General features: G+C 42.2%; 1 protein-coding gene across 2 annotated transcripts; it reads right to left on the bottom strand.

Annotated features, from left to right (window-relative positions):
- Positions 1 to 114,612: 114,612 nt before the first annotated feature.
- On the bottom strand, positions 114,613 to 273,529 carry CLIC5 (chloride intracellular channel 5). Of its 2 annotated transcripts, none has more exons than XM_081044727.1 (6): positions 272,584 to 273,529; positions 160,883 to 160,992; positions 156,810 to 156,935; positions 150,538 to 150,644; positions 125,637 to 125,821; positions 114,613 to 119,429 (listed from the first exon to the last, which is right to left on the bottom strand). In XM_081044727.1, exons 1-6 carry the CDS (start codon positions 273,112 to 273,114, stop codon positions 119,262 to 119,264), a joined length of 1,227 nt encoding a protein of 408 aa, XP_080900853.1. In that variant the 5' UTR covers positions 273,115 to 273,529; the 3' UTR covers positions 114,613 to 119,261. The 2 variants fall into 2 exon arrangements, with proteins under 2 accessions (XP_080900853.1, XP_080900854.1); XM_081044728.1 differs by lacking the exon at positions 272,584 to 273,529 and adding an exon at positions 218,311 to 218,728.
- Between the last annotated feature and the right edge of the window lie 14,829 nt (positions 273,530 to 288,358).

Below are 288,358 nucleotides of genomic sequence, written 5' to 3'. Positions count from 1 at the left end.
TTGAGGGAAAACTCCTATAAGCTCACTGTAAACACAATTATGCCATGTGGCGCTTTCATTAATCTAGTACAAACCACAGCCTGACATACACCGGGCAGGATTTACTTTATTTTTTTGCTTCGCTCGTTTTCAGCACCAGCTTATCCTCACACTTCCTACCCAGAGGTGGTTATTTGTATAGTGTGAGTTTGGCGGAAGAGAAAAGTTACCAGAGCCAACCTCTGCCATTGCAAAAGCATTTTCCAGGACACAGCGATGGTCATGGATTCTTCAGGTAGAGTCTGAGGGGACTCAAAGTTTATCAAGACATGCTGAAAACTCATTTTATAAATGAGGAGACTGAGTCCCAGAGGTTACTCAGCTAATGAGTGGTTTTCATTCATTTAGCAAATATTTATTAGATGCCTACTTTATGCCAGGCAGGAGGGTGCAGAGGTGAATAAGACAAATATGGTGTCCACCTCCAGACCCCTCGTTCTATTACATAGTGCTGTAGGCTCAGGTACTAGTTAGGGAGAGCCATAGCTTTGGGCTGGCGGAAAACTATGTTTAGTAAATTCTTTTCACCAAAACCCACCATAACAAAGACACTTAACATTTCATTTCAGTGCATGAAGAATATTTACGTATATAACTAAACAAATATTACCGAGTATAAAAAAAGAAAATTTCCAGGAACAATATTTGTGTTTATTAAGTATGATGAGCTCTGGCATTTTCTGTTTTGTTTTTTCAGAAATGCTAACTATGATCCTCTGCTTTAGAAGGTGAAGGGTTGGTTTGTAGCCCAGCATTCCCTGAAGCTTAGGGGTGTGGTGATATGGGTGGAATTGTGATTTAATGAAGGCTTTGGAAGATTTGAAGGATTATGGTATGGAGAATGAGGAACCAGCTGCTTTTCCTCGCTGGAGGCGCTGGGGACCTGAGCTGGAGGAAGTGGGCTTAAATGTTAATGGCTGCGATTTAGAATAGACAGAGAGGTTAGCGGCCAAGGCTGCCAGTGGGACATTCAGAAAGCTCCTTTCTGGAAAAATGCCTTCTGCTAGAAATGGAAGTGGTGGGAGAATGACAGTTCCCATGGAACCTACAGCATGGGAGTTTGGGGCTTGTGGCGAGAAGGGATCAGGCTCATTGGAAGGTGGCCACATGGCCTTGGCTGCAACAGGACAGCACACTTACCTCAGGGCAGCATAGCACATACATAGCAAACATCCAGGGACTCATGGATCTAGCCTCTAGAAGACCCTCCCTCAAATCTATAATCCAGCCCCTCACTCAACCCATCTTTCTCAGTGAGTTCAAAGAGAAATGAGGGTATCCAGTGTTACTCACAACAGTGGACGGGTCCTCTGAGCCCTAGAAGGGACTGAAGATGTTTATTTGGAGAGCAAAAGGCTAAGTCCCAAACAATGTCCCCAAATATTCAAAAAGTGGTGACATGGAAGAATGAGAAGATGTGTTATGTTGTTTTGGATGACAGAACTAGAACTCACAGAGAAGCAGGGTGACAGACTTTAACTCGAAGTAAGAAAGAACTTTCTAAAGAGTAAATGCTGCCTAACTCTACAAGTGAGATCAAAATGACCAAGGTTAAGAAATGGTTGGATTCATTTGCTGACTCACTAACTTTTCCTGAGTTTCTCCTCCATGCAGTATACTGTGAGTCCATTGCTCTTGAGGGTCTTGTAGAAAAATATTTCTGCATTGAGTGAGAAATAGAATTTGGTAACTTAGATTTTTATCCAACGCTAGGATCAGTTTTCATGGTTGCAAGGGTGCTTATAACTTAGGAAGAAGATCTGTTAAAACCAAGCGTGATGAGGGCCTTTCTGAATAGTGTTTCCATGGAGCAAGGACTACCACAAACAGAAATGACTAGACTCAGGGCATTTTGGATGAGCAAGAGCCTATCTTACGCTGTTTATCTTTAAAGGTTCCCTACTACTCACAGGATAAGGGCCAAGCTGCTTAGCCTGTCCAACTGATCTACCCAGTGATTGCAACATCCTGCCTTACTGCTGCCAACTAGCGACTCTCCATGCCAGCCTGTCTGGACTGCTCAGTCTCCTCTGATGTCGGTGTCTGTGCTCAGTCTTCCAACTTTTTGGAAGTCTCTCCTTTCCGCTCCACTGTGCCCCTCGTGCCTACTATTCAAAGCCCTTCTTTGTGAAAACTTCCCTGACCTGCTTGGTCCACACCCTGTCTACTTGCTTATTGTACATCCTGTCTGTATTAGTCATGTGGTATCTCTTATTTTTGATGACATCTCTTGGGTTTAACTTGGGCACATGGCTAATTAACCCTACCAATTGGATTGGGTCTTCTTGTGGGCAGAGACACACATTCTCCCTCTCTCTCCTCTCTCTCTCTCTCTCTCTCTCTCTCTCTCTCTCTCTCCCTCTCCCTCTCCCTCTCTCTCTCTCTCTCTCTCTCTCTCTCTCTCTCTCTCTCTCTCATATATATATATATATATATATATATATATATATATATATATATATATATATATATATATGCCACAGGACAAAGCATGCCTTCAACTTATATGAAGTTACTGCAAGTAAACAAGACTTTTCTCCATCCATTCTTATTGCAACACAGTCACAGCTCAGGCCTATTGTTTATGTGAATAGAGAAAGTCTTGTAGATAACAATGCTGAAAACCTTTCAAGATGTCTGTGGCAGAATCATATTTCACACGAGTTTTGAACAACAAGGATTTTTATTTTATTTATTTACAAAAACTCATAGCATTTGTTATGGGCCAAGCACTAGCCATTTGTGCCCCTGAGCCTTTAAGAAGCACGCCCTTTCTTGTTCTCATTTCCTTTGTCTTGGCTAGTTGGGGTGGCACCGTATGGCCTGTTACTCACTGATTTCAATTCTATGAGGTGGGTAAAAAATATGGAATTCTGGAAGGGTTGGAGAATCTTCTGGGGCAGGCTTCTGTCTTCTTGTAGGTGTGCAGTTGTCTAGAATGAGCCATACCTCTCTGACTCCTCTAGCAAGACTGCTAGCATTTCTCCATTGCCCAGTTATTTCTATTGCTCCGTTAGCCCCATTCATTTCTCATAGGTATCTACTTTTCTATTTCTTCAACCATTTTAGGATGGTGGCTTAAGGTCTCTATGCTCCAGGAGTTTTTCATTCAATAATGGAGTAGAGGATAGGCCATCGGAAGATTTTCAGAAGGGATTTTTCTTCTTGGAGGGCTGTCTCATTGATCAATATAATTATGAAAATGTGGTATAAAGTGTGGTCACATCTCTGAGAAAATCAGTCTTCTTTTAGAATCAGGAGAGTTTAAAGGGAGTTTATTATTAAGCTTTGCCTTATACAACCCTCTTCATTTTCCCTACCCCCCCCCAAACACACAGGCATGCACGTGCACACACACACGCACACACACGCACACACATGTGTGCACATGTGCACATACAGGATCTTTTTCTGGGCTCCCAAATATCTTATGGAGCTGTAATTAAATTAGAGATTTATCTTTTCAAATATAGAAATGAAAACCTCATTTTCTGGAAACATAGTTTTTTTCTTAACCAATAGACTTAAGAGGATAGAATTCTGGGATTTGGGTGTCATGACCTTAGTCGGTAACTTCTGCACTTGACAGATGAAGAAACTGAGGTTCAGAGAGGCTAAATTATTCACTTGAGGCCATGTGATGCTTCCCTGATAGAAATGGACTTAGACTTTCTGTCTCCTGCGTCCTGATTGGTTGCTCCTCAAAGAGGATGATGACAAATCCCGATAGCTTGTGAATACTCCTTTTCCTTTGCAGGCTCAGCACCAACAGTCATGCTCTGAAGAAAATTGTTGGTTGATTGCTGTTTTATTTGGATGTACTAACAGTGAGATTTGTTTTGAAATTGGCTCTGTTTCCTAGCATCGCAACAGGCTAAGGCTGAATTTATTCTGTTGTTATTCAAATTGCATACTTTACTAAAAGACTTATTAGGTGGAAAGTTTGGGAAACCAAATAGGAGTGTAAGAAAATGCAGAAAGAATGTTTTCCAGGTGACAAGAAATGTAGTGATTATTAGGGGGTGATCTTATGTGTCTAAGGGAACACGAAAGTACAAGAGAGCTTGTAGAGAGACCAGCTCTTGTAAAGAATCAATGTGATTTTGTTTCATCAAGCATTAATGACTGCTGAATATGTACAAGGCAGTGTGCTAGACAGGAGCTTTAGATAGATATAAAGGAGTATAAGACCAGGTCCTTTTCTCTCATCACTAGAAACCTGATGGGGAAATGTGAAAGCATTCAAACAATGTTCTCCAGAATCATGCTTATGGTTGAAGAAGACAGCTTTCCCTATAAGAAACTGACTGTTCTTTGGTCATAGATATATGGAGAACTGCATTCTCCTTAAATCAAGTTCTCACATTTGTTTATAATTTTTTTCTAACATTTCTTGAATTATTTATAACATCTGTTGGATTCTCCTGATGGAATAATAAGTTCCAAGCATTTCCTGTGGATAAATGTGAACACGATACCTGCGAGATATCCTTTAAATATATGTTGCTTTATTGGATAGAGTATGCTTTTTGTTAGTCCCCACACTACTTTCTCTAAGCTCCTTAGAGAGGGGAGGAAGGAAGGGAGCCATGAGAGAAAGACCATGGCTACCTTGTTTTCTCATTTGTAATTTTGTGGATATTTTGTAGATATTGGTAACATCCCTTCCAAGTGTTCTGTTGAAGAATCTTCTATCAATTCCCCCCTTTGAAATACTTTAGTCTGTCCTTCATTTCTCTCTTCCTCATTCTCTTTCACTTATTTCCTATTTTCTCTTTGTTTTATGAGTTGCCTTGAGCAGCTCATTATGTCTTTCTGAGGTAGGAGAATGAGAACAATGCAAATTACCCTAGTTTTGTTGCACCATGTTTTAAATCAGGAGTTGGATAAAGTATATATTTTTAAAAGAGCAATTATGCTGACGATGTGCCTGGAGTTTTATTGGTCTTTTTGGCCCTGGCTACACATTGGGAAGACGTCTCTAGGGAATAGTCTATAGAGTCTTATGCATTCCTTTCTTGTAACCAGTTGCATGTGGGGTCACCAGTTGGGTTATGAATGTATTGGATGCCAAGTGTTTCTTTTTTGTTGTTGTTAGGTTTCCAGCATTCATGCAGAAATGCATATATATATATATATATATATATATATATATATATATATATATATATAGAGAGAGAGAGAGAGGCTTATTTTCCATCTACTTCCCACACCTGTTGGTTGTCTGATTAGGTGTGCAAATAAATTGTTTCAATTTCCCCTTACATGAATGGATTCTCTCCAAATCCTTCTAATAAGACTCCTCAATCCAAGACTTACATTCTTGTTGGAATCTCATTCTGTTAGAGCAGAAGTCACCCCAGCATGTAATCTAGTAGTATCAATTATTTTTCTTTATAATTTAGGAAACCTTTTTACAAACCAAAATTTAAGTCTTAAATGGAAGCTCATTACAGTAGCATTTGTTCATGCATTCATTAAAGTGAATGTATTTGTGTGTGTGTGTGTGTGTGAGAGAGAGAGAGAGAGAGAGAGAGAGAGAGAGAGAAAGGCTGACTTGGCTCACTGGAAGCATACCCCAGAGTACATGTGAGATGGGAGAGGTGAATCTGCTTTTCTTCACAGGTTTTGGTTCCTTTGAACTTTTAACAGTATATGCTCGGGCGATTTAAGGGATCGTTAAAGAGTAATTTTGGCTCCATGAAATTCTCCTTGATGAGCCAGTCTTAGGACCTTAGAAGTGTAGCTACTTGGATTTAATTAGAAATGAAGACTCATCTCCTAGCTCACCCCAATCTCTTTCCTTTTCTCCCTAATATAGGTTCCAAGAAGCATGATTTGTAAGTTAGTGAACTAGTATAATTCCACTCTGTGTGTCAGGCAACCTAGACTTGCAGATGATTTGTTCAAGGTCACAGTGGGTTGGTAAATGCTAGAAATTGAATTTCTACCCCCTGGGACTCGGGCTATTGCTCTGGAAAGAGCATATGGGCTTCCTCTTCTTTCTTTTCATTTAAAAATCTCCTCTACCACCTTATAAATATTTATTGTCCATGATCTGGTGCCACTTTAGTTCAAGCTGAGGTCACATTTCCTATTGATCTGTTGCCAAAGATCTCCGCTTAAACTTCACCCACTTGTAGTGTTCAGAACATCACCCACCTACCCACAGCTTTTCATTGTCTCATGCATTGATGCTTAGATTGTTCTTTGCCAACCAGTTACTTGGACCCTGCTCATGATATGAGCAATGATTCTAGAGTATCGTAAAGTCCATGTAGTATCATGGCATTCACTAACTGTCACCTTACCGCGACTAGACTTGGGGAGACGTGAACAATAGACTTGTCCCTGTGTTAGGCACATTACAAAATTATACTAGTCAACACTTTCAACAACTTCTGGGGTAGGTACTGTTTTCCATTTTCTAGTTGAGAAAATGAGGCTTAGAGAGACCGCACAGCAAGCACCAGTGCTGGAATCTGAGCCTAGGTTTGTCTGACTTGAGAGTCTAATTGTTAGACCTCCAGGCTCTCCTGACTCTCAGTCATTTGGAACCAGGATTTCCTTATACCATCAGTGCCCACATTTATTGTCTAAGTAACGAGAATGATTAAGGAAAATGTGTGGGGTGGGCGGCTGCTCTATGAAGTAGCCTAAAATGATTTAAGCTCCAGTTTATAAAGCAAAGACTGTGGATGAACTTATACATCAAATTCTGAAATACTAAGGCAAGCAGGTAGTTTGGAAGCTTGAGGTAAGTTTAGGGCAAACAAGGAAATAATACTTCTCCTAGCACGTAATAAAGTTATGGAACTCATTACCCTGAGCGGCGGTACAGACAGGAAATGTAAATGGATTAAAAAAGAGTTTGGACAAATTTATGAATGACAGAGTCATAAAAGGCTTCTAACAGAAGCTGGAATATACGAGGTGTGACTATAAAGCAATGAAAATCTTTTTCTTTTTTTTTTAACAAACACCAGAACGTGTATATCCAAATAAATATATTTTCCTTCAAAAGTCATTGCCTTTGGTGAATACTTGCATATTCTAATACTACTTGCTTGCTCAGACGTATTTGGAACTCAGAAATTTAGAGGTTCACAGCCCCCCCCCCCCCGTCTTTTACAGAAGAGAAAACTGAAACCTAAAGTAATTAAATAACTTGCCTATGGTCACACAGAAGCATTTCTGGGGTCAGAGTCCCAGTTGCTTGACTTCTGGTTTATTATTATCCCTTTCACTGCCGCATGCTGTCTCCTGCTATAGATTTCTTCAGTGTCTCTGACTAATTCTTTAGGATATCCTAGTGGTGGTAAATATTTATCCTTTGTGAATGGGTTTTGGGAACAGTCAAAGCTAATTTAGATTTAAGGTTGATGATTAAGATATACGTTCAAGCTGTATATTAACATTATTTGTTCGAAACCTGAGAAGCTTTTTTTCTTTTTCCTAAGGAAAGGGGCAATAAAACCGTGTTTCTTTTGCTACCTGTAAACTGGCTTCCTGCTGGCCACCTTCAGCTGGCCCTGAGAAATGTGGGATACACCTTCACTTTTAGATTACTTTTCATAAGCCCTATCTTTGAGCTGGGCTGCCATGCACCTCCTTTTCCACAACAGGTAACGAAAGCACAGCCAGGGGAAATTGCTCTCGTAAGGGCAAAAGGAAGTGAACAGGGAAGCAGACTCTTTGGGGCAAGAGGAGTATGGCTTTGGAGATTCAGAATTCCTGGAAGGAATGCTATAGGAACCCCAGAATCCTCTCTCAAACAGATCAAAACTATTCTGAACAAGGAAGAAGGAGAGAAGAGACTTAACAAAGCAGGGTTATAACCTGAGCATAAACTACTCTTGTCATTGGAAAGATAAAAAGAGAGCTGCAGAGCTCAGATGAAAAAGAGGAGACATGGCCGTGATCTCCCTCGAGGCAACAAATGTGGATCCTTGCAATGGATCTCATCAAGAGCCAACCAAAGACAGAGGTCACTGGGAGCTCACTGGTTTGTGTTCATTCATGCCCTGCCAGTTAAATTCACTTTGATCACCAAATATCCGTTTCACTTGGATTTCTAAGAAAAATAACAGGGGAAGGAGAGTGATGGAAAGAGGAGGCAGGCAAGGAGAAATCCCAAAGTCCATGAAGCATGTTAGACTTTTGCTTACGCTTGGAAATGTTGCTTCTCCAAATGGATTCACGGCCTTGAACCAAAGCTAACAAAGAAAAGACAAACATGTCACTGAAAGTAACATGTTGACATATGTTGATATCTCAGCCAAAATTTATAACATAACCCAGAAGGAGCACTTGAGATGCCTGGCCATGCTTCCTGGTTGATGGAGTGTGTCTGGGGAATTCTGGTAGGAGATATCCCAGAGAGGTCAAGGCCAGCAAGGAAAGCTGGAGGTAGCAGCTCTAGGTCCTATGACTGAAATTGTTTAAAAAAGAAAAAAAAAGATAACCTTTGTTTTATGCTGTTTGAAGCAGACATAACAGAAAGCCTGGTTTGGATAGAAAAATGGAAAAGAATGGTTATTGATTTGGTGAAATCTTTGGAAGAGAATCAGTAAGAATAGAAACGATATATATCTGTATAAGTTTACGCATACACACACGTGCATGCACACTGAAAACGGTGAAGGTAAGGATGTGACCACGTTCTTGTTTGTTGGTGTGCATATACATACATGGCCTACTACATACCACACTACACACACACGCATACACACACACATAAACACACACATGCATACACACACGCACACAATTTATCAAAATAATTCTCCAGGTAGTCCACCAAAAGAGGGTTTATTTGGGAAAAGAAAAAGCAACAAAACCCACCACAGCAGTGTGAACACACGCACTTCTGGCCAGACCTACAGCCAGCCGCCCATGTGCAAAAAGAAAAAGCTCTCTTGCCAAAATGGCCCCCTATAGAAATCCTTCTCCCAGAAGTTGGAACCGTAAAGGTTTAACAGGAAGTCAGGACTAGAGGGTAACAAGGAGCCCAGCTCTGCCCATAGACCTCCCAGCGCTATGGTGAATCATCTTAAGATGCCAGTTCACTTTTATCATCGTACACAACACAATTATACATTCTTCTTGGTTCAGAAAGGGAGGAGGAAAAGGTGAACTTTAGCTATAGGTACAAAGTTGCTAAGAGTAGGAAATTGTTTACTAGGAAAACTTCTACAATTCCACTTAATCCCATCTTGGCTCTAACCCAATCACAGATTTAGTTGAGATACAGAGGTTAAAAGAGGACCCCGAAATACTATTTAGGACCCTTTGGAGGGCTCCCATTGGGACCCTGGAATGAGGCAACAACACTCCCTCAGCCTTGTAGAGAGGCTGCTTCGGAGGCCTGCTACCCAGAGCAGCACTGTCCTTTCGGGGCACACTTTTGGGGGGACTTGACTTACTCTGCAGTGTGCTGAAGGTGTTGATCTGGTTGCTGCATACTTATTGTCTTTATTTAGTAATGGGACCATTTTCTGGCTTAAAACTGTTTTTTGTGTGTATGCCCCCCCCCATCTCTATCTTGCTGCACCAGGCTGGAGCAGAACTTTATCCTCTTCCTGATTCTGTGGCAGACGTGTCTCTGTGGCCAAGGCCCACAAGGCTGTATCACACTCAAGCCACAGGGGACACAAAGATGCTCTGAGTCTGGAGAGGGGAGTTTCCGCCAGTCCATTTCCACCCATCTCCATCCAAGCCTCTGGCTAGGGTCTTAGCCTGGGATGAAACTGACTTCTTTAAAAGGTGACAAATATTTCTTTAAAGAAAACCCATTCATTTTTAAATTAGGGTACATGTTTCGAATTGGAAAAAAAAAAATCTTGACAGACACTAAGAAACGAGGGACTGCCAAGGGTCAGACTTGAAAAGGCAGAGAAAACACTAGAATCATTTGGTCCAGGAGTAACCTCAGGGCTAGAAAAGGAGATACCTACCTATTCTGTTCAGTCTCCTGAGAGTTTATCAAACGGCCACATATGGCAGTGACTAACTGTGGAAGCTTGTCCTATGACAAAATTTCCTTATCACTCCCTGCCCCATTTCTGAAAAGTTGAACAGAGAGTCAATTTCTGCTTCAGCGGCCTTCCTCTTGAGTTTAGATGGAAGGATCTGTTGCTTCGTGTGTTCAGGTTTCAAATGAAATCGTCATCCATCAGGAGCAATGAAAATAAACAGGGCTCCAGCAGGAATCTCAAAGTCCCAGAAACCCGAGCGAAAACCTTGCAGCCTGACAATATCCTCAAGGTCCAGTTCAGCTTTTCTCAATCTCTCCACTGGATCTTCTCACTGCCCCCATCTCAAGAGTTTCTCCCACCCTCTGAACAACTGCCCAGGCCCACGTTATTTAAATGATTTTAAAGGAAACAGAAAACAGAAACTGGTACTAGGGGTCCATTGACCTGACCGTTGTGTTATGCTAAAAGAGGCAACATCTGGGGCACTTTACATCCATGTGGGTTTGAGAAAAATGGTACCTATCAGAAAAGAAATCTTTTCCTTACAGCATCTTTTCTGACTTCGTTTTTAATGTTTCTTTCATAAGAACCATTTTCCCCCCAGACCTTCTTTCGACTACTTCCACATGATAAGCTACTGGGACATTAACAGGGAAATTAAGGCATGAGGTGTTAGAGGACATGTTCAAGCGGATTCATGATCCTGAACACGCAAAGAAGGTCTGAGTCCTGGCCTAAGCGAGGGGTAGAGAGAAGGGTGAGTGGATGAGCTCTGGACTATGCTGTACAACCTCAAGTCCTGCAGGAAATGTGAGGCAGTGTGAGGGACTCAAATGCCAGGCACTCAGACACACCAACACACATGGCTTTGGAGCCCTGGCTGCACCATTGTCTCGCTCTGTAAATCGGGCCACTTATTTCATCTCTCTGCACTCTCATCTGTAAAATGGGGATAATAATGGATGATATAACAATCTGACTTGGCATTTTGGTAGTCATGGTAGAGATTTTGGCATTCACACTAAATTTGATGACACTAAAAAGAAAACCATCAAAATGTCAGCCTTGCAACATTATAACACGACTTATGAGGAAGACACCTTTCTGCCTCCCACATATCCTTGAACCTCATCTTAGGGATGAGAGGCTTTAGGATGGACTATGCGCAGGGATGGGGCAGAGATGGGTTGAGAGTTACAGATAAATGGAACATTTAATTATATGACTTCTGAGCTTTATCAAGAGGGCTCTCTTGAAGATGCCCTTCTTTGGTTAATGAATTCCATAGGTTTTGGGAAGGTTTAAATGACATAATGTCTATAAGAGCACAGCCCATGGCAGGTTCGCACTCCTCCTCCCATCTGTTCCTTCCCAACATTCACCTTTCCCTCCTCCTTCTGTCCCTCCTTCTGGCTAGTTTCAGGGCCGATGCTCTCAAGTCCAAGCTACAGGAGTCCCCCCCTTATCTGTTCTTTTGCTTTGGGAGGTTTTAGCTACCCATGGTCAACTGTGATCTGAAAATATTAAATGGAAAATTCCAGAAACAAACAATCCATAAGTTTTAAATTGTGCTCCATTGTGAATAGCATGATGAAATCTTGAGCCATTCCACTCTGTCTCTCCTGGGATGTGAATCACCCCTTTGTCCAGGGTCTCTGCACTGTATATGCTCCGTGCTCCTTAGTCATTTAGTAGTTTTCTTGGTTATCGCTGTCAAAGTATCAAAGTGCTTGCATTCAAGTAACCTTTATTTCGCTTAATACCACATAACTTTTATTACAGTGTATTGTTATAATTGTTCTGTTTTATTATTAGTTAATCTCTTGCTATGCCTAATTTATAAATTAAACCTTATCATAGGTATGTATGCATAGGAAAAAACATAGTACCATCTATACAGGGTTTGGTACTCTCTGTGATTTCAGGTGTCCACTGGGAGTCTTGGAACATATCCCCCATGGATAAGTGGGGATTACTGTATACTGCCTCTTAATCTTAATATCTCAAAAACTGAGCCCTGTCATGGCACAGAGGGACTGGTAGTAATTTCCTCGGTATCCATAGAGTACGTGTCCATAGTCCTCAGTCAATTAAAAGATTGTGTTATTGAGTCCCTCCATCACATCAAGCACCTTCCTTTCGAGAATCCTTTCAGTCAATTGATTCTCCTGCTTTCTGGGCCATTAGCTAACCATTCACTGTCCCCAGTTAGATGGAAGGAGAGTGTAAGAAGCTGGCCAGGGTTCTAGGAGCCCAAATGAGAGACAAGCTGGCCTCACAAAGACAAGCTGGCAAATAGTAAGTGCTTCGGGGCCCCATGGTAGGGAGAGGCCAGTAAAACTGAGAACTGACTGAGAATCCCACATCGACCTTGCTCATCTGAACTGTTCCCTCAGGCTGAGAACCACACTGCTGTGGGTCTCACCTGACACTCAGCAATAGGGTGTTGGGAGAAGGTCTCACCCTGTGATTATTTTAAATTTTCCGTGGGTAGGAGGGATTTTTCTTCCTCCCCATAGTTTCCTTACCTTCGAATGATCATCCTGTCTGGGAAGAGATCTTTCAGAAAGACATCCAAAAGAGACATTTGTGTGTATGTGGCGGGGGCGGGGAGTCTCAAAGTTATACTGCATGAGGAGGTCCACGTGGGCAAGAAAGAGCTTTGCTGGGTTTATAGATGCCTTTTTCTGAGGACCTACAGCCTCCTACGCCTTGGAGGGGTCTCCGAGTTCTCCCCACACAGGGGAATGGGCTGGGGCAGGCGGAGGGCTGGGATGGCCCCAGAGGCTGGATGCTGGGTTGTGGGGAAGTGAGGTGGCTGTATTCCACACTGACTCACACCACCGTGTAACAACTGTGTTTCTTATCAAGTAATGGCGATCACCATCATACACTCAGAAATATACCTATGCAACATTGTTCTGAAGGCCTGCAGTGGGTTCCCCGAGATGAAGGCGCCTTGTTTGTTGTCATCATTTTTGACTTCCTAGCTTGTCTTTCTAGGTTGCTTGCGCTGGAATCCTCAGACCCCCTCTGCATGGTTTAGGAGCAGGGGGGAAACATCTCCCCAGAGGAAAGCAGAGGCTGACGGGGCTGCTGTCAGGTGCCGCTCTGGTGGTCCTGGCCTGAGCCCTTCACTGCTCACAGGGGGCTGTACCCCAGGCCACGATGTCTGCAGCCATAGTACACACGCTGCGCTTCAGCCAAGACACACAATTATACTATCCCTTAATTAGAACCCTCTCTTTATACCAGGGAAAGCCTCAGCTGCTTGTCAACGAAAATATATTTGTACCATGGCCTTAAACACACACACACACACACACACACACACACACACACACACACACACACTCACACAAATTGCCAATTATTCCCCATTCATAGACTCTGGCAAGACTCAGGCGAGAGCTGTTTGCTTTCCCTTAGGCCAAATTAAGACCTGCCTTTCATGGCAACTTATTTGCAGGAGTAATTTTCCACCTCATTTAATTAGACTAATTGATTCAACAGCTCTGTCAAGAGGCAACACAGGCTGGGTGCTTGGGGCAAATTACTCCCGAGCTCTTTAGAGTTACTTTGAGCAAGAACCTGATTAACTTTACTGCTTTGAAATCCAGGTCGGCCCAGACCCCTGTGTGTCTGCCTTTGTGGCACACGGGTAAGTACGTGTGGAGAGTCGCTAATTTATTAAGCACTTTGAAGAGAGCTGGGTGCTGAGTCCAGGCGGGTGAATGTGTGCAAGAAACAATTCGGCCACTGAAGCATGATAGCCAGTTGTAATGACCCATTCCGGGAAGGCAGTGAATTGAGCAGATTTCAATGCAGCTAAGTATGGTCATTCTCGTCAGCTGTTCATTTGCATGTTGCAGGGGCGATACTATGTATGTGGCCGTGTTCTAGTATCTCAGGGTGATGGGTTGTTATGAATGATTTTTAGGAAAAACAACTAAGGAGTAGGTACTTAGATTTTGCTAAACTGCAAATGGGTTCCTAGCCTCTTTTTCATGTTCTCCTTCTTTCCCCTTTTCTAGTAGATGTATGTTTCATGGCATGTTAGGTGTAAAAGGAATGGTCGCATAATGAAAAGAAACCACTTAGAAGCCAGTGTTCATTGAGGCCAGGCTGTGGCCTGGCAGAGGACTTGACTCTTTACATGTGTTCATTCATTTTATCCTCCTTACAACCAGGTGCGCTAGGCACCTACTTAGGAAGAAGCATGAGAGGGGAAGGAACTGGCAGTAAGGTCCACAGTGGCCAAGAATGAGGGCGGAACCCCAACTCTCTGCTCTTTACCACCACTCTAGGAAGTACTTATGGGTGCAGGAAAGCAATGACATGATTACAAGCGGGAGGGTCATGTGTTCTACTTTTGTATTGCTATATAAACGTCCTCCTGTTCAATTAGTGAGCAAGATGAGACCATGTCAATGTTTGTCTAAAATAGGAGTTGGCAAATATTTTCTGTAAAGGGCCAGATAGTAAATATTTTAGGCTTTGTGGTCCACATCTTGTCTCTATTGCAACTATTCAACTCTGCCTTGTAGCACAAAAGCACCCGTAAACAATACGTAAACAAGTGAGTGTGGCTGGGTTCCAATAAAACTTTATTTACACAATCAGATGGCTGGCCAAATTTACCCCCATCCCAGGCCATCATTTGTCAAACGGTGGTCTAAAAAATGGTATTGTTTGTGCTTAAACCATCACAAAACATTCTAAAATCTTAAAAACAAATCAAAACCTGTGACCCTTCTCTTTTCCTTAAATATAAAGGCATTCATGTTTTCGTGCCGAGACTAACTGATTTCTTGAGACTTATTCTCTGTTTTCTTCTTACATGTGACAAATCAGTGAGTTGCATAAACTGGTCCTGAATTTGCCATTTTCCCAACCTAAATGCAAGGGTGGTCAGGCCACCCAGGGCAATGGTGAATGGTGGGTGAGAGGCAGAGCACCTCTCCAATAACCAACCTGGACTGTTTGTTGATTTTTTTGGAGGCAACTAGACCTCAGGAAAATTCTGGGAGCCTCAGGTTGGCAGCGACACGTAGTGGGGTATATATACCCTGTTGTTACCGACCAATGGCAAATGTGCCTTCATTCTCTATGCCATCGAGGATACCTCTCTAATAATTTTTCTGTCCTCATTAAGTTTGAGTTTGAAAGGGGAATTTCTACAGCCCCGTTAAATACTCTGAGGCTTTGTGTCTGTGATTCAGGCAGCTGCCACCCAGAGAGGAACATGACTGGCATTAGTTTTTCTCCCACAGAACAAGATGGTGGGGGGTGTTTTCCTTCCAAAGAAATTGACATAATGTAGCCAATATTTTCATTAAAATAATACAGTCTTAAGAGGCAAGAAAGACAAAGCAACTTGATTCATAAGTACAGAAATCAACAACAACATAAAACAATATCTATGACAACTTAAAGAAATAAAAAAATGTAGTTTCAAAATGTTAAAAGAGGGATGGGGAAGAGGTGATATAGTTTTTCTTTATATATCTTTTTAAATTTCTTTTGTTATGTAAATCATATCCTACTTTTCTAGAAAAGAGTCACATAGAAACCCATTTAAAACAAAATAATAAATAGCAAATAATAAAATAATTGTCTAAAATAAAGAAGGAAAATTTCTTTTGTCAGTCTTTAGTTATTATTTTTGTTACTGTCTTTGGAGTCAGAGGTGCCTTCAGAACAGAGCTGGAGGCCCATGGTTATATTAATTAACAGAGCTATAAGAAGAAGGACACACTGATTATTGAATGGAGGAGGGGCAAGTTGGTCAACTTAGTTTCGTGTGGATGCTTTTGTTGGTTCCAAAGACATTGTTCTTGGAGGTGGCTTCAGGCAGGTGTGTGGAAATGGCTGCAGATGACTGAGAAAGGCCTAGATTGGGAGGAGATCTGGGAGTCCCTGAGAAGGAGGATAGTTGGAGTTGGTGAGCTTTCACAGGCACGATGGGGTCCCACATACCTGGCACCCTCAGAGATGATGTTCAGAGGTTGTTTTCAGTTTTTTCATGGCTATAGCCTTGCTCCTGTTTTGGGATATCTTTGTGTCTTTTATTTTCTTACTTTCTTCTGTACCCTTACTCCCCACCACTTCAAACCGTAGTCCATTTTCCTGCTTTGTTTTACCCTGCCGTCCAGGGTGTCCGATCATGAGGGTGGGAGACTGTAATTTCTGCTCAAGTTCCTGACAAATACTTGCCAACCTAACCCTATGGATAAGGGCTGAAGTTCTGAATAGAAACCTGAGAATCACCGATGTTGCCAAGGAAAGACTCTCATTAGAAATAAAACACGCTGCTTTGGTGCAGGTATGTTTTAGGCCAAATTACAAGAAGGGCATTGTCCCAAGCTTCAAAGTTCTCAATGCATAATGTTGGCAACTTGATCAACGAGACTACAAAACTGTCTCTCAGACAGAAGGATTTGAGCATTTTCACTCTTTTTGGATAAAAGTTTTCCAGGTTCACATGTAAAAATTAAATACATTTTCAACAAGATATTGGAGCTTGTTAAATTTTCATTCATTTAGCAGTTATCTATTAAGTACCTCATAATAGATATCATGTTAGACTCAAAAATATAAAGGTGTATATGACATATTTCCTTCCATCGAGGAGATTCGTGACTAATTTTTGTTCTACTTCATCATAACGTACCCGCCCGGTACACTGTCTAGTCACTACTCTTCTTTTTTTTGGGAATTCTTCCAGGTAGGACAAGTATCCATCCTGGTTCATTAAGAACAGTCCCAATTTATGCCGATTATTGGTAATTCTACCTTTTACTCTCCAGAATTCCTCAATTTGGTTGATATGAGGATACAATAGTCTTAAGGATAGGCCCTGACCTATGAGTGAGCCTCGAAAGATGTGTTTTACCTCGTGACCCACTCTTCTGTCCACATCTGTTTGAGCATGTAGTAAACATCTTTCCCCAGCAGAGCCAATCAGATTCCTTTTTTTTTTTTTGAAAATTTGCATTGAGATCCAGAGGTTGAGCCACATGGAATTGACTGTGCTGTGGAAGTGAGGGCAGGTGGAGTGGCTGCCAGACCTGCTACCATAACAACCCAGAGCCACATTTGCAAGCTTTCATTATGGGGGGAAAGGAACTAAAAACCTTGGAAAGAAGCCATGTAACAGGAGTGGGTGAGAGCCTATTTTCTTGTCATCGATAAGTCAGACACCTCCACCGAGCTTGCAAAGAAGCATGGCTTCTACTGCTCGCCAACCCTTCTCCCAGTAAATACCAGAAGGCAACAGGCAGAGGAATGAGACAGCCTACTTGAGTAAGTGCCATGAGACCCTAAAATCATTCTCCTTTCCTTTCCCGGAGATTATTTGCTCTTTGAAGTCAAAGGATGGAGACCTCAAGAGAATAACTCATGAGTTTTCATGTAGACCCTTGAAAGTAAGTCCAGCAAGTAGAAGAAGTTGAACATTTTATTCCTTAGTGGTGACATCACATCAGCAGTCTTGAGAACCCAGAGCACTGCAGAGAGGCAGAAAGAGCCCCCAGGAGAGATGGTAAAGTGTGTCACCAGGCAGAGACAAGGACTGATCCTCTGGAGTTCCTGAGAGTATGGAAAATAGATTCTGCATGTGTCGTGGACCCCAGATTTGGGGTTAGGAATGGTAATTGGGATTTGTGGCCATAGTCTTGCCAGAGACCAAAGCCGTTTTGGAACATCAGAGTCAGTGGGTGAATTCATTGGCTGGAGGACAAGTAAAAGAGGTGGTCTATGCCTAGAGGAGTGTCTCCTCTTTGAACTCCTTTATCTGCAAGGCTGTGGGAACCATCACCTGACCGTTTTGAGTTCCTAGATAATGAATGAACCAAGTCAGCCGTTATGACCAACTGAAGTGAATTCTGGAAAGTCTGAAAGTTTGCTGTGAGCAGCCACATAAGATATGGACCCTCTATCCCTCTTCTCTCCACCCCAACATGAAAGTGGAGCAGAGAAAGAAGGGGTGTGAAAGCAGAATGTGTCTCACTCTCTATTCTTGGCGAAGCCACGTGAGCTCCCAGTGTAGCCCACGCTGAGGTTGGGAAGGAAGAAAGAGAAGAGCTTCTCCTTGAGGATGGAATTAGAGATTTGAAACTGACAGCCCTGACTCTTACAGAATTAAAGTGACTGCTTTGACAATAAAGGTGACAGGAAATGTATGCTGTCATCTCAGCTGTGGTTATGAGTGCCGCGCTCAGGGAAAAGGGCAGTTCAGCAGAGCCCAGTTGGTGGCAGATACCTGATAAAGGAAACCATTTCACGTTTATTTCCTAATGAGTTGAGACTCCCCATTAAACCAGTTTGTAGAGAGAAACTGTTAGAGGCTCTCTCAACCTCAGCAGCTATCTTCCTTGGCAAACCTTGGTACTCCAGCATGATCAGCTGCCCTCATGCAGATTCAGCTTCCCTGCTATGTGACATCATGGTTATGGCGGCCCACGTCCAATGGAAAGTCATCAAAAACGCTTTTCATGTGAGTAAATCAGATACCCAACTTTATTAACACATTGCAATTACCACCCTTGTCATGGCTCATGTACCAAACTCTGTTGGACTTTAATCCCAAGACATAACACCAGGTTTTATACAAAGTCTTAAATTAAGCTGGTCCACTGAAATATGACAACTGAATCCAGCCACCAAATATTACAAAAAATGGGGCCATATTAATCACCCTTCTATTACTTCCCTTCCTGGTCATGACAGTAAAAGAACATTGGAAGGTTAGGTAGATGAAGGATTTAGGCATTTGGATCCGTGTAGGAGACACACAACATTGTGCAGAAGCAGGTGGGAGCCTTCATCTAAAATCCACTCACGGGAGACTGGAGAGGAACAGAATGCCCGATTATGACTTACCAGCCCTTTCAAGACTCCATGAAATTGACTTTCCTGACATTTCTTTGATTGTCATAAACCTCTTTTTACTTGATTCTAGACTGAAGAATATCAACAGTTGCACCCAGATAAAAGAAAATAATTGCCATTGCAAGTTTGAGAATATTGTGAAGGATTTGGACACTCGTTTATCTAGGACGTGCATTATTAACAGGGGTGATACCACTCCCAAGGGGACAAAAATTGGTTTGGGGGATTAGATATTTCAATGGTTTATGGCCCTCCAAAGCTCAACCTTACCCATCAACATAAACAGTGTACAATATATCTGTGGCATCCAAATTTCATAAGGGCAGGGGGACAATTTGGAAACAAATGACTAAAAAGTTTCCTTAGGGAGAGATATAATGAAAAAAGTTTGAGAAATAATGATCTAGGAAAGAAAAATAGGCAGAAAATGGAGCCCTTTCAATTTTAAAGGCTAGACAATGTTTTTCCATTTTCATGAGCCATATATAAATTCCTCTCTAGATGACTTATTTGAGAGACTTAGATTTATAGATGGCCTCTGCTTCTAAAAGGAGATTTGCCTCTGTTTTCTGCCTTCCCTTGGGGTCTTAGGCAAAAAGACAAATTCTCCAGACACCAAATCGTGCCTGTTTGTTTTTTTCCAGGCAGCTTAATTGTTACACAGACTTTGGGCTAGAAAACATAATTTCCAAGTTTCATCTCTCTTGGATGCATTGTCCTAGCCTACGAGGAATGTTTGAGGTCTAAGAGTATTTTTATGACTTAGTAGTAGATTAGAGTGACAAAGTCTGGAATTTATTGAGGACAATTTATTCCACACAAATAAAAATGTAGAATGAATTCGTAGAATGTAGCAAAGCAAAGAACGCTGATGTACCTTTCTGTGCATAAGTACCACATTCCAGCAGTAGCTGGATGCATTCTCCCATTATACTTTGCATGTTTAGGAGCAAAGTTAGTAAGAAATAATCAGCGACATTGTTAGCACCATGGTCTGGTGATCTTTGCCTGCATCTCTGCAACCACCCTTGGAAACTGCAATGTCTCCAGCAAGTGAGGAAGTGTGATGGAGCCTGGGTGAGGCTCAAAGATACCACAACCAATATGCATTAATAATTCTTGTCATTTGTACCTCCCAGGGATGCAAAGCTGTTTTAATATTCATACATTAATTAATATAATTTACCATATTAATAGGCTAAAAAATCACATGATCATATATATATATATATACATATATATATATCCATATCCACTTATAATCATTTTAACTAAGTGAAATAGTAGATGTAAACTTAGCAAAACATGTTCAGGGCTTGTATGCTGAAAACTGCAAAATACTAATTAAAGAAAATGATCTAAATAAATGGAAAAACATACAGTGTCAATGTATTAGAAGACTACATAGTAAACATGTCGATTTTCTCCAAATTGACATGCAGGTTTTAACTCAATCCCTATCAAAATCATAGGCAGATATTTTTTGTAGATATAGACAATATTATTCTAAAATTTAGATAGAGTTGCTTCTCAGCCTATTGGCTAAGATTAAGTGTAAATTTTTCATTGAAAGGAGAAGGAGCTAGAATAGCTAAAACAATTTTGAAAAATAAAAAGGTGTCAGAATATCTGATTTAAAGGCTCGTCTTGTAGCTGTAGTCATTCAGACTCTGTAGTATGGTGGAGTGATAGACACATATATCTATGGAAGATAATAGAGAAACCAGAAACAAGCCTACACAAATATGCCCATCTGATTTTTGTCAAAGGTGCAAAAGCAATTCAAGGCAGAAAGGGTAGCCTTTTTAACAAATGGTGCTGGAATAACTGACCATCCATAGACTTTCCAAAAGAAGAACCTCACACCTTGCACAAAAAATATCTCAAATGGATAATGCACTTAAACATAAAACATAAAATTATAAAACTTTTAGGAAAAAACATAGAAGTAAACCTTCAGGATCTAGGGCTGAGCAAAGAGCTCTTAGGCTTGATACCAAAAGCATGATTCATAAAAGGAAAAATGGGTAAGTTGGAGTTCGTTAAAATTCAAAACTTTTACTCAGAAAAAGACCCTGTTGTTAAGATTATAAAAAAGAAACTACATACAGGGAGAAATATTTGCAAACTACATATCTGACAAAGGCTTAGTATCTGTGATATTTAAAGAACTCTCAAAACTCAACAGTAAAAAAAATAAATAAAAAAAAATCAAATTAAAACAAAAGACATGAAGAGACATTTCACCAATGAGGATATACAAATGATAAGTAAGGGCATGAGAAGTTGTTCAACAATCATTAGCCTTTAGGAAAATGTAAATGTAAACCACAATGAGATATTACTGACCATATGTCAGACTGGCTAAAGAAAAAATATTGACAACACTAAATGCTGGAGAGGATGTGGAGAAACTAGATCACTCTTACACTGCTGGTGAGAACGTAAAAAAGTACAGCCACAAGTTTGGCAAATTCTTTAAAAATTGAACATGTAACTACAATACCACCCATCAATTACATTCTAGGGCATTATCCCAGAGAAAGAAAAACTTATGTTCATACAAAAACCTGTACATGAATGTTGATAGAAGCTTTATTCAAAATAGCCCCAAACTGAAAACAACCTCTGTATCCTTCAATGAGTGAGTAAATTGTGGTACATACCTACATCAGAAATGTACTCAGCACTAAAAAGCAACAAATTATGGATACATGCAATAACCTGGAGAATTACGCTGAGTGTAAAACATCAATTCAGAAAGGTTATATGCTGCATGATTCCATTTGTGTAATATTCTTGAAATGTCAGGTAGTGAGGGCTAGGGGTTAAGGAGGGGTTGGAAGTGAGAAGGAAGTGGAAGTGGCTGCAAAAGGACAATACGAGGGATCGAAAATGTTCTGTGTATTGACTGTATTGATATTAATATCCTAGTTGTGATATTATACTATGGTTTTGTAATTGTTACCTCTGAGGAAACTGGGTAAAGGGAACAAGGAACCTCTGTATTATTTGTTGCAACTGTCTGTGAACCTGCAGTTATCTCAAAATACATTGTTTAATTAAAACAAGGAGGTATATGGTGAAAAGTAAATGTTTCATCTATCATTGTCTCTTAGTCACGGCACTTCCATTCTCCAGAGGCAATTTTCCTATTTGTCCAGAATGTTTTATGAATATATAAATTCAAGTAAGAACATATATATGGTATGTCACTATAGTTTTGATTTGTATTAATCTTATTATGAATTGAATGTGTTTTCATGTAAGAGTGATTGTATTCCTTTTCCTGTGAACTGTTCTTACCCTTAGCCCTTTCTTCTATTTCAATCAAGGCTTTTTTTAAAAAAAATTCTGTAGCAATTTCTAAAGATTTCATTGTATATTGAAGAAATCAGCTTTTCTGTGGTTTATTTTTCCATGCAGAAAATTTCACATTTTAATTTGTCAAATGTATTAATCTTTCTTTTTATGGCTTTTGTATTTCGTGTCACACTTAGAATGGCCCTTTCTCCTCTAAAATTATTTTTAAAAATTTTCCACATTTCTTTGAATACTTTTATGATTTTATTTTCTATCAGGGATAAAATTTGAATTTCCAGGTACTTTTTCTTGTTCTTGAATGCTTCTTTTTTTGCAGCAGCTGCCTGTTCATGATCTCTGAATTTATTATCTTCTTAAAACTCTCTGCGAATACTAATTATACTTTTTTTAAAATGTCATTTTGGTTCTCTGAATTATAATTGATTTCTTTATTCATCTGATTCTTCTCTTTTACGGAACCAGCTTTTCTTCAGTGTTGGGTGATCCTTGGTTGCAGGGTTCCCTGGTTTTCTCACCGGGCTGTTTGCCTAATAGGCTTCTCCCATAAAGAGGAAGACAGACTGACTGCCTACTCTGTTTATGTGGGCAGGGCACTGGCTTTCACGTAGGATGCCTGAGCTCCAGCAGGCTGGAGCACCCACAGAGGGGCAACATAAAGAGAGCTTCCATTTGGAGATACTGCCATTCAGTATATTTCACTCCTGGGTGGAGCTGCCCTTTTGTTTCCCTCTGAATCTCAGAGGAGTACTGGCTAAAGCTACCAAACAATTTATTTTAATACTATTTCAGTAACTCCATTTCTGGATCCTTCCCAGGGAGAGAACCTATTGTGTTCAGAGACCAACTCTCCGGTTTTATTCTAGGGGCGAAAGTTGCCGCCAGATGTAAGGGGCGGTAGGAGGGGGAGAGGTCTCACCGCCTGAGCTGTTTAGAATGCAGTTTAAAAATAATAAATAGTCTGATGATTGCTAAAAGACCCTCAACAGGATCTGAGAGCGCAGTAAAATGACTGATGCTCATAATTAGAACCATCACGACTCATTGTTTACAGTTTATATTATGTTGAGAATTTTCTGTTTAAGAAGTTAGAGTAGTGTGTATTTTCTTTTAGAAAGTTTTGTGATCCCAATTAAAATATATAACTTTAAATGGGTGAGCTTTATTTATTTGGGCAATGTACTAACAATAATGTCAGATAAATGAGGTATTAATCTGACTACAGATGTGTGTGTGTGTGTGTGTGTGTGTGTGTGTGTGTAAGAAATACATATGAAGTCTTAACTTGGCTTAACTTAACTTAGTCAACAGTCAGGCCTATTCTCCAACTTCTTATTATGTGCTTAGCTCTGAGCTAACTGCTATGAGCAATTCCCAAGAAATAGTAGAGGTGAGCAGAGCCCCCGGCCATACGATTTTTATAATCAGGTTGATCATTCAGTGTCCAGAGGTCTGTTTATATTTCTATTATGAACTTCTTAGTTTGAGTAAGAATCGTTGTCTTAATAAAATATTTAAGATATTCACACACTTTATAGTGTATAATTTGTTTTAAACTATGGAATCATTACTATCTCAAATATATGATTTTATCAGTAGAAATGTATGCGTCTAATTAATTAAATGCCCAATTACTTGTTGCTTAACGCTATCAGCTTTAAAAAACTTGTTATATCATATAAAGAGATATAATACATAAAATCGCTATATTTCTTCACTGGGGTGGGACTTGTATTTGTGTGTGTGTGTGTGTGTGTGTCACATTTTCTTTATCCATTCATCCATTGATGGACATTTCAGTTTTTTTCCAAGTCTTAGCTTTTGTAAATAATGCTGCACTGAACATGGGCTGCGCATATCTCTTTAACAGAGTGATTTTGTTTCTTTTGGTTATATTCCCCAGAATTGGAATTGCTGATCACATGGTAGTTCTATTTTCAATTTTTTTCAGGACTCCTCATACTGTTTTCCATAGTGGCTGCACCAATTTGCAATCCCACTAACAGTGCACGAGGGTTCCCTTTTCTCTACCTCCTCACCAATACTTGTCATTTCTTGTCTTGTTGATGATAGCCTTTCTGACAGGTGTGAGGTGATATCTCATTGTGGTTTTCCTTTGCGTCTCCCTGATGATTAGTGATGATGTACCTGTTCTCCACTTGTATGTCTTCTTTGGGAAAATGTCAATTCAGATCCTCTGTCCATTTTTTTTTTTTAAATTGGATTGTTTGTTTCTCTGCTATTGAGTCATATGAGTTCTTCATATGTTTTGGATATCAATACCTTAACAGATATATAATTTGCTAGTATGTTCTCCCATTCTGCAGGTTGCCTTTTCATTTTATTGATCATTTGTTTTGCTGTAAAGCAGCTTTTTAGTTTGATGTAGTCCCAGTTGTTTATTTTTTTATTTTGTTGTTTGTGCTTTAGGTGCCATATCCAAAAAAATTGTCATCAAGACCCATGTCAAGGAGCTTCTTTTCTATGTTTTCTTCTGGGATGTTTATGGTTTTTCAGTGTTACATTTAAGTCTTGAATCCTTTTATAACCACTGGCTTCTAAAGCAACAAAAGCACATTGACTTTTTTTTCTTTGTCACCGGTTTTCAAGGATGAAAGTCTGGAAATCTTTTTTGAATCTGTCATTGTCTGGGTCTCCATTGGGAATGATGGTGCATTCTAATTAGGACCATTCTATGAGAGTTGATTGCAGTGCCTAATTATAGAGGTGCAGGGGGCATGTAGAGGCGCCATAAGGGGGAGTGAAGGAAATGAGACCAGAAGCAGCAGAGCGATTTCTACCCCTGCGCCTGGAGAAGGAGAGGAAGGGATGATGGAGGAGTGGTTATCAGAGCCAGAAAGGAGGAGCGTTCTGAGAGGAAGGGTGAGAGCAACCCCACAGGGAGGGAACTGAGGGGATAGGTTTCTAGGATACCTAGAGTAAATAGAACAAATATCCAGAATCTACTTTCCTTCTCTCTTATCCCCTGTCAGGGCTCTCCACTGAGCCAATGAGAAGTAGAATCTGTTGGTTGAGTCTATCCACACATCAGTCTCTGAGGACAGAGAGCAGGGTGGAGATAGACATGGAGGGACAGCCCACATCACCAACACATTCACGCTCCATGTGTGTGTGCACAAGGGACTGTGTATATATGGGGAGGGGCAGGTATACTGTTGTAAGTATCAGAGGTGATCTTCCAAAGACGGAAGCTTAGTTTGACATACAATTCAAAGGAGATAAATAATGCCGGCTCTATTTGACCAATAAAGATTGTAAATCTCTTAGGGGTAAGAAATACAATGTAGGAATCTTTGAAAGTTAGAGGTGGCCAGAATCTTACAAATCTTATCATTCTTCCATTTTCCAGGTGGTTATATAGGTTTTCCAGCCTGGTGAAGTGGCTTCTGTGGGTTTGTGCCGAGTAGAGCCACTCTAGAGTGGGACCCAGGCTTCCCGGCTTCCCAGCTTTCCTTCTTTCCATGCGTGCATCTCTCATTCTTCTCTAAGTTCTGTTGACTTCCCAAGTCATGGGATTACGTGGAATTTAGATAGTTTGCCTTTTTAATACGCAGAGTCCATATGCTCCTGCTAACCTGGGGAAGCCTTTGGTTTCATTCTCTGCCATCCTTGAACCAGGTATGGCACGCTGTTATACACACCTGCCACGCTCATCCACTCTACAGAGCATCACTGAGCATCACTGGGGATGTAATTGTACTAGAAATTAGAGTGGCGACTAATAAAATCCTCATTAAACCTCTTTGATCTACTCTGAAGTTACTCTTAGACTATAGCCACCCTCATCTCTTAACCCTCTCCAGACCCACTTCTATGTCCTTTCTCTCAACTCTTTTCTGTGTATATGTCTCTCTCTCTCTCTAACTCTCTCTCTCTAACACACACCCCACCCCCCCCACACACACCTGCCCAAATCTAGTTTTTCAGTGTTTTTCAAGCTGTGGATTCCAAATCAATAGTGGGTTATTAGGGCTGGCCCGGTGGCTCAGGTGGTTAGAGCTCCATGCTCCAAACTCCGAAGGCTGCTGGTTCGATTCCCACATGGGCCAGTGGGCTCTCAACCACAAGGCTGCCAGTTCAACTCCTCGACTCCCACAAGGGATGGTGGGCTCTGCCCCCTGCAACTAAGATTGAACACGGCACCTTGAGCTGAGCTGCCACTGAGCTCCAGATGGCTCAGTTGGTTGGAATGTGTCATCTCAACCACAAGGTTGCCGGTTTGACTCCCACAAGGGATGGTGGGCTGCGCCCCCTGCAACTAGAAAAATGGCAACTGGACCTGGAGCTGAGCTGCGCCCTCCACAACTAAGACTGAAAGGACAACTTGAAGCTGAACAGCACCCTCCACAACTAAGATTGAAAGGACAACAACTTGACTTGGAAAAAAAGGCCTGGAAGTACACACTGTTCCCCAATAAAGTCCTGTTCCCCTTCCCCAATAAAATCTTTAAAAAAAAAATAGTGGGTTATTAAATCAATTTTTGGGAGGAGACTAATAATTTTTTAAAATGTCAATACAAAACAGGATCTGATTTAAATTCATGTACAAATAAAAATTTACCAAAATACCAACATAAACTAATTCAAATTCTTTGCCCCCACCTCAATGGGCATTATGGAAAAGAATCACATTCTCTTAATGACATAAAATGTATTTGTTTTTATGAGTCACCGTGAAAAACATTTAGAAAGCAGCCATCATCATATTACCATCAATATATGCAAGACCGCTATCTCGAAGATGATACCTTGGGGCTCAGTTTACTAAAGACTAGTCTCAAGAATTCACTCTGTGTAGGAGACATAGTGGGGGGGAGGGTGCAGTGGTGTCAGGAATGACAAATAACAAATAATATTTTCCTGTCACACATGTAGTGAGTCCATCAGTTAATGAGAAGAAACATATTTTTTTAGAACATTGTTGAAGGGGGCATGGGGAGATTCTCTATCCCCTAAGAGTAAGAGATGAGACTGAAGACCCAAACTGCCTTCCATGAAGAGTGAACGGGAAGTAGGGGGTCAGGGGCTGGCCAGAGGGGGAGGGATCCCCTGAGGAGCGTCCCAGGAGGAGGCCTCGAGTGAGGTAGCTGAATTCTTCTTGAACACGGAATAGAAGCTCAGATGGTTGTTCAATTCAGGGAAGGATCACCCCATTAAGCAGGAGAATCTGTGGCTGTCCGGGAGTGTAACTTAGATCACACAAGCTTTGCCTTCTTTACATTTTTTAAAAAATGCCAATTAACTGTCAGTTCTGACCCTTTTACTTCAGGAAGAGATTCTATGTGAGGGCAGAAGACGGCAGAGAGGCAGTTTTAAATAAAAGTAGAGGAGTACTTCTAAAGCATGAGACACAGGCATGGTAACTAAACAGTTGTCTGGGACCCCCCAGGAAGGCACTAGAGAACTGAGAACATATGTGTTCTCAGACTTTCTAAGGTACTGAGTTCTACTTTCTTGATGTCCAAATTGTTAGAACATGAGCCCATGCCTACATACTTGCTGTACAGAAGTCACCTCCAAAATGTCTCTCAGATGTTTCTGAGAGTTTTGCAGGAGGCTGTGCTCTGAACAAACCCTCAAGTTCCATCTTCTCATCTTGCTCTGGCTCAGTGAGGAATACTCTGAGAATGCCTCTCTGCTATCTCATTTGAGTGTGTGCTGTTGATGACCTAACCAGAGCCTCAGGATGGGGCACTGCTCGCCTCAAGTTCACAGGGACACGGAAGCTTGTTTCTGATGTTTACTGGTAGAACTAGAACCCCAGACACCCCTACTTGAGCCTGTAGAACATCACAACTTCTGCCCTGCTTCTTGGCTGCCCAGAGATGGGACAACTTTCCACATTGCTGTTGCTACTGGCTCCTTCCACTTCCCCAAGGATAGCTGATCCCTACTACTGGAATGGATTAATGGAATCTATGTCTGGGTCCAGCGACTACTTGGTCTCTGAGAGAAATAGGAAAATCCTCCATCCCAGTCCAAAGATTGTGCCTCCTTCCTTCCATTATCCTAACATTTTCCAGTGAGAATATCGGATCATCTGGGGAAGAATTCCACGTATACACACCAAAGTGTGGTCTTCTCCCATTGCTCCAGGAAGATAACAACAAAATAGTCTTATACTGCTGTATTTCACAAAAGCTGGGTTATCCTATCTTATCCATTGTCACCTTGGTAAAACTTTCTAGAAGTGGTTATTCATTGCTCAATGGGAAACAAGTCAATGGGTGAAGTGGTCGGCAAAATGAATTTACTAGGTAACTTCTTTCTGTATTTCTCCTCATTCCGTTCCCCTTCAATTTCTTCTTTTGCTTTGCAAACTATGAATATGACTCCTCTTCTCCATTCCACTAGGTCTGTAGACCCACAGAGTTTGGTTGATGTTGATTAATTCAATGCATATATTTTTTGGACATTTATTGTGTCCTAGTTAATGCCAGACTACACAGTTTGCTCCTTCACCAGAGCAAATTCATAAACTTATCTGGCTAGTGTATTATGCATCCAGCGGCCCATGTTTAAAGCTGCCCAAAGAGAAACAAACATGGATCAGAGTCTTTATGCCTGTGAGGGCTGCTAAAGATGTGTCTTCATTCCAAATGGCAGGAATAAAATCCATCTGGACAGGGTGTCTTAGGAAGCTACGATAAACCAGAAGTAGTCTATTCATGTAGATTTTATGGGAGTCCAGAGCAAAACCGTGAATGAGTGTTTATTTTTAATCCCCCTTACAAGGGTCATTATAATTAAAGTCTTAAGTTAAAGGGAGTTGGTGAGTTTATCAGCCTAACATCTGACCTAACAGATCTTCTGTTTCTTTGCAGGACCATGAAATTCTTCATGCTCTGGGAGTTTTGTTTTCCTGAACCCTTTGACACAGAGCTTTCATTGAGAAGGGGAAATGAAGAAAGAAGTGGTGGTTCCAAGTACCATGGATAGCCCCACCCTACGGGGAGCAGTTTGTGAGCATGAAAAGCACCCCAGGTGAGTAAAGGAGCCTGGGGCGAGTAAAGGAGCTGCCATTTAGCTGACAAGAGGCTTACTGTAAACCATTGAGGTAAAGGGAATTTGAAGGGAGGAGAAATGAATTGACAGGAAAATGTCCATTCTGAATACATCCAATTTCCTAGTTCAACTTGTTTCCAGTGTGATCCTGGACCAGCAACCCTGCCTAACCCAAGCATTTTCACTCTGTCCATCAGTGAAACAAGAGTTGAAAAATCACCTGGGGGAGAAAGGTTATTAGGAATAATAAGAAAGCATCTGGCCAAATTTGGTCCAAACTTCACAATTTCTTAGTTTTAAGTCAAATTCAAACCTTTTGGGGCTTAACTTCTTTTTCTCTTGGCAAACCACAACATCCTTTTTCTAAAAAAGGAGCTTTAAGAAAGACTTCTTGGCCATCAAATAGCTGTTAGAAAACAATATTTTGATGAGTTAAGTGTAAATGAATCAAAAACATGTGGATTAGATTTACCTCAAAGTCCATGTGGGTTTGAAGGGAAAGGAGGAAAAGGCTTAGGCAGAATCACACTTGGGGTTTTGGTGATCCTTCTATGAGAGAAAAATAGGTTTGAGGGGTCATCAACTGCCAACACTAAGCGGATGTGGTTGGTCCCGTGGGTATTGTTGTCATTGGTGGTGTTATTATTATTGATTGTGTACATGGGCATTTAGATATTTTGCAGTGTTTCTTTTTCTTTCTTATTCTTGTTGCTCAGGCCATCCCCGTGAAGTGGACTGCCCAGCATGATATGATGAAGGGTCAGTGGCAAGACTAGGCTTAGGACATGGAACTTACACTTGCTTTACCACGGAATGATGCTTTCTCTCTCCAAACATATGCAAAGAGAACGTGAACAAGTCTTTACATTGCTTCAAAAGTGATTTGTTTTAGATATCATGGGAGGCTTTCCAATGTAAAAACTACCTACCTTCCAGGACTCAAGAAGCCCAGTGACTTCCCAAAGTAGCATGGCAGTAAAAGGAAATTTCAAGGGAGAAGAAGTCTGTTGATGGAAAGGTTAAGTAATGTAGTAGTGGTTATTCTATATGGTCTTTAATATTCCTCTCACTCTCCCTCCTCCAATCACCATCAAATTTCAAACCCTCCTGTATCTACGCTTTTATTCCTTTCTACGGTATCTTTCAATAGAGAAAGTGTTCTTTACTACATCAAAGGTCAAACCCTTTACTTGTGCTCTAGACCTGGGCTATCCAATATGGTAGCACCAGCCACAGGGGGCTAGTGAGTGCTTCAAATGCATCTAGTTTGAATTGAAATGTGCCGTAAGTATAATACTTAGTATAAAAAGGAATGTAAAATAGCTCATCAATAATTGCTCATATGGATTGCCATGTTGAAATGATATTTTGAATATGTTTTGTAAAATGAAATGTAGTATTAAAATTAATTATACTTTTTTTTTTGACTCCTCTAATGTGGTTACTAGGGAATTTAAAATTACGTATGTGACTTGCATTCTGCTCCAGACCCGACATTCCATGCGGGTCTCCTTTAATAATCTCATTTCTTTCATATATCTTCAACTTTTCCTCTTGTCTGGATCATTCTGTTACCTTCCCTCTTGTGCAAATGGCTCCCCCAACAAAAGAAAACTAAAATCCTTCTTTGATACTATCACCGTGATTAGCTTTCACCCTGTTCCAATTATCCTCATGGCCAAGCTTCTTGAAAGCGTTGCCTACACAGTCTGCTTGTACTTCCCCATCTGCCACCCCGTGTCTGTACCCTCCCACCACTAGGCCGAATCTGCTCTTGCTAAAGCCACAACTAGCCTCCTTGGTGCACACTCCAAAGGGCACATCTTTCCTCGCCATCTCTGCAGTGTTTGACACAATGAATCACTCCCTGTTTCTCAAAACGCTCTTCTTTGGGTCTTTTCCTAGGATGCCTGGATTTACTTCTCTCTCTAACCACTCCTGTTCAGTCTCTTTTGTTGGACTTAGGTTTTTCATACTACCTTTAAGTGCTGGAGTGCCTCAGGCTTTTATCCTGCTCCTTTTCTCACTGTATATTCTTTCCCTACATCACTTTCTCCATTCTCATGATTTTAAATACCATTTGTGCTGACAACTCCCAGTCTCAAGGCACCTACTGCCGACCTGGGTATACCCAGACTTCTCTTCTGCACTCCGACCCCATAACTAGTAAGTGCCTTCTTAACTCTGCATTTAGATATCATAGGAGGCTTTCCAATGTAAAAACTCATGCATCCCAAACTTACCATGTCCAAAAAGGAATTTTTAGGCTTCTCCTCCAAATTTTGTTCTTTTCCAATCTTTTTCATCTACGTAAAGGACATTACTATCCATTCAAATTTCCATGTCAAAAAATATGGAAATTATCCTCAATTCCTCCCCCTCTTCCACCTACAAATGTCCATCAAATATTCTCAATTGTAGCTCAAAATTGTTTCTCAAATCCATCAGCTTTTCTCTATACTGTTGATCCAAGGGGCCATCCTTCCTCCTGGGTTACCACCACTGTCTCCTAACTGGTTTCAGTGGGTATTATCTGAGCCAGAACTCAAACCTAACAGCGTTTTAGTGTTCCACAGCACATTCCTGCCTCATACTCTTGCTCTTTATGGTTTAATTTTACTGCTAGGAAGTGGGGGAGCTACAGTTTGGACTTAGTCTCTCTGGCTTCTGTGCAGAGGTGACGTTTAAGAAAGAGCCAGGAATCAAAGATCAGAAGAAAGAGAATTTGAGGCAGAGAGAATAGCAAGTGCAAAGGCTCTGGGTGGGAATGAGCTTGGCATATTTGAGGAATAGAAAGCGGCAAGTAAGCTTGAATAGGTGGAGAGAAAGAGTGTGAGCCTACCTTGGGAGTCACCAGCTATTACGTGGCAAGTGGATGGAGAGGGAGCCCTGGTGGAAGACTCAACAAGTGTTCGAAACCTCTTTTGCTAAGTTGGTGGCTTGAGCTAGATTATGCCAATGGAGATGAAGAGGAGAATTGGATTTATTTGATATACACTTTGCAGGGAGAATCAAGAGGACTGGCCAATGGATTAGCAGTATGAGAGGGGTAGGACTCATTTTCTGAATTGGAGAGTACACAAGAATTTAGATTTGGGCCAGCTCAGTTGTGAATACACTAGTCTGAAGTTCAGAAAAGAAGTCAGAAGCTAGAGATGTATATTTTAGAGTCATGAGTGTATAGATAGCATTTAAAGCCACATGCACAGATGAAAATTTCTAGAAAAGGAGGAAGAGAAAACTGAGAAGAGGACCCAGGAAAGTACACTGACATTGGTAGGTAAGTAGGAGAAGTGGAACCAGTGAAGGGATAGGGAAGGAATGGCCAGAGAGGTAGAAGAAAATCCATGGGAGCGTGGGTTTCCCAGGAGCAAGGAGGAAGCAGTGTTTTAAGAAGGGGGGAGCAGTCCCCTGTATCAAATGTCACTACAATGGTGATGAAGATGAACCCCAAAAAAAGGTGTCAATTGAATCTGATTCCATAGAAGGTTGTTGGTGACTGATATGAGAAGTTTGATAGAGTGGGAAGGGAATATAGGTAATACTTTTAAGAAACAGCAAAGAAATGGGAGCCAAGAGAGTTACTTTTATAGACAGAAGATAGTAGGGTGTGTTTGTTTGCTGATGGGAATGGTCTAGAAGAGATAGAGATAAACAAAGCAGGAGAGTAAGACCCATACCTGACCCTCCTCTAAAACCAGTGCTTTTAATATCTATTTGCAGAGTGACAGTCCCTGGAGTCATTGCCTACTCCTCTTTCATCTTGAAATCGGCTTAGAGGGTGTGCATTGATTCCTTCCAGTCAAATCAGAGTGTTTCTCTCTGTCTGGACATCCATGTGACCTCCGCCAACAAGTGTCTGCCCGACTTACCCAGACCTGAGCCGGAATGCTTAGGGCTGATAAAGCATATCTCCAAAACAGGCTCAGAACCTGCACCTTTTCCCTTTGAACACAATATAAATGCTACTGTGGACCTCAGAGGTTAATCCATTACAACGAAGCAATTAAATTTAGGGACTGTTTGGAAGATAAAAAGCAGCGAGTAATAACCAGTTCACAAAACTCAGCGGTGATGGATTTGTATAATTTCCTCTGACTTCATGGAGCCGTGTCTGGTGACCCGAGGCAGGATGGTGTGACTGCCCGGTGGTGTCAGAAATGAGAAGGGGAGATTATTTTTATTAAACAAGTTACTTCTGAAGCCTTGGCCTCTCTTGTTTCCCCTTTCTCTCTAAAGAAGGTCATTTGCCAGCTGGTAATGCATTTAACCCTTCAACATACAGTCAACCTCATTTTAGCCAGAAGGATCATTTTACAAAGGGAAGTGATCTAAACTGCTTTTTCTCCTAGCTAGGATTCTCAGTTATGAATTTGGACTGCTTCCCCTCTGTTGTTAACCTCCTTTGTTTTAATTGTTTTGCTTGCCTACCCACCTCTGGCAGATTTTGTCGAGATGATTGAGAAATAAGATGCTTAGCTTGTCCTCTTCTTCATTAGAGTGCATTACCCATGAGAAAGAAGCATAAAATACTCTGATGACAAGTCTGGAACTGAGAAGAAAACTCTCATCCCAGATGAAGACCCAAATTCATTATCCTTTGGTTCTGTTCTCCGCACCTCTTTCCATCTCACAAAGCATGTAGCCATCCTGAACTGTTCATCCCACAGACATTCTTGGGTACCCACTCTGCCTGTGACACTCTGCGAGGCACCGCTGAGCATGTAAGTGTTTCACCATGTGACCCCCGCCCTCTGGGAACTGGTCCCTGCTCGTTTCAGTGGGAAGTGCATATGATGAGGTTGCTGACACAGTCCTTTTAGGAGATTGTTTTCTCTGCGCCAAATTGCCCTGTCTCATTAACGACAGGCTCAATTTCCATCAGTTTCCTTGATGGATCTTGCAAGATGTCCAAGAGGGAGCTTCCTTCCAGCCCAGAATTGAAACTCCCTACAGATACATGTCTGCACCCGCAGACTCAGGAACATAATGAAGTTATATTTGAGAAAAAGCAAACACAAATGTAATCATGAGAGCAGCCTCAACTGTGTGAGCCATTTCTCCAATGGACAAATTAGCTCGTTAAGTGATTTGCACTGCCCTTTCCCACAAAGGATTTAAGGAGATGACTGTCCAATTCAGAGGGTTATGGTTTCCGATTGGCAATCAGGAGACTGAGTTTGAATCCCAGCTCTGATTACTTGAGCTCAGCCCCTTCTCAGTTCATAGGACCCAGGTGTCACTAAACCATCGGTCCTACCTATTTCACAGGGCTGGAAGGAGAATGAAATGAGACAATATTCTATGTGAAAGGATTTTGTTAATGAATAAAGCACTATGCACATGTTAGTTGTTGTTTCAGAAACCAAAGTTAACAAGAGTCAAAATCTTAATCTGGGAGGAATTTTTCTCCGGAGCTAGTTGTCAGGTCATTTCTTTTTCTCATTTATTCTTTGTTTGCATCTCAGAGAATTAGCAACCAGATAGGAAGGAAATGCCATTATTAGAACACAGGCTGTCTAGGTGTGGTTTCCAGGACTCTGATTTGCGTAACTGTCTGGCCCACTGATGACAAAAATACACCTAAGTGATACTATGCTTCGGTTTGTTAGGGTGCCTTCGATTTTAACCTTGAGGTTCATTCTTTTAGGGAGAGGCACTGACTCCAAACAGATGATTCAGAACAGTGCTCAGTGCAAAGGTCTCTAGAGAGTGGACATCAGAGGAGCAAGGTTAACCTTTGCCACCACCAGCTACATTGTCCTCCCTGAGAGGGAGGACCTTGCATCTGATAGAAACTGGCAAGTGGCTCATTAGGCTGCGTGTGTGTGTGTGTGTGTGTGTGTGTGTGTGTGTGTGTGTGTGAAATCCGTCATACAAATTTCTTAGTTGAAAATTAAAATATGGGTATGTGCATACACACACATAGTTTTCTTTTTTTAATCTCTAGTTTTTTTCCTTTTGTTTGTTTGTTCGTTCACCAATTGTTGGTTTTGACCAATTATTTGCTCACCAATTGGTTGTTCACCAAACGTTTCTCAAACGGTGGACCATTCAAGGTCCACCTTTAAGAGGATGACTTGGAGTATTGATTATTAATGCAGACCCTCACCTTTGAGACCTATCAAATAAGACTCTGTGAAGGTGGAGCCCTGGAACCTGCATCTTTCACACATTTCCCAGGAGGACATCAAGCACACTCAAAAGTTTGAGAGCTCTTCTTTACAGACTGTCCACAGGGGGTTGGTAGTTTCTATTGCAATTTCTCTCAGGTTGAAAGTTTCTGGGCTAGCACTCTTGATTTCATTTAGAGCAGCTGGGTCAGCTCTTATTAGCTCTACATCCATCTTGAACTTTGATAGACCCTTAACCAATTTTGATTTTATTCTTCTTGGCCTGAAGATCATTCTTCTTTCCAGACAGAACAAAAGAAAAATCAGGAGTTAAAGAGCTCTGATTTCATTAAATCATCCTTCAAAATATACAGCATTGGAACCAGCCCCCAGACCTCTCTCTGACCGTAGAGTTAGTCTAATGTGTACCATAAAAAACCTCTTTTGACTCTTGCATTGTCATGAGCCTTACTCATTGTGGATCAGGGTGACCAACCGTCCTGGTTTATTGAGGGCAGTTTCAGCCCTGAAAGTGCCATGGCCTGGGAATGCCCCCAGTCCCAGGCAAACTGGAATGTCTGATCACCCTATCAGGGTATTGACCTTCTTGACATTCTTCTTCCAATGAAGCCAAACTTGTGTATTCATGTTTGATGTAATGTTCATTTTTGTCCCTATCTTTTAAATACTCTTTGGAGAGCTTCCTATGCAAGAACACTTGTTTATTTCAACAGTATTACCTTTTTGTTTGTTTTAACCAGGTGGAGATGTCGCTTGACTTCTGTTGAACTGAGGGGTACTTGGGACTTCCCACATAAGCACCGTGGGTGTGGAATCGGAACTACTCCAGGCTCTGTTTGATCCTCCTGCCTTTCTGCATTGAGTGACATACCAGCTGACATGTCAGAGACATAAAGCAAGACATATCTTGCTTTCCTTATCTATCAAGTAGGTTCCTCCTTTTAGTTTCTTAGAACACTTGGTGTCATTCTCTACGTCAAAGAGAGGATCTGTATTTTTTAGGATTCATCTGCAAATAAGAAGAGAGACTAAGTGTCAAGTCAACTAGTCCTTCAAGTGGAGCTCAACAAGCTATCAGGTGCAAACAGAGATTCCCAAATATCTCCATGTAGATCCCAGGCCTTCTGCTAATATCTTCCTCTCGGTACCTCTTGCTTCAACTCTATGATGTGGTGATTCTGCTGTTTTCTTGGGGTAAGGAGCTGAGACCACAAGAAGACTGTGTTATAGAGCTAAGAGTGGGGATTACTTGGGATCTGTATTAATCATTGTCATAATACACACATTTGCAACAGACTTGGGACGTTATACTGTCTATCTCCTCTGTGATCTTTTGGCTTCAAATGGAAAATGAAGTTCTCAAAAATTACTTCAGATCAGACCAACTTTTAAATTTGTTTCAAAGTTATACCAGTTCCCCTACTATTAAAAAAGATTACAGGAATCAGTACCACTACAAATAAATAAAAAACTCAAATAAACCTATCAGCCTATCTGAGGCACTTCCGTCTTTTCTTTCACTTGGAGATTGACAGATAATTTTCCATCTCAGGAATGACTGCCTCCCCACTTCTTTTGAAGATCTTCTCAACCCCTGTGAGATACGTTTCCTGCCTGAGCCATGAGGGCATGGAACAATGTCTTCAAATTCTAGCCTTTGCCAGATGCTCTGTTCCTGGCATCACCCATCATCGGTAGCTGGGTGGCATTACCCATACCCTCCAGAAGACAGCAACCTTTCCATAGCAGTTTTATGAATTTAACATAGCTGCCTAGCTCCCTGACTTTTGTTACTCAGCCTCCCTTTCCAGCAAATGTTTCATGTTGAATTTCAGTTTTAAGGCCTACCAGCTATGATGCTGGACTATCTCGGAGAATATAATTGTAGTATTGTCTTAACTTTTCTTCATTTATATATGCATCAAACAAAAAACTATCTTAGTTTGTAAGTGAGGTCTTTTCTTTCTCCTCCAGGTAGGGCACCTTTAAAATTCACCTGGAAATATTTAAGAAAATGGAAAACAATAAAAGCCCTCCACAGTGATAGGAATATGTCCTAGCATTAGCCTATCATGGTGGAAACAAACAAAAACAAAGGTTCTGCATTTCAAAGTTACGGTCATGCCCCCTCCTAGAAGGAAAGCAGACTTTCTAGTATGTAGGGAGCTATTCTTTGTAAAGAAAACGCTTTAATGAACCTTTAATTATATATCATGTTTTATTTATGTGGATACATTTGAGTCCAAGAGAGGCATAAAACGGCTTTGCCTAATTTTTATGGAAATGTCAGTGTCCTTTGGGTAAGCCTAAGGGCTCACCATTGGGGAACAAATGTGATGAGAGAGGAACTCCAATTTGCGAAGAGTCTAGAGCCACATAGCAGCCAACCAAGCCCTCATGAAGAGCTTAGACAACCAACTTTATCATTATCATTAGTATCATTAGTATCTGATACTAATCTGATTTTAACTTTTTCCTGTCCTCTGTTGTAATCCCGCGGTGTTATCCCAAACCTTCAAAATCTGTCCCATACTAGGCAAGTGTTAGGTCTGCCTTGGGGAATGAAAGGAGGCTTATCTGCACTTGGGGGAAGTTGTGTGGATGAGGAAAGCACATATGGAAGTCAGAGATGATTGGGGGGCAAACTGGGAACAAAATTTTAGGGCTAATAGCCAAGCTCCCATAGCCAAGCTCCAAAAGATTGTAAATACCTTATAGAAATCCTGAGAAATACTGGAGAATCAGTGGATTCCTCACAGTTGCAGAGGATTAAGGCTTGACTTATTTTATATGAATAGTACACGGAAGATAGCACCCAAAGCTGTCGACCTTGTGTCACTCGGGATGTATTATTTATGAGAACTCCTCTTTCTCAATAACAGACAATCTGAAATCTTCAAGGAAGTTATCAAGTCTCTCAACAGACTTTCATAAACACTATTGCTTGAACCCCAGTCCTCTGAGAATTTCATTTGCATAATAATTTTCTCATGTTTTTCTTTTTTCCTCTGAAACAATCACAAATATGTAGTGTTCAGAGACAATTCCACTTTTGGACATACATCAGTCACTTCTCTCATCATGGCTGTAAGGCAATCTGAAACTTCCAAGATAGGGCAGCAGGAGAGGAGAGGATGTCAGCACGTGTGAAGCTGACTGTGGGACTGTCACTCTAGGAGGATCCCGAGTCTGTCTCTCAATGTCAGTGCCTGAACTTGGGTTGAATGTGTGTTGCTGAAAACATCCTTGAGTGCCAATATGGTGGGTAGAGTGAACAGCAGAGTATTCGGACAGGGATACTCAGGGATAAATATTCTCTGTCTGGAGCGTGGGCACTTTGAGCATCCAGGAACTTTTGTCTATTAGAAGCAGAACTGCAGTCAATGAGGAAGAGGATGGTGAATAGGCTTCTGAACCTGGGGAGAGAGACCTGGCTAGAGCTATGTGTGTGTTTCTTGAAATAATTTGTCTAATATTATTTAACTCTAATACTTGACCAGCTGCTTATTACTGCCACAGGCTCCTGAAGGACAGGGGCAAAGAGAACATGCTTTATTTCAAACTCAGACTTTGTCCCCATATTCTTATCTGCTGTCATCCCTGAAGGACTGGGCTGGGCAATGTATGAACTATAAGGATCCTGTTTTTCTCCTGTAATCCAAGACTTAAAGTCAGGTCTCTTTGGCCTCTTTCCCATGGGCCTATATGTGGTTTTACTCTTGCCGCTCTGATTGTAAGGATGCTCATAAGAGAAGAACCCGAGAGAAAGAGGACATTGGCGCATTTTGTGCCCGTCTCACCTCCCCCATCTGAGATACCATGATTTCATCACTCTTGTTGGAAGTGGCAGAAGGCTGAGGCGATTAGAGAAGCCACTTGGAAAAAGAGGGAAGCCTTGAGCTATTTCTACAGGTGAGAAGGCTAGAGACCTGCCTCATGGGCTGTGGTTCAGAGAAGGGCATCTGCACTGTGGAAGTAATGGGATATGGAGGAATAATGCCTGAGAGGGTGAGGCGAAGGCTGAGACTTGGTGGATACAGAATGCTCACCTCGTCGTTTCTATGAGCCATCAGTTTATATGACGAATTCCAAATGCATTCCAAGCATGTCCATTGATTGGTATGGGGCTTCTAATTTACTGCTTGGTTGGGTTAGGGCTGACTTGGGGCCAGAATGGATCTGGGGTGCTAATGTGGGAGAGATAAGGTAGTTACCAGTAAAATGCTGAAATTAGTCTTTCCCCACCAGGGAGACACATGTCAGTCCTCTTGAATTTTCCTGTTCAGGCACGATTGGGAAAAGAAACATTCATCGGTTGTGATTCTGCAGTGACATCTCTGATACACAGGGGAGAGGGTCATATTCTCATACAGTAGCAGAACATTCTCAGATGAACTGCTCACTGCAGACCCCACCACGCTATTGGCCGGTCGTCATCCGGTTATTCTGACCTATTGTTTGAATTCATTGGTTTCTTGGCTAGAGTTATTGCTTTTAATACATTTACAATATGTAACAAGCAGTTTGACACTGGCTCAAACAATTAGAAGGGATGCCAAGACCATTTGGATGGATGTCGCTCCCAATCAGAATGGAAGTTGACCATAAGCAATGACAGGGCCACAACATTACAGACCAGCTGAGGAGCAGCCCGATTCCGATGAGTGCTTGGGAATAATTGATTCCAATAGGGTCCTTCTCTTGGTGGGAATTTTGGAAAATACGATAGGCTTTCTGAGTTTGTGGTTGTTTTAAATCCTTGCAAGAGCTGCCTCGAGGCATGGTACATGCAGTAAAACATCTTCATGAGGGTAAGATGGCAGCCAGAGTTTGGCCACTGGCCACCGCTCTTCTGCTGAGAACGTTCAGGCAAATGTGTGTGGAAGGTGGAGGCAGAAAGGTCCATGCCAAGATTTAGCTCGAATTCCCTGGAGACGGCTTGGAGGCTGATATGCACACTCATGCACATGTGTGCGCTCACAGGGCACTCCGTGCCGGCTGGAGCTGTCGGGGTTCAGGGTAGCTGGGCCCAGCAGAGCCAGCGGCTGGCAAAGGCATTGTTCATTGTGTTGTGAATGATATGAAATCCACCGCTTGACAGCCAGCCCACATAGCTGTGGGGATGTGAGAGCCTCACTTTGGATCACGCATTCCACTGCTGTGCATGGATTAATATAGCTTTGAAAGGGCTTTTCTTTCTTTCTTTCAAATTTAATATGAGAGTCTATGAGAAAGAACATGGTAGCAATTAGCTGCTGCCATGAATTTTATGAGCAGTTTGCTAGAAACCACATTAATGACTCCATGGGTAGTGCTGAGATCAGTTTGGCTATGTTGTTTTTTTCTCTTTTCCCTCCTTTCCCTCTTAAAAGGCCAGTCCGAAGCCCCAGGATGGTATCAGGTGGGTTGCCCTAAGTGGCCCAGGTTCGCTTTTCCAAGAAAGATAGCTGAGCTCCTTCCTATCTTGGATCCTCTGTAGAGCCTGCCAGGTGGGTCCAGCCTTGTTCTGCAGCCTGGAGTGGCTGTAAGCATGGAACATTGTCTGGCTTTGGTTCTAACAAGTGGAGAGAAATCCTTGCAGGATGTGTCCACAGTGAAGTTGGTACCAGAGAGAACTGAAAAATCCTGTATTTTTCTTGATCTTAGCAAGGGGAACCAGAATACAATGGGGCATTAGCTAGGAAAAAAGGGAAGTGGATAGTCTGTATAAATTCTTAGAAAGCATGGAGATGGTTTAAAAATATTGTACCCGAAGCCAAGGGAAAGGGTTGGTGTTGGATAAAGGGACTAGATGCAGGACACAAACTCTGCACAGCTTCTTGGGAACGTGTGATGAGGCCAGTTGAAGTCTGCATTCAAAAATGGTTTCAATTTTTGAATCTGGAGTCTTAAAAGAAAAAAAATAAATTTGGTACCAAGGCCAAACCTTGATGACGTCATGAGCAGAGGACCTGTAAACACAACAAGTTATAAGGCCAGCGAGGTAAATTTAAAAAAGAAAGCAAGAAATACCTCAGTCTGCTTGAGGAAAAATAGATACAAGGATGGTGAGAGCATAGCTTTTACTTCTGTTTTTTTTCTACGACATGAAAAGTTAGCAGTGGATAACTCGGGAAGAAGCAGAGACAAGATAGTAAACTAAGGTCATCTGTGGATGAGAGAGCCCTTGTACAGCCTTTCATGGCAGCAGAGCTGAAAGTTCTGGCTTCATGTCCAGGAAGCTATTGGGCTTTTGACTCAAGCAAAGAATCAGGTTGACTGTAAATGAAGAGCCAAAAATCAATGATTAAATAATACCTCATTAATATATTTTTTCCCTGAAATGTATAAAATGGTAGTGGTTTGTTAATGCTACTTAACCACAAATATTTTCATCAAGCAGCATTTTTTGACTGATAAGAAGTAGAAAAATCATGAGAATAAACCTGCGGGGGCTTGAATCTTTAACTCACTTAAATGCAAGGCACATCTGATTTTTGGCAGTTTGCTTGCATGATGGAAAGGATACCATCGAGTATCATCTGATAGAAACCTGATTAAATGGCCTGTTTCCTGACATTTCCTGATGAAACATTGTTTGCTCAGACATGAATATTTCAATAATAGAGAGCTAGACTGTTAGTAAACTTGGCTCTTTGAAAACATTCCCCTTTGAAAGATTTTTTGATTTGGGCTCAGCTCTTTTAGAATGAACCATCTTATGAAACTTTTGATGCTGCAGCTAAATATTGTCAGATTTGAAAGAGGCTATAACAAAACATGTGTGTAAGAGTTAACACAGCGTCATTGGTTTAAAATGTAGTTAGTGTGATTTAAATGTAAATGTAATTTAAAATGTAATCTACAGGGAAATGACCCTCCACCTCCTTGCAAATAAAGCAAAATCAAACACAAGGTCAGTGTGAACAGAAAAAATAACGTGTGGGGGCGGGGGCAGGGTGTGTGATTTCTCATTTTATTTTGTTTTCTAAACTCTACATGTATGTTCGAGAAACTCTTTTTGATGTCTTTCACAATATAAAAGTTTAAAGTGTTAACTTGTTGGAACTGTGAGCTAAATGTCCCTCCTTTGTGCATGTGTGCACACACACACACAAACACACACACATTTAGTTAGTTAGTATTTGTCAAATCCTCATAAAATTTCTGGTTTGGGCCTTGACAATTGAAGTGACACAGAGAGTCATGAAAATAATAAGAGTTAGAAATCAGCAAGTATGAAGGAAAGTTGAAGGCATTGGCCATCATTTAACCTGGAGAAGACAAGAACCTGGTTGATTTAATAATGGTCTCCCAGTTTACGGAGGGTTATTATGCAGAAGGTGGTGTCCAGCTGTTTTTCATTTCTAGTGAAGACAGAAAAAAACCGAGAGGCTGGAATTGCATCAGGGGAGATGAGGGTTAGAGATGAAGAAGCAGGTCCTGGGCGAAGGGCTGTGAGACATTGGAATGAACACCAAGCAAGGTTATGAAATCCCCATCTTTGGAATTCTTAAATTAATGTGATCTGCGTGAATCCACGTGGTGGAATGGTTTAGTTATCTGCCTGCTAGCAAACGGAGGGACAACTGAGGGAGGGTTTCTGCAGGCCGAGTGCCCCCAGGGCGTCCCGACTCTCTGCCTTGCGTGGATTGCCTGTGGCGGGAACCCTGGACACAGAGCCAGGAACCTACTGCCTTGTGGCAAAGCTGCTCGTCTGTGTGCCGGAGTAAGCTGACACTTCACGTTCCTTTCCACTCCAGTGGCTCCAGAGTCTTTCAGGAGCTTTCTGACTGCCAATTGCCACCTTGAAATAGGAAAAGTATTTTAAACAAATCCTTCAGGACATGCAGGCCGAGGGTGTATTTTGCAGTGCTCAGAGTACACGGTCACCAGACACCTCAGAGAGGCAACTGAAAACTATTAGCACAGCGGGAAACGCCATGGAACAGAGACGCAGGAAACCGGAAGATTTGGATATTAAACTTATCTCCTCTCTTTCTCGTTTTAAAACATTTTTTGGACACAGAAGCAAAATTTTCTTGATGACCAGATTTCTCTCTCTCTCCCTCCCTCTCTCATTTTTCTTTCTCTCTTGAATTCTTTCGAGCTTTTTTGTTTTTGTTTTTGTTTTTTCACTTAAAAACAAAATATTTGAAGTATGACAATTAGATCTTTTGGATGCTGAGAGGCAAACCCAGAGAACTTGAAGGAGGCAATTAAATTTTTTTTTGTTGTTAAAAAAAATAAAAGCCTGGAGCTTTGCTTTCCTTATAGAAAAAGATACTCTTACTTGTGTCTGTTTTAAATATATTTCTTAAGGTGATGAAACATCCCAGGGAACAGAGCTGTATGTGAAGAGATTTGTGTGGAAAGGAGGATTTAAAAAACTGTTTTTCATCTTTCCAAAGCAGCCCAACCTCGTACTTCAAAGGAGCTGAACAGAACTTCTACCTAAGGGAGACCTTGCCTCCCCCAGTGCACTTGGTTTCCATACCATGGCTTTTCTGGAAATGTCCTCTTTGCATACGCTACCTCGGAGTCACGGCTCATTGAGAGTGATGATTACGATCTCCTCTGGACGTTCGGATGCTGCTGAGAATCGGGAGGATATTTTGAGCCCTGGAATTAGGGCTCTGCCACATGTTTGGATTAAAAACCAGTTAAACCTTGCTAAGGCAATATTTTTCTATGCAGTTAGTTTTTATACCAAACAAGGTTTGTAGTAATTGGATGCCCTACTTGAGCAAAACTGTTTACCAGAAAATAAATCACTCCTGGCATTAAGAAAACACAAGCCCAGGGATTCGCCAGCATCATCCCGTTCATTTCTCATAAACCTAGCCCCAAACATGTGCATTCTCATCCATGATGACTTATGCTTTGAATTGTGGTCTCTTTATTTCCATGCCCATTATAATGCTTACCTAAACATTTCCCTCTGTTTAGCTTCGGTGCTTCTGGTAATGACTTCTATTTGGCTGCTGGGAAGCATTTGCCAGCCTTTAGCAAACCCTATAGGGGTGGTGGGGGAAGAGAGAGAGAGAGAGAGAGAGAGAGAGAGAGAGAGAGAGAGAGAGAGAGAGAGAGAGAGAGAGAGAGAGAGAGAGAGAAGGAAGGGGAAAAGGGAGGCATACTTTTATGGTAACTGGCCGTAGAATTGCAGAGAACAAAAACTGGAACTAACTTCGGGGTTAACTAAATTATCCTCTGCGATTTGTAGAAAAGAAGTGTGACTGTCTCCTGGTACCATAGGAGGCAGAAAAGTAGGATGTAAACTCAGGTCTTCTGACTCCTGTTGACCTTTGCAAGGTACTAAATTTCCTTCCATCCTTTGGTAGTCTTCTTTGTCTTGGAGATCTTGGATGACTAAAGAAGAGGTTAGAAAAGCAAGATACGTCAGGCCAGTTTCTCTTGGGAAGAGCTAATAGACCTAGCTGGAGTTATAGATTTTTCCATCATGATAACCAAGAGAGTCAGTGAGCTGTAGGGAGCAGCACCACACAATACTGATATGTGATTGTGCCTTCTACGTATGGTCCTGCCTCATTTCTGGCAGTCATTTAATGCCAGTCAAGCCATGTTGGAAGAAGCTATTAGTAATGCAAATGTCAGGGCAAAGCAGGAAAATGATCGAAACGCATGAGGTTTTCAACTTTGAGAATTTTGTTGAAATTTTTATAGAAAATGGAAGAACAGCTTCCCATTAAGTAATGATTTATTTATTCTACTGACCTCATGTCAGAGCTAGTAGCTCTAATCATTTGGAATGAATCTAACTGGCTTTCCACCAATGGGAAGGCCTGATCCAAGTCAGTTCTGCTCATAAACCAAAATGCTAAAAAAAAAAAAAAAAGGGGGGGGGAGCATTAATAAAATAATCCAAAAGATTTAGAACTATCCCCCCTCATTGCTTTAATCTGAGAGTGGCATATTGGATTTTTTTCCCTAGTATTCGCTGCCAGTTTTTTTTTTTTGTTTTTTTTTTGACAATAGTGGCAAACACATGGTTTTTGAGAATCCAAAAATAAGTTGCTGAGCATGAGAAGATTTAGTAATTAATGGAGTAAAACTACTTTGATCATCCAGGGAGACATTTTTCTTCGCTTTCACTGGGTACTGTCAGTTGTCAGAGACACTGCAGGCATGAACCTAGTTTCAAGGGAGTTCCCCTCGCTCACTTAGTTCAGTGATGATGAAACCATTCGCATGGTACCATATCGCACTTGGATTCTAGTTTTGAAACCACTTCTTTAGGCCTGATTTGCATAGGCTAGAAATATTTTGAGAGGTAGGACAAAATCATTGAACCAACCACATTATCTAGCATTATTTTTTCACACACTAGGTAATAAATACACTTTGGATGAAGGAATCCATGAATGAATAAAGGTCAAATGAATCATTTCATCCTAGAATGTGGTTTTGATGTTCCTACTCATACAACTTTCAGCAGCAATGACTGGGTCCTTGCTGTATGTAAAGCAGTATGAAAGGCACAGAGTGAAACACACAGATGGTTATAGTAGTAGATGGTTTTTGCTCTCAAGGAGCTTACACATTGCATAGGGAGGAGCCATGATTCCCAGCCTTTCCTCTTGGTGACGTCACGGATCAAGTCTGATGTAGGGCCACCATCATCCGAGTAGCCCACCACTCATTTAGAGGCTAGAGTTCCTATCTTTTCTCCTCGCAAGCCTTAACTTCATCCCTTTCTCTCTGCCTTTGCATGTACTTCCTATATCAAGGCACCTGGTAGGAGGGTCAGTGCTGATGGGTGTGATTCTTCATCTATAATATTTGACAGATACTGAATAGTATAAGGGGGAAACCATATAGAGCTGCAGTTTTTGTATGTTAGAAACAGTCAGCTAGGAACAATTTCATATGATTCATTCAAATTTTAGCATATTTGTAGGAAGTGGATAATCCATAATCTTTTGAACATGTTTTAGATTTTTCCAAGAAATTCATTCTCTGTGACTCTCCCTTAGCCAAAGAGGCCCAGTATCAGAGGTTTATGGTTTTTGGTGACTGTACTCCTGGAAGGTGAGTTGACAAGCTTTGGTTATCTTCAGCTGAAGTACCTGAAACTGGAAGGTTACTTTTGATGTAAAAAATATTTTAAAGACTCTTGTTTATTTGCCAAAACAATCTGATTTGAATAAATACATCAGAAAAATTTCGAAGTACACACAACTCTATGAAAAGATCTAATAGCTCAAAATTATATGAGTTAGTGAGGCCCGGGTTTCACTGTAATCTCTCCTGTTTAAATCCATGTTGCCGAGTGATGGCTTGAAAACCTACTGACTGATTTCATCTGGATCAAAAAACGTCCAGTTGTTTTCCTTAATAACTCAGGTACTACATGATCATATTGATATTAAAGCAAAAAGAAGAAGAAGAAGAAGGAGAAGAAGAAGAAGAAGAAGAAGGAGGAGGAGGAGGAGGAGGAGGAGGAGGAGGAGGAGGAGAAGAAGAAGAAGAAGAAGAAGAAGAAGAAGAAGAAGAAGAAGAAGAAGAAGAAGAAGAAGAAGAAGAAGAAGAAGAAGAAGAAGGGGGAAGTGGAGGAAGAGAGAGAGAAGGAAAAGAAGATGAAGAAAAACATTTAAACCTCTATGAGTACGACATAGAGCTTCTTTTAATATTTTGGTGAAGATGCTTCTAGGCTTATTTCACAAATACATAGGTAATACTTTGAAAATGCAGATATTTGGGGGAGGGGGAGGAGAAACTATTCATCACTCATCATTTACTGGGGATTCATTTATATCACATGCTTTCAGAACTGGAAGTGACATACATATTTTAGACAAGTCCTCAACAGGAGTGATTTTATCCCACAGAGGACACTTAGCAATGTTGAGAGACACGTTTGGTTGTCATAGCTTATGGATGCGCCTAACGTCTAGAGGGTAGAGGTCAGAGGTGCTGGCTAACCATCTTGCAATGCACAGGACAGCCACCCAAACAAAGAATAATCAGCCCCAAGTGTCAGTAGTGTCGGTAAGATGAGAAAGCCTGTTTTAGATCAATCTCCTTATTTTTTGGAGTCAGGGGTCCAAAGATGGAAGATGATTTGCATAACGTCACTCAGCCGAGTGGTGGCAGGAGATGGATGAGAACCCTTGCCTCCTACCTCCCAGTCCAGGGCTCTTTTCACTGAACTGGAATGAAAGGCTTTTCTCCCAATATCTTGTTGAGACCAGCAGTGTGAATTGAGAAAATATAAAGTTTTGTCAAGCCAAAGGGAAACTAAGGGAAATGGGAGGGTTTAATGCTAAAACAGAAGTCTAGGATGAACAACAGGAGGGAAAAGCCTGCAAACCAGAGGAGAAGTAAAACAGCCAGAGAGCATCGTGGAACGTCGGTAACCGGTTCTAGAAGAGGCAGAAAAGAACAATGAGGATATTTCCCTCCAAAATACTGCTTGTTGAGTAGTTTTATGTGGAAATTTTTAGGGCAACCACCTCATCCAGGGTTGCCCGGGACTGTCCTGGTTTTAGAACTGAAAGTCCCAAGGACCGGGAACCCCCTCAGTTCTGGGCAAATCACTCTATTTCCCGTTCTCTCACATAAACGTACTTGTTAAAAGTTATTCTGCCAAACTACAATCTAGTTTGATGAATTGGAGAAATTTGGCGAAAGGTACAGGGGACCCTTTTGTACATTTTTGTCACGTCCTGTGAATATATAATTCTTTCAAAATGAAAAGTTTAAAAATAGTTTTGTGAATGTGATCTGAATGAATAACTAATCTTCTCTTAACCGAGACTTCGGGATGCTTTCATGGAGCCTGATGGGACAGGCAGAATAGAAAGTTCTTTGTGAGGGTATCACAGGGTGCCATACCGCCTGAGTGGGCAGCAACTTCATGGGATACATGATAAGGGTAGGGAGGGTGCCATCTGATCACAGTACAAAGGGGGTGGTTGGCACTTAGCCCTGGCCATAGTTCATTTTGAAGTAGCCCAAGTCTTCTTGTGGTGGAAATGGTGCAGTTTTGAGAATAAGGAAGGGAGAGTGGCTTTACACAAGAGAAAAAGTACGGAAGACGCCATAGAGGCATTGAGGAAAAAATGCCCCATTTTAACTTTAACAGTGTAAAATATATTTATTTTATAAGAAGGAGAAAGGAACATTAGCTGAATACCTTCTATGTTCAAGTGATTGTAGATGTAAATTAGACAGCCCAGTATCTGCATCTTCAGACAGATAAAACAACTGGACTTTACAGAGACACTTGGGGTTTTCAGTTTTAAACATGTCTATACATCTTAAAAAGGATATTTTAATGTGATGGAAGTTCTGTTTTTTAAAGCGTAACATCCACAAATTAGAACACGTCAAGTAAAACGTGTCCCTCATGGGCCTGGCAGCCTGAGCAGTGGGTGGAAGTTTTTGACCAGAAGATTTCTCATTGCTTCCAAATTTCTTAGCTTGTTAGGGTAAATTCTGGAGAAATTTTGTCTGATTTTTGCACTGGGGGTCAAGGCCATATGCCTATTCCACAGAGAAAATGAAAGTACTACAGGGTTTGATTTCAGATGTGTTCCTGACTCTTGTAAGTACACTAGCCTATTTGCTGAGGCCTGTAATTGCTTTTTCAGGGGACACGGAGTCTTTCGTTTTACTGTTATAGGTCATCCTTCCCGAGAGCAGGAACTCTTGAGATGAATTCTGTTTAATGTGCAAATAAATTTTACTATATGTTTTATCAAGGAAGATAGAGCGGGCATTAGGCCATAGCAAATGGGTTGGAGAAGAAAGGGAGTCAGGAAACAGATAGTAATAGGGAAAAGGAGTAAAGAAAGCATAAATATGCTAAAATAGGAACTGGAAGTAGTGGAGACAAACCTTGTCCTCTCTTCCTTTTCATTGAGAATTGCCCATGGTCAGGAAGTCAGGGCTGCCATCTTGTTTTTAGGTGAGTCCCCCTCTAGGGTTCTGTTGTCAGTCTTTAGCAAAGAAAACAGAGCTAAAAGAATCGCTGAGGAGAGCTTTTAAAAAGTACCTATCCCCAAGTCCCATTTCTAGTGATTCTGAGACAGTTGGCCCTGGATAGGACTCAAGTGTCAGTATATCCTTGAAGCTCCCTAGCAGTAGTTGAGAACCACTATTTCACATAACTCCTTAATTTTTACAGATGGAGAAATCAATCCCAGAGACATTAGGCAACGGACAGAGGTTCACACAGCCAGACCCAGAGGTGGATCTTGCACCTAGGTCTCCTGCTCCCCAAGTAATATAATAATTTTTTTAATAATGCACTTCGAACTTCCCACATATGAAGAATAAGACTGGGCATGCTGCAGATACTAGAGCGATACCACTTCTTTCCCTAATGGACTTCTTTTTTGAAAAGAAAAAATTGCCTAATGTGGTGACGGGCACATAGCAGCACTTAATAAGTATTTGCTGAATGGAGGAGCATGGCATGTGTTTAATTTTTACCCCCCACCCCCACCAGAAACATTAAAATAACATGTTCCAAGGTGCTAAAGTGAAATGGAATGATTTTCACATTCAGTCCCTTTCTTAGAGTTTGTTACCTTTTTGTGACTCAACCTATGAGCTTATGATTGAGTAGATCATAGAATTCAAGGGGATTTCCATTAAAGTAATGAAGTAGCAGTTGGCTTTCAGCTACAAATTCTTTCCCTTGTTAAAGAAAGTGAAATATTATCTTGAATAGGGTTGGCTATATAAACCCTGCTGAATGGTTTTTCGATAGAAGTGATTGAAAAAAAAACATTTTTAATTTTTTTGGAGGAATTCGTTCCATTCTGTCTTGTGTTTCATTATAAACCATTTTTTTGCTGTTGTTAAATTTTAACAAAAATGATTCTTTGTGCCATAAATGTGTGTTGAATACTTCCCAACCATATTTCCACGCAGACCACGGGTCGTTGCCAGTTTTTTGTATGTAGAGCCCCCACTGATGATGGCTCAGAAGTGAAACCTGACCTAATGCTACTAAACTCCTGGATTGAGAAGGGTCTTAAAGTCATCATTGGCGGTTTAGATAGAAATTATCCCAGTGCCTCTGGTTTCTCTCCTTTACTAGGATTGCTGATGATGCAAGACAAAGCCTTCATGTTGAACTATAAGCTTCTGAGGGAAGTGATTGGGTCTTTTTTCCTCAGTTTTATATCCTTCACGCATAAGTTCTCTAAACCATGCATTCTCTCTCTCTGCAAATTATTATTTTATTTCATTTTTTCAAGATTTTTGTTAAAATGTAGCTAACATACAATATTAGTTTGAGGTGTACACCACGGTGATTCAACATTTATATACATAAAGAAGTGATCACCATGATAAGTCCAGCAACCATCTGACACCGTACCACGCTATCACAGTATTATTGACTATATTCCCCATGCTGTACATTACATCCCCATGACTTATTTGATTTCTACCTGGAAATTTGAACCTGTTATTCCCTTCTCCTTCCCCCCTTCTTAATTTTTTCAATTACAGTTGACATTTAATATTATTTTATATTAATTTCAGGTGTATAGCATAGTGATTAGACATTTATGTAATTTAAGAAGTAATCCCCCTGACTAGTCTAGTACTCACCTGGCATTATCCATAGTTATTACCATATCATTGACTATATTTCCTATGCTTTACATCCCCATGACTGTTTTGTAACTACCAATTTGTACTTCTTATTGCCTTCACCTTTTTCACCCTGTCTCCCAACCCCCTCCTCCCATCTATCACCCCAATAAATCTAGTACCCATCTGACACCATACATAGTTATTACAATATTATTGACTGTATTATATCGTATATACCCTACACTCTCATGACTGCTTTTAACAATTTGTTCTTCTTAATCCCTTCCATTTTATAGCCCACCTCTTAATCCCCCCTCCCATCTAGCAACTATCAAAATGTTCTCTGTATCTATGAATTTATTTTTGTTTTGTTTGTTTGTTTTGTTCTTTAGATTCTACATATAAAATCACATTGCATGTGTCTTTCACTGTGTGACATGCCTCACTCAGCACAATACCCTCCAGGTCCATCCAGGCTGCTGCAGATGGTGAGAACCCATTCCTTTCCCTGGCCAAGCAATATTCCACTGTATATATGTACCACCTCCTCTTTATCCATTCATCCATTGATGGACACCCAGGCTGCCTCCACATCTCAGCCATGGTAAATAATGTTGCAATCAACACTTGGATACACACATCCCCTTGAAGTAGCATCTTGGGTTTCTTCGGATAAGTAGCTAGAAGTGGGATTAAGTGGGTCCTGTTTTGTCACTTGTTATAGGCTGTGTTTTATAGTCTATTTTGTCTGGTGTAAGTATTGGTACCCCAGCTTTTTGTTTGTTCGTTTCCATTGTCATGAAATATTTCGTGAAATAACTTTACTTTCAGTCTGTGTGTGTCTTTTGATCTGAAGTGAGTCTTGTGTAGGCAGCATATGTATGGGTCTCGTTTCTTATCTATTCAGTCACCCTATCTTTTGGTTGGAGAATTTAATCCATTTACATTCAAAGTAATTGTTGATAGATATATAGCTATTGCCATTTTATTATTTATATTTTTATCCTTTTTTTTTCTTTCCATCCTCAAGAAGTCCTTCTAAGATTCCTTGTGATATGGTTTGGTGGTGATGAACTCCATTAGCTTTTTCTTGGCTGGGAAGCTCTTTATCGGTCCTTGGATTCTAAATGATACCTTGGCTGGGTAGAGTAATCTTGGTTGTAGTTCCTTGATTTCATCACTTTGAATATTTCTTGTCAATCCCTCCTGGCCTACAGAGTTTTAGTTGAGAAATCAGCTTACAGTCTTATGGGAGCTCCCTTGTAGGTAATTAAGTGCTTTTCTTTTGCTACTTTTAAGATTCTTTCTTTGTCTTTAATCTTTGACATTTTAATTATGATGCATCTTAGTGTGGGCTTCTTTGGGTTCATCTTATTTTGGACTGTCTGCACTTCCTGGCCTTGTATATTTATTTCCTTCACTGGTATCTGTTGTTGGAACACACACACACACACACACACACACACACACACACACACACGAGTCTTCTGAGGACAAAGATTAATTTTCAGACACTCCAGTTTCAACCCACAAAAAGGGGTAGAAACACTTTCTTAACCATCCCGTCATTTGGTAGACTGCTTCTGTCATAGTGGAATTAGTGATTCAAGTATTCACACAGAGTAGTGTTGGTTATTTGAGGTATTTTTTTCCCATTCATTTTTGACTGTTAAACATACTCTAAAACCTACTTAGAATAAGAAATTTGAAGCATTGGAATTATCATTTGCAATAGTTCAATTAAATACCTAGACAAATGCCATTCCCTGCCCACTACTTATAGGGAGTGCAAATACATTCAGTCTTTCATGTAAATCTGATTTCCACTTCTTTCCCAAATTCTTCCTCCTGTCATGCTTATTCCTGCCTCAATGATTTTGCTTATCTTGTTCTACTGACTAGAAATTCCTTTTGCATGTATATTTTTTTCATCTTACAAGACCCAACTCAAGTCTCTCTCTGTGAAACTTTCCCTGGCTTCTCTGACTTTTTATTATGTTACCCAAAATTGAATAAATAATTGTTCTATATATTTTCTCTCTGTTGTCAGTGTACACATTGTAAGTGCATTATAATATTTATTGGCTGAATGAATATCAATAAAGAGTTAGAAGCAAGAAAACATTCCTGGATAATTAATGAGAGGTGGTATTTCCTAAAACTCTTTTGGAACAAGAAAACTATCATATAGTTCTTTTTTTCTCACTAGTTGTACAACTTTGAGTGACTTATCTAACTTCTTTAAGTCTCAGTTTACATGTGTATAAAACATAGATAATTATAACCACTTTATCTATTTTTAAAAGAATTAGATATAAGATCGGAAAAGTGGCTAGGCAAGTGCCTGGCATATAGGAGGTGCTCAATAAATAATACCTGCCATTACTATTATTGCTGTTGTTGTTACTGTTATTCTCCACACTACTTGGTACAGTGCTGGGAATGTTACTGACTGTTTAATACTGAACAATGAGGTCGTTCAGTGTTCTGTACTGTCCTTCATTTGTCTGATTGTTTCTGGATACTTAGTTCAGGGTACAAGAAATCTGTAAGGAGAGAAACAAGAAGATCCAGTAGAATTGCTGTCTCCAACCACCGTGGCCTGAGCCAACTAAAGAAGAAAACTTTCCCACTGAATTTCCTGGATTGGCATGAGGTGTTGCACCCATACCTCAGCTCAGACTACGTGAGGAGTGTGATAAACCGGGATTCTGAATAGTGGCTTTCATGCAGCAGCTCAAGATAAAAATCTTACCGTTCAATTTTTTATTTACAACTTAGAAATTCTAGATTGGTTGACATTGGCTTAATACTTTAAACCAACTGATGGGAAGAAAAATCTGTCATTGATTTATTGGACTTCTTTGGTTTTTTTTTCCTCTTTTCTTTGAGCACGGACTAAAAATTTTCCAAAACAAGTATTAGGGGCTTCACAGTCCTCAGGGAATTGATGAGGGTGGGGTACAGGATAGGAGGCATTACCTTCTCATTGCTGGCTTCTAGGGTTGTGTCCCTTCTTCAAACAATCACTTTCTGGCAAACTACCATTCTTTCTCATCCCCAGAGAAGCCCTTGCCCAGCAGAGGGTCCTATAAACAGGATTCAGCAAACTTGGATTTTGTTCCAGCTGGGATCCCGCCACAGCCTCTCCCACAAACTATACACCTCTTATTAGACGTCTTCCCTGGACAGTCTCCCACTTTTGTGATCCTGTCCCCAGAGGGGAGGGTCTAGAGGTAGAACATTCCAATCAAGTAGGTAAAGTCACAGAGAGAAAGGCTTTACTCCAGCCATGTAGGGAACCTCGCACTGTGTTAGGGCCAAGCGTATATTAGGCACAACCAAGGAATGATAATAAATAAATGAGTCTTAACGGAGTGCCAGATACCATGCTAGGTATGCCATGTGTATTATCTTACTTACTTTTCATAGTGGAAAGTGGAACTTATTATCCTGAATAAATTAGGCTGAAAGAGTCAAAGCAACTTGCCAATATCATGGGGTTGGTAAGTGGTAGAGCTGAACAATGCGTTTCCCCTGTGTTTTCCCATCTCTGTTCAGAAGATGCTTCTCAGCTTCCTGGCCTGACTGGGGACTTCCAGATCACAATAGAGAATTGTGCTCAGAGAATCTGATGAGGGAACACTAGCCCCAGAGGTGGAGCCCTGAGCCCTGCTCTCCTCTCTTGCACAGCCACTCCTTTAAAGGGCTGGGCTTGGACCTGGCCCAATGTCACCCCCATTGTATATTGTTTGATAAGTCCTTGCAGGACCAACAAGATTCAAGAGGAGGGGCAATGGACTCCACTTCTCCATGGGAAATGTGACAACAAATGTGTGGTCATATTTAATCCACCCCATCAGGTCTCCAGAACAACTTGTTCTCTGAGGGGTCTGGAGGGCTGAGTTTTTACTGTATTTCATTCTCAGGTTGTGCTTTGTGCTTTTCAAAACACCTCAGGAAATATTATTTCATTTGATTCTCTTTTCTAAACACAGTAGCTGGAGATTCTTTTAAAACTGCAATCAGATTATGCCACTCCTCTGCTGGAACCCTCTAGAGGCTCCCATCTCACTCAGACTCAAAGTTGAAGGCATCACAAGGTCTTCCCCTATCTGGTCCTGCTTCCCTGGGGTCTTCTCCCAGCCACTGTGCTCCAGCCCCTCTGGCCTCGCTGGTCTGTGAACATGCAGGCTCACCCTTGCTCAGAGCCTTTCCACTTGCCATTCCAACCAGCTGGAATGCTCTTCCCACCAAATGTTCTCTGGGCTCCAGTCCTTAGGGTCTAAGTCCCAACAGTACCCTCTTAGAGATGCCCTCCCTGGCTACTCCCCCAGAACTGCCCACTCCCTTTTGCTGCTTTACTTTTTACCAAAGCACTTATCACCATTAGAAATGCTGTATGTTTATCTTATTCATATATTTATCTGCCTCCCCCAAAGAAGATCCAGGGGGAGAGAGACTTTGACCTGTTTTTATTTGTTTGCTTTTTCACGACTGCTCCCCGACCCCACCCTCAACCCCACCCCCAGGGAATACAATAGTGCCTGACCCTTAGCAATGATGCATAAATATCTAGAGTAAAATTATTGAAAGAAAAACATGAATTCTCATAGCAATGCCATTTATTAGTCAAGGTAAGTAAGTATTGTGTTCTCAGCTTTACAGATGAAGAAACAGAGGCCCAGGAGGTTTTGTGACTGGTCTGAAGCCATGCAGCTAGTGGCAGGGCCGGCATTAGAACCCAGCTGCCATGATCTGCAGCCTTAGGTCTCTTGGGAGACAACGTGCCGGGTTCCTACGTGGCTATTTCTGTGCAGGGATATGAATGGCTCTGATATGAGCTCAGGACAGGCCTGATCCACAGCCATGCAGGCTTTTTACCGCAGTGAGAAGGGGGTCCCCCACCACTGTCATTTCCTGGACAGAGAACTATGCATCTCTGCCCGCTGGGTTCAGAGCAGTAGTAATTACGAGAGTCTGGAGGGAAGTGAGAAAAAGCATCAGGGACATTTAACAACCTTCACTGACCTGCAAATTATTATTTATAGTAGCACAGAGCATTTCCTCTGCTGAGACAAAAGACATAGAACATACTATCCTTTTTAATTTTTTTTCTTTAAATCAGCCTGAGTCCTCATAGCACTCTCCGGAAGCAGACAGAGAATAGAGAGTGATGGGGCAGGTCAGACAGATTTACCTTTAGGAGATGAAAGGAATGACTCCTCACTGCTCTTTATTAAATTCCTCCCAGAGACTCTCTGAAGACGGTAATAGAAAACCCGGGAATCATACTGTAAACGCTGGAGAAGCTGGGTCGGTCTTAGTCGCCAGGCACCTCCTGTTGGTTCAACACCCTGCTTGGCATTGGCAGAGCTGGAGAAGTGTGTTTGAATTGACTGCTGAGGCTGAGGGGGGCTTTGATTCTCGTCTCTTCCAACCTTATCCCCAGGGCACAGGCCATCCAGGCCTGCGACTACCCAAGCTGCAACATTTGCACTGACAGGAAGTTCATTACCTAGCAGAGCAGCCCGTTTTTCTTATACTGTTTAAGCTGAGCACGTGGAGTCTGCTAGTCCTAGATCCGTGGTCTGGAGTGACAGAGAGTAAATCTACTATGTGAATACCAGATAAGCATTTTTGTACACAATGAACAAGTTCTCATTGTTTCCCTGGTCTAAAAGGCAGAACTTGGCAACTAGAAGTCGGTGTGTGTGTGTGTGTGTGTGTGTGTGTGTGTGTGTGTGTGTGTGTGTGATTATAGGGTGGGGACTGTGTTTCTAGTGTGGTGGTGCACAGCATGGCAGTGAAGTCAAGTAATCTGGGCTCCTGGCTCTGTCTGTCACCCAGCTGTGTAACTTGGTGTGGGGACAGGGACCCAGAGAGCAGTTTCCAGGCTCTCGGCCTCACGTGGAAAGGTGCTGGCTCAGGTAGTAGATGGCCATCAGCTGTGACTAGTTGGCCATCAGCTGTTACCAGTTAGCCATTAGCTACTGATATAACGGCCGTGGCTAAACTAGCAAGCGAGGATTGCAGTCAGCAGTGGGGTCGGTTGGCAGAGAAGCAGGGCAGCATATGGCAGATCGTGTGGCTCCTGTTTCCTGTGTCTCCAACCCAGCCGCCAGTGAGAATATAGTGGTATGACTCCCCTATCTGTGGCTCCGTGGGTGTTCCTTTTTGGCCTCGCCATATCCTGTGTTCTTATGTGGGGAGCGGGACCTGAGACCCTGCATGACACTCCGCATGACACTTGGGTATGACATTTAGCCTCTCTGTTTCTTCATCTGTAAAAGGGAAATAATAATAGGGATAGCCTCACGGAGTTGTTGTGAGAATTCAATGAGCTGATGTTTGTGAAACATTAGCACAGTGCCTACCTAGTACATAGTTGGTACTTAATCCTGTGAGCTCTTATATGCGATTTATCCAGCATCCTTCTGGAGGAAGTGTTGTTTCTCCCTGGTTATAATAGACAGAAGAAACCTGTGGTGATGGTGGTAGGGTGTGAGGAATTGTCCTCAGTGCCTCTCCCTTCAGTGCTTCTTGCCTTCCCTCCCTCTTCTTTCTCCATCTGTTCCCAGGCCTCTCCCCAGTGGTCTGGTCCCCAGAGATTGAAGTCAGCTGGACCGCTACCCCCTCCAGGTGGAGATAACCAGGGAAAACTTGCACTTTCCTAGGGGGCCAGAAAAATCCAAAACTGTTCCAGGTCCAAAGAGTGACTCTGAGAGGGATATCTCAGTGTGGTTAGTGTGAAAGGGATATTTGGGGGGATAAGGGTAAAACTGTTCCCAGTAATTGCTCTCCACTACATGCCCACAAATGCACCTACTTGGAGAACTCGTTGAATTTGTGCATGGAAATCACATCTTCCTGCCAAATGTATTAATCTTGACATTCTCTACTTCCCTAGGTTGTGACAAACCCTTTGGTAGAGCCAAGTCCGCACATTAGAATGAATTGCCAAGATTCATTTAGTGAGAATTAGTGATAAATCACATAAAATGATAAGAAGTAAACATGATTGACAAATAGTATTAATATTCCAAATGTTGGATGGGTTAAAAAAAGAAATATAAAGTAAGGAAGCTGACATTTTTATGCCTGGCTGTGCCAGGCGATTGGCATGGGCCCTCAGCACAGCCCACAGCGTGGTGGTCATAGTTTCCCTATTTTTCCAAATGACCAGTCAGTTGCCCATAGTTCGCTGCAATGCATCAGGGATTGCAACCCTAGTCAATCTGCATCTGAAAGGAGGAGGCTTAGGGAGGAATTTGGAGACAGTGGTTAGGACACTGGGTTTCTTTCTTTCTTTTTTTTTAATTAAAGTTTATTGGGGTGACAACTGTTGGTAAAGTTACATAGATTTCAGGTGTACAATTCAGTAATACATCATCTATATATCCCATTGTGTGTTCACCACCCAGAGTCAGTTCTCCTTCCATCACAGTATATTTGATCCCTTTTACCTTCATCTATCACCCTCCTCCCCACTTACCCTCTGGTAACCACTAAACTATTGTCTGTGTCTGAGTTTTCCCTTCTTCATTTGTTTGTCTTGTTCCTTTGTTGTGCTCAGTTTTATATGCCACATATCAGCAAATCATATGGCTCTCAACTTTTTCTGTCTGACTTATTTCGCTTAGTATAATAATTTCAAGATCCATCCATGTTGTCGCAAATGGCACTATTTCATATTTTCTTATGGCAGAACAGTATTCTATCGTGTATATACCACATCTTTGTTTAATCATCAAAGGGCATCAAATTTATCAAAGGGCACTTTGGTTGTTTCCATGTCTTGGCCACTATAAATAAAGCTGCAGTCAATGTTTGATATCTAATCCCGAGTATGTGACCAAGGGCTGACTTTTGTGTCTTCAGGTACAAAATGGGGATGAGAATATGTACTTTACACCTTGCCCAGGGTTTGTGAAGTCGTTTATAATTTTTTAAATTTATTTATTTATTTATTTATTTATTTATTTATTTATTTATTTAATGCACATGAGCAAAAATATTCCCCCCGCCCCCAGGAAGGGCTATTGGTGAGTAAGTTTCTCCCTGAAGCCCTCAGCCCTGGGCCCAAGCCCAGGATGTAACTCCTTAGCCAAGTCAGTTTGTAGTTATGGCGATTCCTACCACAAACATTTCTTGAATTTGTCCAATTTAAACTTTATCCATTCTTCCCCTGCTATGACAGGGAATTGATACCTTTACACTATCTCTTCTCTCTTATGGATTTCTGTATTTAATAATCTTGTGGCTACTTTTATAGTTTTAAATAAAGTATTTAAACCCTCATTTTGTGATTCCTTCACTTTTAGGTGCTATCTATTTATCTGACACTAGATTAGAAGCACCATAGAGGGGAGAATGTATGTCCATTTGACTCCTGATGCCTCTAGGGCCCAGAACAGCCCCTGACACAGGCTAGATACTTACTTCTGACTTGTTGCTAGATGAGGAGGAGACTGGATGAAATACAGATGAGAGTACATCCTATCTTCTCCCTCTCCACCTTCCCCACCTCCCTTCTCTGAGCTGGATAGTATTCACTTTGCTTTTTCAAGGCTTATAAGATTTATATTCTAGGACTCCCAAGTTTTGCCTGTAAGTTGATTTAAAAAAAAAAAAACGAAAAGCAATACGCAGAATGTAAAGTATTGTGATCATGAAAATCATATATACTACAGAACCAAGTAGTATGACCAAGTCTGCGTCACTTAACAAGGAGCGGGGAGGATGGTGTTGTTGCGGTGTGGGGGGTGTTTCAGAAGCCAAGGCCAAAAGGATTCTGATGTTTTCACACAGGCAAATGCCATTGTAGTTGGTTGCTGTCTATGGAGATAGTTAGGGCTATAAACTTCAGAAAGGCTTTTAATTAATGACCCCACAGCACACCCTTGTTCTTTGTAGCTGAGGCTCTGATTTGGGACTCTCTCTAGGGCTTTGCTAAAAAGGGCATCTCCACCTCAGACCAGTTCTCTTCTTGTATGTGTTTTTTGGGTCTATTTTTTCCACTCAGCTTTTCCCATCAATATGATTTCATCTTCTTTGTGTTCTAGGTGTTTGTGAAATATTCTGAGTTGCTGCTGGGATACTTTCATGTTTGTTACAGATTTATTCTTTTACATTTATGTACTGTTATTTCCATGGGATTTGGGAGGGACGAGAAGTGGAGTAGGCCCAATAGACCCTTTTGAACTTGAAGATTTATTTTGAAAAATTTGAAATAAACAAATATTCCTTCAATGAATGAATATGAGACCTTATGCTTCAGACAAGGAGTGTCGTTATTGGGGCAGCGGGGGTGGGGTGAGGTGGGGTGGTGATGAGATCAGAGAACCTGCTCTTACATCCTAACAACACAAGGACGTTAAAAACCTAGTTTTGTTTCTTATACTTCTGCAAAGTGGGTATAATCATATCTGCCTCGTAGGTGGCAGTGAGGATTGAGGCAAAGCAATGCATGGAGCACCCAGCATAGCGTGGGTACTTGGGGACCCCTTAGAGGCCAGGAGATGGACCAGCAGGGAAAAAAAGATCAAAGATCTTTATACCAGCTCTACTTAATTTACTCCAGTCAGTTTCACATCTTTATTTTGTCTTTGTGTCTGTTATTGTCTATTTATCTCCCTGTCTCTTCTCTTCTCCTACCCTAATCCCCAAAGGTAGTAAAATCTTGAAGCACACTTTGAAAGAAAATTGTATGGTACCAACCACAGGAATGTGCTACTGCTTCACGGTGGCCACATCCGCAGCTCTCTCCCAGGACCCCAGATGGAGAATCCTGGCTGGGCAAAAAAGCCTCGTGGGGGTGTTTCCTGGTGCTCTTTCTGCCCCCTCAGCCATTTCTCTTTAGACAAAATGATCCCATAGCTATGGGACAAATTAGGCCCCTCGTCTAAGATGGACACCATCAGAGGGCCGGGGGCTGTGGCAGCATGCCACCGCGCTCCTCGTCACTGGACTTCTGTAAGTGGAGGCTGGAAAATTACTGTGTCAGGTCCTTGTGGAACAATCAGAACTTGGCAGAGGAAGATTTTAAAAATGCTTTGTTTTTCCTACAGCACCACCTTCAGACACACTTGGTCAAATTGTTCTTAACTGCCTTGGGGCCAGCAACAGCTCACAGGTCCACATCACCTCCTGGAAAACCGGCATGTCCCGGGCCAACCACAGTTTCAGAGTAGTTAGTTCCAAGCCCACCACCCTCTTGTCTTCAGACACTTTTCCAGGGGTAAGACAGATGCTGCCACGGCTCCCCAAATTCCCTGAGTTCAAGCCTTCTCTCCCACGGAAGGATTGGAAGTTCTACCCTCAGTGGCGGTGTGACTTAGAGCAGGTACCCTACCCTCTCTGTGCTTCATTTCCCCTAGCTCCAAAGTGGACTTACCAATACAACACACCTCAAAGAGTCGGAATGAGAAGTCAACGTGTTCGTTTATACACGAAGAGCCCTTAGGGCAGTGGTTCTCAACACTGGTGCACTCAGAATAACCCGGAGGGCTTGTTTCAGTATCCAGAAGCCCCGCTAGCCCCCGCTCTGCGACAGAATTTCTACGTGAAAAATGAGACAGGAGCTTAGTAGCCAGATAGAGCCTATCTTGTCTCATTCCCCAAGTCATTCAGGATCAGCATGGCACCAGTGGTGTGGGAGTAATGACCCTCGTGATCGGGACCTTGCCTTAGGTGATCTCAGTTAAAGAGCTTAGTCCAATACACACCCAACAGTAAGAAGGCATCCTAGGCACTTAGGATCAGACATGGAGCCAGTACAGATGCCGTGGAAGGTGACCTGTGGGGCTCAGTGCGGGAGAGTGAGTGTCACGCTGCCCAGCGTCTGGAGCTTGCTCCCCGCTGACCAGCGTACGGCCTTGGACAAGATGCTGTAGATGGGTAAGCGTCAGCTGACTGTTCTGGAATGGACAGGACAGCGGCCTCCCAGGGTCCCTATGACCATGGGAAGCCCTGTACAGGGCAGAGGGTACTGGCCTATGAGGAGAGACCAATGGAACATGTGAACGTTCTCCAGACCTGGAGGGAGGGAAGGGATGAGGGGACAAGGAAGGAGGGTATTTTGGATGTGGGTGAGGGTGTAAAGCAAGCTTGTGGAGAAGAAGGAGCATGGTCTGTGGAAGTGAGGAAACAGGGAGCTGAGGAGTAAGACTGCGGGTAGTGGGTGCATGGGGCAGGGGAGCTCCAGGGTCTGTGCTTGCAACAAAAAGCATTACTCTGCCCACCATTCCCCTCTCATGTCCTTCTAACACTGGTGGCTGCATAAAAAACAAGAGGCAAAGAGCCCAGGTCATAGCTTCTTCCTGTTTCCCATCAAAGAGACAAATCATTTTGCTAAAGAGAATCAACCTGGACACCAAGGAACATTTCTCAATGTTCTCAGATCATTTCTTGGTGTTTTAGATCATTTCATGCATTTCACTAACAATTGTCACCCCAATAAATTAAAAAAAATTGGATTATAAAGTCAAAAAATATATATAACTTGGGTCCCGGTGCTCTTATCTAACTTAGCTATCTACGCTGACATCTAAGATATTAGAAAGATGGCCTCAACATCAACCGTTCTTTAATCCTACTTAGTTCAAATGCGCCTTTACGCTCTAAGCATAGATGTTTTAAGAGTGGCCTTGATCTGGATGCCGATCTGGTGTCTTCTGTGTCCTTAGGAGGAAGAATCAGAGGAACCAGAAGCTCCTTGCAGTTCACTAACTGTGAAAAGCTGTTAGTATGCCCAAGCTATGGAAAAACAAAGGAGATTAGAAAACCTGCAGAGAGAGAAGGTATATCCTTACGTGCCATGTGAGCAGCCCACAGTACCTGAGTGTAGTTAACGTCGACATTTTCTGGTTACTCCCTGCACCCTATCCACCACCTACACAATCTACTTTCCACCCTGCCGTAAAATGCATACCTGATTGTTCTATCAGCTTTTTACTTCTGGCTTCTAAACCTCCAGTGGGCCCCTCAAACTGCAAGATTGAGTAGAGTTTGGCATAGGACGCGTTTCACAATTTGGCTCCAACTTAACTTTCCAACTTTGTTCCCTTTCACCTCTTTCCTCTTCACATACAGGAATGTGGTGGTTCCAAAAAGGGTGCCCTGCCTAGCAAACTACTCATCCTCCAGCAAGACAGGGCTTCCTCTCTACCTAGGCCTAAGAAGAGGAGGGCACGTCTGTTGTCGACGCAGTTTCCCAGCCTCCATCCTGGAGGGAACACAGTTCAGCAAAGCTTAGTTCTCTAGCTCTGACCCCACCCGTGACTATGGGAACCGCAGCTTTCTTCACACGCCCCCACCCCCAGTTTTCCTGCGAGTCTCCAGAAGGTGTCATCTGTGTGCTTCTGTGTGGAGCTCTGTATCTCTATCCCCCCACCCCCATGGCATTTGTCAGTTCCCTTGTTGACTGTGGAGGAACAGGCTGCCGGGTTCCCACAGTGGCTGTCAGCGTGCTCTGGCGTTACTGAAGCCACGTCACTGGCTCCTACTGCGGCTTGTGGAAGGCTGTGCTCTCTTTCCTGCAGGCATGTGTACGCTGGTCTGGTTCACAGCTCTGTGCTGCGTGCAGTCCAACTCCCAAGTGCGGACAAAGGGAGAACAATGATATGAATAGGCTTGAATAGCTCACTCTCACCACACCAGGCGTGGTGCTAACCACTCCCACGGATTCCACAGTTTAATCTTCATGCTTGCCCTGCAGGCAAGTATTAGTAGTCCCATTTTACAGCTGGGGACACCAACACCCGGGGCTCAGGGAGATGAAGTAGTTTGTGTAAGTTCTCACAGCTGTGAAGGGTGGCTATCGTTTTAATCTGATAGTCTCGCAGTCTGACTGCAGCGCCCACAACCTTGGCCTTTAGGTGGTACTGCCTCCCTGTCTTGGTACACACGCCAGCTTCCATGAGATGGAGAGATTCCTTACTCAGTATCGCCAGTCCCCTTGGCAGTCAAGCAGCTGGAACTCTGTTTTACCCCACAGCAGTGCCTGGCACATAGTACAAGCTCAATAAATATTTAACACATGAAGGACTAAATGAATAAGTAGAACCTCGTTCTAATCTGACCCTCTCACCCCTAAGTGGGTCTGGGGAGGGTCTCCATATCCTTCTTCAACTTTCAAAATCAGATTAATTATATTGCTTACATGAGGTTTTCATAAACCAGGCTGAGAGCCTAAGGTCCATGAAATGGAACTGGGAACTCTCCAGTCTTAATGACAACACCACAATCTTCCCTGGGTTTTGCTCCCACCAGCTCACACAGCAGAGCCCCATCCGGTCATTTTGGGAGTCCAGAGAGAATGTGTCATGTGTGTCAGTGGTAGGCACCATGTGGCATTCTCCTCCTCCTGCCTCTCCCATGCGAGACCCTCCCAGGGATGTCCTCTCCCCTGCTCCTGCTGCCTGCACCCCAATGGGAAGGAAGGCCCTTGTCCGCATTCAGGTCCACCTCCTCTGAGAGTGGCCAGCCCTCAAGGTGGCAAGCCATGCTGTGTCCTGTGTGCAGGTATGAAAGGGCTGCTGCTGTTCTCTGTGTCATAGACTTCAGTCACTTGCGCTTGGCATGAGAGCCCCGTAACATGCCAAGTCCTTTAGAAATGCCTTCCTCCAGCTTCATTCACATGGCGATGCCTGCTTCCACAGTGCCCAGACACCTGTTCGGAACTGGCTGGTGTCTGCCTGTGTGTGCGCACGTGCATGCATGAGAGAGAGAGAGAGTCCCTGTGCTGTCCTCCTGCTCCTTGCTTCCCACACTGCATACCAGTCTGCTCCTTCGTCTCTTTCCCCACAGTGCTAATCAACCATGAATGCAGATGTTTCCCGGTCTTGAATCTTCACACTCCTTCCCACTCATCAGACAAATCCAGCCACATATGTATTCATTTTAAGGATTATTTGGGACATCTCCCCCAACCCCCCATTCCCTGGCCACAGACCTCAGAACATCAGCTCCCCGGCCCAGACACCAGGTGAGCCAGACTACTGGGGGGAGTGGATGTATTGAGCATTATCAACAGGTCTAGCATTTCCAGATTTAAGGCCTGGATTTACTGTAAAGATGATGAGGCTTAAGTTGCAGGACCTCCCTCCCCCACTTTTACCCCACTTACATGGGAAAGGCCTTACTCCTCATATGTCTTTGTAAAATTTGCAAAAGTAAGCTGTTTTAGTGCAGTCAATTACAACACGTGTCTTTCGTCCCTCACCTTCCCTCCAACACCTCCCATCCTATCAGGTGACATTGGCATGGCCATGGGCATTTTGGGGATCTGGGTAAGGGGTAATTGCATTGGGATAAGCAAGTTCAGCTTTCTTGCGGTGTGTTAATGTGGTTCGCCACCATTTCCGTGTATGGTTAGGTTACCGCAAACACTCTTAGTGTAGGAATGGCAGGGACATTCCAACTACCCACTGGGTGGACTCATCCCATGTCATGATAAAGGTACAGTGTCATCGTCATCTCCCATTTTGACTGTGTCCTAAGGCACCTGACACTGATAGTATGAGAGGAATGGAGGAGAAGAAAGACATACACATGTAGAGCCAGAAGCTACACTGTGGAAAATTTTCCCCATCATCAGGTATCTAAAATTGCAAGCAGAAGATATAGGCATTTCATCAATGCCTGATCAGAACTATTAACCAAACTACCAAAGAATGAAAAAAAATTTTGATCAACCATGCCACAAGAAAAACTGCATTGCCTTTTCCCCCTTTGTATAGAAAATAATACTTAAAAATGGTTATCTAAAGAAGTGATGCATTAAAAGAACATGCAGACAAAAAATGTAGAAAAACCCCATATAATATAGAGGTGTGTCAGAAAGTTAATTGCTAAAAATACTAGAAGTATTTGTGTTTGGATTTTGTGATGTTTGTGGTATTTGATGGCATTATATATATATATATATATATATATATATATATATATATATATATATATATATTATATATATATATATATGTATGTATATATATACATATATATATAAATCTTTTGTAATATTTGTGATTGTTTTCTCATTCTAAATAAAAATTCACATTTGTCACATAATTTGCAACAAAGTTCATTGTTTGTAACATAACTTTGTATTTTTTTTTTCTTAAAAGCTAATTGTTTTAGCTGCAGGCCCCAAGAAAGCCAAGAGAGAAGAGAGTTGCTTAAGGCTGTTAGATCCATTAGTAGCAGGGCCAACATGTAGACCATATCTTCTAACTACAAGTGGAATGATCTTGTCATCTAGTGGGAGTGAAGTTGGCAAGCGACCGAGAAAGCTGTCACATTGAGGGGGAGAAGGCCATAAGGATATTCCCATGCCTTATATCACCAGTTCAGTGGTATTGGAGATGCCTTCCTTTCACCCCTGTAAACGTGCTCTTTATGGACTCTGCCCTGGCCGTGGAGTTAGAGTATTCGGACCTTGGCCCCCTTCTTCTCTGCAATGTTTAAAGTGCTAGGGTGAGGCAGGAAGGTAAGCCACTGAGTCTCCTTCCCCTCCTCTCCATCCTGTCATATTTAGCCATGGCAACCATTAGAAGGTTTCTACTTCCTGCACCCCATCATCTCTGGGTGTCTTTCTAGGTTTGTCTCTCCTCACAGCTTCTCACTCTTCACTAGTTCTCTTCGATGTGATGCCTCAGATCTTGCAGCCCAGCCCAGCTTCAACTGATACTCTGAAACCAGTTTCCACTTGCCTCATGCTGTGCAGTCTCCCCTCCTGGACCCAGCCTGACTCTTCCAGACTCCATCCAAGGGGCAACGTTGGATTTTTCCCTCCTTTGGTGTCCATTCTCTGTACAGAGGGTCTCTAGATGTACTCAGGATAGACAAGGCTCCACTATTAAACAAGTACCTGTTCGATGTCCACATTTAACTCAATCCTAGAAAGAGATGCCCAGAAACGTCACCCATTGCCTAACTTTACAAAGAGAGGATTTACAGGAGCAAGGGAAGGGTATCTCCAATACCTTTGAATTGGTGATATTTGTATTTGAGGTCTCCACATAGACAGAGAGAGACATGTCCTTCTCCCCATCAATGTGACAGCTTTCTTGGTCATTTGCCAAGTTCACTCCAGCTAGGTGACAAGATCATTCCAACATGGTTTACATGTTGGCCCTGCTACTAATGGGTTGAACAGCCTTAAGCAAGTCACTTCTGTCTGAGCCTGCATGTCCCCATTTATAAGACGAAGTGGGTGGATTATATGATGGCCACAGTCCCCCCAGCTATAAATTATCATGCTCTATAAATCACTGTGCTTGCAAAATTCCAATTAAACAGAGCTATAGAACTCATAATCCTTGCAGAACAAGAATTTATCTTGCCTGAGCTCAGCTTTAAGGAGAAATCATAAGCGTACAGGTTCCCATTAGTGAAAGGGGACAGGGGGAAAAAAACCCACAAGTTTTGTTACAATCTTTTATACCCACTATAGCTATATCTATAATTTTCTATAGTCATCACACATTTGATAATCTAAAAAAGGCCCAATTTATATTTATGAGACTTCAGTAGCTAAGGTAGAAAATCAATTAAAGCTATTCAATAAAGATTAGCACCTAGGTAGATTGTGATTGTTGTTATTTTGGTTGTTGTTTGAACTGAAAAAAAAAAAAAAGAAAGCTGGATGCTTTCTCAGGATGCTCTGTCCTCTCCAGCCTTGCAGGGTGTCGGTATCTTGTTAGCTCCCAGTGTGCACAGACCCTACTCCCTTTTTCCTCTCCCTCCCTTCTCTGCCATGGTGAGCAATAGCCCTACTCCTTGTTTTCACAAAATGAATGACTGAAGGAAGGGAGGGAATCCAGAATATCAGAAGATACTAAGGACATCTGGAAGTGACTGAGTACATGGGATTTTGAAACAAACACATATGGCTTCAGATACTGGCTCCACCATCTCACAGCCACCAGGAGCTTCAGGAAAAAAAAAAAGAAAACCCAAGCAAAGCAGGCAGCTTGGAACTGTAGAAAGACAGAAATGTGCAAGAATCATTCAGTCCTGTTCAGGGAAGAGGGACACTTTGGCTGGGTTGAAAGTTTCGTCAAGACCATCTTCCTGCCTCTGTTGAGGCAATGCTCTCTGGCTAGTCAACTTCGGGTTCTTGAGATGTTTTCCAAGGTGTCTGGGGAAGATATTGCAGACACAAATGACAGCTTCAGAAGTGTGTCAGCACCATTTTTGCCTAATTAACTAGCCTCCGGTTTATACATCTGCCCCCTGTGTGTTAGGCTATCAAACACCAGTCCGTAGCAAATCGAGCTTTTTATCTCTGGGTATATGCAGGCTACATCTAACTGCGGGACCTGCTGGGTTGAGAACTACAGCAGGGACTGTGGAAACTTCATCAAGCTACTGCTTCTCAGGTGGCTGCCCTGTCTGCCCTGATGACGCCCTCCCTTCCCACCAAGCTTCCTCTTGACTGAAACAGATCTTAGAACATTTTACAAATAAGTAAGTGCTATCACTGCACTTTGAAATATACTCCTTAGCCAGTACAAACAGGTTCATTTATTATTTCTTTTTTATTTATTTATTTTTTTACCAAATTTGGTAGTCTGGTTTATCGCTCCCTCCTGCCTCTGACAGTTGCAACATATGCTAGTGGTTTGTTGTGGAGCATTGGTTCTTTGGGGTTGATGATTTGTCACTTGAGTCTATGTGGCAAAAGAGGTGGATTCCAAGAAACACATGTTTAAGAAATTCAGGAAGGAGCAAGGAAGTGGATATGATCATCGGCTAATTGGTTTGTTAGGCCAAAAATGCCTTCTGGTGCTTACCACAGCGTCATCGCCAATTCTTAAGTAGCAGTGACCTCCCTTGAGGTCGTGTGTGAATGACTAGGACAAATGGCTGGTTTTGGAAAGTTAGAGATTTTTCTCTCTTTGCTTGTTCTGTTTTTTTTTTTTTTTTTTTTTTTTTTTTTTCCTTTTTTCCCCTTTGGTTGTTTGTGACCTTATTGAAAATCACAAACCAGAAAAAAAAAACAGTTGCCAAGATCAGTGCTGAACATTTCAAGAATCCGGTTACTGTGGCCTGTGGGCTGTCAGCTCAACTTGAAGAAACTTCAGATTGCTTTGGTGATTTCTCTCAGTACAGTTTCCTTAAAATACCCATTTACCATTGGTTTACCAGGGAGGAGGAGGTGAGAAGGGTCAGGCTAAATAATGTGGCAGGATATATACCCCTTACCTCTCCTCCCCCACCCAATAAATGTGTTTATATAGGGCTAACACTGAGTCAGATGCCTTGGAACAAAAGCAAATTCTAGAGGCTAAGTACATGGTTTTGAGTGAACTTAAACAATTTTGTAGGCGGGTTCCCAATGTACCTTCAACAAGTGATTCTGTGACTGTTTGACATTCAGGCCCTGTGTCAGCATAAGAGCACTGATGGAAGCACAAGATGGACCAGGTATGGGATCAGCTCTTTTCATAACATAAAGGCCAGGGCCGTGAAATAGCCTGAACCATGCATCAAAAGCCGTACTTTCTAAGTCTTTGCTCTGCTTCTTGCTAACCTGAGGAATCTCAGGCAAATCAGTCTGCCTCTCTGAGCCTTACTTGCCTCATAATCGGATGATTGGATCCGTTTTTTGATGACAGGCTTTCCTTCTGTGTTTACTCAAACTCGCCTCAAGTATTTTTGCCACCACAAATGCTTTCATCAGTACTCTGGGGTGAGTCATACAAAGCAAATTTCACACCAAACACATCACATTTTCCAATGTGGTATCTTAGATGGCAGCAATATTACTAATTTTTATTTAGCTGTGACACCAGTACACTCAAAAGGGAACAAGCTAGAATTGTAGAACGTTTAAAAAATAATTTCCACAGTGTCACAAATAATGGCTAAAAGTATATTGCACAAAGAGTGGCTACTGTGTCAGCTGTGGGGATCAACTTCGGATCATTTGTATTTAGCAACTGTTTAATGCAAAAGACCTTTTTCAATGCACTTAAAACATGTGTTTTTAAGAATATTAAACAGTCCTTAAATGTCAGTTATGCTACTGATTTGCTTAGATTTGCCTAAGTAAACTCAAGGTGAATACATTCTAAATCAGTGAGGTCTGAATTAATGAGACATATTTACTCTTGGAATGTGTTAAGCTATTTGATACCTCTTGAATGACCCCAAACTAGAGAAATAAATCTGATGTGATCTATGAGGCGACATTTGCCGCAGGGATTCCTTATCTAATAAATACTAGGATACAGAGAGTTAAATTGAAACCACAATGAGATTTCCTGAGGTCTTGAATGCTAATATATACTGCATTAGGCTTGACATGGGTAGAGACCTTCATAACAAAATAGAACACTTGCCAAATCTAGTATCTTAAAACAGTAATGTAGACTCCAGCTTTCTGATTAAATTCTTTAGATATTAAAATTTGGTTTGACCTAGATTCAAAGTGACTATATATATTTTCTTTTTTCTTTTTTTCCCCCCTGTAAATTTCAGGGAACTCCATACCAAGGCAGGGGGACTGCATCTAAATTTCTCTTTTAAAGACACTCATAAAACTATACTCAGCGCTAAAAGTTTCCACTAGAGGAAATTATCCAAATAAGTTGGATTTCAATGACAACAACAGCACACACACACACACACACACACACACACACACACACACTCACACACTCAAAGAAAAGAAAATCCTGTAATTACACCTCAATATGGAAATATGTTCTAAATAATTTAAGTAATTGTGGTCAGATGAAAGCCGGAAATGGCCAAGCTGTTCCAGTTTTATAAGAGCTACTTTCGGGTTTCTTTCTCTGTGCTCATCAACATCATAAAATGTTAGTGGTGGAAGGGTCATTAGTGACCGTCTATTCCAGCCCCCCTTTATAGAGGACGAGGCCCACAGAGGCAATAGAGTTGACCAGTGTCAGGAAGCTAGTTAGTGGTGGAACTGGGACTAGAACTCAGCTCTTTCTGAGCTACCACACCACCTAGCAGTGTGTCTAATATGTACTTACTAGATGTGGGTTTGAATGAACTCACCCTTCAAGTTTACACAAGGAACTCAATCAATCAAAAGTCATTTGTTCTTTCTCATATGTGTCTTTTCCCCAGACACATTGTACCAGTCTGATTTCCTGGATTCAAGAAAAGATTTATGGAGAAGGGAGTTGAGTTGGGGCCATAGAGAGAAGAAGCTTTTCTCCAGAAGAAGTTTGAGCTGGGCGAACTGGAGGGAAGATACAGAGAAAAATATCTCAAAGGAAGTGGTTATTAGACACTGATTTTCTGAAACAAATGTTGAAAACATATGTTTTAATAGGATTGGTAGCTAAGTTGACATTCTCGTGTTTTTAAGGGATTTAAAAGTCGTCCCTATGTAGAACAGAGTATTGTTGAATGAATGAGCAAATTTGTGAAGGGAAGAGTGCTGTGTTTCATAGACAGTGTCTTGTTGAAATCTCCCCACTCTCTGGAAGTAGCTGTCATTCCTTTTCTCTGAAGGAGACTAAGGCTCACAGAAAAATGGCGAGGCCAAGGTGTTAAACAACTTCTTTGCGTACTTCATACTTTCCCCCTCCTAATGAAAGTTTCCTAATGAAAGAGTGCCGGTCTTCCCATCAACTTCTTGATTCTTTCATAATTGTTTTGTTGTTCTTGTTGTTGTTGTTGATTTTTATGTGGGGGGAAAAAGGAAAAAGATAGGCCTCTTATGCATAGCTGAAACCACAACTGAATAGGAAAAATCAAAATGCCTTCGGGTTGGCAGATGCCAAATATTATAGAACAAAGCAAGTTGCATATGCATTTCAAAGTAGAGGAGGGTGAAAATGAATGGCGGCTCAAATGCTTTGTGATTTGCAACTGCCTTACTTAATCCGGTTTTCCAATTTAATAGCAAGCTCTAGGTCTAGCTCAACAGAGTCCTACATTCGAGGAGTCTTGGTGTTGTCTACATAATGAAGACTGGTATTGAATTCCTGGGTTCCCTTTTCTGAAGAACCCAGCGTAACTTCATTGGTGTGGTCTCTTGCCATGGCAGGAGAATAGCAACTTTGTTTATCCTTGCATATCTAGCTTCTGTCTCAGGGAATGACATCACCTCTCATTGAGTACTTCAGCTAATGAAGAAGTCAGGAAGAATGACCACCATCCCTCTTTTCTGAACTCCACCCCAGCTCCAAAATGAGCTTTTTATGAGTTAAATGATTCACATATTAGCTAAAATAAACAGAGAAATAATGTCAAGTTAAAATGTAACAAGTTTAGATTCAGAGTGACACTGAGCAAACAGCCAGGCAAGACCTATCAGGCCCTTGTAGGATGTGGGTGTGCCTCGATGAGAATGATTCCAATTAACTTCCAGGAGGAAGAGCTTGCAATGTGGCAAGTTTGCTCCGCTGAAGCCTAAACCTAGAGAGCAGAAAGGCTGAGACGGGGAGATGGGCAAGGTATCTGATTGCAGTATGACTCCTTTATTTTGAAACTCTGAAAAGCATAGACTCTGATGAACAGCTGAGACTCTCGAGGTGAATTCTGTCTTTCTCACCACAGGGAAACTGAGGCTCAGTGAGATTTAAAGGCTTGGCAAAGGTCTCAGAATAATTAGCATCCGAGTCAAATCTTACACTCACGTTTCCTTGTAAACACGTGTGGGGTCAAGTTTTTTTCCTTCAGGCATTCTAAGCAAAAATCATCCATGATTGCCGGAAACATGTCTGTCTTGTTCACCAAAATGCTGGGCACATAGCAGATTCTCAAGAAATATTTGAAGAATGAAAGAAAGAAATCTACATCTGAATAGTGATTAGGTCCAAAGATAAAACCAAACCAGAACTCCAGATTATACCCAGCTTGAGTCCTGAGAGGGTTCCCAGGATACAGGTTGGAAGTTCTAGTCTGGTTCTGGACTGTGCATACACCAAAGAGAATCCAAATGTGTTGCTCAAGAGTAAAGGTCAGCCACTTTTCTCTAGCTTATGGTATTATAAGGATTAAACGAGTCCGCAGCAAGTACCTAGTAGAAAGTTAGTGCTCAATAGTTGTTAGTTATGATGATGATGGTGATGGTGATGAAGAACTTTGAGCCATACCAGACCCAGGTTCAGCTTAAGCTCCTTCCTGTTTTCAGGAACTTGTCTGACTCAAACCATAGCCATTTTTTTATTCATAAGTAGAACTAGACAGTTATACTGTTCTTAAAAAAATAATAAAACAAGAAAAAAAAGGGGGGGGTTTGGATTCCACCTCAGGCTTCCTTATAATGTGTGATGAGTGTAGGAACCAGAAGTGAGAAGATTCACAGGATATTTTCCAACAGTGATGAAATTAGAGCGTGTAGCATGAGCAGTTCTTCCACTGCACACAGAATGACCAGGTTAACTTTCTTAATTATTGTGTTCATCCTGTCACTCCCCTGCTCAAATACCTTCAAGGGCTCCCATCACCTCGCCAAAAGAATACAGACTACAGACTCATTAGCCTGGTGCTCCGAGAGGTGTTCAGTCTTACCTGGATTGATGCCCATGCTTTGCATGGAATATGTGCTCTAGCCTAGATCCCCTTGCTATTGTCTGAAATCCTCACAACTTCCGTCTTCACACCTTTTTCTGTACTCCTAAAATCTTCCACATTCTCAGTTTCCAACTTGTCTCTCTTTCCTCTGAACTTTGAGAGTGTTTTTTTGTTTGTTTGTTTTTGTAGGCTTGATAAGACACTTACGTACTGCTGCCTGTTTCTATGATGGCAGCAGTTTGGTCATCTTTCAGACCAAATTATAAGCTCTTGAGTTTAGGGACTATTTTTTATCCATCTTTTTATTCTCTTTATATTTTTCAGTGGCAGGTGGTTAATATTTTTCTCACTGAAGAAATGGTGGATTGGACAAGAAGCTCCAGCTTCTCACAGATCTAGGAGACTCCCAGCAACACTGTGTGAACCACAAGGGTTCCAGGTGCAGTTCCCCCACTTGATTCTGACAGAAGAAGACTGTCACTCTGCTAGGAGCTATGCAGGTTGATGTTTTCTCCTGTATCTGCTGCACTAAGGATGATGGATGGATCTGTGTCCCCAGGTGAGAAGAGGAATACGATGCAAGGTATTTGAAGCCCTGCGTCTGCTCAGCCTGCTGTTCCCAGCCAGTCTGCCCCAGTCCCTGGGGCCTGTTGAGTAATTTCCTCAACTGGAATCTTCAGCTTACTAACTTTAAAGATTGCAAAGTTCACCAAGCAAGGTGTTCTTTCTATTCACTTTCAAATGACTGACCAGCCATTGCAACAGCTCCGTGTGTGCCTATATGTGTGTCTATATGTGAGGAAGGTTTGTGGGAGCTATGAAATTTTAACTGGAATCTGATTATGGGATAAGGACTGGAGAATGGCATAAACATGGGGGCAAGCTGGTACAGACGTGTTTAGGCTCAGGGAATAACCCGGTTTGACTGGAGCTTCAAATGCAAGCAATGGAAATTTGAAGTGAAAGCGTGGGGTTACATTAGAGATGGCTTAGAAGCCATTGGACTTAGGTCTGAGGCTTTGAATTCTAGGGAAGAGAAGGCAGCGCATGATGGCAAGTGGGTCTGAGTAGGGATGGCAAACAGGTTTCATCTCTTGTTCCAGAACGTAACCTCTCTGTGATGGTTAATTTATAAAGTGGGGATATGATACTTTCCTTATAAAATTGTCATGAAGATTAGTGTATATAAAATTACTTTGTGAAATGAATGTTAAATGAATTTGGCAAATTATTGGTCCTACTTTCGAAAAGGGTAAGAAGATAGGTTCTACTAACTGTAGAACAATCAGTGTGATGGGGTTCTTGGGTGAGAGTCTAGATGAAGCTATTGAGAACTTGGTTTGTGAGCGTGAAACAAAGTTGTAATGTCCAGGAGCCAGCATGGTCTTCCCTGAGAACTCTTCACATGAGCACAAGATGATTCTCTGTGTTGTGAGAGTCACCTGACCCTTCCAGAAAATGCAACAGCAGTAGCATGTGAAGCAACTTGCAAAATTCTTCGTAACAGACCGATGAACAAGATAGAAGAGAGCACACAGGACAGGCACCTGGCTGGTTTTAGGATGGGACCCCAAGGTGGTGGAATCAAAGCGATGTCAATCCGCAGATGGTTTCTAAGGGGCACCACTACCAACCTAGTTCAACATTTTAAGGAAAAAACTTAGAGGATTATATAGAAGGTCTGCCTATCAAGTATTGAAATGGCAAAGAGCCCGTAAGGAAAATAAATGTTAAGGAATAAGAACCAGGATTTTAAAAACTCTATTATTTAGAGATTGCTAGAGCATTTAGGTTTTGACAGTAAACACTGTTTATTTCATGATGAGTTTTCAGAATGCTGTTATCCATGCATCCAAATCACTCCTCTCTCTTGGCTCCCCAAACTTCTGCGAATATTCTGTTCCCCTGGCACGGAACCAGCACCATAGGAATGGAACAAGGACAGAGCTCTCCTTCTAAAAGACTGAGCTGTAAAATTAGCAAAGGAATAAAAAACAGCTGGCGAAATATGATAGCTGTTATTCCGAGCCCCTGAACCTGAAAAGATAGTTTATTTCAGAAGACAAACAAAATCTGCCTTCTGTTTGATCTGGGACAACATCCACCCTCAGAAGCCATCCGTTCACATTTAGTTACTCTGGAGGTTTGGGACAAGCAGTACAGGCGCTGTAAACAAAGAACAGAAAGGATCGGTTTCCATCTTAATTTGACAGTAAACAGTACTAATTTGACTCTGCAGCTGTTTATCGATACCCAGGGAAAAAAAAGTTGCAATTCAATAGAGAGAACAGTAGCCAGTGTGTTGGGGCAGAATTGTTCATAAGATGGCAGGAGCCAGGCTGTCTTGAATCTCTTGATGTTAAAAGAACACAATGTAAATTGCCACACAATGTGGTTTTCATCTGGCAGCAGGGCCAGCAATGGGAGCCTATAGTTTTTAGCTTTCAGAGAGGGGTCTCTGTAGTGGCTTCATCTTGACTCGTCTTAGTAACTACCAATGGATTCCCTGCCAGTCACTTAATATTTTACAGAAAACAGGTCTGGCCCAAGGCGAAATTCTGTATTTATTCACTCACTCACTCACTCACTCATTTTACAAATGTGTATTAAGTGCTTATTTTATGGCACACGCTGAGCTGCATATAGGAGAAGGAAAGGTCTTGTTCATGCCCACTTGACGTTCACTTTCTAGCTATAGATAAATTTGCTAATAGATAAATAACGATAATACATTAAGGTAAGCACAATCATAGATGTGTACTCTGGGTAATCAAAGATTCTGGATAATTGAGTTCCTGCTATAATATGGCATTGGAAAGCTCTTACCTACACAGCTATTCATTCATTCGCATATTTTATTTTGGGTGATTCTGACAGGACTAATGTGCCAGACACCTGGGTGAGTGCTTTGCAAGCATTATCTCCATCAGTCCTCGCAACCATATTATAAGGTAGGCATAAGTGTTGTCCGTATGACCAGTGAAGAAGCTATAGTGTAAAGGTTGCATTGCTTGCCTGTGGCTGTGAAACTACTAAGTGGAGAAGCCAGGGACAGAATCCCAGTTCAGTGGACTTCCAATTCCATGCTCTTCATAATAATGCTTCCATTTTAGGTACTTAGAGGTTGTAAATCGCAGTGCAGTGGCTCATCGGGGACATCGATTATCATTGTCATATATTTTTGAAAAAGCATAGTTTTTCCAATGAATACACATTTACTCTAGTAATGTATTACAATTTACATCTCACGCCTGTTCACATAATATTAAACAGCCACCTTTAGATAACACGCGTAGTTTTCTGCTTAGAGTCAACAGAATATTGTGCTTCAGTTCTTTGAAACATTTTTGTTGAGCACTTTCTATGTGCCAGGAATGAATGTGGGCTTTGTCATTACTCAGAGTCATAAGTCCGATCAAGACAGTGTCTCTGTGACATAATCTTGATTCTTTACCAGTAACAGTTTGCCTGCCTTCCCCATACAAAATTTAAAACAAACACAAGCCCACGATATTTTAAATTTGCCATCAAACGACATTTACCATTTGCCATCAAACCAGAAAGAATAATAAGACTGAACAGCTATGAGAAGAAGAAAAAACTCCTGTCATATGTTCAGTTTAGTAAGAATATGCAGTTTTACTACTTATATTTTAATTTATCTTCCTTTCAGATGCAATTGAATCTCTATCATGAGCTCATATCTGGCCCGGCCCAATAAAGCATTCTACTTAGAAAATGGAGTGCTTGGTACAACAAGCCTCTCTCCATTTCACTTACCAAAAACTAGAAGCAATAGACTTGTGACTTCAGATTGTTTCATGCAGTTGGTTTGCTTACGTTCCTGATACACTGACATAAGCTTTGGAAATCTGAATGGCAAAGAAGGATACACATGGATTTAGTAAAGTGGCAGCATTTGCTCCTTTTTTTATACGTTATTTCTTTAGGACACTCATCATTTGTTGAATATAAATAAAAAAAAAAAAAACAGGGGAGGCATAGTTCTGAACATCATTAAAGGGAAGTAAATGGTGAAGCTCAGTGAGGCTCACTTTGGTACCAAGATCAAGATTCTATCCTGCATCACTGAGCTGTGCCTGTCACCTAAGTCCTACAAGCCACTGGGGCATTTCTGAGCAATTCGTTATTAGGCTCCTACTTATGCAGAGAGTTGGGAACGTTCGATACAAATAATAGTTCCGTGGACCGGGGGTGCCAAAAACAATGTGTACAAGTGGACACTTTAGTCAACGTTGCTCAAGCAGTAGTTCATTATCATCAGAAGTGTCTGGACGCTGATGGTAACCACTTTGAGCACCTCTTGTAATTGCAGAAATCAAATGTGACTTGTATTCATTGTTTATTATCGGTCTATAGTGAGCACTATAATTTTAATACAGTTTTCCTTTCTTAAAATGCGCCCACAATTTTTGCCACCCTCTGTATACATAAAACAGTCTTCTACAGTGAAATGTCACCTGGATACTCTCAGCAGCAAGTGGCACAGAACGCTGACTCCACTACCTGACGCACAAAATACACTTATTATCTCACGCACCATTTTCAGAGACGGGGCATCTTAAGATAGGTTAACTAAGTTGCTGAGTGTGATTGTCAAAGACCCAGATGCTTTCCATCCCTCAGCTCTCCCATCCTCAGTGAGTTGGCTTTCTGTAATGGTAGCAAGACATCTCAGCAGTAAGACCAGTATCATCCAGATATGACCTTGTCCAGGAGAAGACGATTACTGTCTCTTCCTTAGACCTATCGGAACACACCTCATAAAGCGCATGGCTGTGTGAAGAGGTAGACACCTGAACAAAATTGGGGTGTGTTATCAAGAAGTTGGTGTGAGTAGCTGTTAGGTAGACAGCCAACACTGTTTGCTACATGTGGTCATGCCTGGCCTGTCTAACCTTCAGCCTTGGGTAGACGGCAAGTCAGGCATTACAACCCCCAACAAGCAGAAGAGAACACTGAACACTGTAATGCTTGCTCAGGGCCACCTGGAATGAAATGGCAAAGTGAAGATTGCAAACGAAGTCTTCAGGCCCAAGTCCATTGTTCTTTGCATTTCTCGTCAACTTGGTCGTGGCACGGTCAGGGACTTTTCATCCCTCTAGTGTTTACTATTATCTTTTCTGGTGCCTGCACTCAGCTAAGCTTTATCTTCTCACAATGATGGAGCGCTCAGAGAGCCCTTCCAATGCCGGGCACTGGGCTAAAAATTTTGCACAATTACCCTTACAGAATCCCAAATCACACAACTAGTGTGAGGAGCTGGGGTTCAACCCTGAGAAATCACTTCTAGAACATGTTCTTAGCCATGACTCTACTAGAGAGTCATGTCAGGGTTGTCAGGGTTGCGGTGGGCTGGTGTGAAGATAATTTAACTAGATGGAAATCGATTTAGAAGGGTAGATTATGTGCCCTTGGAGACCACTGTCACCTGGGGCGATGGAAGAGCCCTACCGTCTAATCCAGTTACTCCCAGTTACAGGCTATTAGACTTTGGTGGCGGGGGAGAGTACCTGCTGAGCCTGTTTTCTTATCTGCAAAATGGGGATAAAAGTAATTTCTACTTCACAGCTTTTGTGTTGCCAAGATTAAGAAAGAATCTATGCAAAAATACTCTGTAAATTGCAGAACATTCTAATGATTATTAGTTAGTTGTTTTATTATTATTATTATTATTATTGGCATCACCTGAGTTCAGAGATCAGGGCGTTTCTGTTATTCTCTGTAGGAGTTTCACTTTCTATACTGCCCCCCTACCAGGATGTCTTCCTCACCTTTCCTGCTGTCTCCACACACCTCACCTCTTGCCCTCAAAGCTGTTGAGTGCCCTTCTCCATCTTGTGTTTTTTTCTCTACGTGGCAAAGAAGGGCAAGGTCGTACACAACACTAACAAAACCAGAGAATACACATAAATCACAATGTACATAAAATTTGGTATAGGGTGCAGGCCCTGTGTGAGCTGAGTGTTTGCTGACTGCGGCTGATTTTACATTTGCTGCAGCCAACACAGGCCAGAACAGAGAGAGCTCGCCTCCCTGGAACAGGACCTGTACGATATTACAGTTGGAAGAGACCTGGGTCATCACCTAAGCCCTCAAGTTCCAGATGTTAATGGACGTGACTAGGAAAGAGGATCTATGCCCAAACTTGTTTCCCAAGCGCAAGGTTCAACAGTTAAACAGGCTTCTTTATTCATGATTGGACTGTTGGAATCCTTAATAGTATTTCAAAGAAAGGCCTTCCCAGAATCATTTTTCACGGAGCATCTGATGAAACCAGATTTTCATAGGACACTGATTACATACCATTCTATTATTTTACGTTTGGGGAAACTGAGGTTCACAGAAGTTAACTGAGTTGCTCAAGGTTTCGAGTTAGCCAGAGGAGGAGGGTAGTTCCCAGGTCGTCATGCTCTGTGTGGATGGTTCTCAACCTTGAGCGGCTTCAACATCCCCCGGAAAGCTTGTCGACAAAGAGGTTTCTGGGTCCCACCCCCTGAGTTTCTGATTCAGTACTTCTAGGGAGAATTCATATCCAAGAACTTGCGTTTCTAATGAGCTCCCAGGTGATGCCCAGGCTGCTGACATGGGGTTCATACTTTGAGAGCTGCTGCCTTGTGTCACCTGACTCTCCCATTCAGTGCTATGTATCAGGTTTCTGAAGCAAGGTGTGATTTCCTGGATGCTGAAGTAGCTCTAGCCTTAGATAGAGTAAGTAGCTGCCCTCGTGATACGACTTAAAGAGCTCTGGGAGACAGGCTTGGCCTTCCATGAAGGCTTCCACCCTTCCTGAAATTCTTCTCTCCCCTTTCCCACCCTATCTGAAACCCTACCAGTGAGAGATTCATCTTGTTTCTTTGTTGGTTTGTTTTTGCTGTAAGTTGCTCTTTTTACCATGTAAATGTTGAAACCCCTGGAAGGGTTGAGAAAGATCACCAGTCACTCACAGGAGAGTAAGATTTGGTTACATCGGATTCCCCTTTTTACTGAGCTGAGAATCCCATCACGAGAGAATAGGATTTTTGATTGAGTTGGAAAAATATTGCAGGAAGAAGACATATTTTGGGAGGTTGGAGGAGAACTTTGAAATGGGTTGCTGGGTGCCCAGTGAATGAGTGTCCAGGAGGTGGCATGCCACTTTGGGATGAATTGCTCCTTTTTGTTCTGAAGAACATTATGCTAAATATCACTAGCTACTAAATGAGGGTGGGGTGAAGGAAGCGGGGAATGCTGATTTTCCTTTGGGATCACAAAGGTTTGTCCTCATTCCAACACTGGAATGTAAGGTAGTGGGGCAGACACAAATAAATGACTTCCAGGGCCCCTGCTGATGGAGGAAGCTCCTTCGGGTGACAAAACGCCAGGATCTGGCAAAGCAGTCTGAGATCTGGGTGGTCTGTGTCCTGTGTTTGTGGGAATATCTGCTGGCTTTGCTGAATTCCATTTACTAGAGAGCCTTAGATGTATTTCCTGGGACTGTAAGAAAGACCACTTAGCCTCTGTCTCCAGCTTGCTTGCTCCATCTCCCTCTGGATCTCATTCCCTCTTGTCAGCCTCTCCATTTCTCTCTCTTTCTAGTCTCATTCTCTCTCTCCATGAGACGTGAAGAAACTTCTCTGGACCAGAAATTTAAATTGCCAACAACTGGACTACACTCTTGCCTGTTTCCAGGAGGCTCCATTTGCATAGAATGCTACCAAAATCGCACCCTGTCAGAGTCATGACACTTTGGTGGCTGTGGTCAGTGCCTTCCATAGGCCCTGCTTCTAACTAAAAGAATGAGGATGGGGTGAGAGGAAAAGTGGAACAAGGAAACGTAGAGACCCCCTTCAACAGGTCCCATACAAGGGCACAATGCAATTCCCTCTCACCTCGTCCTCTGCTGCTCTAGGGCAACAGGCAGCTGCCTGCCATAAGAAGCAGACAGATGGGATGTCAGACTCCTGGGACTCAGGTTGGGGAAATACTCTCGGTCAGAGATTTGGGGCTGCCCATAGCTCTCAGAGTACCCATACCACACTATCTAGGACAGCGAGCACTGAAGGACAATTAATATCTGCTACCCCAGTCACTGAGGCTGCTGAACCCTTTCAAGGAGAGTCTTAAAGCCACCTTCTCCCTGCATTCCTGTGTTTTGTTCCTGAGGCACAGGGCCATGCACAGCAAGGACCAACAGCCGTGGAGAAGTGTGGAAATCATTTACTACAAGTCTCCCAGAGGAATGTAGAATTTCGGATCAAAGTTAGCATGGACCCGTCAGGCAGTATTTACCCTCCCCTTTCTGAGTTCTGATGACTGACATTGTTCTGTTTTTATTACTGGCCCTTGGAAGCAATTGTTTTAGAAAAATATTGTCTAGACCTGAAATTGAATGAATATGACATTAATTACAGAGGCTTTCCTCTGAGTGTCTTTGCCAGCTGTGTTCTCTGCGCGGGAGCCACTGGGGGCTCCCAGAGAGACATGGATGGTGAAGTGAAGGAAACGCCAGCGCGGAAGGCCCCCTGGAGGCCAGGTTCTGAACTTGGCCTTGAACACACCTTTCTTCATTTCACTCTCTGGACAGCCCTGTGAAGCTGGCACCATTTCCCCTGCTGGACGGATAAAAAAAACTGAGGCTCAGGAAAGTTAAATATTATGTTTGAGAACATGCAGGGCCAAAAAGGTAAGGTCAGGATTCAGATCCAGGTCTCTCGAGTTCTGAAATGTATGCTCTTTGCATCCCATCCAGACAATTGTAGCAAGGTAGCTTGGAATGAGACATGCTCCATTTAATAATAGATTCACTTAAAATAGTAATTTGAGTGTACAGATTTTTAAGGAAGTGTTTTCCAACTGTGGATCCTATGTCATTCCCAGGCCACAACATAAATATCGTGGGTTATGAGGATCAGAATTTTAAAAATTTGTGTTTTAATAATTTAGAAGTGTGTGCAAGTATGTAAGTAGGCCAGTTTTTGTGAGCCTAAAGCTTACATGATTTGGAGAACTTTATTTATGAAAAAAAAAAGTAATTTTTTTAGAATGAAAATAAAATTGTAAGAAATTACACATTTTAAAATGTTGACTGCAAGCATCACAAAATCCAGAAAACAACATGATATTTTTATTAATTAACAGCTGAACACACTCTATAATACTAGTTTTCCCACATTTGTTGGCTGCATACTCTTTGATTATCTCTTTATATAATTACAAATGTTAAAATGTAATATTTTCTGCAGAAATAGAAAGATAATTTGGTGTTTTCTTTAGGAACGTCAGCATCACAACAGGTATTTGATAGTGCCATGTAATGTTTTAAGGCTGTTGTCAGATTTGGGAAAATTATTAAGTTTCTTTTCTATGTGAACTGTACAGCTGGGCAGAATTTCCCTTAGGTTAGCTTCTGGCTTCACACACTTCAAAACTTTTGCTCCCTCACAACCACTTTCAATAATAGGTGCGATAGGACACATTCACATAGTGCTAGGACAGCTATGCCTTCATCTTTGTGTCACAGCACCAATGAGTCATTCCAATCTTTAGAGGACTGCCAATCACTTCACAATAAGCAAAGTGGGTATCAGATAGCTTCTCTCTGTCTATCTCTATGGATACCCCACTGAGCCCAAACTAGGTGTATCCCCAACTCCCCAATTCAACTTCTGTTTAATTGGATCCACAAAATTCCCACATCCCTCTCGCATCACCCAACGTATGGAGAAGAGTGGTAGAGAGAAAGCTGGAGTGGAAAGAGACAGTGGTCTCTATGTCTTATTTTTTCAAAGGCCACACAAAAAAATACATGCAATCGAACACATCACCAGGGCCCCTCCCAAGGCCTTGTACAAGTGAGTGATCCTTCAGCTTACATTTCACGAGCTTCCTAGGAGATCCTTTTCTCACCTATGTGTGTATGGGGAGCATCTCTGCTGTAGTAAAGATAGTATTACTGATGGGAATATGTTTGTTTCCCCTCAGGTGTGCTGGTGTTACAGAAGGGTTGGGAACCAGAGCTTTGGCGTTTTTAATCTTGGTGCACCATAGCTGGCACCTTTCTCATTCAAGGATTGGCAAACCTTTTCTGTAAAGAACCAGATAATAATTATTTTACGCTTTGTGTGCCAGATATTCAATTCTGCCTTTGCAGGGCAAAAGCAACCCTGGACAATACATAAACAAATAACATGGCTATGTCTCAATATAACTTTATTTAGAAAAACAGGGGTAGTTGGCTGACCCCTGTTTTAGTAGAGTTCCTTTGAGCTGGAAGTTTCCTGTATTGAGGAAGTGTGGCTTCCGCGGCTGCTATGTGAGGCAGCGTCATTACTGGATGCCACCATCTTTGGGTGACTTTGAGGCAGGAGGAATTTGAAGGAAGAAAGAAAGATGGCCGCTTTGATGGTCAAGATCAAGGATTTTTTTGGTACACAGATTTCATTTTCTACTTCCTCCTCCCATTTTTAGGTCAAACATACTCTGACATATAGAAGCAGACACACATCTCTTTCAGTCTAACTTGGGTCACCTCACTGGCTAGAACAAAAATACTTGGTCAGTCGAATTTGTTTGGTCCATAAGATTTGAGAACTTCAGTAGAACATCTGGCTCTGACCCTTGTCATTCAGATCGATCACTGTTGGGCCACGTCTATTTCTACAGCAGATGTGTTAAGATTATCAACGTCTTAGTTTTCCTGGGTTGAAATATTAGAATGACTAAGGCAACGTTTCTGTATTTATCTTCTTGAAAGAGGTCTTACAGGAAAAACACAGAACTCTTCTTTTTTTGCTTTGGAAACTGCAAACTATTCCACCAAATCACTATGATTATTGTCTATTTCAGAGTTAAAATTAGAAATAAATTTTAGTATTACTTTCCCTCTCTCTTCTCTTCCCTCTCATTTTAACTGAGTTATAAAAAAGAACTTGATTAAATAAAGTGGAAAGCATCATGTTGTAATTTAAAGCATTTTGGAGTTTAGTTTTCCTCATATATACATTCTTTTTATTATATTATATTTCCACTCCCCCAATTAGATGTTTAACATCAGTAACAGATGTATATGTTATGTCTAATGTACATTGATGGGATAATGTCCAATATTAGTCCAGGGAGCTAGCTAATGTTCAACATAAATAGTACAAAAACATTTTGTTTAACCCTTCAGGCATAAGCAAGTCCACTTACCAGCTCTACCAGAGAAATAAATGACATTGCATTTGTATTTTGGTTACAGCAAAAAGAACAAGTCTTGGCTAATAGTGAGTTAGTTCATTATAGAAAGTTGGTGATTACAACTTTTACAATTGCAAAATATTTTTTTTTGTAAATTCCCCCCTGTAAATTATTTGAGAAGATTTTATATTTCTCCTATGGATTGTACAGGCTCTATCAGAAGGGATAGGTCCAATGTTGCACTTCTGATAAGCAGTGGAGTTGAGACAGTCTGTTCCTTGCTATCCTACCTGAAGTATTTCCCCCACTGCCCTTGAGCTAAGCTCCAGTGTTGGTTCTCTGATAGCATGGTGTAGTGAAGGGTAAAGAGCAGAGCTTCTGAGTCAGATTGAACTAGTTTGCATCTTGACCTTGCTACTCTGAATATGTAAATATGGGCAGTAATTGAATCTCTAGAACCTCTGTTTTTCATATGTGATTGGAAACAGTAATACTCAAATTTTTTTAGCGTTAAATGACATTATTATGTCAGAGGATTTGATAGGCTGTAACTTACCTAGTTAGGTTAGATAGCTTTTCTCTACCTCATTTCTGTAAACAATGGTTATTGACCTTGGATACACATTTGAATTACCTAGATAACTCTTGGTGTCCTGACAGATGCCAGATCAATAAAATCTAAGAAATAATTGAAAATCTGACTGCTTTTCTCTGAAATCATTTTACTGTCACCAAGGGTGAGCACAGTGAGCCAGAAATCTTAGCTATCTAGCAACCCAACAGTGTTTCATTTGTATGTAGAAACGTGCTGGGAGGACAGGAGGGGTCTTGTAACAATAGATTATATTTTCACAGCTCTTTTATGTTATATTTTACAGAGCTCTTTATATATGTTACTGATTTTATTCTCTTGGCCACTTTGAACGTTTTTTCAGCTTCAAACAGATTACCTCACTTGCAAAAGTTCACACTGTTTTTAACTGGCAGAACTAAGACTCACTCTCAGGTCTTCAAACTCCAATTCATTCCTAGTCTTCAAACTTCACATTAAACCACTGCAGAAGATTACTGTTACCCATTTTGTCAAGCGGTGCTTCCTTCCAGACCGGTGATGGGAGACCGGTGATGGGAGGAGGAGAAAGGCTCTTCCATGTTTGACAGAAGGTTACCTGCTCCCACATTACCAGCCCAGGAGTCTAGAACGGGTTTTCCAGGTAGGTGGTAGACTCTGTTATTCAGGGACATCTCATCTGCAGAGCCCAGGGTAAGTGATTCTGGGGTGTGTGGCTTTTTAGAGTAGAACAATTTTCCCCAAAACTGGAGGACTGATGTGGGATTGCTAAAATTTTATTCTACTTAATGGGTATATAAAAATCATAAACAAAAACAACAAAAAACTCATCCCTGCATTTTTAGAGCAGGGAGTGGAATGGAGAGGGGTGCTACTCCTCAGTGCAGTCCAATCCACGAGCAGGACTTTGAGAGCCAGAACCGAATCGAAGCTCTCCATTCTCCCTGGGAACACATGCCTCTTCATCTTTGTAGAGTCCCCTGGGTAGATGTGAATTAAACCGTTGTGTGTTTCTTGGAGTCTCTGAAATCTGTATGTTTCCAAGAAATGTGAAGGATTAAAAATACTAGTGTACCGTAATGTAAGAAAGAATGCAGCAGAGCAGAGTCAGGCCACCAAAGTGTTGAAATGTGCCCACTGAAAACAAAAGGGACCCACCTCTCTTCTCCCCAAAGGAGGTGCAAACAGCTCAACGGCCATTGAAAACACAAAGTTTGAGAACTGCCCATGCACTTGACAGCCCTGGAGGGCCACTTGGGGAAGAGTCTGGGTGGGTCCCATCAGGAGAGGGTGGAGCTGTGAGCAGTGCTCCAAGTTGGACGTTTCCCTCTGCAATGGGGAGATTGGGTTTCCCTTGGATTGTATTTAATGCTCGTGCAATCGCAGTTCAGCATGAATCACTTCATTTCCTTTATGTTGCTCCACCCTCCTTACCCACAACCCTCTATGTACACTTAAACATTCCCCCCCAAAATTTCCAGAAACTCCCCACCAAGCTCACTTCTTTGTAGTCACTATCTCTTGGGGATCAAGGAGGGGACACAGTTTCTTTCAGTCTTTTGTGAAAACTGTTCACATTCTGCAGATTCACTAAAGTGCTGTCTGTGGACCAGTATAGTTGGCTTTACCTTCTTGGAGGCTTGTGAGAAGAGTCCCACTCCAGAACTACTGAAATCAGAATCTGCATTTTAATAAGATCTCCAGATGATTTGTGTGTGCACAGAGTCTGAGAAGTGCTGTTCTGTATAGCACTCTGGGTGTTAAAATGCCTCTGACACTGACCTCTGCCCATAGCTGACATGTGGCTGCTAGTTTTCAAAAAAATTAAAATCATGATTCCCATATAACTATAGAGTGAACACAAGTCGAAGAGGTATTGAACTCATTAATCAAGAAACTTGAAAGAGGCTAAAACTTGTTTAAAAGAGAATAAAAGAGACTTCAGTATACTAGGGATGCCAAAAAAATGTATACAAATGGACACTTTGGTTAACGTTGCTCAAGCAGTAGTTCACCGTAATCAGAAGTGTCTGGACGCTGATGGGAACCACTTTGAGCACCTCTTGTCATTGCAGAAGTCAAATGTGACCTGTATTCATCTTTTGTTATCGGTGTATATTGAGTATTACAATTTTAATACAGTTTTCTTCTCTTAAAATGTGTGTACATTTTTTGGCACCCTCTTTATATAGTCAATGAGAGAAAGATTGCTGAAATAAGATAGAAACTTTAACTACAAAATTAGTTAATGGGAAAAAAACTGTAACTCTTAAGTTATCTTTTCTATTAGACAGACGTTGTTTGCATCTCTACCAGATAAAAATTGTATGCAATCTGTCAATCTCCTATAAATTAAGATCTAGGTTTACAAAGTCTGGACCCTTAATCAATATTAAACAATAAGTCAAAAAGGCTATATCCCAAGACAGAATCAGATGTCCCTCGGCGAGGCTTATGAGATGATGCTCTAGAACCACTCTGAGAGGGAACTCAATAATCTTTTGTGTTATTTCCAAATTTTGGATAATCTTTCTTAACATAGAGAATGACCAGAGGGGTGCGACCAGCTTTCCCCTGCCTCAAAGCATCTTCTCCAACCTTCCCAAGACACACGTCCCATTCCCCTCATCCCATTCGTGGAAGATACTTTGTGATTAGAAAATAAAATTTAGGTGCTACCTCCAGAAAACAACCTTGAGGAAGCATTGGACTTACCTGGGACAAAAACAAGAACAATGAGAGTCTTGTCTATTTCTTTTCCGTCAGTATGTTGACATGGATTTCTTTAACTGGTTGACTGCCATCTTAGATGTTAGAGCCCAGCCCTCAGGAGATCAGATACAAGATGAGCAAATAACAGTGAGAAGGTGGACTCAAGAAAAGAACAAGTTCTCGGATACCAGGATAGGAGTAGAAACCACCGTGAGCAGGTCTGATGAGAGTCTTCCCCACAGGAACTGGGATCAGCAGGTAACTTGTGTCTGTGGCCAAAGGACGGCAGACTGATGGAAGCCTGTGGGGACCAACAAGTGAGGGAGACACAGAATTCATCCTTATTCATTCAGCTTTTATTGATCAGCTACTATGTTCTGGACATCAAACTACCGAGATGAATAAATGCCAAACTCTGTCTCAGAAGTGGTTTAGTCAGGCATTTTTAACCCAAGCTTATAGAAGGGGCTTCGGGGCCACCTGAAATTGCAAGCATGATTTTGTGTTTATGTTGATTTGGAGTAAGACAGTCCATAACAATTATCACAATCCCAAAGTGTCTGTGTCCTTAAACAGAATCCGAGGACGAAGTAAAAACAACATGTTAAGAAGAGGGCTCAAACTCACAACATTTGCATCATTAGCACCAGAGGCCAACGAAGTGGGCAAATTAGTCAATACAGAATATAAATATTCCCTATTTAGAAAGTTTTCTTATGGAAAGTCCAACAAACGCACCCAGTGTGGAACTAACCCACAGGACAATATTGAGTTGCCTTGAGCCTACTTTGCAGTGTACTGCTCCTTCTATCTGAGAAGCGAATCCCCTCACTTCTCTCTGCTTTCCTGGGACTCCATCTATGGAGGCTTCCTAGAGTTCTCCAGCCCTCACAGGGCCCTTATTCCTCTGAACTCCTGTGGTTCTTGAACCGGTTCATGTCTTTCTTTTCTGTACATTTAAAGAATTGTTGGAGCAGGGAGTGGAAGGGAGAGGGGTGCTACTCATTTGTGTCCCCAAAGCATTGGCTCAGTGCCATGCAATATTGCCATTGAATGGTATTTTGATTTGATTTCTTTTTTTATTTTTTGGCTCTCAGGACCTCTTGTGTAGGATGGCGGTGTGGGGTGGGGAGGGAGGAGGCTCTTCCTGGGATCATACTGACAGGAACAGAAAATAGAGACACAGATACAAACCAAAGGGAATGAAGTGGGAATGACTCGCGAGCCTACGGTTGTGATCACAGCCTCCATTTTACTTCATTTCTAACTTGAAACTTTTCCCTTGCCAATTGTTCGGCAATTTGGGAATATTTCAATGCTGCTTGAGGGAGGTGGAAAAGAAGGTGAGTTAATAAAAAATGGAGTTTGAAGAGGCAGAAACTATAAAAAAAAAAAAAAGAATACAAACTATGGATTCCAGAGAAAGGCCAGAGGCTGTGCAAATAAACAAAGACAAGGAGAAAGTTCTCCAGACAACATGGGCTCATCACTGTGCATGCAATGCCCACAACTATGTTTGCACAAATATATCAGGGGTATCAAGAATGTTATAATGATACTCCATCACCCATGGTTCTCATTTTAACCACTGTAATAAGCAAAACATACAGAACCCATTGCTGGCTTTACAGACTATAATTTTCTCTGAGGAGAAATATTGCAAAAAGGGAAAAAAGAGAGAGAGAAAGAGAGAGAAGAAAACATGATATTTTGTTCTGTTCCTAAAAAAAGCATTTTTCCCCTTTCCTTGCTGCTCTTTCCTTTCATTAAACTGTCCTTAAGTGCTTTTAGAGAAAACTAAGTAGGCCACAATTCTGGGCTGCTGACTGAATAATTATAAGTCTGGGAGGCTTTGAGATGGCCAGAGAGAGGCCCGGGTCTCTTTCCTGAAATCCAGAGACCCATGGGGATTGTGCCAGTTGTGGCTGGACTCCTCACGTTGAAATGATTTCTCATTTTAAAGGAAAATCAGGGACATTCTTATCCTTATTAGTCCTCTGAGAACTTGGGCCACCGCCAGATTTTATTGGAAAATTGCAACAAAAGAAATTAGAGATAGTGAGTTCTGCAAGGGTCTTATATTCAAAGAGTTACACTAGAGGCATATCGAAACCAGATTATTTCCAGATCAGCTCTGCTCTATGAACTAAAACATATCCTTTGCTTTTTAAATATTCACATTTCCTTAGATTGAGATTCTTATTGTTAACTATTAAAAGTCACAAAAGAGAGATGAGTGGGTACTCTGCCACCAAGGGATTTAATTCATCTGGACAAGCATCTTCTTGTGTACTGAGACCCAGGAGATAGCAAGGCACATTGGGGCAAGGTGGGTAGCAACAGAGAAGAGACACAATAGGGGTCAGGGCATACTACCCGCTGGAGGATAGGACAGAGATTTACATACTCAAGTAGAAAGTGGTCATTGCAAGAGGCCCGAGAAGAAATGTATTTGATGCTTGAATCTCTCTGTAGTGTCAATCTCTGAGATTCTCAGGGATGGCCCAGCATGGAGAGAGAATACGGGCTGGGAAGCCAGGCACACCTGGCATTGTATCCTAGTTTTGCTCCTTGTTGGTTGTGACCTGGGCACATTACCTCCCCTTTCTTGGTGTCTAAGATGAATGGATTGTAGGAGAGGATCTCCAAGTCACTGCTTATTCCAAAATTCTGAGCTTACTCATTTTCTAGCAACTTTCTGCAAATCTGATAGACCTGCTCCAAATCATAAGTATAGCTTCACGGTAGGAGGGGAGACTTGAAGCAGGTGTGTACCCTTTCTCTACCCTAGCCCTCTCCTCTGCCTCTCAGAACTAATGTATCATAGCATGCCACCCTGACAATTCTTCATGTGGAGTTCTCCTGTTACAGGAGAAAACTACTGGAAGTGTTAGAAATGTGAAAGGAAGCAAATCATATAATTTAAACTCAACATAATAAATTGTGACATGTGTTATGTATGTGTTTTCTGACAATGCAAAGATCACAAATGTGAAAATCAGGAGAGAAACTAAGACCTACAGGAAAATCATGAGCACCATGGGAAAGACCCACAACCAAGTTAGAGTGTGTCACACCCCTCCTCAGCCTCCACACATTCTTGTTACTCAAAATCTCCGTGAGACAGTAGTGCCCATCCCAAGAGAGACACCTGGCTCTGCCACTAACAGAGAAACACCTTCTCACATCTTTTGGCTCTGGATTTTGCATGGAGATTAGAGTTTCAAGTTGAAGTTTCAAATTCTTCCCTCCTGAGATCTTGAGGCTAGATGTCCATTCTAGATGCAATTCTCATGAATCGCTGAATGCCAGAGGTACAGCTATCTATCTTTTGAAATGTTTAATTTCCACCATGCTGGCTCCACAGCATGAGCTGAATTTTGAGAGTCTTTGAACACCAAGCAGAATGGCCCCAAGCTTGGGAGGCTGGTGTAGGTCAAAGAGACTGGTTTGGGCACTCTTCATTTGCATAAGAAATTTCCATGAAGTGCCATGAATTTGAGGAACCAGTGTAGGCAAAGTTGAAACATGACTGGATTTGGATATCTTGTAGTGTTAAAGAAATGTAGGTGCTTAAAATAGACCAAGAATTGGGTAACTCAGGGCAAACATTCTCTTCTCTCTTCCTCCAACTGTGATTTCCGGAAATCATAAAGCAATTAAACTCTGACCAGAAGCCTCAGCTGGAGACCTGTCTTTCCTACCTCCCCAGCCCAGACAAAACTGCCCCTCCTGTCCCTGGCCTGGCCCTGGGAGGCAAGCACCATACCTCCTGTCAAATAGATGGTGTGTTCATCTCTATGTCCCAGCTGCTCCCACACCAATTAGAGCTCAGGGACCATGCTAAAATCCCAAAGGAGCAGTCCCTTCAGCGTTATTATCAAATGCTGCTTCCAAACCTCTCGGCCCCTCTCTTCCCACTGTCTTTCCAAGAAGCGCTTTCCACTAGAGGCTCCCACTTTATAAATGTCAGGCTGGCTTCTCTCATTGTTTTCTCACAAAGAGTCCCATTAAAGGAGGATTGGGGCCATATTTTATCCCGCTTGGCAGGGTTCCCATGTGAGCTGTAGAATGATTCTCTCCATGTATTACAAGAGGGGCGTGGAGTTATCTTGCTTGTGTTCCTACCACAAATTGCACAGGAGCAAAGCGAGAGCCTGCACACTTTGCACAGAGGAAGCATTCAATAAATACTTGCTGGATGCATAAAATTAATTAATTACCCTCCTTTTATACTTCCTTTTGCATTAATAATGTTTGGAGGTGGGGAATGGTGGTTAAGGAGTCCTTATTTTACCAAGCACCTTTTTTTGGATAACTTTTTGTTGGCTGAAACTTGAGTCCACCCATGGAAGGATTGTTGGTGAAGACTGTCCCTTTGGTACTGCTTGCCTACACCCTTCCAGCACTTTCTACCTTAGCCCCCTCCCCAGTCATGAAGAGACCCTTCTATATGCCTCCAAAAGCTGGACAGTGCCTGCCACCATGTTTGAGTTTGTGTTTCTACTTACACCATCCTGTGACTGCCAAGGCAATCTTTCTAAAATATAGTGTATCCTTGGGTTCTTCCTCCTGGGATAATATATTTGCAATTAATAGGAGCTTTTAGGAGATCCTGTGTTCTTGCTCCCAGAAGTGGCTTCGGGGTGAGGATTTTGGCAATAGAAATTTAACAGCAGATATTATAATAATTTATGTCCCTTTTTAGACTAAAATTGTTTTATACATCTAGTGCAGTATAGTATAGTATAGTATACCTCTAATCATTCATCAATAATATTTGATGGATAAATATGAGGTGATCAGCTAATGGCATAAAGTAATTTGAGAAATAGTATATGTGGATTAACATAATCCTGCCCGTGTAATATATTTGCATCTTCCACAGTTCTCTTCAATGGTTTCCAACACTTTGATTGAGAGAGACATTCTTCAATGTGGAGATTCCCAATGACCCCTGAGTCCTGGCACTCACAGCCTTGTGCAATCCCCTTCCCTCGAGTAACTTGCTTCTAGCCAATAGAATACTGCAATGATGATTAGGTTATACATTAGAGTTACACTTCTACAACTGGGTTACAAAAGATTGTCGCTTCCTTCTGACTTTGATGAAGTGAGTTGCCACATTGTAGAGGTCCATCTGGCCAGGAATTGAGAGCAGCTTTCAGCTAATAACCAACAAGGAACCAAGGTCCTCAATCCAACAACTTGTAAAGAGCTGAATGCTACCAACAACCATGTTAGCTTAGAAGCAGAGTCTTCCCAGGTCGAAACTTGAGATTAGATCTCAGCCCCAGATAAAACCATGATTGGAGCTTTATGAGCGATCTTGGAACAGAGGATTCATAGGACCCAGACTCTTGCCCCACAGGAGCTGTAACATAACAAATGTGTGTTACTTAAGCTGCTAAATTGTGGTAATTTGTTATGTGGCGATAAAAAACCAATAAAGGGATCTTTTATCCCATTGGTTCTCCCAGCTGTCAGCCTTCCCCAATGACATTTTAAATGGAATTAGCCCCTGCAAAAATGCCCGAGATTGAGAGCTGAGTGATAGGCCAGGTCTTGAGGAGTTGCTCCTTCCCATCTTGTCTTCTTCCTTAACATGACTCCTTCCAGAAAATTCATGGCATTTGCCAAACTTCTCAGTTTCTAAAATCCTATGGGTCTGACTGATTAACTGAACTAGAGTCAACGGGTCCTTAACCTGTCTAAGTTTGCATGTCTTCATGGAGGTCCCCCTTGGTTCTTAAAGACACCCTTCTCTCGATCCCAGGCCTTGTCCGTGGGAGCCTTCTGTCTGAAGGAAATGCCAAGCCTCTGGCGGTGGGTATCCATCTGTGGTTCATAAATCATATGGGAAGTGTATGCAAAGAACAGATTTGAGTCTTCGCCATAGAGAGCCTGATTCGGGGAATATGAGGTAGGGTCCAGGAGTCATAATTTTTAACACATTCCCAGGGGTGCTGAGGGTGGCGGTGAAGTCCCAGGCTTTGAGAAATCCTGATCCAGAGGCTCAGAAACATTTCACAGTTTCCCAAAGAGTACCCTTGACATCAAAATGTTCATATTTCAATGACCTGCCAACAGTATGTAATTGCTTTTGTGACATTGGAAAAGTCAGTTTTAAATTCTCTGGACCTCAGTTTTCATAACTGCCATATGAATTGACTGATCTAGATAGTCTGTTATCAGTCTTGTAATCTAGGATTTAACTAATGAAAGGGATAGTTTAATAATAAAACAAGAGTAAACAAATGGCATTCACTAGGTGGCAGATTCTGCTCCAAAGTTGTTCTACATTAACTCCTTTAGCCTTTACAATAATTCCATGAGGTAGGTGCCATTATTAATTTCATTTTACAGATGGGGAAACTGAGGCCCAGAAACACCATGACTTGCCTAAGTTCATACACCTCGTAGATATTATAGGTGGAATCAAACACATTAAAGGTGGCTTAAGAGTCCATGCTTTTAACCACCATGCTAAATCATCTCTCTTTCCAATGGTAAGTATTTCTGAATTTATAAAAAGGCAATATCGCTGTAGACTGTAGTTATTGGGGATGCAAGTGAGTTGTGATATTGTTTTTTCTGGTGGAATAAAATTGTCATTGGCAAAATGTATGAGAGAAAGCTATTGTGAACAGAGAGAAGACCAAGAGAAGACACACCAAGGCTTGAGCATAGCGTATGGGTCAAATAATGAGGAGACTAGTTGGCCAGAGCAGAGTCCAACAGGAGAGTCATGACATGTAGGGCTGTAGAAGGGGAGTGGGCTATAAGATGAGGACAAGAGCGGGGGGCTTGAACACCATGCAGAGGAATTGTTGACTAGCCGATAGCCTTTTCCTCTTCCTTCTTGCTAAGCAGAACTCCAGTTTTCTTCTTGCAGTTCTAGGAGATAAATATGATTGTTCTACTTCAATTATAGCTACTCTCTTTCCCATTGCCAATGACTCAATTCAGCCAATAAGGAAAACTGTGCTAGGGACCTCTGGCCAAGATTTTTCTCCATAATAATAATTTAAAAAGATATATGAAAAAAAAAAAGCCTTTCTGACCCCTCTCTGCCTTCCTCACTGGGTTGCTGTAGTGTGAAGACATGATATTTGGGTCTTTGGCAGCCATCTTGGAGCAATGAGGGGAAGACCAGAGAGCCCTGGAAGTGCCAATCCAACTCCTTGGTGTTCTGACTTCACACGCTACTGAATCTAAAACGACCTCCCTCCATTCTTGTGTTCATGTAAGATAGTGGAGTGCCTTGATTGCCTGGACCACTGACAGCTGGTCATCGTGCTGCCTGCAGCCACATGCATCTGGATAGTGACTGTATAAGAGGAAGCCAGGGTCTTTAGTGAAACAAGACCAATGTGAGTTATCGACAGTGTTGTGCTTCTGCACACATTATTTCATTCAGTGAAAAATGGGAGAGCACCAGCGTTGGGGTCAGACAGCCTGCGTGTCAGTCGCAGCCCTGACGAGAGCACCTGGGAGAAACCATCCTCCTGAGCATCAGTTTCCGCCCATGTAACGTGTGAGGATTAAGTGAAATCATGCTTCATGGCATCCAGCCCAGGATCCAGCACTAGCTACACCTAGAAGGTAGAGAGATTGACGTTGATAGTAAAGCAAATAATTATTGGGCTCTTACCGCCTGCCCTCCTCTGTGTCAAGAAGTTTAGGCATTTTATTTTATTTAGTCACCTTGGGGGTAATACTGTTAAAAGTTCCATTTCTACTTATTCTTCTGAGTCACCAGAGTCCTTGGAGGAGTAGGCAGGACAGATGTAGTCACGATTCTTTTCATTCTGAGTTGAGGAGGTGATGTGGTGAATGGAAGAGTCTTGCTGAGGGTTGCATGATGGCAGAACTGAGTGTAGCTCAGCTTTCCTCCATCTAAATCCCAAGTTTTAGCCATGATGTGTCCGGGATCTGTCCCAATATCTCAGTGTCTTGTGCCCAAGGGTGATGACTTACATTTTGCTGGCCTTGGTGACTAACAAAATGTGGCAACGTCTCTGATGGTTGTTCACAATATCCACCACCACACACTTTGAAGGAGGAGAAACGGTACTATCTTGCATGTCTTGGGAGAGGCCTGTGGCTTCCACCTGACATGTTTCGAGCAACCATCCAAAGGCCTGACCGGACCGGATTTAATGAGGTTGTTAGCCAGCTCCCCGTGATGGTAACAAGGAGCCTTGTTAGGAGAAGTTTCCCATCCCTGAGGAGTTCTCTGCAGGGTGATGGACCAAATTGTCGGCAGTGGGAGGTCTGGAGAAAGATCTGGGGCTCTTCTTATGTGGAAAAAATCCTCAGAGCAGGTACACAATCTTTTCCACTTCCCTGCGGGGACCACCCACATGCTGTGTGCACTGGAAAGGGGAGGGGAAGCGGCCATGTGTTTTTACTTAGGTGTGGGTCGCTCAATTGTGTAAGTGTCACTGCCTACATTGTTTCAGCCTTATGTGGCCCCTGGATTATGAACAGTGGCTCTGACTCCTTCGCTCTGTTTCTGATCATGCACGTTGAAAAGGAATCCCAGAAGTTAGAGGAGGACTGAGTCATTAGTGCACCTTCCTCACTGGCCAGAGGGTCGAGTGAATCTGAGTTTTCCAGGTTCACACAGTTGGTTCATAGCACAGCCAGGCCCAGCACCTGGAGCAGCTGCAAGTCAGAGCAGAAGGACCTAGGAATGACAAAGAGCATTCTTCGTCATTCTGCTTTCTTTAGAAAACAAGAGTATCTACTGGATTCAGGAGGATACTCAGCATTGTTATTTGTGTTATTTTGCTCGGTCCTCACATCAGCCTACAAGACACATGCTACTGTTATATCCATTGCACAAGTGAGCGTGGACCAAGGTCACAGGTCCAGTAAAGGAGAATTTTTTACACACTGCTCAAGCCTCGCCTGATATTTGGTGTCCCGGACAACGTGGGGGCTCGCTTCTCCCCTTCCAGTAGTGGGCCTGGCGGTGGTGGGAACACTGCTCTCCTAGCTTTATTTTTCAAAGACCTGAGGGATCCTGGAACTACATTGCAGGTGTCCCCATCATCTCTTATTTTTGCCCACGTCCTTCTTCCCACACCCCATTCCACTCCTCGGAGGCGTTCCATAAAGACGTGAAGAATGGGCTACACGTGGTGGTGTGATTTGAGAACTGCTGGAAATTCTCAGGCCTCAATCCCCTCGTTGGCATCTGTTGCTGATAGGTAAAATGTGAAGCCACCTCTTGATTCTGGCCTCCTTTAAATGTAGGCCTCCCTTGTGGAGACCATACTCCATAATATTTGATGGTTTAACTTCTCCAGTTGGTGTCTGGAGTTTTCCAAGTTCCCAGCCTGGAAGACCAACAGTATGAGAACTTTTGACTCTCCGGGGTGAGGGAGAAACCGGACTATGGAGAGAAAGAGGGATAAACAGAGAAGCTGAAAGGCTGAACTTGGACTTCCTAACCACAGCCCCACTGGGCCACATCCACTCCATCTGAATTTGAACTCAGAGCTTCTCCGCATTCTGACTGGCCGAGGCCACGGCAGGACTCTCAGCCATCAACACTCAGGGAGAAGAGACACAGCAGAGCAAAGGGACCTGCTGTGCAGGGTGCCCGTGGGTGGCACCAGAGCCCAGTTCTGGTATTTCCATCCCTGCCTGATGAGGCCGAGCAAGCCGGTCTTCCCAGGGCAGTCCCAGCACAGCTCATTTGTGCATGTTTTACAATGGTGTTGATAAAATCCCCATGGAGCCCTGGAGCATGTGTGAGGAGTTCCCACCAGAAATCTAAACAACGCCCTGGTGTTGCTGACAGCTTAATAATGTGACAAAGTTCAGCTCGTTCAATGACAGGGACAGGAATGCAGCTGGGCTGGTCTGACCTAGAGCTTTAAAAATACCCCCCCAACTCCAACCCAACATTTGACAAATAACCTTTTCTTAGCCTCCTTGAAGGCACCAGACAGAACCAAGTGCCACGCAGGGGCCACATGCCACCGTTAAAATGTTAAATGGAGTGGCAAGGGCCACCAGAGTCATTTGGGGCTGACATTTATCTTTATTATTATTATTAATAATAATGCATATATTGCTTTTTGGTGCATTCCAGGGTTTTTTGCACTCCTAAATCACGCGGCTGTACATCAGCAGGCCCGATAAATCACCCAATGAACCCAAATTCAATGCAGCTGTCAGGCCAAATCCGAGAGAGGCAGAGTTAGCTTAATTGAGCTGCAGCAGGGAAACGACGGGCGTTGCCCAGAAAATCAGAATAATAGCAGTGTTGCTGGTGACATTTCAAGAGGTAGACGTGAACTGCTAGCTTCAGCTTTAATTTTATACGAGGGAATGGGGTGGGGGGGAACGGGTGCAAGGAGAAATTCAGACTTCAACAAATACTTAAACTCTTAGTTTATTTTTATTTTTATTTTATTTTCTGCCTCAAAGCCTGTACAGACAATGAGTTCCACATTTAGAAATTTCAATAGAAGGAATTCCATGTTTTCCTTCCTTCTCTAACTTCTTCTCATGTCTTCTGTCTGCTATCTCCTCCACTGCATGCCCCTTCCCAACAAAAAGAATGCTGAAAGTAAAGGAACAACAGGATTTGAGTTGGAGCCAATTTAATGGGCCAAGAGGTTACATATGGAGCCAACAAATCATGGGACCATGAAGGATATTACTGATTTAAAGTTATGTATGTTAAAGCCTAAATCTTAACAGCATTCATAAAGGGAAAGGTGACTAATGGAGAGGCTTAACCGACAGAAAATGGGCTTCTCTCCGACTGCCCTGCCTCCTTCTTCAAAATTGCAGTGCGTCTCAGAGGGAGAAGGGCTCCCCGCCACCAATTCTCCCGTTCGCTGATGAGATGGAAGGCTTCAGCCTTACTCACCAAAGAAGGACAGGCTCAGCTGGATCCTGCATTTATAGGAGGCCTCAGACCCCATCGGTTGGTTTATTTTTGTGTGCACGAGTGTGTGTGTGCATGCGTGTGTGTGCACATGTGTGTGTTTCTTCTTCAGATGTTTTGGGGTTACCAGAAAAAACCATTCCCTTTCCCCCCCTTATTTTTTAAAACTGTGTGTAATTTCAGGGAAATTTGGTCCATGTGTTTTAGATTCATTTGCACTTAATCATGAAAATCTCTCTGGAAAGAGCTATTTTCTCTCCCAGAAGACTTTGGTGCCCTTTTTAATAAGCCCTGTAAGTGCCCTTCCACCCCAAGCCACCCTCTCCAAGTGCAGAAGGTTGTGTTTGGCCAAAGGAAAACCAACCTGACCACTGAGGGCATGGGTCTGGTTTGAAATGTCAAACTCATGAATTTGGACCATGTTCAGGCAATGGGGAAATGACTTCCCCTGGCCCCAGTGTTTACATGGCCAGAGAAGGAAGGCTTCCTAAAAAAAAAAAAAAAAAAAAAAAAAAAAAAAAAAAAGATGTACAGATCAACCCTGGAGCATTACCCCGAGGCCATTGGCGTGCTAGCATTAGCCTCGGGTTCACAGGCTCAGAAGGCACAATTGCTGCTTTTCTTTAAGAAAATTATTGAGAAAATGCTTTTCCCCTGAGACTCCTAACTACCAAAACACCCCGGAACCTTCTTGGATGGCTTCCAAGGGCTATGGCATGACTGTGTCCAGGACACACATCTCCCCACCCTCCATCCGCAACAACCCAACCACTGCCCTGAAGCCACAATGGCATTTCTTCAATCCAAAACAAACATGTCATTACCAATCTCAGATTAATTGATGCCATTTGTGTGCCCTGCCTGTCGGGTTTCAGCTGGAGCCTGCCCGACAGCAATGGCCACCGCCCTCGAAAACCTCAAGGCACTCACAACTTGGGCCCTTGGCAGAGTGATTTCAGCTATTCTTCCGTACCCCTGTGACTCCAAGCCTTGCTTCCTTCCCACTCCCTTTCCACTCGGAGGCGTTGGACAATTTTAAAATGAGTTTTCAGGGGAATGAGGTTATCGGCAGAATGGAGTTTTGCTTTGAGTAAATATCTTTGCTGTATTTCAGTAATTTTAAGATACGCATTTGTTTTTTGTTTGTTAATACCCCTAAAATTAGAATATTCGGGGATGAGAAAGTATTGTGGTGAGGTCACAAAAGCATTTCCCTTTTTAGTGGTACATAAAATAACGGGGCGTCTAGCCTAGTCCCCAAAGAGAATGCTGCTGATCACTTGTCAAAATACTGTGATAAACTTTGACCTCTCTTGCTCATCCCTTCGCCATTCATTCTTCAGTAAGAGTAAATGGACCACATGCCTGTCTCTATGCATAGCGAGATTAGGAGAGTGTTGAAATGCCCCCCCCTTTCAGAAACTTATAATTTAGTTCTAGACATAAGTGCATACATGACCAACCATACAAAGTGCTAAATTAGTGGTGTGACCAGAAAGTGGCAGAGAAGAGCAAGATGGAGCCACTGAATGCCATGGAAAGACTCTGAGCCGGGGGGCAGGCCGCCTCACTGCTGGCTTGGCTCTGTGGTCCCAGGAAGTAAATTCTCATGTGTAGAATGGGGGCTGGGGTGGGGTATAGTCCCATGGTGCGTTCCACAGAACTGAGTCCAAGTGGAATGTTTTGAGAGAAAAGGGACCTACGGTGGGGGTGGGGGTGGGGCATTGAAAAATGTCACCATGTTCCTTTCTCAGAGATTCCCAACATGTACTGCCATATTATGGGCTCTGAGGGGGTTCTACAGTCAAGGACTTGTCTACCTTTTGTTTAACTCATTGTTAACAAAACAAGAATATATTTGTTCCTGAAATTCTTTATTTCACTTAGTAGCTATTGCTATAGTAAACTTTACCAAAACACTGAGGTCTCTTCCAGCTCTAATATCCTAGGGATTTATGAGATGACACGGAGCTAGAATATGTGGGGAAAAGAAAGTCTAAGAGAAGTGGTGTGAGCTGCGATCACAGCGTGATGGGCTGCTGGCATGTGGTCAGCATGTCATTGCTGAAAGGAAAGTCTTTACCAGCTGATCAATCAAGAAATGTTAATTAAGTACCTATAGTGTATTTAATCGAAAGAGTTTAATGCATGTATATAGTATAATTTAATAATCATAGCATTTAGTATAATAAATGCAGTGTACTGTGCTGGGTGCAAAAACTCAGAAATAAGTAAAACACTGCCCCTGACCTCAAGGGGCTCCTAATCATGAAGAAGAATGGATATTAACAAATAGTCACAGTAATATGTGTCCTCGGAGGAGTAATATTCTCCTCGGAGGAGAATAAGCACTCCTGGAGGACAGCAATGAAGGTTTTTCATAGGAGGAACCATGAGAACCAGATCTAGAAGGATGGGTATGAATACCTATGTGCCTATAAAAGAAGCAGAAGGAAAGCACCCTGCACAAGAAAAGGAACATCAATAAAGACAAAGAGGTATAAGAATGTTTCAGTAGCTTGTAGTGGCTGGAGCATAAGACGCATTGTAAGGAAGGGAGAAAACTGAGGCTGACTAGTGAGGTTGGGACCAGACCAGGAAGGGTCTATCTCAGCAAGCAACAATAACAACAAGGAAAAAAAGAGACACAAGTATCTCTGATAATAAGAAGCTTGGAGGTCCATGATGAGAGAGCCTAGGACTAATTCAATAGCTCAGCCATTTGGCCCCTTCCATCCCTCTACTTGGCTGTTCCTCAGCATGTTGGCTTTTCATCATCATGCTTATTGCCTCATGTCAACAGATGGCTGCCACAGAACCAGGCATATTTCTCACGAATGATATGACTTATCCTTAAATGTAAGCATTTGGAGGTATCCTATAGGCAAAAGAAGTCAAGCTTTCTTACAGAGAGAACTGATATGATCAGACCAGCGTTTTTACAAGATGACTGGCTGCAGTGTAAAAGCAGAAGTGGGAGAAGAGAGATCGGAGGCAGGAGACAGCCTAGAACGAAAATTATCTCGGCAGAAAGGTATTGCATGCTGATACCAGATCCCCAGCAGGATTTGGAAGAAGGAGGCAGTAGAAAAGTGCTTTCCTTTTATCATGGAGCATAATTCTTGGCAGCTCCAAAGACTCACCTTCTCTCTCATTGCCTAGAACTTGGTCACATGGCCACCTCTAGCAGAAGGAAGGCTGAGAAACTGAGTCTCTGGCAAAGGAGAATGCAATAGCCACGAGGCCACTCAGGATTCTGTCACAGCAGCTGGGCTGTGATTTGAATGAGAAATTAATTGTTTATTTTGTGAGGCCCTGAGACGTGGTGGTTACTCTTTACAGCAGTGAGACGACCTTCTCATACATGTGGATCTCAATGCTCAATAACTAAGGAAGACAGCCTCATGTACGAGGAATGGGACTTAAGGTGGAACTATGACAATCACAGTTGACCATAAGGGCTTTTTTTGGGTCAGTTCAAAAGGGGCTCATTTAGGTCCTGAGATGGGTTGGTCATAGATGGTACCATGTGGCATTTGGAGGAAGAATCCTCAACACCTGTTCAGGTGCAGCCCTCAGTCCTGACACTGCTCAGGCTTGTGCCTCAGCATCTGGGTCAGTAACGAAAGATGAACCACAGAGAAGACACTTGCCTAACTCTCTACCAGTTGGGTGTACTCTGAGTAGCCCCACCCTGAACAAATGTGTCCTGTCCTCGTCCGCTTAAGTCACACCTGCACAGACCCCTTTCATCAACCCAGCTTCAAGTGGCAATTTAAACCTTTTAAGGCCACCCGTCGAGCACCCACTTGGTATATTTCCTTTTATCACCGGCTCGAGGGGAGTAACTGGATAACATAATTATGGGGCAGGAGGACGGGGTGTTTTGATTTGTGTTCTTTGAGGATTAGCCAAGTGCCCCACTGCCAAATCCGTGATCACCTGAAAGGAAATCTGAAGGAAAAACCTGCCAAATAAGTCCTCCAGGTGCTCTTCAGGCAAACAGCTTTGAAAACGGGCCTTTTCTGTCCCTTTCTCAGTCACTGCAGAGCTCAAAGGCATTTCGAATGGACAACACTGATGAGTACCTCCTTGCATGACGAGGTGGAGGAAAGCAAAGGAAGACATGTTTTTCAAATGCCTGGAGCCAGGGCAAGACTGATGGGAAAACCCTTTGGATGTGGGATGATGTGCAAAGTAATGACATCGAGCCAAACCTCTGATCTTCAGAACATTCCTGCGACATTACCTAGGCCCAGTTCAGTGCAGTAGCCCTGGAATGCTTACAGGGGAGGCCAGGGAGGTGGCATGAGCAGGCCACTTGGTCTCAGACGCCATGGCATGGGATGCTGAAATCCCAGTTTCCATGTAACAGACAGCTTCTTTGAAGATGCTTGAGTGACCTTCCATCTTGGCTGGGGATATGTGGAAACAGAACAAGGAAGAGGCATGTGCAGGACGTATTTAGAAATAAAACAAATACATAGTACATTGGTTTCTTAGGGCTTCCATGAGAAGTACCACAATCTGGGTGGCTTAAAACAACAGAAATGTATTCTCTCAGTTCTGGAGGCCAGAAGTCCCAAATCAAAGTGTTAGCAAAGGTATATTTTTCCAAAGCCTCTAGGCAAATCCTTCCTTGTCTCTTCCAGCTTCTGGTGGCTCCAGGTGTTCTTTGGCTTGTGGTAGCATGATCCCAACCTCTGCCTCTGTCTTCACATGGTCATGTTTTCTCTGTGTTTGTCTGTGTTCAAATTTTCATCTTCTTATAAGGCTGGCAGTCCCATTGGATTAAGGCCCACCCTAATCCACTGTGACCTCATCTTAATCTGATTATATCTGCAATGACCCTATTTCCAAGTGAGGTCACACTCTCAGGTACCTGGGGTTAGGACGCCAGCATATCTTTGGGGGGATTATAATTCAAACTATTACACATAGATAGGTGAAAAGGCAAAGTTACTATTCATAGGATTTATCCTATGAATACCTGGAACACTGTGGAATCTTAGATCTATTGTCACTTCAACTTTGAGTTCACCTTCTGAAAGTGTGAATGGCTTTTTAATTTTTTGCTCTAATTCTAAAAAGATACAACCTGGTATAATGCAATACAGTGTAATAGACTCACATGTAATAGAATTGTAATACAAATATAGTAGGAGGCTGTAAGCCTGAAGGAACGGCAGGGAAGCCACTGGGGACCTAATTGTCATAGGAAGGGCTCTTAGAACAAAGAGAGGAGCAGGGAAAATGACCAATAGAGCTTAATAGATTGAATTCCTCCATTACCTCCCTTTGGCTATAACCTGACTTGTTGAAGAAAAAGCATGGTTAAAGAAAAACTAACAAGGCAGCACCAGCATACACTGTTTGGTCCTAAAGTTCCTGGAAGATCCAAGTGGTGGGAGACTATTGGGTGTTCACAGAAGTAGCAGCTCAGAGAAGATGGCTAATGTGAGAGCAGCTTCAGAGGTTTCACCCTTGAGGGACCGTTGGGGTTTGAGGCACAATGCAGTGTGTAGTTCGATTTCACATATGGGTTCTTGAATGAATTTTCAAACCAAGATTGTCCAGGGATTCTCCACAGCTTCATGTCTCTTCACTTGATTTTGGATCTATGTATTTTTTAATATATATATATATATATATAGATCACATTCCTTAATTTGATTCTGTAGGAAGGGTCTGTTAACTGATATTTCCAATGTTCCTAAGGTTCCTGGAAAAGGGGATAATGCTAGCAATATTAAATTAACCACCTAGGGAAGAAAATTCATGAAAATTGATGGTGATGGTTATGCTACAAGCCAGGTAGAGAACCACCGGGTGAATTTGGAAGAGAAACACTATGGCCATTGGTAACTTTGCTTCAAGAGCCTGAGAGCCCCGAATGGCCTATTTTTTAAAAATAATCTTTATGAGTTCATCTGAACCTGTCGTGGACAAATTTAGACACATTACATAATTTTCAAAATAGTTATGTAGCCCTGTAGCATATATCCACATGATTCAAATAATGAAACATAAAAAGATGTACAGAGAAAAATCTTGCTCCTACCTTGTTCCCTTCCATTCAATTCTCATCCTTCCCAGCAAGAAACATTATTATTAGCTTTTTGTTTATCCTTCCAAGGAATTATTAAAAATTTGCCAGCCAACACAGATATATAATTCTTTTTTCCCTTAACTTTACACAAATGGTAACATGCTATATGCATTTTCCTATATCTATTCATGAGTATAAAATGAGGTACATGTAGGTACACATTTATTCATTATAGTGTTATTTGCAGTAGTAAATATTTAGAAACAACTTTAGTATCTATCGAAAGGGAACTAATTAAGCTATGAGATATTTACACTATGGAGTAATATGCAGCTAGAAAAATGGGGATGAGTCCCATGTACTTATTTCCTTCTATTCTAAATGCTAGCTTTGCTGTGTAGAGTAATCTTGGTTGTAAATGCTTACTTTTCATCACTTTGAATATTTCCTGCCAATCCCTTCTGGAGAACAAAGTTTCGGTTGAGAAACCAGCTGACAGTCTTATGGGAGCTCCCTTGTAGGTAATTAACTGCATTTCTCTTGTTGATTTTAAGATTCTCTCTTTGTCTTTAAGCTTTGGCATTTTAATTATGATGTGTCTTGGTGTGGGCTTCTTTGGATTCATCTTGTTTCGGATACTCCATGTTCCTGGCCTTGTATGTCTATTTCCTTCATCAGGTTAGGGCAATTTTCTGTCCTTATTTCTTCAAATAGGTTTTCAATTCCTTGATCTCTCTCTCTTCTCCTTCTAATACCCCAGTGATGTGAATGTTGGTATGCTTGATGTTGTCCCAGAGGCTTCTTAAACTATCCTCATTTTTTTTTTGGGGGGGGAAGGGATTCTTTTTTCTTTTTGCTGTTTTGATTGGGTGTTTTCTACTACCTTATCTTCCAAATTGCTTGTTCAGTCCTCTGCTTCATCTTATCTACTGTTGATTCCCCCTAATGTATTCTGTATTTAGTTATTGTATATTTCATTTCTGACTGGTTCTTTTTAAAGTTTTCTACCTCCATTTTTAGGTTTCTATCTTTTTGTTGAAGTTCTCACTGAGATCACTGAGCATCCTTATAATCAGTGTTTGGAACTCTGCGTCTGGTAGATTGCATGTCTCTATTTTGTTTAGTTCTTTTTCTGGAGCTTTGTTCTGTTCTTTCATTTGGGACATGTTTCTTTGTCTCCCCATTTTGACTGTCTCCCTGTTTTTGTTTCTCTGTATTAGGTAGAGCTGCAATTTCTCCTGGTCTTAGTAGAGTGGCCTTATGAAGTAGGTATCTAGTGGGGCCCAGTGGTGCAATCTCTCTGGTCACCAGAACCACGTGCTCCAGGTATGTCCCTTGTGTGGATTGTGTTTGCCCTCCTGTTATAGTTGTGCCTTGGTTGCTATTGGCATGTCAATGAGAGGGCTAGAATCTCATACTGATTTTTTGTTAGGACTGGTCACAACTAAAATGTAGGAGCTGTTGTGAAGGGGCTGAATCTATAACCCCTATAGAGCAGGATTCACTTTGCAGGTCTCTGGTGCCTTCCCAGTCTGCCTTTTGGGTGTGTCAACTGTGGAGGTGCCCTGGTGTTGCTCAGGCATGATCTGAAGCTGGCCACCAGATGTGATGGCCTCAGAGCCAACTGGAGGGGTACTTCCATAGGCCAAGTCCAGCTGTCACATGTGCCCTGCCCAGGCCCAAGGGGCATGAGTGATCCTTAGATGTCTTCCACCCACACTGGACTTGGAGGTGCCTGAGAAAGATTAAGCTGTGAACTGAGGATGGCTGCTCCTTGTGCCAATCTTGGGGCTGCTTAGCAACATGTATGGGGAACACCAAGACCAGATGCTGCTGGTTTGTGGATTCTGAACCTTTGAGAGGTTTTAGGAAAGTATGCTGCATAAGCCAAGAGAGGTCATTTGTGTGGAAAAGCCACTGGAAGCAGCTTGGGTGGGTCTCCTAGTTGGGTGGGGCAGGGTCTCAGGGAATCACCAGGGCAGGGTAAATGGTTTCAGTCAGGTTGATGGCGACCTAGATATCGTGGCTGCCTGCATCTGCATGCTGGGAGGGAGAAAAGCTCAACAAAGGAATAATGGCTTTTGCCAGCACTTCTGTCTGGGAGAAAGCTGCCCCTCCAGTCCTCACCCTGCAGCCAGACAATTCAGTTCCTCCATATATGTCCCTGGCACCTTTTGAGCTGCTGCCCCAGAGCTAGAGCTCAGAGTGAGTGAGTCTGTCAATGAGTGTGTCTGTGCATGGACCCTTTAAGAGGAACGTCTGGGACTCCAGTCACCTCCGTCTCACTCAGACATAATCTCCGCTGGTTTTCACAGCCAGAAGTTGTTGGGACTTCTCTTCCTATGACTGGAAACTTGGGCTGGGGAGCCTGGTGTGAGGCTGGGACCTTTCGCTCCTCAAAGGAAACCTCTGCAGCTGAGATATTCCTTCCAAATTTTAACTGCCACACATAGGTGTGAGACCAGCCCATTCAATATCTCCACCCCTCCCACCAGTCTCATGTGGCTTCCTAAGTATGTCCTTAGTGGTAGAACATCGGTGTAGCTAGACTTCAGGTGATTCTCAAAGGTGGTTGTTCTATAGTTCAGTTGTAATTTGAATGTGGTCAAGAGAGGATGCAAGCACAGTGTTCACCTACTCTGCCATCTTGACCAGAAAAAAAATCTGGCATTGCTTGCTATTTTAATTTTTGAACCATGCAAATAAATTTTCTATTTAAAATTAAAATTAATTAATGAAATACACATCCCGGGATTTGATAAGTATACCACCAGGAACTCATCCTACAAATATTTTTCTCACACACATTCAAAAATACCTGCAAAGATGTTCACTACAGAATTATTTCAATAGCAAAAGACTGGAAATGACCTAAATGTTGATTAAACGTAGACTGGTTGAGTGAATAAAGTTACATTTATACAGTGGAACACTCTGCTGATGTTATGAAGAATGTGAAACATGTATTCATATGGAAAGTTCTCCAAGATATAGTCAGTAACAAATGCAAGATAAAAACATTGTTCTCCCATTTTTGATAAAATACATAGAATGCCTGCATATACACCCACATATCCTATATTTTTATTATAAAGAACATATATGGGCAATGTGATGTGTGTGTGTGTGTGTGTGTGTGTGTGTGCCTGTACACGTGGAAATTTTCTGTAAGTAAAAACAAAAAGTTAACAGTGGTGGCCTTTGGGACACAGGTGAGTGTGTTTGCAGTATGAAGGTCACCTACTTTTCATTGTAATGCCTCTTGAACTGCATGAGTTTTCTTTTTTGTATGTGCATGTTTTTTTTTTCCAATTAAAAATATTTACAAATAAATCAGTAAATAATGTTACATTCATATAATGAAAACAGTGCGAACACAAAACAACCACCTTAGAAACCCCTGTATGCACTTACACAGAACAGTCTACAAGATACATTGTTAAGAAATGTGTATTTTTGATTTTAATTGTTTCAGCATTTTCCATACTATGTGTTCTTACCTCGTTCACATTTCTACCCGGTGATCAACTCACAACACTTTACATTACTTTGAGTTTGATCATATTACACCTCTGCCTTTAAAATAGAAGAAGACTACTTTTTGTTCCAGTCTGTCTTCTTTATGACTTGATGTAAGTCTTTTGTTTGAAATCTTAGCTCCTACTGGCTTGTGAACATGAGCAATTTGCTTAACTGCTGTGGGCCTCTGATTCCCATTCTATAAATGAAAACTGGTATATATTATGGGAGTGTTTTAAAAAATTGAGATAATGCCAGTTTAACCTTCTTAATCCCTTTACCTTTAATACAATATTGAATGTCCACTATAGTTGATTTTTTTTTTTATTAAAAAATAGAATCTCAGATGATGAAAATACATACCATTTAGCACATGAGGACCCAAGGCTAGGCATTCAGCATGGTGACTGTCACCATGATTGATATTTTTTGGCATATGGCAATCAGACAGGAAAGACCACACCTTGGTTTTGCACCAGAAAAAGCAAAGCTTTATATGTCATGCCAAGACCCTTCCAGAGGAAGCCCAGCATTTGGCTGGTCTTTTTGGCCATGGTAACCTTGGACCAGTATCTCAGAGCAACAATATTCTGTGGATGAAACTGGGGCTGTGTTCTTACCTGTATGGAGCATTCCCAGGGAAGCTTATCCCCATCTTTCGTCATGAATTTTAATCCAGTGGCTTCCCTCTCAGGATGCCTCTTGCTGGCATCTGTTGCCCTCAGTCCATTAGACATATTTGTGTTTGAAACCATATTTATGAAGATGTTTATCAAAAGTGGAAGTGAAGATGTCCTTGTTGTCTTTCTTCATTTTTACAGAGTAGAAAAGGGAAAGAACCGCCTCTCTCAGTGTAGTTCTGGGTCAAGTGGTCGCACTGATTATCTACTTGGCTTTCTGCCTTGATGCATTTATAGGGTCTTTTATTATTGACTTTGGAGCTCCTTGCAAGGTACTCCAAAAAAGCATTTTAAAATAGTCTCTTGTGGGCAATTTACATTTTAACTGCTCCTTTCATTACCCCCCTGGATACCCTCATATAGTTCCCTTTTCTAGAATTAAATAACCACATGATAGCTTTTGGGCTCCATGTCTCTTTTGGATGTTGAACTTGGCCCTGTAGTGGTTCAGTTAGAGTCTCATGCTCTTTCATATTCATCACATTTCTCCTAGCTTTTGTTTTCAGGTTATACGGCATCTTCACAAAATAAGGTCCAGATAGTTAGTGCCATCTTGGTATGATTTTTGAGAATCTCTCTGAGAATGACTGACATGGTGATAAGAAATCGTATTCAAGGAGACATGTGATGCATGATAATGTGGAGGGAGCAAAACGGAAGACTGAAGATCACCATTTCCCAGAAGGCCTTTGGTTCCAAGATAATGTAGTTTCCTTTCCTCATTAATTAAAGTAGGATATAAGACTGAAGATTTGCCTATCTCTTGGGTCTTATTTTAGAGGCCACAGTACTTAGGAGATCACAGTACCCTAGAAATACAGATTTAGCATTTTAGGTTCTCTTGCTTTACTTTCCTAAACACTTCCACAAATTCCAGTGCAGAACCCACCAGCTTGCCATATTTTTTTTTCCCTCCTCACTCCATGCACACTCATCTTCCTGACGTTACTCTGAAGGCCAAATGTTCAGTGAATTGTGAGAGTGTCTGGTAGAAATCTGGTAAAAAATAGCTCTTCAGAAGTCTGGTACTAATGTTTCCAAAACTGTAAGTCAGAAAGTACTTCTAACCTCTCACCCCCCCACACACACATACACACACACATACACACCTTTCCATAATATATATCTACTACCTTTGAGACTCTGCTGGCAGGATATATACTGGGTTTGATCTAGGATGGAAATTCTTATGTGGTCTAAAGTAAAGATTTTTGTCTTTTCAAATTTTCTCATGTTTTAGTTAAAGAAGAAATTCTACATTTGTTCTTCTATTTTAAAATATACCAAAAAGTCCAAAGGGGAACTACAGGGCCATAAGAACCAGTTTATACTCAACTCATTCCATGATGTGGCAGCCTCATAAATATGTTGTAGCTAAATTGCAGAGGAAGAAGCTATTGTACTTCCAGGAGAGAGAAAAGCTCAAGAAAATAAAAAGAGTGGAATTGTGCACTTAAAAGAGATATTCAAGTATATAAATAAATAGCCATCAGGTGTATTTCACTTATCAAATTAAAAAGAATTGAAAAGTGATAAAACCGAATACTGGCAAAGATACAAGAAAATAAGCACTCATGTTTTTTTGGTAAAAAAAAAAGTCAATTGGAACAATTTGAAGGAAAATTTAGCAATATACATCAGGAGCCTGAAAATATACATGCCTTCTGATTTAGCAATTTCACCTCCAGAAATTTATTCTGGAGGGAAAATAGAGATAGTGAAGATCTCACTTATTGGAACTTCATTACAACATTGATTGTAAGAGTAAAAAATTAGAAATACCCTAAAGACCAAGTAATAGGGAATTGGTTAAATGAATTATAATACATAAAAATAATGTCATTGATGAAAAGGGGTAGGGAAAGATGTTTAGGATATCTGAGTGAAAATTATGAGAGCTCATAATTAATAACAAAACCAAAAACAAACAGCAACAAAAAAAAAAACACTAGTAAAGCTTATTGATCAAGAAAAGTTAAGTTTATTAGACTTATTTCAATAAAGAACACCTTCTTGACAGAGTCTTGGTAGTATTTCAGAGGGGGGAAGTTGGGGGTGGTGGTGGTATATTTACAGAGTTTTAGTGCCAGAGCTGAGTGTGTATAAGGTGGGTCTTACCAGGTTGGGAACTGGTTGGGATTGGGCAGTTTATGACATAGTAGCTTTGGAGTGGTCCTTACAGTCAGGTAAGGTCTTGAAGCAAATATTGTTGAGCAAACTGTTGGTCTTGATAAATAAGCAAATATTTTCTGGAGCAAGTAGCAAGTTAGTTTTGTCTCGTCCCAGTATTGTTTGGCACAGAAATAGGAAACTCTGCTTTGCCCATAAATGTGTATCACAAAGACAGACGAGTACATTGGTTTTGGTTCTCAATAATAGCTCTTTTTGTTGTTGTTGTTAAAAAGTTATTCATATTTATATTCCTATCTCACAAGAAAAAAGCCTAGAAAGATAATTATTTACAAATTAATAGTAGTTATCTCTGGGGGTAAGGACTACAGATGTTCTTTAATTTCTTCTCTGTATTTTCTAAACTTTCTCTAGAAGTTTAGAAAATGAAGATATCTTCAGACAAAAAAGATGAATGTGTTTAACTGTTATTTAACCAGAGAATTCTAGGACTACAGAGTCCCTGCATCTCAAAGCTTCTAAATGTAACACCCAATCGAGGCAAAATTTTGTGGCCAACTTGGGGAACTGACTAAATCATTACCTAATCACAACCATGTGCTCCAATAAGCACGAGGCAGTTTTTCATCGACAGACAGAGAAATGCTGTATGGACTGTTTTAGAAGGATCCATTCTTCAGAAGTATATTGGAAACACATTTAACTAACACAAATCCCGTTTCTCTCCTCAGCTCTCTGTTATCACTCCATGTTCAGAATTACAGTATCGTGGGTGTCAGGGACTTCAGGGAAATCAAGAGTGAGCTCCAAGGTGAACCCAAAAGTTTCGAACACTGTCTCATGAACTCTTCAGCCAACCATTAATAAATATTTTCTAGCATCTCCTATTTGCTGGATGTTAGACAAGGTGAGACGTGGCACAAAAATTGGATAACCTACACTCCGTCCCTCCAAAGGAGCTTAGTGTTGTAGTTGGGGAGAGGGCGGTGAGGAGTTACTAACACACAGCAACAATTCCATGTAGATACGAAACGGCATGCAACCAAGCACTGCTCCACAGGTAGAATAGTACTTGATGCTACCTATGCTGGTCTGTATTACCAGATGTGTATTATGCATCTCGTGTGGTTTAGACTCCAAATCCTATGTGCATTTAAAGATACGAAAGTTTGGGGCATTGAGATAATCTAGTTAAAGAAGGGTTAAACTCAAATTAAAATATTTTTTGTACTCTTTATTGACAACCTTTCCAAACTTTCAGTCTGCTTTACTTTACACATAAATAACTACAGCTTAATAAGCCTAACTGCAGGACCCCAGGGTTATTTTTATTGCATGTAGATGTAGATTTCATTAGCTATAGACTAGAAAGATAAGATACTGACAGGAGTGTGAATTGACCGCTAAACAGCCCAAAATTTACATTAAAAGAAAAAAATAGCCAAATTTTTAATATCCATGTATTTTTTTGGTGATCACCTTGTTTCTATTAAAGAAGATCAGAGTGAAACCTTCCAAAAGAGTGAAATTCCAATTGCTTGAAATGTCATTCCTCTCAAAATAACCCTTTATTACCAGTAAGTACTCTTCATCAGGGATCTCATCATCTCAGAGGCAAGGACCTAATAACCCCCTTGGGGAAATCGAGGCCTTGCTCAAAGTCACATAGTAACTTAGTGGTGGGCCTATGATTAGAATTCTAATGTCTTTATATTCAATCCTTAGCTTCCTACCTTTCCAGTCTGGTTCCCTATGCCTTTCCAAGGGGATTCTGGGGATTTTAGCTGCTAGACATAAAATAAAGGAAACACAGCTCAGGACACATTTGCCATAGTCTCATTTCCAAGTTCGCTTTTTGGAAGCTTCTCTGGAACAGGACTCAGTTCTCAATGCAAGGCACAGTCATTGCCATGCACATGCCCCTAGGTGTCACCACAGCACAGATGCAGAGAGATGAAGTCTCCCATGCTCCCAGCCCTGGGTCAGCCTGTAGAGCCCACCATCTTCATTCAGACCACAGAAACATCGAACACATCCCGGGAGAGCTATGTGATGATCTAATGGAATATTAACAACAGTAACAAAAATGTGCCACAAAGGATGCCTTTGGCCATTCATAATAATCAGCAAACAAACAGACAAGCCTACCCTCAAATGATGTGGGGTATGTTACAGAACTGGAATACAGAGTTTAAACCAGTTTCAGAGTTTGCCAATTCAGCAGTTCAGTGGTCCCATCAATGACCCAAATCTCTCCATTCTGGCTGCATTTTGCAGCAAGAGCCTTGCCCATCGTGGTCTCTAAAGGGTGGCAGCAGACCCATGCCTCACACCTGCATCCAGAGGCAGCACCAAAGGTGTTGACGTAAGGAGTCACTTTTGTAAGAACAAGGAGATCTTTCTCAGAAGTTCCCGAACAAACATCCCCTCCCAATACTGGGTGGAACCTGGTCAAGAGCCCACTCTGAAACCAACCACAACAAGGAAGATGGGCTCAGAGCCGTCATGATTCACCCCTGGAACTGGGGTTGGAATCACTCTCACCTGAGTCTCCTGAGAGTAGGAAGAGAGTGGTTGGTGGGAAGGGAAGAGGAGTGGAAGAGAGGTTCCTGTCCTAATCAGAGGAAGACAGTGAGGGGTCAGGATGGAGAGATGACCATCAACAGCATCTGCCACACCTGCTCGGAGGCTGCCTCTTTTACCAGGACTTGTTGCCTAGGTCAGGTGTTTCCTCCCTTCGGAGGTAAAGAGAAGCTAGGTTCTGATGGAGCACAGAGGATACAGGGGACTGCCGGGACCTTTGCACATTTTAGCAATGTGAATGCTCACAGAGGTCCTTATCAGGTGTTGACTTCAGGTAAACTTACTGAGGACTCTGACGACCTTAATCCAGAGTCAGTGATGTGGTGCTAAGGGTGGAAATTTCAGGCCAGGAATGGTGAGAGGGCTTGGCCACTGAGGGCCAAGCTTTGGGAGCAGGTAGACAAGTGTTTTAAGGCATTCCTTCAGTCACACCTGGGCTGCCACTGTTGGCCTGCCCACAGGTACTACAGTACAGATAGGAAATTGAAATAAGAAACATCAAGGAATATATATATTATATATATTAACCTAGCCCATGGCCTACAGTAGAATTTTAACCTGGTTAAAGTAAAAATCAATTTTTGGAAGGCTGGGTCACAAGCCTTTTGCTTCTTGTCTTCTTTCACCTTTTCTTTTTATTGGCTTTTAATTTTAAGAAGAATTAACACATTTTCTTTTTAAAAACTTATTTTATAACTGGAAGTTTGTAGTTTCTTTTATAATGGGAAATACGACAACCTTTCTTTGGAAAAAAGAGGTATTTCATATCGTCCTTTAAAACAGCGTAGGAAATCCCCACCTCAAATAAGAAGTCTGTTGATTGCTTTTATAATATTTGAAAATAAACCAACTTTATTTGAATCAGTCAATACCAATCAAGACTGGGAAACAAATTTATAACTGGTTGAGATTCATGAAGAAAACACTCAGCAATATCTTCATTAAAAGGCATTTTACATTTATTAAGGCTTGAAAGCCAGTCCTGTTATTTTATCACCACAGTTAAAGGTCTTGAGAAAATCAAGTAACCATCATTTGGAGTGTCTTTGTAAAATGAAATGTTCGTTCTTTTATAAAAGCTAGGTGTCTTTTGCTAAATTTGTTAACTCCCCATCTTATTAAATGGGACAACCAGGTGGTCAGGAAAGTAAGACAAGCTCAAACATCAGCTGGATATTTTGTATTTTAAATATATGTATAATCAATATAGTGAAATCTCTACTTATACATAAAATACCTTAGATAATTGGAGCTTTAAAACTATGTTTTGCCATAAAACAGATTGCTTTTAGAGCAACACAGATTAGCACAAACCCTATAATGAGGCAATCTTTTATTTTATGTTTGGGTGGGGAGGGGAGCACTGAATCGAATTTCCTTAAGTAATCTTAAATAAAATTATGCACACTTTGGATCATACCCAAATATGAAGTGAAAGTATCCTGAAACTAAGCTGGGAGAAGACTATTGACCAAGGGAGAGGAATGTGCATTTGTGAGGAGGGCACATGTTATCTGGTTTGAAGGCTAAAGAGCGATGAAGGGGAGACAGTAGGCCTCGTGTGCAAAGAGGCCCCAAGCCAGCGATCTGACCAGGTCAATTCTCCTGACATCAGAAGCAGATGCTTTACACATGTAATTCTTCCTCTAATACTACAGAGTTTTTGAACAACATATATAAAAATAAAATATGATCCCTTGGGAATCATTGACTTAATTTTAACCCTAAGCTTCATCTTTCCCAGGAGAGAGGCACCACCATCTTGATCACTCTGCTATAGAAATGGCTCCAGGCCAGTGGGCATAAGGCTGAGACCCACAAGTACCTACTGGATATCCATCTATTGCCTCTGGACCAATTTAGTTTTAGACACAGACTCTCACTGGTTTCTCGTGATGAAAAAATTTACTAGATAGGCCTATATCTTCCTGACTCTGCCTCCCCTTGAATTCTATTTGTCTGGACTGTGCTGATTCTTACATCTTTAGGGTCTATTCTAGGCGTGATCGATTTTGTGGCAATTCTACAAAATTGGTGCTGCCTGTCTGCACAGTGGCCAATGGGCACAGGGCCTGTGAACAGCTTCTGTTGCTTCATTTGACAAATGCTAGGAAACGTGGCCTTTTTCTAATGAAAAGTTCAACATCCTCACTGGCCCCACCAGCAGAAGTGAACGCTAAGTACAGTGCCACTTCCTGGGAAACTGAAACTTGTCTGAGATCCTGTAGCCAAAGAAACTGAGTATGTTTTTCACTTTTCAACTCATGAGTTTGGTGCCAGGTCGCTGTATCCCTTGTTTAAAACAAGATCTTCATACTCACGCCCGTGATGCTGAATTGTCAAGCATTTGATTTCCTTTGTCAGGTTGATGAAAGCCCACCGCAGAAGGGATGACACCCTGGATCAACCGAGATTTTACTTTCCCAGCTCATCTTTTCTAGTTATTAAAATCTTATCCAATATCTTCGGGGCCAACCTGAGAGGTAGGCAGTACTGAGTAGATGGGTAAATTCAGCTCAGTCGTTGAGTTTGACCCTTGTTTCTATTTCTGCCTCCCATTATGCTACCTCACCGAAAAAAAACCAAAATCGCCATGTGAAAGTCAAGGAGAGAAATGAATCCAAAATAAAACAGGATCTCAATCCAAGTTAGTCTCCTTTCTGAGCTACTGAAATGCTTTCTGAGGGATCAATATTCATTCAAGACCCATCACAAGAGTTACAACCTGTCCTCAAACTCTAGTGTGGGGTCAAACTGCGAACCTCAGATACTCCCTGAGATTGGTTCTGGGGACCTAAGGACCTTACCACACTGTGGCTGGGAGATGATATCCTGTGTGCATGACAAGCATAGGGCCAAAACCCCAGGAGGCTGAAGGATCTGGACAAAACAGCTCTTTGGAAAAAAAATAATCTGAAGGGAATATGATTTTAAAATACTCCGATTAAGCTGGTCATAAGACATTAAAGCTCTATGTCAATAGTTGTATTATATGATAATCTGCTATTGAAATAAAAAGATATCCCTGAATTAGTATTCAGAAGTGCCTTCTAGTTCTAACTCCGCCCCCTCTTTTAAATGGTTACAAGTGATCATATAACTTCCCCCTCCCCCCAACTCAGTGCCCGGTAATATTGTTATTTATGTAAAACTAAGTCAGCCACAGAAGGAACATCTAGAAACAACAATATTGATTTGGTTGGGCTTGTTTGTTTTTAAAGACTGCTTTTAAAGACTTGCCTACTGTTGAATTCTGAGTATCAAATCAGGGTCCTTAGCATTTGCCAGCTCCCTTTGGGGGAGCTAGTTCACCTGGGCGTCCTGTTTCTCTGTTGTGCTGGCTGTGTTACATGGATGTGCTTCAAGAACAGAGCCGCCGTGGGTCTCAGGAAAGTAAATTGCCTCTTAGGTCATCGTGCCTGGGCTGTGAAGGTCAGAGAAGGATTTCGCGGGGCAACAGGATTTCACCGTAATTAAAAGGCCTTTGGGATCAGTCAAGCTTTCATACCCCAGGAGGCCAGTTTGGGGCTTTTCCCTGCAGTAAAAAGGACTATTTCCTCACCAGGTTTTTTTAAACAAAGTTTCTTTCCAGGGAGCTCTGGAAAGGCTCCTTTAGAGGTGGAAATAAATCAACTCATTCAGCTGGGGGGAAAAATCAACAACAGAAAAAGAGCTCTCAAGCTTATAAAATGTCCTACTGAGAAATTTCCTATTCCTCAGTGGGCTAAAGGAGACCCCCTGCTTCCTCCCCTCTGCTCTGATCAATGGATCACTTTTTTTTTTTTTTTTCCTCCAGAGATCCCTGGAGGCAGGTAGGTCCAGGGATTGCTTGGGTTAGAATGTGTTGATGTTTCTATGGAAAGGACCCATGCCTTCCCTGCCCTCCCTGAGCAAGAGCCAAGTCCTGGTGCTTTCCAGCACTTGGAAGCTCACTCTCCACCAGCAGGCAACATAGAAGGGAGGGTGGTTGAAGGTGAGGGTCTATGATGGATGGGTTTCCTCATAAGGCGTGCACTGGGAGAGGGAGCTGATGGTTAGTTCGTTTCTCTTAGTTTCCTATGCACAGGTCCCCATGCTCAAGCAGGTAGGTAACACTCAAGGAGACTAAGGAGCACAAAATTAGCTAAAAAAAAGATTCCTTTTTTTCATCTGGTAGTTGATTCATAGGTTAGGAACATTAACCGAAATGGGCATATATTTTTCTTCAAGTTCAAACCACATGGTTTCCCAGTCTGAAAGTCTCATGGACTTTCTTCCTAAGGTTCCATGATCATGCCACCTCCGAACTATATCTCTCATTCATCACAGGCTGCAGCTGAATCAGCCTGAAGCAGCTGCCTGAGAGCACCCAACTAGCACACCTGGTTCCAGGAACAACTTGAAGAGACTTGGAAAGTCCTTTTTGGCCAATTCTTGGGTTTTTGCTCATGGGTTGGTAGTTATGTGACATTACCAGTTCAAGACTTAGTTAGATCATGAGAGAGAAGACCTGTCTAAAAAATTCCCAGGGAACATCGAGCATCATAAAGAACTTCATCTTCACCCATCCCTCCATCTCCCACGCCCATCTGCTTTCTCACAGACCCAAATTCACTCGTGGATAAACATAGTCAAACCCAGGTATATAATCTCCAACAAAACAACTACCTTCACGCAAGCAAACCCCATGGCTGGTAGACCCCCGTGGGCCTTTTGGCATCTACACTGCTCCCTTTCCCCACCCTTTCCCAGTCACCCCAGTTTGAAATTGCATGCCAATTTCCTTTCCTGGCAAGGCCCGGACAGCATAAAAATGAAGGTCAGCATCTGTCGGGTGCACAAAAGCGTCACGACATTCACAGCACTGAAGCAAACTGAGACCGTGTCTAAAGTGGTTTTCCAGTCTGGCCTTCAGTGCCCAATGTGACAGGCCTGTCAAAGTACGGAGTGACTCAAGGTGTGTCTGCCAGATGCCCAAATCCAAGCCTGCTCTGTCCTTCTCCATTCATCTCTGTCTCCCCGAAGATCAGTGATTTCTTTCTAATAAAAACTAAGATGGCATTTGTCCTTGGCTTTGGAGTTACTGACAAAGAGGAGAGTGGAAGAGGAGGGTGGAAGATGTATTGCATGTTTCCAATGCATCTAAGAGATATTTTGAGATTGGCAGAAGGGGCCAGTGACAGTCCCAAACGTGGGTTCTCCAACACTGACCCCACATCCACGGAACCCAGACAAGGCTCAAAGGCTGAGCGCTTGACTCTTTCTAGCATTTCTGCTTGCAGATTCCTGTGTGATCAGATGGGGTTGGCGCTGACCTTCACAAAAGACAGCAGGCTAAAGTTCTGATGATACCAGCAAGATGCGGCCTGATTTAAAAAACAAAAAAACAAAAAAAAAGTGTTTCCCGGAGGCAATACGGAAGGGGAGTCTGGGGAGCTGGAGTCCTTTGGGAGAAGCTGAGTCCTTCTGCGGCAGCGATGGGGCAAGGTGGCCCGTGCTCAGGATCGGCTGAGGCGCTTGGCGACGTCTGCGTAGGCCAGCTCAATCTCTGCGTCAGCTGCGCAGGTGTTGGTGAATTCGTCTCTGGCATAGGCGTTCCTGAGGTACCGCCTCAGGCCCGACATCTCAACTGGGATGTCGTAGTTGCGGTATTTCTTGGCCACAATCTGTAACAGAGATGGTAGGACAGAGATGGCGTGAAGGCATGAAACAGATCACTGAGAAGATGTTAGTGGTGTGACCCAGTGTGTGTGCACCGCAGGAAAACCTTCCACGCATCACAGTGGTCCAGCAGCAGAGTGTGTGCCAGAGAAGGCCGCAGTGCTGCTTTATTTTTATTTTGTGTTGTATTATTTGATTTTGTATTCCTTAAGTAAATATAATTTGCCCTTTGACCCAGTGAGCCTATTTCTAGGGAGTTTTCCTTAGGAAATAATCATGGACGTACACGAAGATTTAGCTACACGTATATGATCGGAGGACTATTTAAAACAGCAAAAAGGGGTACATACCACAAATGTCCAGCAATACATGAATGGATAAATGTATTATCATATACAAATACAATGGTGTCCTGGTAAGCCATTAAAAATGATGCTGTAGAGGAAATTCCAGTGATCTGGAAGACTCTTCCAGACAGAGCGCTAAGTTTAAAGTGCAATATCACACATTTGGAGAAATACGTATGATGGCTACAAGTATGTACCGGTATACCAATATATGACCAGTGGTTATTTCTAATTGATACATTATAGACAAGTGTTTTCTATTTTCCCTTATTCATTTTGTTTTACATAAGCATCTTTATTTATAGGAAGGAATAAAAACATAAAAACTTAGTTAGATGTTGAAATGTATATCTAGGTTCCGGGTATGATGTGGAAGTGAACAAATAGTGATTTCTGTTCTTTCTCTATGTCATGCAGGGTGTCAGGGGGGGGGTCTCTGGTCCCGCTCCCCACATAAGAACGCAGGACATGGTGAGGCCAAAAAGGAACACCCACGGAGCCATAAGTAGGGGAGTCAAACCAATATATTCTCACCAGTGGCATCCGCCTCTCTGCAATCTGCTCTTGCTAGCCCCCATTTCTTTGTTAGTGTAGCCACGGCAGTTATATTAGTGGCCAATGGCTCACTGGTTATAGCTGATGGCCAACTAGCCACAGCTGATGGCCAGCCAATCACAGTTGATGGCCATTTACTACCTGAGCCAGCACCTTTCTATGTGAGGCCGAGAGCCTGGAAACTGCTTTCTGGGGCTTTGTCCCCACACCCTAGATCACCACACTTGGGCATTCTGGGGAAGTGGTGTTTGTGTTGAGAGAAAGAGCAGCATAGTGGTTAAAAAGATGAACTCTGATCCCAACTGACTGGATCTGCAATTCTGACTCCACTACTTAACAGCTGTATGACCTCAGACTAGTTATTTAACTCCTCTGAGCCCCGACTTCTTGATCTCTAAAATGGAGGTAATAACAGGACTTAACTTGGAATAATAAATTAGTGAACTGTAGGGACAGAGCCAGGAGTGCAGTTTCCAGGCTCTCGGCCTCACGTGGAAAGGTGCTGGCTCAAGTAGTAAATGGCCATCGACTGTGACTGGATGGCCATCAGCTGTGGCTAGTTGGCCGTCAGCTGTAACCCGTAAGCCATTGGCCACTAATATAACTGCTGTGGCTATGCTAGCAGAAAAATGGGGGCTAGCAAGAAGATGGTGGCTGAGCTAGCAAGAGCGGATTGCAGTTAGCAAGTGGGGTTGGTTGGCAGAGAGAAGTGGACGGCAGGTTGCGGATCGTGTGGCTCCTGCCTCCTGTGTCTCTAACCCAGCCGCCAGTGAGACTATAGTGGTGTGACTCCTATATCTATGGCCCCGTGGGTGCTCCTTTTTGGCCTCACCATGTCCTGCGTTCTTGTGCGGGGAGCAGGAGCAGAGACCCTGCACGACACCCGGCATGACAGTGGTCTCTTTCATAAGGTGTCACTAGCCACTGTGACATAGGTCACAGACATGTAACCTATGCAGTCACATGGGCCTCCCTCTCAGAAGGGCCCTGCTTTTGGTTTACCGTTCTGCTGTCAATGCCTGGAAATCCTGAGTACTTTTTACGGGGTTCCCTGGAAAGTTGTTCTGAGCGAAGGACAATGACGCCCTAAAGCATGAAAAGCTCAGTCTCATAGACAGGGTCACATTTCCAAAGAGGTCACATTTTCCCCCTCCATTCTCTTACATCAATTTTGAATTTCTTTACAACACTAAGAACTATTCTATTCTGAATCACTGTTACTGTTTTAATGTCCTCTGTCACTGTCCTAGCTGTGGGCAGTATGAGGACAGGAACCACAGCTTCATTTTGTGATAATCTCAATAATGCTCTTGATAAGAAGAGTAACCACAATCACAAACATGTATATACTACATGCTCTGCTCCAGGCACTGCTTTAAGCACTTTGCAAGCTACTTAACTCTCTAAATAACTATAAGGAAGAGTATATTACAGTCCCATTTTACAGATGAGAAAAGTAAAGTAAAGAGAGGTTAAATAAGTAGGGTTTCAAGTTGTAGTTAATCTTTACCATCCTCAGTTATCCAACATCAGACAAAGCGCATTTAGTATCAAATGTAATGCAATCACTTAATTTTAAAGACTGAAGATCCGTAGCAACGAGCAAGCTGAAGCCACAAAAGATTTAGGGGCTTACAGAATGTTACACAGGAAAATAATTAATTCAACCAATATTATTGACTAATCACTAATATTTATTATTGTCCCTGCTTTCTAATCCCAGTTCTCTCCACCGTGACACTCAGCCCTATGTAAATGATAAAGAGTCTGAGCTTTACTCAGAATCTCCTGCGCCAGAGTATCAGCTATTGTTGCTTATCTTCAAACCCATCCTGTATTCGCTTCTTTGTGAGGCTGGGGTTCAGGCTGCAAATCACAGCAACTCCCTGTCAGGCTCTACCAAAAGGGGGCGCTAGAGAGGTGCTGCAGACTGGAGGAGGGAGACAGGACATGCCCCTTCCTGTTGGCTTCCTGTTCCTCTGTCTTTTATTCTCCAGTAGCAGCAGCTGAATCCAGTTTGCTGTTCTGCCAACACTTGCAAATCCAATGTCATCACACCAGCTCAGAAACGCCAGCATGCAACTGTGACCTCACTGCTGAAGTTGGGTCCTACTCCTCTGAACTCAGCCTCCAGCCTCAGCTGAGTAGTGCCCCACCTCAGAGGTCCAAGGTTCAGCTCTGCAGGGACCCTCATCCAAGTTTTAATAATTCCAACCTCTTCCTTTTGACCTCCCCCTGCCCCCCACCCTGGGGAGTAGCTGTGTCCTGAAGGTGGAACCTCGCGATATGTTTTGCATTTCTAGTAGTTCCTTAGTATTTAGTACTTCTTTATACTAAATTTGGTGTGGTCGCCAAAGAAGGCACCCCCTCAATGTTCTATCCAGCTTAGGGGTGACTAATAGGAAAAGGTGCTGGAATCAGAGTGCTTTTACAGAGCACTCGCCAAGGTATGCTGGGGCCAACACCCCCTGCCAGTTCTCCTTGGTCTCTGTAAGTTCTCCTTGGTCCCCTCACTGTAAGATGAGGGCCCCTTGGGTTTGCCCAGGAGCCTTTAGAAAAGGCTGTCTTGGCCCAGCAGCAAATCCACGCAGCAGTGGTGGATTACAAACTGATCGATACCGCAGCCTCAAGTCCCTCCATGCTGGAATTTATTTGCAAGTTTTTAAAAGACCTAATATAAACTTGAAAACAGCAGAACTTCAATTTATGAATACATATTTGTGTTTATATTTATATCTCCCTTCCTGTGTGCTGCAGGGGCTGAGCAGATCACTGTGCCAGGTGAGGATCCCAGTGGTTGCTACGAAACACTAACCATGTCCACCCTGCCTGGATCTGTGCACCCGCCTTAGTCGCAAAACTGGTTGTTTCCTCGTGTGTTGGCTTGACTCGGGGAGATGAGAAATAGAAGGGAGCCAGACAATGAAAGTTCAAACCAGGCACTTAGTTAGAGGAGCCTGGGCCCAAACAACTCAGGTTCCGCGGATGAAGATGAACCTGAAAGACTGCCAAGAAGAGGGAGAGGGAGAGGGAGAAGGGGAGAGAGAGAGAGAGAGAGAGAGAAGAGAGAACATGCACAACAGTGAGAAGGTGAGGATTCACACAGGAAACTCTGACGTTTGCAAGAACTTCCATGCTCATGTTCTGAATTTGCTCTTTCATATGAAAACAGTTAGTTCCCACAGCCCAGATTAAGTTTTGGCATTGGAAGCCAAACTGTAGGCCTGACTTGGCTCCCCCTTCACTCTTTCTGCACATCAGAGGTTTGCCAGGTCTCTGGGATCTGATAAGCTGCATCAGCAGAAATCCAAGGAGACAGGAGGCGAGGCCCAGCCTTTGTCCCCTCACAGGCCATCCTCCCTCTGTTTCCCAGCTTCTCCCAATGAACAACTCACTGAACTTCATCCAAGGACAGAGGCGTAATGTAGTCATTTAAGGGCTGGAAGGAACTGGAGAAATTGTAGGATGATGAAGTACCTGGTCTGGGAGATCCATTGGTTTACCTTATTCGATAAGCGATTCTTGAGTGGGTAGTCCATACATGTTTGAGTAAGAGAGAAGAAAGAGGGAGGGAAGGAAGAGAGGAAAAAGAAGCAAGGAGGAATATAATCCACATCTCTTCTTTGAGGCATGAGAAAAAAGAATACTAAAAAGAGTAAATGATCTGCCTCAGCTCATGCTGCCAGTTGGTACCATAGATACTAAAACTTGGATCCCCTGACTTCTAGAATGGGGATCTTTCCGTTACATCACTCTGACACAGTGAGACGGAACTGGAATCATATCTTCCCTGCTGGTGCCCCTTGTTCGTCAGGAAAAGAGAATGAAGATGTTTTGGGGGTGGGGTAGGGTATGCACTAATGAATAACTTCAAAGAGATGTAGCTTGGCTGGACCTACAATTGACCATTGGTTTGGCCCCAAACCCAAAGTGTCTTCATGTTAATAGGTTGTATTTACCCAGGCAACAAGCACTGGCATGCATGATTCCCTCCCAGTTTCCAGCTAAGACCGAGCCCATGGGAACACCAGTGCACACCCAGCTAAGTGAGTTCAACTCAAGCTTGTGTGTGCTGTGATTGGAAGGAAGCCTGCATTTCTAGCCCAGACTTCAGCTGAGAAACACAACAGCTGGATATCCAGCTGATATCCAGCTGATAAATGATTGCAACTGATTCATGTCAGTGAAGGGTATAAAGAAACTGGGTATCATAAAGACAGAACTAAGTGATAAAATGACCAATCGATGAGTTTTTATTAAAGGGCCACCGTATACCCACCATCATGCTTATAGTAGGCCCTATCCTCACAGAGTTTATTGTCTGAGACAATAGGACATAAATACATGTGCAAGTAGAGAACACTGCAACTCTACAATCGCACTGTATTTTTCTCTAAGCTGGTGAGGGTCAGGAAAGGATGTAAGAAGAAGTGTTAGTTTAGAGAACGTTGGGGGACACAACTGCTGTCTTCAAACGAGATGAAAGAGAACAAGCAGTCCTGTCACGTGATGGTCCAGAGAACAGACAGTAGCAACGAGGCCATTTGGAATGCTGTTTTAACAGTCAGAGCCGTCCAAAATGGTAGGGCTGACTTGTGAGGCAGAGGCTCTTTATCATCAGAAATGGGCAGTCGTAGCTGCATAGGAGCCTGTCCTAAACAGAAAGTGGCCCTGTTTGGAATGAGAGAATGTTTTGGATAACCTCTGAATTCCCTTCTTTCCAAAGTGCGGATCCTAAGATTCGTACAGGCAAGGATTACAGTGCCTGTTGAAGGTCAATAAGTGCAACAACAGTAAAAAAAATGATGTCACTTCTTGCAGCCTCTATCTTGTCAACTGATAGATGAGGAAGTTGATGCCTGCCCGCCCTAGGGAGTTGCTAGAGGGAATGAGAAGATGGGTCTGTGCACAGAGAAAACGTGAGGGCACATTTAACAGAGATGTGGGGGTGTACCAGTGAAAACCTATGGAGTGCTAGGACTATATATTAACAATATATGATACGACAAGAGCAACTATTATATATTGAGCCCTTATAATATGCCAGGCACTTTCATGCCACATTACTCTCCCAATGACCCTGGAAATAAGCAATATATGCCTATTTTACAGGTGAAAACTGAACCTCAGAGAGGCTATACAGCTACAGTCAGCACACCGTGGAGGCTGACTTTGGGTTCCTATTCATGTGACTTCAGAGCACAGGCTCTCGACCAGCGGGTGGCACTGCCCTTGACTTAAACCACACAGGTGACCCCAGCCTAAGATGGAGTTGGCCCTGGCGAGCACGTGTGGGTAGAAGTCTCTTACCTTGACCACATGGAGCTTGGGCAACAGGTTGCAGTCGGCCAGGGTCAGCTCATCGCCATCCAGGAACTTGCGCCGGGACCCCTTGTCATCCTCCCCGGTAGAGTTGGCGTCAATCTCCTCTGGCAGAGGGGTGTTCAGGTAATCATCCAGTTTCTTCAGCGCCTTGGTCAGGCCTCTCTCAAGGGCTGCCACGGAACAGCAAAAGAAGTGTCTTTAGTCTACCTTGCCACTGGGTACAGCCATCGACTTCAGAGTAAAGGAGCTTATCCCAATCCCCTCGTCACACCGCCAGTGTCCCACAAACTACAGAATACCTGACAGCCATTAATCACGATGCGGTAGAAGAGTATTAAAGGGCCTGCAAAAGCAGGACTTAACCAAACAATAGGCCCTAGCTAATCGTTTATTTTTTGAAAAATAATATATATATATAAATATTTATATATGTAAATATATAAATAAATATATACATATATAAATACAATATATAAATATATATAAGTACAAATATATATAAATGCAGCCATTAGAATATATATCAAAGCTTAGCGCTTATCTCTAGAAGATGCAGTAACAGTAGTCAACTTTTCTTTTTCTTTTTTGCTTATGTTTTTCCAATAATCCACAATTAGCCCACATAATAATTTTGTATAAAGAAAGGGCTATTCCACAAGTAAACGGCAACTGTATAGCAGTCCTTGGACAGAGATATGCACCGGATTTTGTGGAAGTATTCACTATGGCTAACCCAACCTGAGAAGGGAGGGAATAAGTCTTCCAGAAGGATACGACATAGAAAAGTGAGAGGCCATGTTTGGGACTGCCTCTAGAGAATCAGTGGGTATCAGGGAGGCATACTTGAGATTAATCCAGAGAACAGTGTTCTAAAAATCAGTGTTGTCCAAAAATGGAAGGGCCAATGCACCAAGCAGTGGGCTCTACTGGAAATATGCAATCACAACTGCATAGAAATCTGCAATGGATACAGCTCAAAGAATAAATATCCAAAGGAAGATAATGTGGCCAAAGGCTTTTATAGTCTTGCCCCAACAATTATCTCTCCAATAATTCATTGAGCAGGACGACATACTTAAAAGGACAATGCAGGAAGGCATTATCACTAAGTCATTCCACCTAGAATCTCATAGACCAGTCCAATCATAGAACACTACCCTGGGAACTGTCCACCTGGGCTCAGAAGACAGGTGGAGGAGATGACAGGCTGTGTCATTCAGTAGCCACTACACCTGTGTCATTAGTCCCATCTCCTGGTTTACAGCGTGTAAACAAGTCCTCCGTGATATTACAGGAATCAGTCTTGATACGAATTCCAGTAGCTAAAAGGGGGATGGCTGCCCCTGCCGGAAGAGCCCAGTGGACTGTATGCTCTTGTTCGGATTTTCCCAAATGTGCCTTCTGTTAGCTGCTCCTCACATAGCCGTGTTTGTCTTCTCATAGAAGGCCTTTTGTTTGAGACAATGAAATGACACCAGCCCAAGATGAATCAACTGCATGCTTACTGGAATGTTTGAAAACAGACTGGAGGTTGGACATAGTTTCTCAATACTTCCTTCTCCCTGGTGCGGCATTTGAACTTGTACTTCATCATCTGCTTTGTGTTTCCAGTTTGGGAGAATAGAGTGAGCAGGGCTGGGAAAAATGCTTTTATTCCCCCTAGTCATTATCTAGACTGGGATGGGATTGCAATCCTATTCAAGAGCAATAGCAGAGGTTGAGCGCCCAACAACACTTATTATATGCCCTCCTCACCCCCAAGCACTTGTGATTTATATTGGGGTTGTTTTCTTCTTCAAATCCCTTTCAGTTATGAAAATGATGACAAAATCTTGATTATAATGGAGAAAGGAAAAAATCAGAGTGCTTGTTGTCACTTGACTAACTGATATCCAAGGGAAAGAGACATATTATGGGAAATGAGACACTGAAGATTCTGATTCCAAATGCCTGAGTGGAGACCTGAGCAGGCCACTGCTCAAGTCTGTGCCCTAGTCGCCTGGTCTGATAACTATTATGACATTTGGTAAAAGAGACCTAGAACAGCAACTGAAGCTCCTTGGGAGGATAGTTTTGGATAAATTTAAGCTCTCTCTCCAGTGATCTCTTGAGATGGAAAGATAAAATTCGGCAATAAGGTACGGTTGTTACCTTATGTCATGACTGTGATATACCATGTAACATACCTAGTAGCCACGTTCTGAGAATGTCCTCCGTGTGTCCATTTCATCACTTGCATTTTTGGATTTTGGATCAAGAATATGAAAGTTCAGTTGGTTACAATCGTGGTAGAGAAAAGAGATGAGGCAGCAGGACCGGGACCATATGGCCTGCAGCTAGTGCTGTATTTAAATTTTGACTCTGCCCAGGGTGGATTTAATGCAATGCTGCTGTGGTTCAGGCTTCCAGGTCCCTTAATTACATGGGCCCCTTCCAAGGCCTTGACGTTGACTTTTAAAATTCCTCCTTAGGACATATTGTATTGGCTTCAGACCCCACAAGTCCTGGAAACATCCCTCATCTTGGCTTACTAAGTGTGACCCGGGGAGTTCAGGAACTCCACTGAGCTTTGGTTTTCTCATCTTAACTATGGGACTAAACATCCCTAAACCTCATAAAGCCATTGTGAGGATTAACTCAGATTATGCAGGGAAAGTGCCTCATACAGTGCCTGGCACATACTAGGACACCAGTTAATGACAGCTATTGCTATTGCGTCAGCAAATGTGGCAGTCATCCCGCTCTGGGTCCCTCACCCATATTCTTGGTCAGTATGTTCCTGAAAAATCCAAGGTGTGGCCGGGAATGAGAGAGTCTATGAAGCCTCAATTCTAAGGCCCAGTTCCTGAAGGAGAAAATCAACAGCCCAGAGCTTTGTTTCTCTTACTGACTTAATATACAGCCACAGCCCTGTCCCTTATGCTCCCTTGGGATCCTTCTTGGTGACAGGCCATGTTGAGAGGCATGGCCAGAGGGAAATAGATGCCACAGGCCCGTATGCTAATGCACTGCCGTATTATCGAATAACAAACGCCAGCACCAATACATTCTCTGCCAGTTCTTTTCCCTCCTACCTGCCAATGCATTCCTCTGATCCTGATTCAATCTGGCATCTATAGAATTTAATTATCTCTTTCGACTGACGGCACCCAGGTTATGAAAATGTTGGTGCTGAAGCTTTTGCTCTGGTGAGAGTGAGGGGGATATGAAAGAAGACAGAGTGATGAGAAGATGTTAAATCCTTCAGAGTTCGAACTTGAAACCCTCCCTCCAAAAGACTTCCTCTGGGTAGTAGGACGGGTTACCCTCAGACCACAGCAAGCAAGCCTGAGGCCAGGGGACCCTGAGACCCAGGACCACTAACATCCCAGGCACTTGATGGATACCCAGTCCTTTAATTGCTCTCTTCTCCTCTCCATCCCACCCTCCCCATAAAGATTTATTCTGTACCACACACAAATGCATTGGATAAAATATGTGATGAGGAAACAAGGGGGAATAGTTCATAAATATTCTCAGCCATATGCAAACAATCTCAAATTTATTTTTCTCTTTTTTAAGGAGGAAAAAAATCCACCCATTCCATGATCACTTCCAGATTCATTGAGGTTGATGTTACATAAGACCCAATATTGTTTTCTTGTCATAGAGAAATAATGACTTGGAAACGGCAATTTGAGCTGAGAAAATAATATACTCTTACCAGGGCATGGAGGCTGAACGGGGACCAGGGAGCCAAGACTCTAGTTTAGCTTCCAACAACTTCTTGCAAGCACAGCTCAGCCTGGTTTGCTTTGTACACCAGGGGTATTGATCAGCAAGCAGCCATGCAGAACCCCTTGGGGCTCAAAATTCACTTGGAGTGGAGCAGATGTCAAAGCTGGCCTTTGAAAGGACAGGCGCAGCTCTGTGGGCCCAGGTGAAGTATGTACTAGGCTTCTCATGCATGGTTTTTCTCTGGCATGTGAACTTGCAGAGAGATAAGAACCAGGGGTCCACTTCTGACCAATGTCTGCCACCTGAACAGAGGTCTGTTTGACTCTCCAGGGAGAAGGAGATCGTGGCTATGGGGGGGCTGGTTCCAGGCCGAGCACTTTCTATCCCACTGGGTTCCTCTCTGCTCTAATCCTGCTGCCCAGCACCAACAAGAAATGTCTTACTGAATTTCTGAAGTGGATCGGGATGTTTACGCCAGCTATCATTTAATACACAATGAAGCTATTGAGATGGGAATAATTATTGATCCCCACTTAACAGATAAAGAAATTGAGTCTTGGACTTATCCAAGGTACAAACTCATGTGCAAGCAAACTGCTCGAACTATTCCTGGATGTACAAAGAAAATGTACCTGCTTTTGTTTTTAACTGCTGTGGATTCCTTACAAGCTCCCAACCCCTGAGTAGTGGGAAAACAACTTCAAGTTAGTCCATTCTGGATTATAACCTAGTCTGATGTAATCATCTAAATAGTCCCTCTAGAGAATTCTCAATCGCTTTTGCATAACAAAATGCTCAGTTTCTCAGACAGCCTCCTTCTCCTCTGCCCTGAGTAAATGGGGGTGGTGGGGGAGGAGACTCCTGTCACCTCATGGTACCTGGGAGATGGGAGTCCTGGGGTCCACGGGGTAGAAGTCTTGGGGAAGCTCACACAAGTCCTGAGTCTCTTCCCAATTACACCGAATCTCCACTTCCTTCCAGAGTAAGCATGGGGATTTTGACCTTAAAGTGGTCAGAGGTGGGCTGTTGGCCTCCCTCCAAGACCCTGGAAGGATACCCAAGCAAAGGGCCACACAGGGCTTCCCAGATGTCTCTAGGTCCCCCCACTTTCCCCTCCATCCCCCCACCTCCAGCCTCTCTCTTCTCCTTCAACCCCAAATCCCCTAGGCAGGAAGGAGCAGGCTTTCCTTGTCATTTTCCTATGTCAAATAGTCCATCAAACACAGAGCAGCAAGCCCCTCTGTGAGCTGAGTTCTCCACGCCTGGTTCTTCGTGTGCGAAAATTGAGAAATAAAGGAATTTAGAACATTTTTAGACAATAGCTGTCTTGCAAGGCTACTGTCTTGTTGAAAATGCTGTTTTGAGTATCAGAAGTTAAATCCTGAATGCTTTTGTCTTTCTGGGAATTCCACTATCGAGATCCTCATCTCTCATGGGGCCTGTGGATGCCTGAGATAGATTAGAATCATGTCCTCAGAAAGGCAAAAAGAAACATGTTTTCAATATAGTAGCCCTATTAATACAAGTTAAAAGAAAAACCGGGATTTAAACACAGGGCTGGTGGATTCCATAACTTATCATTCTTCCACTCTGCAAGGTGTCTTTTGGTACCAAGAACTTGCCCATGGCTCCCCAGGATCCACCCAGCCTGCCATCTTCCTTTCACGCTGCAGAACTTTCTCACGCTGATCCCCCTGACGAGAGTGTGGCTGTCAGAATATCACTCCTCATATCCTGCCTTTCAGCTCCTTTGAGAACATGTTTGTGTTCTGCTACTCATGGCTTGATTTTAGCTGGAATTCATGTTGCTCTCAGTGACCTGATCGGGTCCAGAAGGAGTTATTCCTGAAGAGAGATCCTTCCAGGACCCTTCCCATCATTTCTCAGCAACAAATACCAACTCTGCCTGTACTCGGACCAATGCTGTCACATTGCCTGTGAGACAGCAAAACATCTGGGTGAAAAGTGAGACATTCACTTGGGTTTTGTCTATGAAGAAAGAAATATCTAGATACTAGTGGAGGCCTGAATGAAGTTTTTACTTTTCATCTTCTCATTTAAGAGCCATGTCGATATAACCAAAGAATGCAAAACAAAACAAAATGAAAACAAACAAAAACAAAAACACCAAAAACAAACAAACAAAAACCAAAAGCACAGCTGTGGTTCAAGGGAGGTCATAGCGTCAATTTCTCTGGCCATCACATATTCTTGGAGAGAAAATACAAAGCTGGCCACACCTTGATGATATTTGATAGTTTTAGACATGCATGATAATGTCATGGGAACAAAAAAATCAAATAATAAGAACTAAATATCACCTTTTCCTCACCTTTTGGAGGAAGAAGCCTTTCCTTAGAAACTGAGAGAGGTCACATCGCTCTACACAAGATGCCCACGGTCATAGATCCAGGAGAGAGGAGGGGGCTGGAGTAGCAGGAAGGCCCAGAGACTTATGAGGGGTGGGAGCAGAAGAGGCGCGGGCCAGGTGGGCAGAAAAGGTGCTATACAGACTATGATTTTGAGGTGAGACATAGGCATTCTAAAGAAATTTTTAGGACATTTGGCTTTGTAATAGGCACTGTAATTCCCTCCCCTCAAGAAACCTTCTGTAAAGATTTACATTCACCTTTCCAGTTTGGGGAATTAAAGTCATGTAGCTTTCTTCCCTTGGAAAAGTCCTTAAAGAGAGAGAAAAGTGGCCCAGTTATAGTTGGGTTACGTGAGTATGAATGACCACACAGAGGCAAAATTAGCAAGCAGGTGGAAACTGGGGGTCACACCCTCTGATCCATAGTGACTCTTCTAGAACACATAGCAGATAAGGGATGGGTGATCCCCACGGTCCCTTTGTCTCTTAAAACAGTATCTATGCTGGGTCTCTAAAACACACTGAGGCAGAAATAGCAGCAGGGCTATAGATAATGGTAACCGGGCTTTCTTTCAGGTTTGGTGGGCCCTCTTCTCTTCTGCCTGGGCCCTCTAACTATGTTAGCATGTCCCGATATCAGCACGGAAGAGACAGAGAGAAACAGGGTTGGGGGTGTCAGGTAGCCCTGAACCAGGCTCCCCTGAGAGGTCTTGTGATAACAGATATGATAGCAGAGTGGGGCATCTACTCTGGTGTCCAAGAGACCTGGGTTTGAATTCTGCCCCTGGCTATGGCTGTTCACAGCCTGCTGTTAAAGCATCTTCTACAGCATAGTGGGACTTAACCAAAAATAGCTTAGTATTCTGGCTGTAGAACTTAAATTTATGAGAGAATGGGAGGGAAGGAGAGACTGAGTGAAAGACTAAGAGCAAGGGACCAACTCAAGGCAGATGTTGTCTGAACTGAAGCTTATCTGAGCATCCTAGAACTTCCCCAGTATGAGGGAAACCCTGGAGAGCTCACTGGATGAAGCTCCCTCTTGCCTTTCCCAACATGTTCAGGATCCCAAGTCGCCTGGAATCATCTCGTTGAGTTTGGCATTGTTCTCTCCAGGCCATGTGGGTGTGTCAAATTTTCTTAGTCTAAAAGCTTGCAGAATTCATGTCCACCTTTGGCATCAGACCAAGTACACTGGACTTGGCCTCACAACCAGAAAGAAGGATGTTGTCAGATGGCCTCTGGCTGTGAAAGACTCAGGGGCTCATATGTGGGAAGCAATTCCCGGGGCTCTGTTTCTAGGCACTGGTGAAAACAGGAAAGGTGGAAAGACAAATAGCGGTTTATGAGAAAGCAAAATGCAATGGCAGCTTCAAAAGATTCCCTGCTGTTCCCTCGTGCTGCGTCAGCTGGGCTAGAGAAGAGTCTGCAGCTCACGCTGCCCTGCCGGGGATATTATTTGTTTGTTCTAGAAAGGATTTTGGCCTTGAATAGGAGGGCGAATTAAATGACAAATGCCAATAGTTATTTCCAGTAAGAGGCCAGCTAGTGATTCTTTACTCCCAAAGTAGGATTCAAGTCTTATAACAATGGTGAAGTGGGATATAGGACACTATTGGATGCAGCCACCCACTCCATATTTGGTGGAGAGAATCATGGAGCGAAGGGGCACTCGGATACATTTCTGATGAATTCAGGGACTTTTCCTCGAGGAAGAAACAGATCCTCTGTGTAGCTTCCTCCCTCATCCCTACAGGGAATCATTGTGAAGAATCATGTTTATACAGCTCCTCATATCAACCTGGTATTGCTCTATGTTCAGAAGTATTATTCCCAACAACAACAACAAAAACAAAATATATATATTTTTTAAAGACAAGTCTTTGGCTGTGTTTAAAACACCAGCACGGTAAAGAATATAAGACAACGTCTGCCCACTTTTCATAAGTCGTTTTTTGTTTTTTTCAAGTATGAAGGGAAATACGGATAGTATAGACGATTCCAGATTCAGATACTTTTCCTGCGCCTCCTAAAAGCCACAGTAAATTTGAAGACAAAGATTATTACTTAGGTCTTCACGTTTAGGTTTCCTTTTGCGTGTACAGCCTGCACCGTATAAGCACCTCGCATGTTTATTTATCAACAGGAGGAGAAAGAGACAGAGAGAGATTGACTCTGAATAGAGCCGGTTGAAGAGGAAACTGCAGAAATTCACCGGGGAGGGTTTGCTAGCCGGAGCCCCAGGAGAGAATGTGTTCCTATCAGGGCCCAGGCTTTAGTAATGGGGCAGTGGCGACCCCTTCTGGCCTATCCTTATGCAAGGAAAACTTTTCTGCATCTCTCACAGGGAACACGTGCGTCCGTGTGTTTTCTATTATGCTATCCAGAAACTCATAAATGGTTGTAAAACCCATTGTGCTAATAGAAGGAACGACATAAATGCTGACTGAAGCTATTAATGCTGGTTATAGTTTATGTAGCAGACTGAATCAGGCTGAAAAACTGTGAGTTTTTTATGGCTACTTTATAACAGGTTATTTTTAAGTATCAGGCCATAGATTAGGTTTAGTGCTGAGGTTCAAACATTTGGAATGAGCTGGTCAAGGGAGATTCTAACTTTCTCAGGGGTCATCTGTTCCAGCGTTTAGGCCTCGGGACGTTCTTACTCAGCTCTCCCTCCTTCCGAACATTCAGGCTGAAGGGATTTAACCACATTCTGTCTTGCTTCATCCTCAAATGCCCACATCTTTTATATAAGAACCATTAACAACTTTAATAACTGCCACCACAATTCTAAATTTACAAAATTGCTGGCTTTGTCATTCTGCGACTATCCTACATTCTCTTCCAGTTGCCCAGTCTTTCATTTGTTAAACTGGCATCTCTGGGGTGCCCACTGTGGGCCAACTTTGACATCCCTTATCCCTCATGGACTGCTGAGTTAGGACTCCAATGGTGAAGCTGGGTTGTTGAATATATATAGGGAAACACACATGGTCATAGTTCCATCAGTATCTGTTGGTTTATGAACTGATTCAATAGCATTTTCCTAAACGACCTACTTACTCTTGTTTAAAAACTCAGCACCCCCTACGTTTTAAAGAATGGATTATAGGAACTGTATAATGGGCATAGGTCAAGAGCACAGACCGTGGGACCAGCAGCCTGGGTTGGGATCCTGACTCTGCCACATACCCTCGTGGGCAAGCTGCTTAACCTCTTATGCCTCAGTTTCCTCATCTGCAAAATGGAGGTCATAACGTGGCACACATGTAGGGTTGCAATCAGTAACGCCTGCAGAGGGCTGAGAACAGTACCTGGAATGCAGAGAGTGGTTCTTCTGCACAATTTGTGATGATGCTGATATATAACAATCCAAGCATATAAAATAGCTAATTCGTTCTTAGAGTTGCAGGAAAACAGTCTGCTTGATGAATATTGTGCTTGACTGGTCCTCTGCCCCGAGGAAGTCATCCAAATGAATTATGCAGTCCTGTCTTACGTACTCAGCTGGTCCTTTCACTCTGACTCTGCCACTGTAACCACAGTCCCACCAGAGTGAGCCTTCTTCCTAACAGTCGTGCAATAAGGCTCTCTTAGAGGGGAAGTCCAGCAGGGGTTGGCGGTGGCTTATACTTTTGCAGAATTTCCCAGATATGCTACAAATATACCCACCACCACCACCACCACCTGTCCCTCCCCCACCCCTCTCAGAACAGTTCTCTGGGTGCCCTCACTTTCCCCCACATGGATTAGTCTGGGGTGGGGGGGAAGCTTTTCACTGAGTGTTTTAGTTGCACATTTTTTACTACACAGTCTTGAGTCTTCCAAAGTTTGAAGTAAGAATATAGCAGACTAAGTGTGCAATTGTATACTTCTGTCTCCCCAAATCTAGGTGGGATAATGATTCAGATTTTGTCAACCCCGGAGGAGAATTGGAAATAGTGTGTCTTTTTTCTAGCATGCCTAGATCAGATATTTTCACCATAGTTTTTTAAAAATCACCTTACGTTGAAAGTGAATTATATACAACAATTCACTCTTACTTTCTTTGTTACTAATAGAACACAGATTTTTTTTTTCGGAGTAACAATGTGCCCAGTTAATTATACGTATCTTCCCAGATTCCCAGCTAAAGAGGCCAAGTGACCACGTTCTGGTCAATGAGGTGTACGTGGAAATTTTTGAATAGGCTCTGGGAAAGAAAAGACAAGACACAGCTAGCACTTCCTGGAACTCAGATGTAATGTTTGGAAGTAGAGCAACCATCTTGTGACACAAGGATAAAAGTCATACTAAAGGTGGAGAATCGGGTGCTCTGAGGAGCTGGGTCCGTGACTTCTTTAAGACACTAAAACTGCCGGGAACTCTCTACTCTTTGGACTTCTGTTATATGAGAAAAGCAAACTCCTATTAAGAAGTAAACATTTACATAGAGTGACTAGAGCGGGGCATGGCACATAGTAAAATGCTATAGAGGATTTTGCTAAGTAAAATAAAATAAATATTTGCTTCAGCTGCTGTAATCAGGTTTCTATTATGTACAGCCAAATGCAGCCTTTGCCAATACACAAAGATATTGCCAATATTTCATCATTACGTTATTATTTTAGCACCTTGTGTAGTGGCTGGTACTAAGTAAGTGTTTTATGGAAGAATGAGCTCTTCAGAGGGGTTTGAGGAAAGTAAGAGACCATAAAATGCGACTCTATATGTCTCTATGCTCGTCTCACTAAAGGACCTACAATGGCTCCCTTTCTTTGTGTAGTGGTAGCGCTTGGTCTCCTGGGGATGGATGAAAGGATTCCATCTGTTTGGCCTGGCATGCACTCTTGCAGGGTCACTAGAGCCAAACGAGGAGCACAGGCCACCACCAGCCTGCACCTCTCTGCCAAGTGACACGGGTAGAACCGAGGTCAGGCCCAGGCCTGCGCAAAGTGTTGAGTAAAACTTGTCTTTGTGGTTCCCACAATAGAAGCAAAACATGGGTAACTGTCAGTGCACGTGTCAACAGACGTGACCTTCAAAGTTAGAGCTGGATGTGGAGCCCAGAGAAATCATGTGGTTTGACCTCTTTCTCTGGAATATGCAAGAATGGAAAGGGTTCTGGACGTGGGCACAGAGAAACATATTTCTTACTGTGATCTGGATCATTAAATGCTTTTTTGACCAGGGGTTCCTAGAAAATTAATTTGACCTCTGGCTTCTGGCTGGAAGAATACTAGAATTGAGTCTTCTGTTTTCTCTTCTGATTTTTGGTTAAGTTTCACCTTGAACACCAAATATAATGTTCCTTGACTATAATTACAAAAATGAGCGTAACAAGAAAAATACCATTTAAGCAAACACCACCACTACACTACTGACGTTCTTCAGGAGGAGACGTGTTCAGATTATTACACTCTTTTACTGACTGGTTCTAAACGAGGTTATTTTGTGGCTGTTGTTTTCCCACTATGAAACTTGATTCACTATGACAGAGGTTATTAAAGCATTCTATGTTCTTAGCTGAGAGATAGTTCTAGTCATAGAACATCATAAACTTTAAAGAAAGACTGGGACGTGTCAGAGATAATCAAGGAAATGCAAATGTCTGAAATGTGGCCACAGGCTTGAAGGTAAGGGCTAGACAGGCTGGAACAGGAAGTGGCTTGGAAGAAATGGCCCTGACCCGGATGAGTCAGATTAGGCCCTTTCAACTATCTCTCAGGTAAGTGAGCAGGCAGGGTAGGGGTGTCTTGAGGTGTTGGGGATATGGTTCATTCATTCATTTAACCAATGTTTATTGAGCACCTGCTCTGGGCCAGATGCTAAGCTAGGCTCTTGGGATAATAATGATGACTGAGACATTTGCAGCATGTCTCCTGGTGGAGACCGCTGCCCAGAACCCTGCTTCCCAAAGCACTCTCCTGGACCAGCAGCCGCAGAGTCACCTGGGCCCTCTCAGGCCCAGCCCAGACACACTGCATCAGTATCTGCATTTTAACAAGACCCCCAGGGGACTCAAATGTACACTCAAGTTGGAAAATGGTCTGGGTAACAAGGAAAGGAAAATGAAGTGTTACTTGACACGCAACTTCTAAACATATGTGTCTCTTTAGCTAATGAGGCTATTCAGGCTAAATTCATGAACAGGCTTGAGGTGGGTTGGGGTGCCTTCCCAAAAGACAGCTCTAGAGCAGATTTTTAAAGAAGACTAGGGGTTTTAAAGTCAAAGTTCTGTGTAGCAACGTTTTACCCCCCAACAACTTATCCTCTCTAAGCAGCTGATGAATTCAGAATACCAGACTGCATTTCACCCCTGGTTTCAATTCTTATGTTTTAGTCTTAGTTAGTTTGTAGAAAAAGGTTTTAAAAGCTGAGAAATGCCTGGTGTGTCCTATGTCCGTCACTGACGCCATCATATATATCTTCTGAACAATTTTTCCAAGCTTCAGGTTTTCTTTTGTGAACGGAAAGAACACTGCCCATCCTGCCTGGACAAGACAGTGACACATTTGACAAGCGGAGTTTAGAACTGGGGTGTCTGAAGTTTTTGTTAGAAGGTTCAGCCTACCCCCTGGATTTCACGTCTTGTCATTGTCAGCCCCAGTTCTACCAAAAATGGGAGAACCCATTCTACATGCTAACTTACCCGGAGCCCCTCTGCACTGACAGTCAACAGAGAGGAAGGAGAGTCATGCTCAAAGCTAGAATCCAATCACGGAAGAGGGATTATGAGTGCAATCCTCGTATAAACCAACTGCCATGATGAAATGCAGACACACACACCCATGTACATCACTGTGCTTGAAGGTGAAGCTGGGAGATCCATATCATGTCCTGTCATTCATACAACTTTACACGAAAGCACACTTTCTTCAGATTAATTGATATATAATGACCCTATTTATTTAAGAAAATACGTCATGGCCTCTGCTAATGCATAGAAATTGCAGAACACACACGTAAGCTGTGTGTGTGTGTGTGTGTGTGTGTATACATACATATTTGTATATGTATGTATATACATATATATATACATACACATGTATATATGTATATATGTGTGTGTGTGTGTGTGTGTGTATATATATATATATATATATATATATATATATATATATATATGGAGAGAGAGAGAGAGAGACAGAGAAACATATTTAGCTATTTAACTCCCATGTATAGACTGCACAAAGACGAGGTGTCGGTTGCACAGGATGAGGTAACAGTAGCCAGAGGTGAAAGAACATTTAACTTGTGTTCAAATTAGTCATTTAAACTTCCTTTATTCCCCAGGCCTTGATATGCGTCCAGACCAGGCCAGGAGAACTCGTTCTGGTCAGACGGCGGGAAATTCCACCACATGGAATGGTGTTGGTGGTCTCCGCTCTACTGCAGCTGGGGAGCCCACACAGCGAACACCCACTCCTCCCACTAATGAATGCGCCCACCCACGCAGGACCCTCCTGCCCTCCCCATTTCCTTTCCTCCCCCTCCCTCCCCATGCTGCCCCCTTCCACAAGCCACGTGGCCACCAACTGCCTTCCTTATGACCGCCCAAGGATTCATTTCAGGAGCGAAATTTGTTAAATTATAAATTGCCAGCATCTGCCTCAATAATGAACGAAATCAATGACCCTCTGGAGGAATCCCCTGGGCAACTCCTAGGAGGTGCCAGAAGGAAATACTCACCCCTCCCACTCCCTCTTGCTCTTCGCCTCCAGGACCCTTCCCGTGTGAGGGTGTGCATATGGGCAGGGCACGCCAAACCCCAGAGGTGGGTCCCTCTGAATCTAGCTTATTTGTTTTTCCTTGTAAGAATGCTAATCAAAGCAAAACTTCAACCCAACAAACAAACAAACAAAATACCCTCGAGTTGGCTATTTGCACATGGGGTGGCCAAGGAAGGCAGCCTGAAGGGTTCCTTTATGACCAGAGGTGATTTTTGAAAGGAGACAGCAATGGCTGCTTTATGAGGAAGTGGCAACACAGTCACCTCGTTATCCTCACCACGGTGGTGGTCCAGGGACCACCCGGGAGCCTCCATCATGATAACAGCTTGGACTGAGGTCTTCTTCCAGGGAACCAGTTGTCCTGAGTTGGGTCACAGCTGTCTTCCTCCAAAAGAACGGGCCTGTGTTCCCAACTGAATAGACACACAGCCCAACTGCCACCTCAGTAACTTCTGTTTCTGAGCAGAGGAATTATAACTCGCATTCCTACTCTTTTTACGTATTGCGTTAGCTTTCACCTCAGAGCATGAGGCTAAATGAGAAGTGGGGGCCATGCCCGTCGCCTTGCAAAGGTTGGGCCTCCAGACTGGGGCCACCATGTGACATGGGGGCTGAGGGCTGGGAGGGAGGAAGAAGAGAAGGAAATAAGCGCCTTGTGATTGAAGTGGCTTGAAATAATAAATACACACACTCTCTTTTAAACATGGCTCGCCACATCCTGGAGAATCTGGAAAAATGCTCCACCTCACCTCCCCAACACCCTCCTCCCACCCTCACCCCCCAACAGCAGTTGGCTTTCATGACGCTCTGAGAGAAAGCACTGGGCCTTTGATAGTAAGGGGCTTGTTAGTTCTGGGCTAACAGCCCTCCCAGGCCGCTTTGAATCCTTTCAAACAGGTTTCTATTTTAGGTCAAGGAAGTTCATAAAAGTAAAGACTGGAGGTGGTAGGAGGGGGAAAGGCGAGGGAGAGAAAACAGCAGTTGGGGGACAGTGTGTCATCAGGCATTCAGCGACCTCTGCGGGATCCATTGGACTTGGAGGACATGCCCTACCCTGGGTGTTGGGGAGCAGATGATGGAAGGTGGCTTTGAGCCCCTGAAGGACACCTCACCTCTTCTGGAACCCCCAGCCAAAGCTTGGGCAAAACTGCCCCTGTACACAGAAGAAGACACTTGAAAACCCACAGGCCTCCTTATGCTGAACATGATTAGCTGTCACTAGCGCTGGTTCCGCCACCTGCCAGAAGAGGGCAGCACATGCTTCTATAATACACTAAAAGCTGGGTGGCTGGGTCCAAAGGGCGGACACTGGAGAATTTGAGGAGGATTCATGAAATTAACACCAGCCGCAGCCATAGCTATAACGCATTGGTGCCTCCTGTGTGCCAAGGATTGTCCTAAGTGCTTTAATGCATTAATTCATGTAATTAACATGACAATGCTACAAGAAAGAGCCCTATTATAACCTCCATCCTAGAGATAAGGAGGTATAGAAATTAGGAGAACTTGCTATTATAACCTGGGACTGCCTAAAACAGAGCTCAGCAAATTACAGGGATCAAATGCAGCCCACTGCCTATTTTTGCACTGCCCTCAAGCTAACAATGGTTTCTATGTGTTTGGACGGTTGGAAAGAAGTTCAAAGAAGAAGAATATTGCCTGACACCTAAAAATGATGGGAAATTCAAATTTAAGGACAGTGGTCCACAAATGAAGTTTTCTTGGAACACAGCCACATTCACTTGCTTACGTTCTGTCAGTGGCTGCTTTATCGTTCCAGAAGAGGTGAGCAGTTGTGAGAGCCTGTATAGCCCGCCAAATCCAAAATATTTACTACCTGGCCCTTTATAGAAAAAGTTTGCCAATCCCTGACCTAAGAGGTAAGTGCTACCTGTTTCCAGGCATGCGAGACAGACGGCAGAACTGACACTTTACTGGATATGGAGTTAGGACAGCCATCCCAAAGGGATCTGGAATATTGACCTAGATTCACTTTCTTTCCAACATGGTGGCTCAAGGTCAAGCAGAAGGGAGGGTCTGACATTTCACTGCATAGCCTCTAAGGAAGTAATAGAATGACCGATTTAGAAAGGGCTATGGGAATCGCCTACCGTATTTCATCGAGACTAAGATGTACTTTTTTTCCCCACACTTGACATCTTTGTAATCAGACTGTATCCTACAATCAAAATACTATAGTTTATGTGAAAGAACTGAAAGCAGTTTTTGTTTCTTAGTGGTACTTAAAATAATAGTGTCTTCCAATAGATGACACCTTAGATGAGGCAGTTCCTACTTCCAAAGGTCCAGCCTCTTTTTGTACCCTCCCATTGATGGGACACTCACTTCTTTAGTTGGTGGCCCATTCTACAGATTTCATTGTAAACGTCTTACTATTGAGCTGAAGTCTGTAAGCCTCAATTTCTTGTACATCAAATGGGGATGGTCTTGTTTCACATATTTACCTAAAGGGTCTTACAGATTTTATTAAGAGGGAGTGAGGGCTGTATGCTGGGAGGAAGGCACTTTGCCCAGTGGGGTAGGAAGAGCAGAGCAGGCTGCAGGGGCAGTCGGTGTGTCGGTGTGGTTTAGCCAGGCAAGCTGCGAGGTGGAAGAACAGGAATGAGCTTGCGTGGACGCAAACCAAGAACATGGCAGGGAAGGAAAGGTTGCCAGCACCACAAAAGGGTTCGTTTTCCATCAGTATCATCCAGGAGCATGGCGCACAGCAGCGGGGGGTGCCCTCTTCGAAGAGAGAAAACAGGAGCAATTTGAAGATTTGGGCATGAATGGAGGAAGAAGACAAGAAAGGGGCAAGGAATGCCAGCTGTAGCTGGTTTGCCCATGCTGCCTTTCGTGCAGGCTCTGGGGGGGATGAAGTGAACAGAGAAGGGCAGCATGAGAGTAACTGGTATTGTGATAGTAACCACATTATAATCCTTCAGCCACGTTTCCATCAAGCAGGCATGATCAACCCAATAATCAGATGAGCCTACTGAGGTTTCTTGAATACCCCAAGAATCTTCTTTGGGATACATGGCCGTGATTATCAATTTTCTCAGAATAAACCCAAGTAGCACACTGCTGGCTTCCAAGTCCCAGGAAGTGACGCTGCCGATGTGAGCCTTAGGGAAGAGGAAATCTTGGCCCTTATTCAGAAACAGAACCACGACTGCTCAGAGAATTTTGTGGCTCAGGGCAACCCATTTGTTCCAGCAAAGGATCTGGGGCTGGAAGATGGTAGGAACTGTGATACATTCCCCTTCCTTCCATAGTGGCAGCCAGGTTTGGCCTTGGACTGGGGAGGATGGAGGAGCAGAGGGCTAAGTGCCAACCAGGTGCTTTTCATTTGGGGACATGTGTCCTGGATTTTCTGGGACGGTACCAATTTCTTATAATTTGATTACTTTCAATGAAGGCAATTTGTTAGACATCTGATTTTCAGTATGGAAAACATGGCCACTGCACTTATAATGAAGGGTAAAGACAACTTAATCTGAGTATGTGACTTGTCCTCCAAACACAGCATCACAGGTAACCAAGGAACATTTGTTTATTTAGAGGACTTTATTTAGAAAATTAGAACTATCTTACTGGGGCAAACACTTTAGGAGGAGTATGTTAGGACATCCCAGTGTCTTCCATAAGTGGAAAGGGGCACATCTTTGCCAACACAGCATGGCGGCCAGTCAGTCACGATGAAAAGAGATGGGCAGAGTAGGCAGGCTGCCCTGAATCTTGGAAACGACAAAGAAGAGCAGGGAAGTTGGTGACATAAGCCTGAGGCTACAGGGAGGTCTCATGGGTCTTTAAGAGAAGATGGGGAGAAGAAAAGAAGACAATGGATTTCCAGTGTAGAGAGGGCACAAGCGAAGACCAGAAAGGAGGGGAGGGGTGCAGGGTGAAGGCGGTACCTACAGGGAAAAGACAGACAGAAGTTATATCAGCAGGAAGCTAGCGCGCTTGGAGTCTACCAGCAACAGAAAGGGAAGTCACAGAGGGAAAGGCCAAAGAAAATGAAACTAACAGCTTTTCCGTGCCTACGACAGAAACCCCCAAATCAGGAATATGTGTTATTTTCCTAGGAGGTTGGTTTGTTTTTCTCTTCTGGGAGAACAAAACTGTAGCTGACCAGGGGTCCCTTTTGGTTTTATCTGCTAGGTTTAGAGCCAGATTTGTGGTCTGCCATTTGTGTCAAGCATTGAGGCTCTGGGAGCTGCTTTCACTGTTTTAGTGCACCCGGAGCTCCGTTTTATGGGCCCCCCTTGTTTTCCTTTCTCACTTATTTCTAGTGTATGTTGTTTTGCTGTGCTTTATGTATCCCTGTGAGTGGCTGTAAAGTCTTTCTAGAGCAAGTGGAGTATAAATTTTAAAATAGAAAGAAGTCCCACAAGGCAGAAGAATACAGAGGCGGAAATGAGAGCAGAAGCTAGACATGAAGAGCGAAGAGATGAGAGAATTCCATGGAAACCCTGAAAGAGCAAAATCATCCAAATTGGGAAAAATGCCACATAGCACAGAAATACGTGGTACCAGCAGCCTGTATGTGTGTTAGATGTGTATAAAAAAATGGATATGAAAATGTAGTGAGGAAAAGACATAAGGCTACATAGGATATATGGATTAGATCAAAGATTGGGTTTGGGACTTTTTAGACCTCTGAGTCGGTGAAAGAGAGCATGTGCATAAGGATGATGGATGGAAGGTATGCATGTGAACAGAGTAGGAAAAACATGGGATTCTTCTCTCAGTCTACAGGCATAGACATCTCCACTTTTTCTCCAACCAAAAAGAAAACGGGAAAAGCACATAAGAGTATGATACTTGTGCCAAAACTGAGATGGTAGGAATATTAAGTGCGTCGGGGGGAAATGTGATAGGGCTGGAAGAAATTTAAAAGGGACTTTAAAAATAGTGACTAAGAAAGGGCAGAGAACTACAGATGCACATTAGGCCCACTTGTTAATTGCCTGGAATCTGCAGTATGTACAAAACCAGTAGAGTTGATAGGACTGAGGTATAAGGAAAAAGAGAAACTGCGACAAAGTAAAATATAGTATTGTATGCCCGGATTAGGGTAAGTTGCTAAAATGAATTTCTTGAAAGCCAAAGGGTTTGGCAGAGATTTTTAGAGTCTGTTCAAATTGCAGTTTGAGGGTAAGACATGCAAAACATAAGATGGATATTCAGAGAGAGACACTCAGAATGTTTTACGATATGACAGACAGTGGGGGTGACATGTTAAAGTCGGGTGTAAAATAAACCCCTCAAGGGAAGGGATAAATCCGAAGAGCCACACTGATGTCCCCATGGCAGAGTGACAAAGCAAGTGTGCCGTACAGGAGGGAGGAGATGCAGAACTGCTGAGTCTGGGTGCCGGCTGCCGGGTCTGGGGTCACTTGGGGTCTGTGTGCCATGGTGACATCTCACAGGAAGGTGAAAGGAGCAGTGCCAGGAGGTGAGGGTTTTTAACTGGGATACTTGCAGAGAGAGACGGGAGGATGTGAGACATGGAGGCCACCAAACTACCGTTGTACTCCGCTGTGTGGCCGAGCCGCATGGGCAGAGGCAGGATGCAGAGTGAGAACAGAGCTGATTCCGGTTTAGACAGGCGCGTAACCAGAGGTGCTGAAGGTGGGATGGACAAAGCTGGCACCCTCCCCCCAATCCTTCTGCTTCAGAATGCTAGAGGCCTTCAGTACCAAACAAATGACATAACTTTTACCTGCTAGATTGAAAAAGGAATGCAGGGGCCAGAGCAGGGACTCCTACAACCAAATCTAAATACAGTGCCGCTCTCTCCAGTCTCAAAGGCATCCCTTCAGGACCATGGTTGAACCCTCCAGATCAGTGCCTATTCCCTATGGTCTCCCCCTGCCAGGGAGAGGGGCTCGTGCTTCCTCAGTCAGCTTGGACTTTCTCAGGTGGTGTAGGATCTGAGTGATAGGCTGAGGTGGGCGGGCAGAACAGTCAGAGGACACAACAGAAAATGTCTCCTACCGCCTTCTGTGCCGTGTTTTATACAGCAGGTCACTCTTTCCTTCCTTCCTTCCTTCCTTCCTTCCTTCCTTCCTTCCTTCCTTCCTTCCTTCCTTCTTTCCTCCCTCCCTCCCTCCCTCCCTCCCTCCCTCTTTCCTTCCTTCCTTCCTTCCTTTCTTCCTTCCTTCCTTCCTTCCTTCTTTCCTCCCTCCCTCCCTCCCTCCCTCTTTCCTTCCTTCCTTCCTTCCTTCCTTCCTTCCTTCCTTCCTTCCTTCCTTCCTTCCTTCCTTCTTTCCTCCCTCCCTCCCTCCCTCTTTCCTTCCTTCCTTCCTTCCTTCCTTCCTTCCTTCCTTCCTTCCTCGCTTCCTTCCTTCCTCCCTCCCTCCCTCTTTCCCTCCCTCCCTCCCTCCCTCCCTCCTTCCTTCCTTTTTTAAAGCTTTCCTTCCTCATCTTCATGACCCTACCCATCCTCCCCAACCCCCTGCCTTCCTCCTCACTGGCTATTGAATATTACAATTTTAGGAGTTTTTTTCCTTTCTTAAAATGTGTATACCTTTTTTGGCACCCCCAGTATATCCTCAAGCTACACTTTTATCCCAGAACTCTCTGCTGAGGTATAACTGTGTGCCCCTACATAACAGCTCAGAGCAACAGCTGACATTTGAACACAGCGGTGGGCACGGCTCCAAGCATACTTATTAGATGTGTACAGTTATTACCCCATTTCACAGACAGAGAAATCGAGGCACACAGAGTTGATATAACTGGCCTAGTGTCACAAGGCCAACAAGAGGTTAATTTGACGTCCGAACCTAACAGTGGGCTTCAGAGCCTGTGAGTTTAATCACCACACAACTGCCTGCCTCTGCCACGGATACTCAGCATGTCCACAAACAAAGTCCTGTTTTTCTGCCACACCAGAGGGAGTGGTGGGGGAATCTCAAGTGACAAGAAAGTGAGACCATGGAGCATCTTACTAAATGTGGAGTCTTGAGACTTTGCCAAGAAAAAAAATCCACGCTATGTTTAAGTGAAGCGAAAAACAAGTTTGAACAGGAAGCATGAAGGGTGTGGGGGTGGAATCCAGTCATGGCAGACCAAGGGGACCCAGCTCTGGCAGTTACAGAAGATGGAGGCAGTGCAGTGACAGACAATAGAACAGCCATGACCTCGGTTTCAAACGCAGCAATACTGAGGTCTAACAGCCAGGCCCAGGCCACTGACTCTCTCTGATACATCCGAGAGAAAAAAAACGCACCAATGAAGTGGGAAACAAAGTGAAACAAGCAGAAAAGAGATTAAATAGGTGGGAGATTTGAAAGTGCTGGTTGAGGGGGGGAGTAAGAGCAGTTCCCGATGCCAATATTTGTGTTTGTCTCATTTGTACAATGGTAACAATAATTGAAGTGAGCATTTAACGAGCCTTTGTTACACTATGTGTCAGGTGCTGCGCTGAAGGATTTACAAGCATTGACTTATAAAACAAATGAATTTGCATTACAAACCTTGAGTAGGCTACGAATTGCCTCACGTGTCAGGGGAAGAAATTGAAGGTATTATGAAGTATATTTTACAGCTACTAAAACAGAGGCTCGGAGAGAATTAGGTCTCTCGGGCAAAGTTGTCCAGCTAGAAGTGGCAGGTCTGGAATCCAGCCAGGCCTGTTTATATGCTTTACTGCCACAATCGGTTCATCGCAGACAATGGTCTTGTGTCATTTGTCTTGACATCTCTAGAAAGAACCTAACACGGTGCCTAGCACACAAGAAATGCCCCAATTTAAACCTTAGCTCAGACTTGTAGCCGCCTCCACACAATTTGTGTTTGTTGAATAAATAAAAAATGACTGAATGGACACACTAACGGACAACACTCTTGTGTGGTAAGTGTGGACGGTTCCCCGGGATAGGGTCTGGGTGTGGGGGGCTGAGGACTTCAGAGGTTTTTGTGGAATGGCAGGGAGATTTTAAATGGTGGTTCCTGTACCCACCATGGGCGTGGAGAGACCATCCACCCTGCAGAACCATGGTGCTGGGTTTTTCATGCTCTGATCTTGAGAGGGCAGGAAAAGTCGATGACGGCGGCCAGTGTATGTATGGGGAGGGGGACATTAGGTGGCGAGATGGTGGAAAGGAAGGGAGGACTCTGCTCAAGAGAAAAAAAAACAACAAAACTGAAAACACAAAAGGGATAATCTGAGGAAAGGGCATTGGAGAAATAGATGCAAAGCTAAAGATCCAAAGGGAAAAATGGGAGCGTCGTGCAGGAAGGAATGCCAAAGGAAGTCTGGGTTCGAATGCATTGCCTTTGCAGAGACCTGTGAGAGGCTGCCCCCAACCCCCCACTAAAAAGCTCCAACGGAGCACAGAGGCTGTGGATTGTCTCAAGGGGAAGTGGGGACATGGCTGAGTGGGGTGGGGCCATGGCAGAGCTCTGTGCAGAGGCCACCAAGCCTTGGCCTCTAGTTTCTGAATCTAAGAGCATTTGGACCCTGTTGACCATAACTGGCGGGTATGGGGTTGGGGGAAAGAAAAGGGAAGGGGAAGGGAGGGAAGTGGGCAAACTAGAGTTAGAACGAAGGAAGAACGCGTTGTCTTGTTAAAAGGCAGGAGAGGAGAAGCTTCAAGGTCTGTGATCCGGAGGATAGGTTTGGGGAAAGCAGAAATGTGGGAGCTTTGAAATGTGCAAATGAGTTAGGGGGGCAAAACTCATCATGGAGAAAAACAGGGTGAAACAGAAGAAGCGGAAACAATGAAAGTTGGAGTGCTCTGAGTTTATAAGAAATTGATACGCAACATTCAGTGGAAACTGTAGCTTCGGCTTTGGGGACAGGAGAACTGTTAAGTATGGATAATATGGAAATACCATTTATAACTTGAAAAATCTGGAAGGCTCAGATGAGATAAACTTTCTGAGGGTGCTTTGACAAATACGAAGGAAGATATTTGTGGCTGAGAGGAAAGAACACTGGATACGGAATCTGAAAATTAGAGTTGAGAGCCAGCTCTACGGGGACTGGGGGGAGGTGAGGACAAGTCCCCAGTCCCCTCATTTGCTTACGAGTCCTCAGCCAGGAAAGTGGCAGTAATTGCCCTTTCACTTGCTGGCTAGGAGGGGCTGCCACAACAAAGTACCACAAACTGGGTGGCTGAAAACAACGGAAATCCATTCTCTCACAGTTTTAGAGTCCAGACATCCAAAATCAAAGTGTCAGCAGGCCCGCGTTCCCTCCCCGGTCTCTAGAAGCGAAACCTCTCTGGCCTCTTCAGCTTCTGGAAGCCCCGAGGGGTCCTTAGCTGCATCCCTCCAATCTCTGTGCTGTTGTCACAAGCCGTCTCCCCTATGGCTCTGTGTCTTCTCTTCTTATAAGGACACTGGTCATTGGATTTAGAGACCACAGTAAATCCAGGGTGATTTCATCTCGAGACCCTTAACTAAGGACATCTGCAAAGACCCTATTTTCAACTAAGGCCACGTTCTGAGGTCCTGGGTGGACATGGATTTGTGATGGATCCTACTCAACCCACCACAGGATCCAAATGCAATGAAGCAAGGTCACTGGATAGTTTAACGATTTTTTCCTCATCCTTCTTCTTCTGGTCCCTAAAAGGCCACTTTCCTTCTAGTGCCTCCGCACACAACTGTGATGGCTGCCAAGATAAAATCCAGTCTCCCAGGTTGGCATGGCAGGCTTTGGTCACTGCTGCTAGTCTCCATTGCTAGCCTTTTCCCACTCTCCTCACAGCATCCACCCTATGTTTCCAGCCAGCTGAATCCCCTTTACCCTTTATGACCTAGCTGAAACTCCTTCAAGAAGTGTTCTCAAAGGCCCTGAAGGTGACCTCTTCCTGCTCTGAACAACTTCAGCAGAAAGTATTTTACCCTTTCTCGTGGCAGTTAACAGGTCTTCAGACTCCCTTTGATTAAGCCATCATTTATCTCTCGTTGGATATTTTCTGCGTGTGAATTTAAGCCTTTTTTTCCTGCATCAGCCAGGACTCGAAGAACGGGAATGTCAATTTCTGGTTCTTTTTCTAGAATTTAGTTCTGTGCCGGGCACAATCCAGGTCCTCTGTATCTGTTACTGACTTATTTACTTCCCACTCCGCCAACTCTGTGTCTGCAAAATTGTTCTCTTTCACTTCACGCATGGCTGCCTTTCCTGATGACCTTGGGCTGAAGAGACACCTTTCTCTTCCGGAATCCTGGAACATCTAGCATATACCATCTTATTTCGGCCCATTGTATGTTTATCTGTTAGTCATTCATTCATTCATTCACAAAGATTCATGAGGTGCTAAGCTGTTTGGCTCTGCGCTGGGCTCCAGGCTCCCTGTACGGCTGTCTCATTCTCCCACTTAGAGGGCAAGCAAACTTTTTCGTCCTTCTTCCTTTTCTTCACTAGGGCCTAACAGTGCTTCAAGTGTTGTACATGCTCAGTGTGGTGGTTCTACTCAAATCTCTGTAGCTAATTCTTAAACGACGATGCCAAATGTGGGACTAAAAGTGCTGTGAGCTTAAACGAGGCACTCAAAGCCCTCTGAGAAGATGCCACAAGAGAACCAAACCCTGAGCTCTGGAGCCAAAGCCAGGTGGAGGAAGAGACAGGCTTTGAGAAGTGGCTTCCCCAGCACCCTCTGTACTTGTAATAGGGAGAACACAGAGGGCCGGGCTCCGCCCTCAGCATTCATCACCTTGGTGACTGCACTGTCCCACCATGACCTCTGGATGACCCCCTGAGAAGTCCATCAGGGACCAGAAGGAAGCTGGAATTCCTGAATGTTCCAATCAGGAATTCCTGAGAACATGGGCAGGGTTGAGAACTGGGGACAAATGGACTGTAGTACACGCAGGAGGGACCCTTTTGTGCAGGGCAGTATGTTGTACACTGAAGCAGGCTCAGAACACACACCGCATCCCACCCTCCAATTCAGCGAAAAGGCCTGTTGTCCTTTACTCCTGCACAGCCAAAATGCAGTCAAGAGGGATGTGGGTGAAAGAATAACAAGCCGCATTGCTTCCAGGTGCTTCTCTGCCCTCAGTATCTGAGATGCCCTAGACAGGGGACAGCACTTCTGGGGGCTCTTGGTGACAGGGAGTCACTCACCAGCATTGTTCTGCTGCTTTGTGTTTTTGATGTAGGCGGAGAACTTGGAGAAGATGTCAATGCCTGCTGTGTTAGATTCCCGGTGTTTCGCAGCCAGTCTGGGGTACCTGGAATGGACGACGCGGTGTGAGATCTGCAAGAACTTGGGGTATCTTTAAAGGAGAGTCTATTCCCATCACGACAAGCAGCACTCCTGTTTCTAGCTGGATCTACACATCTTTTGGGGTTTTTACACCCCATCTTATAGAGAAGGAGGTGAGCTCTCAGCCCTTGTTCACTGATAGAGGAAAACAGAGGCCAGTGAGGTGAGGAGAGCTACCTGGGGGACCCAGTCTGTGGACAGGGAACCAGGACACAATTCAGAGGGCCCAGGATGTGTCCCCTTCCTGGGACCACTAACAGTGATGATCCAATGAAAAGGTCCTAATCAAAATTCTGAACAGGCTTGCCTCTGGAGCAGGTGACATTTCCCCAACCCACATTAAAATAACTGCCCGCTGCCAGGCCTGTGATTGTATCCTGGCTGCATGGAGCTAATTCATGGAGCAAAGAGATACCAGGCACCTTGGCACTGAGGGCTCAGAACCATTTCTCGAAAGGAAGGGTAGCCATGGTCCTCTCCTGAAAGACCCTTTGCACACTCCTCATTTGGGTGCAGACCCAGCCCCACTCCCTTGCACATTCTTTCATTCTGAAGCCAGAACAACAGAAAAAGGAGAACTGGGGTTAGAACTGCTTAGCACTGAGATGATAGTCCTTGACCCTGAATGAGGTAAATTTGCTTGTGTGGGAATCCAGGGCTTTGACCCGATGAGCAGCATCCAAATGAGCATTTCTAATTTTTTAAAACTATTATTTCATAAACATTGCGTCGGTGTGGTCAGGCAGGGGTGGGAGGAGATGGAGAGCCACTGCTTGGTTATCATTATGATCAATTATGTGGACCTTTGTGATCTCAGGGTGAGTGGCTGTCAACTGTGAGCTGTTTGGTTGCTTTATGCTTAAAAAGCAAAATGCTTTTTTTTCTTATTTAATGTTCTAAATAATTTGAACGAAAAAACCTTTAACACTTATTTGTTGTGCTTGAATATTTTTGCTCCCCAACTGGCCCATTAGCTAAGACTCTCCACTCTTGGGCCACGTCAGGTGGCTGTTTAATTTCAGATATTGCCTTTGGACAAGGCCTCAGGAAGTTACTGGGTCCAGCCGTCTGAGATCAGGCAGATACAGTAGACATTATTGCCCTCGTTTTACAGGGAAAGCAACTGCGGACCAGAGAAGTTAAAGGACTACTTAAGAGCCCACGGATAATAAATAGTGGAGGGAACACGAGAACCTGTTTTCCCACCACTGGAGCCGTGTTTTTCCCACTCGGCTAACAGCAGTTAGCAGTTAGCAGTTAGCAGTTAGCAGCAGTTAGCAGCAAAGGCTAACTGGTATTGAATGCTTACCATTCAATAGAGTGTTCCAGGCACTCTTCTAACCCCTTTACATGTACTCATCATTTACTCCTCCCAATTCTGTTGGTCTACTGTTATTAGCCTCATTTTCCACACGAGAAAATGAGGCATAGAGAAGTTAAGCAGTTTGTCTAAAGTCACATGACTAGGTAGCAGAGCCAGAATTCCAACAGGCAGTTTCACTTTGAAGCTCCGTTCTTAAGTTTCATGTTGTGTGGCCTCTCACTGACTGTTGTTTTACCCTCAAAGCTCCCAAACCCTTGCTGGAGATTGGCTGAGCACCGTGGATAAACTCTCTCCATCCAGCAGCAGGGGGGATGTCCTGCACAGCTTCTGCACACATGTCATTCCGAGTGTACTAGGAATTATCAAATTCACCTGCTCTGACTGGGGACACAAAGCAGGGTTGCCTGCAAGATGCTAGGTCATCTTCCAAGAGCTGGGAATTTAGGATCATCCTTCCCTATTTTGGCCTTCTCACAAAGAATCTGGCATGCTCTTAGAACTGATTGCCTTAAATTATTATCAATATATAAAGCAAGTGTTCTTTATTTTTGTTTGAGAAGGCAGCAATGTAAAGAGAGAAGGGCCCAGAAAATGCATTTTAATTTGGGTTTGTCGGTTTTTTGTTTCTTTGTTTGTTTTTGTTTTGCTTTATGCCATCTTTTGAACAGACTTCCACTAATCTGACCATTTCTTCATGGTCACCGTGGGCCAAACACGGTAGGTGGTACCAAATCCAAGATGGATGACAAACAGCTGACTGGGGAAACCATGGTGGTGCCATCCTGTTTTCTAAGCGCTTTACTGTGTAGCATAATGTCCCATTTGAAGTTCATCCTTGTGGGAAGCAGGTCTTCAAATATTAATCTCATAGGTTTTGGTAACTGGATTTGGGAAGGGTACTGTACAGGACATTAAGTGCATTTATTTGAGGTCCATATTTACACTATATTTTAAATATGCAATAAGTGGGCTACAGAGTACGTTTTCTTTCTCCAAAAGGCTAGCAAATAGTGTTTCAGTCATAGAAATATCTTTGAAGTCACACTGTGATGTGGTCTGGTGATGGTCAAGGAAATGATGAATTTCTCTAACTCAGAGGTTATCAATCTAGGACGCTGGGTCAAATTCAGCCTGACATCTGTTTATGTACTTCCCAGGAGCTAAGAACAGTTTTTATACTTTTAAATGATTGGAACAAAATCTAAAGAGGCATATTATCTTGCGATGTGTGAAAAGAACATGAAATTTAAATTTCAGCATTCATAAATAAAATGTTATTGGAACACAGCCATGTCCGTTCATTTACATAGTATCTATGGTTGCTTTCGCTCTACAAAAGTGGAGTTGTGACAGAGACGCCATGGCCCACAAAGACAAACATACTATCTGACTCTTTAAAGAAAAGTTTGCCAATCTCTGCTGCGACTAATGAAAATTTCTCTCCAGTCTGTTTTTAAGATATTATTTCAAATGCATTCATCTTAGACATGCACCAAAGCTTTATTTTGGGAAGTAAAACAGTTGCCCTGTCATCAAAGAAAATGTTTTAATATATAGTATCAAAATATACATATATCATATATGATATATCATATGTATCATATATATCACATATAAAATCATATATATCATATATGTCCTATATATAAAATCACATATATCCATATATCCATATATACACACACACATATACACATATATACATGTATATATGTATATGTGTGTATATATGTGTATATATACGTGTGTGTATATATGTGTATATATATGTGCATATATATGTGTGTGTGTGTATATATATATATATATATGATTGCATGTGGAAGTGGTCTGATTGGCTTAGAGTACCAATTGACTTCTCATTGACAATCCAAGGACCACCATGCTACTGAACAAAAGACCCCACGCAATTAAATGAACGTGCAGTAAGTACCTGCCAGGGGCTACACCCTTTCCCTGGCGTTGGGGATACACCGGAGGAAAAAGATACACCTCCTGTCCGCCTGGAGTGCTTTTGCTGATTCTGAGGACTCTCCTGGCAGCTTCCTTTTTCTAATGAGTTGAAAAGTGGAAGGACTTCCCCATTTTTCTTTCTCCCTTATTCCATTATTTCTTTCTCCATTTTTCTTTCTCCATTATGCTCACCAAACCCTCACTCAAGAAGCGGTTTCGTGCTTCTGACTCTTCTGATCCTTGACTGTGCCTTGCCTTGTCCTGTCTCTGCTAGTTACGCAAATGATCCTTGGAAGTGGGTGGGGTCTCGTTTATTCAATAAAAGACACCCATTGGGATCTGTGGTGTTAAGACCTAAGCTCACCCATTGTCCTTATGATTGCAATGGGGAGCAGGCACAAAAGAGGCGCTGATCTCTTTTTCTAACTCTCCAAGCTGCCATTTAACGAGCTTACTCTATGTCAGGCACTAGGCCAAGTAGTATCATCTTCTACAATAGAGATCAACATTATGGTCATCATTTTATAGATGTGAGAATTAAAGGGTAGAGTGGTTTTAAGTAACTTACCTGCAGCAGAGACCATTCACGCTCACCAAATATCCATGTGATTCTCTGCATTTCCCAGTTTCTCCCTCTCAGTTAGGTTGGGGTCATTGCCTGCTAGTTGACTGACTACATGACATGCCACGTGAGTAAACTTTATCAGTTCACCCACTCCTCACTGAATTTTTATCACAGCATTTATCCACTAGGATTATTTTAAATAACACACAGCTCTGCAAAAGCACTTTGAAAAACTTGCGGAATTGCAGAACTTCTGCTGAAAGGCAGCTTAGAAACCATGTAGTATCCATCCTCATGGTAGAGATGAAGAAATGAGGAGTGTCTGAGCAGGAGACAGGCTTGCCCAAGATCTAGACAAACACTGAAGAAAGGTGGCCAGAATTAGGTATTCTGACTCTGAGTTCTGAATCCTATTAACTCTGGCCATTCCAAGGAGATGAAAGGTAAGGGCCAGCATGTCTCAACACTAATCCCAATGCTTCCCTGCTGAGCGTTAACTGGGTCAGTCTAAGGGAAGGGATGGAAGTTAGTCTCATTTAGAGACTACTTGAGACTTCCTGGATTCCTCATTTTGACACCAAATGCTTTGTGGGACCAAATGTGATTTTTAAAGAAAATTGTTGGAGTGTTTGTATGTGGTTTTTTCCTTTAAAAAATAAAGCTAAGGGGGAAAAAGGCTCCCACAATTTCTTGGCTCTCTGGCAGCTTTTACAAACAGTGGTGTGATGAGAAACACATGCTGACCAGCACTTGGTGAACAGTGATGGGGGTTTTGCTGCCCCCTAGAGAACAAGAAGGTCAGGCGGTGCTCCTCCAGGGACCTCAGGACTCAGGCCACCCAACCTTTCATCCTGAGTCAGTGGGAAGCCAGCAGAGGCTGGCGGCTTTTTATGGAAAGAACAGTGGGTCTCCCTTTGTGGTACTGAGGCACTGGCTTGGTGATATTTACCGGGAGGTAACTGTGGCACCTGCCCCAGTCTGATCCGTATGAAGGTATCTCAGGGACACAGCTGGGATGGTGCGTGGTCTCACCACTAGGGCCCCCATTTGAAAGGCCTTCTGAATTTGTGCATTTTAATAGTTCCAAGGTTCTGTTACCCAGGTGTGGTGGATTGTTGGGCCACTGATGTGGCAGGAGTGCACTTAGTAAAACTTCCCGACACACAACTGTCGTCCAGAAAAGGACCCAGACTAGAGGAAGCAGAGCTCAAGGCAGGGAAAGCGGGCACTCGGGGAGGCAAGAAGGGAACATCTGCATCTAACGCTTCTCACCTCTGAGTCATGGACACTTTAGAATCTGATGAAACCATCACTGCCTTAGTCTCCAGTCTGTCCTCCTATTTCACCATCACTGCCTCAGCTCTCCTGTCTGTCTTGCCCGGACCTTTTGGCTCCTTCTAATGGATTCTCTCCCTCCAGCTCTTCCATCCTCTGCCTTCCTCATCTTCCCCCAAACCCTGAAGTAAGCCTGAAACCTGAGTCTCCAGCACCTTTGCTTAGCACTTTCCTATAACGACCCTCCAAGGATCAAGTCTGTTCATGTCTTACTCTGTATGTGACATTATTTCTCTACTTTTTAAAACAACTTTTGTGGATGTGTAATCCGCGATTTCAATAATATAGCATCGTGCACAAGGCTAGCTTCCAGCTCCTTTTAGAACTCATCTTCCTCTCCGGACTCCTATCCGCCATCAGGAGTAGCTTATTTATCTGGCATGACACTATATCCCTCTGGTCTGTCCCCTCCCTGTGCTCATTTTGAGAAAAGGAGTTGTTTTCAGTCAGTTTCTTCATGTTTAATTATGAGCTCAGATCAGGACTGGTCAGATTCACGACTTGTATTCACACCTTGGTGTGGTTCTCTCTCTCCCGGCTTATTTTCGTCTCACCAGCCTTACAGCTCTTGTTATGAAATGAGGGCGCCTTCGGCCTCACTTGAGTGTCTTCCAGGCCAAGTGCACTACACAGAGGACGCCTTCAGGGGCATGGAGAGGTGGCGACCTTCCCAGTGCTCCTAAAGTCAGTCCGCTTAGGAGGGAGCGATCTGCTGCCCGTGACAGGAGTACCTGCTCTTGGAGTTAGGCTTAGGGAAGCACTTTGGAGATTGTCAGCCCTTTGGGGATAGGGAGGGATGTCCCAGACTCTCTCTTTAAAAAGAGGGTCTTACGCTCTGAAGCAACAAGGCTCCTTCGCTGATCTGCCTCCTCAAAAGTGAACACTGTGCTTTTTCAGTTCCAACATGGACCCCCTCCCGGATGTGTTATCTCTGGAAATACGCAGCTCATTACTTTTGAGGGGTCAACGTCTCCTCCAGGAACTCCTCGATCTTGTTGACGTCCGTCTTCACCTCCCCGTTGAAGGTCAGGAAGGGCGGGTGAGTGCCAGGGGCTAGGTTGTGTAGGTCTGCTGGCTTCCTGTAGAGAGAGCAAGATGCAGATGGGAGCGCACACCAGGGCACTTCACATTCAGGCGAACCTGGACTTACCGTAAATTAGACTCCCAAGCTGTCCAACGTGCCTGTCAGCAAAACCAGACTTACGGTGTGGGGTGTAGGGTAGGGGAGGTTGGAGAAGGTTCTGAAGGGATGTGGTGAGACACAGGAAGTCCTTCTAGGGGAAGCCCGCAAGAGAGGAGCAACTCAAGAAGAAAGAGTTAAGTGCCATTAAAAAAAAGGAGAGTAATGACAGGTGACGAAATTCGTGCCAACTTCTCAATACCGAGAACAGAGATTGGACTTTGCTTTCAAAAGTTCCTTCACCCATTAGCTGAACAAAAATGCACTAAAACAGAGTTCCACACTTCTCCTATTATTGAATTCCATCACGGTACTTTTACACTACGGGATATATTCTGTGTTGTTAAGGGTAGGTGCAGCAGGAAGGAAAGAGACCTTGTGTTTGACATGGGGCCTGCTCATGCTCCCACTAGCAGGTCAGAATGCAGGAGCAAAAATGGAGCCAAGTGAGGGAAAGAAGGGTGGGCAGGATGAGGGAAACAGGGAGGGAGAGGGTCGCACTGAGAAAAGAGTGAGGAAGAGGAGGAATAATGGTGGAGACTTATGAGCAGGGCTGGGCCATCAAATTCACTCCAAATGCTCTCTCTCTCTCTCTCTCTCTCTCTCTCTCTCTCTCTCTCTCTCTCTCTGTCTCTCTATCTCTGTCTCTCTCTCTCTCTCTCTCTCTCTCTCTCAGAATGCAATGCTTCTTGTGGGAGTCAGGAGTGGCAAACATTCGAAGGAGGAACTGAAAAAAAGTAAACCACAGGAGGAGTCTGTAATGAAACAAATTCCTGAAGTAATCTGTTTGGGAGGGGAAGAGAAGAATTTCAATTACGGTGGTACTCCCAATGTCATTCCCTCCAACACACACATTGTCCAGCAGCATTCTGGGGCACTTGGAACTCCTTAGACAATTGAGACTGAAAGTATTTTAAAAATCTAATTGACTTAGTCCCTTTTGTTTACTTTGTGTGTGTCCCTCCTTTCAGACAGTGAAAGAACATTCTTTTACCTTTTCCCATTTCTTAGAGCTGACACAAGGCAGCAATGCTTGGGAGGGGAAATCTATACTGATTTTATTTTTCAGCAATTACCTCTCAGTGGCTTAAAGATACAAAAATGATTATTTGTTTCTGTGGCCTGAGAGAACAGACGCCTCTTGGAGTCTGGCCCCCTTAGAAAGTACTGCCCACGGCTGCTGAAGCTCGGCTGGACACTGCCGGGGGGAGGCTGGTCTGTCGTGGCCCTACCTCTTTGCTGGTCCTCTTCAGCAAGTATGGTTGAGACAATGTACTTGGCATTTAACTCCATATCCCCAAGTCGAATTTATGGATAATTTAATGTGTCTCAGTCCTCCTTCCCTGACCGATTGCTAGCTCCTTGAGGGCAGGAATGAGGCTGAGAATAGCCAACATGGATGGCACTCTAGCTGTGAGCCAGGCCTAGTACTGCATGCAAATGCCTTACATGGCCTGCTCCCTAACTCCTCACGATAACCCTGCCAACAAGGCACTACATTGTCCAGATGAGGAAACTGAGGCTCAGAAAAGTGAAGTAACGTGTTCAAGGTCACTCAGCCTATAAATGGCAGTGCCAGGATAAGAAATCCGTTTTCTCAGAAACTATTAAAGTTCCTTGTAAACAAATATCCTTTAAGTCTTTAATAGATGTTTTTCTCTTCTTCAAGGAGAACGTTTCCTCATTTATAAAACTGAAGTTGTGATACTTGGCTGTGTACCACACAAGGTGTTTGGCAGGATCGGGTGTGATAACAGATAGGGACAGGCAATGTAAGAATCAGAGGAATGCTGGGCTGGCTCCCTCTCCTAGTCTGAGCTCCAGCAACACGCAAGTCCATGTATTGACAATAATCCAAAGACCTCCCCTTCTCCATGGAAGAAAGCTACTCTTTCAAACTGTATGCAAGTTGCCTGCTCTCTTTAGTTGTCACAGACAATAATTTCAGAGCAGATGCATGTTCGTTTATTTGACAGATATTAGCTGAGGGCCTGAAGGAATCAGCTGCTAGGGCAGATACAAGGAAACTTAAAACATGACCCGGGCCTCTCCCTGAGGGACGTAAGGTCTCATTCAAAAGACAAAACAAACTTCATAACTGATGTGTTCTGAAGAGCATGGAATTTGAACCAAGAAAACCGGGTGGTTTAGAAGCAGCCCCTCCAATTCGAGATGGGCATATTGGGCGAGTCATTCAAATGTGTCTGTCTCAGTTTCCTTGCATAAAATGAAAAAGTAAGACCTCCCTCATGGGGTCATATGTTATGCAATTTTTTTTTTTAATGGGAAAGCACTCACCAGTCATAAAGTGGTGGGACTGTAGACACCATAACTTTGCAAAATATTAAATGATGATGCCAGGCAATAGGGACAAGAGGTGCTGGGTGGGTTTGGAGGGATAGATGCATCTGAGTGTGGAGAGGTAGGAGGGGGCAGCTTCCCAGGGGAGGGGGCTGAAGGTGGATGGGGCAGTGGGACCATCTGTCCATTCATGAAGCTGGGGACAGCCTCTGCGAGACAGAAGGAGCATCCTAGCCACAGGCTGGAGGCTGGAGGGAACAATGGCAGCGGAAGGCAGTCCAACCTGACAGAGGCCGATTAGTCACAGACAAGTGTTGGGAGAGCAGGTTGGGAAGAACTGAGGAAAGGACAAAGGAGAGCTGCAGATGAGGTTATTCCACAGGCAATAAGAAGGGTCCGAAGGTGTTCTGAGCAGGGGGAGCTACATAATTAAAGGATCATTTTTAGGAAGAATAACCTTATGACAATATAAAGGATGGATGACAGAGGGAGGGAGAGAATGAAGGAGGGAGGGAGGGAGAGCGAGCCTGGAAAGACCTGGAAGGATAAAGGCCGGTTGGAAACACAAACAAACAATCCAGCCCGCAGCAGTGAGACTTGAACCAGGTGTGGCCTGTGAGACTGGAGAAGAGAATTTGGAGGTAAGAGACAGCGCAGCGGGAAAATGCCCTGGCCTGGTGACTGATTGACAGCATAGGTGGCAAAAGAAGGGAGCTGGAAACGTTTCAGAGCTTAGCAATGGAAGAACAAAGGAACTCCGGAGGGGAGCCCAACTCAAAGGAAAAATGACAGATACAGTTTTTAACATATAGATTTTAAAGTGATAATAGAATATGCAAGAGGAAATATCTAGAAGATGGAAGGATTCTTGATATAGGATAATTTACATAAAGGTTAACTGGGAGAACATGCTAAGCTCACCAGGGAAGGAGATAAACAGGCAGGGAATAAGTTCCCAGCTATTCCACATTTAAAGGATAGGCGGTAGAAAGGATTCAAAAAACAAGACTGAAAGGAGTATGGCTCCTGATAGTGAACAATGCCTGATATTTTTAGCAAGCATTAAAATTTCATTTTGAAAAAGGAACACTAATAACTCTGCATCCTGCCTGTAATCCAGAGCTCTCACACTAAGGAATTGTAAACATAGGAACAGAGCAGGGGAATGGTCAGATCCCAATTCCCTGGAAACTCAGACTCTTGCCCCTCAAGTCCTACAAGGGTCTCCCAGGACGGGGGCTCTAAAACTACTGCAATGGCTAACTCCTAGATTTTAAGAGGTCCATGCCCATTTCTGTGACAGACACTCTCAACACCGTATCCAATGTCCATTCCCTTTTTCATTGCTATTCAACCTTCTTTATCTGGGCAGCGAAGTGTTCAGCCCCAAGTGAGTTACTGGGTTTTGCAGCCTTTCTTGTACGTAGGGGTCTGCCAATAAGGTATGAGAGGAGGCTGCTGGGAGACATGGGAAGGCTTTCATCCTCCCCCACAGAAGGTTCTCTGTTCCCGCAGCTAAACATACATTCATACAATGTCCTTTACCTTTTCAGATCCACAGTGGTGACATTGAACACGACTCCTTTCAGCCAGAGGATCATAAAGAGACGCTGGGAGAAGGGACAGTTGCCAATGCTTTCCCCATCGATTCCAGCCTAGAAAGAAGAGAACCAGAGTCCTGAGTTTGCATGTGCATATTAGCAGGAAGGAATATAGGATGATAACAACCAAACAACGGTTTGAAGAGAACGACTAAGACCATGTCCCAGCCTAACGTCAAACGACATTTGCCCTATACTACTTACCCTTGTCTGCCTACTGTCTGTATTGAGCCCAGGGTAAGGGCTCAATAAATGAAGGCTGAACTGAATTTGAGTTTCCAGCATGGAGATTATGTACAGTCACAACTTTCAGAAACTGTAGAACCCAAGCATCTCAGGGTAAAAAGGGACCTTCAATATCACATGGTCTAACAGCAATGATATTGGACCAACTGCTATACCCCCAAGTAATTATCTAGTCTGTGCTTGAATATCTCCATTAATCAGTACTTTATAGCTTCCAAAGCGGTCCATTCTGAGGACAGTTCTAACAATCAGAAATGCTTTTCTTTGGATAGACTTAACCCAAATAGGTTCCTCTGGAGTTTACCCTCTTCCACCCTTTGGTCCTTGCTCTGGAAGGATGCCATGAGTACAAATACCACAGACTTGGACCCTATGTCCCTGTATCTCATCGGCAGCAGCCTCAAGACTAATCAATACCCCACTGAGTTCTGCCTAGTAGTTGACATTCAGTGTCGATAAACCAGTCATTTTACACGATCCTTTTAGAGAACTAATACATATTGACTATCAATTTGTGTGCAAGGCACCAGAGAAAATTGCACAGGGGATAAAAAACTGCATTTACTCAAGTAGTTTCTATCCTTCCGTGGGGTGGGCAGGAGATAGGTAGGACCCATAGATAACAACAACCGATAGCATTGCCAAGGACTTGCCTACTTCTGCTCATTACATTTCCCCTTCTCAGTACCCTCCTCAGAATGGCATGTTTTAGGTTTTTGTTTTTTTGAACATCCAAAAGGCAAGTCTGTCTTTACTTCTGAGTGGGTGGCAGAGACATAAATTTTATAAAGAATTCATTTTCAGCAAACACACCAACACAGAGAAAGGTTGCGGAAGTGATTTCTGTATAATTTATTTCTACTTGAATGGTTTATTGTCCCCCGACATGGTACTTACAAGGAGAAATCACCCACTCACTCTAGTTTGCTGTTGGCTCCCCTAGAAACCATGAACCCATTTGGTGGCCTGGGCACCCAGCTCCACTGACAGGGAGGCTTTGGGACGGGAGCCCCCCTTGCTTACTTGCAAAGCTGCAAACAATCCAACCAACATACTGGAATGGGGGCTTACGAAGATTTTCTTTTCTTTTCTTTTTTTTTTGGAAAGAAACGGAGAGAAAAAAATGTATTCCCAAGCTCAACACATTATTTCCCCCTTGAGGTTTGTTTTGCTGTGGCCTTTAAATAGAGAGGGAGTGATGCCTTCTTTCATACATGAGAGGCTAATTGTGTGCTTATTTCTGTCTTGCAAATCACTCCCAGTAGAGGCTCAGGTTTATAATGGAAAACTGGAGCCTTTGACAGTGTTGGTTGTAGGTAATCGCTATGAAATTACAGTTATTTTACCTCTCTCTTAACTACACCAAGAGCCGCATCCCTATTCAGTTCTCACTTTTCCTCAGTTCTGGAAACAGACCCACCCCTGAGTAGCTGAGACGCCGTGGGCTCCATTATACAAAATCTGAAAGGTGGGAGGGCACAATGTGGGTGCCGCACCTGCCCAGAGAGCTAAAGTTACCGAGAAAGCCACACTCACACAGGCAACTATTAATTTAATAATAGCTTGGAGCTAACTTGAGTTTATGATGTCAGTTCCCTAAATACTCACTCAACAGGTACCTGGTTCTTGGCCCTTTAAGACATCGTGACAAAAGAACTTTTTCCCCAGAGTCGGTTTTAATGTAAGTGACAAGCAGAGAATTAAAGAACAAAAGCCATATTCACAGATGGTAATCTGTTTTACCTCGGGGGTAGTGGTGGTAGAGGGGTAATAAAGAAATTGAAGGAGGAACTAGTAAAATATTGGAATTCTTATTAGCTGGACAAAAAAATCATATAATAATAGGGTTAATAATAATAATTAATGTCTATATTGCCAGGCATTGTTCTAAGGGCTTTATGTATATTATTAAGTCACTTATTCCTATGAGAAATGGGATATTATCACCCTTTTACAAATGTGGAAACTGAGGGCATATAACTGGACCAAGGGTCCCAGGATTGAACCCAGGTGATCTGGCTTCAGATCCAGAGCTATGACCTACCAGAGTCTAACCTGAGGACCCAGGTCGGTAATATGTCCATTCAAGGTCACAGAGCTGGGAGGTGATGGTGCCACAAGTGTATGCATACATCCTACCCTTTAGTCCATGAGAATACAGCCATGAGAGGGCTATGGAAGGTGGTGGCTTTCACGGCTCCCCACACTTCCATTATTATCGTAAATTAGGATTCCAGGCCCAGTAAGCAAGAATTGCCAAAGCACCAATAGAAATAATATGCGAGGATCTTCTCACTTCCCTTAATTGTCTTTGCAGCCGTCTTTCAACTTCCTCTTTTTTTCCTTTCCTTTTATTGCGGTTACATCATTTTATATGGGCTCTACCCTCTGAACAAATGTTTAAGTGTAGAGTATGTTTTTGTTGACCAGAGGTACAGTGTGGTAGAGCAGATCTCCAGCGCTTATATATCTTGCCCTAAGTTTCTAATTGAAACTTTATGTCCATTGATTAGTAACTTCCTATTTCCCCCTCCCCCTGCCCCAGCAACCACCATTCCACTCTTTGAGTCTATGACCTTGACTCTTTTAGGAACTTCATATAAATGGAATCATGCAGCAGTTGTCTTTCTGTAACTGACTTATCTCACTTGGCTAATGTCCTCGAGGTTCATCCATGTTTCATATCTTTCAGAATCCCCCCCCCTTTTTTTTAAGGTTCAGCGGTATTCTATTGCGTGTATATACCTCATTTTCTTTATCCATTCATCCATCAGTGGGCATTTAGGCTGTTTCCACATCTTGGCTATTGGAAATAGTGCTGCAGAGCACAGGGGAGTGCTGATGTCTATTCAAGATCCTGATTTCAATTCTTTTGGATAATTACCCAGAAGTGAGACTGATGGACCATATGGTAGTTTAATTTTTAATGTTTTGAGGAACCTCCACACCGTTTTCCATAGTGGCTCCACCAATTGGTATTCCCACCAACAGCAGGGCTCCAATTCCTATACTTCCTCATCAATGTTTGTTGTCATTCACTTTTTTGATAATGACAATCCTGACAGGTATGAGGTGATTTTTCATTATGGTTTTGATTTGCATTTCTCTGATAATTAGTGATGCTGAGCATTTTTTCGTATACCTGTTGGACATTTGTGTCATCTTTGGAGAAATGTCTGTTCAAGTTCTTAGCCCATTTTTCACTGGGTTATTGGTTTTTTTACTATTGAGTTGCTCAGCTTCTTCTTTTCTTCCTTCACAATTCACCAATTCTGTGGCCTGGATAAACCATTTGTTCAACTTAAGGGTTATATGTAATAAGCTTGTGACAACCACTTGAAACATCAACCAAGAAGAAGTAGGAGGGGATCAATTTGACCCCAGGCACTGAAAAGTGTGAAGGAAAACCCAAATGGACTTTGGTCAAAAGAGGCTCTGAGTGCTGGGGGCTGCAGACAGCCACAAAAGTGGTATACTAGGTTGAATAATGTACCCCTCAACTTCATGCCCACCTAGAATCTGTGAGTGGGAGCTTATTTGGAAATAGGGTCTTTGCAGAGAAAATCAAGTTAAAACGACGTTGTAGTGAATTAGGGTGGGCCCTACAGATGACTGGTGTCCTTAAAAGAAGGCAGAAATTTGGACACAGACCACAAGGGAGAAAGTCACATGAAGACGGAGGCAGTGATTGGAATGATGCTTCTACAAACTAAGGCACACGAGATTGCTGGCAAATAGCAGAAGCTAGAGGAGATTCTGGAGAGAGGATGGCCCTGCTGACACTTTAATTTCAAACTTCCAGCCTCCGTAACTGGGATAAGCCACCCAGTTTATGGCGATTTGTTATGGCAGCCCTAATGCAAGCAGGGAAGTGTCAAAAGGAGAATGATGTACAGCGAATAGCAAAGTTCCCAAGTTCACAGCTCTGCTTTGCCATGCCACAGTGGGCATGCTCACAACTGCCAACCAGCTACCACCCTCAAGTACTTCCTATTCCCTGTACATAGTACATGTACTTACTAGAAGTTACACAATGTCATACTATATTATATACTATGTTATACTGTACTATACACTAAGTTAAAATAAAACAAAATAGTATACAGTGTATAAAGTTATATGTGATAATAATAATAGCGTAATGTAATTACATAGGTCATGTGATTATATATTATAATGTTATATGCTGGGTAAGTCATAGGCTATAAGATACTGCCTTTCACATAGCCTCTCCCTCTATATAATGAGCTTGTCTACCCCCAAAACATGGGCCATGTTTTATTTACTTTGCCTTCAGCTGCAACGAGCACAGCAGCCTGAAATTTAGTTGACACCCAGTGCCTGATGAGGGGAGGGGGTACCTCTCCCTTGTGGCTTGAGTATCTCAGCGTTCTGATGATGGCACTCTGAAGAGTGTCCTGAGGAACAGGCAGGAGATCATGGTTCGAGACCCGTCTCTGCCTCTAATTTGCGTGTGACTTTGAAGAAGTCAGTCACCTCCCTCTCGTGGCCTCAATCACTGCACTTATAACTTCCTGCAATTCTGTGAATTCAAGTGGCTAATAGAGATTTACTTAGATACCCGTCCTCAAACATTTCCACCTCAGATTCCTTATATGTCTTTAAAGATTGTTGAGAATCCTAAAGAGCTTTTGTGTATGTGGGTTATACTCATAGCTATCGATATTTACTATATTACAAATTAAAGCTGAAAATAGTTTAAATCTTTACTTATTTAAATATTATTATAATCATAAACACATTACATGTTAACATAAATGACGTATTTTAATAAAATGGAACTATATATTTTTTTTAAAAAAAGGAAATTTAGTGATTTAGTGAGTAAATGGGTTAAAGCAGGTGAAGAAATTCTGGCCTTACACAGAGACACAGCTGGAAAAGGGAGGAGTAATTTAATATCCTTTTCAAATAATTATGGGTATTTTTCTTTAATACCACACCCAAACTCAACAAGTTTCTTAAAGGTTATTGGACAGGTAGAATTTGAAACTCTATCAATGAAGTTCTTCAGTTCCACGAAAACCCATTCATCTATCATGCACTTTGAATGGATCTTTTTTTTTTGCCCCTGAATGATTTTGTAGCATCACAAATTTGTCATTGGAAAGTAGTGTTTCACTGAGGTACGCAGATCTTCCAAATGCTGATCCATTTCATTATGCACCAGCAAAGTATCTCATTCAGTAATATCACCACCACGCTCAGCAGAAAAGTTTAAGTGAAAAGAGAAGCTGCCACACTCATGGTGGCAGACACGTGCTTTCCGAGATTCTCACTTTCTCTTAAAAGCTAGTATTTTATCGTGGGCAATAAATCAGTTGTTACCCTTGAAATGACAAGCTCATTTCACTGATCTTGCAGGGAATATCTGTCAGATACCAAGTCTGAAAACCCATAGTTTCATCTGCCAATTTCTTTTTCAAGTAAAACCGTGTCAGTGTCTGTGAAGGAAGAGGCTGGCTCAGCTCACAACTCAAGCACACACGTGCTTTTCCCTAAACAACTACTGTACTTCGGGATTTAGCAAAAGAGCTTTATGTGCATTTCCTGTTTCATCAGCCAGAATGTTTAAGAGACACATATTCGAGAGTTGAGATTTAATTGCATTATATACTTTTCACTGCTCCATTAGGGACATTTATAAATGACACTGGCTCTTCCTTTTCTGCCCATGCATGATTTCTAGTACCTTTATACCACTGCCTTGATTTGTGCTAAAACACCAGTAGGTTTACCCACGAAGTGTCAATCCTAGAGAGAAATGATATTACGTTGAAAATAGTTGTGACCTCCCAGAACCCTTGAAAGGGTCTCAGAGACCCCAGAAGTCCACAGAGTATTTGGGAACTGTTGGTTTAAGACGTCCCCTGAACAGACCAGGTACCCCAGACAAGGAAGGGAAGCTGATAATTACCCAAGAGTCACTTGAAGGCATTAAGGTCCAGAGAGGAAAGAATTATTTAGAGAAGATCCCAGAAGGAATAGTAGGACACAGACAGATGGCAATTAAGCTTGACAGAAGTTGTGTCACTTATCATTGTATTATCTCTCCATTGCAAATGCACTGTGAGACTAGGAGACAATTTGTTTCAGCATTTCTAAGTGACCGTGAAGGTAGCTTCCTCAGGAGAGAGCACTGCAGGTTCCCTGCAGGAGGAAGACTCACTCCTGTCTCTGGCGTGGGCTCGGGGTTGGCAGTGTGTGATGACACCCAGGAGAGACAGCCCCCAGCTACACGCCCAGGGTGTGAGCCTCTAGCACCTTGCAGCCGTGGCCTGGCAAAACCTTTCCACAGCCCTCTTGTCACAAAAGTCAAAGACCCCTATAGCCCGCGTACAGCCTGCCTACGGCCAGGGTGTCCACACAGGTCGGTCATTTACTCTGAAAGCCCCGTGTGGCCTGCAGACCTCCTGTTCCCACTGACACCTGATCCCACTGCACGCTGATATCACCATGACTGATCACCGGCTCCCCACCAGAACTCTGGAGGGTGTGGTCTTTTGCTTGCCCAGCAACTCCAGACCAGCTCTAGCCTTGCCAAACCAGTGCACATCTATGCTTTCTGCTGGGCTGAACATACCTTCTCCAGTGACATTATAAAGTCTTCCCAGTTTGTCCTTGGCTATTCTCCTTCTGCTCTAGGGTATCATATAGAGTCTCCTTAATATGTTACGGTTACTCTTTTCTCATAGTTAACCCTTCTTTTTGTTCAATGTCTCCTGCTTAAATTGCTGTGAGGTTTCTCTCTCCTGGTTGGGCCCCAACTACCCAGATGTTTAAATGTCTGATATTTCAAAAGGCAAGATTTGTGAGGCTCTTTGATTCCTTTAAAAATCTGGTAAGGTTAAGTCCTGAATGAGGTACTGGGAGGAAGAAGCCTCAGTTTTCTCCAGGCAGTTAATTAAGTCACAATTTATGTCACATTTCCACTTTTTGGGGCGTTAGCCCATGAACCCTATTCCCAGAGACTCAAGGGATGAAACAATTTATTGAAGTTTACAGGTAAAAATTCTACAACACTGGGGCTGCAACTGACCTCAGGGATGGTGTGGTCTAGCTCTTTCTTTTTTACTGGCAAGGAAATAGGCCCAAAAAGGTTAGATGACTTGTCCAAGCTTACACAGCCCGGTCCCATGGCAGAATCAGGGATATCATTCCTGAGTCCTAGTTTTCTGCTATGCTACAGGAAAGAGTACCAAAGTGACAAAAGCCACAGGAAGAGAAATTTCCTTGGATTAAAAAAGGGCTTATCTATATGGCACTAAATTGACTCATATCACATGGAAGAGAAAGAACTTTTCTTTATAATAACCATTTTTCTTTATAATAGCAATGCTGATTTCTTATTAGGGTATGTCAGATAATACTCCTTATTATGATTTTTAAAATACTAAATGGTCTGTCCTTCCAATAATTTGAATGGTACGCCTTCCATTAGCGGGGGTATGACGTGGTGGTTTGTGGTCCACTTGAAAAGAGGGAGTTACACACTGAAAGAAACAGCATTCTTTGTCTCAGCAGCCACCAAAGGCTTAAAGCACTGGGGTCACTCAGGGATTTTTCATTCAGTAAGCAGCAGGTAACAGGTATACATTTGAGGCTTCAGAGATCCTCAGCATTTACCTAAGGTTGACTATAAAGGCTAACTCAGCTCTATGCAGACAGCTGCACGTGCAATGTAATCTGAAAAACTCAAGGTGTATCAGTCAGAATTCTCCAGAGAAATAGCACCAACAGGGTGTGTGTGTTGTGTGTGTGTGTGTGTTCTATTTCTTTCTTTCTTTCTTTCTATCTATCTATCTATCTATCTATCTATCTATCTATCTATCTAATCTATTGAGAGATTTAGTTTGAGGCACTGGCTCACAGGATTGTGGAGGCTTGGTGACTACACAACCTAATGGGGTTGGTTACCATTTTAGAGACTCAGGGAACAGTTGCAGTTGGAGTCCAAGGCTGTCTGCTGGCAGAATTTACTTTTCCTCAATTTGTTCTAGTAAGGCCTTGAACTGAATGGATGAGCCCCAGTAGGGTAGATGTTGAGGAAAATTTGCCTTCATTGGTTGATGTGAGCTTTTGTCTATTAGCTTTTATCTGCTCCTGCATGTGAGGGGATTTCTGTCCTGTGATCAGGGGTTATGTAAATTTCCCCTTTGGTCTCATTCTCCCGAGCAGGGGAGATATGAGATGAAGTTGCTTTTCTGTCTTTGCTTTGAGGTGATGGTTAGCTTATCTAAAGAAATTCTTAATCAGGGGTTGAGAGAATTCCCTCTTTGTTCTGTCTATTTCACCCACATCAGCAGATGAAGTGAAGACGTAGCTAAGTTATTATCAGGATGACGTGACAGACACATCGCCAGGCCTTGTTGCTTATCCGGATGAACTGGCCCTTCAGCCGCATGGGCAGCACTCACATCAGTAACTGCCGGACCCTCCTGGAACTGGCCATTCCCGGAGGGGGAGGCAGGAACAAAAAACTTGGCTCTAAGGTACATCTGAGAAAATATATAAGACAGTCCTCAGTTGGCAGTGTAATTATTATTATTTCATAATTTGGTCATTTATCATTGGTGCTTTTTCATCATTCTCACATTTTTGAAGACTTCCAGCAAATTATAGCTTACAACACCAGAGGATGTCCTGACTTCCAGCCGCGAACCGGGTGAGGACTGACTGGTTCCCGGTCTCTCCAGTGTTGTTCCCCAAGGTTAGCCTTCCTGAGAACTTGTAAGAACTTGTAAGAACATCTAGAAAACTTGTACGCAGCTTGCAGATTACAGCATCAGAAGACGTCCTAACGTCTAACAACAACAACGACAACAGCAACATTCTTCAGATTGTTAACACCTTGAAAACTTGTATGCAGCTTTCAGCTTATAGCATCAGAAGACGCCTTGACTTCTAACAACAACAATACCAACAGCAGCAGCGTTCTTGGGAACTAACGAGCAGCGGTGTGGGAGACGCCTGAGTTTCTCTCAGCTACAGACTTGGCAAGGTTTGGATTTATGACTTTTCCAGTGCTATTCTCCTCCGGTTTGGTGAGCTTTTGACATTTACTGTAATAGTTACTATCCTATAGAGCTTATTACTGCAGTTGGATACTCCTTACTGATGTTATTTGTGTATTTAGCGAGGTGATTTTTGATCAATAATAAACATATGTTGGGATCTCTTAAACTTATAAGTGCACACACTTATAAGTTACTTATAAGTTACTTACTCCTCTGACATGACATTGTTATCAATGTATATAGTTTAGTCTTAACCACCTTTACTTTCTGTCATTAGCATATTCTATTAATTGTCTTTGTCTTTTGCTATTGCATATTGCTAAATAAATTGATTAGATATTACATAAATTAATTAATTAGCCCCATTCTAGCGTGTGTTCCCCCCCTTTCCTTTCCCCCGCTCGTCATTACAATCCCATACACATTATGGAGGGTAATCTGTTTTATTCAAAATCCACTAATTTAAATGTTAATCTCATTTAACAAAACACCTGCATGGAAACATCTAGAATAATGTTTGACAAAGTATCTGGACACCGTGGCCCAGCCAAATTGATACATAAAATTAAACATCACACCAGGTGAATTTAAAAATATGATCTGAAAAAAAAATTATCTATCTATCTATCTATCTATCTATCTATCTATCTATCTATCTATCTATCTATCTCCTGAGACAGGCAACCCATCAATCCAGTATCTGTCATCAACACTTTAGCTTGCCAGATGGTGTTATAAACAACAAAATATAGTTATGTAAATATCCCCTCCCAGAGCAATTATAGGCTCCATATCATTTAAGTGTCTGACTAAGAGAGCGGGGTCCAGTGGTGCCTTTGACCCTGAGTAACTGACCTGGTCTGGTAGTGGCTTTGGGCCCAAGGCCACCTACAACTTTATGTTGTGTAATATTGCTGTGCTTGAGGACTCTTGGGAGTATCCTTCGGCCTACCTTAAGCGAAGTCTGCACTGAGTCTGTTTTAGCTGTCCTGTTCTTCCATATGCTCTCTGAGAAAGAGCTGCCCTTTGCATCTCAACACCAATGCCCCTTCTCCCTGCCCCTTCTTTCCACTCCTCCAAGGCTTTTCCCCTATTCTTTCATGCCCAAACTACTTGAATAAATGAATGGGTCTGTTTTTAACCTTTTGACAGTCCTACTTACACTTAACACCCTCTTCTAAAATGAGTCATTTGTAATCACTTTCTGGGCCTAAACAATTCTTTCTGTTTCTTCCTCCCACCCTCCCTTCCTTCTTTTTTTCCTTCTTTTCTTCCTTCTTTCCTTCCTTCCTTCTTCCTTCCTTCCTTCCTTCCTTCTTTCCTTCCCTCTCTCCCTCCCTCCTCTCTCTTTCTCTCTCTCTCTTTCTCTCCTAGTTGACTTTTCTCTTATAGTTAGAACTTCCGATTATCCTTTCTTCTGAAGACATAGCCCTGTGTAGCCTCCCTTGTCACCTGGTGCCTTTCACCCCACTGGACTGGCTTCAGGGACACGCAGTCTGTACAGTTGCATGAGGGTCTGCCCTCAGAAGGGCTTTGGACTTGGCTTGCCGTCCTGCTGGTTCTGTCTCAAAGTTCTTAATCATTTTTGAACAAAGGGCCCCTGATTTTCATTTTGCAGTGGGTCCCACAAATTAGCCTGCTGGTTCTGCCTGTGAGTGACCTTCTTATTCCTTTGCTGACCTTTGCTCTCTTGGCTCACTGGTCTTCCGCCTTTATGCTTGGTGCCCTTTCAGTAACTCCTCTACACCTGAGAACATGATTATCCTCCTCAAGTCAGCAATAACTATGGCGATTAGGCCTATAAACATGCTATTTACACCCTGAGCTTATCAAAAAGAAAAAGAAAAGAAAAAGGGAGGACAGAGAGTAAAAGCAGAAAAGGGAAAATATTGAAATGTTGCAGAGCTTACTTGGTCCAAGTCATCCTTGTTTTTTCCATCTCCTATTCTAGCTCACTCCGGTGTTATATGTTATTCTAGCATGTGCCTCATTTCAATTTCAGTAAATAGTTTCCAGTTACTAGGTACCTGAGGTTTTTTTTGTTGTTGGTTTTTTTTTTAATTTATTTATTGGGGTGACAATTGTTAATGAAATTACATAATTTCAGGTGTACAATTCTGTATTACATCATCTATAAATCCCATTGTGTGTTCACCACCCAGAGTCAGTTCTCCTTCCATCCCATATATTTGATCCCCCTTACCCTCATCTCCCTCCCCCCACCCCCCCTTACCCTCTGGTAACCACTAAACTATTGTCTGTGTCTATGAGTTTTTCTTTCTCATTTGTTTGTCTTGTTCTTTTGTTCTTTTTGGTTTATATACCACATATCAGTGAAATCACAGGGTTCTCTGCTTTTTCTGTCTGACTTATTTCGCTTAGCATTATACTCTCAAGATCCATCCATGTTGTCACAAATGTTCCTATATCATCTTTCCTTAACGCCGAATAGTATTCCATTGTGTATATATACCACAACTTCTTTATCCATTCATCTATCGAAGGACATTTTGGTTGTTTCCATGTCTTGGCCACCGTAAACAAAGCTGCAATGAACATTGGAGCACACGTGTCTTTATGTATAAATGTTTTCAAATTCTTTGGGTAGATACCCAGGAGAGGGATTGCTGGGTCATATGGTAATTCTATTTGTAATTTTTTGAGGAACCTCCACACTGCCTTCCATAGCGGCTGCACCATTCTGCATTCCCACCAACAGTGTATGAAGGTTCCTTTTTCTCCACAGCCTCGCCAACACTTGTTGCTATTTGTCTTGTTGATGATAGCCATTCTGACTGGGGTGAGGTGATATCTCATTGTGGTTTCTATTTGCATTTCTCTGATGATTAGTGAGGTTGAGCATTTTTTCATATGTCTATCTGCCATTTGTAAGTCCTCTTTGGAGAAATGTCCCTGAGGTTTTATTAGTAAAAGTCAGAGAATATTCCTTGTTATTATTATTTCTTAACACCAAATGATCAGTCCTCCCAATAATCTAGTTGGTAGGCAAGTTTTCCAGTAGCACAGATATGACTTGGTGATTTGTTTTATTTCAGTTTTTTGTTTTTTTAAATGAAACCTTGGAACCCAGTAGGTGCTGAAGAAATTTAAGTTTGATGTCTTCGAAGTGACTCCATCATGCTTCCGGAGGCAGAATGGTTCTCATATCATAAACCTGCACCAAGCCTTGGGAGATCCCCAAACCCAAACCCTCGGCCTGTAAGTTGGAGCCTTTCTGTTGCACTAGCCCCAGGTATATTATCTAACAACTAAATGCCATTGCACTAGAGGCAGGCTTGAATCCTTGACTTCACAGAGTTTGGTGGTACAGGGTAAAGGCCAAGGGGTAGAGCTAGGCAGAGCTAGGTTCAAATTCCAGCCCCGATATCAACCAACTGTATGTGGAAGATTTTATTTTCACAAAGTGGCTAAGACACCATTTCCAGTCCCATATGCTCTCCAGAGGTGGAGTCTATATTTCCCTTCTTAAAATTGGGTGGGCCTTCATGGCTGCCTATACGAGTAGAAGAATGTCACAGGGTGTGACTTCTAAGACCAGGTCATAAAAGGTGATACAGATTCTGCCTGGATCTCTCTCTCTCTCTTCCCCCCTCCTTTGGAATGCTTGCTTTGGAACCCAGCCACCATGTTATGAGGAAGCAAGGGAAGAGGTATTGTGCAGTGTTCTGGCTGACGGTCCCACCTAAGTTTTAGCTGACAGGCGGCATCAATCACCAGACATGCGAATGAGGGAAACTTCAAATGATTTCAGTGCCCAACCTTTGAGCTGTCCCAAATGACAGTGAAGTAAAATGAGCCATCCCCACCAAGCCTTGGCCAAACTTCAGGTTTATGAGCAATATAAATGTTGTCATTGTTTAAAGCCATTAAGTTGTGCAGTGGTTTGTTACCCAGCAGATAAATCACTCTCACACACACACACACACACACACACACACACACACACACACACTTAGCCTCAGGTTCCTTATCTGCAAATTGGGGGCAGAAACATGTACCTTGCAGGGTTATTTTACAACTGGATGGTAACATGCTTAAAACACATAGTGTTTGCTTCATACATTTAGAGTTGTTGTCATTGTGACCCCAGATGACAAACATTTAGGAAGAGCTTGCTAAACCTTCGTGTTTGTGAAATGTTATGCCTAAGTAAATAGTCAGTAGAGCTCTCCTTGATGGCACAAAAATTCAACAATACCTTGGTGCTCAAGGTTTTGTGTGTGGAGCAATGCATTCACTAGAGAAAGCAAACATAAAAAGAACCATGGCCATTCTCCACTGACCAGAGAAGAGTGTTCCTAAACTAGGACCATGAAGGGACATAGGTATGGACATGTCTGAAACTCAAGGCCATTGAGTTTCTGGGAAGAACAATATCCTCCAACCAAATATTGTTTTCTAGTGGTTCAGGAGCCAAAGACAAAAAGGGCTGGAACTCAAGGAAGTTTAATGGATGAAGCTCGGAGTCAGGTTTTGTGACAGATTCTTGGTGATTATTCTATTGAAGCCCACTGTAAGTCTTTATGTTCTCTCAATATCCAGGAATCTTTGACACAGATATTTACAGGATCGTCATGCTGTTCTTTAGGCCTGATCATGATTCCCAATACTTGGATCAAGAAAGCTGGAATTCTTCCATCTCAGAAATGTACCACAGGGAGGAAGTCTTTTCTCCACATTCTTGCTTTCCCCCCAGCGGTAGACCACTGTTTCTTGTTACTGGATATGGGGATTGTGGTGGAAACAGGGTGGAATTTTCTCAATTATTCTTGTCCAGCCTTAATCTTAGGTGAGCCCTATGCACCTTTGCTTTGTATCTGTGGGGTCTTGGGCTTTAGCAGACTTCTGCAAAGTCTAAGCCCAACTGGGTTTCTTGCTTCTCCCAATAAACAAAAGTCCTGGACCAGATAGCTTCACAGGTAAATTTTACCAAATATTCAAAGAAGAATTAACACTTATCATTCTCAAACTATTCCAAAAAATTCAAGAGGAGGGATGGCTCCCAAGCTCATTTTATTAGGCCACCCTGATTCCAAAACCAGACAAAGACATTACAAAATAAATAAATAAATAAATTACAGGCCAATATCCCTGATGAATATGATTACAAAAGCCCTCAACAAAATATTAGCAAACCAAATTCAGCAATACATTAAAAAGATCACACATTTTGATCGAGTGAGTGTGATTTAATCCGGGGATGCAAGGTCAGGTCCATATCCACAAATCAATTAATGTGACACACCCCATAAACAAAATGAAAGATAAAAACCATATGATCATATCGATAGATGCAGAAAAAGCATTTGACAAAATCTAGCATCCATTTATGATAAAAACTCTCACCAAAGTGGCGATAGAGGGAACATTCCTCAACATAATAAAGGCCATATACGACAAACCCACAGGTAACATCACACTCAATGGAGAAACGCTATTAAAAAAGCATTCTGTTTAAGATCAAGAACAAAATGAGGATGCCCACTTTCACCATTTTATTCAACACAGTATTGGAAGTCCTAGCCAGAGCAATCACGCAAGAAAAAGAAATGAAAGGCATCCAAATTGGAAAGGAAGAAATAAAACCATTATTATTTGCTGATGATGTGATAGTACATATAGAGAACTCTAAAGATTCCACCAAAAAAATTATTAGAACTGACCAATGAATTCAGTCAAGTAGCAGGACACAAAATTAATATTCAGAAGTTGGTTGCATTTTTATACACCAGCAATGAACTATCAGAAAGAGAAATTAAGAAAACAATCCCATTTATAGTTGCATCAAAAATACCTAGGGATAAATTTAACCAAAGTGGAAATAAAAGACCTGTACTCAAAAAACTATAAGACACTGAAGAAAGAAATTGAAGAAGATACAAATAAATGGAAGCATATAACCATGCTCATGGATAGGAAGAATTAACATTGTTAAAATGTCCATACTACCCAAAGCAATCTATGGAGTCAATGCAATCCCTAGCAAAATACCCATGGCATTTTTCACAGAACTAGAACAAATAATCCTAAAATTTATATGGAATCACAAAAGACCCCAAATATCCACAGCAATCTTGAGAGAGACCAAAATTGGAGGTATCACACTACCTGATATCAAACTGTACTACCAGGCTGTAGTAATAAAAAAAGCATGGTACTGGCATAAAAAGAGACACATACATCTATGGAACAGAACAGAGAGCCCAGAAATAAACCCACACCTACATGGCATTTAATCTATGACAAAAAAGGCAAGAATATACAGCGGGGTAAAAACAGTCTGTTTAATAAATGGCGTTGGGAAAACTGGACAGATATATGCAAAAAAATATGAAACAACTACCTTCTTACACCATATACAAGAATAAACTCAAAATGGATTAAAGACTTAAATGCATGACTGGAAACCATAAAATTCTTAGAAGAAAACATAGGCATTAAATTCTTTGACGTTGCTCTTAGTAATATTTTTTTCTGATATATCTCCTTAGGCAAGGGAAACCAAAGAAAAAATAAACAAATAGCAATACATCAAACTGCAAAGTTCTTGCACAGCAAAGGAAATCATCAACAAAATGAAAAGACAACCTACAGATTGGGAGAAGATATTCACCAATGATGCATCTGATTAGGGCTTAATATCCAAAATTTAAAGAACTCATATAACTCAACACCAAAAAAACAGACAATTAATAAATGGGCAGAGGACCTGAATAAACATTTCTCCAGAGAACATTCTGATGGCCAATAGACATATGAAAAGATGCTCAATATCACTAATCATCAGAGAAATGTAAATTAAAACCACAATGAGATATTACCTCATACATGTCAGAATGGCTATCATCAATAAATCAGCAAACAACAAGTGTTGGCTAGGATGCAGAGAAAAGGGAACTGTTGGTGGGATTGTAAATTGCTGTAGCCCCTTTGGAAAATTGTGTAGTTTCCTCTTAAAATAGCATTACCTTATGAAACAGCAATTCAACTGCTGGATATTTATCCAAAGATATTCAAAATACTAATTTGAAAAGATATATGTATCTTTATGTTCACTACAGCACTATTCACAATAGCCAAAATATGGAAGCAACATAAGTGCCCATCGGTAGATGATTGGATAAAGAAGAGGTGGTATATATATACAATGGAATTTACTTGACCATTACAAAGAATGACATCTTACCATTTGCAACAACGTGGCTGAACCTAGAGGCTATTAGGCTAAGTGAAATAAGTCAGACTGAGAAAAATAAATACCATATGATTTCACTTACATGTGAAATTAAAGCAAAAAATAAATGAACAAACAAAATAGAAACAGACTCATAGATACAGAGAACTGATGATTTCTGGATGGGAAGGGGTTTGGGAGTTAGGGTGAAAAGGAAGACGGGTTTAAAAAGTAGAAATTTGTAGAGTATAGCACAGAGAATATAGTCAATAATGTTGCAAAAATTATGTAGAGTGCCAGGTGGGTACTAGACTAATCGGGGGTATCATTGTGTAAATTATATAAATGTTTAACAATTATACTGTATACATGAAGCTAATATAAAATAATACTGAATATCAACTGTAACTGAAAAGCAATAAATAATTTTTAGAAAGAAAATAGATGTCCAGGCCTCACTCTCAAATATTCTAATTTAATTAATCTGGGGTAGGGCTCAGGTAAGCTTTTTTATTTTTTTCTGAAAACGCTCAAGGGGATTCTAATGTTGAACCAGACCTGGCAACCTGGTGGTGCTCACAATTGGGATGTACAAGAGAATCACCTAAGAAGTGTGTTAAAAAACAAAAGTAACGAAAATGCTCCCTGAGCCCAGTCCCAACACAGTCAGAATCTTAGGAAAACATCTGCGGTGTCCTCTTAGCTCTTTTTGGTCCCTATTTTTCTCTCTGTACTGGAAACTCCTTCAGATCATGGCCGCCTTCTATCTACCACCCACTTCTACTGATGTTCCTTTCTGCAGTCAGTCCTTGCCTAGGCCCTGAAAGAAGTGTTCCATTTTGAGTCATTCAGGGGATGGAGAGCATGATTTGGATAAAGACGTGTGGAGAACCTTTAGTCAACACATCCACACACAATGCCAGGAGCCTCACTTGCCAACGGATGTCTTTAGGGTTGCACCTCCATGCAAAGCTCTTGAGTTCTGTAGGTGGGTCCTTCCTGAGGGTGACACAGAGCAGTGTGAGCAGGTCCAAAACTCCTACCCACTGAGCCCAAGCTCTCACATGGTCATATGGGCTCAATCACATTTCCTTTCCCTGGGCATTAACCTCTAACCAGTAATAGCTAGACACCTTGCTTCTTCTACAATGTGGGACCCCAGAAAGTCCAACGTTCCTATTTTCTGAGTGTGTGGAGTACTAAGAAGCTTTACCTCCACCCTCACCATATGCGGTCATCCGGCTGCTTGGGCCCACACAGCAGGACCAGCATCTTCACAGAGGGCCTGCTCAGTGCCGGAGCCTGGAAGTACGGTGATACATGAGACCGGTCCATCTCCTTGAAAAACTGGCCCACATGAAGGCAGCAAAAGGTAAAGAGATGATGTGCAGGTTGTAAGTGAAGTGTGATAATGCTAGAGCATGGGTGGAGCAGAAGCACGAAGGAGTCTACCTAAGAGCTCTGGGAAAGCAATAATATGAGACCTGAAGGGTAAGAAGATTTATTCAAGCGAAGCAATGGGTAAGGACCTGGGAGGAGACGTGACACAGAAGCATGGGTCTAGAGGCTGAATTACACAATGTGGGGTGTGTAGGGAACCGCAAACAGTTGGTCTTGTCCTTTGTGCTGTATCAGGGAAACCCACACAGGAATTCTACAGTTCCCTCTCTTCCTCCAGTTTGGGGATGCCAATCATAGGCAAAACCACAAAGCAGTCAAAAGCTTATCTTCTAGGGACTTGTGTGTCCCCTGTGTCTGCTATTCCTGTCATCACGGCTCTCTAACCCCTCGGCCAACCTTGGCCAACATGGCGTCTTCTCCAGTTCCATTTCTCAAAGCCAATTCTGAAAGCATTCACACCTAAATGTGAATTCTGGATAACTGTTTAACATTGACCATGGACCAGTCGTAAGCAGAGGAGATGAAACTCCAGTGGTGAAGTTTCAGGTAGCTCCCAGAAGGTGAGTGAGGAACTGGGAAAGGAGGAAGAAGGGCAACAGTAGCTTCCTGGAGTCTTGAAACCAGACAGGTGGGCCTTTATCTATTACATCCTATGTGACAGCCAGTCAATTCTTACCCCTGCCACTCACAAAGATGGAGCTTCTACCGTGGGGCCCAGGCCAAAGGGCAGCACTTATTATCATACTGCTTTAATTTCCATTTAAACTTTTCTATTTAAAATTACTTCAGGGCTTGTTGAAAGGGCAAGATTTAAAAACAAAAACAATGTATTTCTTTTTAATTAATTTGCAGGTAGAAGACTATAAGAATGTTTAACTTTGCCTTTAATAGGAGCACTATGAATGCAGGATAGTTATGTCTTCCTATACGTGTGTGGTAAAAACTTAGCCAGAGTGTTTTGGAGAAGCAGGACGTTTGGGTGAATTGAGTTCCTTGGGGAGCCCTTTAGGAAAAAGAGGGCGATGTAATAAAAAGCAAAGGATTAGGAGTCCTGCATTCCAAAACTAGTTTTGGCACAAAGAACTATGTGGTTTGGGGCAAGTAATTTCCCCCGTTCCTGGGCCTTCGTTTTATTTATTAAAGTGGATAAATTAAAAGAGATGATGTTAAAAGACACTCTAAACTATTCCCAAAATGTAGCTGGGAGGAGGTGAATTATCACTACATCTTTTATTTGCAGCTAAGAATTCCAGTGGCTGAATAGAAACTAGGCGAACTATGAGTAGACAGTCCCCAGCTCCCATCACCACTCATGGTTCATGGCACGGGCTCAAAAACGTTTGCTGAGAGTATGACAGAACTTGCATGCTGGCATTCTATCCCAAAAGGCTGGCAGGTGGACCTGTGGGGCAGTGGCCAGCATTCTAGGTTGGAGGGGGAATTGAGACATAAAGCAAAATCCCCCTGTAACCATCTTTGCAGGCTCCTTCGAGTCTTTCCTTTAACACATTTCCATAGTATTCTCAGCATATTACCTTAAAAAGTAGTCGAAAAAGCATCTCTTTTGGAAGGCTGCCCTACCCAACTCCCACCCAGATTCCTCAAGCTTCACCCAACCCCTTCATTTTTCAACGTGGCCAGCTGAGGTACAGAGTTTAGATAACTTGTCCAAGAGACAGACACGCGGTGGGGGTGGAGTTTGCAGTCGAATGAAAATGGTTGAAATCTCAGTCAAAATCAGCCATGTAAGTAATTAGATACAATCACAGAAGCTCTGAGAACTGAATCCTTTCACAAATCATCTTTAGAAACCCTCCTGTTAGCCCTTGCTTGCCTGTCATTTTAGTCTCTAAAAGAGTCAAATGCTGAAACCACCGGAGGAAAAATTCTGATTACTGTAAGGTATAGATTCAAACCAAGGTATATTCTGCTATAGTGTGGGGGACTCACTGAAGGTAAAGACAAGACGTCAAGCTCCTGAGTTCCCTGGGGGAGGATAGAGGAGAAACTGTGTAGCTAAATCTCTCCTCTCCACACTCCTCCTTTTGCCTGTGGGCAGATTGGAGGATTAAGGGAGACCGGCAAGTAAGGTGGTCTCTCCACACAGTGCCTGGTGGAGAGAAAACTCAGCTCATTGGCTGTCTTCATTGTCACTCTGCCCTCTGGGCCTTGTCCCTCCGTCTTCCCTCTCACACCCCCACTAGTACACTAAATGTCACAGGCCTGGAGAAAGCCCTGTGCCACCATGCAATAGGAAAATGTTCTACCTACCAAGTGTCTTCTGTCACGTGAGCCCACCTAACCAATTTCTTTCAAGTTCCTATAGAATTTACCATAAAGATTGTAGTCCTGGATAATTATATAGTTTGCTTCAGAGGGGGCGTTTTAAAAACAGCCTCACCGCTACAACCATGGAAACTGAACTGGGTGTTGTGTCAAAAGACCTGATTTGGGTTTTTTCAACCTTGAAAAAACTTAATCTGAGCTCGTTCCCCACTGAGTTACACGTTTAAGCTTAGGCTGAGCTATAATTGAAAAGGAGTCTGTCTTTTGTAATCCCCTAGGCCCAAAGGGGAAATGGAAAGCTTTTCCAAATGGCAGACTAAGGCAGGAAACGGTCTGTTTATTGTACTCCCATAAAAAAATAAATAAACTTATCCCAGGAATTATACCACACACACAATAGTCCCGGCCATCACCCAGGAAGCCACAACCTGAGATGGAGTCCGTGTTTCTCTTCAGAAAGGGAATTTTTCCAAGACCTACCATATTTTCTTTTACAAGTTCTACAGTTGCAAGAGACAGATTGCCCATTCTGCTCTCTGCCTGGCCAGTGGGAAACAGAAGCCCTTCATGCTGGCCCCAGATGTCCTATAAGACAAATATGTCCTTGAGCAAATCATTACCTCAGTGTGGACTCCTACCTCCTTGCCTGTAAAATGAAGGGCTGACTGGATAATGTCTAACTCTGAATTCTCTGCTGCTCTCCATCCTCACTTGTTCAGCATTATTAATTGGGCTTGAAGAAGTTAGAAATGACCCTTGCTTGTGAACAACTATAACATAATTCTCCACCTCATGTCCTCAAAGAAAAAACTGAGGGTGCCATTATAAAGATACAAAACTAGCCCCAATTAATTCCAAAATAAGCATACTCCAAAAGAAGGGGGGTGCAGGAGTTGTTCCTCTCTACTGGATTTCTTCTGTAAGTCTCAGAATTTGGTTGGATGCTTCTGGGGTACTCAAGTTCACAAGCACCCAAAAACTTTGTTTTGGCTTCTGCTTCCTGATGCTGCGATCCACAGACCAAATCAGCCATTTGGTATGTCAGGAGATGAGCAGACGTGTTTCCAGCTCAACAGAGATTTCTCCAGCCGTAGGTTTGGAGTAGAAGTTAGGTAGTCACGATAGGTAGTCATCAAAGCATATCATTTGTATCTACTTTGATTTTGAAGGCTCTACATAGAATATCTACACCTGTTGGTTAAAAATTGTACTATGGCTGTGTCATCCACAGCCCAACCCCCAGCGAACCATTTCTACCATTTGTCAGCCAGGACAAGCCAGTCACAATAGCTTCCCTTTACTTGCAAGACCTCTCTAAGGAAGGAAGCCTGCTATTGTTGAGCTATGTTTAGAATAGATGATGGTAAGCAATGACCTTCAAGGCTTAATAGCAGATAGACGTGTAGGTCCCACCTAACGTTTTGGATCAACCCCTCCAAATTATTTTTTGATGGAGGCTCAGAAACGACAAAGCCGTTTCCACTGGTGCTTCATCTCACAGCTCTTGGACAAGGCTGCTGGAAACATGATGTAGAAAATTTCTGAGGTCTCAACTAGGATCAGGGGAAAGAATGTCAGTGTTATTTGGTGATTGTGTGTTTTATTTATAATGCTAATCTTACATGGAATGCTGTAGACACTTCCGCACAGAGACCAGAGGACTTCTGAAGAGATCAAACAAATTGGGCAAAACTAAAATGAGAAGTATAATTTTGCTCTTCACACCTTTCTTTAACAGGATTTCTTTTTACTAAATCATGAAACAGATCCTGTTTTAGTTTCCTCTTCTCAGTCCTGTGATATGGTTCCGGGCCAGATACATTATTCTAGTTGTTCAAAATGTAGCCTGCAGGCAAAGACCACAGCCTCAGCCATATACCACGGGCTAAAGACAAACAAGGCCTTAGAAACAAACATATAAGTTGAGTATGTGATTATCTAGTTTTAAGCAAGGCATTTCTTCTCTCAGTCCTTTCACCCAGAAGGGAAAAGGAGAAAAAAAAAAAAAAAAAAACGATGGCTTGGATTGGCCTCAAAGCTCTCTCCCTCACCTGTAACTGGGAATAAGAACAGCTGCCCACCTGCGTCACTAGTTCTGTGAGATAATACACAGGCAAGTGCCCTGAACGGAGGAGGCACAATAATAACACGACAACCCCCACATCCAGTCCTTTTTTATCAGTGGATTGAAATTATAGCTAGAATACCAAGTCCTACGGCTTTACAGTCCTCTTAGGAAAATGAACACGAGACCATCCCTCAATTTAGTCCCATTAAGAGCTGTCTATCTCTCCCCCATGAATTTCCAGCAGTGGCCCTAAAAGGAACAAGTGTCCTGATAGAAGGAAATTCTAGGTTGGCTACAGCCTTGCTACTCAAAGTAGGTCCATGGACCAGCAAGTTCACCATCCCCTAGGAGCTTGGTAGAAATGCAGATCCTCAGGTCTTACCCCAGACTTAACTGAATCACAACCTGCATGTTTAACAAGATCTCTAGATAATTTATGCCTATTAGTGTTTGAGAAGGCTGCTTCTTCAGAAGACAAAGGCCTCATATAGCAACAACGCAAAGACCTTCATAACCTATGCACTAGGTCAGTGATATTCAGGTTTTTGTTTGTTTGTTTGTTTTGTTTTAAAAAGTACATCTTTGCACATCTGGACTTCACGTTACTCCCATTTAGAGAAAAATCTCTACCCCTGAACATAGTAATCTGGCCCTACTGTGCTCTAAAAACATCAGTGAATCTCAGCCAAATTTCCATACCTCATGCAGAGGATGGGCCGGCTTGCAAATAAGAATGGCAGCCTGGCGCTGAAAGTGAACACTGAAGCTGAAACTAGAGCCACGGTTAAATTATTTATTGAAATTCCATGATGTGGTTTGTCCATTAGGAGCCAGCAGAGCCGAGAGTCATTGAACATATCCATCTTGTGCAGGCCCATCCTCTACCCTGAGAAATCGCCTGCCTCTTTGCCTGTGGGACCCTCACCTGAGTGGTTAAGTTATGGAAACCTGATATGCAGGAGTTAGTGAATGGGGCTTTCTGAAGGTGCCACACTGACAGCTCCTAGTATCCATCATAGAGCACCACAGTGGCTTGGCTGCCTACCTGCTTGCAACCCCGAAGTTCATAGAAAGCCTGCATAGATATTTGTGGAAAAACAAGAAAGATAATATGCTGCAGCTAATTCTTAAAAAAAAAAAAAAAAATTGGCCTCAAGGTTTCCACCTGTATAATGGAGAGAAAAAGTTTCTTTGCCAACCAACATGCCAATATATATAAAATGAATCAAACACCGTAGATAAATTGTCCTTTTATAATCACTAATATTTGATCCTCAAAAGAGCAGTACTGTAAACAACATGTCCACGAATAGCAGAATGGTTGATTAAATCATGATATGCCCATATTAAGGAATCATATACAGCTATTTAAAAAGAATGAGCAGGCGTCTTATGTATTATCCTGGAAGGAGTGTCATGGAAGGAGAAAAAGGTAAGTCACAAAGTAATGTGAATAGCATGTGATCCTTCTTTTTATTTTAAAAATCCTACAATTTTATCTTTCATTGGATTAAATCTAGTGATTCTCAGTTTTAATAATCACTCCGGACTCTGTTGAAATGGGTGATGGATATTGCAATGAGTTGTCTTAAAATAAGTAGGGCAGATAAAAGGCAACTAGTCAGAAAAACAATCACAAAAGGATACTTTTAATTGTCTCTAGGGGTGGATCTTATGCGGGTGCTGTGTGTATGGAAAGTGCATATTGTGTTGCCATATTTGTTTGACTTTTCACTACTGAATGGGAATGTCCTTCAGACAGATCTGACTGCATATAGCAAGAGGAAATGACTTCCTTTTAGAGCTTTGTCTTTTGCAAAGACGCCATGTTTAAGCTACATGATGGTTTATAATAAATAACACATACATAGTTGTGATAAATATTTATTTTAAATAAATAGGTTGGGTAATTTTTTCCATTCTATCCTTGGCTAACAGAGATTGTACATAGCCACTTCTCATTCTTCATTTTTGGCCCAGTGGTCTTTTAGATTTGCCATCCCTATGACAGCACTTTCGGGCTTCTTACAGTGAACCACAAATCTCATTTTTATCAAATGGCACTGCAAGCTTTAGTGACAGGCATATTGTAGTTATTAGGACTGCATGCAAATCGGAATGAATCAAAACAGCTTTGTGACTTTTGGGGGAAGACTGTTTTCTTGTTGCTGTCCCAGCACACTTCCCCCAGATCTGTAGTATAGCCGATGTTCCTCTGTCATTTGTAAAATTAAAAATAGTGGACAAATGCACTGGGACAATCCTAAACTGTTTCTTTGGCCCTTTGGAGACCATACTCAGAACCCTCCAACTACCTTTCACTGATAATCGGATAAAATCTAACCTTGTGCTGCCTCCCAGGACTCCCACTTTCTCTTACCAGTTTTATCAATATTCCGTTTTCAGGACGTCCCCCTTTGCCTCCCCAAGCCTCCAGGCAAACAGCTTGCCCACCACCTTTGTCAGAGCTCAATTTGCTATATTCGTACTTTTGTCTGTACCCTTTCTCTCTTCTGGATTGCATTTTCCCTACATCTCTGCTTTCAAATGCCAACTCAAATCCCACCCTCCCTGCCTAGCCTTTCAGCCCTCTCCTGTTAAAATTTTGTGGATAGTTAATTTCATTCATTCACTAGACACATATTAGGGGTCAGCTACGTACTAGGTACTGTTGTAGGTGCAAGGGAGTCCAACACATCTCCAGCCAGCATCTTTCCTTCTGGTTTCCTATGGCACTGATGTTCTCTGGAAGGTGCAGAGCACGAGAAGGCAAAATAGAAGAGGAGCTAAGCCCCTGTGCTTTGCAATCTTACTGGACTTTGCCACTCACTAGCTTTTTAAACTTGGGTACGTTTCCTGGCCTTCGTTTGCTCATCTGTAAAGTGGGCGTGCAATGTAGTCCATATCTCATAAAGCGGTGGCGAGGATTACGTGAGACAGTCCATATGAAACGTTTAGGGATAGTTTGTGATACAAAGTAAGAGCACCATAAACTCACTTATATTATAATCTTATATCTGGCCTAAAATACCCATTGGTATTGTCTGTCCTCAAGGTGTTTTCTATTCTCTCTGTGCTTTCCACATATGGGAACACAGTGTTGGCCTCCTCGTCACCATGTGATAAAATATTTCTCTCTCTGACTGGAGATTATTTGGTAAGGGGAGGTTCCTGAGAAGTCATTGGAAGTTTTGAAATAAAGATGGGAGTTCTTAAATGTTTTTAAAATGTTAGTGAAAGTGTATGGGAATTCTAGGAAATATTCATTCAACGGTATTTATTGAGAACTTCAAGAACAGTGCTTCTCAAATGTTAGCAAAGGTTAGCTCAGATTCTCAGAGCTATCTCTGGAAGTCTTGTTCAAACATAGTAGGTCTGGGGTGGAGCCCAAGAATTTGTATTTCTAACAAGCTCCCAGGTGATACTCTGGGCATAGGAGCAACACTTTAAGAAGCTCTGTACTGGGTGCCAGGGATAGAAGACAAAATGAGAGGGCTGTGGGTCAGCCTTCCAAAAGAGCCAACGGCCAGGCTCTGAGGAAAACAGATAGCCGAGTGGGATGAACCCTGGACAAAGTTAGACAACCCAAATTCTAGCCCTGGTTCCATCCTTCACTGGAATACGACCTTGGGCAAGGTCACTCACCTCCTCTGAGCCTTGGTTACCTTGTTCGTAAAATTAGAATAGGAACATTCCCTTCATACCTCATAGTGTTAAGAGGACCCACGACAAATGTAAACTGTTACATGTACTGATTAGAGACCAAACCTAAGAGTCGGGGGAAGGGACATGTCCTCCCCTTTTCCAGTCCAGAGTGACTCCTTGAATGCAAGAGAGACCCTCTAAGCAAGTCACATTCTTTCCCAGTTGACTGAAGTATTATTTAGTAGCTTAAAGACCAACTACTACCTGAATAGATTACTTAGTAAAAGCAGCTTTGAATCAGTAGCCTCTCTCTGGAAGGTGACATTTAGGGAAGGTCCCCTAAGGTATCCTTCTGGATTTCCGTCTTGCCTTGAATCCTGTTGCGCTGCCAGTAGTTAAATCCTCCTATCGCATAAGATTAGCACCTTGAAAATCATCCTCACTAAATGACATTTTAATATCCTGGCCTGTTTTTACCAACTATCACTAGAAGAAAACATCATAACAAAGTTTTCTACTGCGTTTTCTTTTTTTTTTTAAGTTGCTAACATTGTTCTTCGGTGTTCCCCACACACTCCATATAAAACACCCTGTGTTTTATGGCCTTAGCACCCAGTGGCCTTAGCACCCAATGTCCCATGTAAAAGGATACTTCATGGGAAGGAAAAATGCTAGTGATAAATGTTCTGAATAAAACACTCTACAAGATATATAAGCTATATGATCCTAATATTTAAAAAATAATTAATTAATTAATTAATTAATTAATTAATTTTTAAAAAGGCCTGGAAAAACAGAAACCAAAATGCTATCAGAATTTATCTTTGGGAAATGGATTATGAATGATAGTCTTTATGCTTAGTTGTTCCATGAATTGTTTTCATAAATAGAAAACAAATAACATTATGTTTCCAAGTAATTCAGGGGTAGGGGATATTATTTCCTCTAAGCAATTAGGTGGCCTCACCCACTCTCAGAAAGAGAATTCTATAACAGATTATGTTTTCTTTCTTTTCTTCCCTTTGCCTTCCAGGAATGTTAAAATCATATTTGAAACAACTCTCAATGGCTATGTTGACCCCTTTTACAGGTTCTTAAGAATAGTTTTCATTTTCAATTTTATTGCAATTTCCTATTTTATGCTTTTGCTTATTAGACAACTAGAACCTTCTTGTCCTATATAATTTCTGAAATTTCTAAACACTATAAACTTTTTAGAAACTCAATGGGGGGGTCACAAGTAAGTGAAAAAAAATAATCTAACAAATTAAAAACATGTAGCTTCTAAGCACTTGAAAAAGTAATGTCATTTCTCAAAGGCTTATGATTTATAACCAGGAAGAAATTTAAGCAGTGGGCAAATCTGATTCGATGTTTCGCAAAAACTACAATATGTATAACGTTCCTTCATTGTAAGCAGTCCATACAGAGAGGAGATGCAATGAGTCCTCCCCTGACTGTGACCTCTGTGAGGGTCAGGCTGAGATGGGAGGAAAACCATGCACATCCTGTCTCTGTTCATCTTTGGTGGGCATCAGCCAAGGGGACCACTCTGAAGGAAGACTCAGTATCTGATGGGATACAGGAAGTAGTCCAGGATGACTAAGGCTTTAATCTTAGGACACTGGGAGATGGCAAAGCTAATGTGAGAAATGGGAAATGTAAGGGATACTGGCTTTACAGGGAAATTCTGGTGTGAGATGAGGTGGCCATTCAATCAGCAGTGAAAGAAGACCGGAACAATGAAAGAATGCAGGACCACAAACTGCACAGGGCTCTTGTTTTTGTCCCAGCCCCACCCTATCAGCTTGGGTGACTTGCAGTGAACCCTTCTCGCCCCTGCCTGGGACTCAGTTTCCTTATGAGTTGAATTAGTTCACGTCTAAGGCTTTTCCAGTTCTTTCAGTGGATAGGTCTATATATATCCATATATAAGCTCCACAACTCAGGAGAGATTTCACACATAGAGATAAAGACTTGGGCCTACTCTGTCTCACCTTGCACGGCTGAATAGATGAGTGGTTTTAATAAGGGACATTTAAGAAGTCAATGATTAGCTTTTAGTACTGACTGACACTTTTATCTCGTCTGGGAGTCCGTCTAAATGACATGCAATTGGAGTTTGTGAGAACTGAAAAGAATAGCGATAAATCCAGAAATGGAATAAGCCTTGGTGAAGGGGAGAAATGATTCGATCACAGGATGAATTACCAAGGCCGGTTGCCTAATTTTATGGGCTGCATGGGAAAAGGCCTGCCCATTCTAGGAAATGGAGGAAAATGAAATACCATTAAAACAGAGGAGCCGAGCTTCCTCGGGGCATATCTTCAGTGAAAGCCCATAACTCTCGATAAGTCTGTTAAATCCTTATACCTATACCCGGGGACTTTTTCACAGCCAGATCCCACATGATCTAAAGTCCAGGCAGCCGTGCAGGAAGGGAGGCATTTGGGGAAATGGCTGCGTAGGGCTTTGTTAGTATTCTTACTAGGAAGCTGTAAAAATCCTTACCTTCTGGGAAAGGGTATGTGCAGTCATGCACAGAGCTAACAAAGTGCCATGGAAAGAGTAATGTCCCTACAATCCTCAGTGGGGGTTGGGGTTGGGTAAGCGATGATGTTCAAACAGGAAGAATTCTTGTACGCCACATACCATCGTGGGTAGGTTCCATCACAGCCTGCTGGAAGAGTGAGTGTGGCATTCCACAGGGCTCAGCTCGGGCCTACACTGCTCCTGTATATCTTGGCTTACCACGGAAATCACATGTGTCTGGGGAGGTTCAAGGAGCCACCCAGGAATGTTAGGTGTGGACCAGCTGGCATAAAGAGGCAACAGGTAGGTTGGGGGGGAGGGATTCTGGTTAAAAGAGAATACAAATAACCGTGCATTCATTTTAATGTACATATATATGCATTGGTTCACCTAATATTTCCTAAGCACCTGATAAGGGGTAAGCCCTGCCTTAGGATCCAAAATATAGTACCTTTCTCAGATAAGTCTTTTTATCCTCCTATCCCATCTAAACTAGCCCCCTGCTTATTTCTTTCATAGTACTTTTTATAATCTGAAATGACCTTGCTTATTTCTTTACGTATTATCTGTCTCATTCACTGAAATGTAATCCTCGTGAAGGCAGGGACCGTGTCTACTTTGTTCACTGATGTACTCCAACATCTAGAACAGTGTCTAGCACATAGTAGGCCCTCAAAAAATTGTTCTTTTTTTTTTTTAATGAATAACTCAGAGGTGAACAGAACCTTGGTCTTTTGAGAAGAGATCCTAAAAGAGTGTGGAAAATCAACTAGTGGGACAATAGGGAAAGAAAAAGTCAGTACAAAAAATTGAATTGGCCGTCCACTCCAACTCTTAAAAGGTATTTGGCATCAAAAAACAAGCAAAACATCACAGCAATCACCAATGTCTTGGTTCCTCGAGTGTGAGATGAGAGACTTGAGCAGAATTAGTTCTGAAGTACCTTCCAGCCTGCCTGTGCTGTGACTGTCCTGTCTTAGCCAGGTGATGCCACTGCTCTTTCATGTCCCTTGTGCTGTCCTTAGACTCGCTGTGCTACAGCAGAAAGGACTCTGGACAGAAGGTCAGGAGGCTGAGCCTTACACTGACCTGTAACTGGCTGTGGGACTTTGGGGCAGACCAAGTAACTTTGGGAGCTTTAGTTTTCCTCTATCAGTAACATGGGGATCATGACATTTGGATTAACTGCTCACAGTTCCCCAGTTTTGTTTTGAGGTCCAAAGTGGTAACATAGTGCATGTGCTCCATAAATCATGACACCATGTGCAGATGGTCACTCTTTGGGTGTCACCAGGAGGCTCCCTCTTGTGACTCACTGCAGGGTGAGGCCTTCGGGGGTTACGGCCTTCATTGGAGCTGGTTGCTCACAAAATGGAGTTCTAAGCATGGACTTGATAGGAAAAAAATAAATCACTAGGAGACTGCCTTTGTTTATAGCCATCAATCAAAATCACTCATGAAGAATTCATTGAGCTTTCCACACTTTGTTTTCAAAGATGAGAAGACTGGGGCTCAAGAAATACTTCTTTTCCTCCACAAACATTCCCTGAGCACCTGTGTCAGGCACCATCTTCACACCAGGGCAATAAAGTCAATAATCCCCATCCTTGACCCTATGACTGCCCGAAGGGCTGACACAGAACGTCCAGCATGCTCTTAGAAGGCAATGGGATGGGAGTGGTTGACAAAGCCACGCACGAGGGGTTGGAGGAACACCGGAAAGAGACGTCAACCCACATGGGTGGCAGGGAGTGGCTGAAACGGCTTCTAAGAGCTAAGTCCAGGCAAAAGGGATCAGGAGGAAAGTCCAAGGTAGAGAGAGAAGCACGTGCAGTGTCTGGGAGGAGAGAGAGTTTGGCCCCTCTGGGAGCCCTGAGCTGTTTGTTCAGTATGGTTGTCACTTGGGGCAGGAGGATAGGGCATGGTGAGAGATGGGTCCAGAGAGATAAACAGGGAACAGCTCCTGAAGCAATTCCTTCTACCTAGAGCAGAAACAGAAAGATTTAATCTCGCATATTAATTTGGGAATCTAAAAGTCATTGCATCATTTTTGTATAGCAGAGCAGGAAATGTGCATATTTAACCTCCTTGCTCCTTTCTTCCCATGGTTACCTTTCTGTAAAAAGCACACTCACCTCAACACACTGTGTCACCAAGCAATGCAACAGTGAAGTGACGACTTCCTAAGCAGCTGTGCTAGAGGTCTGTTTGTCCCTCCGGACCCACTCAATCCCCTTTCCACTCAGCCTGGACCCTGAGAGACTAAGAAGGGGGATAGTATCTAGGGGCTACCTGCCCTCTGGCTGCAGAGGCCCAGGTTGACCACTAAGGCACCAGAGGAAAAGAGGATGTCTGAAGGAGCATGAAGCTGGGGTATTTGTTGCCTTGGCTCCATCCCTATGGGGTTACTCTGGGTTGCCTGCATCCTTCTACGGAAGACCATACTCCTTTGATTCTGGGTTTAGGTAAAGGTTCAGGCCTGGGGGAAGAAAAAGGTCCTTCTATTGCTCTGCCAAACAAATTTCTCTACCATCTCCTGATGGTGCCTCTAAATGCTGCTTGTACCTTTGTAAATAATCTCTTTATTAAATTCCCTTCCAAGTGCCCAGTTTGAGATGCCAGTAGTCTCCATTGAGCTCCTGACTCACACACCATCACTGTCTTCCCTGTGTCACTAGGATCTTTGGTGTAACATGAATGCAGGGCTGTCAGCTTCCTTACAAGGACAAGGCCACCTCAAGGGTCGCAGCCAAGAACACTGGCTGGGAGTCAGGAAAACCAGGTTCCAGGTTCACCTTGGCCCATGATTAGCTGCGTGACCTCAGGTAAGCAACAATCCTTCTGGGCATTACTTTGAATGAAATGTAATGTCTAAGAATAGAGGGCCATGGTAGGCTTGAGCTGGGCTTAGGGGCCATGGTCCCTGGAGCTCTAGTGTTCTGGGTAAGTGCCTCAGGGCCACGTTAGGGTGGGGGAGGCTGAGCCAGGGCAGCCCCTCTTTTATCTGTTTTTATATAGTGCGGTTCTATATATGATTTAGTTGGACCAAAAAAGGATTCCTTGCCACCAGGAAGTACTTGAAAAACTACAGAGACTGGCGGAACTGTGAAGTCCTTTGTGATTTTTAGGGCTGAGATTTCCTCTCTGCTCATTCATTGGCTAGAGAACCTGGGAGGGATGCAATCTCCACTACAATCCACAAGCATGGCTGCCAGTAGCTCAAGCACTCGTGGCATCACTTAATTGCTTAGATTACCAAACGGCAGTACCTGTGACCTTGCCTGACATGAGCCTTGTGCAGGGACAGACAACCGGAGCTATATTGCTTGTGCACAGTTCTAGGACAGCATTAACCTGAGTCATTTTCCGTGAACTGCTCATATAGATCAGGGGCAGTTGTGTCTCGCTTGAAAGTCAGTGTGGCTCTTGCGTTGCCAGTGAAACTGGACACCTGATACTCTTCCATTGGCAGCCAGTGGAAGATGCTGAGAATAGCAGCATGACTGGTACTGTGGACTTGACCCAAGCATTTGACCCCATTAACTTAGCTGGTATGGGGGAGCTCTGCAAAACCTTTGTGTCCTAGAGACATTTATTAACATCACTTCTCACTCCACAAAACCTTTCTTGGTCACTTCTCAGCCAAAACTAATTGTTCCTCCTTCCAAACTCAACAATCAGCACTATCTTTGGCTGCCCATTGACGTTAGATGCCTGTTGGTGGGCACGTCCAAGCTTTATCTTGTCTGCTAAACTGAAGTCTCCACTGGAGAAGGAAACATGTTTTGCACACCTCTATATTTTCTGCAGTGCCTTTTACACAGATTAATCAACGAAAATGTTCATTGATTTATTGGCTGATAAATTAATGACCTGAGAGGATCCTTTTTTTGTAATCACAAGATCTTAAAGAGGTGTCTTAGTTTGCTGGAGCAGCCATACAAAATATCACAGGCTAAGTGGCTGAAACAACAGAAATTTATTTCTCACAGTTCTGGAGGCTGGGGAGTCCAAGATCAAGGTGCTAGCTGATTTGGTTCCTGATGAGAACTCTCCTCCTGACTTACAGACAACCTCCTTCTCACTGGGTCCTCACATGGAAGAGAAAGAAAGAGAGGGGTCTCTCTCTTTCTCCTTTTATAAGGCCACCAATGCTAATAAATTTGGTCCCGACCCTTATAACCATATTTAACCTTAATTACCTCCTAACAGCCCTATCTCCAAATACAGTTATATTGGGGGTAACGACTTCAAAATATGAATTGCAGGGGGACACAATTCAGTCCATAGCATTCCACACACACCCAAACTCCTACCCTTCTTACATGCAAAATCTGTTTATTCTACACCAACAGCTCTGAAAGTCTTAACTCATTCCAGCATCAACTCTAACGTCCAAAGTCTCATCTAAATATCACATAAATCGTGTGAGACTCCAGGTGCTATTCATCCGGAAGCAAAATTCATCTCCAGCTGTGAATCTGTGAAACCAGACAAGTTATGTGTTTCCAAAATACAATGGTGGGGCAACCATAGGATATACATTCCGATTCCAAAAGTCCAAAAGGGAGAAACACGAAATAAGAAAGGGTGACAGTTCCCAAGCAAGTTCAAAACCTATCAAGGCAAATTCCATTAGATGTTAAGGCTCAAGAATGATTCTATTTAATTCAATCTTTTGCCCTCCAACCGCACTAAGGCTGCAGTCCCACCCCCATGGCTCTGCGTGGGTCCTGCCCCAAGGCTCTGGGAAGCCCTGCTTCCAAAGCCCTGCAGGGTGACCCAACCCCTACAGCTCCGGTTGAAGGCCATTTGGCCTATTGAAATGGAGGCAATGGCCTGACTCTCTGAGAGGGAAGCTCTGATGATCTTGAAGTCACCTTCGGGGTCCTTCTTCTTTTCTTGGTGAATAGTACATGTGAGGTCTATGCTTTGGCTCTGCACAATCTATGAAGTCCACCAACTTTCCTTCATTTTGTCTCTTTTTTTCTATTCTCCTTAGTCCCAGATGGCAGTATTTCTGCTGATATTATCCCATCTCTATTGCAGCTGCTGCTGAGATGGCTGATTACGTCCATGAGTTGCACCCATGATCTCTTTATCAAATGGTTGAGACACACCCTTAGGGTTCTTCTCAGAGAAAATGTTCTCATTTTTTGCAATATGGGGAGACTGAGAACTTTCCAAATCTCAAATCTGGTTTATTTTTGCCTTAACGATTCCTTCTTTCATTTGCCTCTCTCCTCTCACGTTTTACTATAAGCAGTAAAGGGGGATCCAAGCTCTACCTTCAATGCTTGGTCTGGAAATCTTCTCTGATTAATATCCAATTTCATCATTCACGAGTTATTCCACAAAACATTAGCACACAATACAGCCAAGTTATTTGACACTTTAGAATAAAAACCATCTTTTCTCCAATTTCCAATAAGCTGTTCCTCATTTCCTTCTGAGACGAACCAGAATTGTGTTTAACATCCACGTTTCTAGCATGTACCTCAAAACTCATCCAGCCTCTACCCGTAACCCATTACTCATGACTCTCCCAAAGCCACTTCCACATTTGTAAGTATTCGTTACATCAACACTACATTCTTGGTACCAAAATCTGTAGTAGTCAGGGTTTTCCAGAGAAACAGAACCGACAGAATATTTTGGTTCTCTGGTGAACCCTTATAATAAATTTATTATAAGGAATTGGCACATGTGATTGTGGCAGCTGAGAATTTTCATGATCTGTAGTCGGCAAGCTGGAGACCCAGGAGAGCCAATGGTGTAGTTCCAGTTGGGGTCCAGAGGCCTAAGACCTACCGTGTTTCCCCAAAAGTAAGACCTAGCCAGACCATCAGCTGTAATGAGTCTTTTGGAGCAAAAATTAATATAAGACCAGTCTTATTTTAATATAAGACCAGGTCATAGTATACTATACTATACTATACTATACTATAATATAATATAATATAATACCAGGTCTTATATTAATTTTTTTAATTAATTAGATTTATTGGGGTGATAATTGTTAATGAAATCACATAATTTCAGGTGTACAATTCTGTATTACATCATCTATAAATCCCATTGTGTGTTCACCACCCAGAGTCAGTTCTCCTTCCATCACCATATATTTGATCCCCCTTACCCTCATCACCCACCCCCCACCCCCTTCCCCTCTGGTAACCACTAAATTACTGTCTGTGTCTATGAGTTTTTGTTTCTCATTTGTTTGTCTTGTTCTTTTGTTGTTTTTGGTTTATATACCACATATCAGTGAAATCATAGGGTTCTCTGCTTTTTCTGTCTGACTTATTTCACTTAGCATTATACTCTCAAGATCCATCCATGTTGTCACAAATTTTTTCTCCAAAAGATGCATAAGGCTAGGTCTCATTTTCGGGGAAACACGGTAGGAGAGACAATAGTGTAAGTTCCAGTCTGAAAGCCAGCAGGCTCAAGATCCAAGAAGAGCCAATGTTTCAGTCCAAGTCCAAAGGCAGGAAAAGACCAACGTTCCGGCGCAAGGCAGTAAGGCAGGAGGAGTTAGATCCCTCTTTGTATTATTCAGGTCTTCATTAATGGGCTGAGGCCCACCCACTTAGGGAGGGTACTCTGCTTTACTCACTCGACCCATTTAGATGTAAATCTCATCCAGAAACACCCACACAGACACACCCAGCGTAATGTTTGACCAAATGCCTGGGCATTCCATAGCCCAGGCACGTTGACACAAAATGCTAACCCATCACAAGAGGCCTCAGAAGTCATCTGGTGCATCCCGTTCTCCAAAGCACGAAGCCCTGTGGTCATTTGTCATCAATAAACCCAAGAAGGTTCATACCTCTCTTATGTATTATCTTTGTTCTTAGCAGGGTTCTAAGTTACCTACAAAAGGTAAGTACAAATTAAAAGCAGAAAGAACACAGGCTCAAGGGATAGCACCTTGAGAGCCCAGGCTGCTACTGAGCCCTCACACACTGGTGCTTACTCAACTGGTAGTGGTGCCCATGGTGGAGCAGAGCCTTTCCAGGGTAAGACAAATTCGGTCCCCACCCAGAATGACCTCTGCCAGGCTCAGTGCAGGTGCGGTCACTGGCAGAGGGCAATGACTGAGGAGAAAGCTAAAGGCCGGTCGGTCTTTAGGGCCCTGGTGGTGAGTACAGGGGGTCAGTAGGAGACCGAGGCTCTCTTCTTCCCCGGTAGTGGTGTGACTCTCCTGCCCACACAGGTAGAACTGGTCTGCCTTCTGGAGGTGCTAACGTGTGAGGCTTGGTCTGCCCTTCAAGGCTGCACTTGACATCCACTTGAATCTTGTCAAAATGTTGAAAGGAGGAGGGAACGCAGCATGATTGGCTCTAACTCTGGATATTCTCCCTGTCCCCACTGATGCTTTCCAGGTGTCATTTCACATAAACTGTGTCCCATTTCCTTATTGTCATTATTGAGACCTCAGAGATCCCCTTCCAGCTTGTGCTACAAGTAGTCCCATAAATACCCTAATTCCTGATACTACCTCTGGAAAGAAAGAATCGTGTTGACTGATGTAAGTCAGGGCTGCTTTGAAATTGGGGGGAAAGCACTAAAAAAAAAATCCCCAGTTTATGATATAGATCAATGGATGTAGTTTTCTAGATTAACCACTTCTCTGTGCCTGATACGACTGTCTGAGCAGTCTCTCGAGTGCTGCCTTCACAACATTGTGTTCATGATATCAATAAACATGTGAAGCAGGTAGTACAGTTCAACCTGAATGAGGACCTGGGAGGAGCCCATCTTGCTCTCTATAAGGATTCTCTGCCCTGGCTGTTTTGTAAATGAGGGATATTAAAAAATTAGCTTGAGCAAGCTAAGCATCCCATTAAAGAAAACCAAAATTGTGCAAGGGGCAGAGTACAGGGCAAGTCACGTCACCCTCCAGGATGGGAGACAATCATCCTGGGCTAGTGGTTTGAGGAGTTTCACCAACAGGAAGCTGGTGGCCGAACTCTGGGATCAACCCTGGGTGTTTCTGTGAGTCCCTGATGGGATTCATCTCACATCCCTAATCTCTCTTCAGTGACATGTCCACCCATATGCTCAGGGAGAACGTGGCAGTAAGCTCTCCCTGGACTTCTTTATGCCACACTGGGCAGGACTCAGAGCCTCTCACTGAAACGTTCCCTCCTCTCCAAAGTAAAGACACATAAATAGAGCTGTCGTGACAGCTCAATTAAATAATTGTGCAAATATTGTTTATAGGCTGCAGTCTGTTTTACCAACAGAAGGCATTATTAAGATCAAGCAAAACCAGGTAGATGCTGGGCACACCTCTGAAAACCTCACCCTCTGTTTCACTGTAGACAGCACCAGTGTCTTGCTATTATTTTTTAAAGTGGTTTCCATTCATGTTTAAGTTACTAGTTTCCATTTCAGCAACAGGTCAGCAAGTTAAAGAGGCAGCTAAAAATATATCTGCCTAAAGCAAACGAAAGGCAACTTCCATCTTGTCTTTTTTGTTTGTTTTTAGAAAACCATTTGAGTGTCCTTTGGAACAAAGTGTGATAGAAAGATCATGAGTCTATTATCTGACTCCCAACAAATATAAGAAACGTAATGTCACATACCCTCCCTGAGCCTGCAGGTGATTTCCCTCGTAGCAAAAATTTGGATAACATTCCCACTGGAGGATGGTCATCAGGGAATAGATGCAAAAATCCTTGTTACATGTTAAGAGTATCCTTCCCCCCTCGGAAAATATATTGATGCCAAGTCCAAGGTCATAGATGTTCTCTTAATCTAAGCCTGGGCAGAAATATAAATAAAATCAGTGAGCATCCAAAAAGGTCAAAGTAAAACTTTAGTTTCCAATACAATGGTGTCCTCTGAGTATTTACGACTGTCAGCTCCCTCAAGTGGCACATAGATTTTTGGTTGTTTTGTTCAATGTCAGACAAACCTGAATTCAAGACCAGGTTCTGTCCCTGTCAGCTGTGTGACCTTGGGAAAAGAACTCGATTGCTAAGCCTCAGTTTCTTTTCCTGTGAAATGGGCCCGTGTCAATTCCTTCCTCAGGCTGGATGATCTGAGAAGATGGTGTATACGAGGTGCTTAATTAATATTAATATGCATAGAGGAAAGTTAGCCAAACCTACCTATGACAGAGAGATCTAAAGGTGACCCCCATGACTCTTGTCTTCTGGCATTTATGCTCTTGTATAATCCCCTTCCTTGAGTGTGGATGGGATCTATGACTTGTTTCTAGCCAACAGAATATAGTAAAGGTGAAGGCATTTTGTGGATGTAATAAAGGCCCCAAATCAGTTGATTTTAAGTTCATCCAAAAGAGACTCTCCTGAGTGAGGCTGACTTAAAGAGGAGAAAGCTCCTAAAAGAGAGACTCTTCTATTGGCCTTGAGGAAGCAAGCTGCTTCCTGCTAGGGTGTGAATTGCCTAAGTAGAGGGCCTTCATCCTACACCTACCAACAACCATGAGAGCTTGGAAAAGGACTCTGAGCTCCAGGTGAGATGCTGAGAAGAGGACCCCGCTAAGCCACTGTCAGACTCCCAATCCATAGAAACTCAGAAGTAATAAATGCATTGGTTTCAAACCACTAAATCTGTGATAAATTGTTACACAGCAATAGAAAACGAATACAACACTGCTTCTGGAAATCATTTCCTAGAGACAGACTTGGCTTGAAGGAAGACAGGATTCACCTTTATCCCATCTACAGAATTGTTGGATGAGGGAAAGAAAAGGAAGCTTCCCCAGACACACCTGGTCCCTTTTCTAAGGGCTGTGTCTGGTGTAGCAGCTGGGAAGACATCTTGTATAGCACTCTGGACCCTCACGTGGCCTCTGCCACCATGGTCACGCCAAGGTCTCCATGAGGTGGAACAATGGCCATCCAGCTCTGGTTTGCTGATCCACACTGTAAAGTTGAGCTAATCTCTTATTCTTAGCTGTATGGGAGGAGTCTTAGTTTCCATATCTGCAAAATGGGAACAATTATACGAGTTTTACTCAGCTCAGAAGGATGTTACAAGGATAACATAAAGTAATCACTATGGAATTTTTTTTTGAAGTTAAAATAAAAAAGAATGGCAGTCATTATTCTACTGAAGAGGTAGAGGGACAATCTCTAGCCCCTTAAAGGAAGGGCTTCTAATGTAATCTGGAAACTGCAATGACTCTCACACAGGGGAGAATCAGCTTCAATAACTCTTAGGTCTCAGTAGCTGGAAGCTACTGAGGTTATTAAAAAAATGAGTCTTTAATTTCATGTTGTTGATTTTATAGGTTCCACCAACTCCCAAAAAACGGTTTTGAGGGCACTCAAAATCAAAGCAAGCTATGATCATAACAAAATAATTACCAATAATAGTAACTTGAAGCCTAAAGTTAATAAAACTGCCTCTCAATGCCTATATGACAAACTCCAAACTCCTCTACCTTATGTTCAAGAACTGTCATGATTGGTCACAGAGTGGCTATCCGGGCAGTGCCAGATTTGAAGTATTGAAATGTCTGCACTGTTTGGTCAGTAGCTGTTTTAAAGCGCCTCACCACCATCCTGGCTGGCCCCCTCAGCACCTTTCAGATTTCCCCAGCATTAATTGAGCATTAGATGAGTAATGGCAGGTGTGGCGTGGGGTCCCCAGGCCTTGTCCCAGCACTACAACTGGTGTCAAAAGTTAGACATTTGATTATTATCTACAAAACCAACTTTTCTAAGTGTAATTATTACCCCTTCCCTGAGCATAGCCAAAATGGGGGTCTCACACTGGACACCCCCGTCCCTACCCCATGCCTTATATTTTCATGTTCTGTCAATTTTTCACTGCTACCTCTGCCTGAAATGTCCTTTCCGCCCTCCACACTGTCTGCATGACCATATTCCTACCAGCTCTGAGATACTGAATGTTGGTGACTTCACCTCTCTAAGCCTCAGTTTCCCCATCTGTAAAGTGGGGATTCTAAGAGGACCTACTTCATAAGGTAAGGATTAAATTACAGTGTAGGCAATGCCTGCACACAGTTCTAGGTACAAAGAGATAAAGTGTGGCCCATTCTTATGACCAGTCCTGCTCTTTTCAAGGCTTTCCTCCAATACCCGGCATCTATGAAGCCTTCCTCCACCCAACGTCACCCCGCAGCTTGAAGTGGCTGCTCCCACCTCTGAAACCCTGCTGTTCACTCCACTGGCTTCTTTGTGCTCCCCCTCGTCTCTGTCTCGGGGTGTTAGGCATGTGTGGAAGTGGAGTCTCCCCCTCCAGTCTGATCAAGGGCACACGCCCTGTTTCATTTTTGTCATTTCTGAGCCCAGCCTGGCAACAACCTGGGGCATAAGATGAAATACTGAGACAAGTGCTTGTTGAAGGGCCAGAAACTTTGAAAGACATGCCATAAAGTTTGTAGACAATAGCGCAGCACAGAGCCACATACAGAGCCAAATCGTAAGAATAGTTGACCTCTACTGTGCACGTATGACATGCCAGGCACTCTTTTAAGCACTTCACATACATTAATTCATGTAGTCTCCCCAGCACCTCTGTGACAGAGGTACTGCCATTGTGGATTGTCCATCTGCCTGCCTCGCAGACACTAGCTCACTGTTGGCAGGGACTGTGTCCTTCATCTTTAACCCTGTGCCCGCCCCACAGGAGCTGCTCACCAACCATGGAGGGCTCACAGGCGCGCTCAGTTGTACCGTTCTGCTTCCCTCACTCCACCTCACATCTGACTTCAGATGCTTCACTCACACTGAACGATGGTAGCCACTTAAGTTTCTAATGGGTAGCTGCACCATTTGGAAAAACGTGTAGTTTTTCTTTGTGTGCCTGAAATCACACCTCTTTGCAATCCAGACGTCAAGCTAGTGTTGCAAATCCGTATTCTATTAACTGAGACAGAGAGTATATGAACCAATGGGATGCAGGAGAGTGTGTGTCAATCAAAAATGAAGTTCTTTAAAATAACCCAATCCTGAGATGGTTGCTAAGAAGGTAAAGGGGAGTGGAGAGGGTGAAGAGCATTGCAAGCAAAAATCAAATTAAAACACCAGTTTAAAAAGGCCCGTCCAGAGGCCAGAAGCTGCAAGTCTAAGTCTGGCATTAAGGCAACAATAAATACAGATTTCCACTCCCACCCCCGAGTTCCTGGGAGGAGCCTAAGGGTTTGTATTTTTTGAAGCTCCCTGGAAGATGCCAATGTGCAGTCATTTGTGGATCTAATAGATTAAACTAGCAATGCCCAGTTCTGGCTTGAAAAAGCTATCCCTTCATCCCCATATACTGCGAAGATGGCTTTAGCCTCTAAGGCAGGGGTGTCCAAACTTTTTTCAACGTTTTTCACCAGGGCCATATGGGGTAAAATGCACAAACAGCCGGGCCACTCACTCGAGGTGAAGTACGTATTGCCTCACCTGGTTTATTTAAGTAAACTAAATATATTTTTGGAATTTGCTGCGGGCCAATTAACAATGGATTGCGGGCCACATTTGGCCCGCGGGCCGCAGTTTGGACACCCCTGCTTTAAGGTCACTCCTTCAGGGAACGGATAGATTCGGAACACTTATAAGCTATGTGACCTTGGAGAAGCCACCTAATCGTCGGTGCCTTAGTTTCCTCATCTATACAATGGGGATACTAACAGTAGTATTTAACATACAGATGTGCTGTGGGGATTAAATGATGAACACATGTAAAGTAGTGAGAAAGCACATAGTAAGCCCATGATACATGTTAGTTATTATTACTATCATTCTTTTCTCTTGAGGAAGAATCTCGGGAATAATTGTAACTTGATTTCACTCAGTGAAAGACTTCACTTTGGTGGCACCAAAGGAGAAGAGGATGGAGGAGCGAGAACTTAGTATGATCTGCTTTACCCCCACGTCCCCCATGCTGGCCCAGAGAGTCAGATGGTTCCGGTTCATAACAAGTCCTACATATGATCCTGGATCTATGTTTTTTTCAGTCTCTATGAAAATCACCTCCAAGAATTTACAGAAGCTACAGAGCAAATATTTGGTGATAAATATCCTAACAGAACATTCTAAGCACCCAAGCTAGGTATTATAATTAATATCGTAGGATATCTAAGACTTCAAAGAAGATTCTCTTGCACAATTTTTTTCTAAGGAAATATTGATAAGGGCTCTTTTGCAAACCACAGAACCCAATCTAGCTATTTTAAGTAGAAAAGGAATTGGTCTAGAAAGTCATTTCCTGGCTTCTGCCTTGAAGAAAGTGGGCATGTTTAAAGAAGTATGTTTAAATGGTGCAGGACAGCAACAAAATAGGACAAATGTCCACTATACTTGTCAATACTGAAATCAACTGAAAATACTCTCCAAAATATAAACTTATGAATAATGAGCCACACACCCTTTATTATTACTTGTTGACATAGGAAAGAGCCAATTTCCTGCCAGATCATGGTATCTGAGACTACTAAAAAAGAAAACCTTGACTATAAGCCAACTAGGTGCACACACACACACACACACACACACTGAAACAGACTAATGTGAAAGTTAACCAAAATAAATAAACAATAGCCAGGGACCATAAGTGGATTCCATGAATTTACGCAATTTGAATTGAGGCCAGGAGCAGTAGACCCAGGAAGATAGTTCCATCTATTTCATAGTTGAAAAATTCCCCAGAGTGTCCTGGTCAGCGGCACATGGGGGTCAAGGGCATAAATCCACGGGTCCAGGGCAAATGTTTCCCATGAGGAATGTTTGCCTTATAAGACAACATTCTCCTGTCTCAGGAAATCTACCTTCTGGAGCAGTTGTTTGAGGCCTCACCAACTGGCTCGCCTGTTTGAATTCTCGCCCTGTCTCACTTGGTGTGCAAAATCGGTCAGGAAATGAGGTCATTGTTGTGTTTTCATCCAGTGACGCTCCTGGGCAAACCCTGTTGCACCTCTCCACTGCCAAGTGGCGATGTCCCAGCACACTGATGTCAGGGCACTGCCCGGAGAAGCAGCATGTGTCAGCAGCATGCAGCTTGGTGGGAGCCAGGCCAAGCAGTAAATGTCAGGGGATCATTTGACAGAGCAACACCCCAAGGGCAGGGGAAGTGAGAAAGAGTGAGGGGGTGGAAGCTGGGAATGAGTTCTTTCCACGGGCGGCTCTCCCATGGAGGACTTGAGTCTACCACCCTGGACATCTTTTCATGGGTCTGGCAACAAAGTCTAGAGCCTGTGACTCTTTCATCACATGCAGAATAGAAATATTAATAAAATTTCTAGGAACAGTCTCCAAAACATTCAGAATGCTTTATCTTACAGCTTCACTCTGGGAAGACCAGATCTCCATGCCTAGTGGAATGGACAGGGACAGGTGAGCATGGCCACCTCCACTGAGGGCAGCCGGTCCAACCTCATCACCACTTACAGTGAAGGCCAAGTCCGCAGCTCTGGGCACCACGCCACAGTCGGTTCAATTCCCTGTCATTTGGGCACCTGGGTCAGGGGTCAGCCTGCTGCCTGGTCTTGTAAATAAAGTTTAATTAGAACACAGGCATACTCATCATTGACATATAGTCCATGGCTGCTTTCCTGCTACAGTGGCAGCACTGGGTAGCTGAGCCAGAGACTGTATGGACTGCAAAGCTGAAAACATTTACTATGTAACACTTTACCGAAAAGCTCGCTGACCCGGCCTATGAGCTCCAAGACCCTTTCCAAGCAGAGGGTAAACTGCCTGAGTCTTTTTGGAATCTTCCCCAGGGCCTCACACAGGGCTCACTACACAGTAGAATCAAAGAATCAACGACTTCAGATATTTCATCCAATCTCCTTATTTTAAAGATGAAGAAACCCAAATGACTAGTCCAAAATAATACAGTGAAAGGAAGTAGAAGCAAAAAGCAAGTTTCCTGAGTTCCATTGTATTGCTCTGTCACGCAACAAATAATTGGTGAATGTGGAATAAATGTAAAGATATGCGTGGATTTACACAGCAATTTGATCAGCTGGCTACGGGCATTTCAGTCTTTGATCTCAAATCTCAGGAGAAAAGTGTGTGTGTGTGTGTGTGTGTGTGTGTGTGTACCGGTGTGCAAAAAAATGTATACAAGTGGACACTTTGGTCAATGTTGCTCAAGCAGTAGTTCTCACCATAACCAGAAGTGTCTGGACGCTGATGGGAACCACTTTGAGCACCTCTTATCATTGCAGAAGTCAAATGTGACTTGTATTCACCTTTTGTTATCAGCATATATTGAGCATTATAATTTTAATACAGTTTTTCTTTCTTAAAATGTGTATACATTTTTTGGCACCCTCTGTATATATAATAAATAATATGTATGTAGAATATATATGTGTGTATACACATACGTACATATATATATATATATATATATATATATATGAATAATAAAATGATGGGACACATGCTGTCTTGTAGGAAACAGCCACGAGGAAAAGATCCAACTGATCTGTGACTTTAAGGTCCCCATTGTCAGTTGGTTACCATCCTATTTGCTTGAACCCCACTGAAGCAACTCAGCACCAAGCCTCGGTGAGCAGAGCCATGGCACAGGTGATCTTTATCTCCATCCCTGGCCTCTTTTCTCAGCCTCTAGTAGACCTTCCTTCCCTCACGTTAAACCCTTTATCAACTAGGTGCACCTGTTAACCACTCCTTCTCCCTCCTCGATTATACATTGGGAGGTACTCCTTCACTCCAAAGTGTTAAACAGCCAGGCGTTCCCACCGAGGGCTATTTATCTCCCACTCTGGAATGATATGTGCGTCACCCGTGATAGTGTAATTCTTGGCACACGGGTAGAAAAATGTTTTCTGAAGAGTGTTAGGCCTAGATAAGCTTCAAATAGCTTTTCAAAGGTGACCTAAAGTGGGAGAGGGGCCAGAAAGGATCGTCCACGGTTTTACTTTAGTGGTGCCCCTGTTCTCCTGGTCTCGAGAAGCTCCTGGGGTCCCTTTATCACCTGCTCCTTCCAGAATCTGCCCTGACAAGTCCTCTGTTGTGGGGAGAGGCGGGTAGCTTCCTCCTGCTTCTCTCCGTCAGCTTAGCTGGGACTCTTCCTTCATGTCCCCCCCCTGGGAATTGAACCCCAAGTTCTTCCCTTCCTGTGCTGCAGAAAACTCTGCTCGGTCTCTTCCCAGTACCAGGTGCCATTGCTTCAAGCTCCCAGAGCCTCACATTTGCCTTTGGGTCACAGTCGTGTGTGGGTTCAGTGGCTGCCCTGCTCCAGGCTGCGATTCTGCCAGGGCCCGACCCTGTCTGTCCCGCGCATCTCACTTCCCACCAGACCCAGCTGTTAATTGAGGCACCTGGTAGACCTCAATAAATAGCTGCCACATGGAAATGTGTACTTCGAGCAACTTTGACTTTAATGTTGTTATTTTTGATTATCAACATACTTAAAAGATGGGGTTTGGAAGTCAGCCAGAAATGGATTTGAATCACAATTCAATCACTTTCCACAAGACCCCCGAGGAAAGACTTATCTTTTCCAAGCCCCGTATTTCTCATCTATAAAAGTCACAATATACCTACCCAACGGCACTGGGGCTTTAGGGATAATGAATTAACTAGAGTAGCTAGCACAATGTCTAGAACATAGTAGCTGCTCCAAAAAATGTATTTATTAGACTGCCTCCCGTGGTCTTGTTACCTTAGACCATGTCATGTGTCTCAGAATGAATCAGAAAGGGCCTGATATCAGCGGGGCTGGGCCTCCAAAGAATAAACCTCAGCCAAGTTCCATCTCCTCTGATTTCAGGCTGCTGTGTGGCATTATAACAGCCTAACCTCTCTGGATCTCAGTGCCCTGTAGCAGGCTCCTTGGAAGCTGCTGGAATGCCACGAGGATTCAATGGAATCCAGTGAACTCCATGAAAAAAAATTGTTGTTAATTTCCTGTCAGTTTATTATTGTTCGTCTTTATAGTGCCCTGGCAAGTTGTCTATATATATATTTTTTAAGTTGTGGGACTCTCCATATATCTGTAAATGAGTCTAGTTCTTAGTAGTGACAAGGATTAACTGGACTAAACATGAGGTTTCTTTTGCGTCAAGGTCTTCCTCCTTGCAAAGAGGAGTTTCACAGCTTACCCTAGAACCCTGAGGCACTTGGCCCATGGTCAGCTCTCGGGTAAAAAGTCTGCCTTTGGTAGCCACCCCCACACCACACAACAGGCTCTGCTTTATCTCCCTGCCTTGACAGACATGTGGTGCAGCACCCCAGTACCCAATGGTACTCCTGGTCTCTCTCTAGCCCTCCCCCTGTTCTTCTTCTTCCCACCTCCTGATAAAGCAACCCTGGGTCATGTGGCAGCTGAGGCCCCCGTGTCCATGTGTATAGCCCATTCAAGACAACACATATTGTAAAAAGGACTTCTGGGGAATATGACTCCAAACAAAGGAGTCAAACAAAGGGTGGGCATTGATGTCACTGTGGCAGAGAAGTGGGAAGGAGACTTGAGAACAGGTGGGTCTTTAGGTGGCTCTAAATCCCCTATCTGGAAATTGCCCGGTTGCCTACGCATGGAGATCAACCTTGATCTTGGGCTATTCACTATGACCTATGGAGAATTAAGGAAAGACAAAACCTTGGGCATTCTGCTCTCACTAGCCATTTAAAAAATTTAAAAAAGATGCCTCTTGCTTTAGCACAAGCATTTCTCTTCACACAGCTGGGAGGGTCTGGGTGAAAGGAAGCAGCAGAGAGCACAGATTCTGATGCCCCTGGGTGGGGTCTGAATTTACTGAATTCCATGTTCTACATGTCCTCACTCTGCGGCCTTAGTCAGGGGACTCGGTCTCTCTGAGCTTCGGTTTCCTCATCTGTAACTTGGGAGTATTATAATAACAGGACCTACCCATAGAACTCAAGGAGTTCACATAAGCAAGGTTCAGAACAGCATACAGCCACGGCTATCATTATTCAGTTTCCAAACTCGTCTCTGACTTCAGAAAAGGCAGAGACTCGTGTGACCAAAAAGGACTGGGGAACAAGGAGTGATTCTTTTACTTTGTAAGTCAAGTCAGTTCTCATCTGTCTCTCTTACCCTTGTATTCCTTGCCATCTCCCCAATCTCTTTCCCAACATTGTCCACTTCAAGCACCTTATAATCTGGGGATGGGGATGAGCATCTGTGCCAAAAAAAAAGAAAGAAAGAGAGAGAGAGAGAGGGAGAGAGGGAGGGAGGGAGGGGGAAAGGGAGGGGGAGAGAGAGAGAGAGAAAGAGAGAAAGAGAGAGAGAGAGAGAGAGAGAGAGAGAGAGAGAGAGAGAGAGAGAGAGAGAGAAAGAAAGAAAGAAAGAAAGAAAGAAAGAAAGAAAGAAAGAAAGAAAGAAAGAAAGAAAGAAAGAAAGAAAGAAAGAAAGAAAGAAAGAAAGAAAGAAAGAAAGAAAGAAAGAAAGGGAGAAAGGAAGAGAGAAAGGAAGGAAGAAAGAAAGAAACCCCATAGCTGTTTTTATAATTCCACAGGGCATGGAACAGATTCTAAAGTCAAAGGCCAATATTTAAGAAGACTAGAATACCACGTTCATTGGAGTGACCTGGGAGCAGCTGGAAGGTCCGCTGTCCCTTAAATTTTTCTCCCACATTTTCATGTCGTAATGCTTTAAATTTCCACCATTAGACTCACTCCTATGGGCCCTTGTTGGGTTATGGGCAGTATTCAATATCAGACTGTGCATCAGAAACACTGGGGCACTAGTTAATGACAGATGTCTGAGACCCCCGCCCCTGAAGGCTGATTCATAAGTTTGTGTGGGAATTTGGAAAGTGTCCCAAGTGGTTCATATCATGCACAGCAGGGAACCCCGGTTCTGGTAGAGGCTACTGAAGCCTGGAGTTAGGATCTCCAGGTTTCTCCCTCAGCTTGTGCAGATCGACACAGTACAAGCTCCCGCCAGTCACCCTGTCTGTGATGAGGACCAAATCTCTTCCTTCCGCAAAGGGACTGCGTGACAGTAAAATCAAGAAGAGGCTCAAAAATGCTTCAGAAAGCATATGGACCCATGAGGAGGCATTTTAAGAGAGTATGGGAAATATGGTGGGGAGAGGGAATGCCGGCCTAATTGGAGTGTCTTCAATGTCAGGTTGAAGCAGTTGCACTTGATCTGGCAGGCGAGGGAATGGATGTGTAAAGGGATTATTCTAGGAAGATTAAGCTAATGGCATCGTATATGGAGGGCAGGGTGAGAGATACTATAGGCAGGATGCTGTCGTACGGGGGGGGGGGTGAGTAGATGAAGTGTTAGGAAACAAGGAAATAAATCATTTCTATGGCAGAGACAGGTTTGCTGTTTGCCAAACCTCCTTCCCCCTTTTTTTCTGGGAACATGGCTAGATGACACTTGAGTTCTGAACTATAGAAAGTGGGGGGAAGGGATCCCCCCACTTCCGGGCAGGGATCGTGGAAACCTACCATGGGGTCCTCCACTTTGGGTCTTCCACCTGTGCTAGGAACGCAGAGTCCAGCAGAGAAGTTGGCACCCTTGGGTGTGGCCGGATACAGAGTGGAAGGAGCCTGAGTAGGGAAGACTATTCATCCAGCCTGGTATTGAGCTATTACATGAACAAATTCATGGGCTGTTATTTCAGCAGTGGGGCGTATACTGACCAACACAATGACTTACATTTGAACAGTGAAACTTCTAATTTACAAAAGGGGTCTGTGTTTCTTATCTTATTTGACACTTACAATAATCCTGCCAGCCAGATCATATCTCTGTTATACTCATGAAGTACCCAAATGAGGAGAGGTCACACACATCACTTTCCCCATGTGGCTCCCCTGTCCTGGAGTCCCGTGAGCAAGCCCTGCCCGGAACCCTTTATCCCCAAAGGAAAACACTGCAGCATTTGTGATAAAGAACCACAGACACAGGGGTCTTTACCTTTCTAAGGCCAATTGTAAAGAAACTGTGGATCCTAGATTTTTATGACGTGATTATAAAACACGACAGCACCCAAATGAGGACATGGATAAAAAGCACGTGAGGCCGCCCCTCTCCCCAGCTGCTGGGTTTACTGGGTCTCTGCTCACTGACAGCATCAGGAAGCAGAGGTGAACACTGAGGGGAGAGGAGCCTTGGGCTGAACCAAGAAACCTACACTTGTTGCCATGACAACCTCCCAAGTTGGATTTTTAAGAGAGAGTAACCGGAACATGGTTTTCACTTTCTCTTCACACTAGGCAATAGGTCCCCAGTCAGATTCCATTTACTACACAAGCTCCCCTCTTTCACATTTTGTGTTTTTTTCATCCAGTCTGATATTTGTTCCTTTCCCCTTTACTATAAAATGATGTTAAACAGAAGTGGAAAATAACATCTTAAGATTCAGAGGTTGATGTAGGATGTAAAGTTACCAGCACCAAACTTCTACGGCCTGTGGGTAGTGACCCGAAACACACTTGGAAGACCTCCCATTTCAGCACACCTCTCCTTGGAGGCAACAGCACCAGGCACACCATGTTAGATAACTAAGCACGTCCCTCTCTTTTAAAATATAAGTGCCCCACAAGCAGGTGGTAGCACATGCAACCTTCCACATTAGAAATAAAAGTCCCAAATCGCTCAGCCTGCCATCAGAGTTGCGTCATGATCCAACCCTAACTCACGTTTCCGTCCACCTTCCCGACATCCCTTTACACTCCCTTTGCCACGGCCAAACAGAACGCTTAGTTCTTCCGTAACCCATCCTGCCATTTCGTCCTTCTACATGAGCCATTGGCCACGAAGTTCCCTTCATCTATGACGTTACATTTATTTCCTACCTCTCTTTGATCCGTTCATCACCTTGGCTAATTGTTTGTGCCTCATTCTTCCCTCTCGAATGGGCGTTTTCTTAAGCTCAGCCCTTATTTCTTTATTCCTTCTCCATGTTCCCTTCTCCAGGGGACTTATGGCTTCAACTTACTCTGCTCTAAGTAGAAGTTCAAATCCACATTCCTAGCCCTGATCTTGCTTTTCATTCTTAGTTCTGATTTTCCGGCACGCTAACAGACATCTGCATTTATTAATCTGGCCTAACTACCCCTCAAACAAAACCATGTTATCCTCATTAATGATAACTCCCTTCTTCGCAGCTCTATTTCTATCACAGTCACATAGTGTTTCAGAGTTAAAAGGAAACTGAAAGCTCAAGCTCAATTAGTTTATCTGCACTCAGTCCATTTACAACATTTTTGACAATAATGGTCAAGCCCATCAGTGGTATCACCATTCCAAATCTGGAAACCAGTCTCTCCAGAGGTGAATTTACCAGGTAATATAATATATTTGCATATGTTCCTTCCACAGCCAGGGCTCAATTTTTCATTCACATCACTCTTTCAAAGCATAGTCTTCCTGTCAGCCCTGGTTTGGGCTCATTATAGCCTGGAGACAGGAAGACTGGAGAATCCTCCTTTACATGGTGACAATGGATAGTTATAAGAGCAATCGCAAGAACAGCAGCATGTCACATTTTATCTCACTTCTCTTCCTTCAATCCGTATAGCATGTATTTCAAAATGTTAGAGTGTGAACGTTTCTGATAAGAGGGAGTCAGACTAGATGACTTCTTCTAAGGGGTTTCTCCAAATCAGAAATTCTGATTTGATGATTGTTGATCCCATTTTACAGGAAAGAAAACTTGGTTTTAAAGAAAGGCACACAACCAATGTGTGGCAGAGCCAGACCTGGAATCCAGGTCTTCTTACTTTGAATTCATTAGTTTTCCCACCACATCACGCAGTGCAACTCAGGAGCCTTTCTAAACAGGGACCAAATCAAACTCCTACCCTGTGTAGAAACTTCTGATTACTCTTTCTTACTTACATGGGATCAAATACCACTTATCTGCCGTGAAAACCCTTCCCACTGTTTCTTTTTTCTTTTTTTTTTTCCTATCTTATTTCCAACTGCACCCCTCCATCTACCAATCTCTTCGGCCAGTCTTACATACCATTGGGTCCTGAGCACCCTACCTGCATACTATGACTCGATCTGAAACGGTTACCCACTCCTACCCACTCTGTGCACCCTCATCATTTTTCAAAGCACAACTCGGGCCCCACCTCCTCTCAGACTGGGCTTGGAGACCTCATTCAAGCCACACGGGTCCCACTATCTACACCCTTCGTTTCACGTCCTACCACTCATATGGCACTGATGTGTCCTGGCATTTTTACCCCTCAGCTGCAAGTTCATGAACTGCTGGGACCCCATCTTCTTTGAGATCTCCTCCCCGCATTCAGTTTTCGCAGAGCCTGGCTCAGAGTAAGTGGCTCCATACACATGTTTGTTAATTGGTTGATTGACTGATTATTTTCAATCCCTTAACTCCCTAAGTGTTTTATCTTACTAATAGTTCCTTCATGCTTAGCTTTTAAAATGACTCGTTACTCCAATATCATAAAAGAAAAATTATAAAGGAAGAAAAGCAAGTTATAAAAGAAAGGTCAAAAGCATTCCTTCCCTCCCTTTTCTGGTTTCTTTCTGGTCAATCTGGGGTGATTCATGCTAACAAGCATATTTGCCTCCTCCATCTTATGAAGTGCAGGCTTCCAGTGGGAACTAGACTCCTTCTTGCCCTTTGGGTGCCCCTCTGGCTAGTTCAGCCCTTTTTACCCATGGTCTCGGCCCGTGGTTCTGTCTGTGATGAATCCCAGAATCACCCAGGGGAAGGTTGTTAAGGATACAGATGCCTGGGCCTCACGCTGACCTCCTGAGTGATCTCTGGGGACAGGACCTGGGCAAGTCCATGTGAAGAAGCTTGGCAGTGACTTTTTCATACCCCAAAGACAGAGCACCATTGGCCTAGCCATTGTTCACCATGAGTGCTCCAATAAATATAATCCGAAGCCTTTTCCCATGCCAGTGGAGCTAGAGGGTGTTTCTAAAGGTTAACAACTCCATTCCTTTTTCCCAGAAAAGATTCATTTAAGTTCTCATAGCAGACTATCTGTCTTATTTATCTTCAAAGAATTTCACATTTCAGAAGATACTCCTTGAATAAATATATGAGCTTCCAAAGTAGATACTCACTCAGGGCGCTGGCAGAGAAATATCCCAGTAGTTGGAACTGACCCCTTAGAACACTAGGGTGGACAGATCTCAGATGCCCCTGGGTGGGGAGAACCCTTTCACTGACTCACATCTTCACGAAGCCCATGCTTAACTGCTTTGCTACTTCACTATTTCTAGTCCTCCACCCTTGATGACAAAGACAAATGAGGCTATCTCCCGGGTAATAGTTTTAAAAGATAGCTGATATTGAGAATCTGTTATATTGAGAATCTGTTATTTTTGTTAATTGAGAGTCAATTAACAAAAATAACAGATATAAACATAGATAGATAACATATATAAACATGTGTGCATATTTTCTACGAAAGCCACTATGGCTATGCAGCGCTGGAAGGCTACTGAGGAGGGAGTGGGAAAATCTGCACAGAGAATCCCGTGGTCCTTTTGGAAATAAACGTCCAAGACTTCTTTGTCATCTTAGGGTCAAAGTTATAGGCACCTTTCAGGTGAGTCTGGAGAGGCCCTGCCCAGAGCCCAGGGAAGGAAGCCCCTGAAATAACATCCCCATGCAGCTTAAATGGGAGTGGCAAGGGCAGCACCCCAGTGCTGCATCCTGGCCCAGCCACCGAGCTTTGTGGGGGCTCCCTTGGGTGAACTTCCCTTGAGTTTGAAGAACTCAACAATGGGTCAGAAATCTGCACTTGCTCTGTGGTCAGGCCAACCACATTCCTTCAAAGGATGGCTTCTGAGGTCTCCAGCTTTCTGATCAGCAGCCCCATCAGAGGCAACAGAGCCAATGAAGGTTTCACTGTGCTCCAGTTCCCAGGGGTCTGTGTCCTGGCTCGAGCAATGGGGCAAGGGCAGACAGGACTGCGGCTCTGACTTCTTGGACACATCATGGGAGGGAAGCTCAAGGGCTTGGCTTCTCGCCATTTGAACCATACTGGGCCTGCAGAGGCTTTACTTATACCCCAGGTTCATACACAGCTCTTTCAATGCTCACACCAATCTCATGAAATATATGCTGCCCTTACCAGCATTACACTGGTAAGAAAACTGTGGCCCAGAGAGGCCAAGCAGCTTGTCCTAGAACACACAGCAGGTAACCCACAGCCTGACACCTAAAGCTGCACTCTTCTACTGCCCCTCCTATAACCACTAACATGGGACCAGCACCTGGGTACTCAAAGGAAACCAAGAATGAAAAGCTTTTGACCTGACTGTTTAAATGGATGAACTCTTGGCCCTGGATGGAGAGAGTCAACAAACACTCAGAAAAACAACACAAATCGGCAGGGAAACAGGAGCTGACAGCACGGACAGTGGATTTTAATATTTGCAGTTCCCCGTCCTCCTCCTACCACCTGCCAAACAGCACCTGAGAGGTGCGTTAGTTGACCTTTGACACTACCACTCCAGTGGATTTGTTACCAGGAAAATACACACTCACTAACATCACGGGGAGAATGAATTCTGTATTGGATTATTGACCACAGACCAAAACCTGGAGCTGGTGGGAAAGAAAAACAGTTGCTTAACGTGATGAAGCAAATGTCAACACCTAAGGAGCCCCTGCTGAGGCAAGCTGCCCCAGGTGACCAGGCGACCCGTGGGCAGCAGGGGTCTGAGAGGGAATGCCACAAGATTTGATCTTGTCTTTTCTGGAAGTCAGATGACCACACCATGGGTCACCATAACTTGCCTTGACCCTGGACCACTGTCAGAGCATTTCAGATCGCTCAGTAAATGAAACAACTAGTCATTTCCATCAGACAATCAGCAGGACTCTGTTCTATTTCTCCCATGCTGAACTGATGATTATTTGACTAGATCCCATGCACTGATTATTCTGGAGTCCTGTGGATAGTGCTTTATAGTCTGTCAGCATCCGTCAACTGAGCACTTTCTGGTTGCAAGCTCTCTATCAAAAAACAATCCTGATCCTGATGTCCCGAAACAGTCAGACGTTCTGGACATTAATCCACCCTAGCCAGGCCACCTACCGCTATTTCGGCTGTGGCAGAAGCTGCCTGCCAACCACACCCGCCTCTCATTATGACTCCGTGGCTCTCCACTAAGAGCCACATGCTGGAGTCTCCTGGAGTGGGGGTAAAAATACTGTGTCTGGGTCCCACCCACAGAAACTTTGGTGTAATTGGTCTGGGGAACAGCCTGGCATCAGGAGTTTTAAAGTCTCTCCAAACGATTTGAATATGTAACCAAGGTTGAGAACCACTGGTTTCTGTTGAAGCCCACGCCTGTGGCCCAAAAGACATTTGTAGCAAATCGGTCCACCATCATCACTTCCCTTTGGTGGCTTTCTACATCTGGGGTCTAGGGATGGGACTGGGGGTGAAGGAGTCAATAAAGATGGGAGGGATGTCTTGTTTTAACTACTCAGCACATCCTGTGTTTGTATTTCCGAATCACTTTCTGTTTTGTTTTCACTTCCTCTCTGTGTTTTCTTTCAATAAACCGTACTTACTGCCAACTCTCAATTCTCTAACCGGTTGTCCTCCCTTTATGATCAAAATGTAAGCTGTATATGATCTCATTTATTCTCAAACTAGCCCTGCGAGTGAGGAAAGAGCCAAGCTTTTGTTCCCCAAGGCCAATCAGAAACATGTAGCTCAAGAAAGATTCTATCTGCCATGAAATTCATATCATTATTTCGCTTCAATGTGTTTATAGCAATTTTCCATTTACAAAGCCCTTTCACCAATTCTCTCCCATGGAATTCTCAAAGCAAGTCTGTGATGACAGTATTTTCATAATCATGGTGGCCACACATCCTGATTGGCCCTGAACAATTCCAGAGCACACCTATTGTCCCAGCCTAATTATTGGTAACACCTCCTTACACTCTCAGAAACGCCTTGGTTTAGATAACAGATTATATGGTCACCTTATTTTATAACCACCCTCTTGTTTTAGGAGGGGGTCTATTGAGACTCAGAAATTAAGCAATTTGTTCAGAGTCACTCAGCTAACTAGAGGCAGAGACAACACTTGACCTCAGGTCCCATGTCTCCAAACCTCTATCCCATTCACGGATATTACGGAACATGATAATCAGAGCTGATCTACTCAAACCTTTCTTCTTATAGACGAAGAACTGAAAATGTTGGCGGGATAACCTCTTAAAAGTCACCCTTAGAACGTTCCCTTGGAGTGCAGAGCAAGGATGACGGGGCTCCTTGACAGCATTCCATGACCACATTAGAATGGATTAGTAAGTTATCAATAATTGTCATCTTGAATGGCGCTTGACAGCCCAACTTGGCAAAAGAAGGTGCAAGGCCTGACATACAGGTGTTTGAAAAGAAATTTAGAGTCTAAACTGCTAGATTTGAGGAACAGGATCTGAATGTTATTTACCATCTACTTCTGGGCATTTCATGTACCTTCTCTGAGCACATGAGTTATTCAACCATAAAATGGGAGTAATCATCATTCTTATTTTCCTGAGTTGTTCCGAAGAGAGCAAATGGCAGCTCACTGAGTGCTCTGACAGCAGCCAAGTCTTACGAGCTCTCTGTGAGTCACATTTACTTTTTTCATTTTTCATATGCGTGAACCAAGGCTCACGAACAAGAATGCTGGAGATCCGAGATAAAATATTTGAATGTATTTCATAAGTCTTAAAATGCTGATTATTATTATTATTATTATTATTATTATTATTATCAGCAGCAGCAACAAATGATTATCAATTGATATGGGACAGAATCATATGTCCTTGAAACTCCTTGGGTGACAGAGGTTTTGTATGACACCCAGTGGACAGGAGGGGTCAAAGGGTCACTTCATAGGAGTGTTGAAGACGACCAGTATCACAACTCTTACTGAGTAGGGCCAGCCGGCCTGGAAGCATCCTAGAAAGTAGGTTGGTGGGTGCCCTGCCCTGCAGAAAATATCTCAGGTACCTACACCTTCAACAAGAAGGCTTTTCTTCCTGTGAGAATCATAGACCTAAGAGAAATGTCAAATTTGGAAATGCTCCATTCTATAAATCAGGACATTGCTTCCCTAAGCTGCAACCATTCAAAGCCGGCCAGTGTCTTATTTCACAATTATTTTCAGCCTTTACTTGTCCCTGTAAATGATAACTACTAACCAGAAACTGGAAAAGGGTGGGGGAAAAAAAATCACAAGAGCTTTCCTATCTGATGTTTTGTTCCCTGCATCAATCTGGTTTTTGAGTTAACCACGAAGGCCTGCCTGGCTCTCAGGGATTGCTTTTCTTTAGGGGGAAAAAAAAAAAAAAAGAATGACAACACAAGCATTTTAGAATTCTTTGGGGGCACTGGGAGCTGTGCAGTGAGCTTTTTATATAAATGCAGAAAACCTCTAAAGCTGCCAACATGAAATTCCAATGGTACAGGTAGAATTGGTCTCCACTGCCTGGTAGTGGGGCAAAGGGCTCCTTTGGCTCTAAAGAGTCAATTTGTGTTTCAAATATCTTTCAGGAACTTGACACTGTGAAACTACCTGCTCCCAGGGAATCTGAGAAAGTCCTAGAATAGCTTTCTTCAAGGAGAGCAGCAAGACTCAGGGCTTTGTTCAAGCACTCCTTATTCAGTCCCTTGACCGCAGGCCTGGGTGCTGAGGCCAGGGCACCGCTGCCCGCTGTCCCGCCCACATTGCCCAGCCTCGAGGGGACAGGACCCTTTCCATTACCTGGGTCTCCCAGAGGCCCTGGAAATCCTGCCCAGAGGGGTCTCAGAAACCAAATGAGGGCGTCAGAAGCCACATTGGAAGGGAGAGAAACAGTCTGAGGAAAGCAAGTGTCGCTAAATGACAGGTGTCATTTCTGCAGATAATTTCTTACAATAAACACAAAGAATGTAAAACCCAGTGGAAGAAATTTAACAAACCTTTGCGGTAGTAGGCTGGGCCAACTGGGACAGATCACTTCCCCTGTTCCAGGGAATGTATGTGCCTTTTAAATGCCGTCAAGAGGCTCCTGGACAGGCACCACTCTTCCCTTTACAGTGATCTGCATATTTCTAGGGAAACTTTACATTCTAAGCTTTTTTCCCCCTTTGTGAAGGGTCTGGGCGCCCAGGCAGCCTGCCGGCTCCCCCTCTCCGAGTCCTGGCGTTGCTTTCTGCACAGTCCCGGAGGCAGCCCTCCTGCCGCCTCAGGTTTCCCAGCTTCTGCGGTGTCGGCACCGAGGACTGATCAAATGTTTCTTTCTTATTACGCTAGCGGACCGAGAAACGCTGCCTCCGCCTCCATCCTTCCTCCTACAGGTTGCAAACGAAATGAGCGGCTTTGACGTTATTAGATTCTTTCTGCCCAGGGTGCAAGCCGACTTAATTTAATTTTTGCACTGTGCCCCTTCATCTCGGTCAGCCCAGGCCGACTGGGACATTTACCCAATTGCCACACCCTCAGCCTTTCATGATTACTACTCTGCAGAATCAGGATTCCGAGAATAATAACAAAGTTGCCGAATGGCGTGTTTGTTTTCTGCTTTGCAGGTCAGAAAACAAGAAAACATTTTGTTTTCTTCAGCTTTTCTTTCCGTAGCTCTGAGTAAAAGAGAGCGGGGGTGGGAGGGGGGGGCGTTTAAGAAGTGTTATTTTCGCTTCCTTTTATCCATTCCCACCCCCCTCAATTTTAGAAGAAAGGTGCACGGGTCCGAGCAGGTGCTGGCCGGCTCCCTACACCTGAGGTGCCCTGTAGGACAAGCCAGCGGAGCTGCGGGCAGAGCTCCGGACCCGCAGCGGTGACCGCCTGTCCCGCGGAGCCTTGCACAACCTGCCGGCCGACTCTCCCAGAAGAAAGCCGCCTGCCAGATTGCACCTGACTCCGTTCTGCCCGGGAGCCCCGAAGCCGGGCTCCGGCTTGCGGAAAGGCCCCCCGAGGGCCCGCGAGGGCCGGGCTGCACCCCCTGGGGACGGTCCGGAGCCCCAGCGGTCCGCGCCGGGACACGTGAGCCGGGGGCCGGGGGAGCCGGGACGCCCACCTACCTTCACGAAGAGTTCGATCTCGGGGTCTCTGTCGTCCCCATTAGCTGTCGCCGCGTCCGTCATGCCGTCGGGGCCCGGGACCAGCGTCCCGGGCTGGGGAGGCGCCACCTCTGCGGCGCGGGGGCCAGCGCTCCGCGTCCCTGCTCCTGCCCGGAGGGGGCCCCTCTTGAGAGCGGCGGGTGTTTCTCGTCTTTTTCTTTTTCGAATCTATTTCTCAAGCCGGGGCCAGCGTCGTCTGAGAGCTCGGTGGCCCGGGTGATCACATGGGACAGAGAGAAGCCAGGAGGGGACCGGGAGCCGCGGGGAAAGGTGGATTCAGGGATGGCAGCAGGTTACGGGAGCAACAAGTGCCGGGCCGCAGGGAGGTGTCACTGGATCCGCGCCTGTCAGCGATCTCGCCGTCGCCGCCAACGCGCCCAAAATAGCCGGCGGCCGCGGGGCGGGGTCAGCCCGGGCGGGGCAGGGGGGGCACCCCTAGAGCGAGCGGGGCCCCGTCCCTGGCCTGTCCCCAGCCACGCCACCCCGCAGGGCGCCCGGCGCCCACCCCCTGGGCCCCGCACTGCCATCCAGGCCTAGCGTGTGTCTTGGGGAAGGAAAGAGGAGAAGGAGTCAGAGAGAAGAGGAAGAGGTAGAGGTCGAAGAGAAGAAGAGATGCCTTTGAGGCTTAAGTTTCCATAATGAGGCCTTACCTGCTCCAACTGTACTGTGCTATCTGCGTTACCCAATTGGAAAGCCCCTTCGTGCCTTAGCAATGTTCAGAGAGGAGAGTAGCTGTGGGCAGCAGGAGAGGGAGAGAAAGGACCCCGAAAACAGGGCATTTGCCATCTTCATGCTGGGCAAATAGAGAAAGGCGATCGGGGGGCCGGAGGGGAGAGGAAATGGGCACTGGCGCTTGTAAGGTAAAGGGGAGAGCCAACCGGGTCAGGGGCAGCCAGAGCCAAGGATTCCTGTCTTTTAACATTCTAGGCTGGCTGTGTCTTTCTTTTCTTTTACTTTCTATTCTTTTCTTTCTTTTCTACTCTTACTTCATTTATGTGCTTGTCTGTTTGCTTTTTTAGTGAACTATGATACACATAGGGGGGAAAAAACGCACTGCACCGTAAGTGTGTAGTCCGATGAATTGTCACAATCTGAACCTACCCATGAAAAGCCAACACCAGATGAAAAAAATAAAATAGCTACACCCCCCCAGAAGTTTGTCCTAGTCTCTCCTCTCTACTTTTCCTCCCCTCCCTCTTCTCTCTGACCATGGTAACCATTAGGCTGGTGTGTGACAGCACAGGTTACTCTTGCCTGGAACCTTACATTACACTTGTGAGATTCATCCATTCTGCTGTGGGTAGTTGTAAATCATCCATTTTCCTTGCCACTATTTATTCTTGCCATTCTTCTGTTGACGGACATTTGCCCAGTTTCTGGTTAATGACTACCGGGAATGCTGCTGTCAAACATCCTTTGATGAATACATGGGCAATTTTCTGTTGGGTATATACTTAGGAGTGGAACGGCTATCGAGTATGAGAATGTTCTTCTTGAGTAAACACTACTAGATGATTTTCCAAAGTGGTTGTGCCAATTTACATTTCCACCCTTCATTTCTTTTGAAAATAGGCATCAGGTCTTTTGCATCTGGAATCTGGTCAAAATCTGTTTTCTTTGCCTTCTCTTTAGCTAATCCTGTTTGTGTTCTGTCTTGCCTTACTTACAAATATACATTTATTTCACACCTTTATTTTTTTTAAATCACTTAATAAAAAATAAGTCATAGTATTTATTTAGGTACCAGGCAACAAAAAGGCTAAGTACCCTACATGTCTTACCTTGTTTAATCTTTACGAATAGCGTTATTACCCCAATTTTACAAGTAGAGAAACTGAGGCTTAGAGCATTTAAGTAACTTGTCCCTAATCATCCAGCTAAGACATGGTAAAGTCAGGATTTGTACCCAGGAAGACTGAGCCTGTGCTCTCAACCATTCTACTAACTGTCTCTTTTAAACTTAGTTCCCACTGGGTTAGTCACTTTGGGGAACCAAAGACCCTGCCCTCATCTTAATGGAGATTAAAATCCATTTCAGGATAATGTCTCATGAAAAGAAAGGCTGCCACATGCATTAGACAGATGGAAAAGCTACCTAAGTCAGCATGTAGAGAGATTATTCACCACCGTTGGAGCCAGCAGAGGGGAAGGCCTTATAAGACAGAAGGCACTTCAGCCAAACCTTCCTAAATGATCAGGCATCAACAAGGTATGAGACAACAGCAAGGTATGCTGGCCACCCTTTATGGCAGCCTGTTTGCCTATAAACTCCAAGTGCAAATGTCTCCTTCTCACTGAAGAAACAGTCACCAAACCCAACCTGCAACTCACAGTACACTATAGCTTGACCAAGGTGAGGCTTAATTGCTCTCCTCTGTGGTTTCAGGCTTACATCACCAAAGCCTTAGAGAAACAGTCACCTTCATGGCTGTACATTCTGAGCCAATGACTGCATACGCTGGGAAGGACAAGGTTACAGAGGGAGACTGGTCGTTTCACTGCATGCTGCACGGACTCGTCACTTGCCTGCTCTGGAGCGTGGACAATATTTTCAATAGCTATGGGGCAGATGAAAATAAAATCATATGTATAAAATGCCTTTGAGTGTTTTTTTATTATTGTGTTTTTTTTAATGAAAGATGCTTTACACATGTGATCACTTTCTTGAATATGATCTAAACAACATACAGTATGGCCTCTATTTTCCTTAATCTGAAACCTAGGAAAGTTCAACTTTTCCAAATAATCTACTGCTTGCTGGAAAACTGAACAGTTCCCTTTTAATTTCTATGTGATACCTCTCATTTGGACATCCCTACAGATAACTGATAGTTTCGATATTATAAACCTTCGTGTTGCCAAAAAAAAAAAAAAAAGCCAACGTTGGTCATAAAATATTCCTGTGCATATTTCTTGTTTTTAATTCCACATTCGGCTTTAGTTCAAGATAAAAAGATTTCATCATTCACCTTTTAATGTCAAAGCATAATAGGTTACAATCAATTTTAGGTTTGTTCAAAGAAAACCATTTCCTCAATCCTAGACTATCCTTCTAATAATTATAGTTTCACAAACTTGGTGCAAGTTTAGATAAATATTTACCAGAAAAACACTTCAAAAATATATTTAGTGCTCATATTGGCAGCATATATACTAAAATTAGAATAATACAGAGATTAGCCCCAGTGAAAGGAAACAGGAAAATCTATGTAATATCCATATTTTTGTATGGCTGTTAAAAGCAAAAAATATAACATATCTTATGGAGTTTCAATATATTCAGATTCACTGATGTGGCATAAAGAATGAAGATAAAGGGATTTATATAAGATAAAGGGATTTATATGGTTTCTATACTTCACTTGAAGTGGTAAACTATGAACTCTTAGGAGATTGACATAAGTTAGGTATGATATTATAACAACTCCTAGAGCAAGAACTATAAAAGTATACAAAAAGAAAGAGTAAAAAGCCAAGAAATAAATGAAGATGTAATGACAAGAAATATTCAAATAATCTAAAAGACTTGGAATGCAGTTAAAAAAAAGAACAAACAGAAAACTAATAATAAAATGGCACACCTAAACTCAACCATATCAGAACTTAACACTAAATACAAGTGGTCTAAACACATCAATTAAAAGCTGGAGATCCTTGTACAGAATAAAGAAAAATAAAATAAAAAATCCAAGACCCAACTGTGTGCTATTACAGAATCTCTCCTCAAAAATAGTGATGTTGATAAATTAAAAATAAAAAGATGGGGAAAGAAATACCACACAAATTCTAATCAAAAGAAAATTAGTAGCTATATGAACATAAGACAAAATAGACTCCAAAACAAAAAAATTATCAGCAATAAAGAGGGATGCTGTATAATGATGAAAGAATCAACTCATCAAGAATATAATAACAACACTAAATGTGTATGTACCTAGTAACAGAGCTTTAAAATACATAAAGCAAAAGCTGATAGTAAAAGAAAAAAAGAGACAAATACATAATTACAGTCGGAGGCAACAATACATGTCTCTTAGTAATTGATAGCACAAGCAGATTAAAAAAAAAAAATCAGCGAGAATATAGAAAACCTAAACAATGCTGTCAACCAATTTGACCTAATGAATATTTATAGAATATCCCATCCAACTAGCAACAGAATACACAGTATTTTCAAGTATACATGGAACACTCACCAAAATAGGCCATATTCTGGGTCATAAAACAAGCATTATATTTAAAAGAATGAAATCATACAAAGTATGTTCTCTGACCATAGTTGAATCAATTTGATCAACAAAAAAGAATTCTGGAAAACATCTAAATATTTGGGAATACAATTTAAGAAATTCACTTAAGTAATACATTTTAAGAAATTCATTGGCCAGCAAGGAAGTCTTTAGAAAATTTAGAAAATTAGGAAACATTTTTAACTGAATGCAAATGAACATACATTTGTGGGATGCAGCTGAAATTACCTAGAAAGAAATTTACCCTTGTAATGCTCTTTTTAGAAAAGAATAAAGGTCTTGCATCAATAATCTAAGCTTCCACCTTAAAAAAAAAAAAAAAAAAACTAGAAAAAGAATAGCCCGGGAAACTCAAAGCAAGAAAAAGGAACAAATGAATAAATATAAGAAAATAAATTAATAAAATTGAAAAAAGAGAAAACAACAGAGAAAAATCAATGAAACCAGAAGTTGGTTCTAGTAAAAAAAATCAATAAGATCAGTAAACTTCTTGCTAGAGTTACCAAGAGAAAAAGAGAGAAGATACATATTACCAATATCAGGTATAAAAGATGGGATATCACTACCAACTCTACAGACATTAAAAAAATAATAAAGAAATACTACGGGTAATTTGCTGCATATAAATTAGAAACTTAGATGAAAAGGACCAAATCTGGAAAGACACACACTGATAAAATTCAGTCAAGAAGTAGATAACCTGAATAGTCATATATCTGCTAAAGATATTGAATTCATCGTTGAAAATTCTCCAGAAAAACCCCAAAACCTCCAAGCCCAGATGTCTTCATTAATGAATTCAATGAAATATTTAAAAAATAATAAGAATATCAATTCTATACAATCGCTTCCAGAAATGAGGAGGAAGTAAATGACTTGCATTCAGAATTTGTAAAGAATTTTCATAACTCAAAAATAAGAAAATAAACAAAACAAGTTTTAAAAATCGCCATAAGATCTGAACAGACATCAAAGAGGACATATCAATGGTAAATAAGCACTTTAAAAGATAAACAACATCATCATTCAGAAGAGAGATGCAAACTAAATAAGAGGTACCACGAATACCTATTAGAATGGTCAAAATATACACACGTGATAATGCCATGTGGTAGCGAGAAAGAAGAACAAGTGGAACTTCTATACATTGTTGGTGGGAAAGTAAAAGTGTATTAATTCTGGAAAAGTTTGGCAATTTCATATGCAGTGAAACATACACTTACCATGTGACCCACTTACCATCTCCTGAGGCTTATCCTAGAGAAATGAGAATTTATGTTCTCACAAAAACCTGTACATAAATATTGATAGCAACATGATTCATAATTGACCCAAACTGGAAAGAACCCAAATGTCTCCTAATGGGTAAATGAACAAACAGAGTGGCACATCCACACAATGGCATAACACTTAGCAATAAAAAGGAATGACTAGGTATAAAACATAAATGAATCTCAAATGCACTACACTAAGTGAAAAAAGTTGGTCTCAAAAGGTTACATACTATATGATTCCATTTATACAACATTCTGGAAAAGCAAAATTATAGGGATGGAGAGAAAATCAGTGGCTGCCAGGTGTTGGGTAAGAGAGGGTTTGACTACAAAGAGGAGCACAAGGAAATTTTTTCAGTTGCCAGAACTATTTTGTATCCTCTTTGTAGTGGTGGTTATAAACATTTTTGTATGTGTTAAAACATATAGAACTGTATACCAAACAAAATTTCTGTATGTAAATTTTGTAAATGACCATGATGCTTAAAAACTTCAAAAAATGTAAAATCACTAAGTTCTTTTTCCATATCCCCTTTCCACATATTCTGTGCTACAAATCCTTAACATCAGATCTCACCCTACTATTGATTTCAGAAATATAAAATGGATCTCTGTTCCATGAGGCTTAGTGTTCCTAATTATAGCCAATCAATAAAATAGAATAAACCTTCATTGAAATAAAAAATAAAACAAAATAAGCATATTTAGACTGAGAGTGGTTATTATAAAATAATGATGATTCTTATAGAGAGATTTTCCCTAATGATCCCTTTACCCAGTACCAGAGTATAACCGTATCATTAGTTACAAGCTCCAACTTTTGTGTATTTAGTTGAACCCACTCTCTCTGTCCAGGGTAGCAGCCATTTCTATGGAAATTAGGTCTTTCCACCCTTACATTCTCATTCTCCACAGGGGATCTCTTGGACAATCCCAAGGGCTTGAGGTTCAAGCTGAAGGGACTGGTAAATTTTGATGACATCTGCAGGCGTACCAGTTACATTCTTTGCCTGTGGGAGGAGGACGTGGGTGTGGATAAGGTGAGGTGAGCCCTGGAAGGATCACACCTGCATGAGGTCACAGATTGGGCTGTAAGGAGGATCAGGGTGGGTTGTTAGTTCTATCCATTCCTGTATAAATTAATGCGCCCTTGGGTGTACCCAACATTACCAGTGATCTTTGTCCCCACAGCATTCCACCTACTTGTGCTTAGCAAAGGGAGAGGCCTGGGAGTGGGCTTCACTGAAGACAAGTCCTTGTCAACAACTGTCACTCGTCCCCCTGATTCACTCATTACTCATTTCTCCAACCAGTGTTTTGGAGGGGCCTATTGTGTGCCAGGCACTGCTCGTGCTCTTTATAGAACCTGCTGACAGCATACAGGGTGCATATCACCTCCTGGTGATAAGCAGTCTTCGCTCCTGCATTATTCTTTCATGGGTTGAGTCATGTCTTTCCCACAAGAGTAAAGGCTCTTTGAGGACAGGAATTCAGGTTTGTGTCTCTTTCGCATGGCCCACCGAACAGGATGGTCCCTTGCTATAAACGTGTTAACTGATAATATTCCTAGTACACTGGACCTGCTCAATCAAAAATTGGTGATGAACTCAACTAATGAATAACTGACACCTCTTTTATTCACAGCCTCCTAATCCATAAGGATTCTGCCATTATATTACTCAAAGGCAATGGACATTACAGTGTGGGGTTTTATAAAGCTTCTAATTTTGACCTAAAACATGGGAAAGAGTTATGTAATAATAATAATTTACTACGATCCCATCATGTGACTGGCGCTAGGAATACCTTATTAGTTTGCTTTGTCTCCATAATAACCCAGTAAGACAGGTGCTAGTAGTCCCATTTCACAAATGAGGAAGCAGACTTAAAGAGATTAAATAACTCATCCAAGGTCACATGGAAATCATAAATCACACAGCTAGTTTTCTAACCCAGGTCTCTCCATCATTAAAGCCCATCTTATTAACCACCATGCTTTACTGTGTACATGAAGAAGGAGATGGTTGGAGAAGTTTGGGATGCTGATAGAGATTTAGAAATTGCTTATTTAATTGGTGGAATCAGTGAAATGACTCATCTTGGATAAGAAATGGCTGAATTTGGGGATTCTGGAACCCTCCTTTATTCTGCTTAACCTAAGAGACACTCAGAGATGAGCTGGGGCAAAAAAAAAAAAAAAAAAAAAAAAAAAAAATTAAAAATACCCAGCCTCTAGAGGAAGAAAAACCATGAGAGACAAAAGTCAGGAGAAAAGGGAATCTGAGGTCATATTCTGTTGCATCACCATGCATTTGGGGCAAGATTGATGGCAAACTTTATACTTTATACTCACTTAATGGCAAACTTTATACTTTAGTCACAGCAAGATTATGCAAAAACAAAACTATTACACAAATATGTTTAAAAAAAAAAAAACTTGGACAGGGCCCAAAATAAATACTTGTAACAAAAATTTTTCAAAAACTGTTGATCCCTAGTACTTTTATCCACCTATCTGATTTTCTTTTGGCCAACTGGCTCATTTTGCTAATTGACCAAAATATTTGCTAATAACTGAAAAAAGGGCAAGGTCTTAAAGAGGATCAGGGTTGGGGGAGAAGCAAGGTGAAGGACATTTGAGAGGTGAAGTCAGTATTTATACAGGTGGGAGCAGAAAGCAGCATGTTTTGAAGAAAGTGGGCAAGTGCCCATAACCAAAAAGGTTAAAGTTTTGAAAGGAAAAGTTGTTGTTATTGTTGTTGAAGGGTTGTTATGGTTGACAACTAGAATCCATTCACCTTTTTATTAAAGGGCCCCCCAGTATTCCTTGGGAATCTACATTTCCATTCACAGCACATTAGGTTCAAGTGGAAATTCAGGAATGGGCAGGTGACTTGTGTTGGCCAATGGGAGCACTAAATCCTTGAGCACAGTGATAGGTTCAAAATGGACATATGATCAACTTGGATCCAATGAATTTCAAATCTGGGACTTTTGTCAGAAATGTGTTTAAGATACAACTTTTCTTCTGCTGGACTTATGGAGAAACTAGGATTGAATCCTGGAACTGCTCGCATTATCTTGCCACTACAAACAGGCTGAGAGAAAAGTCAGCAGAGAGAAAACAAGGGCCAAGAGAAGGAGAGAGGAAGCCCAAGTTCTAATGTATTGTTTGAGTGATGGATTCTCTTGGTGCCTGAAACTTGGTACCCTTAGAATTTCCTCTTCTGGTGATCAATAAAATCCCTTTTTGGCTCAGACTAACTCGAGTTGGGTTTTCTGATGTTTGCAACTGGAGATTTCTATCCACAACAGTTAGAACCTGTGTAGAATAAAGAGGGCTATGGGCAAGAAATGGTCCGTATAATAGAAAATAGATCTCAGGAATAGTACAAGGGGGTCGTGAGTCAACAACACAGTGATGCACTTTGAAAACGAGGCCACAACTTGAGATGAGTAAAAAGTATTATTTTTAAAGTTCCAGACCCTCATAAAAATACTATATAGTCTTTCCAGGCTCATGAACTAAAATACAAAATGAAAGTAAAAAAATATGTTCAGAAATTAACAAAATTGCAGAGAAAGGCCATATGTATAGATTTAAGGTGATCATAGATAGCTACAGAGTAAAATGATAAACTCATAAAACATCTCCATGAATTTATTTATTTTTTCATCAGAGAGAATGTCTTATAGTACAGTGAAAAGAGCACTGGGCTTAGATCCAGAAGTTCCAAATTCATGACTCTGCTTTTGCCACTTTCTAGCCTTGTAACCTGGTCATCAACCTGTCTACACCTCAATTTCTTTCTTTATTAAATGGGGGTAACAATACCTTCCCTGAAGTTGATGTAAACTTTAAATAATATTATTTACCAGTATTCATAATCCAGCATATTGACTGACCCTTAACCAAAGAACAAAGGTGCTTATCCCTGATGTAGGTAAGGCAACACTGCCTATTTCACAGGCAGTTTCAGCACTGTGTCCCCGTATGCGAGGTAGCTACTGTCATGACTCCACTTCACAGATGAGGAAACTGATAAACACAGACGAGTCAGTAAGCATAACTAACCAGAAAGCTCTGGAGCTGGGATTTGAATTCAGGTCTGTTTGACATCCAACTATCTGCTTTTCATGACCTCAATAAATGAGTACTAGTTAGTATTATTTTATTATTGATGAATTACATAAGTGAACAGAAAAGTTAAATACATACATACATACATACATACATACATACAGGCCCAATCGAGAAGCGAAGGCTGAAGATCAGCTACGAGAGAATTCAAATAAGAAATGATCCCAGGTGCAGAATGGAATACAGACCCTATCATTACCCTGACCTTGCTGGATGGCCTTGCTCTTTTACTGGTCTCCCTGTCATCGTTACACTGCTCTCTAAGCTACATAAGAAATAATTTCCTGCAAGGCATAGAATATTATAGAGAAAAATTACAAATTCCTTCTTGGAAATGAGTGGAGTTAATCTAATTGAACTGTTCTTATTTTTAAAATAATCTAGCCTAAGCATGGGGCAGCAATATAAATCTATTCCTCCCCTGGAATTCTAGGAACATATCTTTATTTGAGTCTTTTTTCTTTCCATTTATTTTCTTGTATATACAGAATAAACGTTTCTATGCATTAATACCTGGTTACAGCTGGGCAGATACAGAGACAATTTATTTCTGCAGTACTGTAATAAGAGATTCTCTTTAATCTATATTCAGGAAGGAAGCTTTAATTTCATTTTCATCATATATTTTCTCCAACTGCGTAGTCTTTTATGATCTGCCAGGAAGATTAACCCTATTTCCACAAAGCCTGGTAGACAGAAAATCAGAGAGTGTTACTTTGAATTGCATCAATTTCCCTCTGTCAGGAAGAAGACAGAAAGCCCTTCAAATATCTCATTTTGGTGAAATTCAGCAAACAGAACGTGGTTGGCTGTTCTGTGCCAGGCACTGTGCTCAGTGCTGGGGATAAAATTATGTGTAAGACCCAGGCCCTGCCTGCAAGAAGCTCACAGTGCCTGAAATACATGTGGGTGCTTTCACTCTTCACCTCATTTCTAGCTGAGTAGATACAATGTGCTTTTAGGGAAATAGAATTGAAATAAATCTGACGGTATTGAGAAAATATGTTCATTGCCTAAGTTTTCATAACCAGAAGACGAAATAGCACTTGAATGTACACAAGCTGCCTCACAAATGAGTCCTCTTGCACTGAGATGGCCAGTTTTAGTTTCTCATTTTCATTTTCATTTATTTATTGACCACCTATTATATACCAAATACTCTTAGAGACACTGGGTATATCTTGGGGAGAAACAGTTGTGGATAGCTCCTGCCTGGTGGGTCATGTAATCCATTGTGGGAGATAGAACAAACATGCAAACAAATAAATAGATGTATAACTAATTACAAAAGGTGATAAACTTTATTGGGGGCTATGGGTTATAATGCTAAAGAATCACAGTGGAGTGTGAGGGACCCTCTTTTCAGGGTATCCATGGTGAAAGCCTCTCTGAGGAGGTGACATTTAAGCCCAACCCTGAAAGATAAAAAGGGCCCAGTCATTTGAAGACTAGAGGGAAGACGGAAGGGAACAGCATGTATGAGGGCCCTGAAGTAGGAGAAAGCATTTTATGCTTGGGGAACAGAAGGCCTAGCTTGACTTTTCCCACGGTATCTCTATGCGGTCTACATTGTGGAGTCACATTTTCACCTTTTCCTATGTAATTACAGTTGACCATTGAACAACATAAAAGTCAGGGGTCCTAACCCCCCAGCACTTGAAAATGTGTGTATAACTTTTGACTAGCCAAAAACTTAACTACTAATAGCTTACTATTGACCGAAAGCCTTATCGGTAACACGAACAGTTGATTAATATATATTTTGTGTTATGTATATTATATACTGTATTCTTACACTAAAGTAAGGTAGAGAAAAGAAATACCATTAAGAAAAATCATAAGGAAGAGAAAATATATTTACAATACTATATGTATTTATTGAAAAAATCCACATATAAGTGGACCCACACAGTTCAAACTCATTTTGTTCAAGGATCAACTGTACATTATCTAACCTTTGTAAATTCAATACGTCTTTGGAGAAAATCTGCCCTGAGGTTTTCATTCAATGGGAAAGTTCTAGCATAAAGAAATAATGACAATGCCACTGAATGTGTGCTGTTTGCAGTAAAATAACTTCCTGTATTGCTCCGTAACTATTCATAATTTCTTCAGTTAAACACGCTTTGAAAAGGTTTGTAATGACCCCTGTACAAAAGACAGACTTTAGTCTAAGACAACTTTGCAAAATACGTTTTCATCTCAAGGTCCCTTGCACTTGATTTTGCTCATTAGCTGCATCTACACCTGTGGGGGATGGCAGAACCCATTCCCAAAGGCTGATATTTTATCTATCTGATTTCATGCTCAAAAAATTGCTTTGCAAGTCATTTGATGACATTGAAATTCATTCGTTTTGACCTTGCTCCCTCTCTTGTCAACACAACCATCATCACTTTTTTCTCTCTCTAAAAATTAAGTCCTAGGATAAATAAAGCTGAATTTAGACCCAGTCATTTATCTCCTATGAACACAGCACAGGGCAATTGCATCAGTAGACACCAGACTTAATACCCTTCCTGAAGCTTCCCAGAATTAAGGCTGGAGGGGTCAAACCTCTGACTTAAGCTCTGCCTTACTCACCACACCCTGCTCTTTGTGGGAAGTCATCAAATTAAGGAGCAGAGGGTTGCAAACAGCCATGCCAAAGTGGTCTGGCTGGGTTCACCAGTCAACACAAACTCCAGTGCTCATAGGGGTGCTGCATGCTGCCCAAGTGGATGCTGACTGGACAGTACCCCTCGCCCCTCTCCCTGGGTGCCACAGGCAGTCACGTTTGCACACCACTGGGTGACTGTTGACCCTGTAGTATATAAAGGATAAGGGGTCCTGTCGGAACAGTAAACAATACTGACCCATTACATGCACCCATCACAAATGAAGACAAAATATCAGAATGTTAAAAACGTCAGGAGCTTGCTCCCCCTGGGTGCGTGCATGGCTATACCTCCCATTTATCGCTATTTGAGGATCTGTTCATATCCCCCCTCTCCTCTAGTAAACTGTAAACACACATCATCCATTCTTTCGTGTTCTCTCCCTATTTTTTAATTCTTTTCTTTTTGTTTTCTTTTTTTTTCTCTTTTGCTCCCTACTTTTCTAATAGACTATTTTTTAGCACAGTTTTAGTTTCAATGAAAAACTGAGCAGAAAGTACTGAAAATTCCTATATATCTCCTGCCCCCACTCATGCACAGCCTCCCCCACTGTCGACATCCAACACCAGAGTGGGTCATTTGTTACAATCGATGAACCTACTAGGACATATCATGATCACCCAAAGTCCATAGTTTACATTAGGATTCACTCTTCGTGGTGTACATTCTATGGGTTTGGACAAATGCACAATGATATGTATACACCATTCTAATATAACGCAGAGTAGTCTCACTGCCCTAAAAATCCTCTGTGCTCTGCCTATTCATTCTTCCCTGACCCCCAGCCTCTGAGAACCACCAATCTTTTTACCCTCTCCATAGTTTTGCCTTTTCTAGAATGTCATGTAGTTGGAGTTATACCGTATGAAGCTTTTTCAGACTGGCTTATTTCACTTCATAATATGCATTTGTGATTCCTCCATGTCTTTTCATAATGCCCATTCTCTTTTTATTCCTAGTGCCTCACATCAAATACACACTGTTATTGAGCTGTTGTTGAATAAATGGATTGAATAAATGAGCAAATGAACGAGTGTGGTTTAGGCACAGTTCATTTGATGACTGTTTGTACTGAGGCCTATTAAGTGCAGGCTCTTCCAGGCATCTTCAAATAATGATAACGTTTGCATGGGACATCCAAAAATATTTCTTATTCTACCATAATAGCTGTCATGAAAAGTAAGAGAACAGATATTTCTCTTATTATCCTCATTTTAACAAGATCAGGAAACTCAGATTCAGAGAAGTGAAATAACTTGTCCAAATTCCCTGCCTGGAAAGTGCCGTCGCCAGCAGTGGCCTCTACAACTGTCTGATGTAATTTGGTGCCTTTATCTTGTGCCTCGTCTCCCCTAAAGCCAGGCTCTAGGTCATTGAAACTGACAAATATTAAACAAGACAGTAATTCCTACTCATATAGTGACAAAAAGAAGACCTTCCTCCCTATCTTGTTACTCTAGGGAGCACGTCTTCTCACAAAAAAGCTTGCCCTTGTCTTTGACCATGCAGCCCATATCAGTAAACCCCAGTTTTCCTTTCACCACAAGCAAACTACTTCTGGGCTGAGGAATTGGTTTCCGGGGAGGAAACTTGAACAACTGATCAGTAGGTAGCTCATTCTCATTCAACAATAAAGAAGGCACGGCTGGGCTGTTGGGGATCAATAGGGCTTCAAGGATCTAGGGCAGAATTCATTCCAGAACTGCAGTTGTGATGGGTCCTCAAAGGAACAATGGACTTACCCTGGGAGTTATGCCTGGTTATGTGTGAGTTATGGATAAGTCTCATAAAGGCCCCACCTTGAAAGCCGAATTCATTCATTCATTCTCGGATCTTAACTTTTAGCCTTTATCTCTTCCCTGCAAGCCTCATACTACTATATAACTATTTGTTAGATATATCCCTCTGTTGGGCATCCCAGTTGCCTCAAAGTCAACATTTCCAAAGTACGACACTAAGAATCTTCCTCCCCAAATCTTCTCTTGCATTTTCTTTCCCAGACAGTGACGCCATCATCTATGCAGTCACACAAACCAGAAACCAAGCCCATATTTTTGTTTAATTCTTCCGTAATCCTAAATCCCATTAGTTACCAAGTCCCTACTCTCAAATCTCTCCATTTTTCATTCCCTTTACTGCAGCTGCATTTCTTCATGCCTGAACTATCACAGAACATTCCTAACTGCACTCTCTCTCAAGCACCCACCTTGCTTGCCCCTCTCATCCATCTTCCACCTAGTAACCAGAATGAGCTATCTACAATGCACGTCAGGTCACACCAGCCCTTGATAAAAACACTTCAGTGGCTCAGTGTGGACCATGCCCCCTAGCGTGAGATGATACGTTATGACTTATCTGCTCATTCTATCTGCTCATTCGGACCAATCTGGCCTCAGGCCCTAAAGATTCTGGAAACCCTAATAGAGTTAGATTTCTTACCTCCATACCCTGCTGTTTCATACCACCATGTCTTTGCTCCCATTACTTAAAACACTTTCCCCACGTATCCTCACCCAGCTAACTCTTCCTCATCCTTAAAACTCCTTCTTCCACAGCACCCTGTGTGACCCTCTACTCTTGGTCTGTTACATTGAAATTATGTGTTTATGAATCTGTTGCCCTCTAGAGCTAAGATCTTCAAGCATAGGAGACACCTACTCATCTCTTCTCCATTAATCTCTCCTTGCATTGTCATTATCACTTAACACATTGGCAGCCTCAACAAATCTTCAAGTTTTTAGAAAGCAGGAGAGGTGTTTCTTATCTGTTTTCCTGTGCTTCGTACAGACTAGCTCTGTGTGTCTAGATCCGTTTGTCCACATTCACTCATTTATTCAACAAATACTTAATAAGATTCTATTTTAGTCCTATCACTGTGCTTTATAGAATATAAGACATTCCTCCAGTTATTCAGATCTTACACACTAAATAACATAAGCTGTGCTTTTTAATCAATTACTGGTTCTGGTATCTTGAGCAAGTGGAAAATGGCTCCCTCGCCCCTTGGGATTTGTTCTCTTTAGCACATGACTTAGTTGCTATTTACCAGCAGATGCCGTAGTAAAAATAAGAAAACACAGCGTGTGAAAACACAGATGTGAGCCTTGACTCTAGGTAAGAGATAGAAACAGTTCACAGGGACTAATACGTATATGAAAAGGCATACCAGTTAGCTGTGAAACAGAAATTGCGTCAATGAGAGAGTTTCTTACTTATTTAATTGGTAAATATTTTTTAAAAAACTCATGAAAAACAGTGTTGGTAAATGTGTAATTGGGTTGGGAGTGTAAATTGGTACAATACTTTTGGTGGTCCTATCAAATTTGAAGACATGTTTGGGTCATAGGAAGACTTAACAGGTCCACAGACAGGAAACTCTGAAGTGAGCAAAGGATCTATGTTCAAACATGTTCATTGTGCCATCGTCCGAAATAAGAAAAAACTAGAAGCAAAATGAAATATCCATCAGTAGATTAATCGGGTACATTTTGGTGTATCCATATAATAAAAAATGTCACAAGAGAACATATATGAAGTAAAATGGAAAGATGTCCAGGATGTATTGCTAAGTGAAAAAAGAAACAAACTGTGGAAGAGTGCATACATTGATTCCATTTTTGTAAAATATGTGTAATTTTATGTTATATATAGTCTGGAAAGCTACACACTGAACTGTACATAATGGTTATTTCTGAATAGTGGGATTGGAAGGGAGAATTGTTTGAATTTTTACTTTTTATAATTTTTACTTTGTCTAAAATTTTTGTTTCTTTACAAGGAGCGAGTGTTCCTTTTCTAATTAAGTTGTGGGGAAAGGTGCAGGCCTGTCAATTAGACAGTACCCAGCCTTCCCAGAGTTCCCTCAGGCTATGTGGGCTGACCCTGCAGTGTGAAGTCACTCACTTTTGTCTTTGGGAAGCCAACTAGCCTCTTCCACAGGCTTGTGTCTGGATTCAGAACCCCCATGTTACCAGCACTCTCATACTAGCACGTCTTACTTTTCCTCTGGCTCATTCAATGAACACACATTGTGACACCCCTACTGCCCTCGTCCTCACATCTACCCACAGCAGAGCTGAACTTAGTGAGTTGCTCAGGCTGCAACCATATCTGCATTTTAAAAGGGACACACACACACACACACACATACACACACATACACATACACACACACACACACACACAAAGGGCATCAGAGGAGAAGGGAATTAATAATACAAAGGCCATCATTCCCAGAAGGGTGTGGGGCCTGCAGAGTTTCCCCGGGACAGTCTGTACCAGGATCACTTAGGGAGCTTCTTAAAAATAGGTTTCTCTGAGCCCTTCCCACAAACACTGACTCTGAAGGCTGGACTTGGAAATCTACATTTTTGATAAGCAATCAGTGATTCTCATGCCCACTGAAGCTGCATTACCAGGGCAGCAAAGGGAGAGAAGGGAGGAGAACTTGGAGGCTGGATATTTTCTGCAGTTCTCTACAGCCTTCCTACCTTTATTCTGCACACACCACCAATACCCTGACATTCTTAGCCCAGGAAGTTTTAAGTCTTGATTCTGAGAGCCTCACAAAGACCCCAAATAGAGAAGCGAGAAAAAATAGCAAAGGGTGAAAGACTAGCATCACTTTGTAAAATTACATTTCTATCCATAGGTGAATTTATCTATAGATTCATCTGTATCTGGGGAGATTCTTTCCTCTAGCTTCCTTCCTGTGCTGACTGTTCTATTTCATGAGAATGAAGTTGTTGTTTCTAATGTTTTTTTTAAAATCAACATTGGTTCTTCAATGATACCCGAAGAGCCAGTTTTTAGAGCAATCAGACTAGATGTCCATAAAAAGGCTCTGTTACTATAAGACATTATTAATTTATAAAGGTAACAATGGGGTCGTAGAATACAAAGACCTAGGGTAAAATGCCAGGACTCCTACTCACCACTTGCTAACAGAGCAGAAACAAAACACGCAAACCAACAAAAGGTGCTACTTCACCTGATGCCAGAAGTAGCTTCTCCCTGCTGCAGGACAGTCTGTACCTTTAAACACTGAAAGCTCAAATTTGTCTTTGGGGACACCCTTCTTCTGTTCTCAAGGAGCAGCGGTTCTCAAACTTGGCTACACTTGGGAGCTATCAAAATGTGTATTCCCATAATCCATCCCCATAGATTTTGATGCCACTGGTCTGGGGTGCAGCCTGGGCACTGGGATTATTTTTAAAGCTCCCCAGTTGATTCTAATGTGCAGCCAAAATTGAGGCAGCTGTTTGTGAGAGAGTATTTTGAGTCCCACAGATGGAAGACAAGATCTACCCTTCAGGTAGCCTTGAGCTGAGGAATAATCCCGATGTAGAAGTTTCAGACTGAGACGTTTCACGCCTTTTTTTTTTTTTCTTAAACAATAAAAAGGTGGTTGTGTTAGGCAGACGTTAGAAAATGTGGGAGAAGGAGGAGGGGTGGGACAGGGTCCATAGTGCAGACAAAGCTCATAAATAGCTTTGTTTAACTACCTCCAGCCACCTATCTGTTTTTACAACAACAGATGAAGAGAGGTGGTCTGGAGCTGGATAAAGATCTGACTCAACAAACTTCCACCCATCTTCGGAGGTCACGCCCTCCCGTGGAAGAGCACGCACCACTTTTCCTGCCAAATTACTATGTAATTCCCTCACCCCACCCAGCAAACTATAAACTGTAAGTCCTCCGGTCAAGATCTCTCTCTCTCCCTCTCTCTCTCTCTCTCTCTCTCTCTCTCTCTCTCTCTCTCTCTCTCTCTCTCTCTCCTTCCTACCGTGGCTAGGCCTGTTCTCTTCCCTGAGAATGTATCACAAAACCTGGGGGCTTAGGCCTCTCTTTCCCACCTCGGCTAGGCCTCTCTCTTCCCTGAGAACGTATCACTAATAAACCCTGCTTGCATATTAATTAGCTTGCTGACCTTTGATTCTTCATTGCGTCCGCAAGAAGAACCGAGACTCCCATAACAGTTGCAGCATTGGGCATTCCATGTCACTTTCCTGCAATCCCCATCCCAGTTTTCTGCCTTAGCTTTATTGGACAGTTCCAGTGAGTTGGATACAGATTGACACCATCCAACCCCAGGGCCGGGGCTCTTTCAACTTTCTGTCTCAGACCTTGTTGAGGCAAAGGAGCCCCAAATGATGGAGGACAGAGCAGGTATACAGGGTGTAGGCTCAAACTATGTCATTGGGCATTCAAGGGAAGAGTAACTCTAGGGTTTGAAGAACTGGAATTGCAATAGCTGTGTGCCCTTGGACAAACTATTTAACCTCTCCATAGTTTCCTTATTGAGGAATAGGGCCACTAATGCTTAATGTGAACTATTGTCCTCAGTATTAAATGACATAAATAATGTGAAATTACTTTATTCAAAATAGGTGCTAACGCATAAAAAATTGTATTTATAGCATCTTACCTCATACCCGAACAACCCTGTAAGATACTTAAGGTAGGTGGTATTGCCATCAGTCTTGTTGGGGGGCAGGTTGGGGGTGGGGAAGCAGGTCAAGAAAATTTAAGTGACAGGTCTCAAGTTTCAAAGAGTATCAATGGCGAAACCAGGCCAGGAATTCAGATCTCTTGGCTTTTTAATAGCCATTTCCTTTTCCCTATTTTATATTGTGCTGTGACCTTTTGGTCAAAAGACAGCAGAAATTTTCAAGTCATTGACTAATATTAGAAGAAGAAGAAAAAAAAGCTAATGGAGCAGAAAATATTTTCCTTCAAAAGGCACTTTGACTAAGTGACAAGTATAGCCATTTGTTTCAGGATGTATTGTTAAAACATGTGTTGTTTAAAATGACTACCTGCAATTGTCTGATACTTCCATTCCTTTCGAATGATATAACTCTGCCTCAATTCCCCTATCAATGCCTCCATCTCTACTGTTCTTTGGGTTTGTTTGCCTCTGAATATTGAATCTCTCAGAATTGTGTGTGTAAAACTAGTAGACTTATATCAAGCCTGTGATCAGTCTGCATCTACCCCAGGCTTTCACTTTGGTGATTTAGGTTGAAGTCACTGGCCATTTTGCAAAATTAGTCCAGTCACTCTAATGGCCACTGGCTTGGCTAAGGCACCAGCTGACCCAGTGGCTGTGTCACACCGGAGAAGATTTTTTAATGCCTCCTCCCCAGTCAAATGGCCTGGCCTATATGTTTCCTGTGTTCAAATACTCAAGTGCTACCTTACCAGAAAGCCTTCTCTGACTCCTTTAGCCTACAGTGATTTATTCCTTTTGAAACTTGGGGTCACTTATTGTTTTATTTGGCACTTATCATTTGGACATTTATTTATTTGTGCTCTATTATTAGTTTTCCTTTTGCTCTGTAAATGTTATCTGCCAACCAAACTGCAATGTCTTTGAGATTAGGGAAGATATCTTACATTTCTTTTTATTTCCCTACAGAGCATGGGCAGTGCCAGAATTGTACTCAGGAAGTATTTGTTGAATAAATGAATAAATGTTGAATGAATTCAGTAGCATTGCAGAATATCAAGTGTTTTACTATTGGAATCCCAAGGGTTCCAGTTTTGTAAACCTTATGTGTTTTGCAGTGTAAGGATTGTGATAGCTTGTTTTGAAAATAAAATGGAAATTCTGTTCTTGGGAATCCCTGCCCTCCAAATTCTCTCTCCGTGCTCTTACTCAAATAAGATAACAACTCAAGTCTCCATAGTACATCCTTATTCATGGAAATCCAAAAATCCTTAAGATAACAAAACTATTTATATGATAACAATTAATGTCTCCATAGTCTATGTTATAAAATCTGAAACACTGATTTCAAGATTCCTCCAGAAGAACAAACAGGAAAAAAATAGCAAAAAGATTATTTCCCAAAGGGATTTATAAAAGATTTACCTTCTAGATTTTAAAACAAGTGACAATTACCAAAACTATTTGGGTTAAATGTAGGAAAAATAATATGGAATAGAATAGGCATTTCAAAAGTAGATTGAAACTATTATAAGAACTTACTAAATTAAAAAAATAGGATATACAAATATAAGAAATAATTATTATTTAAAACATGGGGACAATCAAATCAAGTATAGAAACTATGTTCGAGTCACACCTCATATAATATACTGTTAGGGAAGGTCATCAAGCAGATGTGACCGCTAATTGGACCTACAAGCTGGACCCAGGCATTTGGAAGGTCCTTGTCCCCTGCCCGGTCCTTTCCAATGTGTGTTCTGCTTGCCTTCCCTCTTCCCAGAAGCTGCCCCAGGGATCCAGCTCTGAGATAAAAATGTGGCTGAGACTATCTCGACTGGGTAAGTGATTGAACACTGTTAGGGCCTCTATATAAACTTTCAAGATTTGGTGGGTGAGTGCGGAGATGTACTCAGCTTGCAGCCACCCAAGAGAAGCCTTGTATGTAGTGACCCTTTCTTATTAAACCTGCCACCTACCAATCTGAAGTGGTCTGTCTCTTTCTTCAGTCTTTCTCTGCCCTTCATTAATGGAGTCTGGCTTCACATTACACCTGGGAAGCTCCCGACCAGGGTCGTGAGGCAACATACTACAATAAATTTTGGTCAAAACCAAATAATGAGTTTAAGAAGAAAGTAAGCATATTCTTTCCAATTAAAAAAGGAAGAAACATCTGATTTCCTAATATATAATTAGATATAAAATAGACGTGTTAGAATACCAAAAAAAAAAGCTTGAAAGATAAACATTACAACATATAGTGTTGTGAATGTTAAAGGGAAAGCTTTACCATAGAAAATAGATAATTGATCTAATTATTTAAGGTCTATATACAGTTTTTATTCAAAATGAAGTCACAGGAAATAAATGGAGGGTTTACACACACGGAAATGTAGACAATAAACCACCACATGGAAAAATGCTCAGTCTCAATAGCAACTAAAGAAACGTAAACAAAGACTTTTGAAACACCACAGTACATTGATTAAAGTTAACTACAGGCTTTGGCAGTTCAGAGAACGGGATTTGGAGTCAGAGAGATATAGCATGGGTCCTGAACTTGCCATTTTTAGCTGTCTTTTTTCAAGTGTCCTAAGCTTTCAACATCAGTTTTCTAATCAGTAACATGAAGCTATTATATGTCTCGAGGGTTATTGTGAGGACAAAATGATCAGTATCAGCAAATATCAATGTACAGTATTTGGCACAAATCAAATGTTTCCGTTCATGGTAGGTGACAGTAGTGGTGGTAGAATGCAGTGATGGTAGTATTAGTGATAATGTTGGTGGTGGTGAAGGAGATGATGATGATGAGTGATGGTGGTGGTGGTGAAGATGAGGGTGATGAGGGTGATGAGGATGATGGCAGTGTATGATGACAATGGTGGTGTTAAGTTATTAGTGAAAGTAATGGTGTTGGTGATGCTGGTTTTGGTGGTGGTGGTGTTGCTGGTGGTATTACAGCAATGGTTGTAGATGAGGACTGTGATGGTAACTGATCACGATGGCGGTGGTGATGGAGAAAATAATGGTGGTGGTGGTGCTGGTGGTGGTGATGGTGGTGGATTTGATGATGGTGATGATGGTGAATGATGGTGATGGTGGTGGTGGTTTTGTTGATGAAGTTGATTGTGATAATGGTTCGTGTTGTGGTATTTGTGAAGGTGATGGTGGTGGTGGATGATGATGGTGGTGGTAGTATTGATGGTGATGGTAGTTGATGATAGTAATTCCACTGTTTTTGGTTGAGTTGGTGTGGTAAAAATAAGTTAAAATAATAAATACCAGTGTTAGCGGATAAATCAGAAAAACATGGAATGCTAAAAATGTAATGTTATTTGCCTTGTGATCTATTTTTTCATCTTCCTGGGAGGCACTCTAGTCATATGTAGCAAAAGATATAATACACTGTACACTTTGACACAGAAGTTAAACTCTTGGGAATGTACATCAGAAAGAATTCCCCCAAATTAAAAATGGTCTGGAAAAGGTATAGCAGTGCTATTTATAACTTGGAACAATCCAAAGCCTCAACAATAGGGAAATGACTAAGCAAATCATGATACATCAACGTGATAAATAATATTATGCAGCTATTTAAAGTGAAACATGAGGAAATGTGCATATGAAAGAACTGTGCTTAGTCCGTGTGCATTTGAGTGTTTTTACCAAAGAACAGAAGAGAATATAAATACATGTTTATAGAGTTGAATAAAGGTTTAATATGAATTAAGCTTTTTTCTTTTCTATATGCTCGCTAAATGAACCATTAATTCATGAAGGGTCATGATTGAACCTCAAGATGCACCTCACTCCAAATTAACTGGCCTCTAACTGACCAACTCTGAATTAAGCCAACTCCTGACCTTTCCCTGGGGTCCCATTTACCTCCTATCTTTTAGTCCCCATCGCAACTCTCTCTTCCTCATTTTATCCTCAGAATGGTTAGGAAGCACTTTCAAAAACAAAAAAAAATTTTTGTTTGAAAACCAAAAAACAGAGGTCATCAAAAACCTAGTGGTATCAATCTAAGTATACATGAGTATCTATTAATTTGAATGTGAGTTAGGTTTTGGGTTGTATATAAAAAGCCCACAAGTTATGAATTTTGGGGTAGTAACTTGACTTCTCCGAGCCTCCGTTTATCTGGTTATAAAATGGGAGTAACAACAGTAATGAGCTCATTGAGCTGTTGTAAGAATTAAAGGAGGTACTCCATGTGAAACATGGCAGAATGTCTGGCACATAGTAAGCTAACGTTTATTATTATTTGTATTGAGTATTATCCTTGCTTCCAGAAAGTACCAATGGCTCTGGATTAGAAACAAATGTATGGGTTACAGTTTCCTCATCTATAAAATGGGAGGGTTAGCCCAGGTGATTTGTGACATTCTATGATTCTCTTATCCAGGAGAGAATTCTCTTTTATTAATGTTTGCCTCGTGTCAGGAAGGAGAATCATAAATAAAAAAAATATAAATTAAATGGACTTTCAAAAACCCTTTATTTTTAAAAACTTAAAGTATATTGCATTGATAAAATGTTAAAGTTTATCTTGCTTAAATATTCTGAGTATTGTCTTAATTACCTCAATGGAGACATTAAAAAGACTGTACTTTTTTATTAAATGCTAAATTTATCTTTGAAATAAATAAGGGCTGCTCTCTCCCAGTCGAACTTAATTTTTTTTTTTCCAATAATTTCCTGTTCTACTTGGGTTTCTGTGCCTCCAAGTTTTCTCTAGGGTTTTTGTTTTGGTGTTTTTTTTCCTTTGGAGATTTTTAATTTTTCAAAACAAATTCATTTCAGTTCCCATCAAGGTAGAAATAACAGGTAAGGCCCGCTTAAGAAGTAGGGCAGGTAACTGTAGGCCTCAGGACGCACAGAGCACCCAGGTGCCCACCCAGGTGATTTTCAAACTCCCATCCTCAATATCGGCATGCCTCTGAAAAACCCTAGAGGGCGCTGTTTTCTTGCTTGTTATCACTCCTGCCTTGCCTTCTCCGTTGGAAAAATGGGAAGAAAAAAAAACAAAGGAGTGAGCGAAGGAGATACATCATAAACAAAACACAGACTGTCCAAGCCCGAGGGAAATGAGAATATCAAATCTAAGTTCCTTGTTGCCTGGGGAGGACGCAGAAGCCCAGAGGGGTGAGGTGTCCCACCAAAGTCACTCTGTTATTCATTAGTAGCTGAGGCAAAGCTAGAGTTCAGATCTCAGACGCTCAGACCTTCTCTGCTCCACCACCTGCCTCTTTCAACAAATAAAACACAACGTCCATCAATCAGGAAGCCCTAACACATACTTCTGGATGCAAATTTTCCCTTGCTTCCTTGGTTTTGTTTCTATAGAGCAGAGTTGCTGACTGACAGGCAGGGATATATTTAGAAGTATATAGTTAATTCACAGGGAGTTTCTCTCTTATGACTAGCCCACGCATAAATCACACCTAATGACATTGCCTTGTTAGTACCAACAGAGTTGGTGGCTGCTATTGGATTTGATGGTGATGATGAAACTATTGATGATGACGATGATGATGATGGCTCATATTTACCAAGAGCACCTTCCGTGTGCCAGGTACTGTGCTAGGTGCTTTACATACAGTTTATTTACTCCTTACGACAGCCTTATAAGGCATGTATCATTTTTACCCCCATTTTATAGATGAGGAAAGTGAGAATTAGGAGTATGACGTAGCTAGCCCAGAATCACACATTTGGTGAGCAAGGAATTAGACTGCAAAACCAAACCCATGTCTCCGCCATGTTTTCAAATACTTGTGAAGTATAGAAAAAGAGATAGTGCTGGATTTAAGATAAAGATTTGAGGTGGTGGAGGTATAGCAGTTACTTTTCTATCTTTTGTGCTGCCACGTCAAATAAGGCAAACTCCTAACGTGTTACATTCGTGTTCTATTTAGAAATCAAGATGCGAAGAGTTGTCTCAAAGTTGGAGGGTCATTGCAGCATTTACAAGAGGTTAAGGTTAGGATCCACATCAAGGGCAGCTCAGACAACACAAGAAAAAGATGTGAGCCGTGGAGAGGGCTCACGCAATGGTTGGTGTTGTGGTATTTGTGAAGGTGATGAAATATCCCTTCGCTTGTGCCTCATTTACTTCCTGAGGATAGTTCACTCACCTTGCTGTGTCTCCATTTTCCCATGTGAAAAATGATGGGAAGCACAGCACATGGCAGCAAGCTCAGGCAGAGAAGCCCTCTGTATACTGCTTGCATAGGGCATCATGATCTGCCATGGCATGCTTAACGGGATTTATTGGTACCCCATCCTTCAGTTCATAGACCCACCAGGTGCTGGCTCAGCCTGCTATGTGCAATACTCCATGGATGGGGAAGGCGGGGTTGCTGCAGGGTTTGTAAAACAAAGTAAGATGCATTGCCTGCTTCTATAAGCTCATGTTCTAGCTGGGAGAAAAGTCATCACCCACGAAAATGCTGGAGGCAAAATAGTGCTTAGTGTCTATATTGGGTGATGCTCAAATCCAAAATCAGGCATAAGCCATACTTGGCATAGGACGCAGGGCTTCTTTCCTTGCAAAAATATTAAATTCAGGGGTTCATTCTTTGTAAAACATTTGAGACCTGAAATTTTCTGAGGGTTTCTTGCGATCGTGGAAGGCTTTTTGACTAATTGAGCAAATATCCTGGTAAAAATAACCACCTCAAACCATATTTATGCTCTGGCATGACTGCACTTACAGATTCTTTGCTAAAAGCAATGCTCAAAGAGGATATGCAAAGAGAGCAAGGGGGAGGGTGCCAGGGGCAGAGACAGGAAGTAGGTGCAGCAGGGAAACTGTAGCTTCCAGAAGACAGATTTTTACCTACTTATTACTTTGCTTAAGACAAGAACTCTCTAGAAATGTATTTAAATTGGGAAATTGTGTGCTGTGTTTCTGAGTTCTTCTGCTTTCAGTAAAAGAACTGTTATGAACGTTCAGTGCACAGGTAAAGTGTAAACGGAGATTTGGTGAACTTTTGCTTCACATCTGGAAAACAGACCTATTTATTAGTGCTAAATTCTAGATTTGTTTGGATGAGACTGGATGAAAATGGTTTTGGCAACTTGATTCTCTCATTAAACAGTCATCTAGTTCTCTCACACAATTTGTCTTTGGGGGCAAAAGGCAGGCGGGGCACAGAGACTCTAAAGGTGTAAAAATGCATACCCAGTGATTCCTAGGATTACAACACAATTAATAAAAGCTGAAATATAAATTTTACCTACTGAAGCCAAAGAAAGTAAGTGAGTGATCAGCAGCTTGAATTCAAAATGTATCTTGAAAAATCATCTGGTGACAAGGAAAACCGAATTCAAAACTGTCTCATAAATCATCAAGGCTGTGGAAGATTCATTCGCTATGTCTGAGGACTTTTTTTCTTGGAGACTCAGCTTCCCCGGAGCCCCGCTGACACCTAGCACATTTTCCATACATAAATAATTCTTAGTTTGCTGACCTGGAGCAGTGAGTAGGCAGCAGCCCCCTCCCCACCCCCACTCTCCTCTGAGAGTAAAATGCCCTCTTGCATTTTTAATGCCACTCCCAAGACTCTGTGTCAAGTTTCCACAAAGTTTGCCAGAGGAATTAGCTGCTTCTTTTTAATAGGCAGTTCCAAGAGGTCAGAAAATAAACACATTTAACAAGAATTTTTGAAAAATCAAAAACCAAAACGAAACAATTGATCCAACATATTGCATTTCCCATTTTCAGAAAGGCTGGCTTCTATAATTTTAACACCTGGCCGGATACACTGAAATTTACTTTATTTAATTCAATAACAAACAAGTTATTATTATTACTTTTTTTTTTTTTTTTTTTTTTGCTTCTTTTCCTTCCTTCCGCTGGCAGATGCAGGAAGCATGACTCACCCTGGACTGACTCAGAGCAAGTGACTTCATGAAACATGCAGAGAATTGGGTCTCAGGGGGTCATTCTGCATGACACTGGCCACCAAGAAATCACTGGGCTTCTGGGCAACAAGATAGTGTACCCCTCAATTCTGGGATCTTGTGTGGAAATCTACTTACTAGGACCTTGAGAAAACATCAGTTTGCATTGAAGGTAAAGAAACAAAGTGCACTTGATTTCCGGAGATGAACCTTGCCTCACTTACCTCTCTGTGTACCAATTTCCCTAATTCTGATATGCAATGACTCCTTTCTTTTCCCATAGCCTCGGATGCCATCTTGTCTGCCTCACCTATAAACCTTCCTAGTCAAGTAAAGCTATCAGGAAGACAAGCTCATAAATTCCACCTCATTGGAAACAAAAGAAATATCATGAAGGATTAATGCAGTTTCCCCAAAACAGCCCGTGACTATTGACAAACTGCCAAGAGGGTGGATGAAAGTCAAAAGTCTCTCTAATGTCCGGTCACCTGGTACTGCCTGTCCTGAGACTAGACATTTTACTTAAGCCTGTGTGGTCATCAGTGTGGTCACCAGAGACCCCATTGCTAACTTGAAAACTGTTTGTTACATTCAGTTGGGTGTATTATTCCCCCATGCTGATTTTTTATAAAGGCTGTTTGAAACAGTGCATGCAGAGTAATTTCAATCCCCTTCTGTTAATAACGGTGATTTCCTTACATAGAAATGTGTGGCAGTGAGTCTAACACTCGGGAGGTGTTCAGTCTCGACAGACGTCACAGATTCCGGCAGGGCGGCACTAGTTCTTACTGCATGCTGGGAGGAAGTAGGAAACCCAGGATGGCTCAGGCTTCCTGTATGCGATGGTTGGAAAATCAGGACTGAGACAATCTGTGTCTATGTACTCGGTTGATATAGGAAGATACTTGGAACCCTCTGACCTAAACCAAGCAGCATTTATTGTGACATTAATAAAACTCGAAATCCTTGACCCCCTCCTTTGCATAGGTCCCTTCCAAGGCCGAGAAAGGGACCTACCATAATGTACATGATGTACATGTGTTTGCAAATATAAGATGTTCAAGCTGCATTTGGTTAAGACCTGTGTCTCCTTCCATTGAAGCTTTACCTCTGTTACACTGTCCCTAGAACCGGCATTGTGAGGACTTCACCAAGTTAAATTTGGGGTATATTTAGTTTAGGTTTAGTGAGATATACTTGTGTGGTTCTAAGTCATTTCTGGTAATAGTTATGTTATTGTTAGTTGTCCTCATGAAGGACTGGCTTTGAGTGATACTTTGACCACCTATCCTGCTGACTTACCTCAGGCCATGGTGCTAAGGGGCAAGGTCAGAGGTCATACTGCAATATAAATGTGTCCTATGCACCAGGCACCAGTAGTATATGGTGTGGATGGAAAGGGGCCACATGTTAAACCTGACAAGCACAAGAGACTGAAAATAACCACCTCAGATGGTGTGAGCATAAAAAAAATTTCATAACTAAGTGGGCCATGGCAGGAAGTCACATCTTTAGCCAAAAAGCTTCCTTCATAAAGTTAATCTGTACCTTTAAGTGGGCCTGTCTATTATCTTTTTGCACCTAAGATGACATCCTGGGAATGTCAGTAATCCCTTTTTCAGGACCAGAGCAGGAAAGTACAGAATCTCTCATTATCATTCTTGTCCCTTGATTGACATCTTTATGTGAATTATTAACTATCCTGTACCCACCTATGTAAAAGAAGTACCTGTCTCTCCAATTTACTTTTATCCAATCCCAGAGACTTGCCCACTTTCTTTTCTCCCACCACCCTATTCTATCACCAACAGATTTCATGTAATCCTTCTCCTTTGATTCTATGTATAAAATAAGATGCAAACCGCCATTTCGTAGAGCATTTTCTCAATCCATTGAGATTTTGCTTCCTGGCAATTGTCAGTTTGGCTTAAATCAACTCTTATAAGCTTTCTCTTAGGCTGGATGTTTTTTGTTGACAATGGTTAATAGAGGAGAATCAAGGTTTGAAATATACAGAGCCAGAAGCTAGCCTGTGGTAAGTTCTCCCTGTTATCAGATATGGAAAATTGCAAGCAGAGGATTCAGTTCTCACCAACACCTAATCAAAACAGAAGTTCTTTCCTGTCAGGAATAATGCAGCATATACAATAATAAATGTACCATTCATTTTTAAGGGTAAGTACCCAAAATTGACTTTTGTATTTGTAGCATAGAAACCTGAAGTCGTTCTATAAATAATTGCACTTTTGCATTCCAACTACCAATGCTAAAAATCAAATATTGATCAATTGTGCTGGTGCAAGAATTGTATTTCTCTTTGTCCATAGGAAAGGACATTGCAAAATTATTGTCAAATGAAGAGGCCATCAATGTGTAGAAAGTCAAAATAAAATAAAGGTTAAAAAAGTACTGTAGATGTGTTTTAGACACAATAAAACATTAAGTTACTTTTCTGGATTTTTTCACGTCTGTGGTATTTGACAGCCATTTGTGGAGAAAGGCTGCTTGGTTGCACAAGCTTTAGGCCCTTGAATCTTGGATCTGCCCCTACTCCTAACCTAACTCTTGGAGTGGGAATATTTCAGGCTCTCTCTCTTCTCCATCCTTCCAATTTCCAATGCTCTCTCGACCTGCTCTTTGGCCTCCTATCCAGCTCACATCTCTCTTCCCAGCCTGTTTGACTCCTTATTCCAAATCTCCCTTTTGCTGTTCCTTGCTTCGCTTCATGCAATAGACGTACCCCCTCCACATGCTCAGCCCCAGCTCAGTTCTTCCAGTCCAGTGTCTGAAACCCAAGCCCGGGTCAAGGCCCTGGACTTCCTCCCTGCCTGGGAAAGGAGTTCAGGCTGGCAGTGGAGGCAGTTCAGAAAAGTTTAACCAATGAGAAGTTGACAACTCGATCAACTGCCACTTGTCTCCAGGGGTAAGAACTGGCAGAAAGCCTGAACTATCAGCTCAGCCGATCTTGTCATGGTGGCTCAACCCTCAGAATTCATGGTCCAGACGATGGCAACAGCAGGGAAAATGGACTCTTCTTGGTTGGCAACTGATGCTAAAGGTCATACACAATTTAATTTGAGAATTTAAAAAAGAGTGGCCAGTGGCAAGGGAGGAAAACAAAGGAGCTAGCTGTTGGAAAAGCACTTTCCTAAAGGCTTCCTGTATCAATAACCCCTCCAACTCCTAGGGCAAGGTAGATTTGCTAAAGATAAGAGGCTGATTACACTAATGCTGTTTTGCTTTGCAAATGAAGGCTGGGAAGAGAAGTTTAAGGGCTACTCCACTGGAAAATCTTTGAAGAGTAATCCTAGACCATCTCATTCACAATCATTTTTGCCATCATTTCCTCCTTCTGTGAAGATAGATCGTTTTCGTTCTTTAAATAATGGTGTTTTTAACTTATGTCCAAGTATAGTATCTCCCAGAGAGTTGTGACAGCTGCTGGAAACTGTGATAAAGAAACAAATGTTAGAAACACTCAAAAGCATTTTGTGGCTCGGTCTTACTCATGCTTCTACAAGGACTTAATCCTTCCTTTTCTCTTCCTGCCCTCCCTTCCCTTTTCCCTCCGTTCCTTCCTTCATTCTTCCTTTCTCCTTCTCTTCCTCTTTTTTCTTGTTTTCATTTCTAGCAAGAAATTTGGGTAATAAAGAAGAATGAGAGTGCCCAGCCATGAATTGTCTTTAAAGAGAAGGTGTTTACATGCACTCCTATACCAAACAGAATAACACATAGTTAAAAATATGGGCGTTGGGGACCAGCAGACACAGGTATGAGTCCCAGTTTCAACACAGTCTTCAGATCCAGGTGAGAGTCACCAAGTTGGTTGTAGTAATAGACAGCACTAATTTCAATAAGTGACAGACCGTTACATTGGCTAAATCATCTCTGGGGCAAAAATACAGATTTCATGTAGACTACAATTTTCTTCGTCATCAGTTAGTTTTTAGTGTCATCAGATAGCTTCAATCAGAAAGTTTAAGCGATTCCACTGTACGGAATGTTATAGTTACTGTTTTCAAAATGTTGGGAAATGCGAAGTTAAACAAGGTTCAAGGTCTTTTGATTGATTTCTCTGTCAGAGGAGGAAGTCGGTCATGTTTCTCAAATTTCTTAGCCATAGGATCCATTTTTTTGTGGAGTAGGTTAAGGGACCTGTGTTTTGTGGGATATGCCTTCAGGAATAATCACCAGTGTTAGGATATCACACTCTGACTATTGCCCATACATATCCTCAATAGCAAACCATTCTCAACCACAAGGATGTCAGCAGGCTATTTATTTAGTCACCCATTGATCCCTCTCTATGTTCCCCTGGGACCACACACCTATGCAGAACCACTGAAGCTAATCTGCTCCCTGAGAGCAACTGTTTTTGTATGTGGACCCAGTACTGCGTGTGGTACACCACGCCGTGGAATTCCCTGTGCTCTGGTTCTTGTTCTTTGGTTAAATTGAATTTTCCAACCTAAATTAAAAAGGGGAGGCTTTTTTAAAAGATCTGTTAAGAAATGGAAACCAAGACAATATGCCATTTGTCCAAACACAAAATGAACTTGGCATCCTGAGACGTTCCAACCACATCATTTCATTCCTCTTCCTAATAGGAGACAGTGCCAGAGAATTACCGGGATCGAATCATCCCATTTTAGGACAGAATTACTCACAGATGCCAAAGCAATTTGCTGCTCTATAAACTTTAGAAATTAAAAATACTAATAGACGCATCGGCCTTCCAAGCATTTCAACACTCAGCAGATGTTACTAGGGAAAGGGGTGTTTTTTCTTTCCACTTTTTCCCACAAAAAACAATTATATTTCACGCAGAGTGGACTCCACTAGTTGGTCCCCTTTCTCTTGGAATGTTTAAGATTAACAAATTGGCTTTGACATTTACAATAGATTTTTTCAATCCGTGTCTGGGTATGTTTCAAAGTATTCTAAAGATAACCAAAAAGAAGAAATAAGAGTTATGAAGTAAAAAGAGTAGATAGTATTCCCATATCACAGACATAGAAATTGGGGCTAAACGAAGCTGATTTGCCCAGGGGCACCGAGTAGTTATGCTGATGTGAAGCCTCTCTAAATCATATACCGGGGGTGCCAAAAAAAAAGGAATACCAGTGGATACTTTGGCCAATGTTGCTCAAGCAGTAGTTCGTCGTAATGAGAAGTGTCTGGACGCTGATGAGAACCACTTTGAGTACCTCTTGTAATTGCAGAATTCACACGTGACTTGTATTCATCTTTTGTTATTGGTATATATTATTATCATTTTAATACAGTTTTCCTTCTTTAAAATGTGTATACCTTTTTGGGCACCCTTTGTATATTATATATGTATATATTTTTATATGTACATAAAATAAAAGTGTAGGTGTATATATATATATATTTTATATGTGTATATATAAATATACATTTGTATATAAATATGTATATATAACCTTATTAAGAAATCTTTGAGGTGAAGGGGTAGAATTTCTAAAAATGGAAAATATCAACTACAAAAATTTCTTTTGTCTATCTCAGCCATCAATAATAACTCTTTCTCTGAACCCCTGGAATGCTTAACTGAGCAACCCAGTCTTGAATGATCAACTCTCCTCTAATGTTTTCCGTTACTCTTTCCTCTGAGCACCTGTGAGCTCCTTCAGGGTAAAAGCCATGCTCCCAGTTATGTATTCCCAGCCCCTGGGGCAGTGGAAAACCTGGACTAGAGGCTCAGTAATGTTTATTGAGTTATACTGAAATTGAAGACCTGCTTGCTAGTTGTGCCACTATGCCTCTACCGTTATCTTAATATGACTGGGGGCCGATTATTTAACCTCACTGGACCATAGTTTCCACATGTCCAAAACAAGCAAGTTGGCTCAAATGACACCAAGATCCACTCCAGAGCCAAGGATCTCTGAGTCTATTTCTCTACCTCAAGGTCTTCACTTGCAAAGTGAGGATAAAGTCTTGATATATTGTGCAAGCCATATCTATGATTAGGATTTCTCTACTTTTTTTTCTAAATGTTATATATGACCTGTAGCTGGAGCCATCTCTAAATGTGGGATGAGCAGGCAACCACCCTTATGATATGTTTAGAGAATGTTCAAATGTCTTTCCCTGTTACATTCTAACTCCTGTAACATGGTGACTGAATTTTGCAACAACAATAATTCCTTGTATTTGCTTAGTGTTTTACATTTTATAAAATATAGTCTCATATATTTTATGTTTTGATCCTCACAATTGCCTTAGGAAGTAAGAAGAGTAGATAGTATTCCCATACCACAGATATGGAAATTGGGGCTAAACAAAGTTAATTTTTCCAGGGGCACCCAGTAGATATGCTGGTATGAATTCAGACTGTGTGTTCTTTCCACAGGACTCACTGTTTGAGCTTAGCCATTGTGGCACAAAGTAAATCTGTCACGTGGGTGAAGGGTGAGGGTGGTATTTAAGACTCATCTATTCAGCCTCTTTTTGTACATCCATTCAGCAGACATTGTTAATGTCTAGTGTATTTTAGTCCCAAGGCTAGGCTGGTATCAGTAAGCTAATCCAGTATTTTCTACAGTGCATTTCCTAAAACACCAACATGATATAAGATTTTCCTGAAAAAAAGGAAAATCTTGTGGTCAAATAATTGGGAAATGCTCCATCCACACCCTCTCTTAGAGATCTGCAGTACATATTTGCATATTAAAAGTTCTGAGAAGTCCTGTATAAAGAGCCTTGTTTAAACACTTTTAAACTCTATTTAGAACCCTTTGTGCATAAACTATTATTGACAGGTTTCTACCCACAGACCCTCTGAAAGCTTGCTGAAATAACAGTACAGAAGTATGAAAAGGAGTAATTTCACATCAACAAAGAAAGTAAGACAGGATTGCCAATTATCAAGAGATTTAGACACATTTCTGGGAGAGAGAAGGCAGCTAGGAGCATACTGACTGATGATAGAGGACAGAGAAAATTATAGCCCAGAATAAATCTCAAGGGGGCTGCAGAGGAAGCGTGGGCCACATTCCATGCCAGCACCCCAGAGAAACTGTGAGCTTGGAATTGATCAGCCCTATCGTGGGCAGGAGGTGCGATGTGGGGTTCCAGTGGAGGAACTCACTGATAAGTCTATCTTAAAACAACTGTGCTGGATGGAAGCCAACTTCCACTTTACAGATGGAGGTGGCATTTACCTCCAGGCTGAAAATGGAAGGTTCTTCTCCCCAGGAAGCCGTCTGATGGGCTGGGGGTAGCACTTCAGTGTGGCTGTGGCAGTGGCAGCATAAAGCCGTCCTCCTTCTTGCGTATGGAGATCCACTCCCTTCCTACTCATCCTGAAGTCACAGGATGATTGATTTGGCCACCTCTGTCTCTCTGCCCTCAGAGGGCAGCATTCCCTTATTTTTGCCCCTTTGGAAAACAAACAATTAGAGAATAAAACGAGTGTTACTAGGAATTAAAATGTAACTGCCCAAAATGAAAAATGTAATGGAAGAGCTGGAAAATTAAAAAGAAAAAAAAAATCTCTCAGAACATAGAGAAAAACATTAGCAAGAGACAGATAATATGAGAGAAATAACAAGAAGCAGAGGCCAAACCCAGAAGGGACAACATCCAATTAATACAAGTTACAGAGAAAACAGAGGGCAGGGCCATGCCTCGCACAGCATACTCTCAGCACAACCATTCAAGTGCCAGACCCCAAACAGGCAAAGTCCTCGCCCCTGGAGCTGGCCAACATTCCAGCAGAGCAGACAGACAATCATAGATAAAGTGCAATGCCAAGGGGTAGAAAGAAAACAGGAGGATAAAGACTCAGGGCAATAGAGAGGTGCTATGTAGATGGTGAGGTGACAGTTGAGCAGAGACACTGAATGAAGTGGGGAATTGAGCCATGCTCAATCAAGATTTGCTCAATGAACGAAGGGATGAAAGTACGTAGATGGAAGCCGAGTAAAGCACATGGTGCTGAGTAAAGCACGACCTCACTTTTCTCATCTGTAAACTGAGGCGTTACACGAGCTCATCTCTGAGGCCAGGCATAATTAGAAAGCGGCCCTCGATCCCACCCAGCAAATCCACTTTGATTGTTGAGGTCGAGTGAGTGATTTCAGAGAACACTCCATGTCTGATGAAGTGTTGTTTGGAAACACCAGGCAATGTTTTATCGCAGTCTCAGAGAACTGTTTTCTCCAGGGCCTGGGAGCCAAGGTTTTATACTGCGGCTATTTTTAGTTGCTGTCCGCAGTGGCTGCTGGGACCTATTGCCTCAGGAGACTGAGGAGAACTTTACCCTGGGGCGAGGCATTGCAGTCTGTAATCTTGCCCTGAAGAGCTCTCTAATTGAGATTTGACGATTTACAACCTCTGAGAACTAGATATCCCCTCCATGAAATGCCAGATCAGGCCCCTGTGTTGTGCATGCAGCAGTCAGCAAGAAAGGGTCCGGCTATTTTGGTCGGGGCATCAGTATTTCCCACTCAAAACCTTTGGCCCAGACAAAGGGGACTGTTTTGCTTTGGGATTGATTAATGCTTGTAAAGTCTTGGTTGGAGTCAGGTCAGGGGACAATGCCCCTCCTACTGATTCTTCTCAAGGGTACCCTGGGGTCTGTGTCCCAAACCTCAATTCTGTCCTTACCAGTCAAATAGGACATTCTGGAAAGCAGCTTGAAAGGTCTGGTTGGGGGATTCTGTACTAGGTATTTAATCTGCCAGTGCGTCCACTTCTCTGCTGCTTTCAAGAGAATAAAGGCCAGACTGGCTGTGGAACCTACCACTGCCAAGGTGAGTTTTCCAAAGCACAGTTCTAACCTTGTAACTTCCTACTTTCAACCCCCCCACCCCCCACCCCAGACACTCCATGCTGTAGACTCAATGCTCTCCAAGTCTTAGCCTTTTGCAGTCCAGGCCAATCCCCAGGTATAATTTTGTTTCTCCCATGCCTCCACCTTCAGCCGCTTTATGCTCCATCCAAATTATATTATTGCATGTTCCTTAGAAAGGTGTTTTCCCACCTCCATGCCTATTATGGGCTGAAGGGTTGTATCCTCTCAGCATTCATATGTTGAAGCCCAGTGTGGCTGTATTTAGAGATGAAGCCTCTATGGAAATAATTAAGGTTATATGAGGTCATCAGAGTGGGACTCTGATCCCACAGGATTAGTGTCATGAGAAGAGACACTGGAGAAGTCATTCTCCCTTCCTCCCTGTGAGGATACAGTGAGAAGGCCACCGCCCACAAGCCAAGAAAAGAGCCGCCATGAAATCTACATACTGGCACCTTGACCTTAGATTTCTAGCCTCCAGAGCTGTGAGGACATAAATGTCGGTGGTACTTTGGTCTGCAGCCCGAGCTGACTGGTACATTGCCCTTGCATGCACGGTCCCTCTTCACGGAGTGTCTCTTTGGCCACTTACATGGGACCAAATTTTTAAAGAAATGCTTCCTTTTCTATGTAGTTTTCTCTGATCTTCTTAGCCAGTAATACCTTTCTCTTCTAAATTCTCAAAGAACAGGGGCGGCTGTGTGGCTCAGTTGGTTAGAGTACAAACTCTGAACAACAGGGTTGTGGGTTCGATTCCCACACGGGCCAGTGAGCTGCGCCCTCCACAACTAGATTGAAGGACAACAACTTGACTTGGAGCTGATGGGCCCTGGAAAAAACACACTGTTCCCCAATATTCCTCAGTAAAAAAAATTAAAAATATATTTTAAATTCCCAAAGAACATTGTCAGGACTTTCCTTTGGAAAAATTTCACTTTTCAATTTAATTGTTGCTTATAAATATGAAATTTTTCCTACTGAGCTAAAGGTCCTTGAAGGTAGGGATTGTGTCTTGTTCATCTGTGTGTCTCCCATAACTACCTAGCCCAGCATTTATGACATATTAAAAATGCTAGCCATTCTTTATTGAGTGACTCCTCTGTGCCAGGCAAGTCTGAAATGCTTTCCGTGTTTAACTGGAACCCTCACAATCACCTTCACAAAGAAGATATTGTTATCCTCATTCAAAACTGGTGGAACTTCCTGTATGAGTCTACTCATGTATGGTTCCTGGAATAGTCAAATTTGTAGAGACAGAAAGGAGAGTGGTGATTGCTGGGGGCCGGGGGAGAGAGGAGTGAAGAGTTATTGCTTAATAGTGATAGAGGTTCAGTTTTGCACGATGATAGGAGTTCTGCGGCTTATATGGTGGTGATGTGGCCCAGTCATGTGAATGCATTCAATGCCACTGAGTGGTATCAACCTAAAAATGGTTAAGATGTTAAAGTTCATGTTATGTGTATTTTACTACCATTTTTTAAAATGGTGAAACTGAAGCACAGAGAGGTAAAGTAACTTGCCTCGGGTCATCAAGCTAGAAAGGGGCAGTGCTAGAAAGGGGATGTGAGCCCTCTCTGTCCACTCTTCTTGTTTCGCTTCATTTTGATGTATCTTCTTTCCCCGGCTATTCGGGGGAGGCCCCTTTACCTTGGGAAAGGTGACTCTAGCCCCTGTTCTACCGTGTGATCCACTTGGGAGAGGGACAAGTAAAGAGGGGCCGCTGCAGGCCTCGTCATAGAGTCCGCTGCCCTCCTCCCAGACAGCCACACTCCAGAGCTCTCACTACACATGAAAAACAAAACCCTGCTTTTAAACCCATTGTCAGGGTTCCTGTAATGAGCAGCGAAAAGTTCTTCCAACTCATGCAAGGGAGTGTTATGATGTTATGATGTTAAGTGTTATGATGAGGTCATAATAAGGAACGAACCGGAATGCCCCCAAGGATGAGGCTTGGAAGTTCTCTTCCTCCCTCATCTCAAGCTGTAAAACCTCATTATCGCATCCTGATCAACACATCATCATTACAGGGCACAGCCCAGCCACATGTGGGAATGGGAACTCTTCTGGCCAATCATAATTCAGGTTGAGGTCCATGTTCCTTGCTGTGTCCTGGTGTTATAAAGGCAGGGGGATGCTTCACAAGGTTCCTCTAATGTCCTAGAGTATCTGTCCCTTAGGAGAACCAGAGAAATGACACACTGGTCACATGAACTCCATGATAGCAGGGACTGGGTCTGACTTGCCCGCCACTGGAGCCCAGACCTCTGACCCTAAGCCAGGCACGGAGGGGACACTCACTAAATGTCAATTGAATTAAATGGAATTGAATTATGTTACTCTATGGAAGCCAGTAGGACTTAAGCATCATTAGCCCATTTCACTCTTGCCAAGGGAAGTCAGTTTAGATCGGGCGTCACGGACCAACGAGAAGATGCCGTGGGCTGTTCAAAGGCTGTCTTGGCATCAAGGCTCAGCCTTTGCGCTCAAAGAGTCTGGAGTCTGGTAGGGAAGAGCAGTGACGCAGTGGAGAGGTCTTCCTAAACCAAGTCGTCTCTCTTGTGTAATTCAGGTGTGGCTCTGGGAAACACATTCAGACCCAGCCTCAAATTTGGTGATTACGTGGTTCCTGCCCGGGGCTCTGATGACGTGAGTATTTCGATACAAAATTCCGTGGGTTGGTTTGACGAAAGAGGGTATATTTACTTATCATAAAAATTAAAAATCAGGAAAAGTAAGCTGAGTAAATCATGGAAAGATCAGGTACAAACAAATGACTACGACTGCTGTTAAAAGAAGAGCTGTTCAATGTAAATGTAAGTAAAACTAAATAATCCCTGAGAAAAAGAGACGGGAGTAGGGTGAGGGGTGCTAATAGTTGTATGGCACTTATTTTGTACCTAAGACTTTTATATATATGAACTCATTTTCTCCTCATAATAATCCAGTGAGACGTTACATAAATTGACCAAGATTGCAGAGCTAATAAGTGACAGAACTCATTTTCTCCTCATAATAATCCAGTGAGAAGTTAAACAAATTGCCCAAGATTGCAGAGCTAAGTAAGTGACAGGACAAGGATTTGAATCACAGCCTCCAGCTCTAGGGTTTCAGCTTTAAGCCACTATGCTACACTGCCTCCCAAAGTAACATAAGAATAACAAGGACAACGTAATTGCTGAAGCCCGGAATCTCCTGCCTGATCCTACCTGCCACGTTGGTGCCTATATTTCCTTCAGAGTTTAAGGCCTGCCTCTTGCATGAAGCCTTCCCCAATAAATCCAGTTCTCTCCATCTCTGCGTGCCTTTAGTGCTTATTCAGTACTGTGATTATATCATCTAGAACCTGACTCTGCCACAACTCTTGTGTTAATTTCTAAATGCTTCACGGTGTTAATCCTTCTTCCTGAGTCAGCTGGTCAGAGCCTCCCAGAAAGGGCCCCTGTCTGCGATGGCTTTTCTGTCTCTCACAGAATGTGTGCATGGAGTGCAGAGTGCAGGCTCCATAAAGATTCATCAGCCTGTTGCTTAGAAACGGATTCAAGGGCTACATAGGAAGGAATAGGCAATTGACCCGAGCTCATTCTTTATCTATGACATTTTTATTGTGCAATAAGAACTCACCACACTCACAAAGTTGTTTAACCTTCAGCCCCGTATTTTCTCAATGAACAACCTCCTTCCTCCACACCAGATAACCCTCCCTAGTAATTTCTTTGTTTTGTGGGCATGAACACTCTTCTGTCTCACTAAACCCAATCACTCAACCTCTTATTTTTAGACAAGGGAATAATGGCCCAGAGAGAGGTCTGTGACCACACAGCTGACTGACCTTCATGCTAGATCTGAACCCAGGTCACCCTACAATAGCACTGCCCTATAGAGTTTTCTGTGATGATAAAAATAGTCCATATCTGCACTTTCCAATACAGCAGCCATGAGCTATATGTGGCTGTCGAACACTTGAAATGTGGCTAGCATGATTGAGGAATTGAATTTTCAATATCTTTTTTTCATTGAAGTTAAATTCAAATAGCCCCTTGTGGCTATCATTTTAAATAGTACAGTTCAAGAAACAACCAAGCTAGTTCATAGGGTGTTGCTATTATAAATAAAAAAAAGACGATCCACCAATTTTTTTCTTTTCTTGCCACTGCAAAAGACCTGGAGAAAAATATTTTCTGTAGAGGGGAAAAAAACAACATGCAGTTGTAGTGCAATTAACAAAAGTCAGTTATTCATCATCACCTCACATATTTACTGTGCAATTGTTATCATTGAAATCTTAGGACATTAGTGGTTTCCTAAACAATGAATTCTCTTACTTATTTAGTCTGTTGCCATGTTACAGAGGTACACCAAGCCCTGGCAGTAATGCCAGGTGACGTCTTCTGACAAGGTCTGGCACTTCTGCTGACCTACAGGCTCATGAATGGATATGGAAGTTTCTGCTTATAAGGTGTAAAACTGGAGCCTGGCTTAAAGCCCAGGTTTCTAATCTTTGCCCTTACAAGACTGCACAAAACACTTGGTTTTAAGGCAAAATTCATGCTCCACTCTCATGGAAAGTCATCTTATATGTTTAAAGAAGTGTTATCTGGGAGCAGAGCTGCCAATCAGCGCATTTTCTTGTACACAATACAATTCATACACAAATTTATTCTGGACACTTTGGGCCTGGGTATCAGAAGGTATCAATTCAAATGGAAACTGCAGCCAAGAAATCAAGAGCAAGCTGAGACTTGGAAGAGCAGCAATGGAAGAATGAGGAAACTTTGATCACCAAGATCAAAGATGTGTCATTAGGGAGCAAAGATCATCACACTCTAGTACTCCCAGTTACTAGGTATGGATGCTAAAATTGTACGGAAAGAAGGCTGATGGGAAATAATTGATTCATTTGGAATATGGTGTTAGAGGAGAGCTCTGCAGATAACCTATATCACCAGAAAGATGAACAGTGAGTTTTAAAACAAATTATTAGTTGGTGCAAAGGTAATTGTGGATTTTGCAATGATTTTTAACCTTTTACACTGCAATTACTTTTTTTTTTTTAAATTGGGGAATATTGGGGAACAGTGTGTTTTTCCAGGGCACATCAGCTCAAAGCCATTGTCCTTCAGTCTAGCTGTGGAGGGCGCAGCTCAGCTCCAAGTCCAGTCACCGTTTTCAATCTTCAGTTGCAGGGGGCACAGCCCACCATCCCATGTGAGAATCAAACCGGCAACTTTGTGGCTGAGAGCTCGTGCTCTAACCAACTGAGCTATCAGTCTGCCCCGAAATTGCAATTGCTTTTGCACCAACCTAATAAACCTGAAACATTGCTGAAGGCAAAAATGACAAAACTGAAGCTGTCCTACTTCAGGAACACTAAGAGAAGGCAGGATTCTTTGGAAAAGACAATAATGCTGGAACAAATAGAAGGCAGCAGGAAAGGAGGAGGACCAAATATGAGATGAATTGACTCCAGAAAGGAAGCCATAATCATGAGTCTGCGGGAGTTGAGCAGGGATTTGGGGAATAGGACATTATGGGTGTCACTCATTCATAGGGTCACCAGGACTCAAAGCCCACTCAATAGCACATAACAACATTAAAGGGTAGCTTGAAAATAGGATTCCTCTTTGGTAGTAATAACAGTAGTCCATTTTCCCTAGGGTTTTCCAAGGGAACTCATAGAATCACCAGAGGCTTGTATGGTAAGAGGTTAAAAGATGAAAAGATGCAATTGCAATTTGACTTATGTTGGTGAATGATTAGCTAGGACATCTGTTTTCCTGTCTCATCAATGCTGAGAACTTAGGGTACTTAATAAAGACTTTGGGAAAGACAACATATTTTTAAAAGAGAATGGAAAGAGGGAAGGTCAGCAAAAATGGAAAGAAACAAGGTCATCCTTTATCCTTTGCCTAAAGGATAAAATACTTGCTATAGATGTTTCTCACAAAATCACTTCTGTGTCTTTATCATTAGCTTTTAGTCGACCTGAGCTTCATGACTATGTTCCAAAATGCAATTCAAACTTGAATTCAAGGGACCAATATTTGGACAAAAGGAAAAGCAACTCAAGAGAAATGGAGGTCTGAAAGTCAATCTGAAAGACAACCTCCACTTCCGGCCAGGATGGACTAAGAGGAACCAGATTTACCTTTAACAGCTGGACCATTACCTTAAAAAACTAATAAAGCAGACAAACTATATGAAACGATGGTTTTCAGACATTGGGAACAGGTAGCACAGGACTGTAATAGAGTAGAGCCTGGCAGTCTCTTGGAGATGAGGAGACAACAGTTTGGAGTTTGAGAAAGTCAAGACAGCTATTAAAGAAATTGCAGCTCTAAATGCCAGAGAGACTGGAGTTGCAGAGAGAGAGAGAGAGAGAGAGAGAGAGAGAGAGAGAGAGAGAGAGAGAGAGAGAGAGAAAGGAAATGAAAACCAATCTATATTTTGTACCCTATGGAAAATTAATTCAACATGGGTCATAGAACTAAATGTAAAACCTAAACCTATAAAACTTCTAGAAGAAAGTATAGGAGGAAATCTTTGTGACCTTGGGTTATACAAACATTTCTTAGAACACCAAAAGCACAAACCATAGGAGAAAAAAATTAATAAATGGACTTCATCAAAATTGAAGATTTCTGTCACTTATGAAAATGAAAAATCAAGCCACAGGCTTGTAAACTATTTGTGAAACACTTAATGATAAAATGATAATAAGCAAAATATTTAAATAGATATTTCATCAAACAAGACTTAATGATGGCCAGTAAGTACATGAAAAGATGCTTAACGTCGTTAATTAGAAAAATGTAAGTTAAAGCTGCAATGACATACCACTGTACTTTTCAATATGCTTAAAACGTAAAAGATTAACAATACCAAGTGCTAGAAAAGAAACAACTAGAAGTCTCATACAAATTCTAAAAATAATTTGAAAGGTTTTTTTAATGAGGTTAAACATTCACTGACCATACGGCCCAGTAATTCCATTTCTAAGTGTTTGCCCAAGAGAAATGAAAACAAAATCAACACAAAAGCTTATATGTGAATGCTCATACCCACTTTTATTAATAATAGCCTCAAACTGGGAAAGAACCCAAATGTCCATCAATTGCTGAATGCATGAATAAATTGTGGTATAATCATACAATGGAATACTGCCCAATGATAAAACGAAACCAACTGCTGATATATTCAAAACATCATGCTAACGTCAAAGAAACCACACACAAAAGATTACACGAAGTTTAATTCCATTGATATGATACTTTTAGAAAGGCAAAACTAGTGATAGAAAGAAGATCCCTGGTTTCTAGGAGTCAAGGGGTGGCTGGGAATGGATGCAGGGCGACGGGTCAAAAGAGAACTTTTTGAGGGGATGGAAATGATCTATGTTATGACTGTGATGGTTGTTACATGACAGTATACATTTGTTCAAAATTCATTGTACATTTAAAATTGCTGAATTTTAATGTATGTAAATTATGTCACAATAAAATTGATTCCCCCATAAAGCAACGTACATAATAGGTTATATGGTACAAGACCATCTGTATTAAATAAAAAGGAAGAAAAAAGAGCTATTTCAAATATATAAACATACATATATTTTGCTGGAATGTGCATAAAATGTCTCAGGAAGCACATACATAAAAATTTTAGAATGAATTGCCACAGAAAATGGAAATGGGTTGTCTGAGGTAGTGTGGTGGGGGAGAGACTCTAGTTTTTGTACCTTTCAAATTTTGAACCATGCAAACAATAAATTATTCAAAGCAGGGAGAAAAGTCAGTTGGGCTCCAAAACCTGCTCCTCTTTAATGTGATTTGAGTAAAAATTCTGTTTCTATGTGAAAATATCTCTATCTTTGTAATTTACCATTTCCTCCTTCCCCTATTTTAAAAATCACAGGGCTGCCTAAGGGTATGTTTAATATATACTTCAGAGAGCATGAGGATAATATAAATTTGAGATGTGAGGGAGAGAGAGAGACAGAGAGAGTCAGTCCCTTTTGGGAGGGAGACTATTTAATATAGGGGAGAATGAAGCTTCCATACACAGCAGGTTAGAACCAGCGGGAGTTCTGGGGCTTAACTCATTCAAACTGTTTTGTTTTGTTTTGTTTTTTACAGGTGAGAAATTTAAGGCCTAGAGAGTACAAATGGCTTCCCCAAATTTGCATGGTGAGTCAGTGTCAGAATCCAGATGAGGACCTAACTCTTAAGTCCTGTTACAGAGATAATATCAATAAAGCAAGTGACCTAACACAGAACATGAATCACAGTAAACATTCAGTCAATATGAATTTCCCCTTCTCTTTTCCCCATGTCAGCTGGCTTCTCACCAGGACTCACCATCTATCCATCCCCACCTCAAAGGCAAATATCAAGGAACACAGGGACATAGAGACTTTTGAAAGCTGACCAAATTTCCCAGAATACACTAATACGCTTTCCCTTCAAAAAAAGAACTTAACTATTCTTCCCATTACCAGACCAGTTTAATTCAATTCAACAAATATCTACGAGCCCCAACTATGGGCCAGGCTCTGTGCTAATGGCGGGTGTACTGAGGAATGGGGTGCTGATACAGCCTTACCCAGATAATTGTAGTATTAGGTGACAAGCCCTCAGATGGAGGGAAGCACTGAAGGAGTATCACTCAAAATGACCTGGAGGTTCAGAGATGGCTTCCCAGGGAACATGAGTCCAGTAAGAAAAGGAGGAGTTGGTCTGATGACAGAGGGGAGGAGATGGTATAGCCAGAGGGATTGCCAAGGGCAAAGCCACAGGAGGCAGGACAGCATCCCATTTGTGGGGAGCTCAGCACCCTGGAGCACACCGAGGGAGGCAGTGAGTGGTGGGGGATGGGACGAGATGCTCCCAGGCTGTTACGGGCAGGACCTAAGCCCTTGACACAAAGCTCAAGGGTGAACTCAATGGTGTTGGCAATGGGCAAGGCTTAACAAGAGGAGTTAAATATCTGATTTGCAATTTTGTTCCAAGGGATCGTCTTTACTCCAGCAGGTGGGTGAAAAACGATGACAGTTCAGTTCACTTTGACCAACATTTACAGAGCCCCCTGTGACAAGCCCAGGACATTGTGCTGGAGAGACAAGCACACGTGGTCCCTGCCCTCGAGGAGCTGACATTCTGGTGAGTGATCATTTCAAAAACCAGGAGTCCAGAAAAGGATCCCCCATGTCCCTCACTGTTCTACTAATAACCCTGCCCCGCTTCCCTAATGTTCTGATTGGCAGCCCCGTCCCAGGCAGCTGAGGTTCTCTCCCCTGGGGTTGACACTGCTCACCTTCTCCTGCTCACTGTGTTTGGTTTGCCTTCTATGTGTAATGACAAAACAGAATTGGGTCAATTATCCTGATGCAGAACCACAAAGGCAGGCCCAGGAACAAGGACACGTTGACTTAGCTGTGGTGACGTTCTTACCACAGGCTGCTCCTTGCACAGTAACACCATCCGCTGAGTGAATCCTCCTTTGATGGGAGCACCCCTTCACAGCTCAACAAATCAAATGAAGCACTCAGAATCTTGGCTTTCTGCCCAACTTCAGGATGACGCTATGAACACGCCAGACATTCTCATACATGTCTGAGAACTAATGAGATGAAGGTGCAAACAATTCACTGAATTCTCTCCTAGAATCCCTTGCATTTAGTGGGAAATATGGATCCCGGGAGTGGCTGGCTTCCGATGTACATCGGAACCATGTACAGAGGTTCCGATGTTGCAATGCAATGCAATCCTACCTTCAGGAGCTGTAGAGGGCTGAAGAGTGGCCCTCTAGCCAAAGACATGTAAATGTGGCCTTATTTGGAAAAAGGGTCTTTGTAGATGTGATTAGATTAAGAATCTTGAGATGGAATCATCCCGGAGGAGAATGGGCCCCAAGTACATTGACAAGTCTTTATAAGGGAAGAGAAGGAAAAAGAGATCCAGAGACATGGGAGAGAAGGCCATGTGATAATCGAGGCAGATATGGGAGTGATGCCATCCCAGGCCAAGGAACGCCAGAATCCATCAGAAGCTGGCAAAGGCAAGGAAGCCTTCTCCTCTAGAGCTGTCAGAGGCAACGTGACTCTGCCAATACCTTGACTTCAAGCTTCTGGCTTTTAGAACTGTGAGAATACATTCAGTTGTTTTCACCACCAAATTTATGGTAATTTGTTACAGCAACTGTACAAAACTAATATAGGGGCTTGGAGCACCACTGTCATTACTGCTACAGGCCACTGGGACAAGCCTCACTCCTCCCTCAATGCCCTAGGTTTGCTTGGGGTAACTTATTTCCTCCTTCTTTCATTCAATTATCATTTAAGTAGCATGGACTGGCTATATGAGAATGGATAAAAGACAGACACGCCTTCAAGTGTTCACAGTTAGAGAGAGAGAGAAAGACATAAGTAGGTAATCACAACATTAATTGGGCTGAATTATGTCTTCCCAATAATCATATGTTGAATCCTAAGTCCTAGTACCTCAGACTGTTTCTGTATTTAGAGTCAGGGTTTTTAAAGAGGTAATTAAGCAAATGAGATCGTTAGGGTGAGCCTTAACGCAACATGACTGGAATCTTTACAAAAAGAGGAGATTAAGTCACACACGAAGGACCTACACCATGAAAGACCATGTGAAGACACTGCAGAAGACAGCCTTCTATAAACTAAGGAAAGAAGCCTCAAAAGAAACCAACTCTGCCAATGGCTTGATCTTGGTCTTTTAGCCCCCAGAATTGTAAGGAAAAAAATTCTATTGTTTAAGCCATGCAGTCTACGGTACTTTGTGATGAGAGGAATGATGCATTGAGATGAGAGGAATGAATGGACACAGAGGAGACCCAGCCCAGCCCAGCCTGGGGGTTAGGGGTGGGAAAGGCTTCCTGACAACGTGACTTCTAGGCTGGGTGTGAAAGGACAGTCGGTTTTCTTGGGAAGGGAGAGCACTGAAAGGAAACAGCTTGAGCAAAGGCCCAAGGTCATGAACTTGCATGAAGGGTGTAGGGAAATACAAGTCAACATTTTTCAAGGCAAAGGGTAAGTGGGGAGTGGCAGGTGATGAGATTTTGGCTAAAAGCCTGATGGAGTTGTTTATGTATTCTCTCCACCCTGGCCTTTTTCCTGGGAGCAATGGGGAGCCACTGCTTCTCTAGAAGCAGGAAAACAGCATGCTCTTTATGTGGACCATTCTGGTGATTATGTGGGGACTTCTTGGGAGATAGATGAATCTAGAGGCAGAGTGTCCAGTAGAGTAACTGTGGTCAAGATGATAGTAATCAGTGGTGGCCAAGATGGAGGGAAGTGAAATTAACTGGGCTTTTGCAAATCGAAGCAGCAGTAATCTAAATTACTCAAAAGTTTTAGTTTGTACAATTGGTAATACTGCCCACCAAGGAGGTGGGATTAGTTGTGGATGAATTGATATTGGATTTGCAATCCCTAGGGGGGGAAATTTCCCTTGGAAAAAAAGGTGGATCCTAATTTGGGGTATTTATTTCAAAATATCACATCGCCTCCATTTTCAAAGCTGACAACCCCCACAGGATGAGTCAGGTAACGTGTCTTTATTATTCTTTGATGAGGGTTTCTTTACATGGTTTCTCAAGATACTAAAAGGATAAGAGCAAGCAGCTGACTCCACAAGAAAGAAAAATGGTTAGTTGGGCCAGTCTTAGAACATTCTTCTCCCTACATGGGAGGAACATGGACATACAAAGCACGAGTGCCCAGGTAGAGAATGTGGGATGCATTATAGAGATAGATAATATTGAGGGTTCCTGGGCCCTCCTGAAATCATCTTCCACAAAAACATTTGCATGGAGTTTTAGAACGTTCCTAAACCTCCTGAAGCATATTCATGAATATCCAGCACCCCAAGCTAGGAATGCCACTATTTTTTTAAAAGTGGCCTCAATGGAGAGGCGGAAGTCTTGGCTTGCTACTGATTCTCACGTAGGCTTGGGCAAGGTCCTAACTCCTCTGTTTTCTATTTTCTTGTCAGAGCGCTAGGACTCTGTGACCTCTTTGACTGCTAGCACCGATTCTCAAAGCAAATTAGTAAGTATGGATACCTAGAAAATAATTTTCAATACAATTGGGACTTGATTGTGTTCTCAGCACCCTAATTAAGAAGAAATTATGACCAGCATAGAAAACTTTGATGAAAACAGCTCATTGTTCTATTTCTACATGCACCATTGGTTCCAGGAAAGGACAGCTGGGCATATGGAACAAACAGGCTCAGACTTGTAGCTTGTCACCAATGTTTCCCAGGACATGTTGGATGGGTCCTTTTCACTGACATTAGAGCAGGCTATTCCTAGGAGTCATGAAACCCTATTTCCAGACTTCTAAATGTGGAACTTTTGAGTAATCTAGCCAGCCTAAGCCAGATCACACAAACATATTTCTTTAAATTGGGAACTATACTGAAATAACCTCAATTAACACTTTGTGCTGAATCAGTATCCTCCCCCACAAATATAAAGTAACTGGATACATATATAGATAATACATAAATCAGCATCATATTGGTTAACATACTCTAGAAATTTGTCTGTATGAAGCCAAAGATCTAAAGATTTGGACACATCTAGATAGTTGAATGAATGAATAACTAAAAACAAAATACATAGGCTTATTATACACAACATATTTCCATCTAACCACTTGGCCTAATCTTAGAAATGAAGCTTGGTAGATTTCTGTTTGGTCTGGCTCTACAGGGTAGATGGGAATGCTTTTTAATTAGCTTATCCATTACCCTAAACACTGCTTCGTTCATGATATCCTCATCCAAAACATACTATTACCCTTGGTTGAAATCCAAGTACCCTCGTTGGCCATGGAAGACTGTCCTAGTTCTGCACCTATGGGACCCTCTCTCCACTCCAGCTAACTAGATCTAGTCCTACACAAGTGTGTGTTTGCTGTGCCTTCACTGGTTCCTCAATTGAGCCACATCTCAACATCCAAATCCAGCTTCACTTCCTTATTTTCTCAGTGGGATTTTATGGTTGCTCACCTGCAATGATGAATTTTTGTTTGACTTCAAGGCAAAGGGACTAAAGGTATTACTTATGAAAACTCCCAGGAAAGACTTAGAAGGTGAAGGGTTGTGTTCTAACCAGATCTTGGTTAAAAAACAACAACAACAAAAAACAAAAAACCCAGGCCCACAAAATTTGACACAGAAAGAAGGAAAGCCTATGACTCAATAAGTTTTTTTTTCATTGAACATCCCTAGCAATACAAAATTTAAACATTTACCCTCAATATATGTATGTTTATTCATTTATAAACTATGGCAATGTACTACTGCAAGAGTACACTGTGCACAGAATGAAATATATAAAATATTAACATTTAAGAAGACTGGATAAAATTAAATAGAAATATCGCCTAATACTTTAACTCTAATTATAATATTCTAATATCCCATGCATTACATTGAATACCCTGTTTTGGATAACATGACTCCTGGGACAGCGTCAGGCTCCTGTGCTCTAGCAATAATAACAATTATTGACAATTCTGTGACACTTTCCGCGACGCTAAACTAAATTACTATAGGCAGTCACTCCTGTAGAAGAAAGATTTCAGGCTATGACGTTAAGAAACATTAACCAGGACTGTTATGTTGTCTGACTTTGGGAGGGCACCACTTCCATTTTCTGTGACTCATGCCTCCTAAATTTGATCAGTGCACAACCTTTGCATGGGCACCCTGTGAGTGTCTAATCAGAGGCAGCTTTGCTTTCCAAGGAACAGGCTTCACGTGCGCTGAGGATACAAAGGAGTGTTGGTCTCATGTTGGCCTTTGCCAACCACACCCCAATCTAGAGATCATATCATTATCAAGCGCTCTCCTAGAATGGATAACAGGTGGTGCCATACATGTGCACACCAATAAAGTACAAGAGCCACATACCCTGGGAGACTGGATAAAATTAAAGACCACAAGAGCTGGAAAGGATCAAATTTCAGAGGTGAGGAAACTTGGGTCCAGCCAGATATGTTTCATAGCAAATTATTGACAGAGTTATGTTAGCATTTCCTGACCATTGCTCTTTCCATAACATCACATTGCTCATATTAGGATCAGTCATGGAACTAAATGTAATGGAACATTTATTAAGTGTCTACTAACATTTATGGAATGTGCTTAAAATAAAAATATTATTTCATGGATGGTTCAAATGCATCAGGATCAATAATAATAATTTAGGCTCCTATGCATTGAGCACTTATCATACCTCAAATACTATCCTAAGCAATTTAAATGAATTATCTTGTTTAATCTTTATAACAACCCTAGGAGGAACATATCATTATAACATTCATTTTACCAATGAGGAAATGGAGGCTGGTAGAAAATAAACAATTTAATAGACATTAACTGGCTACACCAGGTCTCAAACCCATGAACTTGACTTCAAAACCTGCTCTGCAACATATACTGCCCTCCAGAGTCAATGGTATCAATTACGTGCAGGACAAATGGTATTCATTTGTACCTTTTTCTTTCTTTTCGGTAACCATTGTCAGAATACTTTTTTTTCCCTTTGCTCTAAATGAAATACCAGACTGCTTCTCTTTCTCTCCTCTCCTCTTCTCTTTCTTTTCTGTTTCTCTCTTTTTCTCTCTCTCTCTTTCTCATACACAGACATACAAACACGATTAGGAAACTGTCTACAGGCCCCTCAATCTTGGCAGAAAGCAGTAAGATGAGTCTCATGATCCTATGTGGCAAATTCTGAACCAACAACTCCTCTCGGTTGCCTTAGAACATGGATGGCACCTCTCATGAGAGATCTGTTTTTCGCTGGATCTAGGCCAGTGACCAAGAAGCTATTATTTCTTTCATCTTATCTTCAGGAGTTGTGTTTCTCTGTCTTTCCCATGCGAGAATTGGACCTAAGATGTGCAGTGTTCATCTCTTATCCAGTACCTGGCATGCAGTAAGTATGTTGTAAATGTTGGATGGATGGATGGATAGAGGAGGAAGGAAGGAAGGAAGGAGGGAAAGAAGATGTATGAATGACTATAATAGCACATTTTCTCGATCATATGTTCCCAGAGAAGGTGTCCATAGCTGAAATGGGAATAACATCTCCATTCACTCAGTAGCTCTGGTCAAAACACCTAGAGGCAATCTTGATGCTTTTCTTTCATTATGCTCCACCTCAGTCCATCAGCAAAACCTCTGGGATCTCTCTTCAAAATAATCCCAATCCTACTTCACACTCTTTCCACTGCTGTCATCATAGGTCAATCCACCATCACCTCTTGTCTAGTTTTTCAATCGCCTCCAAACTGTTCTCCATGCTTCTACCCTTTCTCTGTTATCAAAAAGACAACCAATCTCCTCCGATGAATTTCCACATCACTCAGAGTAAAAGTGCAAGTTCTTCCAAAAGCCCTTGAGTCCTGACGTGATCCGTGCCCCTACCTCTCTGGCCTCATCTGCTACCACCTTACCTGCCTCTCTCACCCAACTCCAGCCGTGCTGCCTCCCTGTTTCCTTACTCACCGTCACCCTGTCCCATTGTGGAAGGCGGAATAATGCCTCCTATCCTTGCCACATCCTGATTCCGGAACCCATGAACGGTACTTTTTGTGGCAGAAGGGACTTTGCAGATTCAATTGAATTGAAAGATTATCCTGGATTACCCTGGTGGGCCCATATTAGTCACAGGGATCTGAGAAGAGGGCCATGGGAGGAGTTGGACCAGAAGGAGGCAGGGTAAAGATGGAAGCAAGGGGAGCAAAGGTGACATGTGTGGGCAACAAACGAGGAACAAGGTCAGCCTCTAGAAGCTTGAGGAGGGAAGGAAAGAGGGTCTCCACTGGAGCCTCCAAAAGGAACACAGCCCTGCCAACACCTTAATAGTAGGTCCATAAAACTCATCAGATTTCTGACCTCCAGAACTGTAAAGAGATTGATGTGTGCTGTGTTAACCCACTAAGTTTGTGATCGCTTGTTACAATGGTAATAGGAAATTATTCTGTTTTATGTTTCTTTATGGCACTATTGCCGCTGGGCTTAGCTTTTATTTACTTATTTATTTTTCCATCCGGTGTCTCACTCACTACAACACAAAGAGCTTGGGATCCAGGACCTTGCTTTCTTCATGGTTGTAAACCCAGGACCCAGCACAATAACAACCTGTTCAACGAGGGAAGAAATGAATTTTAATTAAGGAATTGGCTGATACCCTGCAATGGCTGAACCTCAATAAAATGCTGGTTAAACAGGGTTACAAGCCTGCATGACATTTTCACTGGCTTGTCTGGAACAGGTGGAAACATACAAATGAGCTCGGGTTGCATCTGCACTAAAACAGGCCAGGAAAAGACACCCCAGGAGTACATAGCAACAAGCCCTGCTAGAAGGATGGTGAGCACACCTAACCCCTGTCACATTTGGGGGTTCCAGCATCCCCTCCTGGTTGCTGGGACGATGAAGGAGCCTGAGCAGGTTACACATAGACACTCCAGTCCCATCCAAGCCCCTGTTTTAAATCTATTTTCATATATTACATTTCCATTCACACTGAATAAGGTATTCAAATGGGGATGGGGTGGAGGGCTGCAAAGTAAGGATTCTAACTGCCCCTCTTCATACCGGTTTCTGCTGAATAGCCTTAAAAACCAAAGCAGTTCACATATCAGAGCTGAGGTCGATGGTACACACACTCTCTGACTTTTGGGCAACATAATTATACTGAAAAGAATGTTAATTAACTTACAAAGCTAATTAAATCCAACATTTGCTTTACAGTGTTACAGCTCCTACTCATAAATCAGTTAGGAATCACGCGTCTCTATTTTTCCCTATTGCTGGTACCAGCTGGAAATGCCAGTACTGCTTTTTCCTCATACTTCTGTTTGGTTCTACACCCGTGGTCGGCTAATTTCTGGTAAAATCAACACTTGGCCAAATGTACACATAATTGTCTTGGTGCCAAAGATGACAATGAGGATAATGAGGATGATCTGCCCTACCTGTTGCATGAAGTTACGTGGGTGCTTCTGTCCTGAGAAAAAATACAGCTAGTCCTCACTTTAAAAAACTGTAGGTTTTTTGTGTGTTTTGTCTTTTTTCGAAATGAACACATGATGATATGGGCACAGAGGCTAGAAAGCTGCTTGAAGGCACCCGCTCCCATGTCACGTCCTGTGGGGAGCCTCTCCTGGCTCCTCCGTACTCATGGGGGCACGCCCGCCTGGAAGGCCCGGCACTCCACTCACTCCTCTCATCACCAAAATTCAGCCCGTGCACATCTGTCTCCTGCACCACACTGTGGATTTCTTTAGAGCAAGGAGCCTGTCTTACATGCCCCTTTCCACCCCTACCAATGCTCAGCATCCTACCAGGCAAGCTTGTCGGGTAGCTAAGCACAAGCCAAACACCGATAGTTGATTTTTAAAAAGCCCTGGGGTAGAATAAATGAGACACAATTTACACACCAAACCACTAGGGAAAAGTACAAAGTAGAAAATAATGAGGGAATTAATGAGTAAATACAGTGAATTTCATTAAGGCGTTATTAGGAACCAGAAAGGGGAGAAATGCGTGTGGACTGGAGTTTTGTGGGTTCATAGAATAATCATTTTTATTAGCAAAAAAAATAGCAGTATTACAATATGTTGTCTTCATATTTTAAAAAGTGTGAATATAAATATTGTGGGGGGCGTAAATTTTGGGGAAAATATTCTGTCATCTTGATTAATAAAGATGATTTTCTTTAGCCCTGAATGCTCTGTATGTTTTATAATATTCATAGCCATAATCTTTTTTTTTTTACAATCTAATAAATTGTAATAAAGTCTAATACAAAGATCACCAAAGCCTTGGTGTAAGTATCATAAGCATTAAACATTAACACTGAATTAGCGCCTTACTGCCACTGAAATCATTTTACTTCATCAGGTATTTTAGTTATATTAGTGCCAAAAGAACAAGCTCAGTGACAAAGGTAACCTTTGTTGACCATATATCTGAAGTATCTGTGACCTTAGAAACGTTACAAAGGAAACTCCAGTGCCCAACTGTAGATACGACTTTCTCTCTCACAAGCTTTGGTTTGGTTTTTAAAAATCATGCTGACAAGTGCAATTTAATCAGACAGGAAAACGTACTTAATGTTTGTCACAAGGTAAGAACTGGAGCAGCAACTTCTGCTCACTCGTAAGGGAACTCTTCAAACATGCTTTGCCCATGGTATATAAAAGTCAATGATTAGACACACACTTTAAACGCATTTTCCAGTTCCTGCAATTTTGAGCCGTCCTGGGTGAACCCTGGAATGAGTGATTTAATCAGCTCTACTCCGTTTGCTTTGTTAATTATTTTTTCCAGGTACAGTTGACATTCAGTATGATTTTGTGTTAGTTTCAGGTGTACAGCATAGTGATTAGACATTTATATAATTAATGCAGTGATCCCCCTGACTAGTCTAGTACCCACCTGGCCCTATGCATAGTTGTTGCAACATTATTGACTAGATTCCCTAGGCTGTACTCTATATGCCCATGATTACTTTGTAACTACCAATTTGTATTTTTTAATCCCTTCACCTTTTTCTATTCTTGAACATGTATTGAGACCCGAGGACCATGCATCTTTCCCTGGTTACTCAGAACCAAACGAAACACCAAGTATGCAATCTGCACGCGCAGGTGTGCCTGTCACAGGCAGCCCTTACCTTCACAAAGAGGTGAATCTCAGGGTTCGTGGAAGCTGACTCATTTTCTTGCAAACCATCTGCAGCAGAATAACAGGTGGGGGGATCCTCACTGCTCTCCTGGATGGTGAAGCAGGCAGGAGTAAGCACGTCTTCCTCCACCATGTTTCCATTCTCCTGTGGCTCTTCTGGGCTGGGCTCCTGGTCCTGAGTTGGTGAGTGTAATTCTTCCATTGAGATATCGCTGTCCTCCTGGGGCTCACCTGGCAGAAGGTCCTGGGGCTCAGGACATACCTCCTCAGGCAGGAGGTAGCCGTCTGCTTCTGGTAGGGAAGAGGCCCAGGTGTTCTCTTCGCCCTCAACAGCACAAACTGACACAGAGTCATATTCATGGGTTTCCAGTTTGGTGGCATATACATTGTTTTCTGACCCCAAGTTTTCATGGATGTCATCATTAAGGGCACCTTCATTTTCTGCTGGCTCGTAGGGAACCTCATACACGCTCTCTTTTTGGACAGTGTCATAGATGGTGTTGGGGTCTTGGTCATTCATGTTTATTGATTTGATGGATCCTTTTGCAAGCAGACCTGAAGGGAGTAAAGGATACAGAATGCTGCCTTTCCTTGCGGAGGAATCAATGGGCTTTTGCAATGCAGAAACTAGCAACAGCTATCAATGACAGGTTTCTAACAATCATTCACCGGAGACTTTAATCAGCAAACCACAAGTCCACTGGACGCAAGATAAAGCTTACACACTCAGTTAACCCCTTCACTCCTAAGGATATTTGCAACTAGACTCTGGCGTTTTCCTCATTGTCAGGAACTCCAAGAATTGTTGGGTCGGCTACGGGTTGAGTTGAATTTCTTCCCAGTCTACATGGACCTTTCTGAATATTGAACCGTTTGTCACTAAATGGAGCTCGCTCTTCCAATTGTCTCTAATGTTGACAACATTCAAGAAGTCCCTGCAATTCAGTGGAAACAATTTTTCACAGTGCTCCCATCTATTTATACAAAACAATTACACAAAACAAGTCATTATACAAAACAATTCTTCGAGCATTGATACCCTAGGATAAATGAGTTGTATGCACTACAGTTAGGTAATGAATTCTGTTCACGTTTCTTACCTGGAAACAGCACTAAGTAATTAAATGGCAGAAGGGAAAAAAGATAATGCTCTGCTTATGAGTACATCAGTACAGACCACCAAAAATAAGGGACTCGGAGATTTATGGCTTTGAGGTTTTTATTTTGCCCTCTTAAATCTGGGTGATTGGCAGAGTTAACAAATATCCACTAAGAATCTTTAAGTACAGGACACTGAGTTGGGCATTAAACCTATGAATTAGGAGATAGACTCTGTTCTCAAGGGACTTTCAAGTATAGTTGGAGGGCCAGGAAGAGAAACTAAAACCCTAATGGACACAGAATAAACGATTCAAGGTCAGCTTAGTGCAATTGGCCCAGGTCTGGAATAAGAGGCAAAGAACTGAATGTGTGCGTTTGCTGGTAGATGTCATCTACAGCTGCCATGAATACCCAGGCTCTTTGTTTATGAAGCTGGGACTCTGTCCTGCTAACTCCTGCTTCTCCTCATCACATCACATCCATCTTTCTCTTTGAAGTGAAAACGCAGGTAGATTGTGAAGAGACTTTAGTGTCTCCAAATCATGTAAAAATTGAGAGGCAACGCAACTCTGGTTGACAGGTTTCAAAGCATTTCGTGAACATCTTATTGACAAACTCTATAGGACCCTTAGCTCCAAAATTGTATCCAGGAAACTTCTGGAGTGAAATAGAGCAGTATTTCTAGAATTCTGGCTTTGGGGACAGCTCAAAGGATAGATAAGGGGAAAGAGACCAGAGACAGCCTCCACAGGCTATTGACACTAGCCCTTTTCTTACTGAAAAGTGAGGTTTGATGGGTCCAAATACTTGATCAGTTACGATAGATTTCATATCAGTCATTTATAATTGAATGAAGCCCCAGCTCAATTCCTCCTCGTGATTTTAGCACTGGAGGAAACCTATGAGATCATTCAGTCGAACAATTTACTTTACATTGGAGAAAAGCTTGAAACCTAAAAGGGGAAGTGACTGGTCCAAGTCTACACAGAGTTAATGATGAGCTGATTTCAGTTAAAGTTTCCTAACCCCCAGCTCAGTGATCTGCCTGCCACACACTCCTTTCCTGTAAGTTTTTCAACCTGGCTTTCACGATCACACCCTCCCCCTACTGTGGCCCCCCCAAAAATTTAAAAAATATATTCCCCATGAAATTACAATACTGCAAATATTCTACATATATGTTTACATACTGTACATACATCTGTGCTTTATACATAAAAAGAGTAAGTTTTTTGCCCCCCAAGAACCAATTGCTAAAACTTTTCTAGTGTGTAACTCATAATCTGGCACTGGATTATGTGGCATTGTGCATTAATACCAAATAATAATATTCTACAACCTGTGCCTATGTACACAGCCTGCTGACCGGTCCTCACTGTGATGTCCCATTGAGACAGCAGGGGCTGGTTAAGCTTAGGGCACAAGACCACACAGACATTTTATAAATTTGGTTCCCCCTTTGATCCCTTCTCAGGACACACCTGTCATGATTTAGTTATAGGTTGTAACATGAAACCAGTCATCCTATTACAGTGGAAGTCAGGTCATATCATCTGCGCTCAAACCCCTGCAATGGCTCCCCCTTTCTCTCAGCAAAAGCCAAAGTGCTTACAATGACCCAAGGACCTACACAATCTATACCGGCTTCCCTCCTCTTCTCAGTGAGGCCACTCTGATTGTTCCATTTAAAATAACAACCCATCCCAACTCCTATCTGTTACCCCCTCCCCATGACTAAAAACCTTTACCTGAGTTTGTGTTCCTTTTTCCATAATACTTACCACTTATTACTTATTAAGATACATACATTAATTCATTATTATGTCGAGAGTTTATTTTCTGTCTTCTCTCACTATAATGTAAACCCTGAATGGGCACCAATCTCTCTCTGCTTTTTCATCATTATCTGAAGCACCTAGTACAGTGCCTGACCCATATTAGATACTCAATACATATCTGTTGAATAGATTTTGGGGATTGTTTGATCTTTACCCTCCACTGGACATGTAAGTTTCATGAAAGCACAGTCTGCATTTATTTTGCCCATCGCTGTATACCTAAAGTCTATCAGATATCTGACATATAATAGGTACTTATTAAATATTTGTTTTATAAACAACTAAAATGGAGGAGATATATATATATAGAATTCATGTGCTTTGACTCCTGGCCCAGTTTCTTTCTGTATTATGTGTATAATGTTATCTCCTTGCTACACTGTAAACTCCTACAGGAAAAGAACTGACAAGTAGGTCATTCACAGCACTTTGTATAAAGCAAGTTGGCTTGTTTAGTTATAAAAGTTTGTCAACCAATTAATCAATCAAAAATGTTTTGAGGTATCCATGTCTGTTACTTATAACCTAGGATAGGAAATAGACACGTATTCATTATCTTGAGAAATTCTAACAATGAGTTTGCTCTCTAAAATAAAAGTCTGTTTATGTCATACCCATGTTTGGAAGCCTTTAATGGGTCTCAAGCATATACAGGAAGACATCTCTTCCAAGACCTTTCACAACTGGAACCACACCTATCTGTTCAACCAGCTTCTCCCCTCAGCACTCCCTCAAATGTTCTACTCTGAAACCAGAAAAGATGCTCTTCCGTGAATACACTACACCATTCCTGCCCCTATGCTTTTGCACATATACATGTTGCCTCAACTGGGCACAATTCTCCTCATTCCGCTATATGCAGGACATAAATATACATAAGAGGCGATCTTATGTGCACACACAACTGGGGAAATTTACAAATTAGTAATTCAAAGGAAAAGGTCCAATTGGGACTTAGAGCAGGTCTGCCGCTTGTCTGGGATTACTTTGAGGTCAATGTCTGCTCTCCTGCTTTGCATGTACAAAGACTCAATTTGGTTAGTTTGCACAGGGTTTTCCAAACGTTGGAAAACGGGGTCACTTTAACTAAACCAAAAAAAAAAAAAAAAAACCAAAACAAAGAACAACAACAACAAAAAACCCCTATCAGTTTAGCAACTAAAATGCTAATTTATTAATTTACCCACCAAAACATAACTGCTAAATTAACTTGCATACTGGCTTGGTTTAACAAGCATAAGCTCTTTACAATAGCAAAGTCTACACAGAGAAACAATTAAGATAATATCCTCATGTGATGTTTATGTGATGTTTGTAGGAGCTGAGGCAATACCCCTTTTCTTCAAACCCAATATCAGTGATTTGTGCCTTTTCTTTTTATCTTGCTCAGTCTTATTAGGAACTTATTAGGGGCACTTTTGCTTATTAGAGAATCTTTGGCTTCACTAATCATCTCTATTGTGCATTATTTGCAATTGCATTCATTTCTGCTCTTTATTATTTCCTTTCTTCTTCTCTTTGGTTTGCCTTTGATGTTTTTCATCCTAAGATAGTTGTAAGGGATACTTAGATCATTGGTGTTCAGTTTTTCTTCTTTTATAATATATGCATTTAAGACTATTAGTTTTCCTCTATGTATATAATTTTAACTGCATTTCACGTGTTTTGATATGTTGTATTTTGATTATCATCCAGTTCAAAATACTTCCCATTATCTGTTTAGATTTTTCTCCCCTTTGTCTATAAGTTACTTAGAAATGTGTTAATTAATTTCCAAACATTTGAAGATTTACTAATTATCTTTTTGTTATTAATTTTTAACTAATTTTACTATGGTCAAAGAACATACTCTTTATGATTTTAATCAATTGACGTTTTTCTTGAGACTTGCTTTATGACTCAGCTTATGGCCAACTTTTGAACTATTCTATGTGTACTTGAAAAAAACGTGTTCTTCCATTGTTAGGTATCGTGTTCTACAGATGATAATTTGTTAATTTTTGTTATTCAGTTGTTTCATATTCTTATTGATTTTCATCTGCTTGTTCTATTAGTTACTGAAAAAGGAAAGTTAAAATCTTCCTTATGATTGCTTAATTCTTACTTCAGTTCTCTCAAACTTTGTTTTGAGAAAATGTCACTCTTTAGCTCTAGTAACATTTTTTGCCTTTTTCTGATATCAGCTTTCTTTTGCTTAGTATATATACATACATATATATGTATGTATATATACACTAAATTTTTACTTTCAACTTTTATGTGTTCTTATATATATATGCATTAGATAGTTTTATTTTTATCCAGTCTGACAATCTTTGTATTTTAATTTGACTATTTAGTCTATTAACATTTAATGTAATTCAGATGTATTTAGGTTAAATATACTATCTTACAATTTGTTTTTTTTTATATGAGCTAAAACTTGAACAGACAATTCACCAGAAAATGATACAGCAATGGTCAGCTCATATAAAACTCATTAAAGAGAGCTCAAAATTATTAGCCATGAGGGAAATCCAGTTAAATGAGATCACTTCATACCACTAGAACATCGAAAATTAAGAGGAAAAGCAATACCAAATGTTGGTGATGTGGAGCAACCAGAAATCTTATACATTGATGATGAGGGTATAAAATGGTATGACCATTTTGTAAAATTATTTTGGAGTTTATTATAAAATTAAACATACATTTACCCTATGACTAAGCAATTACAGCAAATCTTAGAAATGTATCCAAGAAAAAAAGTCAATATATGAAAGTAATCTTAACAGGCTTGTATGAGAATGCTTAGAGAAACTTGATTCATAATACAAAAAACTCAAAACTTCTAGGAATAGGAGAATGAATAAACAAACTCTGGTGTATTCATGTACAGTCATACAGTATTCATACAGTGCTACATATGACTTTCCATTCAATGATGGACTGCATATGCAATGGTGGTCTCATAAGATTATAAAGGAGCTGGAAAATTCCTGCCTTCTAGTGACATCATGACCGCCATAACATTGTAACACAATGAATTGCTCACATTTGTAGTGACGCTTGTATATTAAACCTTCTGTGCTACAAGTCCTACAAAAGTATAGCACATACGAGTAATTATGTACAGTCAATAACACTTGATAATGAAAATAAATGACTATGTCACTGATTTATGTATTTACGATACTATATCTTTTATTGTTATTTTAGTACACTCTTTCTACTTAGAAAACATCTTACTGTAAAACACTCCTGTGTTGCACCAGCAGCAGACTCACACATCTTGTATTTACTGAGTCTCTGATTGCATCATTTTCTCTTGTGCTTGATTTAATCTCATGTTCTTTTATAAATTTAGTGTAGCTTAAGTGTATAGTGTTTTTAAAATCTATAGTAGTGTAGTGGTCACGTCCCAGGCCTTCACATGCACTCACTGACTCACCCAGAATAACTTCCAGCCCTGCGAGCTCCATTCATGGTAAGCGCCCTACACAGGTGTACCATCTTTTATCTTTTATACCATATTATTACTGTACCTTTCTATGTTTAGACATGTTTAGATACACAAATGCTTCCTTTATGTTACAACTGCCTACAGTATTCAATACAATCACATGCTGTACAGGCTTGTAGCCTCAGCATAATAGGCTATACCGTACTGCCTAGGTGTGTAGTAGGCTGTACCATCTAAGTGTGTGTAAGTGCTCTCTATGATGTTTGCACAATGACTACATTGCCTAACAGCATGTTTCTCAGAATATATCCCCATCATTAAGCGGTGCATGACTGTAATGAATACTATTCAGCAATAACAAAGGAATAAACTACTGATACAGACAACAAAATGAATCTCATAGACAATATGATGAGTAAAATTTGCCAGATATAAAAAGTATATACTAAATTATTTTATATAAGTATGTCAAGTCAAAAATATACGAGTGGTTACATGATTTCTAATAACTCTTTTAACGGGTACTCAAAAAGATTTTAAGGATCGTGCCGATAGTCCATGGGCAAGGAATGTCCCATGTTGACAGCTGTCTTAGAGTTCCTTTTCTGGAAGCAAAATTTCTTGAGTTACCATCATTAGGTTATGGAAGTGAAACTTACCCTACTACTTCCTGGACGACAACTGTGGGGCTAAACAAGCCAGGCAGAGTAATTTGCATAAGCCCATGGTGCCAACAACATCTTGGCCACCAATGTCCATAGATGACCATCAACAGTGTCATTTAAAAACTTTCAGCATATCTTACATCACTTTATACAATCCACGCATCAGCCAGGGTCTCTCCAAACCTAAAACCCTTGAGGAAATATGCCTTAAAATCCCCAGTTTTACAATCGTCTTCCTCATCTTTTTCTCTGAATCTGGGTGCAGGCATATGTCATTCAAGTGCAAAATACCATCCTTTCATGTTAAATCTATTCACACCCAAAGATTTTATACCTTTAATGGAGACTTTGGGGTCACAGGGAGTAGTCACATCAGGTAGCAACGTTCACCGGCCCCACCCCAATTCTCACTCACCTCCTCTCTCCCTCCCTTTCTCCTTTCTTCCACTTTCAGAAGAACCATCAATTCGTCCAGTTTCTCCCATAGATGATTTATTTCAGACAAGCTCCACTCATGCTTGGTTTGGAGGAGAAATCTTTTCACCTTTCTTCCCAAACAGGCTTTTCCAAGAATTTCTTTGGAACACACCCAGTATCCTCTCTGAAGAGAATTCTAATGTATATGATATCCATCTCGTTGCATCTATGTTCAGATTTGGTAAATCCCTGATGAGATATTTGGGACACTGAAGACCCAGCGGCCACGAATTTCCGAACAGAAGCAATATCTCTGAATTGCTTGATCTTTAAAGCATGAGAATGGTTTAGCTCCCAGAAAAGATGAGTACAGCTACAGCACCTCAGATTTGGAAGCAAGCCACGAGCATTGTTCTACTTGAATCTCCCTCTTCACAGTTGTTCTTATCAGTGGTTAGCAGATTATGGGGAAGGGGAAATGAGGGTATGTCAAAAATGGCCGTTTGGAAAGGGCTTGGAATCTGTTCAACCTTTTAAGGTGAAGGGGATGAGGAAAGTTATAGGCCTAAATTTCCTGCAGAGCTCAAATATTCGACTTCCACTGGAGAACTCGCTTGAGTTTAATTTCAGTTCATTCCAGCCAATCTGAAAATCCTCAAACTATAGTCTCCTAGGATGAGAAGAGATAGTGAGCCCCACTCTACAACAGGTCCTGGAGTGAATGATTGGGCCCTGCTATAATTGATAAACCTGGGACTCACAACATGACTGTCAGGCTGGAGGTAAAATAAAGTAGGTAAAAAGCTTATTGCAATGCCTGGCTCGCTCTTAATTGGTACTATAGTAGTCTCCCCTCATCCACAGTTTCGCTTTCCGTGATTTCATTTACACCCCGGTAAACCACGGTTCAAAAATATTAAATGGAAAATTCCAAAAATAAACAATTCATAAGTTTTAAATTGTTTGCTGCTCTGAGCAGCATGATGAAAACTCACACTGTCCCACTCCATCCCGCCCAGGACATTAAATCATCCTTTTGTTCAGCAAATCCACACTGTATCCACTGTATCCACGACTGCCCATTGGTCACTTAGTAGCTATCTGGGTTATCAGATTGATGGTTGTGGTATTGCAGTGCTTGTGTTCAAGTAGCCCTTATTTTATTTAATTATGGCCCCAAATGCAAGAGTAGTAATGCTGGCAATTTGGATATGCCAAAGAGAAACCATAAAATGTTTTCTTTAAGTGAAACTGTATGTGTGTACAGGAAAAAACATTATATATAGGGTTTGGAACTATCTGTAGTTTCAGGCATCCACAGGGGGTCTTAGAACGTATCCTCATCTGGTAAGCGGGGACTACTATATTCCCACTATTATTGTTGTTATTATTATTATTATAATTAAACTTTACCCCTTACATAACAATATCAAATCTTCTGCTGTCTTTTTATGAGGAACAAGCAAACATTCTGGATCCATCTAAAGATATGAAATCTGAAAATATAAAGGTGATGAAAGGTCTACAAGACATAGCTCATGACTTCAAGAGTTTAAAATCTGATTGAGCGGAAAATATAATGCTTCAGCAACCAAAGTTAATTGATAATGTGAAGTGTGTTTAGTGACAAGTGAATGGAACTGATCTTTGTGGCTATTGTATGTCAGAAGACAGCAAGTTCACCCTGGACTGAGGTGAAGAGTAAAAACAGTATCTTAGGTAGTAGATGAGACGTGGGTAGATGGAGTGGAGAAGGGAGGTTAAGGTGTGAAATACAATGCAGAGCTGAGAATTCACAGTGACTGAGAGAAAACAAGATTGGATGCGGCATGCAGATTATGGAAAAAATAGAGAAGATGGGTGTATTGGGCTAGACTGTGGATGGCCTTGAAAGCCAGGATTAGAAATCTGACTTTTATGCTCATAGGAGGACATTGAACATGAGCAGATGCCTAACACAGAAAGAAGTTCAATTCTACAACCGTTTAGACTCTAGCTGGATTCAATACAGAGAAAGCTGCTCAGAGAAAACCATTTCCGGTAGCTAGTATTGCTTATTCAAGCAACTGGTCTACTGGCACCTCACAACATGGCATCTACACCTCAATATGGGCACAGCGAGGCAACTGTGTATGAGCCACCTAATTCCTGATGGTTCATCTGAGTCATTTCAGCGAAGAGCCCCTCTCCCATCTACTTCTCCTGGTACTCTCCTTCTGGAGCTCTATCAAACACCCTTCCCACCCAGTGGTTGCATAGCCTTTGTTTTCATAACCTTCATCTAGTCGTTTCAACTTTCTAAATTTCATTCCTCAGGATTCTAATTCTGCCATTATACCCCACTGTAAGTATCTCTTCACAAACGCTTACTTGCATACCATCCCAAAATTTTATACACTTTCTTACTTGTCAAGTTATAAATAGTCATCCATATCTTGACTCATTATATTGGTGGTCCACCTCAGTGCTATTTTAGATTATAGAATCTAGGAGAGGTCCTAGAGGTCTTCAAGGAGCTTGGATAAAAGTCATTTATGATGTTTTAGTACTTAGAGGAGATGAATAAAGACAATAGGGAAGGGGGGGCATTAAATATTCGGGGAATGACAGATGAAATCCTTTCCACCAAAATAATCTAACATGAATGGGAAGGGACAAAAAGGTTATTTAAATAAATTTAATAAGGAAATTGAGCACCAAAAACAACACCTTTGAAAAAACAGAAAACCAACAACGACAACAACAAAAATACCCAGAAATCTATTCTTTCACAGTTCTGGAGGCCAGAAGTCAAAATCAGTGTGTCTGCAGAATTACATTCCCTCCAAAGGCTCACGGGAGAACCCATCCTCACCTCTTCTAGCTTCTGGAGGTTCTAGGAGCTCCTGGCTTATGGCTGTAACTCTCCCATTTCTGCTTTTGTCGTCACATGGCCTTGACCTGTTTTCCTCATGGGTCTCTCCTGTGGAGTCTTCAATGTGTATGTCCAGTTACACTTGCCATTGGATTTTCAAAACAGAATGAACAATAAGCTCTTAAGCAGGACAGTCCTTGCTTTATCCTCTGCCTATCCCTGGTGCTCTGCCCTGGGACTGGACTACACACCAACCCCAGGATCCCGTTCTCATGGATGTGCTCCAGTTCTCCCTCGTATGAATACTTCCTCTTTATTCAGAGGGGTCTAGTTTGCTCCCGCCTCTTCTTCCCTTTGCTGTCTCCAACAGGACCAAAGCATCCTTGTCTGACCTGCTTAAGGGCTCTCTGTTGCTTCTCTTGAACTTCCAGTACAGAGAAAAAGCAACTCAAAACAGACGAACTTGCACATGCCCAATGACTGAGGGGCCCCGGATAGCCGACTTCAAAGAGGAGAAAGGAGAGTTGAAGTGGGCCTCCTCTTAGTCAGGCACAAGGATGGAAGCACACTGCAGGAGTGCAAAAGGGGCTTGCAGAAGTAGTAACTCTACTGAGTAAGTTCATGGAGCATTACTGGGCCGAGTATTTTTCATCTCCATCATTCTGCCTAAAGAAAATGTGCTTTCTTTCTGCCGTGAACAACTTGACTCTGCTGTGCTCTCTCACCTCATTTCATTCCTCCAGTACATTTCTCCATCTTTGAAGATTTTATTTTGCAATTTGAGGGGCTTCAAGGTTTTACTCTTTGGGAATTTTTTTTTCCCCCAAGGACATCTGGGTAGTTTAGTTCTGTATGATAAAGCCAAAAGCAATCTACCTCAGTAAGTAATCTTCCGAGTAATCACTCTGTATTATATACTGAGGGTGCCAAAAAAATGTGTACACACTTTAAGAAAGGAAAAAAAAACTGTATTAAAATTGTAATACTCAATATATACCGATAACAAAAGATGGATACAAGTCACATTTGACTTCTGCAATTATAAGAAGTGCTCAAAGTGGTTACCATCAGCATCATTTTGATAGTTTTTTCCTGTCTTAAAATGTGTATACATTTTTGGTACTCTGTGTGTGTGTGTGTATGTATATGTATATATGTATGTGTATATACACATATATACGTATACATATATACATATATTTCTCTATATAAGAAATACAATGCAAATTGTTACTGTGAACCATCCAGGAAAGATGGAGAAAGGACTCTGAATATACAACTTGACTCCTATAATTCCACTGGGTTGGGGAATTAAGTGCCAAATAAGCTGTTTTTTCATATTTCAGTTTTATTGATAGGGAAACTGACCTAAAATGGTGGCCCAAGCGGAGAGAAAAGTCTCCAGCCTAAGGCCCAGCCCTCTTCCGCATAACCCCCTCCAAGCCACACCCCAAGCCAATCACCAGAGGACAGCTATCTCTTCCCCAACTCCAGGAAGTCCCCAACCCATAAAAACCTGCTCAAAACCTTGCTAGGGGCTCAGTATTTTGGGAAAGATCCCGCTGAGCCCACAGATGTAATAAAGCTGACTCTCCTAACTCTCTGAGTGGCGCTTGGGTTCTTTCCGGTGCTGGTGTCCGTAACATTATATTTTCTAAATAGTATTGCCCAAGGACACTGCCCTTGATTTACTTCACAAGAAACACATTCTTAACCTTGAACTACCTACACACCTGTCATTTTGAGCTTCTTGGGTTCCTGCCATGGAATCAAAAATGTATTTTTATATTAAGAAGACTTCTTTCTGATTACAAATGTAGTTCACGCTCATTATACAAAAAGATAATAAAAATCATCTGCAGTTCCTCTACCCCAAAATAAGTAAGTTAACATTCTCTTACTCTTTTTCTACCCATATGTATATATAAGATGAATCATGTTCCTCTTTGAATTCTGTTTTTTAAAAATGTTTTACGTTATGTAGTGTAAGCATATTTGTATAAGACCAGCAGAGTATTTTTCACAGTAAACTCAAATATTAGCTGATGTAATTTGTTGGCTTAGAAGATGCAAAGATATTTTTCTTTATTGTAGAGCCAAATGACTTCGTAAAAGGCAAAGGATTTTGCTCAAATAAGTGATTGGCTCAACCCACCAGACAATAAAATGGGAAATTCATCGTCCTTGGCTCTATATACTTCCCAGGTTGTGACACTGACTGAGCAGGAAACAATGTCCACAGCAAGGAAAGGGCACACTGGAGGTTTTGCAAGGGATATTAAGATTGCTGATTATTTTCCTTTGCATATCCCTGTCTGCAGATAACATACTCAATGTATCTACACAATATTTAAATTCTGTTTTGGTTTCGGTGTACAATTGGGTGCCAAGTGGGCAGACACAGGGACCAGAGAAGAGAAATGATAGAATTGTGGGATGGGAAAATAAACAAAAAAAACCAACTTGAGGTTTATTGAGGTGTTTTTTTGTTTCACAGAAATCATGAAGGTGAGGAGAGAATGAACTGCATATTGTTTTAGCAACATGCAACATGGGGTAAGGGAAACTTTGGTGCCAAACGGACCTATGAGCATGTTCAAATGCTGACTCTGCCACTACCTTTCCTGAGCCTTGGTTTCCTTTCTTGTAAAAGTGAAAATAGCACCTTCCTCAAAGCATTAGTGGAAATGAAAAAACTAGGTGTGAAACCTCGGTGCCTAGCAGATTACATAGGCGTGTTCAGCATTATTTTCCAACTTGTCTCCCATAACTAAGCTACACTGGTTTGAGAGCTCAGAATGAAGAGATTATGGGGGGAAAGAAACATAATATGAGTAACATAAGTAATCACAACATATTAGTATGTTAATGGAACTTAGTTCTACTGTGCATTGCATTTATTATTATTCATTTTGGAAGTTATTTTCTTTCAATAACTGGTCCTCTAAATCATAATAACTACATTTTGCGTTTTGCAGTAATTGCAACCTTCAAAAGACATTTACAGACAGTATTTTGCGTGAGTTTACCAAGAACGAAGTAAAACATGCATTACCTAGTGAGTGTTTATAACGTTAAGATTAGGCCCTAGGTCCCTAATCTTGACCCTTCGGTTGACAATGAACTTCTTCCACATCTAAAGATTGCTGTGGTCATTAAAAGAAAAAGTTTAAAAGTTATGACCAGCAAAAGCAGGTCTGTAGAGTCATGGAAAATAGCATGTCTATAATTGAACCAGAATGATATATAATGTAATAAAAATGATCATGATTTAATAAAGGCAAACACTATGCAAGAAAGGCTAAATTAATTCAGAAACCACCCTCAGGATTTGACAACTCGGAGTGTTTTTGCATCGATATTCCACCAGAGGGCACTGTCGGCCGCTCTCAGCGAGGACCCTTTGCTGCCTCGGGAGCTGTTTTCCCTTCTTTTAGATTAAAAAGCTAGGTGACAGTCGCAGTTCACATTATCCCGTTCTGATGACTTTTTCTCATTTCCTAAATATTTTGCTTTGAGGATAAAGTGTCTCAAATTAAGAACGTATGTTTAAAATGTTTTATCTAGAGGTGTCACGTTCCTTACAGTTCAAGTAATGAGTCTTAAATTCTAAAATAAAGGGGGAAATGAGGTCATGAAAAACATTCGATCTTCACAACAACCCTATAGGTAAATTTGTTTTTCTGTTTTGCACCTGAGGAAACTAAATTTCAAAGAAGGTCATAACCCCAATGCCAGGCAGACAGTAAGTTAAGCGGAGAAGCCACACAGGAACCCAAGCCTGTCTGAATCCCAAGCCCCAGTTCTTTTCGCAACTCTTTAATTCTCAATTTTCTAGGAGAAATTATAATTAAATTCAAACGATATCTTCTTAGACTTGCTAGAGAAACAAAAGCAAACGGAATAGCATTTTTTAAGAATGCCAGTTAACAAAAATCCTTCGTCGCCCCTTTGAAGTTTTTCTCTCTTGAATGATTTTTTTCCCCCTGGAGTCAATCTACAAACTAGCTTTAAGTGTGTTGTAGTCCTGCCCTGGTTCATCTTATTACCTAAGTAATTAAGTACTCATAAAACTTTACCCCATGTCTTAACTTCAGCGCTCAAAATGTTCAAAGGAAATAGTAAGTATGTAATGGCATCTATCTAAATTATGGAGTGACCACACCAAAATCAGAATGGTTCTATTCTGTGTACGTGTATGTACATGTGTCCTCAATTTCCATACCAACATTCTGTGGTATTTTGGGTGTCTTGGGTCTTGTTTGCAGTCTCTTTACTATCACTTAAGAAAATCTGCTGTCACTGCTCATGTTCATGGCGCATAAGATTTGTCCTATGTGTTCTATGTTCTGAGGCCTCAAACTAAAAGCTAAGAAGTCTCCTTGAATGAATGAACATATACATATATTTATACACATACATATATTTATATCCTTATATATGCACTCTTGTATGTGTACAGTGTACAAGATTGGGGATCATGAGGTCCCTGTGGTTACATCTTTATCTCTTATTTGGACTGTCACTCTAGTCCAAAAACTACATAACTACATTTCCTCTCTCTCTTCCTCTCTCTTTCCCCCCTCCCCAATACCTCTCAGTCTAACTCCTGCTTTTTACCACGTTAAGGATCCTTCAATGTAGCTAAGAATGCATAAATCCTCCTCCCTTCCTATCTGTCACTCATGACCCAGACAAGTGGTGCCTTTGCATGAAGCCCTCTCGGATCTCTCCAGACTTTGATTTCATGTCTGTTGGCATAAGCATCAACTTCTATTTATTATAATAGCCTTGCCTTACTGCCATCGGGTAACTCTCTACCACCTTTTCTGTCCTGCCCCAATTCTTATTTATCTTTATATCCCCTAACACAGTGTTTCTTGAACTTTAACGTGCTTAAGAACCATCTGGGGGACCTTGTTGAAATGTAGAGTCTAATTCAAAAGGTCTGGGGTGGGGCCTGAGACTATGCATTTCTAACACGTGCCCATAGAATACTAATGCAACTGGCTCATGGTCCACACTTTTTGTAGCAAGGCACTAATACACCTTGCATCATATTTTGCACATGGCGGGTGTTAGCTCACATGTACTAGAAAATTCAAAGTTGAAAAACAAAAGCAAAATGTAAATACAATGAGACAGCGTTACAAAACCACCAGTATGGCTACACCAAATGTTGGTGAGTTTGTCTGAGGGCCTGGGTTTTCAAAAATGTTGGTGGGAATGTAAAATAATACACCTACTTTGGGAAAAGATTTGGCTGTCTTTTTGTTTGCTTGTTTTACATGAATATAGGCTTACCCTATGATCTAGCAATTGCCCTCCTAAGTATTTACCAAAGAGAGATGAAAACACATGTCCACAGAAAGACCTGTATCAGAATGTTCAAAACGGCTTTATTCATAATAGCCAAAAATTGAAAATACCCCAGATGTCCATTAACT

The sequence above is a fragment of the Rhinolophus hipposideros genome, assembly GCF_964194185.1.
Source record: "Rhinolophus hipposideros genome assembly, chromosome: 3".
NCBI classification, from domain to species: Eukaryota; Metazoa; Chordata; class Mammalia; order Chiroptera; family Rhinolophidae; genus Rhinolophus; species Rhinolophus hipposideros.
The sequence above is the reverse complement of the archived record's forward strand: the minus strand, read 5'-3'. Positions and strand labels throughout refer to the sequence as shown.

Excerpts from the sequence above, each read along its gene's own strand:
- CLIC5 (XM_081044727.1), bottom strand. The coding sequence starts at position 273,114 with ATGAATGACCAAGACCCCAACACCATCTATGACACTGTCCAAAAAGAG. Across the intron at positions 160,993-272,583 it reads AGATTCACCTCTTTGTGAAG|GCTGGAATCGATGGGGAAAG; the intron begins GTAAGGGCTGCC and ends TCTTCTTTCTAG. Across the intron at positions 119,430-125,636 it reads CCAAGCTCCATGTGGTCAAG|ATTGTGGCCAAGAAATACCG; the intron begins GTAAGAGACTTC and ends TCTCTGTTACAG.